Raw genomic sequence first — 240,770 nt, forward strand, 5'->3', positions numbered from 1 at the left:
CGTCTGTCTGTCTGTCACCAGGCTGTATCTCATGAACCGTGATAGCTAGACAGTTGAAATTTGCACAGATGATATATTTCTATTGCCGCTATAACAACAAATACTAAAAAGTACGGAAACCTCGGTGGGCGAGTCCGACTCGCACTTGGCCGGTTTTTTTTGTTCTTATTTACTGCCAATTTGGTTTGACCCACTATACGTCATAATTTCCTAGAAGTTTGACGTTTAAAATAACAAATCAAAATCAAGGTCAAAATATCTGCAGACTTTTCTTGGTCTAACTCTAGAATAGGACCAATAAGCTAACTCACCGTGGCGTTTACAATGATTTGTGGCAATTTCATCATTAATGACAAATTTCTATGAAAATATATCGTTTTTGATGACACTCTTACACTTTGTTCTGTTCAAGTTGGTGCAAAGTTAGCGTAAACGGACTCTATGGTCGACCTGCAAATTGTGTAAGTATCTAAACAATCAGTCACCGGGATGGATTGAATTTCATAACTATGTTTTTGATTGTGATATTACGGAAAATACCTACCCAGCTAATATCCTGCAATGTAGACTAATGTAAGTAACTCAAATAAAGTCGGTATCTACGTATTGATTACCTCTTCTAACGTTGCAAATGTTAATACTACCTACTTCGATGACTATACGTACTTACCTAGTCCTTTCTGTAATCCTGACATATTCCATTTTATTTAATTCTTTTATTTCTTGATTGTGTGTACCAAAGATCCCTACCAATATTCGTTTACTCTACCATAAGATATTGATCAATAAAAAACAGGAGAACCATCAAATATATCAGATATATTACACCATATAAATATCTGAATGATAAGTTAAGTTTAGTACTTTTTTGACTTCACAAACTACGGTTAAACGCAAAAACACAAACAGTCGCCATTTTTAAAAAAGAAATCTTCAAATTTGTCTCCAGCCAGTTCTTTTAAAATTAGCTGTTTAGACGCCACGGTAAATTGTGCTCTACATAGCTATAGCGGACGCAAACTTTACTTGTACCGTAGATATTCCCTGGAAAATGTATTTTTATTTTATTCTAGCAACACTATTCGCTTACCCGCCAAAAAATGTACAAGCTTATTTCAACCTTAACCTTAACACATTAGAACTCAAAATTCAAGCACTCGTTGAACATCACAAGCCCCTTTGCCTCAGTAGTACCACCGTTACGGTACGCAGTAAAGTTAGCAGCTGTATATAGTAAACTCTGGCCGTCCCGCTCGCACTAGCAGAACGCCCGTATGGTTCCGTCCCGGTCTATAAGCCGCTTATCTCCTTCCCGCACACCGCACGCCCCTCCGGCTGCTGTACCAGAGATCTATTCTGCAACTTTTCGGTGATATTATTGTAATATTTTCATAAATTGTCAAAAATCAAATACAAACATTTTTGACAATTTATTAACATTATATTAGCTTAGATGCAATAGTTTAAGTAATTTTGGAAACGAAACAAATTTTGTTAATCAATAATCAACATTACTTTTTGGAGGAATCGTTATAATGAAATGTAAAAAGAAGTAATGTGCAAAGTTATGTTTGAGCTATGAGCGTAGCTGGTCTACGCCGTAGATGCTACGGATGCGTAATGCGTAGCATGTTAATAGTTTTTTGTTTTACAAAGGGGAAAAAATATTGTTTAACCCCTCGTAATATTGATACCCGAGCAAGCGAAAGATTCCAAAACTTAACCACAAGAAATTTGAAAAGTGGCAGCATCATGAGCGTTGCAAGGGTTTCAAGGCAAGAGGGTTAAACAAACTTACCTACACCGGCGCAAGGAAAATACTAGGTGTAAAACATTACAAATCAAATCACAATTCCAAATCATCACTTAAACGTCAAATCTGACAGCCAACATGAGGAAACAACTCAAAATTTGCATGAAGTTAATTTACTACTCTGTTGGATAAAATGCAACTTTATCATCAGTTTTTGTAGAACAAAGAGAGCCTTTACAAGCTAGCTCCGGAAAACTCATAAGTGTAAGCCAGGAGTTGTATCCGCGACCTCCGGCGGATTGAAAGTCGGACGTCACATCCACTCGATCACCACCGCTTTCCTTTAAACTTAAAGTAAAACAAAACTAAGGACCGATGTAGATGTAGATGTAGTGTAGGGACGCCCGGCCGTAAGCAGGCGGGCTGTTGATCACGTGTCGCGTTCATTCAGCCCAGTTCCCTGAAGTTGGAGCTGCAGGTTACTGTCCCGGCGGCATTCCCACACATTCTCCTCAAATCTTCATGTTTTCCTGCAGAACAGAAGGACATCTTTAAGTTCGTTCTTCGTTCGTTCGTCGTTCAAGACGCATTGTAATATCTCTCCCTCCATCTTCAAAACAGTTTCAGAATAGCCCCCCATATATACATCTCGATTCTATACATTATGTACTATATCACGTTATATGTCCGTATGGCGTATGGCGGCGCTGAATTTCAAGCGATATTGCCCTGACTTTTGGGTGTTCCGTACTCGCCTTTGTTACAAAATATTATTTGATATTAATATTCTTGTAACTTTCTTTAGGTCGTGTAGTTACGTTAGGCAATTGAAGCGACGAACTTTCTAGAAATCTTTCGTGAAATTTAGTTGCCTAATTCGACTCGCTCTTATGGTTCCTGATAATATAGCCAAAGATGGGCAATACCTAGTTAAGGATGACTCACGTTAGACCGGGCCGTGTCCGGGCCGGAGCTTCCGGCGCTTACTTTTCTATGACATGACAGATGATCACGTGATGCTTTCCATAAAAAAGAAGTGCCGGAAGCTCCGGCCCGGACACGGCCCGGTCTAACGTGAGTCATCTTTTATACATAAAATCCTCGTTATGAAAAGTGGTAAATGTCTTCAACGAACTGGTATTATTTTATGCTAGGAACCGTCCGACCGTCCGTAGACTACCTTATCTATTACGGAGTTATATCTATCTTTGTTGTTAGTCACCGGACTAACAACAAAGATAGATATAACTCCGTAATAGATAAGGTAGTCTAAGGAAAAAACGTGCCTCGAAAATCAAAATATTTGATTCTTGATCAGATGGCGCCACTACCTTTGGCCTACTTACGAATAGATGGCGTTGACGGAAACCGTCGTTTGTTATTAAACAATTTTAACGCATATAAACGTGAAAGAACATGGGCCAAAATAATATGAAAATAATTAATGCAAATAAAAAATAAAAACATTTATCCACATATAAATAATATTGTCTTCGGTTACCGCGATAGTTACTCATGAAATAAAACTATGAAAACGTATTTCGATGTATTTCTTTACTTGAAAAATAATTATAGTGTATAACTAGCCTTATGAACCGATTTTGCATGTACAACCAGCCTTAAAGTTTGTAGTCTATGATTGTTCATTATTTTAGTATGTGGGTATTTTTGCATTTTGTAATTTTTCCTCAGTCACCCGTTGACCACGAACGCTGTAAAGAGTTCGAAACGTCGGGATGTATTATAAATTCAATATACGCGATATAATCCGTTTTCATAGTTTTATTTCACATATAAATACATTTTTTTATATTTTTATTTTTAGTTTCAATCGTGTGTCGATAGATGGCAGTGAATTTACTGTGGCTACAAAATTTACTATAAAAGTACCGCTCTATCCTATTATATCCTCTTTGCTATCAAGCAAATAGCCCGTCCAATGGAAAGTACCTTCTTTCAGTAGCCTATGGACGCGTGCAACTACATGGTATCACAAACGTGTTGCCAAACCTTCCAAAACCTGCGGTTACACTTCTTTTTTATGAGCCTCTTAAGTAAACCTTGCATGAAATCGTAAAAACAGCTGTTTGGCAGTTTTGTGTCGTTATAGCCAGCTATGTAATTTTGGCGCACTAGAGAATAAATTTGTGTTCAGTGGTGAGGAATTCATAGATTGCTGATCCTAGATAATCAAACAGTCAGTTGTGTTTATTTTTTAAATATCCTAAGACCTCTATGTGCTTACTAAACATATTTACCCAAAATATATTTCAGATTAAACCAGAAAATCGATTTTTCGGGTTCCGTACCCAAAAGGTAAAAACGGGACTCTATTACTAAGACTCCGCTGTCCGTCTGTCTGTCACCAGGCTGTATCTCATGAACCGTGATAGCTAGACAGTTGAAATTTTCACAGATGATGTATTTCTGTTGCCGCTATAACAACAAATACTAAAAAGTACGGAACCCTCGGTGCGCGAGTCCGACTCGCACTTGCCGGGTTTTTTTTTATCCTCGACTACGTGTAAGTTTAATAGATTATACATAAATTGATATTACAATTATAGAGCAGTTAGCCGCTCTTTTGGTTAGCCCCTACATAGCCAATCAATTAAGTATCGGCAACTCTGACATTTGTTACATAAATATTTAATTTATCTTTAAAAAAATTGAACCTTACCTCGAAAATATAATATCAAACTCAAACAAAACGCACACTTTCGTCCAGTTGTTTAAATTAAACCTGACCACAGAGTAAAAAGTGCAAAGCCGACTGCACAAAATGAACTGGCAGCATGTGGCCACTCGATGGTCTCGAGAGCTCAAACAAATGTTCCGCTATTGACATTTCGATGCGCGGTTCCCGCCAAATTCTTGTCTATGGCCCTTTAGTTTTTAATTAGCGGTGGAGAACTCGATATTGAAGTTTTGTTTGAGTTCGGTTTTCTAATAGTTAGGTTACGTAGATATACCGATAGAGGTATGGCCTTAACAAACGTCACCTATAGTCGCAAACGATTTGCGATACATTGCGACATTTGAGCGATCGATTAAATTCGTTGTTCCTACTTAACCGGCAATAATATAAAATCACATGTCATGTGATGCAACATTTGTAGAAGCCTTTATGAAACATTTTTGTAGATATTTTAGGCATGTAATACACGGACACGGACTCATTATTACTTGAATCTACCTATAATGTTATTGATTCTAAATAGTTACACGAGACAGCATGGTAGTACTTCTTTACAATGTGATAGACGATGAACAGTTTCATATTCAATTTCAGAAATTTGTAACATTTTTCCGTAAAATGACAAACTTAGTGATAGTGACACAACCATACATCGCGATAACAAGTCATGAAGTGAATATCACAACATTAAACGATTTTCTCCAGCTAAATCATACTGACATTGGAAAAACGACATTATACTTGACAGATTCAAGTCCATCCAACATTTCTTCGGTTTCAATAACGGTGCATCCCTAGCCAACCCGTCTACCTCTACACTGTACTAGCGTCGTTTTCTTGTTGTTGGTAATTTCTGTTTTTTTTTAATTTTACATTTTTGATAAATAAATGTGCCATTTTCATCAAAAAGGGTAATCAACCTTATCGACAAGCGACAATGTGGTACCTTTTGGTTGAACACGTCGCAAATAGATTTATATATTTATTATTTTTAATAGTTGAGTACCTATTAGTTGAGACTCAACTAACAATAATTACTCGCAAACGTATACCGCTAATATTATTTAATAGTCGAAATAGCCAATCAGACAGCTCATTAAAGCCCGGAGTAATCCCTATTTAGCGTAAATTAGTATTGTACGCTTCTCTTAAATTTGTACTTCGTTTCAAGTTTTAATTGCTGTTTCGCAGTTGGCAGACTTGACTTAGGGAATAAGTTCTTATTTTGAAGTTTGTACAGTCACGGACTTTAATTGTTGAGCCATTTAGGGTGTACTTTTACATTGGACATTTCATACCGTTGATATTGACAACCAAATTAGATTGAATCTTAGATGGATCATCAATTAAAGTCTGACCGTACCGTTCATTTTGATATATTTAATTTTAATTTTTAACAAACAATGGCGAATCTTCGAGTTTGTTCTTGAGGAATAGTTCCAATACTTACATTTGATTTTCTGCCTTGCTTTAATAATCATAAGGTCAATATTACAAACGGGCGTGTTTTAAATATTAATTTAATTTAATTTTGTTAAGGTATAAAATCAAATGAATTACCATTTGTCAAGTACAAACTAACTTTGAAACGAAATATGTCTATTTATTTTGTACTTTAGAGTTAAACCAAGAAAAGCCTGCAGAGATTTTGACAGCACACGCAGTGCAGGTGTTATTTTAAAATTTTAAACGTCAAGCTTCCATGAAATTATTTATTTATTTTTATTTTATTTATTAATTTTTCATTCAATAAGCACTAACAGCTAAACCTTACGTGCTAATTGGCATTATAATCAATACTTGATGGCATGCATTAATTGCTAAAAACAAAAAGATAGAAATTGCAACTTAACTTAATAAGATTTCATTAATTTAAACCGGAATAAATGTCATATACAAAACACACATTACATTTGTTACATAATTATTTTTAAGAAAAAACAATTAAAACGAATTAATAAATTAAATTAAATGTCAACTGTAGAATTTTAAATAATAGCCAATGTCAAATCACTTAATATTCAATTTAAATTAATCTGTTAAGAATGTAAAAAAAATAATGTCAAATCCGAAAAAGCAATAGTTATTTATATATATAAACTTAGTTACTTAGTTATTATTGTAATTAAATTTGACATTTTCAAGCAAAAGGTACCATATCGTCGCTTAGCATAAGGACGAAATTTGCTTGTATCTTTATACGAATAACCTGTCAGAGCGTCCTTATGGCAAGTGGTACCTTTTGCTTGAAATCGACACAAATAACACTGGCACTGCGTGTGCTGTCAAAATCTCTGATACGTACTTTTCTTGGTCTAACTCTAAGCATGTTTACCTAGTTCTTAACCCAGTAACTCAGTAACATAATAACAAGAAAATTCCATATTACCTCAGCAGTAGCCATATCGCTTATTTACTCCCTGTATACATGTAAAATAATTGTACCACGATGGTGGCAAACCAACCCACTGTCTACTACATTATGCTGTATGCTATTAGTAAGTAATGTAAGTATTATTTTTCGTGACGAGCCTTGGGGGAGGCCTATGTCCAGCAGTGGACGTCTATCGGCTGACATGATAATGATGTAAGTATTATTTTTCAGGAACTTTTTACGTTTTGCTTTGATTGGGTTTTGAAATTAAGGACTAATTTTAAAAATAGGATTTTAGGATTTAAGTTTAAATTGTTAAAAATTGCATTCACCATAGACTATGTGTTCAAAAAAGTATAAACTATTACATCTTAAAATAAACCTGGCCAAACAATTCGCGTACAAAACCCTCTCGAGCCCTCTGAGGCAGAAGAAACACTTCCTAGCGCCAAATGTCCCTCACCCCACGTCCTTACATGTTAAAGAATCCATAAATAATAGAGTTGACGTACGGATTGTGTTACCCCCTCGTAATCACTCCTTGTCTATGGTGCACCTAATGCCGCTATTGTCTGTGGTACGGATTTATTATTCATTTTCCTAATACATCTGACGGTTATGAGTTTTCGATTGATGTCGAGTTGCGGGGGTATCGGTGTCGGTGGTTAAATACCTACGTGCGGTTTTAAGTGGAAAGCGTAATTGTTTCATTTTCCTAGTCTAACAGTTGGTATTTGGTATCATAAATATCAATGCTGCAATATTCTCATACATTTTATATATAGATAAATTAGATAACTTGTCGTTGCGTGTTCTTCTCTAGAAACTTTGTTAAAAGAATAGTGCAGGACCGCTGCTCCATACAGATTACGGACGTAGTTCCCATTTTCCTCCCTATGGAAAATATTATTATATTTACACAATTTATTCTATAAGGGTTAGGAGCGAAAAACAAAATCATTAAATAAATGTTTAAAAGCTTCTAACTCTAATAATAATTCAAAAATAAAATAAAAACAAAGGTATAAATAATAGCTGCGGATACTTTAACAACATATGCTTATTACATCAAATTGCGTAAAAAAAATTCTATAACGTTAATATCCATTATCCAGAGCGGAAAATGGCGACTAACGTCCCCTTTCGTCTTAATCTAAGGCACTCCAGAGCTTATTCGAAGAATCTCATTCACGTTTCCGATATGACAAAACATTCGTGGTCTCGAAAAGACTCAAAATTGGAAGAGGTTTAAGCTAAAATTATATGCAATTAAATACTTACCTTTTAAATAATTTATAAACGTCGTAATTATAGTTCATGTTTCATGATATCTAGTTGATGTCTGAAAACATTGTAAAAATACTAAACTATATATATAAATCTGTTCCAAGTTGGATAACCTTTTGTTAAAAGTTTAAACCTACATATCATAAAATAGGAAGTTATGAGAATAGGTAGAATTGGACGCTACGCCACTAAAAGCCAAAAGAAATAAATTAAACTAGCTAAAATGAAAATCAAATATAGTTTTCCTAGATTTAGGTTTTTATAAAAGTCATCACCCAAATGACTGTATCAAAACCAAAGCAGTCATCACGCAAATGACTGTATCAAAACCAAAGCAGTCATCACGCAAATGACTGTATCAAAACCAACAGTCATCACCCAAATGACTGTATCAAAACCAAAGCAAAGATTTAGGAAACAGAAAGTATGTTACGTAATAAGTAGTAACTGCCTACAAGACCAAATCTTTGCTTTCATGCATCCCGTACCCAGTTATCTAATAAACCTTTCTAACCCAACCAACCATGTAAATCCAATGTCGGGAAATGAGAAAACCGCGTATTACGAAAGTGAAAATTCCGCCGAATAGCAATCGGCAAGAAAATAGATCAAAGAGGGAAAACGATGCAAATTCATGCACGAGTAATGCAATAAATTTACTTTTCGGACGGTTCAACTAAATTGAATCGTAACGCTTTACCGCACAGGGCTCCTTTGAAATTTACAAAATTCAATTTTCTTTACTCAGCACAAAATTCGGGAACACTCGCACTCCGCGCTGGCAACACAGAAAAACCAAAGACAGTTTAAAAAGTACAGATTCAAATTTCGAACGCGCGAAACAAAATGGCCAAATGACGTTTCCGTGTTAAAACGGAGTGCCAATTCTGCTTGTTTGGTAATTTACAAACGATTTATTGAATTAGATTGAAAAATTCTTTGATGTGGGTGGCTATTGAGCGAATCGAGAATATTCGATTATGCCGAACTCGACTTTTCAATTTGTCGTCCCTTTTATTGAGGGAAATGATCGGTGTAAGCTCCCCGCGAATTATCTTCATCAAACTTATAACGCTCAATATTTTCAGATTTTGCCCAAGCAGTGAAATATTGAGTGGAAATTTGTACGTAGCCAAAACCCATTTACGATTTAAATGGAAGATAAATTGAACCCAGGTAGGCATCATCAACTTTTCAGGACTAGTGTAACTTAATGATTCAAAAATCTACTTTAGGGAAGCGATATAGTGTTGCACAACACCAAGTGAAAAGGTTACCAGAGCTCCCAGAGATAAAAGTGCTGTTTTAGCTGTGAGGAACATCCCCCAAGCATTGCTTCTTTAAAATCGATTGTTTGGAAGTCCCACTGCTGAGCAAGGGCTTTTTTTTCCTTCTTCTTTATTCTGAACAAGTTCTCGATAATCCCGTTAGAAAGTTCCCAATAAAGTTTTACATTGCCGGCAATACCCATGTGACTGCTCTTTGTGAACGCCCATAGCCTACGGCGTCCGCTTAATTGATAGGCCCTTATTCGCCACCATAAAAGATTATTCGCACAGTTCATGCACTCTTAATGTAGCATGGTAGTTTACTTAACTTTACCCTATATAAATATTGCACGATTACATTACAGATTACCCTATTCGTTTACAATTAATTCCTCCGGCCTTAGCCTTTCGCTTACCGAACACTCGCCTCAATATCCAGCCCAAACTGTGATCTCAACATTCACAACTACAGTACGGGATCAGGGTTCAAAATTATACTGGTTTTCCTAACGGCCCAGGAATATAGGGTTGGGCCTTCGGAAATGCTCGGTTGTTTCCGCGCGCCGATTAGCCGGCAATCCTCTTGATTTATTCGATTTTATAACGCGGCCATTTTAGGTCACGTGCGAGCAAATAAGGAGCTGGTAGATACAGGGTGTTTTATGGACAGGTCGTAAAGTGAGCTTAGCGAGCCAGACACATTCATGGCGATGAGTTCATTTTGAAGCAAAGAGATAGCGTTTATTGCTGTCGTATCTAAAGCAATCACTGTCTCGGATGTGTAGATATAGGGTCAAGAAGTCGCTTATATTTATTACCTGTACCTATATACCATGTTTTAAACTTTCTACGTAGATCGGCGAACTTCATGAGGTGGGAAATTTGTAAGGAACCTACCTCTTCGTTATTTGTTCGTTGTCTGTTTTTTTCACGTTATTTGAGTTACCAGCAAATATCAAAGTTAATAAGTTTTAAGAAGATCATTGATACGACCCAAATGTACTGAAAGTAGGTACTGATGTGCCGTTAGAGAGATTACAAACTTGAGAAATGTCGAAACTTCGGATACTTCTCATACTTTTGTATAGCAATCAAAATGCAAGTTTCCTTTGTCTCCTGTAAAAATTTCCGAGAACTATCCAACTTTTTGGAAACTTTCCGCAACTTGCATATGACCTCCTGTTTGGAAGCCATCCACTACACCCTACAGCTCGTCTTCCGCACCTAACTCTTAAGTGAATTATCAGAAACACCCTTTTTTGTTAGTCTTGATTTGGTAAATCGATAGTTATTTTCTGGGTCTATTTACAAATTCAAAAGACACGGTTGAAGGTAAATTTAAAAAAACCTCCCACTGTACCATAGACACCCGACACCGTAATTGGAGCACTCAATTTGCGCGCCACTTCCAGCCGCGTGCCGCCGCGTGGCCCATTCAATTGTCTATGCTATCGCCAAATCGAATGTTTTGTCTGTGGTACCCCTTTGAATTAAGAAAACAATAGTTCCCGCGCATTTCAAAGATAGTGAAGCTCCATGACCGTTGGATTATGTCTCATTAAGTACTTGACGTGATAAGTACGGTTTTTACGATTATTAGATGCTTATTTGATAGCAGATATGTGTTGTAAAAAGATCAGGTGTAATTAGATTTTTGAAATATGATATTGAGTTGATATTAATTTAATTGCATATTAGCAAAAGCAACTGCAACTCTACTTTTAAAGACGTCATTCGAAAAAACAAAGTACACTTAAAACCATAATTTACATCAATTCACAACATTTCAGAACCTTACATTACATTTGCTATGGTTGCATTTATAGCCCATCCTAGTTATTAAAACACTACAATGAACACTACACTACATTAAGCTATAAAGTGTGTGTACGTGAAGCTTTAAACATTTTAAGTCCAGATAAACCTCAATTAACAACTATTAGCAACAATTAAAACGTTTTAAGAGCAGATCATAAATTTTGCTACTGTCATTTCGAAAAAACGTGAGAACCTCTATGGCCTGCGATATTCTTTGTCCGAGCGTAGAATGTAGTTCCGTTCTCTATGAATGAACGTTTTTTTCGTTTTCGCCGTGTACACAGGTGTATTTATTATTCCACCCATCCATCAAGTTGTTTGTTGACGAGGTTGTAACAAAATAATGTCTGTAGTAAATTGTAGCTAGAAATAACAAACTTTAACAAACTTAAGTGCAACTGTCTGTTTTCTACTAGAAAATATAGCATACTACAAACTACAGTATCGAAAACAACGCCTTTCTATTAAACATACCTGTGAAGGTAGGTCGACTAGATAATAAACAGTATTACACAAGAAATTCCAGACTTGTAAGTACGTATTGTAATAATATTATAGTATTTATTACGATTACAAGCTTTCTCTCGGGCAGCTACCGAACGAAATCTGTAGTATAATTCTAAATTTAAACACGGAGCGTTGGCGGCAAAATGACCATAAACAACTTTTTTTTTTTCTCGCCGCTCGCCTGTCCCGCCTTTGTGCCAGTATCCTGCCCTTTTCAGTCAGACCTTTTTAAGGTAGAAATTTATTATGTATACTTTCGGGCATGCGGCATGACCAGTAGCAGTTTTTAATTGTGAATTATGGGGTTATATTTTTGTGTTTTTTTCGACGTAGACGTTTCCTGGCGGATCGGAAGGTGACCTTTGTGTTTTTTATAGATCTTGATTTTATTTATTTCGGTCGCTTTTTTGTAATTGGTTTAGATTTGAGTTCTTTGGGGATTAGTCGGGCGGAACGGTTTAATGTGTTCGATTTTTGAATAAGGCGGATGTTCTTCCTAAACTAGGAATGTTCGTGACGGACAACAAACCACTGGATTTCTAAATCAGATCAACTTCCAAATAATCCAATAATTTCCGTTTTCAATCCTGCTTAATTTTTATTGCAGGCAACAATATTTATAACAAGGTACATAAAATTATAAACTTTTCATTGTACCAATATCAAGGGATTAGCAGTAAGTACTGTGACTGGCCAGAAGCCTATTACACAGTAAAAAGCTTACTTATCAATATAAAACTTACATTTTTAGCCTTAAAGCAAAGTTCGTTTTCGTCGGTCCTTTCCATCGCCGGTTTTCTCCGTAATTTCATCGATTAGTTTAACAATAATAATATTTCTAACACTGCTTTCACGGCCTACGTTTTATCACATATAACTGAGGTTAAATAAATTACTAATTCACTTAGTAAAAACACAAAATACAAGCAGAAATCCGCTTGAGAAAATAGAAAATATATTGACATTACGATTGTTTGTTGACAGTACCTGCCTAACTTTAATAAAAACCTCAAGTAGATTTCATAACATAAAGATTGACTACTGCACATGACACATTGCCAATGATTTCCTTTCAGACAACGACGACTAGGCACTAATTATAAAAGAATAGGGAAAGAATGCCGCTAATATTGGCTTATTGGAAAATGTTTCTACAGTTATAAAGAATTTATTGAACACAAAGAAATAAAATTGAATAATATGTAATAATTGCAAGTTTCTCTTTTGGAAATTGTGATCTCAATGAACAAATAAGTTGTATGTAAATAATATGTAATTTGTAATAATTAAGTACCTAAGTTTTGACCTGTAATATTACAATTACCAATAAATGATGTCTATGTCTATGTCTAATAAAGTTTCGTCATCAATGATATTTAAAAAAATAGTCTACTATAGGTATAGAATATTCAAAGCAACTTATGACACTTTAAGATGTTTCATAACTCTTATGGGAGCACTCCACGAGTGGTAGGCAGGCACTTATTTAAATCAGAAAAATGTTCACTATACCGGGCCGGGTCCGGTCCGAGGTGTGTCAGACATGTCTTTTTCTAAGACGGCTGATCGGTGATCACGTGGTGCTTTCCATAGAAAACGAAACGCCGGAAGCTCCGCCCGGTCCCGGTCCGGTCTAGCGTGAGTCATCCTTTTATATTTAACATTTAAGGACATTCGAGTTTGAGGAACTAACTCTAACTAACTCTACTATATGAAGCACCCCACGAGTACCTTAAAGTCGCACTTTAGGTACTCTTCAATACTTACAGAACATAGACGCTCCTTTCATCACAAATAGATACAACGTATCATACCTTTACCCCCCACTGACTCCATTGTCCACTTTTTAACCGTAAGGGTTGCCCAAGATACGTCCCAATTAAAAAGTATTTGGCAAATCCACACCTGGGTCTAAAAAAAAAAAAAAAAAGATACTGCCAATTCTTCACGTTCGGAAATTATAATCGGCAATGTAGCGTGCCTCTTAATCCATAGAGTCCTTTATTTTTCTTATTTTTTTTTATTTCGTGCCCGGATTTGCGTCAGCGATCTTTGGTGATTTTTTAGCGCGGGTTGTCTGTCGTACAATTGTGTCTTGGGTCTTTGGAGACGAAAAGGTAGGTATTGTTAGGTATTGCATCATGATGTGCAGCGACGAAGCATAATAAAATAAGGATAGTTTTTGAAGCGAAATGGCTGAGTTACAGTCGCGAATTTCAAAACCAGCGAGGTATAAAATTAAATAATCTTGATAAGGAATAGTGAATTAATGACTTCCTAATATTCGCAGTCAAAGGTAGACATTTATTTTAGATTAATCATATTGGAACTTTTATTCAAAACTAATTTGAGATAACAATGTTAAAGATTACACAAAAAGGTAGAGCTGTATAAATAAAGGGTACCTAATTATATATGTTTTAAGTATAAGTAATTTTTCACAAATTTCAAGTGGGTAAGGTACTTAGTGCTTCAACGTAAGTAAGCATTTCAAAGTTTACTAACACTTCAATCTCATTCCCCCGAAACATCCAGCGATGTTAGAGATAAATCGACACGAAAAACTAAAGGAAAAGCATCGTAAGCTCACAACAATGGCGTCCTCTAGGGAGCGGCCACACAAGTCAAAGATGTTAGATTGCTGACTTGGCTGTTTCTAGTGCTAGGAGCTCGTACAACTGCCGATGCCCTGATAACCAAAAAATATTATGTAAACAAGGGGTCTGGTAAACCAATTTGACAGAAAAAGACGCGAAATTAATAAAAATGCCGTTCCTCATTCATTTCTCAATTTTGCTGCTATTTCCTACTGAAAAAAGTTTGCCAACTTTGCCACTGACTGAGGCCTTTGTCTATTATGATTAGTTTGGTTTCTTCACAATATTTTTTATTTATATGATAGGGCAACGATTCAAAAAAGTAAAATACACCAATACTACAATGGCTCAGCACCCTGAACGTTGATGTTTAATGCTTAATATACTATAGAATAATGTATAACTAATTGCTTATTAACGAATTTATGCCATACGATTAAATAAATAAATAAAATACATGTCGTCTAGCTCACGATCGCAAGAACCGCACTAAGATATAATGTTTTTAAATTGAAATTCTCCTAAAGGATCGAGGCCAAATCCCGAGATGGCAGAATGGAAATGAAGCATGAAGAAACACACTATACAATGACATCAAAAGGTCAAGAGCATTTATTTGTTCAACATACATCATCTGCAAAGCAATACTGTACATAACATGGAGACATATAGATATAGATATGCACTTATGATATTGTCTCTTAGACAATACTGTTTACGTAACAACAACCGCAGACTGCAATGCTAAGGAAGCGTGTAAGCTTTCGAAACCACTAATTAGCATTAAATTTGCGGCAATTCTTGCATATCAAAGATTTCCAATTAATGTGACTATATTTTACAATTTATATATGTACTTATGTCTGTTAACCCTTAAATGCATGATTTTTTGTATAACTTTTTAATAAATTGAAATAGATGTGTCATGTTGTATAGATTGAGGGAAAAATAAAGAAAAAAATCATAGTATTTAAAAAAAACATCAAATATACGATGCATATATACATCATTATGCATTTAAGGGTTAACAAAGGAATCCCAAAACCTAATAAGCAAGAAATTCAAACTGCCCTTGTCACGGACTTTGGCAATTTTTATCACACACATTTTACTGTATAATATATCTTTTGAAACCACGTAAATTTAACCATTTGCATCGATTCAATTCGATCCCATTCATAGCGGAGTACAAAACACCTATCAGAGATACCTACGCAATGTTTTTTATAACTAGCAACAATGTCGTATCAGGTTCGGTTAATCACACGCTATACACCTTACAAAGTGTCAATCACTATCGAGTAACAATGACCGATCCGAAATTAATAAACCGGCATACCGTCGCCATATCCCACGCGACAATTTAAAAAGTAAAAAATAAATAGGAAAAAATAATCCACATCCCTAGAGGATTACACGACAAACGCATTTTAGACCTGGCCACACCGAATTGGGCTTCCAAAATCAAATTTCAAAATATTTGATTCTTCTTTTTTATTTAGGTAGCTACTCGATGTCTATGGGTTTGCTCGGATGGTTTTATAAAACAAATGGAAGATATTAAAATCACTGTAGCGAGTCATAATATATACACGACACACGATCTTTTACTAATTTTAAATGAATTTTAATTATGGATCAATGACGTAATTTCCAAAAACCAACGTAATTGTTTGATGATTATTTTTGCCATCATTTCCTTGTTTTGTCCGTTTCTGGTACCTACCTGACACTTACATTAGGTACCGTAGTTTCAGTACGTAAGTACTATACGTAAGTACCTATTGCTATAACATACAATATTATTACCTACCTGAGTACTTTAAACTTTGTTTTGCAAAGACTAGAAACAAATGCACACCTGCTATTCAAAGATTTTGATATCATTTAAATCAAACTGCCTCCTGAGGCAAGTGTCAATGTTCCATAGATCTATATTTATCGTCGATCAATGATTTAGCAAATAACTGACAATACGCTACTAGGGAAGCCTGTGACGAAGGATAGCTATATTCATAAATAGTTTTATCTCATTCATCAGTTCTTCCCTAATATAACCTGACCCAGAGATTCGGAAAAACTACGCTCTATCAGGGATCAGTCATATTTAAACTTAAGTGGAAGAACATGATGTCATTGTGTGACAAGCAAAAATGAGATTTTGTCCTTACATCATAAGAATCAACACGAAAGCATTTTAAAGGGTTTTAAAATACTAGACAAAGTGAAGTTATTATGAAAAAAAATATAGACACATTGAAGGAAAATTTTAAAAACCTCTTAACAACGTACAAATTACAGTTGAAAAATCAGCCGTGATACCTGTATTTAAAGTTGAATTTTCTATGTGTCTAAGTGAGATATTAGAGATTGTGAAAGTAATATAAGTCAAACTATGATAGACAAGGAACAGAAGTTGGTTTTTGTATATTGTTGTCTAACAATATGATGCGTTGGAGTGACTTGTCGAATTGTATTGTTAAATAGAAGCAATTGCGTGTGAAAATATTTTTGCCTTCTTGATCGCCTCTATACATTTTTTATAGGTAAAGTTACACATCGAACTACGTTATATTTCCATTAAAAATCCCAAACTTTGATAGTTCGGTAAAAGGAGGCACGAGCGGAGCTACGACGGGAACCCTCCTCGAGTGCCAAGTCCCTTCTCAATCTTTCTTCATCTGGAAGAAAGGGAAGGGTTCTTGGACGGTGCTTCCTGGGAGCAACCGTAACCGATCTCTTGGTGGGATCTCTCAAGGATTTCTTACCGGTGCTGCCAATATCCTACTGTCAGGGGGGTTTGCAGGGTTCCGCACGGGGAAAACTCTCAACAAGGCAGAGAACTCCTGAGTGTTTAGATTGAGTGGACAGAACGCCGCTGTCCTGTATAACACTGCGGACCCCGTAACCTGTCTAGGCAGAGGGTCTATAATGACAGGCCGGAGGGGTTGCCACTGCTGGCCGGTGCCGGCGTGGCAGCCGTGTGGATGCTATAAAAATATGGCTAAGTCAACCTAGTATTCGTAGAATAGTCAAACATGTAATCTGTAGAGCGCCCTTGTGTGAGAGAAGATCTGTGTCCCATTTATAAACAACTGCAGGTACTTAATTAAAAAATCCTAAAACGACAAAAACTCAGGAGACTAACTTCGACAACCCAACGGGTCTGTCACCTTATATGTCTAGTATATATTGTTGATACGCAACCCGACCTAAATAGCGTACTGAAATTGAAATTCTCCAGTTTCAGATTTCAATTTTTTCATCCGAACCAGAGTACCTAAGCCAAGAAATACGATGAAGGTATTTACTAAGACAGCGTTTAAAAGGATTACCCAGGCAACCATGACACTCGAGACGGAGCAAAAAGAAAAAATATTGTCTGCGATTATCAGCCAGTGTCAAAGTGTTAAATATCGAACACACGGCGTCTAATTTGACAACGGAACTCGATTCCCCCGCCCGTGGCGTAAGAAAAAATAATTTGACAAGTGTGTCGTATCTCTGGTCGGGTTTGACAGTTTGATTTTTTAAATCACACAAGTTGACAGCGGGCCGATGGCTTAATGCTTGATTCTGATTTTCGACGAAAATTATGATTAAAAATTTAATTATTAATTATGTAGTTGCATTTACAAACGGAGGATTATAAACTCGTATTCTTGAAACTTGAAACAGTTAAAACTCTGGCGGTCTCGGTCGTAAAAAGTTTTGAGCTTTCATTGTTCGTTCTTCGAGTTTCCGTTTTATACTTCAACCATGAGAAAGACAGGAAACTTTCAGATGTTGCCCCAACTTTTTAATTTTGTTGTGCTCTGCTTAGCAGGTTGAATTATATGTGACCTGATAAATACTGACTCACGTTAGACCGGGCCGTGTCCGGGCCGGAGCTTCCGGCGCTTACTTTTCTATGACATGACAGGTGATCACATGATGCCATCCATAGAAAACGGAGTGCCGGAAGTTCCGGCCCGGACACGGCCCGGTCTAACGTGAGTCATCCTATGTAGTAATGTTATGAATATGACACTGATGAAACTAGGATTTTACATTGCAATTTGAAATTTTTTTCGACCATTTTCTGTTTTTTTATTCCGTAGATTAAAATGACAGTTCATGTGGTACTAAGAAATGTCATTTCATGCACATTAAACGTCATTTTAGTCTACGGAATAAAAAAAACAGACCTTACTTATTATTATACGACATCAATAAATTAAAATAATAACTATTAATAATAAACTGACAAATCAATTCAATTAATCATTTACCAATATAATTATTTTTGACGATATATTCTTAGATTTAGTTTTAAGATTTGCAGTCATTTATTTTATTTTAATTTAAATTTATTACTAATAAGTAAATGTAATTAGCCTAGAATAGCCTGGAATAATATTATTATTGTGTGCCCTTACAGGGTGTCATGATCTGACGTTATATTATGTAACACCTATTATTACATGACAATACAATAAATAAATAATAAATGATCCTTTAACGTGCCACGCCTATGGCCTACGGATTATTAAATATATCTATTGCATTTATATACCTATGTATGTACTTTTTTTATTGAAGTTTTGACACTAGGACCAACTAAATCATGCTTATATTGGTTACGCAGGTAACTTTTAATTTCCGATTTCTTAACAAAATATTCAGCGTTATTTATTACAAAAGTACAGATTTCTAGAATATAATTTCCAGTTAGCATAAGAAATTCTTTCTCCTTAAAGTAAGCTCTATAGGATAGCGATTCTTTAATATTAATACGGAAAATGGTTCGTAGACACCTCTTTCGCAGGATAAAGTAGACTGGACATCTGTAGAATTTCCCCAGTAGATAATTCCGTAGGTAAGCAACGGATAGATATTCCCATAATATGCCTTTTTAGTGATTTGTTCTGGGCATGTTTCATATAATATAGATAAAGCGTAGCATTGACTAGATATGCTTTTATACATTTCTTCTATATGGGATTTCCAGTTTAGATGTGGGTAAATGTTTAGGTACTCCTAAAAATCTAATGCTGTCCACAATTTCAATGGCCACCCCTACTTCACTAATATTTAATGTATTGTAACTTCTTAATAATGAAATCAGAATGAACCTAGAGGATAAATTCCATGAGATTATCTCATCTCAAATCCGAACCGGAACATAACTAGCTCGGCACGGTTCAAGTAGGTATAAGTTGCAGAAAAAAGATGAACCCCTGTCTTCTCGGAAATTTTGTTAGGTATACTTAATGTTACGAAAATTAAAGAATATTTCCATTTTTGAAAAGGTCCTCATAGTTTTTTTTTTTTGTGAATTTTGCTAAAGTGTTTTCATGTGGAAAGTTTCGCAATATAGAAATAATAAAACAACAATGCGAATTCAACAACCACCATCACCGTCACCAACACCACTGTAATGGTCACGCTATAGAAGAAACGGTTTGATAACGAAGCACATAATATATTTAAATATATTTACGGGGAAAATTTTACAATAATATAATAATAGGTTTGACGAGGATGTTTTTCAGACTGCCATGGTAACGTATTCAACTTTTTACAGTGACATGGTTCTAAAACAAAGTATAAATAAAATAAGAATATAAACCGTATATAAACCTTTTTACAGAAGTAGAGCAGAATACGTCACAACCACTATTATATGTATTGGTGGTGGTAGGGGTTTTATTTTATTTCTGCTACACTGCTAACTATACATAGTACCTAGTCCTAGAAAAATAGTATAGTAGGTATAGTTAATTACTCTTCAACTCTCAACCCAGAAAAGAAACTACATTTTATTGGGATAAATCCATTGAAGCCGCTTGTCCCACGATGTTTTCTTTGACTAAAGAGCTAGTGTCCGGAATATCAACTATTCCCTGCATAACTATTACTTACTTACCGAGTTTATTGATTATCACCGAACTAACATCCTTGAATGGATGCTTCCAATGGAATATTTAAAATCTTAAGATCTAACAAGTAGTTCACACTTCATACGCTCGAAGACCGATGTATCAAAAACGCACCGTCACGTTAAAAAAAGTTTATCTATGGTTCCAAATACTTCGCCTTTGATCGAGATACGTGAAATCATGTCTACAAACAATGCCATTATTCTGAAAAAATAAACATTCGAAGCTTCCATTCCATATTTGAAATTGAAAAAATAAAACGTACCTACACCATAGACACGGCGTCGCGTTCGTTTTTTAAATTGTAGCAGCCATTAGGGGTGTCACTGTTTTGGTAACGAATTTGAAATTATAATTGTGTATGGTAAATAGGTTTTTGTAACTCGCTAGTAAATAGGTCTTAAGACATATCAAGGCATTGATGTATTACTTTTTTAGTGTACTTTTATTATTTTATCGCAGTATGTACCAATATGGACCAATGTCTTTTTTCAGCTATTATGATCTCAGAAAGCTTTAGGGGCGTGCTTGGACTTGGACACACCTCTATCTGCAATGTGAAGATGAAGACAATTATTCTGACCATATTTCATTAAAGATGGCTGTAAGGACATGCACCGTGCTTTTTTATTTATTTTTTCAATTTTATTAATTTTTTTCTGGATTTCCTTGACTATTTTATTTTATTAGAAGACCAACAGCTTTTTACAAACAGTATAGACTTATAACTAGGATACAATCATGAAGCCAATAATAGGTCTCCCTATAACAGATACAAATGAAAATAATACGGATTTACCTAGGTACTAGGTAGGTAGGTTACAAAATGGTGTGTTTCTAGGCTGCCACTTTTGACAACCCTACGAGCCAAGCTTCGAACAAATAAGAATGGTTAAAATTATTTTGATAATATTTGACAACTGTCGTTGGGCTGATCGATATCGAACGCTTTATTTCGTTTTTCAAATTCCATAAACAAAATAGAAATCAAAACTGTTATTATAATAATATGTAATTATCATTAACTTTGATCTCGACGTTTTAAATAATAACATTTGAAATTTGTGATTTTTTGGAGCGGTATTTGACTTCTCTTATGACAGATCATGACATGGCTATGCTTGTGAAACTTATATATAAAAAAAAAATCGACTCAAATAAATGTTATAAAAAATTAAAGTACTTACCTACTTTTATTTGGTAACTTAAGGGCTAGTGACTAGCCTCCAAAAAAGAAAGGCACAAACCGCCCCGGCATTGTTTTTCATTTAACTCTATAGCCTAGGTAATAAGGGTGATAGCTGGTAAACACAACCAACATAAAATTGGCTAGAGTTAGACCAAGGTAACTCTATTGACATAACATTACGTATCTATTGTTTTATTTTGTTACTTATACTTTGTTATTATATTGTAGTATTTAAAAGAACTAGAGGACGATTCTAATTTAAGAATTTGTTATGGTTTTAAACTGGTTTCGATATGATCTTAATGCGCGTGGTCACAGAATAACTAATAGTACTATGGCGTGGTTACCTATCTCCCCTACGAAATTGTTTAATCCGATTATTAAAATCCCGCAATTTTCATTTCACCGAACGCGTATTTTCTCAAAACTGTTGAATTTTTAGAAGGGTCACCAATCTAACCTAACCTAAGTAACCTAACCCAATGGCTTCTACAGGATGCCATTTTCAACGTTGGAAAATTTAACGGTTTTTGAAAAAAATGCGTTCGGTCAAATGAATATTCGGCAAATGAAACATATTTCGAAGTTGAGCACGTTGAGATGTTACCTAGGCGCGCGTCTCACGCACGATTTCCCCTTCATTTCCCATGCCCCAATCAATTTGAGCAAAGATAGATATAACTCCGTAATAGATGGATACAGTCTAAGGAAAAAACGTGCCTCGAAAATCACGAAAATTCGATAATCGATCAGATGGCACCACTACCTTTGGCCTACTCTCGTATAGAGGGCGTTGACGGTTTCGACGTTATTTAACAATTTTAACGCTTATCAGTGAAATAACATCGGCCAAAATCATATAAAAATAATTTATGCAAATAAAAAAATGACATCCATATTTAAATACATTATATCGTACTTTTATAAATCTTCATTTTTAGTTTTGAAGTGTGATAGATGGCAGTGAATTTACTGTGGTTACAAAATTCACTATGACAGTACCGCTCTATCTTATTATATCCTCTTTGGTGTGAGCGATCTTCAGGGTCGTATCAAAATAAGATCAAAACCGTAACAAATTATTAATCAGAATCGGGCACCTGAGAACTGAGCATGACGATCTAAGTTAGTGGCTTTAAGTGGTAAAATAGTGATGCTACTTGAGATTATTTTGTTACTATCCCTTATAAAGTACCCGATAAATACATGGTTACATTAAATTCCCTAACTACTTACTTACTTACTAATGCTAAAAGACTATAATAGTAAAGTATAAACCCAGCAGGGTTCGAACCCCGATCGATGGCAGACGAAGCCCGCGAAGCCGTACAAAGGCGACACCGATACGCTGTGACGCAACTCAAAATACAATGCTATGATACGAGTTTGTCTATGGGATTATTACAATAATAGACAGAAAGCTAAAATCCGACTAGAGCCCGTCTAAAGCACTTTACACATCTTACTTGGTTAATTCAGAATCCTAAACGTACAGGTGACCGCGTTTAGTAAGTCTGACTGCACTAAGAACATTTTTTTCCCCCCACTAGCTCGGAAAGTTGTCGTTTATCTTTCAATACAAGCGGGGAAAAACGCGTTTTATCCACTAGTGGGGAAAGTAATTTGAGTAGCTTGACAGATAACAAAACGTAAAACGCTCATGATAATGGTTCGTTCGATATTAATTATCATTAAATACATGGTTTGAGAATGTAATAAAAAATACCAAATTTAGCTTTATTTAATGATTTTAAGTCATAAACCTTAAAATTCCATAAGAAACGTTTGTTTTTTTATAATGATGTTAAATATAATTCTGAACGCACAAGTTAAGTCGATGCAATTTCAAAACGCATCGTTGACATTTCATATATCAGAAATGTCAACATTGTCAACAATTTTTTTACTTAAAACCTTTTCTCACCGACTCGCGTAAAAATACACAACTTCCAGAGTTTTCTGTTATAATATCGTAAAGAAATGTGTGATTCCAATGATGAAGATGATCTAACGCCTGTGGATGTTGCACTTTCCTGGCTATAGTGAGGTGAAAAGTTTTGTGTTACACACGGGCGCAAATGTATTTTACTTCTCGTGTGTTGAAACACTCGCGGGTAAAATACAACTTTGCACCCTTGTATAACAAATAACTATTTTTAGGATCCTAGATAGGATAAAGGCGATAAAGCACAGAATAAATAATAGTACTGTACTAGGTACAGATGATTCACTCCCTAATAAAACGCGACTACTATTACGCGCAAGGCAGGCGCAGGCAATTACTATGGCAAAACCTCAAAATTGAGGCGGCCGCAGGTACTACTAGTAGCCCCAAGCAGGGTCGCCTTAGTGGTCAACCGTCTGGGTACAGACCCATAGTGCTGCTGGACGAGGTGGGTAAACTGCTTGAGAAAATCTTAGCTGATCGCCTCGTCCGACACCTGGAAGAAGTGGGCCCAAACCTCTCGGACAAACAATTTGGCTTCCGTGCGGGACGATCGACAATTGACGCAATAGACCACCTGAAAACGCTCTCAAGAGAGGCTACAGATGGCGGAAATGTAATGCTGGCAGTCTCCTTGGATGTCAAGAACGCTTTTAACAGCCTCCCATTAGAAACGCTTAAGGAGGCACTTCGTTTCTTTAAAGTACCCACCTATTTGCAGCGACTGTTGAACAACTATCTGGAAGATCGTTACGTAACGTGGGAAGACGGAAATTGTCAGCTTCATCGGCGACCGGTTGAACTGGGGGTCCCTCAGGGTTCTGTCCTGGGGCCCACGTTATGGAATGTAGGGTTCGACTGGCTATTACGGGGCCCAGTCCTGCCTGGAATGAATGTGCTGGCCTATGCAGATGACACTCTTATCACGTGTCGGGGTTCCTCCTATGAAGATGCAGCGAAGAAGGTGACCATTGGGACCTCACTTGTGGTTGAACGAATCCACCAGCTGGGTCTCCAGGTGTCCCTTCCAAAGACGGAAGTTCTGCTCTTCCACGGTCCGAGGAGAGGACCCCCTCGTAATGCGAGCATTAGAGTGAATGGGGAGGTTGTGGCAGTTAAGGCCCAAATGAAATACCTTGGCCTCCTTTTAGATGGCCGTTGGCAATTTAAGGCGCACTTTGCCAGTCTTGCCCCTAGGCTGATATCTACAGCTGCAGCCCTCGGCCGGCTGCTTCCCAACGTGGGCGAGCCAAACTCTACATGTAGACTCCTTTACTCTCGTGTTCTGCGGAGTATGGCCCTATATGGCGCTCCCATATGGGTTGACGCCCTCTCTGCCGAAAATAGGGCTCTGCTCCGCGGACCACAGAGGACAATATCTTTGAGAGCAGTGCGTGGGTATCGTACGATATCGTTCACAGCGGCAACGGTCCTGGCGGCAGACCCTCCCTGGGACCTTCAGGCTCACATTCTTGCGGAGGTTCACCGCTACAGAGCTGGAAGAAGAGCGGCGGCAGAGTTCCCAGATGGAGAAGAAGTCCGAAATATCCGGGCATCAGCGCAAGTGGAAACACTTCGCCGATGGAGGGCAGAGCTCGACGATGCAAAATATGGGCTGATAACGGTAGACGCAGTACTGCCGCATCTGGAACGTTGGGTGGAAAGGAGGCATGGTACGCTAACTTTCCATATGGTGCAGATACTTACTGACCATGGATGCTTTGGTAAGTACCTGCGCCGCATAGAGAGGGAGGAATCCCCCATGTGCCATGAGTGTGGCGCACCGGTAGACACGGCGCGTCATACTCTCGAAGAATGCCCTGCATGGGGGCCCCAGCGGGCCATCCTTCAAAGTAGGAGCAGACCTTTCGTTAGCGAGCATTGTTAAGGCCATGCTCGACAGCGAGGAGGCATGGAAGGCGATGGCCTCCTTCACTGACGAAATTATGTCGCAGAAGGAGGCAGCGGAGCGTGCGCGTGAGAACGACCCTAACGCGCATCCACTCCGCCGACGACGGGCTGGGGGCAGAGCCAGGCGCTATGCGCGCCTGCTGCCTCCACCGTAGCGGGCTGCGCAGGGCTCCGGGGGAGTCCCTGCGGTTTTTCTAGCTCACAGGACGGGTCACTCACCAAGTGGCACCCAAAAATGCTCACGGCCTGCGGGCCGCCCGCCGGGGCGCTTGCGGTCGAATGCTTTTAGCGACCCTGCGGCGCCCCATCTAAGGCGGATTCGGCACTCGTTGGTGGTTTTAGACGGTAGTCCTCTGGTTATTCCGTCATCCCTCCTGGTTCCCCCGGACCAGGTGGCATGCGTAAACGCATTTCCCCAACGTTAAAAAAAAAAAAAAAAAAAGGTACTACTAGTAGCGATGCGATAAAATCGCGGAGTGTGACACGCCTGATAAAAAAATACCTACAGCGAATTTAAGTTTTTCATACAAAACTTGTTTTTGCTCTATTTCGTTTGTTTTATAAACTTGAGCTATATTAAACTAATTACAGGACTAAATATACCTCATGTCATTATATGTGCAAATTTTCATTACAATCCAACATGTAGTTTATTTAAAATGAGAACGAAACTCCGTTTGTATGGGAAGGTGAAATTCGGCCTAGCTTTCTGGGGACTCTTGAGTAAGGTATTCTGAAGCGTTTGTCGACAAGTTTTGTATGAAAAACTTAAATTCGCTGTATTTTTACTATTGTATCTAAAGCTACATAAACAAATTACAGGACTAGATATATGTAGATACTATACCTTATCCTATTGTAAGTACAAAGTTTCAGAGCAATCTAGCTAATCGTTTTAAAATGAGAGCGTAACTACGTTTGTATGGAGAACCGAGAGCTTGCCGGGGACTCTTGAGCTAACTTTGCACCGACTTGAGTAGTACAAAAGTGAGGTCGTGTCATTATAAAGTTCATACATATTTTCATAGAGTCGAACCAAGCAAATTCTGCAAACCCAGAACAATAAAACTTGGTTTCTTCGAATGGCCAGCATTCTCTGACCTCCGCCAATGAACAGCTGCCATTAATAAGGACAGTAAAGTTTAGCAAACTAACTGTCTTCGCTGTTCTCGTTGTCATGTAAAAAAAATTGTTTCTAATCATTTCTATACCATACAGGTGATTTTGCTATGTCTAACCATACTCCGCACGCCTCCTGCATGTCCGGAGTCCGGAATACCATTATTCCGTTAACGGGAAAAACAGTAATTTTCTGAGGCAATTTTATAACTTGTAGCGACATCTAGTTTCAATACTAACCAACTATCATATGATCGTGTTGCCAACACATTTCAGTAGATGGCATGCTAATTAAATAATTTAATAAAATTTATAATTTAGTAACAAAACTTAACAACTATTAATTTTATGTAAATATAGTAATTATTGTTACTTTAATAAATAATGTTTTAAGCATTTATCGAATATTTATTATATTTTATAATCTTAATTTGTGTTACAGATAAACGTGGAAATATCATTTCAATAATGTAGCCATAGTAAAAAAATATGATTAAGTAGTAATAATGAACAAAAGTTTAAGTTTATTATTATGTCTTCTTATTACATAATTCCTTGAACGGAAATAAGAAATTATTATATATACTACAATATAACTTCGTTCCAAAACTACTAAATTCACTGTTTTTGTGGTAAAGAAATATATTGGTAACATTAAAAGCTACCATTTAAGGTGGTAAAATTTGGTAGTAGCAGCGTGTACTACGCATTGCAACACTTATACAAAAATCAGACATGGCGCGGGTACACAGAATTCCGGACTTTTTTCACTTTTTCATTTATTTCTCAATATTTTCATGTTGTTTACTTAATTTGGCTAGTGCAAACAGAGAGCTAGATGAAAGTAATTGGAGGGACGTACTCGAAGGGGAATGGATGGTAGAATTGTGAGTATTCAAATGTGTTTTTCTACCGGTGTCGGCAGATATAAAAACGTGTCAGATCCTTTGATCTATAAATTAGACAACAATAAGTGTATAGTGCAGTTTCTGATATTTATTTATAGCTAGTGTATTTGTCTCGCAGTTTAAGCGCTATTCTTGTTTTAAAGGCGTGTGGGCGGTGAGTAAATGACGACTGAACGTTTGCTAGCTAGAGTTCATTAAACTTCTACAAGGCTGTTAAGGTCTACAAAGCACCGTTTTGAAAACCATGACGCAGAGTCTATTGTTGCTGCATTTTTTCACTAAAATCCGGGAAGCTAGTGTCCTATTGTTACACATTCACACGTTAATAGATGTATTGAAACTTGTTTTGACTCGGTTCTAATGAGTTTTATGTAACAAACAACTTTTTAGTTAGGTCATTAACTTGTACAAATAGTGCGCAGATTCTTGAAATTCACACATTGCGACTGTGACCAATAGCATTTACTCAGAACTTTTATGATGAACAGAAACAATGTTGAATTTAGAGGTAATTTAACTGTTTGTTTTTGTCAGATATCAAAATTTATGTTTACTAATATTTGTAGTAACTGGAAGGATCAGATAACAAAATAAATATCATAACAAATCGTTTATATACCAAATATTTTTTACGAAATTGACAATTAAGCTAATATCCATAAACAAGTTATATTCAGAGTTATATCAATCTAGTAGCTCCTCAAAATTATCCTATCAACTATTATATTTCATAGTCACCCAAAATAATGCCTAAATTATCAACAACTTCAGTTATCCTTAACACAAAAGTATGCCACAAATATTGTAGTATTATTAAAAATTTATGTTTTGCTTTCCCAAAGTAATTTCTTTATATTAATATCAAACTTTAACAGTGATATGAAAGTTTAATCAAAATTACAACATTAAAACACTATTTTTGGTTGGCTGAATTGGTAATAAACTCATTAATTTTATCTTTGAATACTTAATAACATATTCACACCTACTCGCCCAACAGTGGTATGATTACATCATGGCATGTTAATTTCTAACAATCATGACTAATGCATTACTGCATACAGTTAGTCATGGCTCATGAAATAGGCTGTGAGAGCTAAGTTTATAAACATGCTGGAGGCAAATCTTTATTGTTAAACATGCCAATTTAAATAATAAATTAATAAATATTTCAGCCTATATACGTTCCTTTCATGCATGAGAGGGATATGACGCATTGGTATATGACGTCTATTTCAGTTGTAAGTGCATTGATTCAAAAGGGCTAGTTGCTAGGCTTCCTTGGGTACCTAAATAATATTCTGACTTTGATATCAAGTATTTATTGTTGTTTTCACTAGTAGGTAGGACAATAAATAGTAGCAGTTTGATAGAAAAACTGTTGTACTTAAATGCCATAAAACAGAGGCTGTAAGAATTTAACTATGTCAACAAGTGCTAAAAAAATAGACCCATTTAACGCTTTCTGTTCCTAGCTACGCGCCATGGTGCCCCGCGTGCTCCGCCCTCGCCCCCACGTGGCGGGAGCTGTCCGCCCGCGCGGGCAAGCAGTCCCTCGCCATGCGCGCCGCCTCCGTCGACGTCACCAAGTCGCCCGGCCTCAGCGGCCGCTTCGTGGTCACCGCGCTGCCTACTATATTCCAGTGAGTACTGTTAACAATCACTAGACCGTATTGCAGACACTTATGGCCTTGCAATGCAATGAACTCAGATGCAATGTGTACCTTAACACCTATAGTAAGTTAAGTACTTCTATACGATATTGTGGATACTGTTGTGAACGCAACTCTTTAATTATATAAATTATCCATGCAGTACCTAAACGCAGCTGTCGGGCTCGGCTAGTATACGGAAGCTTCTTCTAAAGCACCAATAGGAGCGCTCCACATAATTTGTATCGCGGCCAATTAGAGGCACCTAAATTTAAACCACCTTTTTTAACATTTAATTTTGCTAGATCACTCTTTCATCAGCCTTCATACCATAACCACCACTTCTGCATTTAACCGTTAGTCAAAGAACCCTTTGTAACCAGTACATATTGAAGATTATATCAGTTCAATCAATCAATATCATTTATATGCTAGAATACTTAATTTTAGTTACAGGGTGTTATTGTAGAATATTGAACAGTATACTTCAAATCGAAGTTTTATTTGAGTCGTCGAGACATGCACGGCGGCTACAGATAAAGCATAAGGTCTATTGATGGTCTCTAGCACCCCATGGCGGACACTCCTTCAACATCACCAGGGTGACCAGTTCTGTCCAGAATCAAAAGTATAAATAAAACATTTGGACTGCCACTCTGAGTGAGAAATGATAATAGAAATTAATTTGAGGTTTTTCTTTAAGCATCTCAGCAGCAGCACTCTCTTGACAACTAGGTATCTCAAAATATACAAATTTTATATTAATATAAGAGACTGTTTGTTTCTAAATAAATAAATGTTCTGCTCTTCGACCGAGATCATAGTCTAATATTCGACTATTCATGGCACTAATATTCATCAAATTTGAAAAAATACTTCAACCACTCCTTGTATACTGAAAATTATGTTCTTTATTCCAGTGTGATTGAGGGCGAATTCCGTCAATACAAAGGTCCCCGCGACGTAGACTCAATGCTGAGCTTCGTCCAACAGAAACGGTGGCAGCAAACAGAACCCGTGCCATCTTGGAAGGGCCCCGACTCACTCCAAATGGGGCTGGTGGCGCAGTTCTTTAAGCTGTCTCAAGCACTCAGGGTTAGTAGCAAGTCAATACAAGGGTCCCTAGTAGACTTAATTCTGAGCTTCGTACAGCAGAAGCGATGGCAGCAAACAGAAACTGTTTAATCATGGAATGGCCCAGACTCTACAAAAGTTGCTGGTGGTGCAGTTTTTCAAGCTGTCTCAAGCACTTAGGGTCAGTGGCAATGTCTTTGATGCAAGTAAGTCACTTCACTTGATACTGAACTTGCAGTAAACAGCACCTATTCCATCTTGGAAGGCCCCGGCACAGAATAAGTAATAGGATTATCGTACAGAACGGCCACGCACCGCCCCACCCCGACTCGAATTACCTCGCCCCGCGACAGCTATCTGGCGGACTTCTGGCGTACTCTCAGTACTATTTTTAAGCAACTTACTCACACAATGACGCATGACGCGTGTACAGACGTGCCGTTCACACATAGAGACGCAAGTGATTTTTGATGTATAGCGTGTCCGCCCTGTGGCCCCGGCTCACTCCAAATGGGGCTGGTGGCGCTGTAGTATTTAATGGGTTAGGAGATTTGTGTAAATAAATAAAAATAATTTTATTATCTGTTTTTACAGAGTGTGCACAACATGCTGATGGACACGTACGGACTGCCGACGTGGGGCTCGTATCTGATCTTCGCTGTAGCCACTATTTTCATCGGGGCACTGCTTGGACTGGTATGTTTATTTAAATTGTAGTAGGTAATTTGTTTCAAATGGAATTCTTAAAATATATCTCTATATCTCACCTGAGAATGCCGAAGACCGGGCAAAGTGGAGAAGATTGTATAGAAAAGCGAACCCTGGCACTTGGCCGGGAAAACGCTAGGTTGAAGAAGAAGATACTCGTAATTTTATTTTGAACTACTTGTTCATTTTGGCTTTGAATAAAATTCGAGTATGAAATAGACAATAGCATAATGTATGTTCATGATTTTCACTTTCTCATGACTGAGGGTTGCAAGTGTTGCAACCAAATGGTGGTAGTGTGTGCTGGCGATATCGGTTTCCATAGTAATCCAGGCTTTTGTCAGTTCCCTAGTTTTTATTGTCTCACTTACCACTTGTAACCTACACTTCTTAGGCCAATCAAATTAGATCTTTTTGAAGAATTAATTCCCAGCAACCTGGAAATCGTTTTAATGTCTTCATTTGGTCCTAAATGCGTGTAATCCGAGTTTGCTCCATCCCAGGAAGTGTGTAAAATTTTTGCTCTTTTTTCAGTTTTTTGCTTGGTAGTTTAATATGAATTCAAATCCAAAGGTACCTTAATATGAATTCTTAGTCTAAATTGTAAAAAAATGGCCACCACTTTGAATTTCTTTTTTTTGTAGAATCATATTAAAAATCCGAAAACGCCTCTTTATAATATATATATTTATACCAGAGTCTGATCCATCAAACCTTGCCGGTAGTGTCATTGTAATTGATGGTGGGTTAATTTTACATCGAGTCGTTTCGCAATTCAAGGAAAAAATTATCTAAGGCTCCCAAATTTTATGCACCGCATGCATCGGACGCAACGCACGCAACGGATTTTATATTCTTTGTATAGAAAGTCACACGAGTGCGTCCACTGTCCACTGATCCGTTGCGTGCGATGCGGCCCTGTGGACGTCTACCTTTGCGCGTATTTAGGACCAAATTAAAGTATTAAAACGATTACCAGCTCGCTGGGAATGAATTCCTCAAACGCTACTTTGTATCAATCAATCAATCAAACTTTGATTGATAAAATAGAAGTATTCTACAGTATTGAATCTATATGTGTTGATCAGGTGTTAGTGTGCCTGATCGACGTGCTGTACCCGCCGCGGCGCAAGGACTTCGTGCCCGCCGCGCACGCCGGCGTCGGCGCCCGAGGGGATGCCGGGAACAAGTCCGACGACGAACAGGTATGCATGCCGTGTTGTGGTATATACTGCGTGCCCGCCGCGCACGCCGGCGTCGGCGCCCGAGGGGATGCCGGGAACAAGTCCGACGACGAACAGGTATGCATGCCGTGTTGTGGTATATACTGCGTGCCCGCCGCGCACGCCGGCGTCGGCGCCCGAGGGGATGCCGGGAACAAGTCCGACGACGAACAGGTATGCATGCCGTGTTGTGGTATATACTGCGTGCCCGCCGCGCACGCCGGCGTCGGCGCCCGAGGGGATGCCGGGAACAAGTCCGACGACGAACAGGTATGCATGCCGTGTTGTGGTATATACTGCGTGCCCGCCGCGCACGCCGGCGTCGGCGCCCGAGGGGATGCCGGGAACAAGTCCGACGACGAACAGGTATGCATGCCGTGTTGTGGTATATACTGCGTGCCCGCCGCGCACGCCGGCGTCGGCGCCCGAGGGGATGCCGGGAACAAGTCCGACGACGAACAGGTATGCATGCCGTGTTGTGGTATATACTGCGTGCCCGCCGCGCACGCCGGCGTCGGCGCCCGAGGGGATGCCGGGAACAAGTCCGACGACGAACAGGTATGCATGCCGTGTTGTGGTATATACTGCGTGCCCGCCGCGCACGCCGGCGTCGGCGCCCGAGGGGATGCCGGGAACAAGTCCGACGACGAACAGGTATGCATGCCGTGTTGTGGTATATACTGCGTGCCCGCCGCGCACGCCGGCGTCGGCGCCCGAGGGGATGCCGGGAACAAGTCCGACGACGAACAGGTATGCATGCCGTGTTGTGGTATATACTGCGTGCCCGCCGCGCACGCCGGCGTCGGCGCCCGAGGGGATGCCGGGAACAAGTCCGACGACGAACAGGTATGCATGCCGTGTTGTGGTATATACTGCGTGCCCGCCGCGCACGCCGGCGTCGGCGCCCGAGGGGATGCCGGGAACAAGTCCGACGACGAACAGGTATGCATGCCGTGTTGTGGTATATACTGCGTGCCCGCCGCGCACGCCGGCGTCGGCGCCCGAGGGGATGCCGGGAACAAGTCCGACGACGAACAGGTATGCATGCCGTGTTGTGGTATATACTGCGTGCCCTCCGCGCACGCCGGCGTCGGCGCCCGAGGGGATGCCGGGAACAAGTCCGACGACGAACAGGTATGCATGCCGTGTTGTGGTATATACTGCGTGCCCGCCGCGCACGCCGGCGTCGGCGCCCGAGGGGATGCCGGGAACAAGTCCGACGACGAACAGGTATGCATGCCGTGTTGTGGTATATACTGCGTGCCCGCCGCGCACGCCGGCGTCGGCGCCCGAGGGGATGCCGGGAACAAGTCCGACGACGAACAGGTATGCATGCCGTGTTGTGGTATATACTGCGTGCCCGCCGCGCACGCCGGCGTCGGCGCCCGAGGGGATGCCGGGAACAAGTCCGACGACGAACAGGTATGCATGCCGTGTTGTGGTATATACTGCGTGCCCGCCGCGCACGCCGGCGTCGGCGCCCGAGGGGATGCCGGGAACAAGTCCGACGACGAACAGGTATGCATGCCGTGTTGTGGTATATACTGCGTGCCCGCCGCGCACGCCGGCGTCGGCGCCCGAGGGGATGCCGGGAACAAGTCCGACGACGAACAGGTATGCATGCCGTGTTGTGGTATATACTGCGTGCCCGCCGCGCACGCCGGCGTCGGCGCCCGAGGGGATGCCGGGAACAAGTCCGACGACGAACAGGTATGCATGCCGTGTTGTGGTATATACTGCGTGCCCGCCGCGCACGCCGGCGTCGGCGCCCGAGGGGATGCCGGGAACAAGTCCGACGACGAACAGGTATGCATGCCGTGTTGTGGTATATACTGCGTGCCCGCCGCGCACGCCGGCGTCGGCGCCCGAGGGGATGCCGGGAACAAGTCCGACGACGAACAGGTATGCATGCCGTGTTGTGGTATATACTGCGTGCCCGCCGCGCACGCCGGCGTCGGCGCCCGAGGGGATGCCGGGAACAAGTCCGACGACGAACAGGTATGCATGCCGTGTTGTGGTATATACTGCGTGCCCGCCGCGCACGCCGGCGTCGGCGCCCGAGGGGATGCCGGGAACAAGTCCGACGACGAACAGGTATGCATGCCGTGTTGTGGTATATACTGCGTGCCCGCCGCGCACGCCGGCGTCGGCGCCCGAGGGGATGCCGGGAACAAGTCCGACGACGAACAGGTATGCATGCCGTGTTGTGGTATATACTGCGTGCCCGCCGCGCACGCCGGCTTCGGCGCCCGAGGGGATGCCGGGAACAAGTCCGACGACGAACAGGTATGCATGCCGTGTTGTGGTATATACTGCGTGCCCGCCGCGCACGCCGGCTTCGGCGCCCGAGGGGATGCCGGGAACAAGTCCGACGACGAACAGGTATGCATGCCGTGTTGTGGTATATACTGCGTGCCCGCCGCGCACGCCGGCGTCGGCGCCCGAGGGGATGCCGGGAACAAGTCCGACGACGAACAGGTATGCATGCCGTGTTGTGGTATATACTGCGTGCCCTCCGCGCACGCCGGCGTCGGCGCCCGAGGGGATGCCGGGAACAAGTCCGACGACGAACAGGTATGCATGCCGTGTTGTGGTATATACTGCGTGCCCGCCGCGCACGCCGGCGTCGGCGCCCGAGGGGATGCCGGGAACAAGTCCGACGACGAACAGGTATGCATGCCGTGTTGTCGATTTATACCAAATAAATCGCGTAAAAATACAAGGAAACTAATTTTATGGTCAGCCAAAATAGTATTTTATACAATCGTGATATAATAGAGAGCTTTTCAGTCGAGTACCGTGTTTAAGCAACGAAGCTTGCTGCGTTGCTTAAGTAAGGTACGAGATTGAAAAGCTTGATTATATCACTATTATCAATACTTTTTCTACGAGACAAAATAATAATACTTCCAACTAGTAGAATCATATAGGTAAACAAACCAAAAGTATACAGCTAAGATACGCGAGCTGCCGCAGCCCGCGATACCTCGCGCCCCGGCCGCCGGGCCCGGCGCCCCCGTTGGGTTGGTCAACGACACCTCCTCGTAACTCATGAGGCCCTGGTACCGGCTCCGCGCTAAATTCAGTTTTAAGACAGTTTTTTTTCTCGATTTTGGCCACCGTAGCCTATGGAAACTAACAAGCAACGCTAAGCGGTTTTCGTAGGATATGGATGTTGCTATATGAAGGGTGTCACGTGCGCGTTTCTGACTTATGAAGCAATTGTTTCTACTACAACATAAAATAATAGTAGATTGTTAACCAAGGGATGAAAGGCACTTATTTCTGCCGAGGTATTTTGGCGCTCGAACATAGTGAGAGCGCCAATAGTCCGAGGCTGAAATGATGCCTTTCACCCGAGTTAAACACTTTACTTTTCATTTCGAATACGAGGAAAGTAAAATGCATGTGTTTTTTTAAAACATGACCAGGTATACATTTTAATAATATTTCTTAACCCTTAAATGCATAATGATGTATATATGCATCGTATATTTGATGGTCCGTGGCTCAATATGCAGCTATCCAAAATCACATTTATTACTTTTATACAGCATGACACATCTATTTCAATTTATTAAGGCGCTTCGCGCAGTTTTTGGCCAAAAACTGTTACTTTTTAGAGCTTATAACTTCTAAATGAGTCAACCAAAAATTATGAAAAAAATATATATGCATCTTCACTCTATGGACAACAATCTCAACATTTGACTTTTTTCCTGAAATTTGTAGTTTCACCGAAAAAAAAATAACACGACAGGCCGTTTTGCGGCTAACTTTGCTTATAACTTCTAAACGGCTTAATCGATTAAAATTATTTTTAAACTAACAAAAATGTTTTAACAGGTTCTACAAATGCAACATAGCTTTTCTTAATCAAAAAATATTTTCTTAAGAAATCGAACGTTTTTCCACATTTCATGCGTATGCAGCCTGAAAATGGCGTGGCCGGCAGTCGTGTGCCAGCTTTGAGACGAGGAGGCTGTGTCGCTCGTCTCTCCGTGCCTTCCTTGCACTATGTTCGCTTATGCACAAGCAAAGTGCTATAATATCGGAGTTATTGTGGCCAAAGAATAAATAACTGCAGAGCGCTGATTTGGTTGCGACGCGCATTAGCGAGCGCAACACGGTATTTTGCGGTCTATTACAATGAATGTAATGATAATATCCGTATATATTATACTATAATATACGTATGTTTGAGAAAACTTCATTTGAAATAAATAAATAAATGTTTTCTAACCGACATATTATAATGTTAACCACTAAAAAAATAGATGACTGCAAAGCGCTGATTTGGTTGTGGCGCGCTTGTAATAAAAACCGGCCAAGTGCGAGTCGGAGTCGCGTTCCAAGGGTTCCGTACATAACTCAAATTAAACAATTTATTTTTTATGTGAAACGTGCGTGAAATGTCTTTAATAAACCCGTAGGGGTTGGATCAAAAACTAAATTATTAAGTCCGACTCACGCTTGACTGCTCATTTCTAATAAGTTTTCCTGTGATCTATAGGTAAAGATCTATTATGTGTATTTTTTTCAAAATTTTATACCCAGTAGTTTCGGAGATAAAGGGGGGGAATGTTCATTTTTTGCCTATTTTCGTGAATAACTTCTAAACAATTTAAAAATGTTTGTTGCTAGGCCTATTTGAATAAAGAATATATTTAATTGAATTGACTGTTTATCCTAAAATTATAAAAAATATACATTTGACATTCTCACAATGAGCTCTTTCATTTGATATGTAACACGATATAGTTTGAAAAACTTTTTTTTTTTAATTTTCTCTTTTACCCCCCAAAAGTGGCCCCCGTGTTTAAAATTAATTTGTTTACGTTACATGTCCGTCTTTGGGTCACAAACTTACATATATACACCAAATTTCAACTTAATTGGTTTCCGAGAAAATAGGCTGTGACAGACGGACAGACAGACGCACGAGTGATCCTATAAGGGTTCCGTTTTTTCCTTTTGAGGTACGGAACCCTAATAATGATGATATTCCCACGTAATGATTGAGAAAACTTCGAACTTCGAAAAATAACAAATTTGTAGTAGTATATGAAGCTAGTAGGTACTTTAATTTTATAAGTTAACTATTAATGGCATTATTTATATTTATTTATTACGGATAAAAAAAAACTGTATAAAATAAACGCACTGTACGCCTCAATTTAGTACATACCAAGCTTTAGCTATAAATCTTAATCCGTCGATTTGACTTAGGTATTTATTTGTAAGAAACAGATAAAACACAAATTAACTAACTGAGGCTTGTAAAGTATAATGCATAAGGGAATATATTTTTATTATAATTTACGACCTCCACTACACGCATGATCTACTCATACTCAAACAACAAAATATCTGCAAAAGATACACAAATACGAGGTATAGCGCCAAATGCCGCGCGCCTCTGGGCTGTAGGTTATTCTTTGAACCTCGTTCCGCCGCAGTCGCCGCACCGAGACGAAATTCACGTACGATCGCAGTGAGCGGGGTGCGGGTACAGAGACGCTGAGACGCTCAAGGCCAAATCAGCGAGAATCGTCTTAAAAAGTTATACAAAAAATCATGCATTTAAGGGTTAAAGGTACTTTCAGTTAACAATTTAGGCAAAAGTATCGTTATTTATGGAATGGAGTCAAGTATCAGAATGGAAATTGTATAACAAATCCATTTAAACTCAAATTTCAATTGCTTATCGTAATTTTTTTTTTTAAAGTACTTCGAACGTAAAATGCTCTAGTGCAGACAAGTATCATTTCCTGCACACCTTTTAGAACAACAATGACCCTCTTTCAGAGCATGAGAAATGAAATAGTAGATTGTTAACCAAGGGACGAAAGGCACTCATTTCTGCCGAGGTATTTTGGTGCTCGAACGCAGTGAGAGTGCCAATAGTCCGAGGCTAAAATGGTGCCTTTCACCCGAGTTAAACACTCTACTTTTCATTTCGAATACGAGGAAAGTAAAATGAATGTGTTTTTTAAATACATGACTAAGTATACATTTTTATAGTATTTCTTGAGGATACTTTCAATTAATTTAGGCAAAAGTATCGTTATTTATGGAATGGGGAGTCAAATATCAGAATGGAAATTGTATGACAAATCTATTTAAACTCAAAATTTAATTGCTTATCGTAAAATAAAATAAAAAATCATACTTCGAACGTAAAATGCTCTAGTGCAGACACGTATTATTTTCTGCACACCTTTTAGAACAACAACGACCCTCTTTCAGAGCATGAGAAATGAAAAATATTTTTGTTGGCCAACCTATCACTAAGCAGATGCGACGCAGCAGTGTGTTCAAGTAGTTTTCATTTACTTTAGTTTGCATTTAATCCTTAAACAAGAAATGTTTTATCAAAATGTATGAAGTTCTATTTAAAAAAAATATATAATTGACTAAACCGTATCGATAAAATTATGCTTGAGTCGGAAATGCCATAGACTATCCAACGTTGAAAAGAGTAAGGTTACATAGTGTTGCATATGAAGTTGTAATACACAGATTATACTCGACGAGTAGAAATAGTTATTTGTGCAACAAGAGAGGAAAGTTGGTTTTTCTTGCGAGTGTTTATTTTGAGTCCCGAGAAAGCGAAAGATTCTATAATTGAATCACGAGCGAAACCTCAGTAGTGAGAACATATTAAAGGTTAAAATGTATTTCGAATTACACAGAATAAACAGAAAAAAAGTATTATAATATGTACGATACGATAAGATACGATACGAGACCGGAACGGACCGGACCGGACCGGACCGGACCGTACCGTACCTTACCATAAAAAAAAAGTAATAAAAGTATGAAGTTCACAGCCTTCACTAAATTAAAAAGCTACATTGTTTCACTCCCTGGAGTGAGGAAAGTCGCACTTTCCTCACTCCAGGGAGTGACGAAAGTAGGCTTGTTAGAGCTGCTGAGGTGAAAAAAATATTTTTTGATCAGCGGAAAAATCTGATGGCGGAAAGGTTAGTTTAGGCAGGCATGACTCACTCCGCGATTTCGTCACGCCGCTATAAGTACATGCGGCCGCCCCCAGTTCTAAGGTCTAGCCATAGTAATTGCCACGCACCGCTACGGAACGGACGGCTGTTCGCGCATACGTCACCTAGCGGTCATATCTGTCGTAATAGACGCGTTTTGTTAGAGAGTGAATCTTCTGTACTTGGTACTATTACTTATTCTGTGGTTTAGGTTAGATTTTAGCTGACCAGTAGTTTTAAGGGTTCCGTACCCAAAGGGTAATAACTGGACCCTATTACTAAAACTCCGCTGTGCGTCCGTCTGTCTGTCTGTCCATCTGTCACCGGCCTGTATCTCATGAACCGTGATGGCTAGACAATTGAAATTTTCACAGATGATGTATTTCTGTTTCCGTTATAACAACAAATACTAAAAATAGAATAAAATTAATATTTAAGTGCGGCTCCCATACAACAAACTTGATTTGGTACGGAACCCTTCGTGCGCAAGTCCGACTCGCAATTGGCCGGTTATTTCCTTTTTGCAGACCAGTTAAATCATATCCATTAAATTAGCCGCTCATTTCATTTACTCGTATTAACACTAGGGGGCTGCCCTGTTCAGAGTGAAAACATACTACATTGTACATCGAGAAAAGTTTTCTATAAAATTTTCCAATATTCCCGTTATAATCTTAAGGGGCCCACTGACTATCAGTCCGCCGGACGATATCGGCCTGTCAGTTAGAACAAAAATTTGACAGTTCCGAACAACTGACAGGCCGATATCGTCCGGCGGACTGATAGTCAGTGGGCCCCTTTATAAATAAAACATAGGTGCGTTCTCAGTGACGTAGGGATGCTGTCAAATTAACAACTGCACAAAGTTAAGAAAATTACAAGATGTCTGTATGTTTGTGTTGCAGGAAGAGTTGATAAACGAAGATATTGTAGACGACGCGCCTTCCGGTGCTGACAGCGATGCCGAGAAGAATTCAGCCAGCGACGTGAGTATATTTATATAATTTGTTTATTTTTAGGGTTCCGTACCCAAAGGGTAAAAACGGGACCCTATTCCTAAGACTCCACTGTCTGTCTGTCCGTCTGTCACCAGGCTGTGTCTCTTGAACCGTGATAGCTAGACAGTTGAAATTTTGCCGCTGTAACAACAAATACTAAAAACAGAATAAAATAAATATTTAAGAGGGGCTCCCATACAACGAACCTGATTTTTTTTGCCCTTTGGGTACGGAACCCTAAAAATTACAAAAATTGAATCGACAAAAAAATTATATTTAATCGTAGAATCTGGTCACAAAATTTCACAAGAATCGGTTTCGAATTGCGACCTGTAGACGAGAACATCCGGACATACGAAAGCATTTTTCCCAAGCTGAAACGGAGACCTTCGCTAATGCTTCGGTCAAAAATATAAAGGGCAGAGGCTATCTTTGATATAAATTTAAAATTTCGCTTTTAAATTCAAAGGTTTTTCAGACTATACATATTATGTAACTTATAGTATGTGGTTTTTATTCAGAGCTCCTCGTCGTCGGGCGGGGCGGGGGTGGGGGTGGGTGCGGGGGCGGGGGGCGTGGCCGGCGGCGACGCGCGCGCGCCCGAGGTGCGCAAGCGCCGCGCGCGCAAGGCCGACTGAACACACACACACACACACTACACATACTATACCACTTGTGTGTACACTCACCATCAATACTAGCGGATCTCACTATGCGTCCAAAGTATACCACCACACCGTTACCATTGTCTAATAATTTGTGACGTTTTCAATCAAAAGGTACCACATTGTCGTTTACCATAAGGACGAAATTACATTGTATCTTTACACGAATAACCTGTCAGATCGTCCTTATGGCAAGCGACAATGTGGCACCTTTTGATTGATAACGACACATTTGACAAAAATGTATGTGACAGATATAGTATGAATTATCTCAGGTGATTTATTCGGGCTCGGGCCCTAATAATCTGTTAAACAAAAAGTATTGTTTCCTTTATGCAGTGGTTACACTGCTTACTGCTAATAGCCCCGGCATAAGTGACTTGAACTAGCCTTGTGTAGTACATGTACTAAAATCAAAAAGACGATTCCCTTCACTGTACTAGACCGAATTATTCATTCCCTAATGATTTTGCTCTTAGTACGTTTTAGTACACTACACGCGAACGAAACAGAATGGGAGCGAGGACCGAGGAGTGACAAAGACAGAAAAGCGATCCGAGTGATCCGATCGAACTAAACGTCGACTCGCCGGCTCGCCGCTCGCCGAGCGCGTGCGAGCAAGATGGCCGAACGGCTCCCGCCCGGCCGGCTAGTATGAGCGAGATAGCAGATAGCCGCTTGTTATGCTCAGTTTCTCTCGGTGTACTGTACTAAATGTACTAAAAGACCGAACTAGTACAGTTGTGAGATTGTACTAGTTGGGAGCAATCTTTTCAGTGAACGAACATGCACAACGCTAACGGGAACAAGCCCGTTTAAAAAGCAGATTTACCATTCTAATTATATAGTTCCAATTCATGAAACGGCCTATTCGGAGATAACACGGTGTGTTATCTCCAAAAACAAAACCACCCTGATTGTTCTCTGAATGAGCTGTCATATGAATTTGAACCTTAATACTATTACGATAGTTGCTTTTTCAACGACACGGTTGCTTTGCCACGTGCTGTAGACCGCTCTTAACTTAACGAATTAGCCTTTTGGATTAGGCATTTGTTTAACTAATTAGGCCCCTAACCCGAAAAAATCATCTGGGATAATTCATACTATAGTCTTTAACTCAAACCGTAAAGATATACAGGGTGGCCAAAAAATAAGTGCATTCCCGTTGCCAGGGAGGATTTGGGATTATACTGTACAACTTTTACTGTGGGACTAACCACGAAATCGCGTAAAAAAAATTCACCCTCCCATAGAAAATGAAACAGCCAAATCTTTTTCAAGGGTGGCAAATACTTTTGGCGCGTTGTTTCATCCGCTACTAGTACTAGCAAAGAGGATATATAATAAGATAGAGCGGTACTGTCATAGTAAATTTTGTAACCACTGTAAATTCACTGCCATCTATCGACATACTTTAAAACTAAAAATGAAGATTTATAAAAATACGTTAAAATGTATTTAAATATGGATAAATGATTTTTTTATTTGCATTAATAATTTTTATATGGTTTTGACCCATGTTCTTTCACCGATATGCGTTAAAATTATAAATAACAAACGAAACCGTCAACGCCCTCTATACGAGAGTAGGCCAAAACTAGTGGCGCCATCTGATCGAAAATCAAATTTTCGTGATTTTCGAGGCACGTTTTTTCCTTAGACTGTATCCATCTATTACGAAGTTATATCTATCTTTGGTACTAGTGATGCTAAGATATGCACGCCAGGGCCTCATGTTAACTATATATATCCCTGTCACTCACAGGTACGGCCTCTAAAATCAAGTATGTTTTTCCTAGTTAGTTTAGGACGTCGCACTTTCTCACTAAGCAAAATGTGAGACGGAAATACACATTGGACAGGTATAATACCACCTTTTCGAAAGCTGGAGTCCTTGGCTAGATTTTGTGAATCTATTCTCATTTTGATGTGGAATAGGCCACAGTACGAATGTATGCAAAAAAACATTTAATCAAATCAAAATAAACGTTTTTACTACAATGTTTTTCTCAACTTTAGTACTTTATAGTAACCATATAACTTCCTAGTTTAAAAAGGGGATTATAACTTCAACAGAATGCCGCAAAGGCCTCATTAAAGATTATCAAAGCAAAATCGGGTGCATAATAAGAAACTAAAGTTATTCAATTATTCCCCGTCTGGGTAGCAATGTACCCAAAATAACCTCGTTTTAACCTAATTAACACAACTATTACCAGTAATAAATAGTTAAATACACAAACATACAGATTATAGCTAATATTTCTAACCATAAAAATCTTATAGAACAAAAACCTTGTAAAAAATCTTTACAAGAAACAGGTATCTCCACATATTAATATTTTAAAGCACTGTATAATTTGAATTTGTGTAGTGTATTTGCAATGTTGACATTAATATTTGTGTCGTTATAGTTGACTTAGATCTGGTTGCACTAACTGCTATAAAGAAAACGACCCTATTTTTGACACTACCGATAGACCCAATGGTGAACACCTTCGGCATTATTTTAAGATAATAATAATGATTCTCCTACAAAATACGAAAATAGGTGTCGATGACTGGTATTTATTAGTGACGATGGCTACCCTATTAGTTAGGTGCAACCAACCTTAATATTATTATAATGTCGCATTAGAACTGCAGTATTGCCATAGGGATGTTGAGATAACTGCATTAAAACAGGTAATGATATTTCTGCGATTTTATTGAAGTTTTGTCATTTAGTCATTTATTCAATATTGCATTGTCATGTACATAATAATTTTGTTGCATTTATACCAATTTTAATAGAAATCTAAGCAGTTTTGCTGCAGTTCACTTTGCAGTTCAATTGCTTCCTTAAATCTACGGCCTGTATTGTCTACGAACGTTATTTCAAGAATAAGTGCATTTCTTGTTTATTTAAGTGTATTTGTAATTTTATTTTGCCATCGAAAAGAGTGTAATGCCTTACAAATGCTTTATTTTTTCCTTTGTAGGGTTCCGTACCCAAAGGGTTAAAACTTTCTCAGGCAGTGATACATGGTTTTCATTTTTTATTAACGAATTCATAGAAAATAACATGTTCGTTTGTGAGGCATTAAACTAGTAGTTCGGATAAGGTGTTGAGTGCAATGTACTACACTTTCCTGCGTGTCATTAGACAGTGGATTTTTAGATGCAGATTTACACAAATAAAAGTAGGGTGAACTACCATTGTCGACGCCCTATCAAAAGTAGTACCTATCTTCAACCTTATTTTAAGGCAGCAGTGGTAACTTTCCCACAAAAATCGGTGCCAATGACTGGTGATTTTACCCTAGTGTGCAAATCTGTACTCAAGTTTTTTAAGCCTATTTATAGAAAACATATTTACATTATTTCGTAAATATCTATTACAGTTATGACATATAAAAACGCGTATTTTAAACAAAATGTACAGTTGCGTAAAATTATTTGATTAGTAATGGCCTTAAATCCATTGTCTATGGTTCTCTTCGTAATAGAATATACACGCAATTTCGTTAATTTTATTTAGTTTCGCACCAAATTTTAGCGTACACTATTTTTATTAACATTATCTTTATTTAGAATTAGTCTTGCATAAAGCATTATACGGTCCATATGGTTTTATTCGTGGATTAACGCATCCATGTTAAAAGCAATGTAAAGTAACATTTAACTTCCATGGGCAGAAAGTCTTACTTTCTACACGGGAACGGTGTAATTTTTTAAAATCTTTAATTGCACATCGTAATAATTGATAATGTTTTACAGTTATGAATTGACCTTTATACGTATATATGCTGCGCTCTAAAACCCAAATAATAGATGTAGCTCGGAAAGCGGACAAGTGGGACTGGGCTGGTCATGTCTGCCGCATGCCGAATGACTTGTGGGCCAAAATAACCACAGAGTGGGTGCCCCATGAGTCAAACCGGGGATCCGGCAGACCTCGTCGGCGATGGCGGGATAACTTGGACTCCTTTTTGAGCGACTGGCCAGATGTAGCTCAAAACCGGGAGGAGTGGAAGAAGAGGGGGGAGGCCTTTGCCCAGCAGTGGGACACAATAGGCTCGTAATAAATAAATAACGTATATATAGTTTGTCAAGGGACTGTCTCATTTCGGGCGTAGACGCAGAGAGTCATACTGTCTTTGTCTTGCACTGGTGCTGGCGCCCAGAAGTAGGGGATGAGTGTAGTTTTTTTGTTCTTATTTACTGACAAGATTTGCTTGACCAACTATAAGTATAAAGCTAAGGCTATCAGTTAAACGGTAATTTTTCGCTTCATATATGTATAAGGGTCAATTCATAACTTTCAAATATCAATGCTTACGTTACTCCGACTATACTTTTTGCGATCTTGATCTTTAATTTTGTATTACTGCTCTAGGCATATAATGTGCTATTATTTACTTGTATAAATAGGAATTATATATCCTAAAAGGAACTAAGTGACCTTAGATCGCTTTTATTGAGTTTTTAACTATGGATTTGTTAATAGTTCACGCCTAAGGTTTCCGCTTGAAATTTAGAATGAGTTTCAATTTATTTCAGTTTATTTCTCTTTACAGACTTGAAGTAACGAAGCCATTTTTTTCTAAATGTTTAATACATTCCGGCTCCTAAATCTACTTGTAGATCGTGCAACGTACTTACAATTTGTACAACTTGGCAAAATAATTGAAATGTTATTTAAAATAACGCCAAAATTAAACGTATTTAACTATATTTTGCATTTTTTATTGTATGTAAAATACTCAGATTATATGTTGCTCAGACTTTTGTATATTTGCTATAATTTCTATCACATGCATTTTTCGTCCCTTAATTTTAAGGTATATTGTATTGTAGTGATGTGAAATATTTCTGATAGGTCTTTAATTTTGTGTCAACTGCCACGATACTTTCGTAAAATATCTCTTATAAATTATAACAATTTTCGGCTGCAAATAGCAAACATTAAATAGGAGATATGAACAGAAACGATTGTGTAAAAAAAGGTTATAAAATTTCTGAAAAAAAAATTGTTATACCTAATTTTTTTTTCTTATCACATCGATTAACATTAGAGTGAACGGGGAGCAAAAGATAATATGAACATACACTTCGTTTCTATGTTGTAAAATTCCAACATTGGTGTATTATCCTTATCGTATACCAATAGTATACATCGCCGCTATACTTACTCAACCTCGTATCTGCAACACTCATTTGATGACACACCCGTATTCCGAATGAAAGAAAAGCGACATTTCCATCAAATGATTGTTGCAGATATGAGGTTGAGTAAGTATAGCATACAGGTATATATTTCAAAGGGGTGCGAAACCATTTTTGTACAGTCAGCAGCAGAAGTTTCTAAGCGGGCGAGGTGTTCAAAATTACCTTGACACGCTCTTATTCTCTTAACAATAAAGTCGCGTCGCGTCATGTAACTTCTGCTGCTGACTGTATGTTTGAAAAGACATTTACATTTTAGCTAAGGCATAGTCAAATAAAAGGGGTATAAGTTATAATCAGGGATCGAATACCGGTATATATATATTTTTTTCATTTTTTTTTTTTCATTTTTTTTCAAAGGCACATATACATAATTAATTTCAAAATTACTCGCCAAACTGCGTATGCAGTTTGTTGGCGAGAAAGCGCTCTTTTTTACAATTTTATGCACCTACTTAAGTTGCTATCTTACTATGCTTACCCTAAGTTTGACATTAAAATTAGTCTTAGAAAAAATATACCTATATAATAAAGTAATAAAGCATCCTTTTACAAATAAATGTTTCTACCTAAAGGATACACTATGCTAAAATAACAAACAACAACAAATATAATTTAAATAATTTAATAATAATTTCATTTAGGTTATCTGATAACTCATTGTCCTTACCTAAATAGCATTCTACAATATCAAAGAAATATTTCAAATGCTACGTGATATATTGATTTTAAGTTATACCGGTAACGATCCCTGGTTATAATAATTATAATGTAGAGTCTCACTTAGTGTTAGCCTTTCTTTTTCCCTATTATGTTCTCTAAGACACAAATACGATTTTGCTCCCCGCGCAACGCGATAACGCCTTGTACAAAGACTAAGATTTATTAGTGTTGCGTTTTTAACTATTATTGACCTAGCGACTTGCTGAATAAATTGTATTTATAAATCTGGCTTTCATTTTTACCCGACTTCAACAGTGAAGTAGTAGGGTTATGATTATGAATTTGTAAGTACCTATGCAGGTTCTCTTGTAAAGGAAACCCACTCAAAACTAAGAGCCGGTACAGACGGTACCGGCTCTTACAGGGGCTGTATTCCCGAGTTTACTGGTTGTTAGTGACCCTTCACACGAGCGCTTTATCAACGCGCGTTAAAAAAGCGCTTGAATCTGCCCGCACGCTAAATTCGATTTAAAGACCAAGGCTTTAAGGTTGAACATCCAACAACGCTTGATAATAAGCGCTACCGACATCGTGTGAATAAATTGACTGTTTCCATTTGTGTTGTGTATTTTTAACGCGCGTTGAAAAAGCGCTCGTGAGTCTGCGGAAAGAGAAGAGTCTTGAAATGTATGGGATCCAATCAAGGGCCTGACACTCTTTGATAGAGAAAGATAGTCTTATTGCGATTCCTATAAGAGGAAAGAGAAAATAGTGCCATGCTTTGTCCTTATCACCGACCGGGTTTTTTTTTTCATGGTCGGGTTATGGCAGCATAGATAGCAGGCGATGGCGAAATACCGCAATTTATAAGAGTGAAAGAGAAAAAGGATTATGCTGCCATACATAAACCTGTCAATACATGAATATGTCTTTCTCTTAACCCCTGGTCGCTCGGTTTCATGTCTATAACTACTATACTATGTCTATGGATCCAATACATTCTAATACGACTCTTCTTTGTCCGCACAAACTCTATGACAAGATTCCTAAGCGATAGAGTCGGTCCACGCTAAGTTTTCATGCCAAGTGCTACGTCAAGTATAGAGCTTACCCAATACATTCCATGACTCTTCTCTTTCCAAACAGACTACTGCCAAAGTTAGCATGGTCAGTCTATAGATTCGGACCACGCTAAGTTTTCATGCCAAGTGCTACGACCGCTTTTAGGTATATATATGCATTTTTACTCTGCCAAGTTTGTGCAGTTAGCGTGGTCAGTCTAGACCAGATTTATAGTCAAACCAAGAAAAGTCTGCAGAGATTTTGACAGCACACGCAGTGCAGGTGGACGTATAAATAACACTGACACCGCGTGTGCTGTTAAAAATCTCTGCAGACTTTTCTTGGTCTAACTCTACTACTCTTTGGACCAGACGTGACCAGACTAACACCATCCATTGTCTGTGCGCGTTGAAATTGTCAATATGCAGCTGACAGAAGACGTCGCAGCGCTTATAAAAAGTATATATTCCTAACTCGTAACATCTGTTTGCAAAATGATTATTTCCATACAAAATCCTGCAGTGCAATCATACATCGTCTACTCAGCCATGCTGGCATTAAAACTGTTAGCACTATCTTCAATAAGAAGTATTAAGAAAAACGCGTTCGCTAATGAATCCTGGTTTATAGGAAGGAAAGCTTCAGATGAGCGCGTACACAAGGCGCACATTGAAGACTTGGAGAATATTCCAGTGTTTTGGCTGTTAGGTGCGCTATATGTAACGACTCGCCCCGCAGCCGCGTTGGCCACGCTTCTATTTCGTGTGTATACCGTAGCCCCTATTATTCATACGTTTGTTTGTACTGTCGTGCCTTTGCCTGCTTTCGATGTCGCGTATGCTATACAATTGTTAATTAATTGGTACATGGGTATGCAAGTGCTTTTACGCTATGCTACAGCGCTTTAGATTGTTGTCAAATTAAAACAAAGGAGTCAAACACTCAAATGACTTATGGTTTAAGAGCTGGCCTTGGACAAAATAGCCAAAAAGGAAGTGGGATAGCCGAAGGCCAAGTTTTGGTCCTTATAAATTGGGGCATTTTCTATGAAAAGGGACCTTATTGTCGATGGCGCTTACGCCGCACAGCGTCGCGCGGCATTGTATTTATTTCGGAGCATCGTTTATAATGGCGTAAGCGCCATCGACAACAAGGCCCCTTTTTATAGAAAATACCACAATTTACCAAAGGTGTGCTGTGCCCCTTGGGTCAAAAATGGTTGAACTTGTAAACTTCTGCATAAAGGAATGTACTCGGTGGCTAAAAAATAAGTGCGTTCCCGTTGCCAGGGAGGTTTTGGGATTATACTGAGCAACTTTTACTATGGGACCAACCACGAAATCGCGAAAAAAAATTTGGCTGTTTCATACGTTTTCACTGGTCCATTTTCTATGGGACGGTAATTTTTTTTCGCTATTTCGTGGTTGGTCCCATAGTAAAAGTTGCTCAGTATAATCCCAAAACCTCCCTGGCAACGGAAATGCATTTATTTTTAGCCACCCTGTATATATGCAGCTGTTTGATAGATAATCACAGTTATATAGCTAGCTCTAAGCTAGGCAATCTTTGGCATGGCAGGGAATGTATAAAAACTCAATTTCTATTATTCTAAATGTATTTATTTCATAACACTATATCTATTGGTACAAAGTGAAACAGTAAATTATAAAGCTAAGTATTTTACATAATTTTCAACCTTCCTTAACATCTTATTTCTATATATAATACAGAATGTATTGTATGAACACCGTAGTCAAGTTTCGTAATCTGAAACAAAGAATAAGTTACTTTAATATGTTTTTATACAAATTTTAAACCGTTCGACCACGACGGCCACATAACACGCAAAAGTAAACTTTAATACAACAAGTATGCTTCTGATGCTGGGACAGGTTTTTGGCGCTTGCGGCCTTCCTTGGCCTCGCTGAAAGACCGGGCGAGGCCGACCGGGTCACAGTTAGGCTCAAGAGTTATGTGGAGTATCTGATCAGTGGCGAAGTCGTTTCTGGTGCTGGAAGGATTGCTTTTGGTGCTCCCGGTCTCCCCTGGCCTCGCTGAGAGACTAGTCAAAGCCGAGAGAGTCCAAATTAGTCTAAAGTATAATTGTGGAGTACCTGATTAGTCGCGACGCCGTTTCTGATGCTGGGAGGGGTGGTGCTCGTGGTCGCGCTTGCGGCCTCCCTTGTCGGCGCGCTTGGCCTCGCTAAGGAACCGGTCGAGGCCGAACGGATCGAAGTCGGCCTCGGGCGCTGCGCTACGTGATGGCTGTAAACATAAATACAGAGGATGTTTAAAAAAAATATGAGTATGTTTTCGAGTAGGTATTTGAAAGCATATTGTCAAGTGGCATCCAAAACTCACTAATTGTATAAAATAAACCTTATTTTGTTACTAGTGTGGTTCACTATGGCTCTGAATTTGTGGTAGTAATTACATACTGAGTTTTGGTTGTCACATGAGGATATAGGATATAATGAAGTGCATTAGCATACGTCCGCAATGCGCCAGGGCTGAGCATTGACTTCACTTAAAATCGACTAATTTCGCGGCATGTGAAAACTATACCGCTTAGCTTTTTAGCTTCAGTTTTAATTCATTCCTGCCTTCAACACGACTATCAAAGAAACTGCGCGACGCCGCGCGTGCCGTGTACCCTGTAACCCACCTTCAAATACAAAAGTAGGCTTGTGTCGGTCATGAATTAATAACTGTTAAGAATGAAATCCCATAAAGGACTGAAAGGATCTAAATCTTTTTGCACGCTCTAAATCAAATATGTTTTTCTTTATATTGTAATATTTTTTATAGTTTCAAGCTTTTTAATATTTAACTGTCGTTTAGTCTAAATCATTTATTGATTTCTTGAATGCGGTACAATAAAGATGTAAATTTTTGATCAGCACATCCTGCCTGAATAGGCATAGAAATAAGAAGTATTACCTATAACTATGACTAGATTCTTATGACCTATAGTCTAAAATAGTATCTTTAGTATCGTACAATTTGAATTATAATTCAGTTGCCAGGTTTAAAAAAAACTACTGTAAAATCGATTCATATTCATTCCCAGCTCTCAACGACCGAACTGAACAAAAGAAACTAAAAGATCGAACTTGTTTGTTTGACCAAGAGCAGGCACAAGCAGGGACCGGACAACCCTTCCCGCGATAAAACCCTTTCAAGGGGCGACACTTAAACACGGCTAACACATTGATAGACTTTTCCTTTTGAACTGCAAGCCCATTCATACCCTTACCTTTGACTAACCCTTACCGAAAAGCTAACCAAAAATAAGACTAGCTCTTAATAAGGGTTACCCTTATTTTTAAGCGCTTTTTATAAAGGTTTCCCTTTGCGTGAAAGAGACAGGATTAGTATATATCCACGGTAGTGTATGAAAAGGAAAGAAAATACGTGCCTAGTCAAAGAACGCCGCCGTCGTCGCCGACGATCGCGCGGATTCGAAGTAATGTGTGCTTTATGAACGAGGTAGACGACTTAAATTAGCACGCTTATATGCTAAAAGGAAAGCCCTTTATAAGGCTAACCCTTATAAGCAATATGCAAGGTGTTGGTGAGCGGATGATAAGGGTTTTGTAAGGGTATTTGGGCTACCGATTACTCAAATGTGGTAGCTTTGTATAAGGGTTATTAAAAGCGAAACAGAGGGTTTCGTCTGGCAAAGGGTATGGTGAGTTAAGCCTTATGCAATACCCTTATAAAACCCCGATAAGGGATAGCGGGCCGGTCCCTGGGCACAAGCCTATACAAAAGGAAGAGCGATTTGTAGGCTACCAAAATAAAAGAGTAGTTGCTGAGTAATGAGTAAGTAGGTTAATGACCTGTTCCTGGCTGGCGGAGGGGACGGGGACGCCGTGTGAGCCGCCGGGCGCGTGGCGCTCGAACTGCACGGGGCCGGCGCGCGCGGCGCCCGCGCTGGTGCCCGAGAACTCCTTGTCGGCCACGAACCTGCGCACACACAATTAGCCTCATGCATGAAGTTTATATTTCATATTTATTTATTGCATCCATGGTACACAGGTGTTACATATATAATAGTTTCACATGGGCCCTGGTAGGGCAAGGCAATTATCTTAAATCTAAAGATTAATTTATATATGTGCAATATATTTGACAGTGTCTTATTTAACTTTTAATAATTTCATAGTTGTATTATATAATATATAGTTATTTCTAAAGTCCATAACTGATTTTATTTTACCAAAATTTATAAAATTAAAATTAAATATACAATAATAATATACATGCTTAAAACGATTGTAAGTTTATGTCAAAAATATCGATACCTATATAATGTCAATTTCAAGCTTAAATTAAAAATTGTAAAATGAGACGTCCAATAAATACACTAAACTACAAAATAATTACATTTCATCTTCCAAAAAATCTTTAAGCCTATAACGTATTTAAACATATTTGAACGAAATATGTTTTATTCGGATGTTTGTTACCGTTATATCATGTTACAAATGCATTTCCGTTTTTAAATTACCATTTAATCACTTAAAATTATAAATAAAAAGTACAAAAATTTGCCCGCCAAAAGCTAGCGAGCGAAACGCTCGAAACGTCACGTGACGTCACGCGTTCGACAGATTAGTGTCGTTAGTAGCAAACGTCAGTTGGGCCGCCCGACGTGTGACGTCATCACGCTCTGTCGAATTCGCGCCAAAAATTATGAGCGTTTCAACCGCTCAAAAATTTTCAACATTTTAAATATTTTTTAATAAAATAATGTTAAGGTTTACAAAAGTATTTTTATCATTTCCGGTGTTCCAACGATATAAATTATGAATCCAAAAATAAAAATAAATTCATGCATGGAGCTAATTTCTACATTATAGTGCCAAATTTTTACGTGAAACGTAAATGTAATATAAAATAAACCGAGGATCTCCAAACTACGAAGCCGGGAAAGAAAATCGGAAACCATACGATCCGTACCCCTACTTTTTGTGGGCCGGATGGACAACCTAGTTTTCTTGAACGGTGAAGGGCGGGTGTTCCCGATGTCGTCGAGATTGCCGTTGCTATCCTTGTCCTCGCTCCGGGTGGGCCGATAGATGTGATGTCTGTCACATTCCTCACTATAAGCCGTCGCGTACATCACGTGCTGACAAGTGACATAGCTAGTTGTGAAGCATGAAGGGTTCATCGTCGCCGAAATGACGGAGTATGGAATTTGGGTCACCCCTTATATCATGATGGCCGAGTGTGAAATCATATTACCTCTGTCGAGGTTGCCGGATGATACCTCTTGACGAAAGCAACATTTTCTTTACTATTTTTCGATACTATAATGTAAAGTATAAACTATAAACATAGACGGTACCTAGCATTACATAGATCAACTATACGTGTGCGCCCGTGAGGGACGGAACATACGCAATGCGACAATATGATTGGTCGATTACATTTGTTGCCCACCATAAACCATACAAATTTACGGTAGGGAAAAAAAATATTTGTGAGACTATAACAACGAGAAACAATAACAGCGCTTTCTCTGCTACTCCTACTGAAAGATACATAAGAATATCCCGTTCGGTCATCTCCCCCCACCCCTCATGACCGATCCAATGGAGTTGGCCGGTCGAAATAATTAGCAGATGGCGCCAGCATAGCTTGCCCTGTCAATCACTAGAATTGTGTCAAATTTTTGTTTTTTTAATGCCCTGGATGCCAGCCCTTTAAGCCAAATCTCATAGAAAAAGGGGCAAGCTATGATGGCGCCATCTCTGCAAATCTTTGACAGTGAGTTAATTTACCTGCGGGTGTTGGCGATGGCGTCTAGGTCGCCATAATTATCCTTGTCCTTGCCGCGGGTGGGCCGGTAGATGTGGGCCCCCACGGTGTCCTGGTTCCGCCACGGCTTGTCGTACACATTGTACGCTTCCTCGTCGCCGTAACCTGGAACAAGATGGAAAACTTAATGCCTTATATGTTATAGGAGGTCATCCATTAATAACATCACACATCAAATGATATTTCGTACATAAGTTCCGAAAAACTCATTGATACGAGCCGGGGTTTGAACCTGCGACATAGGGCGGACACGCTATACATCAAAAATCACTTGCGTTTCTATGTGTGAACGGCACGTCTGTACACGCGTCATGCGTCATTGTGTGAGTAAGTTGCTTAAAAACAGTACTGAGCGGTCGGCAAAGTCGTCAATCTGCTGTAGCGGGGCGAGGTCATTCGAGTCGGGGCGGGGCGGTGCGTGGCCGTTCTGTATGATAATACTATTAGTTATTCAGTTATCCCCCCCACACTCTTAGAAAGTGACAAGTTGTTATTTCGTACTCAGTAGAGTCTACCGAACACAACGATACCACTTGTCAGTGTTTGATTGAAATGATGAGTTCAATAACATGAATATATTTTATTTCTATGCACTTTCAAATACAATGTACGTATAGGTTACATGTTAAACGAGAAAGAGGCCCGAGCTGGGTTAGCAGCTGCGGGGTTGCCATATACAACCAAAACGTTTCGTTTCCACATATTGTTATGTGCCTTGTATGGTACAGTCGGTAGTATACTGTACAGTCACATCGAATGGTGTTTTAGGCCATCTGGCCGTTGTACTATATCTCAAATCACTACACCTTATAAAACAAATGTTCGCGGTAACACTAAAACTACTGAAAGGATTTTCTTTCGGTTTTCACCTGTCAATAGTGATTCCTGAGGAAGGTTTAGTTGTATAATTAGTAAAGGTTTTGTGTAAATTGGTTGATTTACCCGTGCGAAGCCGGGGCGGGTTGCTAGTTGAGATTAAAGCCACTTACCACTGTCCATTCCTTTGCTGTTGTTGAACAGTCTCTGATCGAACATGGCCTCTCCGCCCTGGTTGGTCTTGGCGGGCAGACCGAGCGCGATCTGCTCGGAGATGTCTCGCTCGCGGTCCTTCACTAGTTTAGACCTGCACATAGATAGGTTACAATTTAAAATAGGGCATATACAAATAATATAGAGCATTTCATCGTTAAGGTTATGTCATTGTCGAGTCAACATCTCGAGTCGACTCACCAGTTAGTTTTTCATATTAAGCCCGGCCTTGTCTGGTGCACGCTGCGTCAGACAAATGTGCACGCAATCATATTAAATGTATGAAACCGATATGCGTCACGACACAACACAACACGACACGACAGACAAATTGTGAACCGGGCCGTACACATATTAGTCATACTTGTTATGGCCATTTTTTGCCCGGATGCTGCACTTCATGATAAAAGCAAGCCGCTTTGCACAGTGATAGAAGGGACCAAACTGAGTGATTTGACCCGCAGCAGCGCAAGTTTCACCCCTTAGGAACAGAGATGGCGCCACTTATTTAAAAAATATTTCAAAAAATTCTACAAGCTAAATCAATGAACCGATTTAAATGTTTATTATCTCAAATGAAAGCTTATTATATACGTTACTTTTAAAAAAATACTCAAAAAATATATACTGAATACTTTTGACAAAAAACGGCATCTTAAGTTTTTTTTTCTACTCGATTAATAGTTTTTACTTGATTTCTTTAAAAAAATGTATGGAACATGAATAGCTTAATACATGTGCATATTACTGAATAAACAACAAGTATTATACAAAAAACTCGACACCGATACCTCTCATACTTCACGAAATATGAAGGTTTGAATGTGAGTGTAAATTTCTTTAAAATATATTTCAAAAAATTTCACAAGTTAAACTATTTGACCGATTTCAATGTTTAATATCTAAAATAAAAGCTCATTATATACATTATTTATAAAAAAATACTCAAAAAACATATACTGAATACTTTTGGCAAAAAACGGCATCTTAAGTTTTTTTTCTTACTCAATTGATAGTTTTTACTTGATTTCTTAAAAAAAAATTATGGAACATGAATAGTTTAATACATGTATATATTACTGAATAAATAACAAGTATTATAAAAAAACCCGACACCGATACCTTTTATTCTTCACGAAATATTTAAGTTCAATTATGCACGCTCTTACAAATAAATTTATTTAAAAGAAATCTTCAACTGCAGTAAGTGCACTGATTTTAATATGAAATGTGTCATATGAAAAGAAATCACCCAATTTATTTTAATAAATAAAAAATAAATAAATTAAAACTGAATTAAGTTTTTTCCTGGTGCTGAATTACAAAAAAAATAACAAAATAGAGATTATTTTTATTTAAAGTGACTACATTTGTAAACAAAAAACTTAAATGTCCTCTTCGGTAGATGTAGAACTGAAAAAGAAAAGTCGTTTTGAAGCACTCGTACCATTTCAATACTACAAAATCACCGATCATACATGAACTGGTTGCTGTAGATTACTGTTGAATTATATTTGTGCCTAGCTGATTACCATTAAACCTATAATTTTGTGCCTGACCTATAATCAGTGGTCAGCATGCAAAATAACCCTGGATTGAGAACTACATTAACTTACTTTTGATTTGTACAGCCACCTTTGCATAATTTACACTGGGCTGTACATGGTAAGCTGACGCGATGACACCCATAAGAAGAAAGAAGAAAGAAAATACATTTAATAAATACATAACGCATAGTTTCGCAGCCAGATTTACAGCCACAATGGTCCAAGAGGCTTAATTGCGACCAAATTGCTGTAACTACCGCGATTCTGGAGTCCAACTCTCTTTTTCCTTAGTCCATGCCCTAGAAGATGGACATGGTATGGAAACTTCTGGTTTCAGAGCGTTTCCCCATTTATGGCCCGCTTGGTAAGCTGCTCGAAGTGCATGATGTAGGTGGCAGGGTAGGCAGGTTCCAATTTCTCGGCCAAATCATCTGCTTTGAAATTGGCCGAGAGATTTGTTCCCTGAACGAAGCCCTCCATTGACTGACAACGAACGTGGACAAATTTGGTTTTCGTACTGGAAGAATTCGTTCAGATCAAGCTGCCTTTCTCTGGCCACTATAAAAAGACGGGAAATTAGGAGTACGTCAACTTGTAAGTTTTTGATTTTGTCAGTTGTTAGGTGTGTACCTACATATTTTAGTTTTAGTATAAAGTAACCCTAGATTTGTGTTATTGTTTTGCTATAGTTACAATTTCCAAAAACAAGCTTGTTACAAGCCTGCCACCTACATCAGCTGCTCTCTATAAACATGCACTTCGAGCAGCTTACCAAGCGGGCCATATATGGGGAAACGCTCCTCTGGGACCAGAAGTTTCCATACCATGTAAATCTTCTTAGGGATGGACTAAGGAAAAAGAGAGTTGCACTGCAGAATTGTCTGCAGTTACAGCGATTTGGTCGCAATTAAGCCTCTTGGACCATTGTGGCTCCCAATCTGGCTGCGAAACTATGCGTTGTGGGTGTCGACTGTCGTCGCGTCAGCTTACCATGCACAGCCCAGTGTAAATCATGCAAAGGTGGCTGTACAAATTAAAATTAAGTTAATGTAATTTTCAATCCAGGGTTATATTTTGCATGCTGAGTTACTGACCACTGATTATAGGTTTGGCACAAAATTATAGGTTTAATGGTAATCAGCTAGGCACAAAAATAATTCAACAGTACCTAGTCGGCTCTGGTACCTGGTCTGGATAAGTTCTGTCATATACATAGTATCAAATAAAATCAAAAGTTTAAGTTTATTCCGTATAATTTGTACAGCGTTTGAAAGCTTATAAACTAGAGAATCTAAATGTATAACATTTATTCAAAATGACCGCCATAATTATCTACACAGGCTTGAAGTCTTCGTGGCCAGTCGTCAATGGATTCACGCACCACTTTCATGTCGATATTGGCCACTGCCGTAGCAAGAGATTTTTTCAGCGAGTCTAGATTTGCATGAGGTTTTGAGCACACCTTTTCCTCTAAATACTGCCATATTTTATAGTCTAAAGGATTAAGATCTGGGCTAGAGGAGGGCCAATCTTCATGCCGTATAAAGTCGATTTTATTGGAGGCGAGCCAGGCTTGTGTAGACTTTGCCTTATGGACTGGAGCAGAGTCCTGCTGGAAAACCCAATGCTGGTTTAGAAACATCGTATGGGATAGTGGTTTCACAATATTAGTCAACACCGTGTCTTGGTACACTTTGGCACTAGTTTTTACTCCTTTCTCACAAAAATGCATACTAGTGACGCCCGCATAAGAAACTCCCAGCCAAACCATCACAGATGAAGGGTGATGACCTCTTCGAATACGGGGAATGCTATTAGACGCTTCTTTACTATTGCGAGCGTACACTCTATCATTTTGTTTATTACAGTTTTCTTCTATGTCAAAAATTTTCTCGTCCGAAAACAATATACAACGGTGCTTATTTTTAGCGTACTTCTTCAACAAAGCTTTAGATCTTTTAAGCCTTAAAGCTTTAAGCCGACCATTGAGAAGATGGCCAGTTTTTCGTTTATAAGCACGAAGTCTCAGGTCTTGATTAAGCACTCTTTTCACCGTGTTTTTGCTCAAACCCATCTGGAGGGCCATAACTTTTTGTTTCCTAGCGGGATTTCTGGCAATGCGTGCCCTAATTGCTTGTACAACCGCTGGAGTCCTAGCTGTACGCGGACGACCGCTTCTTTTCTTGTCATTTAAACTAGAGACCTCACTGTATCTTTCTATGGTACGATACACAAATCTTAGAGAGAATTTTAAATTTTCAAGTAGCTTAAAAATTTTAGTCGGCGAGTGACCACAACGATATAGTGCAATTATTGCGGTACGGCTATCTTTAAGCGTCCACTCCATGTTGAAGAAAACAGAAAATTGCAAAATTATACTACTCAAATATTTAATAAAGATTCGAAATTCAAATGCAGAACGGTTTTTGTTTTAGGAGTTACAAATTTAAATTTTAAAGGCCAGTGACAGAACTTATGAGCCGACTAGGTAATCTACAGCAACCAGTTCATGTATGATCGGTGATTTTGTAGTATTGGAATGGTACGAGTCCTTCAAAACGACTTTTCTTTTTCAGTTTTACATCTACCGGTGAACCCGAAGAGGACATTTAAGTTTTTTGTTTACGAATGTAGTCACTTTAAATAAAAATAATTTCTATTTTGTTATATTTTTTTTTGTAATTCAGTACCAGGAAAAAACTTTATTCAGGTTTTATTTATTTATTTTTTATTTATTAAACTAAATTGGGTGATTTCTTTTCATATGACACATTTCATATTAAAATCAGTGCGCTTACTGCGGTTGAAGATTTCTTTTAAATAAATTTATTTGTAAGAGCATGCATAATTGAACTTAAATTACTTAAATATTTCTTGAAGAATAAAAGGTATCGGTGTCGGGTTTTTTTATAATACTTGTTATTTATTCAGTAATATATACATGTATTAAACTATTCATGTTCCATAATTTTTTTTTTAAGAAATCAAGTAAGAACTATCAATCGAGTAAGAAAAAAAACTTAAGATGCCGTTTTTTGCCAAAAGTATTCAGTATATGTTTTTTGAGTATGTTTTTATAAGTAATGTATATAATGAGCTTTTATTTTAGATATTAAACATTGAAATCGGTCAAGTAGTTTAGCTTGTAGAATTTTTTGAAATATATTTTAAAGATATTTATACTCACAGTCAAACATTCATATTTCGTGAAGTATGAGAGGTATCGGTGTCGGGTTTTTTTTATAATACTTGTTATTTTATTTAGTAATATATACATGCATTAAACTATTCATGTTCCGTACATTTTTTTGAGAAATCAAGTAAAAACTATCAATCGAGAAAAAAAAAACTTAAGATGCCGTTTTTTGTCAAAAGTATTCAGTATATATTTTTTTAAATGTAATGTATATAATGAGCTTTCATTTGAGATATTAAATATTTAAATCGGTTCATTGGTTTAGTTTGTAGAATTTTTTGAAATATTTTTTAAATAAGTGGCGCCATCTCTGTTCCTAAGGGGTGAAACTGCCGCTGCTGCGGGTCAAATCGCTTAGTTTGGTCCCTACTATCACTGTGCAAAGCGGCTTGCTTTTATCATGAAGTGCAGCATTTTGTTCATAACAAGTATGACTATATAGTGATGGAGAAATTTAAAGAAACGCAAAAAAATGGTTTAATTACTGGATTACAGCACCTAAAGTAATTTAAAAATTAATACCTAATAAAACTGTTTTTTTGCGATCCTCTAAATTTGTCCATGAGTGAACATATTGTAAAGTTATACCTACATAAGTACATACATACACGACGAGTGTTATTTTAAAAAAGGCTTATTTCTGTATGGTTTCCAGAACACACACCCACCCACCCACCACCCACACCCAACCAGGAAACAGTCCTTTCCAGAAAGAAAATACACTCCTGAATTACAATGTCAGTACAAGTGTTAGGGTCGGTTCCACTAAATCGTTTGTCACCGTTAAAGCGTTCGCAAAATTCTATCGTATGTCAGTCAGTTCAGTCTCCGTCAGGAAGGAGGAAGGCCAAATAGTAGATTATTACCTCTTATCAGGAGCAGCTCTCGCCAGGTTCCGGTCCCGCTGGCGCTCCTTGTGGCGGTCGGTCCGGAGCTTGTCGCGCTCGGCGGCCGAGAGGCCGCTCTCGTCCACTTCAGCCTCGCCCTCCTCTTCCGGAGCCCGTATACCTACAAAAGAGAAGCATCTGTTAAACAGGGGTAGAATCAGGTTCCACCAACTAACATTGGGTCAATCACTATTTCTTGTTAGCCCAGACAGCCCGACCGACATAAACAACATAGTTGATGTTGTTGTTTTTGTTTGTCGTGACAGCTAAGAAATAACAGTGATACAGTTAGTACTCACACATACTACTAAAATGCTTTATATTAGCCTGTGAAGAAATGTAATATAAAATCAAGGTTATAAAGAGTGATCCTAGTGATCTTATCAACTGCGCCTTTCACCGCTTCTTTAGCTTTCCTGTCAGCTTTGTAAAGATCTTTAGAAATTAAAACTAAACCAACCAGCTTGATGGTCCCTAGCCTGATGCGCCAACATTCTCAAATGCTCTTCCTTCTTCTCCTCTCTCTGCGCCAATCTTCTCTCAAACTGCGCTCTAGCTTCTAACGCTTCCCTGGCTTTTCTGTCAGCTATATCGAAGGCTAAAATATTTATCAATGGAAATTAAAACTAAACTCACCAGCTCTATGGTCCCTAGCCCGCTGCGCCAACACCCTCAAATGCTCTTCCTTCTTTTCCTTTTCTCTCTGCGCCAATCTTCTCTCCAACTGTGCCCTAGCTTCCACCGCTTCTCTGGCTTTCCTGTCAGCTATGTAGAGTGCTTCGGCAAGCTTGGAGAAGTTCTCGTTGATGTGGACTTGCTGGAGACCTCGGCCGTCGGCGGCGAGACGCTTGTCCAGGGGGATTGTGTAACCTGAGGACAAAACATAGCTGGATTAATTTAATGCTGGATGAAGTTCTTGATCTTTATGAAGTATATTCATTATATTGCACGTAGTTCACGCAGGTATTAAATATTTTTTAGGACATCTGTATACAAACAACTACTATACAATAGCTCTGGTTAACAAGCATACATCCCATCTGATGGTAAGAGAAGTGTGAAGGTGTCACGTGCACTGAACGACCTTGTTCAGAGGTGCATTGGTGACTCTCCTACAAAATTGAATTGAAAGCACACCCTGGCTTTCATTACGATGTAAGGGTAAGAGTTAGAGTCTACCTTTGACGTTCTTTCAGTGCGGTCATTTAGCATTGTTCACCTTTGGCACGAGTAGAAAGTTCTTTCCCAGTTATATTGCTCCGGATTTGAGTAAGATGACATTTCTGTCTTACACAATTAAGCCCAAAAACGGCCCGGGCACACACTCGACGAGTGGTATGGGAGGTAGCGTGGCCACACTACGCTTCCCTCGCTACTTCCCATGCCACTCGTCGAGCGTGTGGCCGGGGTATAAGATTAGGGGATTGGGGGGTCACCACAGATATAATATATACGCTAGATGACGCGAATGCCACGATTTGTATTGAAACCAAGCGTGCCGAAATTTTGATACAAAATTTACGCATAATATAATTTTAAAATTCACCTGTGATAGGAAATATGTTCTTGCCTTTGGGTGCTCGCAATTTTTGGGCCGTTGCCGTCAATTATCATGCAACGAAGCATTTTTTAAGTTTTCACGGATGTCCGGCTGCGACAACTGACGCGCGTGGACTGTAAAGAGCGACGGTCAACCTCGACGCTCGGTCGGGGTTGGGATAGGGCGGCGGGGCGGGGCGGGGCGGGGGTCACCTTTGGCGTTCTTCCAGTGGCTCACGCAGGGCGGCACCTTCCAGTCGCGCTGCTGCTTGACGGACACGCGGCGCGGCGGGGAGTGCAGCACGGGCGCGGGCGGGGAGGGGGCGGCGCGGGGGATCTTCTTGTTGATCTGGAAGCGCGGCGGCTCCATCGGGTCCGACTGGGCTTCCACCATTCTGTGGCAAGATTAAACATTGAGGAGTTCCCTAAATTCCTATGGGACCACCTGGATCCGGGTATGTCCTTAAACTACGTCCGGACCCGAACGCCCGGAATGGACCCGGGTATGTCCTTAAACTACGTCCAAAAGAGAGGCATGGGCACTGTGAATGACCTCTCGCTTTGTGTGGTAGGGCACAGGACAGCGGATGTAATTCCAGATCTAGAGCAGAGCCCAACTGGGGAAGTACCTCCACCTTACAGAAAACCGCAGCCAAATAACACTAAACCCTACTCATAGTGTTGTGTTCCTGCCAGTGAGTAAGGCTGCCAGAGCTCAACGAGGGAGAGGAGTGTTAGGGTCGGCAACGCGCATGTAACTCCTCTGGAGTTGCAGGCGTACATAGGCTACGGAGACTGCATAACATCAGGTGGGCCGTATGCTTGTTTGCCACCGACGTAGTATTAAAAAAAACCTTGGAAGTACTCCCTTTCCCTCCAAAATAAATATTACTTTAATCGGACCATGAGGCTCGGAAATGTCAATTAATAACAGAGAAACCCCTTCTTGATCCTAGACTGATTTAGATCACTAAACACTGAAATAAACTCACCTTATAACCCTCTGTTTGGCGCCCGAGTTGAAGGCGCCGCCCTGCTGTGCTGGCGTGTAGCGAATGTACTGCGCGGGCGCCTGCAAGGGAAATCACTATACGAGACCTTTGTAAACTCTGTGCTTAGGTAAAAGTTAGGCAGAGCTTCAAATTGCTGCAAAATTATTGTGGACACCTAACACTTGTAAACAGTCCCATGGCAGAAAATGGCGAGAATGTAGACGAGGGAGCCTGGGATCCACTAGGCAGGCACGTTTTTACGACAGCGCCACCTGATCTTACTAAGCTAAATTAGGCCGCTTAACTAGGTTTAGGGGTGGTTTAATTTCCTCACAATGCTGACCATGTTACTCACACTCAATCACCTGAAAAGTGACTGGTAAATAGCAAATGCTATGTCACACACATTTTTTTTTTTATAATTTCCCAGAAACATGAATACACTAGGCTGCCAAACTTTGAAACCCACTTTATATATAAAATTTATAATAAATTACCTAAGATAATAAAATAAACTAGTAGTAGTTAGTACTGAACGCTTCACATGTGAACTCAAAACGTTTTGCACAAGAAAAGCATACTACTCCGTGAAAGAATTCCTAGAATTCAATGAAAATATGTTTACATTCAATATGTTTAGCATAGTACATTATATTTAATCGAATTAACATACATATAAACATACTTACTTTTCATACCTATACCTAAATGTATTATTAATTTAATAATTGTTTTGTTCTTCTAATGAGTTTGGCCGGTCGAAGTGTTTAGCAGATGGCGCCAGCATAGCTTGCCCTGTCAATCCCTAGAATTGTGTCAAATTTTTGTTTTTTTAATGCCCTGCCTTTAAGCCAAATCTCATAGAAAAAGGGGCAAGCTATGATAGCGCCATCTCTGCAAACCTTTGACAGCCAACCTTTGATTGCCAACCCCATTGTAAATAAATTTTGAATATGATGATGCACGATTACTACAAATAAATATATTCTATTCTATAACATAAAAACTCCAACTTACAGCTTTTGGAGCAGCTTTAACAGGCAGTGCTGCGGAAATCTTAGCATTGGTCAATTTCTCCAAGGCAAGCTTGGTCTTCTCCGTGATATCTTGAATATCATCCTCGGAGGGCTTCTGCAGAGTCGGGTCCTCCTCGGCAAGCACTTCTGATGGTAGCAGGTCTGTCAGCTTGGAGTAAATTATCTGGGGAAGAATAGTGGATGTAAGTCTCGTTTTTGCAAACAAAAATAATAAGTTAAGATTAATAAATTGAGTTTTAGCACATCGGAATCTTTTTGACGGATGTTAAGAAATCATAATGCATTTTAACACATTGAGTGCCGGGAATCCACTCGGTGGCTTCTCTGTTTGTAGTTGCTTTTCTCTACAAAGCAGAAAAACATTGGTAGTACAAAAACACTGGCAGTGAATGTGGTCAGGTTCCTCTTATGCTCAGTGAGACAGATAAAAAAGCAAACACATTCTACCTACTACTAGAATAAGTATTGTATCTAAGTGCTATGCTAGTATGGCCACGCGTTGGGCGGACAGAATAACATCAGTGACAAACCCCACACTGCAGGCTAGCATGCACTGGGCCCAAGACAGAGTGGCCTGGAGAGCACTGGTGAAGAGTGTCCACACTCGTCACGTCCCTCAGCCATGAGGTTACGGAAGAAGAAGAATCTGAGTGGTGTACACAATAGTGTTCAGCAATCTTAAGACATTGCTAACTTTTACGGATAGTTAGAGTAGTCTCCCTTTCATGCAAAATTAGGCACATGGATGTTGACTGGCAGATACATATAGCCTAGAACTAAGTAATTACTAACATTTGGTAAATAAGAATACCTTGTCAGCCCCATGTCCTTGCCTAGCTATAGCAGAGTATTTGACCTTGCCCGTCTCATCTAACTGGACTGCCAGAGCATTTGAGGTGCTCTCTTTGCCTCGGGCACCCATGCCCAGGGGATACTGTGCTGCATGGATCTCGGGGAATGCTCCACCATCTGCAAGACATAAATGAATAAGGTTTACTATGACTATGCATCAACCATCATTGCTACAGCTGGAAAAGAATGGATCAACCAAGCTAAAGACAGAGAAAACTGGATAAAACTGGAGGAGGCCTATACCCAGATAGGGGTTCCTATCCAAGAAAATGATGATGAAACAATTCAACAGTATAGTAAACAACTTGTGATGGGAAATAAATGGTTATAATAATAATGACTATGATTTAAGGTCAAAATCAGGTTTAACCTTAACCTTTCGAGACCCGTCGACTCCCCGGGTAGCCAGCTATATGTAAAATCAAAGTTTTTGTTTTCCACTAGACTGTCAAGTTGAAGTTTTAAGATACTCTGAGGTAATGATGTGGTAGTATGGTAATTGTAATTTTATTATTGCTAACATCATTTCTATCTCTGCAAGTAGCTATTGAGAAGAATCACCTCCAAAATCCTCCTCCGCCCGAGGCACCCATCCCTTCCTCTGTCCATAGGGTGGCACACTGGTTTGCGACACCACCAGCGCACTGCCCACGCGCATCGCCTTAAGCTCATCATCGCGGTCCCAAACCTGTTGTGTGGGCGCTGGGAGTAAACTGGAAAAAATAAGCTCTATTTAAAAATGCTGAATGGATAAAAAGGTAGGTAAAGGTATTTTAAGGGCATTCCTTTGACATACTGTTATTCAAACAATAATATATTAAAATTAATAAAATTCATATAATCATGACAATTGGCAAACAGATAAAACATTGATAAAAGTGGTCAATAGAATTAGCAAACGTCCTTCAAGATATTTATCAACGACATTAAGACACATGTGTTGAGTTAGATTTTAAAGTAGAATTAAGGTATAGATTGATAGGTCTTTGAGAAACATGATTAATGAACAGTATAGAATAGAAGAGAAAGGATTAACAGGTATGTTTTTGAGTATTCAGTACCAAAACACGTCAGACAACAGCAAGTATAAAACCACATAACTACAACTAGGATTTCTGGGATAGGACTTTGACTAGATTTAAAATGGTGTCCAAGTATACTACAATTGATGTCACTCCTGACATAGGTAAATATAATAAGTTATTGAGTAATTTTATATATATTTAATAATTATCAAATCTAATATCAACACACCTCGTCAGCGACGCCATTTTCAATTTTACTTTTTTTTTTAATAGCACAGCACAGAGTACTAAATTATTGTCATTTTTAAAGAATTACTCCAAAACGAGTAAATAGTTTAAAAATAAATTCTATCTTTAATTTTACTGCAAAATTCAGAAGTCAATAGCTTTCAATCCCTTGTAATTTTACAAATCAATTATTTAATTTATTGTTATGATTTCGTAGAAAGATAATCCTTAAAAGGTATTGCTTTTCTTTTGTTGTTCATTGTTTCGCTACGTTGAATTAACTTGTAAAGTTGTTTAGGAACGTACCCATTACATATTTTTCATTGATTTTGATGACCAACGACACCAACGTATCATTTTTAACCGCCAACAACATAAATAAAATAAAGTTAAACACTTATATAATATACAATATACTGTCTTCTTAAATTTAAAGCTTCCGAAATCATAAGGTTAAATCAGAAACTCTTAATTCCACACCGATATAAAAATAATGTAGCTACTACAAAAAATAATTAAAAAAAAAAATATGGCGAAACTGTCATTTTCGTATATAAATGAACTGCGAAACGTCTCCCTTTTATAACCTCAAAAATGCGCGAGATGCATCAAACTCCAATGGTGAAGTGAGCTTTTTCTAATCATTAATTAGTGCTAAAGTGAACGGATTACCACAATGCCATCGAAAAAGAGAAAATACAACGCCCGGTTTCCCGCCGTAAGTTGTTATGCGTCGTACAACGACGTTATTTGTGTGAAATGGGTGTTGTTTTTCGATTGATTGTACTATCGAGATATTGTTTATTTGTAGGGGCGAATTAAGAAGATAATGCAGACGGACGAGGAGGTCGGAAAAGTGGCCCAGGCCGTGCCAATCATAATTTATATCCTTTTCAATAGACGAGCTTAATCAGATGGGTAATTTTGTATTTTGTTATTCTATTTTGTTTGTTGTTTGGTATTAATAGACAAAGGTTCTGGAGCTTTTGTTTAAGCTGGGGGATGGTTAGTGAGCAGTTGAACTTAACTGCGTTTAATTATGAACTCTAATGAACGGTCCAGCAGGGGGATCTTTAACAACAGTCAACATTTTTATTGCTATTAGTAATAGTCATAATGATACTAAACAAGTTAACCCTAATATGCACTTTATTTATACAATTTTATAGTCTACTTTCGCCGTACGATTTTATTTTTATTAAGACATTATTACAATTTTTGCTTACTATTATGAGATGTATTGTGTCAATATTGTAACTCTGTACTTGTTAATGTATAAATGATTTTATTTATTAATATGCACAGCATCACAACAATACATACACTTATCTTTACACTTACCCTTTGCTCAATGCAATATTGGGTCAGTAAAAACCAGCCAAGTGAGAGTCGAAGTTCTATTGACAACGACTTTCTTTCTTTCTTCTATTGACAATAACCTCCTAAAGCTCACGGTCCTACCTGTAGGACTTATTAAGTTCAAAGAAATTTAAATCGTTCTTAATAGGAACAGTATTGCATTTGTTGCAGTTGTATTATATTATTGTCATTTATTTAAATAAATAAATTGAATTAAATTTGTTTTGTTCCATTCAAACAAACAAAATCGACTTTTTTCTTACAGTGGACATTAAAATTTCACTGACTGGATTTTTTCCTTGCATGGCTGGCTCCTAAGAAGGAGGATAAAATAACATGACCTCATTGAGTCAATAATGAGTTTTGACAGAGGACTATGATAAAAAAATCTGTACATAAAAAACCGGCCAAGTGCTAGTCGGACTCGCGCATGAAGGGTTCCGTACCATTATGCAAAAAAATCACGTTTGTTGTATGGGAGCCCCACTTAAATATTTATTTTATTCTGTTCTTAGTATTTGTTGTTTTAGCGGCAACAGAAATATCATCTGTGAAAATTTCAACTGTCAAGCTATTACGCTTCATGAGATACAGCCTGGTGACAGACGGACAGACAGACAGACAGCGGAGTCTTAGTAATAGGGTCCCGTTTTTACCCTTTGGGTACGGAACCCTAAAAACAGCTTTAAAAGATATTATTTTCTGAATGTATACATCAAATTTACACGCATTACATTTTATTTTGTAACTCATATCTTCATGATAGAATAGAATAGAATAGTTTATTTCACAAACAGATTTACAAAACATAGTTACCAGGGGCCCCCGCACTAGGTTGCACCTGTATCGCGGGGAACCAGTTACATTTGTACAACAGAATTTCGTTTCGTATGCAAGTCATACTTTATCATATAACATAAATTTAAAATTTAAATGTAATACTTAAAACTAAAAACTTAAATATACTAGGGTTAGGTGACACTGTATAATAGCTTCTGTCTCTGTGTAATTCAGTGATTGAAGTAATATGATGGCTGATCTTATCACGCAGAATGGAAATAGTGAACATATTCTCATTAAAATAATATTTAATTGCAATATTTCATGGTCAAAACAGTAATTTACTTATTTTTTCATACTTTGAATATAATTATCTGATGAGGGCTGGGATGTTTTTACAATCATGGGATGTTTCATTTCAAGCACTTTAGAGACATACAATTTAGATTCTCTTTTCTGATATTTGTATTGGTTTGATCAAGTAATCCTATAAAGAGATTTAAATTTGATTGATCCTAATTAAAATTTGATGAGAATGGACACTACAAAGCACGGACACGCTATATATCAAAAATCACTTGCGTTTCTATGTGCGAAAGGCACGTCTGTACACGCGTCATGCGTCATAGTGTGAGTAAGGGTCGGTTGCACCAAACCGTCTTGTCACCGTTTTACCTTTCGCAAAATTTTATTGTATGTAAAGTACCTACGGCTTCTCTACGGAAAGCTTCTAGAAGGAAAAACTTCTCTACGACTTCGTTAATCAGTCTGTTAATGGAGCAACTGGCTCTAAGTTCGCATTCGAAACGGGGCGGGGCGGTACGTGGCCGTTCTGTATGATAATACTGTTACTTATTCTGTGCTACAAAGCCTGGTCCATTCTGGTCGATAACATTAAAAAAAAAACCGACCAAGTGGGAGTCGGACTCGCGCACGAAGGGTTCCTTACCTTTACGAAAAACGGCAAAAAAAATCACGTTTGTTGTATGGAAGCCCCAGGTAAATATTTATTTTATTCTGTTTTTAGTATTTGTTGTTATAGCGGCCACAGAAATACATCATCTGTGAAAATTTCAACTGTCTAGCTATCACGGTTCATGAGATACAGCCTGTTGACGTGACGGACGGACGGACGGTTCCTGTGTTGTTTTGACGGTAGTCAACTAGTCACATTAAACCAATAGATTGGTAGGATAGGTTCGTTAGATTGCTTCATTTGCCCGAAGGGCAAACTGTCCAGAATCCAGAATATGAGCCACGCTTCCGTAGACTCAGGGAATGAGACAATGATTTTCACAATTCACAATATGCCTAGGAATTTCATGACCTGTCTGATTTTACGATCGGCCGTCGACACATACATTACCTCTAGTACAGATATTCTTCAATAATATTTTAAATAAGTACGTATAGCTACATTGAAATGTGACTCAGCTCAAGCAGACTCCAGTAGGCATATTCACACTCTAAACATCTCAAGTCGATTTGATCAACATGTAATACGAACTCTACCACGTAGGTGACGTAGATAATAATACAGAGTTCTCACTTTGACGTCACGAATTATGTTTCCATTCGATCCTTCCTTACACATGTCACATTCTTTTTCTAAGGCGATTATCACACTGGATGCGATTCGCACGCGCACGTCGCTCCGATGTGCGGGCGGAATGTCGCTAAGCGCATAGCGTTGTCTTACTCAAACATTGGAGGGAAGTGCGAATATCATCCAGTGTGATAACCGCCAATCTTACACAATTACTTTACTTACTACTCGGAACAGTCGCGAACCGATTGAGCGACAAACCTTAGGCGGGTTTTAGTGTCACGCGGACCGTCCGCGGGAATCGCGGCGCTAAGCCGCGTAATCTGGAGCGGGCATTAGAGAAAGTTTAGACAACAATCTCAAAATAAGTGCGAAAATGAGAAGCAGAATAATTTCTTACTTTTCTTACTTTCATTAAATAATTGATTAAGTATGTTAATACATAAATAAAGTTAGACCAAGCTAAGTTGGCAGCGATTTTGTTAGCATAGACTCTAACAAAATCGCTGCCAACTTAGTTCATGCAAGTGTTATTTTACACGTCAAACTCCAATGAAATTATGACGTTTAAAATAACACTTGCACAGTATCTATGCTATCAAAATCGCTGCCAACTTAGCTTGGTCTAGCTCTAAATCAATATCTCGTTTATTTACCAATTAAGTGATTTTTACCATAAAAAAATTGCATAAAACCTCCGTAATCCGTCAACTGTCGGTTTTTTGCCCGTCCGATTTAGCGAGGTTCTACTATTTACTGTATAGCGTTTTCGGACCGCCTTATTGGTGCGCATGTGTCGTGTCAAGCTCATATCAGTATCAAATCAAGCTAACATTCTTAGAATTCGAATAGGCCTCATGTTAACGCTCACCCTCTCATCTCTCTGATAACGCAACGATCTTGTATCTCTTTGTTTGAGTTTATTTTTGATATCTACCAGATTATCTTTACTATATTAAATTTAAGCTTCGAGATAATTTTATGTTTACGCGCTGAATGATAGTTATAGTATTTCATTTAGTTTTCCGTCGCTGTAATTTATCGTGAAAAATTGGGGTACATATGCGGCTTAAGAGCCCTTATTCCCTGGAGCGTTCATCGATTTCACGAAATAACACTCAATAGATGGCGTTGACGCGCGGTACGCGAGCGCCGGCAACTATAACGCGTTTTGAACGCAGAGAAGACTAATCTTGATCTTTGTCGATTTCAACAGCAAGTAACATTATTTTTATTGTTATAGCCACTCTTTTATTTTATTTTATATGCATGGTAGTAGTAATTTCAGTTTATTATGTTAAGAACATATACATACTTGTACCCAGAGATGACCAGGGTGCCTAGCCAAGATGCCAACCGTTTAGTTAATTATAGTTTACATTAAAACCAAATCTGCAGCTGGCCTCTGAAATGGGTAATAGAAACGCGATCCGTATGTCTTTCATTTTCCAAATGACCAGAGTGCCTAGCCAAGATGACAACCGTTTATGCTCCGTAGCAAATGAAACGTAACTGTCTTTGCCGCACTAATATTGAAGAGTGATAGAGAGAGATTACGCTATTGTTCGCTTCGGAACGAACGACTGGAATCTTGGCTAGGCACTCGGGTTTAGTACCTACAGTTTACGTTAAAACCACTTAAAACCAAATCTGTAGCTGGCCACTGAAATGGGTAATAGAAACGCGTTCCGCATGTGTTTTGCTTTCCAGATAATCAGAGTACTTAGCCAAGATGCCAGTCGTTCGTTCCGTAGCGAACGATAGGGTAATTTCTCTCTATCCCTTTTCCATATTAGTGCGACAGAGACGGTTGCGATTCGTTCGCTACGGAGCGTAAACGGTTGGCATCTTGGCTAGGCACCCTGGTCATCTGCAAAACGAAACACATACGGAACGCGTTTCTATTACCCATTACAGTGGCCAGCTATAGATTTGGTTTTAACGTAAACTATAATAGGTACCTAAACCTGGGTGCCTAGCCAAGATGCCAGTCGTTCGTTCCGCAGCGAACGATAGGGTAATCTCTCTCTATCACTCTTCCATATTAGTGCGACAGAGACGGTTGCGTTTCGTTCGCTACGGAGCGTAAACAGTTGGCATCTTGGCTAGGCACCCTGGTCATCTGCAAAGCGAAACACATACAGAACGCGTTTCTATTACCCATTACAGTGGCCAGCTATAGATTTGGTTTTAATGTAAACTATAGGTACCTTAACCTGGGTGCCTAGCCAAGATGCCAGTCGTTCGTTCCGCAGCGAACGATAGGGTAATCGCTCTCTATCACTCTTGCATATTAGAGCGACAGAGACGGTTGCGTTTCGTTCGCTACGGAGCATAAACAGTTGGCATCTTGGCTAGGCACCCTGGTCATCTGCAAAGCGAAACACATACGGAACGCGTTTCTACTACCCATTCAGAGGCCAGCTACAGATTTGGTTTTAATGTAGACTATAGGTACCTAAACGGTTGGCATTTTGGCTAGGCACCCTGGTCATCTGGAAAGCGAAAGACATAAGGAACGCGTTTCTACTACCCATTTTAGAGGCCAGCTACAGATTTGGTTTTAATGTAAATTATATTATAGATACCTACACGGTTGGCATCTTGGCTAGGCACCTTGGTCATCTGGAAAGGGAAAGACATACGGAACCCGTTTCTACTACCCATCCAGAGGCCAGCTACAGATTAGGTTTTAATGTAAACTATAGGTACCTAAACGGTTGGCATCTTGGCTAGGCACCTTGGTCATCTGGAAAGGGAAAGACATACGGTACCCGTTTCTACTACCCATCCAGAGGCCAGCTACAGATTTGGTTTTAATGTAAACTATAGGTACCTAAACGGTTGGCATCTTGGCTAGGCACCCTGGTCATCTAGAAAGCGAAAGATACAAGGAACGCGTTTCTACGACCCATTTTAGAGGCCAGCTACAGATTTGGTTTTAATGTAAATTATATTCTAGGTACCTAAACGGTTGGCATCTTGGCTAGGCACCTTGGTCATCTGGAAAGGGAAAGACATACGGAACCCGTTTCTACTACCCATTCAGAGGCCAGCTACAGATTTGGTTTTAATGTAAACTATAGGTACCTAAACGGTTGGCATCTTGGCTAGGCACCCTGGTCATCTAGAAAGAGAAAGATACAAGGAACGCGTTTCTACGACCCATTTTAGAGGCCAGCTACAGATTTGGTTTTAATGTAAACTATATTCTAGGTACCTAAACGGTTGGCATCTTGGCTAGGCACCTTGGTCATCTGGAAACACATACGGAACCCGTTTCTACTATTCAGAGGCCAGCTACAGATTTGGTTTTAATGTAAACTATAGGTACCTAAACGGTTGGCATCTTGGCTAGGCACCTTAAACAGACCCGATCACCTAGGCGAAAAAATTTAATATTTGTGCTATAAAATGTACCTATGATTACATTGATCACCTAAGGATCAAGATTTTCTAATCGCAGTATACACCACTTCTCGGAACTAGCTCGTTGATTACGAACGAAACAAACGCCTGACGATCGAGCACAGTTCCGTCCCCTAAGCGCGCCCGGCAGAGACTGAGCGCGCAGTGTCGGTGCAGCGTGATTTATACGTCTTTTAAAAATATTTAAATTTACGGTAAAATAGGTCCTATAGTTATGATTATTTTTTTATGGGTTCACATAAAGTTAGAGTTTGCTATAATATTATTTTGAGGGCAAAATATAAGTACAATTTGCGATAAAAAAATATAATGTGACCCTGTTTTCACCGAAAAAATGAAGAAAACTCGGAAGGTATTTTATCAATTTTTTTAAATGAATCTTTGATTTTCAATCATTTTAGCCCCTCGTCCAAGATATGGTGAATTGAATTGTAATCATTCATGTACCAAATGATTCTTGTTTACTGCAAAATTGGCAACCGAAACGACACCTTTCACTGCAAATTTTGAAAAATATTCCCAGGAAAACTCATTTATTTTAGGTTTAAAAAGAAAAAATGCAAACTTTAATTGTTTCAGCCGCTAGTTTAGGAAATGATTATTTAAGAACGTTAACAGTTTTTGAATAAATACTAATAGTTACGTCGTAATGTTGAATGAAAAAGGAAGCATTTTGCAAAATACGCTCGTTTGTAGGAATAAGGCCTCTTAAGTGAAACGAACTATAAAGAAACATAGCCCGCAATCTCTCTGCTTAGCCTTAAGGTTTACTAGTAGAGAATGCCTTATGGCATTAAGTCCGCCTTTTGTACTGTAAGGTTTTTTCTTTTGTGCAATAAAGATTAAATAAATAAATAGTATGGCTCTCGCCTATCCGAGTCCTAGCGATAAAGAGGCAAATAGACAAACGGAGTGGTTCTCGGTTATAAAACTTAGCACAGGTGTACACTCGACCCAGTGACCCAAGCAGGTGTGTAAACAAAACGCCATATTACTATCACTTCGTCAATTTCTCTTAGGATTGTCGATGAAAACGTATTATACTTTTACAACTACCTATTTATTTTGACAGTCGTCTGATTCGGGCTTGGGCTTACTTATATTATTACGTCTTGATTTTAATGATAATTTCATCGCTGCCATCTGGGTGTGACGTCAGTCATCGCATAAGACGAGCAAAGCGAAGCGCAAACCTCACTCAAGGCGCAAACCCTTCATAACTTGTATAACTTTTATATTTTCTTACAAACCAGTCTGCGTTTACAACAATTATCCTCAATGAATAATGCTAATATAATTCCTAATAACTACATCCAAAGTGATGAAAATAAACACGAGCATCCTAAATTCAAAATCCGCAGTTTCCGAATCATTATGTCAAATTACAATGCCTATTGCCTATCAAGTATCAATCGTACATGAATATTCATGTCCGCGATTGCCCTAACTGGCGTATGGTGGCAAAGCTATGATGAAAACGCGTGCTGACTTTTAATGATGATAGGTATCTTGTTAAAGTTAAAGTGCGACTGGGCTTGTCATGTCTGCCGCATGCCGAATGACTTGTGAGTTGTGAGCCAAGATAACCACGGAGTGGGTGCCCCGTGGGTCAAACCGGGGATACGGCATACCTCGTCGGCGATGGCGGGATTACTTGCACTCCTTTTTTAGAGACTGGCCAGATGTAGCTCAAAACCGGGACGAATGGAAGAAGAGGGGGAGGCCTTTGCCAGCAGTGGGACGCAATAGGCTCGCAATAATAAATAATAATAATAATAACCCCGCGGGGGCAGCTTGTGGCGAGCTGACGGTGAGTGGCGACATCGCGGACCCCTATTCCAGAGGGCCCTTTCATCTGGCCCTCGCCTCTGTGCCAGGGACCGGACAACCCTTTCCGCGATAAAACCCTTTCAATGGGAGACACTTAAACAAGGCTAACACATTGAAAGACTTTCCCTTTTGAACTGCAAGCCCATTCATACCCTTACCTTTGACTAACCCTTACCGAAAAGCTAACCAAAAATAAGGCTAGCTCTTAATAAGGGTTACCCTTATCTTTAAGCGCTTTTTATAAAGGTTTCCCTTTGCATGAAAGAGACAGGATTAGTATATATCTACGGTAGTGTATGAAAAGGAAAGAAAATACGTGCCTAGTCAAAGAACGCCGCCGTCGCCGCCGACGATCGCTCGGATTCGAAGTAATGTTTGCTTTATGAACAAGGTAGACGACTTAAATTAGCACGCTTATATGCTAAAAGGGAAACCCTTTATAAGACTAACCCTTATAAGCAATATGCAAGGTGTTGGTGAGCGGATGATAAGGGTTTTTTAAGGGTATTTGGGCTACCGATTACTCAAATGTGGTAGCTTTATATAAGGGTTTTTAAAAGCAAAACAAAGGGTTTCGTCTGGCAAAGGGTATGGTGAGTTAAGCCTTATGCAATACCCTTATAAAACCCCGATAAGGGATAGCGGGCCGGTCCCTGCTCTGTGCTTGCCTTGACTGGCCGGCCAGAGTGGAGTCGCAAGAGCGGGACCTATGCTCCAGGTTGGAAGTGCAAAATTCTACTATAGCTATACAACCTAAAATAAATAGTTAATTTAAGCTATCGTTTTGTTTCGCCCTCTCTTGAAGGCGGACTTATGCCAATGGCACTCTCCTGCAGCTATTTTTATCATGGCACTTCCGACATCCGATATCGGAAAGGCGCTTCCGATAAATTCAGTCATGTCGGATCCCCCGTCCGGACCGATAATATTTGTTTGTGTGCGTATGTGTACTTGTGTAGGCATAATGCTTGTTGTAGTGTGCGTGACCGCTGAAGACGGCGCCCGCGTCCTGACTAAACGGATGTAGAATCCTACATCCGATATCGGAACGGACAATATGAAAACGCTCTTAGGCTGGTATCCACGCGCTTCATTAACGTCTTTCGTGGTCTAAGGGTTATATAAAACACTCGGAAGCTTGACGCCACGTTAGACGCTCGCCAATGAGGCTGTACCCTTAGGTTTGAAAAAGACGAATGTATTTATAGTTTTGAATGATTCACGGTTAGTTTCAACACAGACTTGTATCAACCGGGAAATGGACCGTGGACCGTTCCGAACCGAATGTGATTTAAACATAAAACAACAAATCAAATTACAAAATATTACGCAAAGATCCTTAACTCAGATTCCTCTCAACACCTCGGACACTGGAGCTGTTCGTGGAATCCCTCCTCAGCAAAGCCCTCCAAGTGACGACCGCCAGAAACGCCAAGACCCTCAGCCCTTCACACGTGAAACAGTGTATATTAGCTGAATCTCGCTTCGACTTCCTTAAAGACTTGGTGAGTGTTCTTTATTTTAACATTTAGCCATTCAAAACTTGAACTGTGGTAGAATCCCTCAGCAAAGAAAGCCCTACAAGTGAGGACCGCGAGGAACGCGCAGACCCTCACCGTTCAAACTTCAAGCAGTGTGTCTTGGCTGAATCTCGCTTCGACTTCCTCAAGGATTTGGTAAGTGTTCTTTAATCTTTTATCAAAACTAGAACTATGTTCGTGTGATCACTCCTTGGCTCCCCTTTTATGATAACGAGGAACGTGGGAACCCTTAGCCCTGAACACGTGAAACAGTTTGGATTTACTCAAGAAAGCACCTTACCAGATGAGTCCGTGAGTGGGAGAATACAGTAGACCCGCTTAAGACGATTCTGAAGGGACCTAGCAAAAAAAGCGTCTTAAACGGCAAATAAAAATAGTATTATTTCATGTAATCAGTTTATATAGAATGGAAGACACAACAAAAATTATAAATCAACATTAGGCGGTCAAGCAGATGTCATCGCATTCTCACGCCGATAAGGACCTGACAAAAGATATTAGCCAAAACAATAAACCTAAGATAGGTAATAAACACATTAATTTAAATGTTGGGTATCGGCGTATTGCATAACAATACGACGGTTATGTCAATGACACAAACGTGCAGATGGTGCGGAACAGTAAACTTTAAGAAAACAGCCAACACTTGTTCCGGGCGAGTGTGGGGTGTGTAGTAAAAAGAGCAGTCTTCACCTCTGGGGGTAAAAACTGTGTGGTCGTTTGAGCGGCGGACGTAGGTAATCGTAACCTGAAACTTTAAGAAAACGAGAAGATATGACGTAAAGCTTGCATTTGCTTTAAAATAAATGATTGTATAAAATTGACATGATTGTAACTTTTTTGTTTAAGGTCGCAAACATACCAGATGTATCGGCGGCAGAGGAGAAAGAAATGATGAGCGCTGAGGATTCCCCAAATTCATCTAGGTAGCTTATTTTACTTTATTTTTCTTCTGGGTTTAATCCCGTCCAATGTGTTGGTAATTGGTCATAACTGGTCTGATTTAGGATGTTTTTTTCTTATTTATTTTCTATATTTAATTCACAAGTATTACTGGCGGATTTGTGTAACATTGTCGCCATTATTTTATTTTTATATCTTACCAGATGCTAATATGGAACTTGAACTTTATGAGGTTTTACACGACTGCCCAAAAAAAGGAGTGTATTGTTTTCAGGGTTCATGTTTGTATGTGAGTTTCTTTATTCCACCATAACTTCTAAATGCCTTAACCGATTTAGATGTATGATATATCATTAGAATCCTTACGTCATCCCGGGTGACATAGGCTGTATGACGTCAAAATAAAATCAACATGGCGGACGTAAAACACAATAACGCGCGACATTTGGAATTTTTTTTTTGCAATTTTATCGAATGGGGTATCAAAATGAAGAGCTTTGAGAGACGATTAAAATTCCGCAGTCGTGTTTTTAATTAATTTATATTATATGACTTATCTACGAATGCGGTTGTACTTATTTGCATTAATTTCCGCTCTTATTCCATCGCACACTATAAACGCAACACAAACACACATAGACTGCTTAAATCATAACCTTTCGAATTCTGACGCAGTGGGATAAAAAGTAGGGATGCCTACTAACTGCAATTCGCACCTAATTGTATAACGTCAGGTGACAACCGAAACACACTAATTGTAATAAAATAATTAAACAAAAATCAACCTTGTTTTGTTGTTTGTACTGTTCAGTATCGCTCTGAACTGGTGGTAGTAATTAGTGAGTTTTGGATGTCACCTGACGATGTTTAGGCGGGTCCACACGGGGCAAATCCCCCGCAAAGTGGCTCGGTCTGCTGCAGCCGCGTGAGCATTTTTGCACTCACTTCTTTTCTCACCGAGGTAGAGATGAAAGGAGACGTGCGGGAATCGACCAATAGCATCAATTGTAATCCAGCGAAGCAGAGAAGAGAACCAATGCTATCGACTGATTCCCGCACGTCTCCTCTATTCTCCTCCTCAGTGGAAAGGCAACGGCACGTGTACACTGGCCGAGTTACTTCACAAAGCGGCTTGCTTTGTGTGGACTTGCCTATTCAGATTAAAATATTGTAATCAAAAATTTCCTTCAGATTTTCAGACTCAGCTCCCCGCCGACTAGCCAGAGAAGACTCCAATAGCTCTAGCAGCAGTGAAGTCCGACCCCGGACCCAAAGAGAAATGCCTCGCAGCATCTCCTTAGACCCCGAAATACATAAGCACAGGCACGAACCCACCGCCACCATAGTCTCCACAGACACAGTCATGGATTTATCTAAAAAGTCCACAGAACCAAAGGTTCGTGCAAACTTTTATCAAGAAACGCTACCTGATGATGTACAGCAAACTAGTGTCATAACCCCCAATCCAACTTACGCGCAACCGTCAACCTCAAATTTCGTCCCAAAAGTCGACGTGCCAAAGCCAACGAAATTCTACGTAGATATACCAGTACAGAACAACAATACGCCTGTAACACCAATATTAAACATAGACTTTTCTAAAAGCTTAGCCGCCCCTGAGATAAAAGTTTTAAGCCCCGCTTTAGAGAAACCGAGATTACAAAGGCAGCATTCGAAACAACATAAGGAAGGAAGGAAGGAGGTTAAGGAAGTTAAGAAATTTAAACCGCCCATACCCCATATTGACATTGATTTGACGGGCAATCTACAGATCGATGAAGACTACGATACCTGAATACGTTTGTAAGTTTTGTTTTTGTATTTGTAAGTGATGTTTGTTATGCAATGAGGTTTTTTAAACGAAACGTTTTATTGAGGCGTTTTTGTAAATAAAAAGTTACCGCAACACTTACTGCTTTCAAAACACAATTATTATGGCGGGAGAATACAATCACGGGCTAATTTAGTTCTTCTTCTTCTTCTTTCTCCTCGCCACTTCCCGTTACGCGAGGTCGGCTTTCTTAATCTTGAGGCGCCACTTGCTCCGCTGATAAGCGTCGTCGGGAGTTAGGCCGAGCTCCTTCATGACTCTCTAAACATTCGTCATCCAGGTAGTCACCGGCCTACCTCTCTCTCTTTCGTGCGCAGCCGTGGAAAGGCACTTTTTCACGAAATGGTTTTCGGATCTACGCATTACATGGCCGTACCATGGCCATGAGCGTGACTCGGTTAGTTTGTCAGTAATGGGCGCTACTTTAAAATTACCCCTTATGTAATTATTACGCACTTTGTCCCTGAGAGTAACTCCATCCGACCACCACAGCATCCGCATTTCAGTTGTATGAAGTTTTTGTTGGTGGATTTTCTTCATAGCCCATGCTTCGCTGCCGTAGAGTTAAACCGGTCTCACGGCTGTTCTGTAGACCTTGCCTTTCGTTCTTATAGGCATTTTAGGATCGCAAAGAACTCCCGTTAAAGTACGCCATTTATTCCAGCCAGTGGACATCCTGTGTGCTATTTCGGCGTTTAGTTGTTCAATATTTAAATTATAAAATGTCCAATAAAAAAACCTAAAGTCCGTGACACTTGTCAATATCAATACAGTAGAATCCGCTTATAATAATATCGAAGGGAAGTGACAAACACGTCATACTAAGCGGATATCATATAGGTAAAGCATAGTTGATTAACTTCTTATTTTTGTTAATTTTTCCAAATTAATCTCAAAACGCCACGCACACCAAATTTGTTTTATCCTATATTTCATCTATGCCTGGTAACGAAATAAATTTTTGTATTTTGTATTTGTAAATAGGATTTATAGGTTTACTTACTATGAAGCAACTTGTCATTATAAGCGAAGTCATCTTATCCGACTTAGTCACAAATAATTTTATATGAAAACCAAACTTCGCACAGTAATTACGTCATAGTAAGCGGTTGATCAGTTTAAGCGGAGTCATTATAAACGGATTCCACTGTACGTTTATACCGTTAAAATAGAAGACTCCCATGAGATTCTGATATATGGGTCGTTTTCAAGCAAAGGTACCACATTGTCGCTTGCCATAAGGACGCTGTGACAGGTTATCTCATCGCGCTGCTGTCGTGGCTCGTGGCGCATGAAGGACCTCCAAGCGGATCAAAACACGTGAATGACCGTTTATAAATATTAATTGTATTTTGAACTTTATTAATAAGGTATTAAAGATTATGGGTATTTATTTTGCTGCCTTATGCCTGTAAAAAACCTCATTGGCGAACAGGTAGACATAATTATGTTATACTGTGTTGTTTACCATTCTGTGTGGTATGTTTTAGTCGCTACATCGATATTAAACCGTTCTGATTTTCTCAATCTTGTCGCCTAGTCAATAAGATTGATAATTGAGGTTGAAAATTAAAAACAATATTGACAGTCACGCACGCGTTTTGACATTACTGACGTGTTATTGATATTGAGTTTTCAACTAGTCATGTCATGATAGATTTTAAATTCGGCTGTTTCCTTTTTTTGAAGCGCGATGTAAAAAAAATCCATTTAGAACTTAGCGCCATCTATCGTTACCAGAGTTTACTCTAACTTTTCTACTTCTACACTAGATGTCACTAGTGGTCTCCAAATTTATGACGTCGCTACACAAGCGAATTTGAAAAGGGAAACAGTTGATTTTAGTCCTTGACTCGCGCAGATAACTGAGATCTAATAACTAGTGAACTGTAACGACATTTTTCTGAAGATAACTGTTTATTTGTAAAAAAAAATCCTTTCACTAATTATTTAAATTTGCGCGAAACAAGATTTTAGGTAATTAGGGTAACTATAAAAATTTGACATTAAATCTGACTTACGCAAGTAAGTCGGTCGTAGAAAAATATGAAATTATAGATAGAGTTAGACCAAGACAAGTCTGCAACGATTTTGATAGCACATGCAGTGCAAGTGTTATTTTAAACGTCAAACTTCTATGAAATTATGACGTATAAATAACAGTTGCACTGCGTATGCTATCAAAATCGCCGCACTTTTCTTGGTCTAACTCTAAGGTTTTTCTAGTTCGCGTGGCTACAAAATGACTCGATAATTGTTTTGTTATATGAAGTCTAACATTAAATTAAGATGAGCGAGTTTTTTTTTTTTTTTTTTTGTAAAGACGATCAAAGAGTAAAAACGTTTACTAGCAACACTGGTTTAATTTTATAAATTATTTGACGCTACCGACGTTTGTCGATAAAGATTGTATTGAAGGTTTTTATTTTCTGATCCCTTTATAAGTTTCTATGGTTTTATTATTTTAAACCAAAGTTTCGTGTCTTCTATTACAAATAAGTGTCAGATGCTTTTGGCGCGTTGCTTCATTCGCTACTATCGATGACTGTACGGTCCGAGGCTTGTTCGATCGAGTAGCAGGCCGTTCGCCGTACATCCGTTAAGGACGCAGCTATGAAAGCGAGAAAGAGATAAGCTGACCGGATCACCGGACCAAGGTCGCGATCCGGTACGCCCGTCTGTTAGTGCTTTAAAGAGCTCCACTTACGATGCAACTAAATTACATGCGATTTTAGAGAATTGCCAGCTAAAGCTAGTTCAATCGGTCGATCAAATGCCGCAATTTAACGCAACCTAACTATCGGCGACGTCTGTAGAGGCCTTACGAGGTTATCACACTGATGTGAATTCGCACATCGCTCCAGTTTATGAGTGTGATAGCGCTATGCGTGTGTATAGCGATGTCCTGCTCGCGCACCGGAGCGACTTGCGAATTCGCATCCAATGTGAGTTACGAGTGCGTTCTGTAGGTTTGTCGCCATCATGAATGAAGCTTTTCAATCTTTTTTTACAATCATTTCTAAACAGTAATTTGTTAAAACTTAAAGAAATATTATTTTTACTAAAAAGGACTTAATCGCGTACTTGTATTTAATTAATTTTAATTTTCCTTCAGGATGTTTTGGACGTTGGTACAGTCGAGTCGCCATCAGATATATCGGAGCGGCCGACAGTGACCACAGACAACGTATAGTCCCGCTACCCCCTTTGCCACGCATACGGTAGCTTTACTCGATAAATTTTCGAATTTCGAATCACGCCCACCAATCCTACTTCAGTCGGCGGACCACATGTCTTTGAACGGACCAATCACGGCACGGGACTCTCACCTCGTTCCCCGCACCCCTGTATTTTAGGCAGCATCGGTTTCATGAAATAACTGCTCTATACGAGTTCTTTAGAAATAGGTGTTCTGTGTCAGTGGCGTAGCGTGAACTAATCTAGTCGTGGGCGAAAACCACATCTGCGAGGCCCTTTTCAATGTGTTTTCCCAAGGTAATAAAAAGGTTGGCTTTGCGAGGCCCCCCTAAGTGCGAGGCCGTGAGCAAAGGCCCCATTCGCCCACGTCTATAGCTACGCCACGGGCTTTGTTCAGATATTTGTAAACACCCTAAAGACCTACTGTCACTACAAAACCATTCAACTCTGGAGGGAAAAACCAGGTTTGAACCATTCCAAAGCGCTTATCAAGGCCTTCAGCAAAAAAGGCGTCTTCGAGCGCCTTGGCGCTGCCTAGGAACCAACTGCGCAAATTGGTTAGGGTGCTTACCGGGCACTGCGGCCTAAATAAGCACATGCACACTATGGGGAAACGTGACATGGGGCGGTGCAGACTCTGTATGGAGGCAGAGGAGACGCCCCTACACATCCTCACAGAGTGCCCCTGCCTAATGCGCACTCGTGACTTGATCCTGGGTGGACATATATTGCGCCCGGAGGAGTTAGTCTCTCGAAACCAAAAAGATCCTGCAGCTGTTTGAAGTTGCAGGTTTGGATCGAGAGTTGTAGTAGGTGGGGATCACAATAGATCAAAGATGGTCGCAGTGATACATAGGCTCTGGAGCCTTACATAGCCCCTAGAAAAAGAAGAAGAACACCTCGGCCGCTCCGGTATATCTGGTGGCGACTTTAACTTCATGCCCGTGATCTCGGTATTAAGTCCCTTTTAGTTTTTAATGTGTTAAAATTGCGAAATTAACACTAAATGCAACGGGTCACTATGTATGTAAATGTCCATAGTTAGGTGACCCTTTTTTAATGATTTTAATGTATAATTTAATATGGATGGTATTATGTACCTATATTATGATTGTGACATGTGAGCCTTTAATTTTTTTTCTGTTCAGCTTTTTTCATAGTTGTTGTTTTTTGTAAACTTCGAATTGTATTGTTTTTATATGTAGGAAGTAAATTATGTGTATGAAACGAGTAAACAATACTTTTAATATTTTTTTACTTTGCTGAATGTCAATTAAATTGAGATTTATTTATGAAAAAGATGTATGTGCTTTGTAGTTCGTAAAAAAATTAGACCTTAATGCAGTTTTAAAATCAGTTTCGACCTTAGCGTTGCCTGTTTCTTATGCATATGTTTTTCTACAGTTGGGCATTTACTAAACAATTTCCATGACATAATTATATTCCTGTTCCGATCGCACTCGCGTTAATCGCCGACGGGACAGCAATATAATTACGCGTGCGATAGAGAACGAAACATGCGGTTCAATGTACGAAATTATTCGTGTTTAACATCCTTACTTTGATGATGGCCAAGTGGAGAAATATATCAGAACACATGCTGATTTCTATGGCAACTAAGGCGAGTTCATTGACTTATATATATAGACGGGCGTTACGGGCACTAAGAATGGTGCTAGTCATTGACGTATATCTAAAGGACGGGCTTTACGGGCAATAAGAATGGGGCCAGTACCGCGCGGTGTGCCACCGGTCCAACGCGCGCGATTGGCCGCAACTAGTTCCGTTAGACTGCACGATTGGCTCGAATTCGTAAGGCACACCGCTGAACTAGCACCATTGATATATCTAAGGGACGGGCCTTACGCGCACTAAGAATCTTCAACCAATCGCGTTGTGACGTTAGACTGCACGATTGGCTCGAATTCGTGTGCGTGACACCGCTGTACCTACTGGCCCCATTTTTATTGCCCGTAAGGCCCTTTAGGCTTTAGGCCGTTAGCCGTTAGGTCTTTATAAATTATTAAGTATCTAGAGACTGTTTCTGAACAAAACATAATTTCGTCAATTTCGACTTGATTTATAAAATCATTGATATCTCGAAATCCATAGAGACAATGTGGTACCTTTAGCCTGAGAACGTCACAAATATAAGTCAATGGGCGAGTTGCAATATATTTGACCACTGGTCGTCACTATCTGTTTGATGCTGACTGCACATGTAATACCTAAAGCAGAAGAGGGTTAAAAATTACGCTGAATTATGTATATAATAACAAAGATAGATATAACTCCGTAATAGATGGATACAGTCTAAGGGAAAAACGTGCCTCGAAAATCACGAAAATTTGATTCTCGATCAGATGGCGCCACTAGTTTTGGCCTACTCTCGTATAGAGGGCGTTGACGGTTTCGTTTGTTATTTATAATTTTAACGCATATCCGTTGAAGAACATGGCTCAAAATCATATAAAAATAGTTAATGCAAATAAAAATATCATTTATCCATATTTAAATACATTTGAACGTATTTTTATAAATCATCATTTTTAGTTTTAAAGTATGTCGATAGATGGCAGTGAATTTACAGTGGTTACAAAATTTACTATGACAGTACCGCTCTATTTTATTATATCCTCTTTGATAATAATTATAGTATTGTATACTATTTTTGTACCTAAATACATAGACATATATATTACTTCGTAAAGACCGGCCTTACTAGCACTACGAATGGGGCCGATATATTGGAGTCAAAATCGCATTTAGTTACACCAGCGTGCCGAGTCGTGTGGCGAATTGCGCAGTGGAAAGGCGTCGGTGTTCGGTCGGAAATGTATGCATACGCTTATACTTTGTTTACACCAATGGTGGCGCCTTTCCACTGCGCAATTCGCCACACGACTGAGCGCGCTGGTGTAACTAAATGCTATTTTGACTCCAATGTATCGGCCCCATTCGTAGTGCTAGTAAGGCCGGTCTTTACGAAGTAATATATATGTCTATACCTAAATATCTGTTTTATGTCACTGTACAGAATGATCACTCAAGAAATAAGTCTTATTGAAGTTACTTTGATGTTAATCGTATTTGTGTTAGTATAGTCAGAGACCTGTAAATTATAAAGACTGCAGTTTTGTTTCCCTTCCAAAATTTACTAAATCCTCGGCAGAACAAAATTGAACTATTTTATTTTAAACTATAATGGACCCAACACTAAAAGCGCAATAAATTATTGACGATTTTGTAAAAAAACTGCATGTAGAAAAAACCAAAAATGTGTTTTGTGAATTTAAATGCCTTAAACGCACTCTTTATTACTTCCTTGTCTTTGATATAAGTAAGTGACGGATTTTCCGAGTCAGTTATCAATCATCTATGGATATTTAGGGTAAACTACCCTATTTTGGACAACTCGCCAGTGGTTGGCATTTTTACCCTATTTTAAGGCATCGGTGGTAACTTTCCTACAAAAATAGGTGCCAATGCCTGGAAGTGCCAATTATTGGGTAGTAGTCACCTATATATATGTTTGTATTTTTATGCGTTTAGAGAGAATACATCGGTAGTGGTGTTTCCTTAGGGAGCCAGTTACCAGTGACACTGATGAGTTATTTAATTTATAACCGTTTTGTTAAGGATTTTAAGTTGTTTTTTCCATAACCGATGTAAGTAAGACTGTGAGACTCAAAAGCAATAATGTGTAAATGTATATGTATAGTAAAATGTTAGAATTATGTGTACAACGCTGCATTGTATGTTTTTATGTTGTAAGTTATGATAGAAATACAGTTTGGTGATACGTAATTATTATTGCGTTTTTTTTTTCTACGACGAATGGAACAAGAAGACTGATATCTATACAAAAAATCGCGTTCCACCATTGTCGTCAGGTGACAATTAACCAACACTTAGTAATGAAATTACTACTAGCAAGTTCAGAGCCATAGCCTCTTGTATGGTATTCGATAAAATCCCGTATACGGTATACGGGAAAAAATAACGCCGTGTGAACCTACCCTAGTGTGTTAGGAAAAAATAAAAAAATATATAAAAATATTTCGCTTTATTGATGTTAAATTATTGTTACTTAACAATAACAACTTATGGAATAACTTAGTACAATACGAAATTTAGAATTTTTCAAAATGAAATTACAAAATACAAATCTAAATTTTTTTTATGAGGGTAGTTTGACAGATTTTAGGACATTATTGGCAAGATCTGTCATTTACGAGGGGTTACAGAAAATCCAAAGCGTAATATTTATTTAACAACAGACGATTTCAATAAAATATGATTTGAGATTCTATTAAGCATCAATACATAAAAGCCATATTTGTGTTAAAAGTAAAAGTTTTCTATGATTTTAGATCTTGTCTGAAAACGCTTAGATATATATATAAAACCAGTCTGTATGTTGTTCCCTAACTCTTAAAAGCTACAACTATATCCTAAATAAAAAAATCCCGTAGTCGAAGTGATGATGTGATGTGAGATGGCAAACAAAAAATTATAGGCGCATAAAAAAAGCGAAAAATATTTAAATTGTGTTTGACACTGCAGCAACAGTGCAACAACAACACTTTTTTAACGAAATTAAATGTGACGGATTAAGCTAGGTTCACACGACGTTAATTTTTCCCGAATATCGTATACGGTATTTGTAGGGACGGCTACACGGCTTTCCCGCATAGACGCCGTGTGAACGATTTTGAACGTTGCCATACAAATTTTGCTGTCACTACGGTATTCGACAAAATCCCGTAAACGGTATACGGGAAAAATTAACGCCGTGTGAACCTAGCCAGTCCGTTGATGGCGTTGAACCTGCGGTTCGGATAAATATCCGTCGTTGGCGTCGAAAACATTAATAGAGGTGACCAACATTGGCATGTTTAGTCGTTTACAGTTTTATAAAAACTAGATTGCCGTTGAATTGCACACACAATGTTCCAAATTTCAAGACTATAGTATATTTGATATTTTCTATTGCCTATATTACTTCAGTTTGCCAACATACATCACACCTTAAATAATAAATTAGGGCATTGCTTTAATACTGATATTACAGTTACTAATATTATGGTAAATGATGGCGACATATTTACAACATTGTGGCATGAAATATAATTTAGTAAAATGTTATATACACCCGCATTTTTCTATGCAACATACAACTAAGTCAACTAACTAACTATTATATAATACAACCAACCATTATTTATATAATTATTTTCAAATCTATAATGTAGCTTAAATTATACAATATATTTTATTTATGGTTAAAATTATTATGCAAATAAAAATGCATTTTGTTGTATACTTTATGTATTATGTGCAAAAACACGATCTTTCAAATTAGATTAAAAGCACCTTTAATAATATTACGTTAAGGCACATAATTGAGCTTTTCACATGTTTTTCACTCGAATATCTTTGACAAGGTGGACCAGCCGTAATAAAAATATTTATTTATTTAATATTTGTATTTTTTTGTCAAAAAAAAGTTTTATTGAATACTTTAAGCACTTTTCTATACAGTAAACTACTAATTATGAAGACAATTTGAATTGTCTCAATCAGCTTGTATGGTTTTTATTTCCTAAAGCCACCTTCTACAATATTTATTTTAATATCTGCTTCATAATATGTTAAAAAACATTGACAATTCAGTGAAAAACATAAGCCCATATTAAAGGAAGACTTCTGATAATTAAAAAAAATTAAATAGACATACATGCAATATATTACCTAAACTAAAAGAATAGCTACATAAATTACATCAAATTACAGGTGATATAAATTAACTTAGATAATTCTAATTCTAACATAGGTAATAACAAGTACAGATGTAGTGCATAATTGTTTTCCATCGTATTTTCTCGGAAACGTTCGTATTTGTCATGCTACTTCAGTCAAACTCTGTACTTTTTGTACGGAGACTGAAAGATACGTTCGCACGTTTCCGTGAAAAAAAAAACGATGGAAAATAATTATGCACTACTTTTGTAACACATTTTGGAATGTATTATTTCGGGATTGCAGTCTTTGTATATTTTTTTTTATGAGCCTATAAAGTAAGTAAGTTTGTTGTATTGCCTTCTTTTTCTATAGGTAGCTTTTCACTCATTTCTTTTTCACTTCATATATTTATTTTATAGCAATTCTATCCGATTTTATCCATTTCATACAAAACAAGTTGGAAAGAGATAAGTTCTAATGCCCCTATAGCAACTGTATGCATATGCAAATGATAGGGCAAATAGGGCTGTGTAGTCAGAAATACACATCAGATATCCCTGTGTCAGCCTATCCGTATCAAGTCATACATGAATTTTCAGCTCAATTCATTGCCTTCATAAAGACTCTCACACACCTCCAACAGTCTCAATACTGGGCTGATATTATACGGGAACAAAGATCGTGATACCAGTCTACTGATCTGCAATCTAAGCCTTATTAAAACCCGCATAGTATCATCAAGGCCCCTGCTGCCAGCGGAGTCAGTGTGTTGACACGTTTCTATAAACTTCGGCCAGTTACGCCTCACATACTTGAGGAACCGAAGCAAATATAGCAGGAAACAAGTCTCATTGCTCACCAAATAGTCTAGTAACACATCACTATCATGTGAAACTACTTTCAAGAACTCTATAAAAGAAGCTATAGGGTTCAGCATAGGTATCAAGTCAGGATACATAGAGTTTCTGTACACAATACCAACTGTTATATCTAAAGTGCACACCATGGATTCAATTAAGTAGTCATCCTGTTCACTAAATAAATGTATCAGCATTTTAGTGAAAGGAGTCTCTGGGTGGAATTCCATAGTGTTTCTAATGAAACCATCTAGTTTTTTCAAGACATCGCGAATAGATCTTTCTACTATTTGCATGTCTTGTATGGCATTGTAATCGGAAGAATCAATAGAAGAATCTGAGGAATCGCATCTCATCTCTTTAACCGTTACTGCTATGGATTTCAGGACTAAGAGAGACATTCTTTGTAACATAGTTTTGTCTACCTCAGTGTTAGACTGATTGGAATCATCATTATCATCATCTCCATAGCTTTGATCTACCAGTTGTAAAGATGCTGAAAGTGGAGTAACTGTGGGGCCTAGAGAGTAGTCCCTGAGAACAGTGCATTCATTCCCGAGGAAGCCAAAACCGCTTCTACTGTTCCGGACTCTCACATCATTAAGAAGCCTGAAGTCTTTCACGAATCTGACAATAGAGTGCGCTAAACAACATATTTCTTCAGGCAAAATATCTTGTAGCGCCAATGTGGAGCCATAGCATAAAACTTCGTTAAACAAACTTAATAAATGCGTGTACACCATGCTCGGGAGAATGGTATTCCGTAACAAATCTACAAATCCTTGCAAGTCTGCGTAATATGGCTTAGTGTCTATCACTGAGAGGTTGGCTTTTACGCTAATAATATTCTCCCATAGTGAGAAAAATGTTAGTATACAGTTTTCAGCATTTGCTAAATTCAGGTACCGGAGGAGTAGGAGCTTCATGTTCTTAACTAGGACAGGCCAGTGCTGCTCTAGCGTCTTTATAGTCAAGCATTTGATGTGAGAAGTGTCAAATGACTCTGAGTCTGTTAGTATGACCGTTACACAACCATTCTCATTAACCCGTTCCATTCTAGACGCTGGAGGCTCCGGGGATTCCGGCTGCTCTAACCCACTAACTTGCTGGTCCATAGGAAACTTTAGCATTGGCTCATTAAGTTTGAATGTAGCTGGTTTGGTTTCAGCAGGCTTTTCACCTGAAGATGTTGAGGGTGCACTATGCGTTTGAAGATTTGAAAACTCATTATGCAAATTGTCTCCATGGGAGCTGGATGGCATCTGACTTGTACTGTAACCCACATTACTCCTGAACGGATTATCTTCCTGAACATGCATGTTGCCCACCGAGTTGATGTAATTGCTATCTTCTAATGGATGCTGTTCCACATCTTTCCATTCTACTATCCTTTTAATAATATCAAGACTAAAGTTAATCTTTTGTACTGTTATTCTATTAATTCTATCAAAAAGGTAGATGTTTTCAGCAATTTGTTGGAGCCAGTTCTCATCAACAGTGTCTTTAGCGACTATGAGAAAGCTTGCTAACACTCTACTGGCCACAAATGTAATGAATTTGCTTTTATGGTCAGCGAGTTCTACAACTTCTGTAATCCAATCATGCCTGTTCCTCACCAGCATGTCACAAGCTTGCATTAACTTTGAACATATTGTACCAGTATTATTTTGTTTTAAATATATGTCAAACATTAGCTGCATTGTAGATAAATAAGTCAATGAGCATGTTAATGGCCATGATACAATGTTTAGCCGTCTATCAAACATTTGTGAGACTTTATGTTCCTCTACTGTGCAAAGACACTGACCTACAAGATTTTCTTGTAGAATTCTTAGCTCGGCAAGCAGTTTGTCATCAGCCACTGTCCATTGCTGGGTTGTACTTGAACAGGAGGGTATTATTACTTCACTAGGCAGCCGAAGGATGGTTGAGCAGTCCACGGCGTCCTCGCTAACGGTTCCGCTGTCGGGAGACTCACCATTTCGAGGAAAGTCGTCTGATGGCTCTGCTGGAGAGGTTTCTGAGTCAAATATATCAGTGATTTCCTCAGCCGACCTGTCGCTGCCATCGTCGATGTCGGGCGCGTCTATACGCTGCTTCTTCTTAACGGGCTGATCGGAAGCCATACCTTCATTTGATTGCGTTTCGCAATCCAAGTGCCCTCGCAAAACCATGAACCCGTCGACAGGCCTGGCTCTATCAATCACGTCCGCAAAACAGATTTATATTCGTACCACACCAATCGCCAGACTGGAAACAAAAAGACAAAAATGAATGCGTGACCTTTCGAAGTAGCTACTCAATTACGCGGACCACAAAGCCATCGCATATTTCGTGTTAAATTGACGCTAGATAATAATTTTCAGTTAGAAATCGGTGAATTATCGTCTTAACTACTACAATAATGTAAAAACCATATGATACAGCGAATTATATTAGAATTTCAATGAACTTTCCAAAATATTTTGATGGCACACATACCATTGACAGGCGGGTGAGGTTGTTGGAGTTGATAATTCTGTCGGTGGAATCCATAAATTGTTGTATATCATTCACTGTAATCCAATAATGCACATTAACACAAGCTTTTATGTGATTTTTCTTGAGAAAACACTATTTGTTGTAAGAAAAACTATGTTCAACAGAACATCGACTCCATTACGTACAATATGACGCTCATTCAGTTGAGGTATTCTTTACATTGGAATTTATTTTAATATTTACTAAAAAAGGCCTAAAATGCATTTATAGTAGAATAAAAAATCTTAAATTAAAATAACATAACAATACAAAATTATTATGACTATTAAAATAGTTCATCGTGTTAATGAGTAGTGAAATGAGTTAGCAGTTTCCGCAGGCATTTCCGGATAGGACGTTGCCAGCACAATGCTCCCGAATTTAGCAATCTCGGTAGCAAACGGTTGGAATGTGATTGTAGGAGGCAAAATTAAAATCGTAACACACTACCGCACCGCACCGCGACCTTAGTGCGCCGCACCGTGAGAGCGAGAAAGATATATTTTTCTTGTTCTCACTTACGAGTGCGGCGCACCGTGACCTTGGTGCGGTGCAATAGTGTGTTATGTTATACCCGTAAGGGCGAGTTACACCTTCCTTCCGTTTAAATCATAATATTTTTTTGGATCAACATCCCAAGCTAATGGAAGTAAATCACGTAAATGTGCGCTGGAATATGTGAAATTAAATCGAAATAAGACTTGCTCGCTCTAAGGCATACCCTCATACCCTTGTCCCTAATGAGTATTATTGGGCCAGGGTTAGGCTGCAAAATACGATAAGAACGTGTTACTCAATCTAATTTATTATCAAAAGAGAGTGAGATGTGGATTAAATCATAGAATGAGAGAAAAGTTGACGAACGAGTTGCCTCTGATAAATTGAAAGTGATTTTTTGATCAAATCTAATACAAATTGTGACACATATTCTACACACATAGGAATCAATTTCATTTTTTTATTAAAAACATGCAAAACTTCATGAAGAACGTCATTTGCGTGTTTTGAAGTGGATTCTATTTATTGTCTATGCTTTGAGTCTATGGTTACTACGCTCCGTATGACGCAGTGAGTGATTCGTCTCCTGAGCGATCTTGTACGGAACAAAGCCCGTTCACTGCATTCTATTCAACCGCGTAAAATTTAGCAAGTTTGTCAAGGAACGTCAAACAAAATGGATTCGACCGAGCCCTCTGGCTACCCCCGAGTAAAATGTCCGCTTCGGGGACTTTTTAACTAATTTATTAACTCCTAAACTTATAGAAAAATTCAGGTGAATATTATAATGTTGAAGCTAAAGTGTTTTTACAAAGTGACAACAATGAGTCATCTCCAGTGTTTTTGCATAACAATCGATAGAATGGATTTAGGTTAAGATCTCTGTGCTATAGGATTCGGAACAATACAAAATTAAAACTGGAAATATAGCATTACAACGGGCTGTTATTTTCGTCTCACGCAAGTAATATGTTATTGTTTATTTATAGGTTCGATGCGGAAACGTATCGATATGTCATCGGTGTTCTAACTATAGTTTTTTTGTAAAAAAAAATGATTTGGTATTTAGATTCAAATCTACGTTTGGATTGGGTTGCGAAAGAGTTGTAATATCGAGTGTCGCCGCAACCTTGTGATGAATGGATAGAAAGTAATTTGTCGCCTTTTGTGTTGTTAGACAATGGTGAAATTCGCCTTGATTTCCTGCTTTATAAGCTGTTATGGGCGTTTTAGTTTTTTTGCTCCTCTGCCTCTACTGTCATTTTTATTCTGTTTTACCTTTTATATTATTAATATCGACTTTTCTTAATGAAAACTTGAGTGAAAGGTAAACAGAGATGCTATTAATATTTAGGTATTTGGTGACTAAGAAATTTTAAACACCTACACCTATTTATTTATTTTTATCTCTTATCTTTGAGAGCTGGTAGCTGCTTTATTGCTTTGATTACAAAACTTGTGTTGACACAGAGCAGCTGTAAATGCTTTGTAAACATTATTATCTGATAAAAATCATAACTTATGTCAAGTCATGGTATTTAACTTTAAAGTAACTTGTTTCTTGGTTTTAATATCCTGTAAATTACTTGTTATATCAGAATCTTTTTTTAGAATTTTAATGTGTGATATGATTACTTTAGTTTGTTGTGTAAATGAATACTAATGCTAATTTACTGACAGTGCAGCAACATGTTGCAAAAGTGTATAATGGGGTTGGTCGGTCGAATTGCTTAGCAGATGGCGCCAGCATAGCTTGCCCTGTCAATCCCTAGAATTGTGTCAGTTTTGTTTTTTTAATGCCCTGGATGCCAGTCCTTTAAGCCAAATCTCATAGAAAAAGGGGCAAGCTATAATGGTGCCATCTCTGCAAACCTTTGACAGTTGCCAACCCCATTTATTAAGACTGGTCTATTAGATGAACGAATCCTAGTAAACTTACCAGTAGCTATTGTTTAATTTTGATACTTATTAAAAAATGTATCTAATTATATTTCTTGTACCTACACAGTTTACACAATAAATATTTCTGATTAAAAATATTAACTGCATGGCATTTGCAATAACAAAGTACGGCTATGTTATCATTTATATCAAATTTCTATGAGAATATGATGTTAATAATGACAATCCTTCACTTTGTTTTGCTCAAGTTGGTGTAAAGTTAGCTTAGGCAGACTCTCAACGCCAGTATTGACGGTAGGATATTTAAATTCCCCCTAAGATGGTTAATATTATAAACCACTAGTCCGCGCTCTTAAATATATTAATGCACTCCTCACATCAGCACTGGAATGTGATGTATTTGCTAGTTGGGTGGATCTGAGTAAATAGTGTATGAAGTTCTGTGAGAGGATGGATAAACGAGAATCTTCTGTTTTGTATTAGTTTCTCATTTTTGCATTTGTTCCTACTGTTTGTCCTCTCCTTAAGTCCGTATCATGTCACTAGTCTGTATAATACTGTCTGTTTTAAATTTCACAGTGTATTAGTTTGCTGTAATGCTGTGTAATTTTTTGCGTCAATTAAATAAATATAATAAATTTGTATGGGAAATAGGTTTGTAAATATAACCTCAGGTAAATGTTATTAACGGTTAACATTTTTTACAGGTACATGCAACAATGGATCAAAGCAACACACACAATAAACTGCCTTAAGTTTACGGTAGCTTTTCTACGTATTAGTGTTAGTGTACGGACATGCAAGTGTAGTGTGAGTGCAGAATGTCGGACGACGAGGACTCTTCACCAGATTGGGCGCTGGTGCCCTTTAACAATGTGCCAAGTGAGTGGATTTTTTTTTATTAGCTTAAAAAAATACAAATTCTGCATAAGAAAAAAATACGAAAAGTAATGTAATATATGTGTATAGGGTGGTAATTTTTGCCTAAGGTACACTTATAAACACTGAGTTATTATTGCTATAGAGACGAAATGCCAAACAATGAAATTGTCGCAATCACACACCTGTATCACGCGACCAAAACGCTGTAAGCGCCGTAAGATTCATGGCGTTTACGCTTTTAGGTCGCGAGATTCACGCTCCGCTTCTGTGGTTTGATTGAAAATACTGGTTCTCTGTGCCGGTTCTATATGTTAGTAATAATAGTTCAATGCTTATAATAAAAGGGTTAAACTCCCGCAGATTGAACCGTACTTTGTGATTGGGGTTTTGTTTTTGTTAAAAAAAAACAAGAAGGTGTAAAAAATTTTATACAGGATCTAAACAAACTTATGTAGGTGAAAGTTGCAGTGATTTTTTTGGCGCCTAAGACAATCCATTATTTTACACTATAACAGACAACACACAGATTACCTACATAAGTTAAGTAATAAGTCTTATCATAAATACAATTTTCATAATTCTGAAAATTTTTACTCTTAACACCTCCAAAATTGCTTTTTACACAAAACCTTATCAAATTACACACCTTCCTCAAAGAATCCCTATATTGATCAGTTAACACCACATGAAAATCCGTTCAGTAGTTTTTAAGTTCATTGCGCACATATATACACACAAACAGACAGATGCGGCGGGGACTTTGTTTTATAAGGTGTAGTGATTGAATTGAAAAATAAATAGTAAATCCCTCATTTATAAAACTACGGACCTGATTTAGTTAAATTATGTTTTATCCCTTGACAGATAAAGACAAACAATTCATAGCTACTTCAGGCACGCGTTTATGAATAACCCCATAAGTACATAAAGCCTGACCAGTAATATATGATCATTGTCAAGAGGGCGCTGTTCTTTCTCATGTATAGGGTGACAGTTCAGTATAGTATGAAAAAAATAGTTCCGATGAAATTCCGCAACATGGCGCGTGATCATATATTCCTGGTCAGGCTTTAGGTACTTATGGGGTTATTCATAAACGCGTTCTTATGAGGATAGCCTCATAAGAAAACAATACTTTATGAACTGCTCAATAAGATGAAACAAAGTCAGTAAGATATGACCCCAATTAAATACAGCTGATACAATTATAGGAATACATTGTACATTTAGTTTCCTAAGTGTTCTAACTTTATTTTTGCCTCACCAAATAAAAATACACATATTATCCATAGTCTTAAACAAGTATCTATACAAATTTATCACTTTGTCCCCACAATATTAGGAGAAACATATTTATGAATATATATACAAATATGGCTAGCTATACTGTGAGCAATACAATAGTAGACCTTATGTGATTGCAAGAAGGTTTAGAATAGTTAACAAATTGTGTTGACGTTGATTAACATGCATCATTTCCTCAGTAAGTGAGGCTCAGTTTTATCCTGTTGAATGATTCACACCATTAAATTGATACAATAGGTATTAATTAGTTGTTTACTGATTCAATGTTCCTAATGATACTTTTCAAATGGAATGGTGTCTGGTATAGGATTTTTTTTAGGATGTACTGAAGTTTGAAAGCTATAAATAAAATGGTAGAGGCACAGAATTAAGTAATAGTAATGTAATATATGTGTATAGGGTGGTAATTTTTGCCTAAGGTACACTTATAAACACTGAGTTATTATTGCTATAGAGACGAAATGCCAAACAATGAAATTGTCGCAATCACACACCTGTATCACGCGACCAAAACGCTGTAAGCGCCGTAAGATTCATGGCGTTTACGCTTTTAGGTCGCGAGATTCACGCTCCGCTTCTGTGGTTTGATTGAAAATACTGGTTCTCTGTGCCGGTTCTATACGTTAGTAATAATAGTTCAATGCTTATAATAAAAGGGTTAAACTCCCGCAGATTGAACCGTACTTTGTGATTGGGGTTTTGTTTTTGTTAAAAAAAAACAAGAAGGTGTAAAAAAATTTATACAGGATCTAAACAAACTTATGTAGGTGAAAGTTGCAGTGATTTTTTTGGCGCCTAAGACAATCCATTATTTTACACTATAACAGACAACACACAGATTACCTACATAAGTTAAGTAATAAGTCTTATCATAAATACAATTTTCATAATTCTGAAAATTTTTACTCTTAACACCTCCAAAATTGCTTTTTACACAAAACCTTATCAAATTACACACCTTCCTCAAAGAATCCCTATATTGATCAGTTAACACCACATGAAAATCCGTTCAGTAGTTTTTAAGTTCATTGCGCACATATATACACACAAACAGACAGATGCGGCGGGGACTTTGTTTTATAAGGTGTAGTGATTGAATTGAAAAATAAATAGTAAATCCCTCATTTATAAAACTACGGACCTGATTTAGTTAAATTATGTTTTATCCCTTGACAGATAAAGACAAACAATTCATAGCTACTTCAGGCACGCGTTTATGAATAACCCCATAAGTACATAAAGCCTGACCAGTAATATATGATCATTGTCAAGAGGGCGCTGTTCTTTCTCATGTATAGGGTGACAGTTCAGTATAGTATGAAAAAAATAGTTCCGATGAAATTCCGCAACATGGCGCGTGATCATATATTCCTGGTCAGGCTTTAGGTACTTATGGGGTTATTCATAAACGCGTTCTTATGAGGATAGCCTCATAAGAAAACAATACTTTATGAACTGCTCAATAAGATGAAACAAAGTCAGTAAGATATGACCCCAATTAAATACAGCTGATACAATTATAGGAATACATTGTACATTTAGTTTCCTAAGTGTTCTAACTTTATTTTTGCCTCACCAAATAAAAATACACATATTATCCATAGTCTTAAACAAGTATCTATACAAATTTATCACTTTGTCCCCACAATATTAGGAGAAACATATTTATGAATATATATACAAATATGGCTAGCTATACTGTGAGCAATACAATAGTAGACCTTATGTGATTGCAAGAAGGTTTAGAATAGTTAACAAATTGTGTTGACGTTGATTAACATGCATCATTTCCTCAGTAAGTGAGGCTCAGTTTTATCCTGTTGAATGATTCACACCATTAAATTGATACAATAGGTATTAATTAGTTGTTTACTGATTCAATGTTCCTAATGATACTTTTCAAATGGAATGGTGTCTGGTATAGGATTTTTTTTAGGATGTACTGAAGTTTGAAAGCTATAAATAAAATGGTAGAGGCACAGAATTAAGTAATAGTAAAAAAAGAAAGATCGATGTGACAGTCTTTTGGTGTGTACTGGCCTTAAATAAAACATGTATAGGTGAACCTCAATGTAGTCAATAAAAAGTCTATGATAAAAGACATACACACATCACCCAAGAGGAGTCAAAACGGGTCACATTATATGAAAATTTCTATACAGAGTGTCCCGTTTTCTTTGCTCCTGAGTATACTTTAGTCTTGTCCATGTTTGGTGCGCCACTACAGAACCGTTTAGGAATTGTTCACATATGGAGGGGGATATCCTTTACAATCATTCGAATACTTCCTGTCCATTGTATCTAAATGACACCTGTATGGATTTGGGGATAAGCTTAAATATTCATGCATAACAAGTATGTTAGACAAGGATCTTTGATGCGTGTTTTAGATAAAGTGCTTTGAGGTAATTTCAAAAATAGATTAAAGTCTTAAATTATTAATTTTCTACTCAATGAAATCGTTTTGCTAACGATGTCGGTGTCCCGTCTTTTTGTCACGGCTAGCTTGATCGATTTCCTCTGGACATCAGGGGCTACCGCGAATACCGTATTTAGCAAATTGCGGGCATCTTTCTCTGTCACTCTAATTAAGCCATAATTGGAGTAAAAGAGTAAGATGCCCCCTTATCTTCCGACCCGCACGGGACAGGGCATTTGTACAGTCGCCTCATGACCATAATGCTTTCCTATAGTTTAGATAACATTAATTGTTAAATAAATGTAGTATTTTCTATAAAAAGGGACCTTATCGTCGATGGCGCTTACGCCATTATCGATGCTCCGATATAAATACAATGTCGCGCGAAGCTGTGCGGCGTAAGCGCCATCGACAATAAGGTCCCTTTTCATAGAAAATGCCCCAAATATTAAATTAACCAAATTTTTCGGCATCATTTTGCTAACGTTGTTGATGTCCGGTCTTTTTGTCACGATGAGCTAATAGTGCTCAAGGTCCGCTGGTCATCTAAAGAATTGGCGCCCTTGCAACGTGACTGCCTTCTTATCTTCCAATCCACACGGGATACTATAGGCCTTCATGGCATTTGTACAGTCGCCATCAGATATATCGGAGCGGCCAAGATGTTCACAATATCTGAACATGCACTCTATAACGCCCTGACAATAGAGGCGTGTTCAGATATTTGTGAGCGCCTTGGCCGCTCCGATATATCTGATGGCAACTGTGCCTACAGTCACCTCATGACCATCGTGCTTTCCTATAGTTTAAATAAAATTAATTTATAAATTAATATTAAATGTGTTCGAATTCACAAGCTAGCTAGAGTCTGGAAGCTGCACGAATGTACGCTTCAGATTTTTTTTTATTATACTTGAGCAAAATGAGCATGTGAAGAAAAGGAAAACCAGAAATCACTAAACAATATTGTTGTTTTAATGTGATCATAGTAATTACCCATATTTATTTATCCTCCTAAGGCCCAAGGTCCTACGTACGTCTTCAGTTAGACGAATTTTAAATCCTATTCAATTGGAACAAGGTCGATTTTGCTTTGTTTCGTAAAATTTCCAACAACGCAATATCAACTCTATTTCCAAATTTCAGTGGCAAATCTTGGATTTTTCATTTGTATGGCTGGGCCTTAAGGGGCCCACTGACTATCAGTCCGCCGGACGATATCGGCCTGTCAGTTAGAACAAAAATTTGACAGTCAATGGACAGGCCGATATCGTCCGGCGGACTGATAGTCAGTGGGCCCCTTTAGGAGGCTATGGAATTGTTAAAGGATGCTTCCTCGTTGATGCAACACAAATAGGAAAATTCAACTCGTATAAATAGTAAGATTTAACTGACTAGTGTGGAACTTGTCTTTAGCAGTAAGATTTATGAATTGTACCGGCGCAACATAACAAGACTAATCATTATCAATATATTCATCACATCATATTATTCCAGTCCTGGGCATCAAACGTCTCAAGCAGATCGAGACGTTGTTCCTCGCGCGACGCCTCCAAGGCCACGCTGGGCTCAGTGTGGAGACGCTCCTCGACGTTTTGCTCGTGTTGTACGACGAGTGCTGCGGCAGCAGTCTGAGAAGGGAGAAGGCTGTTGCGGACTTCATACAACACGGTAAGAAACAAAAATAAGTGGCCGCCATTGTGAACTTCTTACTTTATAGACCGATCGCTTCTCGCGGGGCTTTGTGAAGAGACGCTAGTATGTGCTGAGATAGCAGTTTGTGACTTCAGAAGGCAGTTGCGGACTTCATACAACACGGTAAGAAACATAAAAAAAACAGGCATAATTTGGGCGCCATTGTAAAGTTGTCACTTATTAGTCCGATTGTATCACGCTGGGCTCAATGTGGAACTGTGGAGACGCTCCTCGACGTGTTGCTTGTGTTGTACGAAGAGTGCTGCGGCAGCAGTCTGAGAAACGAGGCCGCCATTATGAATTTCTAACTAAATGGCCGATCGCTTTACGCAGGGCTCAGTGTAGGTCATAAGTACTGAAAGTTAGTATAATCTCAAAAACTGTAAAAACATATTATTTTATAATACCATTTCTTAATTCTTTCTGACACTACGTACAAATTTTCCTTACGATAGAGACATCTCTAAGTGGCTCATTATACGAATTTTCAGTATTGCCCACGCACAATGGTAAGAAAAAAAAACATGTAACATAATTAAATGGAAGACACCATTTTGAACTGATGATATTCCATCAATTCCATGTCTCAGCTGAAAATTGAAGTACTGCATTTGAGTACTGGACAGGTTGCGTTTTTAGGGTTCCGTACCCAAAGGGTAAAAACGGCCCTATTACTAAGACTCCGCTGTCCGTCTGTCCGTCCGTCTGTCTGTCTGTCACCAGGCTGTATCTCATGAACCGTGATAGCTAGACAGTTGAAATTTTCACAGATGATGTATTTCTGTTGCCGCTATAACAACAAATACTAAAAACAGAATAATATAAATACTTAAATGGGGCTCCCATACAACAAACGTGATTTTTTTGCTGTTTTTTTCCGTAATGGTACGGAACCCTTCGTGCGCGAGTCCGATTCGCACTTGGCCGGTTTTTTTTCTTGTTCACATTGGCCATATTTACAAGTTTTTCTTTGTTTATCGTCCACAGTGAAGCCAGTGGCAACAGCCCTCAAACGGCTGCGACTATCACGTGATGATTTCGAACTGGTGAAGGTGATCGGGCGAGGCGCCTTCGGAGAGGTGTGCGTTGTCAGGGCGTCTTTTATGCAGGTATGATAACACCATCCTTATTACTTAACTCCTTAAATACCACGGGTCTAAAGAGCTTATTACACTATCATTATTTAGTGACTAACAAGAGGGACGCCGCTATACGTGAGACGCGATAAGAGATACATCCTATCGTTTCTCACGTATAGCGGCGTCCCTCTTGTTAGTCACTCATTTAGGATAGCGTAATAAGCTCTTACACTTTAGCATATTTGTGTCGCTAACTTCAAACTCTGGTAAATCCATTCGACCCTCTCGCCAAATATCTACCCTATTACCCTTTCTTAACACCTAAATCGCATAATCTGACAGATGGATTTACCCGAGTTTGATGTTAAGCGACTCATTTAGCTAAGTATATTTAAAATGTATATTTGTGTAAGTACAGTCAATCAATTTGATTCCTAGGCCACTAGAACCATGCCATAATGAATTAATTTGTTTATCTTCTACGACAGTGCTTAATTGAGTGATGTATGTCATGTCGACAAGGTTCTATAGTGGCCTAGGCATCAAATTGGTTGACTGTACCTATAGTAATCATAGTAGTCTCGACGTGTGTCTATTTTCATATCCACACCTTATAATCCTGCACCAAACTAACTGTCTCTGTTTAGTTCAATGGTTGACTGGTAGAGAATGCCTCAAGGCGTTAAGTCCACCATTTGTACCTACTCTTTATGTAAAAAATTGTGCAATAAATTTTAAATAAATAATTGAGTTTTGATTATTTATGCCGATCTGTTATCACGTTCGCGCATTGACGAATAACAAAACAAAAATCTTTATCTATGCATCCGTGGGTTAAGAATAAACGCTTGTCGGTGGAGTAAACGCCAGTGCTCTTTTTTGAGCCAGACTTACCTGTATGTTTGTAGTATTGTGTTCCTGATGGTAAAGTCGATTTTGCTTCTAGAATGTTTAAGATAAAGCTGACAACAGCACAAGCTGTCGGTGGTAACATCTTGATATGAATAAAGGGATTTATATTATCGAAATGAGAACAAGGTTTGCTTAAAAACAACCCTATTCCATTGGCATTAGAGTTTTAATTTGAATTTGCAGGGCACAGATGCAGGCGCGAACACAGTGCCCGGTGGAACTGTTTCAACTACCACAGGCGAACGGGTGTATGCCATGAAGATACTTAACAAATGGGAGATGCTTAAGGTAAGTTCATTTAGTTCCCAATAAGGGATAAGTTCGCCTTTAATGTAATTAATTATTTCTGCACCGTGTAACTCCCGTTAGATAATACACAACCTAAACCATTGAAGGACCTTGAAACTGGATTAGAGTTGTGCATGCTCGTTCACTGAAAAGATCGCTCCCAACTAGTACAATCTCCATGAATCTAGTATAACTGGATCGGTCATGAGGAGTGGGGGAAAATGACCGAACGGGATAGTCTTATGTATCTTTCAGTAGGAGTAGCAGAGAAAGCGCTGTTATTGTTTGTCCTTGTCATAGTTTCACTTTTCCACCGCTGCCACAACCGAGGTTGTGGCAAACAAATAAGTACGTGACATGTCATGTTTGTTCGTTGCTTGTTTAATTATCGTTGTTTTGTATGAAATTGTGCTTTCTCTTATGAAATATAGTGATGGTTAGCGTTTTGAATGCTTGAACTTTGATAAAATACTGGTGAATTGTTCTGTAATAGCCGCTCTGAGCAAAAATATGAGATCATAACCTTTCACACGTAAGTACGGTATTTTACACCTTCCTCTTAACGCAATATGTGAGAATAACATCGTAAAATTACGTTACACTCAAAGCAATGTAGAATCAAACGATTTCAATAAAAATATCACAATTATTTACGCAAATTAACAAAACATTATTTGTAAAATTATCCGCCCAAATTACGTAGGTAGGTAGGAGTCTGAGGTCAGCCATTTTTAAACTTCTTCTTAATTTAGCTGCATAACAATCATGTTAGGGATACCAGATGAAAATATCATAATTTTATGGGTAATTTTGACCTCGAAGTTTTTTCGTACTTCTAATTCCAAAAAATAAATAAACAAATGTTGTGAAGATTAAATGTGGTGTACATTAATTGGTGTGATTGCGATTTGTGATTTCTTTAAATTAAAACCCATAATACATTTTATTTTACGTTTTATTTACTAAACATGTTTAGTTTTGTACCACCTGCGCGAATTATAGGAGGTATTTCATTGTTTATACGCCTAAAAAGAACGGCCCATTGACATTTTATTTAACAATTTTTTAATACCGTCAAACAAGCTAACTTTGCCTCCAGGGTAATCGCCCCAACGTGATATCAAATATTGGGGTAATTTTTACCAATATGGTATCCCCACGTTTATGACGTCATCTATGTCTATCCCTTACGGGCGCACGCGTATAGCTGGTCTATGTAATGCTAGGTCTATGACAATCTCACAACTGTACTAGTTCGGTCTTTTAGTACATTTAGTTAGTACACCGAGAGAAACTGAGCATAACAAGCGGCTATCTGCTATCTCGCTCATACTAGCCGGCCGGGCGGGAGCCGTTCGGCCATCTTGCTCGCACGCGCTCGGCGAGCAGCGAGCCGGCGAGTCGACGCTTAGTTCGATCGGATCACTCGGATCGCTTTGCTGTCTTTGTTACTCCTCGGTCCTCGCTCCCATTCTGTTTCGTTCGCGTGTAGTGTACTAAAACGTACTAAGAGCAGAATCATTAGGGAATAGTTCGGTCTAGTACAGTGGAGGGAATCGTGTCTTTTGATTTTAGTACATGTACTACACAAGCCTAAACTGGAAACATACATAATTATTCTTCAAATATTGTGAGAGCACCAGAAATTATGTTTTGAAATTCAATCCTTAGTGTAGTACATAAGGCTTGATATTTTTGGATGACTCCTACGAATGTAACATTTGGACAATTCAGCTAGGCACATACAAGCCCTTAGGGCAGCAAGGACAATCTAAGATTAATTAGTAAGAATGTCCTATAACAAAACTTCCGTGAGACACAGACATATTAAATATATTAATAACGGGTCACTCACGTGTTTTAAGTCGAAAACGCTCGACATGTTTCACTCCGTACCGAGTAGCGTCATCAGGAGCTTGCGTCGACAGTGACGGACCGAGCTGAGTCATCGGGCGCGGAGGGCTGCGGCCCGCAGTCTGCGCCGGTCCGTCACCGTCAACGCAAGCTCCTGATGACGCTCCTCGGTACGGAGTGAAACATGTCGAGCGTTTTCGACTTAAAACACGTGAGTGACCCGTTATTAATATATTTAAATGTCCTATAAGTTTACTTATTTATGATGTTCGTGATGTTTGCAGCGCGCGGAGACAGCATGTTTTCAAGAAGAGCGAGATGTTTTAGTGTACGGAGACCGGCGGTGGATCACCAACCTACATTATGCCTTTCAGGACGAACACAATTTGGTGAGTGGCGTATCTCTCTAATTTCTCGCATCTTTGGTATTAAGAGTCCCCGGCAAGCTCGGCCGAATTGCACCTTCCCATACAAACGTAGTTCCGTCCTCATTTTCGAAACTACGTGTTGGATTGTAATGAAAATGAAACTGCACATACAATGACATGAGGTTATATTTAGGTCTGAAATTAGTTTATATAGCTCCAGTTTAAGTTTTGTATGAAAAACTTAAATTCGCTGTATTTTTTTTTAAGTATGGTATCTGAAGCTACATAAACTAATTACAGGCATAGATATATCTTATACAGTTTGTGTAAGTACAAAGTTTCAGAGCAATCTAGCTAGCCGTTTTAAAATGATAGCGGAAGTACGTTTGTATGGAGAACCGAGCTTGCCGGAGACCCTTAAGGAGAAGTGATATATCGCTCGTGGCCGCAGCGCGTAAGATCTGTAAACTGACATTTATGTTCGGATTCTCCCCTTCTTAGCTTGAAAGTCTTGAAAACCCGGGCACAGAATAAATAATAGTACTAGGTACAGAAAGTTAAATCTCCAAAACGCTTCTATTACGACAGATATGACCGCTAGGTGGCGCAAGCGCGAACAGGCATCCATTCCGTAGCGGTGCGCGGCAACTACTATGGCTAGACACCAAAATTGGTGTGGGCCGCGTGTACTTTTAGCGGCGCGACGAAATCGCGGAGTGAGCCACGCCTGCCCCGGGTCATAGCCTTTGCCCCTGTGTGCAAGAATGCCTTCACAAGATCTGTTGGATAACGTAAACCGTTTTTTCCAGTACCTAGTAATGGACTACTACTGCGGCGGCGATCTTCTAACCCTGCTGTCCAAGTTTGAAGACCGCCTACCTGAAGACATGGCCCGTTTCTACATCGCTGAGATGGTGCTCGCTGTCCAGAGCGTTCATGAACTCCGATACGTGCACAGGTAAATAGATATTTTTATGTCATTATTGATATAGTCTGCGTCTTCTCAAATGATTCTTACGCCTAAGACGGTAATCTGTTAAACAAAAGCCATTGTTCCTTTTGTGTGACCGGTAGGCCATTGTGTGCCATGGAGTCTAAGATAGATAAGAGGAAAGAGAAAATCGTGCCATGTTTTGTCTTTATCATTTTTTCATGGTCGGGTTATGGCATCATGTGGGCATCATAGCAAGGAGGCTATGGCGAAATATCGAAATGTATAAGAGTGAAAGAGAAAAGACATTGGACACGCAAACCGGATAAATTGCGTAGTATACATTTTATATGAATATTCTTACTCTTACCCCCGGTCGCTCGGTGGCGCGTCTACTACTTCTATGTACTATGTCTATGCACACAAACTATTGCATTACGTTACGCGTCATAGTTTTCCTTGCTTGTAATATGTTGTTTGTATTGCAGAGACATAAAGCCCGACAATGTCCTGCTAGACGCCAGCGGCCACATCAGACTCGCAGATTTCGGCTCGTGCCTTCGATTGGGAGATGACGGGAAGGTACTAAACTACAGTACCGGCCAATAATATATCACCTTTGAGTGTTTTTGTATGAGCTTGTATAGAGTAAACAATATAGGTTAGTTTGTAGATTGCATATTTTACTAGTCATTTTATACAAATATATGATGAATACTGAAAATGAAATACAGTGAATTACAATAGGATACTCAGCATATTACTAAAAAACCTCTAGTAAAAAAAATGAAGTTAACAATACATTTAAAAAAAAACCTCTATGAAAAAACCATTACATGAGACCAATTTTTAAGGAATACTACTAGACTACCTAAAGCAGGGAGGTGGAAGTCACTCACAAATATATAAAAAAAGTTATACCGTAAAAACATGGAGGTGATATATTATTGGCCGGTACTGTAACACAGTTTATGTGGGTGAATCAACTTAAAAACACTGATTTCGTGTTTTAGACTCCCTAGCAAAGAAAAATCGATTTTTCAAAAATGTTTCTTTTTTTTTACTTTTTTGTTTACACGGGCAGTTTCAGATCTATAAGTATTGATTTAACACATTAAAATTAACAACTTGATCAGATAAAAGTTACATTTTGTACGGTAACGCAGCAGGAAAATACAAAAATGGTGTGTCCCTGATTTTAGTAGCGTGAACAAATGTGTTTTGATGCTTTAGTTTAGAATAGTCTTACCCATCTTAAATATGATTTTGCGAGGAAACAGTCCGTTTAACCATTGCGATTGTTACAGGTACAAAGCAACGTTGCTGTAGGAACACCGGATTACATATCGCCAGAGATTCTTAGGGTGACTATAACTTTCTTTAATTCTTTGAACGCTAAACACTCTTATATTCGTCGTGAGTTGTCGGGCCCATAACGCTTTTAGGCGTTTTTTTGCTGTCCGTTTTCAAGGTTACCTGCATGATTCAGGGCCGGTACAGACGGACTGCAATCCGACTGCAACTTGTTCCAATACATATTGCAGTCGGGTTGCAAATTGCAATCCGTCTGTATCGGCCATTAGTTTGTGATGTGTGTCGTCATGTTTTTACGTAAAACAAATGATCAATATGTATACGTAACTTGATTAATATGCCTTAATGGCTCCTCTACACGATGGCCCAGCGTAGGCCACTCCAAGGGACGCATTTATACGTTAGAGGGAGCAAGTGATATTGCTATCTCACTCCAGCGCATAGCAGCGTCCCTTGGACTGGCCTACGCTGGGCCATCGTGTAGAGGAGCCATAATGTTTTCCACCTTCCTTATTTACCTATTTTTATAGTTTTGCTTTGTGGTGACCAATTTAATTCCAAATCAAGTAAATATCTTTTTAATTTCATCTTTCAGGCGATGGAGGATGGTCAAGGTCGTTATGGTCCTGAATGTGATTGGTGGTCTCTAGGTGAGTGTCAAATTCGGGTCTTTATGACTTATCTAAGTGTTGTTGTTCTTGCATGTCTTAGCAAGCAGACTTGACGAGATTCAACATCTGGTACTAAATTTAATTATGTCCAATATATGAATATGATATTTAGGTGATATTACCGATTTTAAAGTCGAAGTATGTTCGATTTTTATATAAATATTTGCTTGCCTATTGTGGTTGTTCTCTTTATATCCACAATCAAAACTATTTTATACACGGTGGCTAAAAAATAAGCGCATTCCCGTAGCCAGGGAGGTTTTGGGATTATACTAAGCAACTATGCCCCCGCATTTTGGCTGCTCCATTTTCTAATTAAATTTTTTTTCGCGATTCCGTTGTTGGTCCCATAGTAAAAGTTGCTTAGTATAATCCCAAAACCATCCTGGCAACGGGGATGCGGTTATTTTTTAGCCATAGTGTATAACTCGCAATAGTAAACAATGACTTTAAACATTAAATTATATTTGTTGTTGTTTGTTATTTTAGCATAGTGTATCCTTTAGGTAGAAACATTTATTTGTAAAAGGATACTTTATTATATAGGTATATTTTTTCTAAGAGCATAGGATAGTAAGATAGCAACTTAAGTAGGTGCATAAAATTGTAAAAAAAAGAGCTTTCTCGCCAACAAACTGCATATGCAGTTTGGCGAGTAATTTTGAAATTAATTATGTAAATTAGTTATGCCTTTGAAAAATAAATGAAAAAAAAAAAATCTTTGTCATGTTAGCGGTCGGTGGCATTTTCTCAAAGTAATATTTAGTTTATAATAATGTAGATCGATTTTCATAATTAAAATTTTCATATTTAATCGTTTTCAGGCGTGTGTATGTACGAGATGCTATTCGGAGAGACGCCATTCTACGCGGAGTCTCTCGTGGAAACATACGGCAAGATCATGAACCACGCTCGTTCTTTTAGCTGCCCACCGCCTCTAGAACATGCTAAACAGGTATGGAATCACATGTACGCGAAAAGCCGAAGTTTTGTGGTTTTATCAAGTGACAAGTTGACAACCTTAACTCCTTAATTGCATAAAAATTAGTTAACAAAAATCACCATTAATTGGTTACTAGTACGGTCCACTATGGCTCTAAATTTGCGGTATATTATATATAATTACTGAGTTTTATTGTCATAGCGATAAACTAATAAAATTGTGCGTTATTCACGATTTTTATCTCATGAATATATCAGATACAAACGAAATCATAATATATGACATACTTATTTACAAATTAATAAAATAATTGCAAATTTAAATGATTAAATAATTAATTACAGGTGTCAGACGAGGCGACAGACTTGATTAGGAAGCTAATATGCGCTGCTGACCAAAGGCTGGGAAAGAATGGCTTGCAAGATTTTAAGGTAAATTTTATTATTCTACTTACTTATATAGTATTTACAGCAAAATCTAAATTATACCTATATGATATAACTTGAATGATGAATTATGAAATGATTTCATCATCATCATCATCCTACTCTCATCCGCTGCTGGACATAGGCCTCTCCTATTGCACGCCACTGAAATGATTTGTGGGTGTTCAAAATACTATCTATGTATGTAGATTCCCCCCCCCCCCCCCCCCGCGCCCGCGCGGCCCTCTAATTAGTTGACACGACCTATGACAGAGACGTAAAATAGACATGCACCTGGCCGCCGGTGTGGTGCTCCTCGTGAACTTCGTAAATTCGGATACCTACCTGAAGAATTGTGCCCTGCCCGAGTCCTGCCTGCGGATCCCATCTCCCGGAAAGGTTAGTGGTGCTGTCTTGACGATCTGACAAATATTTTCCAAAATTACCTACTTGCCCCTTTCTTAAACAGTGGGTTTCCATTAGAGAATGGTCTTTACGTTTCATGTGCATAAGGATAAGGACCTTTCCATCAGAAAAGGAAATGATGGTGAGCTACATTTATTATAATATTTCATACTAAAATAAAAATATGTCAGCAGTTTCATAATAAAATAAAAACAATTATTCAGAAAATAAAATCACCAAGAAGAGGGTTCCCTACTTTTTAGTATTTGTTGTTATAGCGGCAACAGAAATACATCATCTGTGAAAATTTCAACTGTCTAGCTATCACGGTTCATGAGATACAGCCTGGTGACAGACAGACAGACGGACAGCGGAGTCTTAGTAATAGGGTCTTTGGGTACGGAACCCTAAAAACATAAAAATTGTAATAAACAAATGTAACTTTTGTTCCTCCACAGAACCACGGCTGGTTCGCCGGCTTAGAGTGGGAAGCGCTCCGAGAAATGCAAGCGCCTTTTGTTCCCGACGTGGCCAGCCCTACTGATACCTCCAACTTCGACGTGGATGACACTGACATCAGGTATTTTCAGGTTTTTTTAGTGATTTACTACTACTACTACTATTTTTGAACTTTCATCACAGAATAAATAATAGTACTACCGTACAGAAAGGACACTTCGTACAAAACCGAAGTTTGACAGCGGTTCAGGGACGAATCAGGCTGTCCCTTTCTAATGTATGCCACTATTCTTTTCGGCTATTTACGGTTGTCAAAATTCAAGTCCTTATTTATGGTCGCGCACGTAAAGGGATGAATTGTGTCAACCCTACTAATCGGAGCAATGCTGAGCTGAACGGAGCCGAGGATGCCCGACAGGAGGAGTGTCCCCCCACTGCTTTCATCTCGTCGCTGCTTTCATTAAATAAGCTCGATAAAGCTAAATGGTCGCGAGCAGACATTAGTACCAATAAAGTGATCGTATTTACACAATATTTTCAGATTATCAGAGGCGGTGCCACCACCATCAGCGTCGTCAGCGTTCTCGGGTCTGCACCTGCCGTTCGTGGGCTTCACGTTCACGGCGGGGAGTCGACTCTCGGACTTGGGTGCTCCCGCTACACCGCTCAGCCCCGCCAAGAACGCTCCCAGCCAGGTATGTATCTTCGTTCGTGGGCTTCACGTTCACGGCGGGGAGTCGACTCTCGGACTTGGGTGCTCCCGCTACACCGCTCAGCCCCGCCAAGAACGCTCCCAGCCAGGTATGTATCTTCGTTCGTGGGCTTCACGTTCACGGCGGGGAGTCGACTCTCGGACTTGGGTGCTCCCGCTACACCGCTCAGCCCCGCCAAGAACGCTCCCAGCCAGGTATGTATCTTCGTTCGTGGGCTTCACGTTCACGGCGGGGAGTCGACTCTCGGACTTGGGTGCTCCCGCTACACCGCTCAGCCCCGCCAAGAACGCTCCCAGCCAGGTATGTATCTTCGTTCGTGGGCTTCACGTTCACGGCGGGGAGTCGACTCTCGGACTTGGGTGCTCCCGCTACACCGCTCAGCCCCGCCAAGAACGCTCCCAGCCAGGTATGTATCTTCGTTCGTGGGCTTCACGTTCACGGCGGGGAGTCGACTCTCGGACTTGGGTGCTCCCGCTACACCGCTCAGCCCCGCCAAGAACGCTCCCAGCCAGGTATGTATCTTCGTTCGTGGGCTTCACGTTCACGGCGGGGAGTCGACTCTCGGACTTGGGTGCTCCCGCTACACCGCTCAGCCCCGCCAAGAACGCTCCCAGCCAGGTATGTATCTTCGTTCGTGGGCTTCACGTTCACGGCGGGGAGTCGACTCTCGGACTTGGGTGCTCCCGCTACACCGCTCAGCCCCGCCAAGAACGCTCCCAGCCAGGTATGTATCTTCGTTCGTGGGCTTCACGTTCACGGCGGGGAGTCGACTCTCGGACTTGGGTGCTCCCGCTACACCGCTCAGCCCCGCCAAGAACGCTCCCAGCCAGGTATGTATCTTCGTTCGTGGGCTTCACGTTCACGGCGGGGAGTCGACTCTCGGACTTGGGTGCTCCCGCTACACCGCTCAGCCCCGCCAAGAACGCTCCCAGCCAGGTATGTATCTTCTTCTATTCTTCTTTGTCGTATGCTCATGACATGACTGTGAACACTCTTCACCCGTGGCTTCCATGCTTGGATCCGTTGTATGCAGGTATGTATACAGGGTCAGCATTTATTCTCTTGGGGCTGCAAAACTGTCCTTCAAGTGGTTGTTGGAAACGAAGACAAACAGGCTTTTAAAAACGTGACCCAGCTTTAGCTGTCATATCCAAAGGATACCTATATGGCAGACAGTGATTATAAGTTGTTTTTTGTTCTAAAAAAGATGTTCGCTAGCTTAATTATTATTTTTTTACTTGAAAGACCATTGCAAAAACTAACAATTTCGAGCAAGATTTGAACTTGCGACATTAAAAGTACAGTTTTTTTACAACGACGTAACTGAAACTGACTTAATTATTTTGCAGGCCCCATCAAATGCTGGCGACAGAGCGGCCCTGAAAGCCCTCGAGCGGGAGAACGCACTCCTAGCACAAACCATCGCAGAGTTAAGATCAGGAGGACAACCCTTGGACGTTGGGAGTGGTAAGACCGAAAAGAATATCAGATATTTTGAATTAGTTTATCGGTACCGTGAGCCGGGGTGAATAGGGATGGCTGAGGTAAATAGGGACAAAACTTAAAATGTGATTTACATGACAATTTCTTAATAACTGCCCACACAAATTGTATCATACAAAATCTACTTCTATTTTCAATCATTGCTACAATTTGTGTAAGTATTTTGAAGGAAATTGTCAGGTAAATCACATTTAAAGGTTTGTCCCTATTCACCCCAGCCGTCCCTATTCACCCCAGCCATCCCTATTTACCCCGGTTGACGGTATCTGATTAATTTGTAATTTTGTATACGTTTATAAAGTCGTTTACAATGAAATGTTTTGGTGCCATTAAAACTCTGTAAGAAAACAGCACAATCTTATTGACTTTTGAATGTCTAAGAAATTCCTAAGGGTGGAGCACTATGAAATCAATGCATTGTCTGTTTGTGGCATGACAATTTCGATTCGCGCGCTATTTTTAGGGTTCCGTACCCAAAGGGTAAAAACGGGACCCTATTACTAAGACTCCGCTGTCTGTCTGTCTGTCCGTCTGTCACCAGGCTATATCTGATGAACCGTGATAGCTAGACAGTTGAAATTTTTGACAGATGATGTATTTCTGTGTCCGCTATAACAACAAATACTAAAAACAGAATAAAATAAATATTTAAGTGGGGCTCCCATACAACAAACGTGATTTTTTTGCCGATTTTTGCGTAATGGTACGGAACCCTTCGTGCGCGAATCCGACTTGCACTTGTTTTTAAGTATTTACCCATATACTGATTTAAACTTTCACGATTTTTACTCATTATCGGAGGTAAATTTAAAACTATTTTACGCGATTAAGTCCCGTGGAGATAAATAATAATTTACCCATATAATTGGCAAGTTTAATACTAAACAAAACATCTGTAGAGAAGAGACTAAAATTTTACATTTACGAATTCCAATAGTAAGTACAAACAGCAACACTGTTAACTGTATATCGGTAAACTTGACTAGCAGATACAGATATATGTTTTTATGTTGTTGCAGAGGAATCTATCACATTGAAAGAGGAGCTCGCAGCATTATCGAAAAGAAACGCGGAGTTAGAAGCGCAAGTGCGATGTTACGAACAACTTAGCAGCGGGGTCGTGGCGCAGGTGATTTTTTGCTTTTCACCTTTGTACATCACCAAATAATATTGTGCCTGTGTGCTGTAGGCATACATTATTTTATGATGTTATCAATGACTTGATTTATCCGATATTCAATCATCGGATACCTAATAATACCTAATACTTAATAGAAGGATATACCTATATTTATCTCATTAATAAATTGATTTAGATATCGAGGAACATAATTAGGTATATGAAAATGATCCAGAAATATTCATATGTTCATTACCGCTTCCGCATTTTGAATTCGGTTAAAAACCATCATCACACCATAAAGTAAAATGTTTCGTTGTTTGTATGGCGAACGTGAATCCGTGTAGTATTGAATTCTAACGTAACATATTTAAAATAGAATTCAATATACCTTCTAATGTGGGTTTACGTGTCGGCCAATGAAAGTCAATAATAATATTAGGACCGTGGGTTGTATTAGGATAAAACAAATAGGTCCATTACAAGATATACTGTAATATAATTAGTATTTCAGGCGCCAAGGAATTATTTTAAAGTCGGACCACGCAAAATTTTCATGCCAAGTGTTAAATGGAGCTTATAAAGATATATATGCATTTTAACTGCCAAGCATGTGCAAAGTTAGCGTAGTCAGAGTCTATCCTGTAACTCGCACAAGAAGTTTGATCCTATTTATTACTTACAGGATCCATCGGCGCCTCAAGATGCAGTAACGAGGGTACGCGAACTGGAGATGATGGTCACGACCCTCAACCTTGAGAAGGAGGAGCTCGTCAAGGACAAGGTGGATTCTACTGAGAAGCTGAGGTTGCAGGTACATAAACTTAACTATATTTCTATTGAATTAAACTATGAAAACGGATTATATCGCGTATATTGAATTTATAATACATCCCGACGTTTCGAACCCTTTACAGCGTTCGTGGTCAACGGGTGACTGAGGAAAAATTACAAAGTGCAAAAAATACCCACATACTAAAATAATGAACAACCATAAACTAACTTTAAGGCTGGTTGTACATGCAAAATCGGTTCACAAGGCTAGTTATACACTACAATTATTTTAAAGTAAAGATATATAGTATAGGTATATATATACGCGATAATAAAAAAATAAAAAAACTACGCCGGCTCCAACCCTACACCACGGACCCGAGAAGATTTAATTCCCTCCTAAATTGTAGGAGGGTATCCCAATATGGGACCGGCAACAAACTCGGCGGTCGGTTTTATTTCATGAGTAACTATCGCGGTAACCGAAGACAATATTATATTTCTATTATTAAATAAACAGTTGTCAATATTCCGTCGGCGCAATCTTAAGTTACGCACCTTTAGTGATGTCACTCCGTCTTCGTTGTCGTCAAGACCGTGTTATTAATTAAAGGCCGCCATGATTTCTAAATGTTTATCGTCTGTTTCAGGATAAAGAACTAAAGGATGCCGTTGCGCAGCGTAAGCTAGCTATGACGGAATACAACGAAGTGACGGACCGCCTGTCGGAGTTGCGGCAACAGAAACAGAAGTTATCGCGGCAGGTAATATACAGTATACACATGCATACAATATTTCTCCAACTAAATCTAACAATTTTCTTACATAGTGTTTTGAGCTCCCCTCAAAGGCAAAAGTTGAGAACACACAAGGCGAGCGCAGAGGCCAGTCTCTATCTAGATCAAATGGTCCGATCAATGGGCTACCGTTTTTGTGCTCACCACTGTAGATGTAGGTCCAGCAGAACAGATCTCAAAATTCTTCTATGCTTATTTTTATAAAATCAATACGTTCTAATATACACAAAGGTATTTTAACGTCTAAATGTGCCATTTTTTCAACCTGTTTAATTTTGCATATATTTTAGTTCGCACTTTTTTTAAACCACTAACATTTATTGAGCTATATGTATTGTTTACCATGATTAATCAAAGATGGACAAAGATTTACGACAATTATGAATAAGGAGTGAAAATTCCCGATAAAAAAGCTTGAAGCCCCCAAAACTTCTATGCATTTGACATTTTGAAAGACCTCCACCTACACTAGTGCCCCTAGCGGCGAAATTAAATGCGGTAGCCCTCATTGAAGGACTCGATAATTCTTGTTAAGATGTAAAGGGAGTGATGGACGGAAGCTGATAAAAGGAAATCATACACTCCAAATGTAGACTATACGTTGATGATAGCGATTCTCAGTCAAGAGCGAAGGATTATTAATATAGGAGGTCAAATCGTGCAAGATCTGGTATGGCAACATTTTGATTTGTGTGTGTAATGAATAAATAATTTAACTATATATGTTTTTCAGGTTCGTGACAAAGAAGAAGAGTTAGAAGTAGCTATGCAGAAGATAGATGCGCTAAGACAGGACATCAGACGCTCGGACAAGGGTCGGCGAGAGTTAGAAGCGCGACTCGACACCGCCATCTCAGAGGCTACTAAAGTAAGTGGACTATAGGGAGTGTGTGTGAACTGTAGAGGGCTGCACAAGAGCTCTTTTTTTATGGCTTGAAGTGACGGACCAAGTCTGGGGTTACAAACGGAACTTTTTTTCTAATTTAACTTATTAGAAAAGGAGTTCCGCTTGTAATATTAGTTGTAGTTTATTATGCAACACGACCCTGGATGCGCATGCTCCGCTACCCGTTCTGCTGCCCGCTACCCGCTGGAAGACGGCCACGTCCAAGTGCGGCAACCCGCGACGCGACGTATTGTACAGGAAAGTGACCTCTAACAAGGATTTGTTTCACTTCTAATTGTTAGTGGCAGCTCAGAGAAGACCTTGTCTTTCTTTCTTCTTCTTCTTCTTTTCCTGTTACCCCCTGCTGGGGTGTAGGGCCCGAATCTTGTCTTTCCATTGACTACGGTCTTGGGCAGCTTGGGTAACCTCCTCCCACCCCATCCCCAATACACCCAGTTCTTGCTTGTCTTTCTTTAGTTAGTGTTTTTTTAGTTTTAATATATTTTGTAAAATTTACTCAGGTTTGTTTTCTTCCGTGTCAAGGCTGGCGTCCACTAGACTTGCCGAGGCGAATCGAATCGAATCGCAATAGTTCGCCTTCTATACACTATGAACGGTAAATTCGATTCGACGCGCCGCGGCTCTTCATCAATAGACGCAGTTTCATAGTAAATGTATAGAAGGCGAATTATTGCGATCCGCCTCGGCGAGCCTAGTGGATGCCAGCCTTCACTCTGCAGTCTACCTAATTAGCTCCATGCATGAATTTTTTTTTTTTATTTTTTTATTTTTTTTTTTTATTTTTTTTTTTTTCTAATAATAATAAGTCAAACTTCAGCCGTCCCAAAAGTCGTCCCGTGACCCCCCCGATGCAAAGGTGCCCATGACGCTCGCCGCGTTGCCACGCTGAACCGCGATGGACAATCTTTGCATTGCATTTTTATTTTTGGATTCATAATTTATATCGTTGGAATACCGGAAATGATAAAAATACTTTTGTAAACCTTAACGTTATTTTATTAAAAAATATTTAAAATGTTGAAAATTTTTGAGCGGTTGAAACGCTCATAATTTTTGGCGCGAATTCGACAGAGCGTGATGACGTCACACGTTGCCCAACTGACGTTTGATACTAATGACACTAATCTGTCGAACGCGTGACGACGTCACGTAGCGTTTGGAGCGTTTCGCTCGCTAGCTTTTCGCGGGCAAATTTTTGTACTTTTTATTTATAATTTTAAGTAATTAAATGGTAATTTAAAAACGGAAATGCATTTGTAACATGATATAATGGTAACAAACATCCGAATAAAACATATTTCGTTCAAATATAAACTTCATGCATGAGGCTAATTATTGCGACGCTAAACGTCACATCGGTCATTGGGTAAACGTGTTGTGGGTGGATCGGTGATGTTAAAATTTCCGATTTAGTGCGCAAGGTGATTTTGTCAATGGGAGTTTTTTTGAATGTGGTCGAGTCATGTGATAAGAATAATAAAACCTTTTTAGTATTCAGTTTATATACAATTTAATTGTTAACACCCTGATACTCTTGCATCTTTTTTTTTTCATTATTGTTGTTATTGTTTGCACAAATAGCTCTGTTTTACTCTGTAGAAACTTTATTAAACATGATGTTAAAATATTTTCATTAAGGAAACTGTAAGTCTAGCTTTAAGAAAATTTCCAGTGTTATGTATAACTATAGAAGACTGTTTGTTTCTTAAATAAAAAAATAAAATAAAAATAAAATGTGATGATATCATTTGTAGGAGCGGAAGCTGCGTGAAGAAACTCTCCGGTCAGTACGAGTGGAGGCGACGGCGGCCGGCCCGCCCGGCTCCGCGGCGGCCGACGTGGCGCGCCTGCAGGCCGAGGTGGACGCGCTGGAGGTACGCACTACTCGAACTAACTTCAACCTTCACAACACTACCTACACCGGTCAGTACGAGTGGAGGCGACGGCGGCCGGCCCGCCCGGCTCCGCGGCGGCCGACGTGGCGCGCCTGCAGGCCGAGGTGGACGCGCTGGAGGTACGCACTACTCGAACTAACTTCAACCTTCACAACACTACCTACACCGGTCAGTACGAGTGGAGGCGACGGCGGCCGGCCCGCCCGGCTCCGCGGCGGCCGACGTGGCGCGCCTGCAGGCCGAGGTGGACGCGCTGGAGGTACGCACTACTCGAACTAACTTCAACCTTCACAACACTACCTACACCGGTCAGTACGAGTGGAGGCGACGGCGGCCGGCCCGCCCGGCTCCGCGGCGGCCGACGTGGCGCGCCTGCAGGCCGAGGTGGACGCGCTGGAGGTACGCACTACTCGAACTAACTTCAACCTTCACAACACTACCTACACCGGTCAGTACGAGTGGAGGCGACGGCGGCCGGCCCGCCCGGCTCCGCGGCGGCCGACGTGGCGCGCCTGCAGGCCGAGGTGGACGCGCTGGAGGTACGCACTACTCGAACTAACTTCAACCTTCACAACACTACCTACACCGGTCAGTACGAGTGGAGGCGACGGCGGCCGGCCCGCCCGGCTCCGCGGCGGCCGACGTGGCGCGCCTGCAGGCCGAGGTGGACGCGCTGGAGGTACGCACTACTCGAACTAACTTCAACCTTCACAACACTACCTACACCGGTCAGTACGAGTGGAGGCGACGGCGGCCGGCCCGCCCGGCTCCGCGGCGGCCGACGTGGCGCGCCTGCAGGCCGAGGTGGACGCGCTGGAGGTACGCACTACTCGAACTAACTTCAACCTTCACAACACTACCTACACCGGTCAGTACGAGTGGAGGCGACGGCGGCCGGCCCGCCCGGCTCCGCGGCGGCCGACGTGGCGCGCCTGCAGGCCGAGGTGGACGCGCTGGAGGTACGCACTACTCGAACTAACTTCAACCTTCACAACACTACCTACACCGGTCAGTACGAGTGGAGGCGACGGCGGCCGGCCCGCCCGGCTCCGCGGCGGCCGACGTGGCGCGCCTGCAGGCCGAGGTGGACGCGCTGGAGGTACGCACTACTCGAACTAACTTCAACCTTCACAACACTACCTACACCGGTCAGTACGAGTGGAGGCGACGGCGGCCGGCCCGCCCGGCTCCGCGGCGGCCGACGTGGCGCGCCTGCAGGCCGAGGTGGACGCGCTGGAGGTACGCACTACTCGAACTAACTTCAACCTTCACAACACTACCTACACCGGTCAGTACGAGTGGAGGCGACGGCGGCCGGCCCGCCCGGCTCCGCGGCGGCCGACGTGGCGCGCCTGCAGGCCGAGGTGGACGCGCTGGAGGTACGCACTACTCGAACTAACTTCAACCTTCACAACACTACCTACACCGGTCAGTACGAGTGGAGGCGACGGCGGCCGGCCCGCCCGGCTCCGCGGCGGCCGACGTGGCGCGCCTGCAGGCCGAGGTGGACGCGCTGGAGGTACGCACTACTCGAACTAACTTCAACCTTCACAACACTACCTACACCGGTCAGTACGAGTGGAGGCGACGGCGGCCGGCCCGCCCGGCTCCGCGGCGGCCGACGTGGCGCGCCTGCAGGCCGAGGTGGACGCGCTGGAGGTACGCACTACTCGAACTAACTTCAACCTTCACAACACTACCTACACCGGTCAGTACGAGTGGAGGCGACGGCGGCCGGCCCGCCCGGCTCCGCGGCGGCCGACGTGGCGCGCCTGCAGGCCGAGGTGGACGCGCTGGAGGTACGCACTACTCGAACTAACTTCAACCTTCACAACACTACCTACACCGGTCAGTACGAGTGGAGGCGACGGCGGCCGGCCCGCCCGGCTCCGCGGCGGCCGACGTGGCGCGCCTGCAGGCCGAGGTGGACGCGCTGGAGGTACGCACTACTCGAACTAACTTCAACCTTCACAACACTACCTACACCGGTCAGTACGAGTGGAGGCGACGGCGGCCGGCCCGCCCGGCTCCGCGGCGGCCGACGTGGCGCGCCTGCAGGCCGAGGTGGACGCGCTGGAGGTACGCACTACTCGAACTAACTTCAACCTTCACAACACTACCTACACCGGTCAGTACGAGTGGAGGCGACGGCGGCCGGCCCGCCCGGCTCCGCGGCGGCCGACGTGGCGCGCCTGCAGGCCGAGGTGGACGCGCTGGAGGTACGCACTACTCGAACTAACTTCAACCTTCACAACACTACCTACACCGGTCAGTACGAGTGGAGGCGACGGCGGCCGGCCCGCCCGGCTCCGCGGCGGCCGACGTGGCGCGCCTGCAGGCCGAGGTGGACGCGCTGGAGGTACGCACTACTCGAACTAACTTCAACCTTCACAACACTACCTACACCGGTCAGTACGAGTGGAGGCGACGGCGGCCGGCCCGCCCGGCTCCGCGGCGGCCGACGTGGCGCGCCTGCAGGCCGAGGTGGACGCGCTGGAGGTACGCACTACTCGAACTAACTTCAACCTTCACAACACTACCTACACCGGTCAGTACGAGTGGAGGCGACGGCGGCCGGCCCGCCCGGCTCCGCGGCGGCCGACGTGGCGCGCCTGCAGGCCGAGGTGGACGCGCTGGAGGTACGCACTACTCGAACTAACTTCAACCTTCACAACACTACCTACACCGGTCAGTACGAGTGGAGGCGACGGCGGCCGGCCCGCCCGGCTCCGCGGCGGCCGACGTGGCGCGCCTGCAGGCCGAGGTGGACGCGCTGGAGGTACGCACTACTCGAACTAACTTCAACCTTCACAACACTACCTACACCGGTCAGTACGAGTGGAGGCGACGGCGGCCGGCCCGCCCGGCTCCGCGGCGGCCGACGTGGCGCGCCTGCAGGCCGAGGTGGACGCGCTGGAGGTACGCACTACTCGAACTAACTTCAACCTTCACAACACTACCTACACCGGTCAGTACGAGTGGAGGCGACGGCGGCCGGCCCGCCCGGCTCCGCGGCGGCCGACGTGGCGCGCCTGCAGGCCGAGGTGGACGCGCTGGAGGTACGCACTACTCGAACTAACTTCAACCTTCACAACACTACCTACACCGGTCAGTACGAGTGGAGGCGACGGCGGCCGGCCCGCCCGGCTCCGCGGCGGCCGACGTGGCGCGCCTGCAGGCCGAGGTGGACGCGCTGGAGGTACGCACTACTCGAACTAACTTCAACCTTCACAACACTACCTACACCGGTCAGTACGAGTGGAGGCGACGGCGGCCGGCCCGCCCGGCTCCGCGGCGGCCGACGTGGCGCGCCTGCAGGCCGAGGTGGACGCGCTGGAGGTACGCACTACTCGAACTAACTTCAACCTTCACAACACTACCTACACCGGTCAGTACGAGTGGAGGCGACGGCGGCCGGCCCGCCCGGCTCCGCGGCGGCCGACGTGGCGCGCCTGCAGGCCGAGGTGGACGCGCTGGAGGTACGCACTACTCGAACTAACTTCAACCTTCACAACACTACCTACACCGGTCAGTACGAGTGGAGGCGACGGCGGCCGGCCCGCCCGGCTCCGCGGCGGCCGACGTGGCGCGCCTGCAGGCCGAGGTGGACGCGCTGGAGGTACGCACTACTCGAACTAACTTCAACCTTCACAACACTACCTACACCGGTCAGTACGAGTGGAGGCGACGGCGGCCGGCCCGCCCGGCTCCGCGGCGGCCGACGTGGCGCGCCTGCAGGCCGAGGTGGACGCGCTGGAGGTACGCACTACTCGAACTAACTTCAACCTTCACAACACTACCTACACCGGTCAGTACGAGTGGAGGCGACGGCGGCCGGCCCGCCCGGCTCCGCGGCGGCCGACGTGGCGCGCCTGCAGGCCGAGGTGGACGCGCTGGAGGTACGCACTACTCGAACTAACTTCAACCTTCACAACACTACCTACACCGGTCAGTACGAGTGGAGGCGACGGCGGCCGGCCCGCCCGGCTCCGCGGCGGCCGACGTGGCGCGCCTGCAGGCCGAGGTGGACGCGCTGGAGGTACGCACTACTCGAACTAACTTCAACCTTCACAACACTACCTACACCGGTCAGTACGAGTGGAGGCGACGGCGGCCGGCCCGCCCGGCTCCGCGGCGGCCGACGTGGCGCGCCTGCAGGCCGAGGTGGACGCGCTGGAGGTACGCACTACTCGAACTAACTTCAACCTTCACAACACTACCTACACCGGTCAGTACGAGTGGAGGCGACGGCGGCCGGCCCGCCCGGCTCCGCGGCGGCCGACGTGGCGCGCCTGCAGGCCGAGGTGGACGCGCTGGAGGTACGCACTACTCGAACTAACTTCAACCTTCACAACACTACCTACACCGGTCAGTACGAGTGGAGGCGACGGCGGCCGGCCCGCCCGGCTCCGCGGCGGCCGACGTGGCGCGCCTGCAGGCCGAGGTGGACGCGCTGGAGGTACGCACTACTCGAACTAACTTCAACCTTCACAACACTACCTACAGCTCATATTTAAATGACAACCTCACTAGTCACGCGCGTACCAGGTAGAACCACTAGGTACGCGCTCTTCATTGGGTTCTCTTTTAGGGTTCCGTACCCAAAGGGTAAAAACGGGACCCTGGACGCGCTGGAGGTATGCACTACTCACAGTATCTTCAACCTTCACAACACTACTTACAGCTCATATTTAAATGACAACCTCACTAGTCACGCGCGTACCAGGTAGAAGCACTAGGTACGCGCTCTTAATTGGGTTCTCTTTTAGGGTTCCGTACCCGAAGGGTAAAAACGGGACCCTATTACTAACACTGTCCGTCTGTCTGTCACAAGGCTGTATCTGTAACACTCTCACTCTGTATCTGTGTGTGTGTATTTCAGTTTATAGGCTCTGATGAACCGTGATAGCCAGACAATTGAAATTTTCACAGATGTATTTCTGTTGCCGCTATAACAACATATACTAAAAAGTACGGAACTCGGTGGGCGAGTCCGACTCGCACTTGTTACCTTTTTCTTCTTATTGTATAAGTTAGAAATGGCTACACTTCAGTTATGGTATCTATAGGCCGCACTTTCTTTATCTGACTGACAATGGTGGCCCACCAGATGGTAATAACACATCAATGGGGTTGGCCGGTCGAAGTATTTAGCAGATGGCGCCAGCATAACTTGCCCTGTCAATCCTTAGAATTGTGCCAAATTTTTGTTTTTTTAATGCCCTAGACATAGACATAATTTATTGGTAATAAGGTATTACAGGTCACAATTTTTTGTTACTTATTTCTACACATCTTACATCTTTTAATTATATCACAAATAAATATTTTTAGATGCCAGCCCTTTAAACCAATCTCATAGAAAAAGGGGCAAGCTATGATGGCGCCATCTCTGCAAACCTTTGACAGTTGCCAACCTCATTGCAAACGAGTCGAAACCGCTCTCATTTGCTTCGGTCACCATGCATCATCTTCCTCGCGTTGTCCCGGCTTTTTGCAACGGCTCATTGGAGCTTAGAATCCGCTTGGCAACAAATCTAGAGAATTGGCGTAGGCACTAGTTTTTACGAAAGCGACTGCCATCTGACCTTCCAACCTAGAGGGGAAACTAGGCCCTGTTGGGATTAGTCCGGTTTCCTCACGATGTTTTCCTTCACCGAAAAGCGACTGGTAAATATCAATAGTTATTTACGATACAAGTGCGGAAAAGAGGAAATTCTAAACGAGTGGCGATAAATTAAAACACGACCGCAGGGAGTGTTTTAAATCGACACGAGTTGCGAATTACCTATTCGCACGTGTATCGTACAACGTTTTACAGTACATATGGCTCTTTAAACTTTCGATATATGCACGAAAAGTGCTCTTTTACGCACTAGTGCGAGAAAGTAGCACCATATGTGCTGTAAATGATATTTCGTATATAGGTTCTCAAAAACTCGCATTTGCTTCGGTACTTGTAAATTAAAGTTCTCAATTGTCCTAACAAAAACAAACCGGTGGTACAGTCGCCATCAGATATATCGGAGCGGCCGAGGTAGTCAAAAATATCTGAACACGCACTCTAACGCCTTGACAATAGAGGCGTGTTCAGATATTTGTGAGCACCTTGGCCGCTCCGATATATCTGATGGCGACTGAACTACGCACGTCCCGCCCCCACTAAACAACAAAACTCATACAAATATTATACTCTGACCGTTTTCAAAGATAGATATAACTCCGTAATAGATGGATACAGTCTAAGGAAAAATCGCTCGAAAATCACGAAAACTTGATTCTCGATCAGATGGCGCCACTAGTTTTGGCCTACTCTCATTTAGAGGGCGTTGACGGTTTGGTTTGTTATTTATAATTTTAACGCATATCAGTGAAAGAACATGGGTCAAAATTATATAAAAATAATTAATGCGAATAAAAAAATCATTTATCCATATTTAAATACATTTTTGTTATGTATACACGTAAGTCAAACACAAGTTCGAGACAAAGACTGATTTATTCATATAAATGTAACATATATAGGTGTGTATAATTTTATTCACTATATTATAGGTACCAACTTTACTTATTCTTTTCACAAAGCTTTGTATTTGTAATTTAAACTTAGTGAATAAGCAAGTTTGGCAAAAAATTTATTGTAATCTTAAAATAATAAAACTTGGTTCCTATTACATAAATAATAGGTCATTATCAATTGAATCTAAACGTATTTTTATAAATCTTCATTTTTAGTTTTAAGATATGTCGATAGATGGCAGTGAATTTACAGTGGTTACAAAATTTACTATGACAGTACCACTCTATCTTATTACATCCTCTTTGCCGTTTTGTTCACAGTTGCAATATAAGGAATCCCTCGCGCAACAACAACAACGATACAATGCGGAGCTCGCCTCGCTTAGAGAACAACTTCACGAAGGAGATGCCGTTAGGAGCGTGCTCAATAGAGAGGTATGTGATCATCATCTTCAACAAAACTCGAAAATAATGTTCTATTCGTCAGTCTAATTGAACAAAAACCGTTTTTAGGGTTCCGTACCCAAAGGGTAAAAACGGGACCCTATTACTAAGACTCCGCTGTCCGTCTGTCCGTCTGTCTGTCCGTCTGTCTCTCTGTCACCAGGCTGTATCTCATGATCCGTGATAGCTAGACAGTTGACATTTTCACAGATTATGTATTTCTATTGCCGCTATAACAACAAAGACTAAAAAGTACGGAACCCTCGGTGGGCGAGTCCGACTCGCACATGGCCGGTTTTTTTCTGTGCTCGCCCTCTCAAAAGCACCTACGCCTACATATAAAATAATCTTATAGATGCAACGCAAACCCATGATGCTAAATTATTATTTTAGGGTTCACAATGTAAAATGGATTAGTTTTACAAAAATTATGCATGCATTATTTTAATTTCACTGAGACAGGTTCCGTCGATGCGTTTGCACGTCTGATGCCTTTTTTAATAAGAGTTTTGGATGATTCACTAGACTTATATTAGCCGGGATATGAAATATAAATAACTAACTAAAAATAATATATATAACTTATATATCGGGAGCTCAAAAACAATACAAAAGGTAATCACGGTCCATATCCCGGTCAATATAAGTCTTTCATTTCAACTATTGTGTTCCAGTTACAAACGTCTAAGGATAAACTGGAGAGCCGGCGGTTAGAGCAGATGAACGACAGCGAGGACAGGCAGATGTTGATCAACGAGAACAGGAAACTCGCCAAGGATCTTGATGCGGTGAGATACACGAGCGCAACACACAAACAGCACTAAAAAAATGTTTCATCTTTATCAAAACAGTACAAACTCGAAGCCCTCGTACGCGTATACGTATAACGCGTCCGTCCAACTCTATTGTAGCACCTGCAGTAGTCTTTAAGACCAAGTTCGGCCTGGCCAGCCACATTCGAGCCCATAATAGGCGTAATCCATAATTTTTGAGGTAGCCGTCATCGATATCGATGAGGGTCCTCCTCATATACATATACAAACTAAATATAACTACAACTCATGTAAATCGTCGAAGAAGTAGTTACAGAAAAGTACAGTCGGCGATAAAAATCAAATAAATAACTTGTCAATTTATTTTTACGCAGATGGCTGAAAACGGTCGCCGGTGGCAGGCGGAGAGAAGGCAGCTAGAGCTGGAGTTAGAGGAGCTCAGAGCCAAGCGAGACAGCATGCAACATTGGGAGACTCAGGTATATGATGAGACGCAATGCAACATTGGCAGACTCAGGTATATGATGAGACACTATGCAGCATTGGGAGACAGGTATATGATGAGACACCATGCAACATTGGAAGACTCAGGTATATGATGAGACACCATGCAACATTGGGAGACTCAGGTATATGATCATCATCATATCTGCCGAAAGGTAGGCTTCCGTAGCTCAATTGGTTAAGAGCAACGCACGGATTGCGGAGGTTGCGGGTTCAAATCCTGCCGGAAGTGTAACTTTTTCCATTTTTTCCTTTAATATAAAATTTAAAGTACACTTACTTACTTTTTTTTACGAAACAGATTATTCCCTTCAAAGGAGACTCGAGGTTTTTTGCAAAACCATACTATATCACCAGAGCCCGGAATTTTCGCGCCTAAACAAAGGACTGTCGCAATCTTGCTAGTTAGAAACATTTTTTTATCGATATCGATCGATAGTTGGGTAATGGAAGAAAAAAACGGTCCACTAAATTAAAAAAAATATTGAATAAGATTTACATGAGGTTTTTATAAAATTACATTATATAGAAACAGATGCAATTTCTTCTTTGAAATCTACGTCAGTACACATAGCAGCACATAATATTATATTGGGTTTATGATATTGATAGGAGTAGATAATCATTCATTTCTCAACCTTCTCTGGGAGTAAACAGTTTCGTTTATCACTATAAAGCCATTTATGTATACTATTACATTATGTATACTAATTGTATCTGTTTCCATATAATTTTATACAAACCTTACAATTAGTTTTTTTTTTGAAATATTGTTTTTATTTGGTTGACTGTCTTTTTCTTCTATTACACAACTATCGATATCGATCAAAAAATGTTTCTAACTCTAGCAAGATTGCGACAGTCTTTTGTTTTGCCGCGAAAATTCCGGGCTCTGTATATGAAAGAACTGTTATTCTAAAATAGCCCGTACGAGCGTCACTCAAGCTACAGTTTGGTTCACAGATAGCGGACATCATCCGATGGGTGGCGGACGAGAAGGAGGCGAGAGGATACTTACAAGCGCTTGCTACGAAGATGACCGAGGAACTGGAATATATTAAGATCGGTGAGTTATTATTATTATTACAGCTTTATCTTCCACTTAACAATGTATTTTCATAATATTGTCTTCGGTTACCGCGATAGTTACTCATGAAATAGAACTTTCTTTTCGCTTTTAGGCCTAGCCATTTAGTTATTTGTTGAGTCCATTATCTTCGTATCTTGCCAAGTGCCGTGTGCCGGTGAGTTAGCTAAAACAAGGAAGGGCTGGGAAAATGGGATAATTCGTCGTTACTTATGCGATTAAGAGATTTTTAAACGGAGTATGGGGATAGAGATAATAAAGATAATTTGAGTATTTACCAAATTAAAACTTAAAGAGTCACCGGCAAGCTCGGTTCTCCATACAAACGTAGTTACGCTCTCATTTTAAAACGACTAGCTAGATTGCTCTGAAACTTTGTACTTACAATAAGATAAGATATATCTAGGTCTATAATTAGTTTATGTAGCTTCAAATACTATATTAAAAAAAATACAGCGAATTTAAATTTCTCATACAAAACTTGTTTTTGCCCTATTTCGTTTGTTTTATAAACTGGAGCTATATAAACTAATTATAGACCTAGATATACCTCATGTCATTGTATGTGCAAAGTTTCATTACAATCCATCTCTAAGTTTTAAAATGAGAACGAAACTCCGTTTGTATGGGAAGGTGAAATTCGGTCGAGCTTGCCGGGGACTCTTAACTTTTTCACGAAACCTCATAACTCATAAAATATAGTATGTCAACCTTTTTTTTGTTAAAAGTTTTTATATTTTTTATCGCGTACTGTACTTTCATCTTTCATCTCATCATCTACTAATCGACACGATGTTATTAAAACCAAATCTAATAGGATCGCGTTATTTTATCATCCAATTCCCACGAATCCCTTGGCAACTCAACGCCACACTACACGTTCCGCCGAATGTGCCGCTGTACATTCGCCATTGAGGCCGTACACTTCGAATTTGTCCAGACGAAGTGCACTCCCGTGTTCCGGAGATCATACTAGAGCCACATACACCCCGTCCAGTTGCTCACGCGCGCTTCGATACTCTCGACTCAGTCGTCTCACGTGCGAGCGCCGCGCGAGTCGAAATACTCTACGCTATATGCTAGATGACAAATTTTTATTAATGGTACCAATCGATCAGGTATATTTTTAGGATCAAATGTCTATATGGGACCCATTGCATTAAAGCAATACAAAAGTCAGAAATGATAGTCAAAGCCCGACAGTCGTACTTCACTCGCGAAACGCTTCTAACAAAACGATAAGTGAACGTGACGTCACTGAGAGCCCATTTTGAATGTATGGACAAAATAAGAAAATTGCGTTTATGTCGGTGAGATATTGCGTTTATGTATATAGTTGCTGTACAATTTTTTTTTAGATAAAATGTAAGGAATCGAATAGCACCCTTACTTTTTCCTTTTTTGAAAGTTGAAAAATTACTTAAATTTTGAAACTTTCAAGTCCTGTATTTTTGTATTATTTCCATATATTATTTTAATATCTACATTATTGTGATAAATTGCTCATTTGCTATCTATGTTATTGGATTTTGTTATAAAATTCAACATGTGTCATCATCCCTATTGCAGCGTTCAGTAGTACGCGCGGCCGAGCCGTATAACTGCCTGAGCCCCTCCGACGCACATCGCGTAAAACGCGGCATCTGGGCGCAATACTAATTGTAGCGCGCGAGCGTAACGCTTGGTCTGAACAGGCTCTTATATATATTTCTCGTTGTTCCAGCTTCAGCAACGCGTGGCAGCATCGCAGCGCCCTCGTCCCCACCGGCCGCTCCCGGCGCGCCCGGCGGCTGGCGCAACCGGCGCTCACAGAAACTCGACAAGATGGAGATCCTCACCCTGCAGTCTAGTCTACACTCCGAGATACAGGCCAAGCAGCAGGTCGGCGAGGAGCTCAGCAGGACCAGAGCCGAGCTGCTGCATAGCCAGAGGTTAGTTACACTTCGACCGGCTAACCCCATTGTAACAAAATACATCAAAAACACCTCTTAACTATATTTATTTGGTCAAAGGGAGCTGCTAGAAACCCGGCAGCGGCTAGACGCGCTCGCGCACGACATGAAGCGTAAAGAGCAGCACATTCGCGACATGCAGACCCGGCTCGACGCGCCCCACCAGCCCAACAACTCCTGTGAGTATACACTTATTACGTACACAATGCAAGTACATACTTGGGTGGGATACTTGGAATCACTAAATAAATCTGAATAAATTAGTTACCGGTAATATAATTCCTTTCAATTCAATTATTTATTTCGAATCATTTTGATCCATATAGTGTTAGTAAGTACAACAAAACTTAAAATTAATTAATAAAACTGCACTTGATACTTTGGGACCAAACATGAAATAGCTAGGATGGACTAATTTGACTACCAAGTGAACCAAAATGCGGGTAGACTTGGACTTGTTTTTGTAGCGATAGCTGGTACTCGTCACGAGTGGCGGAAAGCAAAGGAAGGACGTAGGCCCGATGTGGGACACGAAAGTAAGGAGAAAATGCAATAGGATTTTTTAAAGGGTTCAACATCTCTTATTTTTTCGTGATTTTATATTTGGGACATTTTCTATGAAAAGGGACCTTATTGTCGATGGCGCTTACGCCGCACAGCGTCGCGCGGCATTGTATTTATATCGGAGCGTCGTTAATAATGGCGTAAGCGCCATCGACAATAAGGTCCCTTTTTATAGAAAATACCACATTTGGTAAACATCGTTCCGTTTGACCTACAAGCTTAAAATAAACCTGTACCTTATTTGGTTACAGTTTATTATAGTATAAGAGTCCGTGTGAAGCTTAGTCTATAAGCAACGGTAGAAACTTTTCGTGGGTTTATTCCTTTTCACAAAAGGCTGCGGAAATTATTTTATACTAAACTGGGCTTGAACGGAATTATATATTTATTTTCTTGACGAGAAAAAATATTCGACCGTTTTCGTATTATAGAATCTTGTTTGCATAATTTTTTTACATATTTTATTTTTAGGTTATATTATTATTTTCCATGTAATTTCTAGCACATACACATGCTTATTAAATTTACGCTTCCAGCACGCTACAGTATATATAAAACGTAATATGTTTATTTAGTGCACCTTTTCTTTTTGTTTTCGTTACATGTTCTCAATCCCATCCAATACAAATATGTCCACATTTATGACGTCACGGCCACAACCGTCCTTTGGAATTTGGCTCCACCCCCAAAGTCCAACGTCGACAACGGCGAAAAAAACGAAAATAATCTATGGTTCTTTATTATCTATGGACTCTATATTTAAATGTGAACGATTTAACTGTGATTCGAAATTCCAAAACTTTGTTATTGTTTTATTCGGTTGAAAATTGAATTTTACACTTGTTTTTCACGCATTTATGTGTAACTTATTGTATTATCTGTGGCATTTACTCTTTTACTTTGTTATTTGTTATTTTTAACCGGTTCTATTCCATTGTATGGTGTTGAATGGGTCCTGCGTTGTATGTATGACAGTTCGAACGTGGTTGAGGCCGTACATCCCCCTTTTTATAGGGGTGACGTCGTGCTTATGGGGGGTGGCGATACTCGTGTATCACCAGCAGACCCTGGAATTCTCGTGGCAGTTTTAATTGTCATTAGGGACTTCTCATTTATCGACTTTCGATCTACCGATATCGATACAATGTATATCTACAGCATATTAAAAAAAAAAAAAGTAGAGGCAAATAACAAGCCACCTTCTAGATAATTTTTGAGTAATTTAAAATGCGAAATAGAGATGTGCAATAAAAACAATGAAAACTTAATAGTTTCACATTAAATTACTTCAGTTCCTTATTTTTTAATTTCACGTTCAAACTCTGTTTTAGTACTAACAAATGTTCAATTAGTTTCGTTATAAAATAAACATCAAACACTTATTCAGCAAATAGGCAGCAAATATGAAATATTAGATACTTTGTTAGAGACGTATCCAGTGTCGAATTACACAAACAAAACTATAAAAAATATATACAAACAACAGACAAATACTAAAATTGTTTAGAGATGTAAAAGTCTCGAAGTGTCAGAGATTATATACCTATTATCCTTAGAGGTCTCCAAGGCTTGAATTGTTATGTAAGTTCTTTTGTTTATCTGTTCTTTAATTGTTATATCTGTTCTTGTTATATAAGTAATTAAAAGACAAGAAATGAAATCAGACAAACAGACAAGAACTGAAAGAAGTGTCTCACGTTAATGCCACACAAAAGAAAAGTTACATAGGTACTTATAACATAACCGGTCTCCACAAACAGCACCCGTTCACGAGTATGACGCGTATCTCAGCGATCGCCTCCCTCAACCTTCATTCGGGAAAGTGGCTAAAATAAGTAGTCATCTTTTTTCCATATTCTCTGCTTAAATTACTTATTTTACAATCCATCCACTATCCATTAACTATTATAACTTTTTGATGTTTTGTGTTCCACGTTGTATCGATATATGTGTATCGGAAGTCGATAAATGAGAACTCCCTATGAAAATTAAAAAATGCTACAATAATTTTATTCCGGTCTCTGATCACCAGTTATACGATTGACGTATATAAATAGTGCAGTTGTAGCCTCATTTTGATTAGTATACTTTTTAAGGGCTTAAAACATATGTTTAGTTGTTTAAACCTAAAATAGTAACAACGGAACACATGGGATTATTACTTCGGCGTCTTTCGGTCAGTTTGGTACCTTAAGAAGTTAAAAGTTCCCGAAAGGGTACAATTATAGAATGTTTATTCTGAATTAGTTTCATTAATATGAAACATCAAAGTAAAATGCTACAATAAATGTAAAGAAAACTAATATTATGACGTCACGTAATTTAAATTAGAAAGCAAAGAATATGCTTTGATGATAATAAGAAAAAAATTATAAAATAAAACTATTCAGGCCCTACTTGTTGTTCGTAGTTATAGCCATATTTTTATGAATAAAAAAACTATTTATTCTAAGTAGGAGGTATCAGTATGTTTCAAAAATATAATTAAATTCTTAAAATGATGCTACATCTGTACAATTGGCATGCTTTTTTATTATTTGTCGCCACTTACAATCAATTTATGAACATGTTTTAAATTATTTATTTGGATGTTGGTGCTCAAAAATTATATTTTATAGGAATCTCGCGGTGGGAGTAATTTCTAGTCTGTTTATTATCTAGTCCCGTCCTATGCCAAAGAAATTTGCTCTCAATCACTCGAGCTAGTCATTTTTAACGTTATTATCATATTGTTGAATGAAGCATTATTTTACGTCGTTTACGAAATATATCACATACTTATGTAAGTTTTTATTTGAAGTGTAAAAGGAAGTTTTTCTTGTTAATGTAAACAAAATTATCCCGTGTTTTTAACCCATTCGGCGCTAATCATGACACGTTGTAGTTTTGCCTCTACGAAGCATTTTTGCTACACACCGAGAAACCCATGTTATCCGCTACGACGTAGCGCTACTACCGTAGCTCAGCGGTGATTATGTTAATACACTTTTTAATTTGTGATTTCTTTAGCAAATTAATCAGATCTATATAGATTCTCATAGAATCATAGATTGTAGCAAACATCTTTCCAGGACCTATTTTTACGTTCTTGTGGAACTCTTAACTTATTTTGCTTAAAAGCGTTTAGAATAATACTTCTATCCACAATAATTGACATGACAACGCAGGATTTATTTATTTTAGCTTAAGTTTATCTAGAATTTAGAATCTCATTGATTTCCATGTTTAAGGCTTTTCAACCTTTGGTGTTAAATGCATTTACAATAAAGGGCAGAGCACACCGACTGCGTGTGCGTAGACGTGCGCATGCCCTACAATGGTGGAGCCGTGCACGCACACGTCAAGTAAGCGGTGTGACGTCTCTTCTAAGAATCTGTATATTACAACGCGAACGTTGCGCGCACGCATTTTGTGTGCACAGCACTTAAAGGTGACAGGATATAAGTGTAGCCTTGAACTACATGGTTTATTTATTGTATAAACTTTGCGTTTTGCACCTTTTTTGCATTTATGTTTTAATTTTGCATTACGTTTTTTTTTTACTCTGTACTTTTTTTTCTTAATACCAGTGTACAGTACTGTTCTTGTACATAATTAAAGTCCTGTTTTTTGTATTATGTTGTTTAATTTATTGTACTTTTATTTTGCTAAGTCATGTCGCTACTGGATTTACTGAAGTAGAAGTGGATGGCCAGAAGGCCACTGAAGAAGAGTGCCTGTTAACTGTTATGTTACAAAATTACGCAAATTTTAACTTATTATTAAATTTTAAAGCTGTTTTAGATGAAATATATAATACATTGTGTAAGAATCAGTGGTGATAAAATTACAATATAATATTTATTCGCTTTATTTTTGGTTCTAATGAAAAACATGTGTCTGGACAATAATGACATATTTTTTAATAAACCGAAAATATGGTGTCTTTTACTCTCTCGCCAATTTTTTTCGTGAGGCGCGCTAAAATTGAGTAAAATTAAGATGAAACATACAAACCGGTATTGAAATTTGAGCTCTATAAGTTTTTCATTAATGCTGTAAGTTGTGCGCAAGCAGCCAGACAAGGATCCACCAAGTCTTCAACATACTGGACGGGGAAGGAAGAAAATGGTTCGTTAATTTTAAATCGGTAACACCTTACTTTCATGATTTCCTGATAAAATTGTACTAAAAGTAGCAGACAGCTATGATCTAAATACGACTCTATTGTTGAGGGAATAAGGCTTGTGCAGATAATTTTGACTAATGTACCTCTACTTGGCTCGGTGAGGCTGTCCGAACTACAATATACTTACCTACAATTCTAGTATAACTTAAAGGCCAGAGCATACCGAAAATACAGATGCGCGTGCGCTAAAATGTGGGAATCGTGCACGCACACGACACGCACACGGTGTGCCGTCTCTCATAAGTATCTGTACGTGCACATCCACGCACACGCATCCGGTGTGCACAGGCCTAAATTTTATATCTGTAGAAAAAGGATAAGTAATGTGTTACTGATTATCTACTTATTTTATGTATTCGTCCTTAAAGTAGATTTTTTGTTTGTGATTGTGCATCTGTTTTGCCCCGGTAACATTGTCTGTTGTTATTTTTGTTCCGATCCATTTTAACAAATATAACTTGCACATAATCATTATTGATCACTCATTGTGTTTTTAATATTCAAGTGATGTTTTTGTATTTATGAAACTAAACATTTTTTAAAGGTTGTAGACACGCTTTGATTGCATCATGGTTATTGCTGAGATAGTGCAAGTTTGTAGTAAACAAACTAAGAAAAGGTAGTTTCAAAAATCGTCAAATTTCGTGGGCTTTAATTTTCATACTATATGACATTTGTGAACATTACAAAATCTTAATTTTTTCTATCATTATTGAAGCTTACTTACTCTTTTCGACGACTGTGATTAAACGTAAGTCGTATTTTTTTCTCAAAGTAACAAAAACAACAATAGGCAAAATAGAGTTTGAGGTGTTAGTTTATTTGTTTTGTGCCGCTGTAGACCTAGTGTTAAACGTCCCATTTTGTAAATACGAGCAAGTGTCAAGGAAAATATTGTTTTTATCATACTAGCGTTATCACTGTTTTGTGAGTCACATCTTAGAAATAAGTTTTAAGTTTATTTTCATTAAGATTTATGTTATTTTGTAATAATGTTTGATATGGTATTAAGGTTTTCTTAGTAAGTAGCTAAGCGAGCTAGATGTTAAAAAGTATTACAACGCGCTTATTCAAAAAAAAATTTATCGTATCAAAATCATTTTGAATACGTCCTTCGCTTAGCTACTTCTGCTTTTGAATTTATTTTTGTTGGTCTACATGGCAAACTATTGTCATTTGAAGTATGGTGTCAACCGTTTCATGTATTTTTTGTTATAGTCCGACAAGATATTGTAGAAAATTATTGAGGCCGCCATTTATTACTACGTAACTGTCACATTTTTGACATAAAATGCTTAAACATGCAACAATTTGGTATGGTTTTTTTTTAGTTCCATTTTATTTAATTTCTACTATATAATGTCGCACTATACATAGGTATGTTTATTTTATTTGTAAATTTAATCTAAATTGAAATGTATTTGACTCAAAAACAGTGATGATCGCATTCATTGGCTATATTTTTCGTTTCCTTTTGTAAATCGCTTCGCTTTTGCTTGAGCTTACTGCGGTGGCATGGATGTGACCAAAATTTAATTTTGACAAAATTTCAACACATTATTTCAATCAAAAAAAAAACGTACACCATGAAAAGTAAGATACAAAAAAGACTTTCTAAAACGTTTGTTTATTTTTATTAACGTACTCCTATTGCATATTTTGACGTGAGTTGACGCACGCGGGATATTCATACTATAGATAATTAAACTGGCATTTTAATTGCCAATCATATGAAACTCTCACTTTGTATTCGATATCCGATAAGATCATCAGATCAGGACTTAATGGATATCGTGGCTTCTTCTCTTTAGTGAAAATTATCTTAATATCCTTAGCATGTCCGCTAATTAGTAGTTAATCGACTTCTAAAAAGGAGTCTAAAGTCCATCCAACGTCACATAACGCGCTCAGCGATGGTTTCCCTTATAGAGTTGTGCCGTTCCCGGTAACATTACACATTTTGTATGGGGAATGTTACCGAGCGAGAAATTTCCCCATACAAAATGGGGAATGTTACCGGGAATGGCACAACTCTATTCCCTTAACACTTGTTTGTATCAATAACTAATCGTGTTATTGTATTTGAGTTTGTGAACATTAGACATATCATGAGTCCATATTGATGACATATTTTAAGAAAAATCAGGTAAACAATCGCCTTTTATGTAGGTACGGATGGTTTTTTACATAATTTTTCTGAAACTTGTATGTTACGTGGGTTGAATTGGGGTTACCTGTCGTAATATATGTTAATTACTCTCTTAATATTGGCCATCACTATTATAATAGACGAAATTGGAATTGGAAGAGCAGTTGATTTGGGGCCAGTTACCTGGATTACAGATATTATTTTAACTTCCCTGTCGTTACTTATTTAATATCAATCTGATTAGGATATACATTTTACTCTGTGTGAAATATAAACTTACAGCGAAGGTTGGTTGAGGTTACAAAGGGAAATATACGGCTTTTATCTTGTATATAACATATCTTCATTCTCATATGTCTATCTTGTATATTTTGCTATGTGTCAATGTGGGCTCCTGGTTCTAGATTGTATCGCGTCCACATGAATTGTCCTATGTGCATGTTTCTTTAGAATATTACAATAGCAAATTCTTACCCTATTTGTTGAGGTACCGACTGCAACAATAAACAGATACTTGATTTTATAGTTTGTAAATATCTTACAAAGTAAGTTCATCTAAGTACAACTATAATTGTTTATCTTTGCCAATGCTTCAAGAACTTCGGTGTGGTGTACCTAAACCAATAGAGCATGTCACCATTAAAAGTACTTGTTCTATACAACCACTAGGCAATTTTCACTTAGTCCCTGTGTATTTTATACTGTTTGTATCGTCCAAAAGTGTTATAATTTAAAAAATAGTCCAATAGGTGTCCTAACTTTGTGTTGGTTCCGGCCGGGATTGGTTTGTGTTTCCCTAACCGATTAACCTTCCAACCCCTACTTCGCCATCTAATCCTTCGCCATTTTGCAGTTTTGGATCGGCCGCCATCGCAGCTGAGCTACCTCGATCAGTTCCTGAAAGAGGCGCCGACGGAACGGCACTATGATAATGTGCCGGTCAATAATGATGAGAAGGTCAGTTTTTACATATATTAACAACATGTAACATTGTTCGACCTTGTCTCCTTGAAATAAGGCTTAAGTATAATTAGTTATGTCAGTGATAATTTTAGCCATAAATCGATAGGTTCGTTTGAGGAGGAATTAGAATTCTGCCCGAGGCAAACTCTTTATTTTCGCTTTTAGTTAGTGTACTAAATCTTCCAGGCCCCTATTTCACGGTGACAGGTGCCACAATTGTCGACATCACTGTTACTGACGTCACAGGCCTCCATAGGCTACGGTAACCGCTTATCATCGGACGGGCCGTGTGCTTGTTTGCCACCGACTTTTTAATTAAAAAAAAATTGTATCGCCAATAAATAAGTACTTATTTTACGAAGCTAATGACAGTTGTCACAAGAAACACGACAATTGTCATGAAATTCCGACACAAAACTCATTTCCTGTCAAGAATTACCGAAAATTCTTTTAATCTTTTGACAATTGTCATCATCATCATCATAAACTTACCTGTTTTTAGCCAATATAATAAAGATTTTTTAAATAATACAATGATGAAATAGGGGCCAGGTGAACTTGAATAAAAATGATGAATATATTTATTGCTTTTTGACGCTATTTATTTTGCTAAATCCAATTACAATTACATTTGGCCTTATGATAAATAAATCTTCAACATTGTCACCTCCATTCAATTTAATATCGTAATTTGAGCTTTATTTCGTAACCCATAAAATACTTAATAAAAGAGCGTTAAATGGGCGTGACAATGTTTTTAACCATATTTCTTTTTTCGTATAATTTACGCTTAATGTATCTATTATCGTTTGCTGTTTACGTTTTATTTTCCGCCGTTAGATGTCGCCGCAGTACCGTTACGGAAACGTACAGCATTGTTGCAGTACGCAGGTATAGCTTTGTTTAATACAGTCAAATAAATAGTGATAGCCAAAGTTCACAAATATATTGCAAGAAACCTTTTCACTTCTCATGCTCGTAAAGTTCGACTTTAAGTCGTGCGTAGACGACATAAAGTTGCTGATTATGTTCTAGAGCATAAAGTAAAATCATCTATTACGGCCCTTATTGACTTAGCAATAAAGTCCAAAATCTGTCATACAAACTGCCAGCCCTGCCGGGGCGCGCCCGACCGGCGTGCCCCGCGCCCCCGACTCAACCGAGTACAAATTTCTTTAGTCTTGAATGAATACGGTAAAATAACGTAAAATATTGGATATTTTTGTATATTATACTCACACTCGAAGTGAAAAGCAGAGTGTATTACGCAGGCATAAATGTCCATTTTTATCCTCGACTATATTGGTCCTCGCTGCGCTCGAACCAATAAATTGCCTCGGATAAAAATGGATCGCTTAATGCCCTTGTTGTACAATCTACTATTGTTACCCTAAACTAATGAATAAATACAATTTGTGGCGGCCTTCTTTTGGCTTATCGAGGAGATAAAGATGGGTCTGAGGTTTTTTTTGGAACCATGATTAACTGATTAGAGATGTATTGACGCTCTAACTTTTTATGAATACGGTGGTGTATATGTTGTTATATATTTGGAATCTATGGCTGTCATAGTGATTTTGACTGTACTCGTATGTATGTTCGTGGTTTGTGCATGTCTTGGTTTGCAAATGGAAGATCTGAAACGTAGTTAATGTTTGTATGTAAGTATTAGATCAATGTGATGAATTATGCATGTCAGATTGAAAATAGTGTAAGAGTAGTTAGAAAATAGAAACGATTTATATTATGGATAAAAAAAACTCTTTTGCCAGGTACAAAGTTTGGAGGTATTTGCATTCTGTGCATGGTATCAGGGACATCAAAACAGTGCTCGCGTGAAACTTTATTATATGATTTTTAAATTCTGACCAACAAATGCTGCATAAAGTTGAATGCATGGTAGTGATTCCTTTTTAATTAAGCCCTTAGTTTGATTGTCAAAACATTTGTCAACAGTTGATGTACGGCTCCCAACAATCGGCAGCTTTAAGCGGCTCCGTCGAGTCCCAAGACGAGATGGAAGCGCGCGCCGCCACGCCTGCCTCCAGCAAGAGCTCGCCCAGCGAGATGTCCACGGTAAGTGTATGATGATGTACTGTAGCGGTCAGCTGCAGCTCTGTCGAGTCGAGTCTCAGAGATGATGTACGGCTTCCAGCAATCGGCAGCGTTAGGCGGTCACATCTTAATATAGCACAGGGTTTAAAATATGAACTTTCAAACGTGGGACGACATCATCATACTATTTGACTGCTGCCAACTTCCAAATGAGCAATATGTCCGCCGAAGTCATGCACGAAGTGAATATTAATTCCCGATTATTTGTTCAGCAGGATGCTTCCTTAGGCCCCGTGGTGCCGGGCAAGCAGAAACTCCACCAGTTCCTAGTGCGGACGTTCAGCAGTCCCACCAAGTGCAACCACTGCACGTCGCTCATGGTAATTATTACAAACTATTATAGTTAGTACCACCTTCTGTGGTAGTTGCAAAGTTCATTTTCCACATCTACGAGACTCGGTTGAAGTATAATCCTCAACTCAAGTGTATTTAAAGACATGTTAAATGCACTTGACCCGCTTATGCAGTTCTGGATAAAAATACAAACGTGTGTATAGTTAACGTGTATATTAATAGTATTAGGAGTTAATAGTAACTAGTAGTAGCAGCTCCAGAATCCATATATATATATAGTTTAAATCTTCTCTAATGATTTTTACGCCAAAAACCCTAATAATCTGTATAAACCAAATGCATTGTTTATTTTATTCGAGCGCGTGGCCTTTGTGACTCAGCGCGTGGCACGCGTCATTCAATTGATTTCCATTTTTGTGGACCGGATGATGGGCTAAATTTCAAGACTAATAACAGGTTTTTTTTTTATTTGTTACCTGTTATAGATCGGTCTAACGCGACAAGGCGTCGTCTGCGAAACGTGCGGCCTAGCGGTCCACACGGCGTGCTGCGCTCGCGTCGCGGCCCGCTGTCCGCTGCCCGCTGCCCGCTCCCGCCGCCCGCTCGGCATCGACCCCGCCCGCGGTCAGGGCACCGCCTACGAGGGCTACGTCAAGGTACAGTATACTAGCGGTCCACACGGCGTGCTGCGCTCGCGTCGCGGCCCGCTGTCCGCTGCCCGCTGCCCGCTCCCGCCGCCCGCTCGGCATCGACCCCGCCCGCGGTCAGGGCACCGCCTACGAGGGCTACGTCAAGGTACAGTATACTAGCGGTCCACACGGCGTGCTGCGCTCGCGTCGCGGCCCGCTGTCCGCTGCCCGCTGCCCGCTCCCGCCGCCCGCTCGGCATCGACCCCGCCCGCGGTCAGGGCACCGCCTACGAGGGCTACGTCAAGGTACAGTATACTAGCGGTCCACACGGCGTGCTGCGCTCGCGTCGCGGCCCGCTGTCCGCTGCCCGCTGCCCGCTCCCGCCGCCCGCTCGGCATCGACCCCGCCCGCGGTCAGGGCACCGCCTACGAGGGCTACGTCAAGGTACAGTATACTAGCGGTCCACACGGCGTGCTGCGCTCGCGTCGCGGCCCGCTGTCCGCTGCCCGCTGCCCGCTCCCGCCGCCCGCTCGGCATCGACCCCGCCCGCGGTCAGGGCACCGCCTACGAGGGCTACGTCAAGGTACAGTATACTAGCGGTCCACACGGCGTGCTGCGCTCGCGTCGCGGCCCGCTGTCCGCTGCCCGCTGCCCGCTCCCGCCGCCCGCTCGGCATCGACCCCGCCCGCGGTCAGGGCACCGCCTACGAGGGCTACGTCAAGGTACAGTATACTAGCGGTCCACACGGCGTGCTGCGCTCGCGTCGCGGCCCGCTGTCCGCTGCCCGCTGCCCGCTCCCGCCGCCCGCTCGGCATCGACCCCGCCCGCGGTCAGGGCACCGCCTACGAGGGCTACGTCAAGGTACAGTATACTAGCGGTCCACACGGCGTGCTGCGCTCGCGTCGCGGCCCGCTGTCCGCTGCCCGCTGCCCGCTCCCGCCGCCCGCTCGGCATCGACCCCGCCCGCGGTCAGGGCACCGCCTACGAGGGCTACGTCAAGGTACAGTATACTAGCGGTCCACACGGCGTGCTGCGCTCGCGTCGCGGCCCGCTGTCCGCTGCCCGCTGCCCGCTCCCGCCGCCCGCTCGGCATCGACCCCGCCCGCGGTCAGGGCACCGCCTACGAGGGCTACGTCAAGGTACAGTATACTAGCGGTCCACACGGCGTGCTGCGCTCGCGTCGCGGCCCGCTGTCCGCTGCCCGCTGCCCGCTCGGCATCGACCCCGCCCGCGGTCAGGGCACCGCCTACGAGGGCTACGTCAAGGTACAGTATACTAGCGGTCCACACGGCGTGCTGCGCTCGCGTCGCGGCCCGCTGTCCGCTGCCCGCTGCCCGCTCCCGCCGCCCGCTCGGCATCGACCCCGCCCGCGGTCAGGGCACCGCCTACGAGGGCTACGTCAAGGTACAGTATACTAGCGGTCCACACGGCGTGCTGCGCTCGCGTCGCGGCCCGCTGTCCGCTGCCCGCTGCCCGCTCCCGCCGCCCGCTCGGCATCGACCCCGCCCGCGGTCAGGGCACTGCCTACGAGGGCTACGTCAAGGTACAGTATACTAGCGGTCCACACGGCGTGCTGCGCTCGCGTCGCGGCCCGCTGCCCGCTCCCGCCGCCCGCTCGGCATCGACCCCGCCCGCGGTCAGGGCACCGCCTACGAGGGCTACGTCAAGGTACAGTATACTAGCGGTCCACACGGCGTGCTGCGCTCGCGTCGCGGCCCGCTGTCCGCTGCCCGCTCCCGCCGCCCGCTCGCCATCGACCCCGCCCGCGGTCAGGGCACCGCCTACGAGGGCTACGTCAAGGTACAGTATACTAGCGGTCCACACGGCGTGCTGCGCTCGCGTCGCGGCCCGCTGCCCGCTCCCGCCGCCCGCTCGGCATCGACCCCGCCCGCGGTCAGGGCACCGCCTACGAGGGCTACGTCAAGGTACAGTATACTAGCGGTCCACACGGCGTGCTGCGCTCGCGTCGCGGCCCGCTGTCCGCTGCCCGCTGCCCGCTCCCGCCGCCCGCTCGGCATCGACCCCGCCCGCGGTCAGGGCACCGCCTACGAGGGCTACGTCAAGGTACAGTATACTAGCGGTCCACACGGCGTGCTGCGCTCGCGTCGCGGCCCGCTGTCCGCTGCCCGCTGCCCGCTCCCGCCGCCCGCTCGGCATCGACCCCGCCCGCGGTCAGGGCACCGCCTACGAGGGCTACGTCAAGGTACAGTATACTAGCGGTCCACACGGCGTGCTGCGCTCGCGTCGCGGCCCGCTGTCCGCTGCCCGCTCCCGCCGCCCGCTCGGCATCGACCCCGCCCGCGATCAGGGCACCGCCTACGAGGGCTACGTCAAGGTACAGTATACTAGCGGTCCACACGGCGTGCTGCGCTCGCGTCGCGGCCCGCTGCCCGCTCCCGCCGCCCGCTCGGCATCGACCCCGCCCGCGGTCAGGGCACCGCCTACGAGGGCTACGTCAAGGAACAGTATACTAGCGGTCCACACGGCGTGCTGCGCTCGCGTCGCGGCCCGCTGTCCGCTGCCCGCTGCCCGCTCCCGCCGCCCGCTCGGCATCGACCCCGCCCGCGGTCAGGGCACCGCCTACGAGGGCTACGTCAAGGTACAGTATACTAGCGGTCCACACGGCGTGCTGCGCTCGCGTCGCGGCCCGCTGCCCGCTCCCGCCGCCCGCTCGGCATCGACCCCGCCCGCGGTCAGGGCACCGCCTACGAGGGCTACGTCAAGGTACAGTATACTAGCGGTCCACACGGCGTGCTGCGCTCGCGTCGCGGCCCGCTGTCCGCTGCCCGCTGCCCGCTCCCGCCGCCCGCTCGGCATCGACCCCGCCCGCGGTCAGGGCACCGCCTACGAGGGCTACGTCAAGGTACAGTATACTAGCGGTCCACACGGCGTGCTGCGCTCGCGTCGCGGCCCGCTGTCCGCTGCCCGCTGCCCGCTCCCGCCGCCCGCTCGGCATCGACCCCGCCCGCGGTCAGGGCACCGCCTACGAGGGCTACGTCAAGGTACAGTATACTAGCGGTCCACACGGCGTGCTGCGCTCGCGTCGCGGCCCGCTGTCCGCTGCCCGCTGCCCGCTCCCGCCGCCCGCTCGGCATCGACCCCGCCCGCGGTCAGGGCACCGCCTACGAGGGCTACGTCAAGGTATACAGGCATTTATTCAACCCTCAAGGCCACGAAACACGATCGTGATCTTAAATTAAATTAAACGATAGATTTTTGTAACTAATAGAGTAGAACACGTAAAATTACGAAATATACAATATGTTATGGCCTTAGACGCGAATGCCAGCCGCCACTAGAAGGCGTGGTCAGTTTTTCTTCAGTATAATGCCATCTATTTCAATTTATATTAGATATTTTCTTTACAATTCTCTTTCCTCTCAGGTACCAAAGCCGGGAGGCGTGAAGAAAGGCTGGATGAGACAGTTTGTCGTTGTCTGCGATTTCAAGCTCTTCCTATATGATATTACGCAAGACAGGTAAGGAAATACAACGAGCGTATTGTATATGTACTTATTGAGATAGCTCAATTGGTAGAGCGGTAGGCCGATGTCCCACAGCTACGGATGCGAAAGAAACCAACTTTCAGTGGTGTTTTCGACGTATAAAATTAATATGTATTAGTAAAAAAAAGTAAAAATAAGTTTGGTGGCTATTAGGCCAGGATTACACTTGTAAGTTTTTACTTACGTAAGTAGGGACAAAGCTATTTGCTAGAATGAGATAACGATATTCATATCTCATTCTGTAGTATAGCTGTGTCCCTACTTACGTAAGTAAAACTTACAAGTGTAATCCTGGCCTTATACTTATTTTTCAAGATTATTCAATATCCTTTACACCGTAATTATTTCAATACTAGCGACCCGCCCCCGGCTTCGCACGGGTGCGATGCTGATGTATTATACTCGTACATAAATCTTCCTCTTGAATCACTCTATCTATTCAAAAAACCGCATCAAAATCCGTTGCGTAGTTTTAAAGATCTAAGCATACATAGGGACAGACATCTATCCAGACAGCAGGAAGCGACTTTGTTTTATACTATGTGGTGATTTTCATTTTCATCAGAAGTTACCTCTGTCTCCCACCATCGCGATATCGCACACGGAATTTCTTACAAAACACATAGACTTTTCTAATGCTTTTCGAGTTTAAATGAAAGAATTCGAGTGAAACACCGTATTTTTTCAGGAACGCGCTACCTTCAGTATGCGTAAGTCAAGTACTGGACATGCGCGACCCCGACTTCAGTGTGGCTTCAGTCAAGGACTCTGACGTCATACATGCCAATAAAAGGGACATACCGTGCATATTTAGGGTAAGACATTCTATACAATCGACCTTAATGACTTATACTTAAGGTTGACATTGACTTCAGCGTGGCTTCAGTCGAGAACTCTGACGTCATACATGCCGACTGTAAGACTGGACTTTATTTACTTATGCTTAAGGTTGAAATTGTCTTGTGTGGAGTCAAGTGGTAGAGATGCGAGTTCAGATATGTCAGAAATGCGAGTAAAAGGGGCGTATCAACTTAGTGAGACCCTACACTAGCTGCCCTAACTTTATGGCTGCCGCTCGACGCAACGTTGGCGCAACTGCGCAACGACGCCATTTTCCATGGCGCTGACTAGACGCCGACGCTCGAAAGACGCTAATGTGGGATGGCCTTATATAGTTTCAACAAACCAACTGTTTTTCCGTGCAGTAATGTAACGGACTCAGCGCGGTGGTGCAGTTTTTGGACAAAGACTGTTTAGATGTTATACATGCGGGTAAAAGGGATACGTCGTTCATAATTAGGGTAATATATTCTAACCGATTAATACGATACTCGACCTTATTGACTGTCATTGCATGGAATCAAGTATTTTAAATATTTTCTCGTTATGTACAGATATCAACGTCACAACTGGAAGGGGGGAAGCGATCTCATACACTAATGTTAGCGGAATCGGAGTCGGAGAAGACGAAATGGGTCGTCGCGCTAAGTGAACTACATAGGATATTGAAGAGAAATAATCTGCCTGACAAATGCGTAAGTTACCTACTTTCAGTTAAAAAAAAATGTTCTAATCCTCTTAATAGCCCACTTAAACACGAGACGTTGTTAAAGACCATTAAATAACTATAGCTGGTCAAGCAAATTTTGTCAGTAGAAAAAGGCTGCAAATTAAAAAAATGTAGGCGCGAAAGGATGTCGTCCCATAGAAAATTTGAATTTCGCGCCTTTTTCTACTGAAAATATTTGCTTGACCAACTATATCAGTCTCGAGTCTCGAAGATCTGTAAAACTTGTTATTCTGAAATCTAACATCGACGACATCTGATCATTTGTCGAATATCGGTTTAGAAGATGTATTGTGGATGAGACTTTATAGGCATGCTTGATTAAAACGATATGAAGGACTAGTTTCTCTTTACGTCAAAAACCACAAGTTATCTTATAGATAAACCTTACAAACTTCTTTTAACGTTAGCGATAGATGGTCTTCTATTGGAGTTAGCAACTGTCAAAAGTTTGCATAGATGGCGCCATCATTACTTGCCCCTTTTTCTATGATATTTGGCTTAAAGGGCATACAATTCCATTAAAAAAAAAACAATTCTAGGGATTGACAGGGCAGGCTATACTGGCGCCATCTGCTAAATGCTTCGACGGGTGGGTTGGTCCCATATCGAAATAACCCCCTGTGCTTAGCAGGATTTCGTACGGTCAGCTGCAGAGAAAAGGTGCCACGCTGCATACAAACTTCTATGCTATACCTTTTCTACTAATGACTTTTGTACTAATGACAGTGGTATTGTGTACAGGTATACAGCGCATGCGTGATAGTCGACTCCGGCGCAGCGGCGGCGCTCCGCGGCGCGCAGTGCGCTGTCGTGTTAGAAGGGTCAAGATTCTGCGTCGGCGGAGACGCCGGCTTAGCGCTAGTGGACTTAGAGAGGGGCGAGATTACACCAAGAAGACAGCATGCACCAGTCGCCCAGGCTGCTTATGTTCCTGAGGAGCAGTTACTTGGTAAGTACACTAGTGGTACCTAGACTACACAAGATTATAATAAACGCGCAAAGGTTGGCGCCGCACTAGTTTAGAAACATGTTAAATAAAATAGACATGCCAAATCCAAAGAAACTTAAATCACAGACAACAGACTTTTCTTTAGTTCCTGACAGTTGGAACCATTATAATCTCATTAGCAAAAATCAGAATTCAGAAGCATTAGAGAGCATTAGAAAAAAGATAGACTTGACTTGCCATTAATTCACTAAAACAACGTAAATAAACGTATTTTTCCATTACTTTTTTTCACTAAGCTTTCTCAGAGCAGGTCCGGTTAATCTGTTGAAGTCATGACATGTATTTTTTGTGACAGTTGTAATAGCGGGCCGAGGTCGGCACGTGCGTCTAGTCCCAGTGCGAGCACTAGAATGTTCAGAAGTCGAGTGCGTCAAGCTAGCGGAGTCCAAGGGCTGCGTGCTGCTCGCGGCGGGTCAGCTCAAGACCAACACGTATGGGTTCGCCGTGGTGTGCAAGCGACAGGTAACATTACACACGGGCTCTAGAATATTCCGAGGAGTGCGTCAAGCTAGCGGTGCTTTGCTTAAAATAATAAATAAAAGTACAAAAATTTGCCCGCGAAAAGCTAGTGAGCGAAACGCGTGAAACGTCACGTGACGTCACGCGTTTGACAGATCAGTTCACATAAGTGTCATTAGTAGCAAACGTCAGTTGGACCGTCCAACGTGTGACGCCATCACGACGTTATGAACGTTTCAACTGATCAAAATTTTTCAACATTTTAAATATTTTTGAATAAAATAATGTGAAGGTTTACAAAAGTATTTTTATTTTTTCCGAAACGATGTAAATTATGATTACAAAAATTAATAAAAAAAATATGCTTGGAGCTAATTATTTTCAGAGAACAGTCAAAATTTCCGGACATAAGTTTAACCGGCCCTATATTTTTCAATTGTTACAGAACGCGTACATAGTGAACGTGTACGAAATAACTCGCACCGCGGCCCGCCGTTGCCGAATAGCCGAGCTCCGAGCGCCCGGCGCCGTGCACTCCGTCCAGCTGGTCCGCGGCCGGCTGCTGCTGGGGTACCGCGGCGGGTTCGCGGCGCACGCGCTGCCCGACCCGCGCCGGCCCTCGCACGACCAGCCCGCCGTCTGTGAGTGTCCAACTAGAGTAACTATACCTACAAGCAGACAGTACACTCCGTCCAGCTGGTCCGCGGCCGGCTGCTGCTGGGGTACCGCGGCGGGTTCGCGGCGCACGCGCTGCCCGACCCGCGCCGGCCCTCGCACGACCAGCCCGCCGTCTGTGAGTGTCCAACTAGAGTAACTATACCTACAAGCAGACAGTACACTCCGTCCAGCTGGTCCGCGGCCGGCTGCTGCTGGGGTACCGCGGCGGGTTCGCGGCGCACGCGCTGCCCGACCCGCGCCGGCCCTCGCACGACCAGCCCGCCGTCTGTGAGTGTCCAACTAGAGTAACTATACCTACAAGCAGACAGTACACTCCGTCCAGCTGGTCCGCGGCCGGCTGCTGCTGGGGTACCGCGGCGGGTTCGCGGCGCACGCGCTGCCCGACCCGCGCCGGCCCTCGCACGACCAGCCCGCCGTCTGTGAGTGTCCAACTAGAGTAACTATACCTACAAGCAGACAGTACACTCCGTCCAGCTGGTCCGCGGCCGGCTGCTGCTGGGGTACCGCGGCGGGTTCGCGGCGCACGCGCTGCCCGACCCGCGCCGGCCCTCGCACGACCAGCCCGCCGTCTGTGAGTGTCCAACTAGAGTAACTATACCTACAAGCAGACAGTACACTCCGTCCAGCTGGTCCGCGGCCGGCTGCTGCTGGGGTACCGCGGCGGGTTCGCGGCGCACGCGCTGCCCGACCCGCGCCGGCCCTCGCACGACCAGCCCGCCGTCTGTGAGTGTCCAACTAGAGTAACTATACCTACAAGCAGACAGTACACTCCGTCCAGCTGGTCCGCGGCCGGCTGCTGCTGGGGTACCGCGGCGGGTTCGCGGCGCACGCGCTGCCCGACCCGCGCCGGCCCTCGCACGACCAGCCCGCCGTCTGTGAGTGTCCAACTAGAGTAACTATACCTACAAGCAGACAGTACACTCCGTCCAGCTGGTCCGCGGCCGGCTGCTGCTGGGGTACCGCGGCGGGTTCGCGGCGCACGCGCTGCCCGACCCGCGCCGGCCCTCGCACGACCAGCCCGCCGTCTGTGAGTGTCCAACTAGAGTAACTATACCTACAAGCAGACAGTACACTCCGTCCAGCTGGTCCGCGGCCGGCTGCTGCTGGGGTACCGCGGCGGGTTCGCGGCGCACGCGCTGCCCGACCCGCGCCGGCCCTCGCACGACCAGCCCGCCGTCTGTGAGTGTCCAACTAGAGTAACTATACCTACAAGCAGACAGTACACTCCGTCCAGCTGGTCCGCGGCCGGCTGCTGCTGGGGTACCGCGGCGGGTTCGCGGCGCACGCGCTGCCCGACCCGCGCCGGCCCTCGCACGACCAGCCCGCCGTCTGTGAGTGTCCAACTAGAGTAACTATACCTACAAGCAGACAGTACACTCCGTCCAGCTGGTCCGCGGCCGGCTGCTGCTGGGGTACCGCGGCGGGTTCGCGGCGCACGCGCTGCCCGACCCGCGCCGGCCCTCGCACGACCAGCCCGCCGTCTGTGAGTGTCCAACTAGAGTAACTATACCTACAAGCAGACAGTACACTCCGTCCAGCTGGTCCGCGGCCGGCTGCTGCTGGGGTACCGCGGCGGGTTCGCGGCGCACGCGCTGCCCGACCCGCGCCGGCCCTCGCACGACCAGCCCGCCGTCTGTGAGTGTCCAACTAGAGTAACTATACCTACAAGCAGACAGTACACTCCGTCCAGCTGGTCCGCGGCCGGCTGCTGCTGGGGTACCGCGGCGGGTTCGCGGCGCACGCGCTGCCCGACCCGCGCCGGCCCTCGCACGACCAGCCCGCCGTCTGTGAGTGTCCAACTAGAGTAACTATACCTACAAGCAGACAGTACACTCCGTCCAGCTGGTCCGCGGCCGGCTGCTGCTGGGGTACCGCGGCGGGTTCGCGGCGCACGCGCTGCCCGACCCGCGCCGGCCCTCGCACGACCAGCCCGCCGTCTGTGAGTGTCCAACTAGAGTAACTATACCTACAAGCAGACAGTACACTCCGTCCAGCTGGTCCGCGGCCGGCTGCTGCTGGGGTACCGCGGCGGGTTCGCGGCGCACGCGCTGCCCGACCCGCGCCGGCCCTCGCACGACCAGCCCGCCGTCTGTGAGTGTCCAACTAGAGTAACTATACCTACAAGCAGACAGTACACTCCGTCCAGCTGGTCCGCGGCCGGCTGCTGCTGGGGTACCGCGGCGGGTTCGCGGCGCACGCGCTGCCCGACCCGCGCCGGCCCTCGCACGACCAGCCCGCCGTCTGTGAGTGTCCAACTAGAGTAACTATACCTACAAGCAGACAGTACACTCCGTCCAGCTGGTCCGCGGCCGGCTGCTGCTGGGGTACCGCGGCGGGTTCGCGGCGCACGCGCTGCCCGACCCGCGCCGGCCCTCGCACGACCAGCCCGCCGTCTGTGAGTGTCCAACTAGAGTAACTATACCTACAAGCAGACAGTACACTCCGTCCAGCTGGTCCGCGGCCGGCTGCTGCTGGGGTACCGCGGCGGGTTCGCGGCGCACGCGCTGCCCGACCCGCGCCGGCCCTCGCACGACCAGCCCGCCGTCTGTGAGTGTCCAACTAGAGTAACTATACCTACAAGCAGACAGTACACTCCGTCCAGCTGGTCCGCGGCCGGCTGCTGCTGGGGTACCGCGGCGGGTTCGCGGCGCACGCGCTGCCCGACCCGCGCCGGCCCTCGCACGACCAGCCCGCCGTCTGTGAGTGTCCAACTAGAGTAACTATACCTACAAGCAGACAGTACACTCCGTCCAGCTGGTCCGCGGCCGGCTGCTGCTGGGGTACCGCGGCGGGTTCGCGGCGCACGCGCTGCCCGACCCGCGCCGGCCCTCGCACGACCAGCCCGCCGTCTGTGAGTGTCCAACTAGAGTAACTATACCTACAAGCAGACAGTACACTCCGTCCAGCTGGTCCGCGGCCGGCTGCTGCTGGGGTACCGCGGCGGGTTCGCGGCGCACGCGCTGCCCGACCCGCGCCGGCCCTCGCACGACCAGCCCGCCGTCTGTGAGTGTCCAACTAGAGTAACTATACCTACAAGCAGACAGTACACTCCGTCCAGCTGGTCCGCGGCCGGCTGCTGCTGGGGTACCGCGGCGGGTTCGCGGCGCACGCGCTGCCCGACCCGCGCCGGCCCTCGCACGACCAGCCCGCCGTCTGTGAGTGTCCAACTAGAGTAACTATACCTACAAGCAGACAGTACACTCCGTCCAGCTGGTCCGCGGCCGGCTGCTGCTGGGGTACCGCGGCGGGTTCGCGGCGCACGCGCTGCCCGACCCGCGCCGGCCCTCGCACGACCAGCCCGCCGTCTGTGAGTGTCCAACTAGAGTAACTATACCTACAAGCAGACAGTACACTCCGTCCAGCTGGTCCGCGGCCGGCTGCTGCTGGGGTACCGCGGCGGGTTCGCGGCGCACGCGCTGCCCGACCCGCGCCGGCCCTCGCACGACCAGCCCGCCGTCTGTGAGTGTCCAACTAGAGTAACTATACCTACAAGCAGACAGTACACTCCGTCCAGCTGGTCCGCGGCCGGCTGCTGCTGGGGTACCGCGGCGGGTTCGCGGCGCACGCGCTGCCCGACCCGCGCCGGCCCTCGCACGACCAGCCCGCCGTCTGTGAGTGTCCAACTAGAGTAACTATACCTACAAGCAGACAGTACACTCCGTCCAGCTGGTCCGCGGCCGGCTGCTGCTGGGGTACCGCGGCGGGTTCGCGGCGCACGCGCTGCCCGACCCGCGCCGGCCCTCGCACGACCAGCCCGCCGTCTGTGAGTGTCCAACTAGAGTAACTATACCTACAAGCAGACAGTACACTCCGTCCAGCTGGTCCGCGGCCGGCTGCTGCTGGGGTACCGCGGCGGGTTCGCGGCGCACGCGCTGCCCGACCCGCGCCGGCCCTCGCACGACCAGCCCGCCGTCTGTGAGTGTCCAACTAGAGTAACTATACCTACAAGCAGACAGTACACTCCGTCCAGCTGGTCCGCGGCCGGCTGCTGCTGGGGTACCGCGGCGGGTTCGCGGCGCACGCGCTGCCCGACCCGCGCCGGCCCTCGCACGACCAGCCCGCCGTCTGTGAGTGTCCAACTAGAGTAACTATACCTACAAGCAGACAGTACACTCCGTCCAGCTGGTCCGCGGCCGGCTGCTGCTGGGGTACCGCGGCGGGTTCGCGGCGCACGCGCTGCCCGACCCGCGCCGGCCCTCGCACGACCAGCCCGCCGTCTGTGAGTGTCCAACTAGAGTAACTATACCTACAAGCAGACAGTACACTCCGTCCAGCTGGTCCGCGGCCGGCTGCTGCTGGGGTACCGCGGCGGGTTCGCGACGAACACGACCAGCCCGCCGTCTGTGAGTGCACACGTGACATACAAATACTTGTTTTTCATACATAATGGACACGCTTCACCCCCATTAAAATGCGGACCAAAGCCCGATTCGCACGGCCGCTCACGACAGGCGGCGTCTGGCTTTGGCCCGCAGTACACGGCGCGCCCTCGACCAGTGAAGGCGAGTCGTTGCTCCGTGAAGAGGATTCTCGAAATTGGATCGAAACATGTCGACTTAATAATATTATTTAGTCGACATGAAGTCACGTTAGTTAGTTAGTTAGTTTTGCTGGGCATTTTCCGCAACTCGACATCCAATGTGCCTATTTTGCGTGAAACGAGGTAGCGCTACTCTAACCACCCCAGCTCCTCCACGAAGCCTAGCAAGGTCTTCAGGTTGCTAGTTGCTTCCTTTAGTGTGCATGGATTTCCTAGGTATTTGCTCCTATATACTTCTACCTGTTTACAGTCTAGGAGAATATGTTTTGTTGTTTCTTCTTCTGCCATGCACGCTCTGCACATGGGGCTGTCCGTTTTACCCATGATATGTAGGTGTTTGTTTAGTGTGTTATGTCCTGTTATTAATCCTACTATTTTACGTAATTGGCTTCTTGGTGTTTTCAGTAATATTTTGGTAAGTTTGTGGTTCAGTTCCGGTAGAATTTCTTTGGTTTGCCTGCATGTCTTCATTTCATTCCAGTACTTGTTGTGCAGTTGTCTGTGATGTTGTTCTAGCTGGTTGTGTATGTAGGATATTGGTAGAGGCATAATTGGCTCGGGTCCATATGCCGGTGTTTCTGAACCTTTCCTGGCCAGTTCATCCGCTGCATCGTTTCCTCTTGATCCACTATGCCCCTTTATCCATTGTACTCTTACTTTGTTGCCTTCTTTGCTCACTTCAGTGAGGCTCCGATGGCATTCAAGTATAAGCTCTGAGGTAAGTTTGTCGCTGCATAGCGCTTGTAGTACCGATTTACTGTCTGACAGTATTAGTATGGTTTCGTGTTTCACTTGTCGTCTTGTAATAGCATTGCAAGCTTCTATTATTCCTACACATTCAGCTTGGAATACCGTATTGTGTTCACCAAGGGGTTTTGTGATGTGAATGTTCAGGTCCTCTGAGAAGACACCACATCCTGTCCCTTCGTTTGTTTTTGAGCCATCTGTGAATATTCTTAGGTTTGTTTGGTTTAGTCCTTCTTTCGGATCTTCTGTTAAGGATATGGCGTAATCTTTCCAGAAGATCATAGTTTTTGGTATTTTGTCGATAGGCGCTTCCAGCATGGGCATTTTTGAGATCGTATTTTCATAGATCTTCTTGTGCGATGAGCTGAAAGATGTCCATAGGTTTAGATTCTTCAAACGAAGAGCTGTGGCAGCCGCTTCTTTCTGTATGTACATGTGTAGTGGCAGGAGTCCTAGCATTATTTCTAGAGCTGCAGTCGGAGTAGTTCTCATGCAGCCCGTTGCAGCCACACATGCTAGTCTTTGTGTTTTATGTAGTTTGTCTATTACTGTGGTTAGCTGGGTGCGGGGCCACCATACAACCGCGCCGTAGCTGATCATTGGCATTATTACCATTTTGTACAGCCATAGTATAATGTGAGGGGCAAGTCCCCATCTTTTGCCTACCATCCTCCGGCATTGCCAAAAGGCTACTGTTGCTTTGTTCAGTTTATTGTCCAGGTGTTTGTTCCAGTTCAGTTTATCGTCCAGGATTATGCCTAGGTACTTTACATCCTTTGAAAGTGTCAGTTTTGTGCCAAAAAGTGTTGGCATTTCGTATGTACCCAGTTTTCGTTTATGGGTGAAGAGAATTGTGTCGGTCTTTTTTGGGTTTACCGATAGGTCATTCTCCTTGCACCATTTCTCTACTATCTTCAGTGCTGTCTGTGTGAGATCGCACAGTGTGTTTATTACTAGGCCGCTGATTAGTATTACTAAGTCATCTGCGTACCCTATGGTCATAAAATGTTTGTTGTTTAGTTTTGTTATCAAATCGTTTACAACCAGGTTCCAAAGCAATGGTGAGAGTACTCCTCCCTGGGGGCATCCTCTCATGACTAGTGCCTGGTGATTTTGATTTTCTGTTAGTCTTATTATTCTCTGTCTTAGCATGTTCATTATCCATTCGATTATGAGCGGGTTGGTTCCATGTCTATGTAATGCTTGTTGAATGCTGCTGAAATTGGTCTTGTCAAAGGCTCCCTCTATGTCGATGAAGGTGCCTAGACAGGAGTTTTTCCTCGCCAACGCATTCTCTATGTTGCTTACTACAGCGTGGAGAGCTGAGTCAGTTGATTTACCTTGACTGTAGGCGTGTTGGTTTGGATGAATTTCTATATTTTTTAGAGCCGTGTCCTTCAGCTCTCTGTCACATAGTCTTTCTAGTGTTTTTAGCATGAAGGACGTAAGGCTGATTGGTCTGAAAGACTTAGGATCTGAATAATCGGTTTTTCCTGGTTTTGGTAGGAAAATCACTTTCACTTCCCTCCATTTCTGTGGTATATATCTAAAGGCTATACAGCTGCACAGTAGATTGGATAAATGTTTTATTAATGTATGTCCTCCCCACTTTAGTAGGGCTGGGTAGATTCCGTCCGTTCCCGGCGATTTAAAGTTATCGAAACTATTTACCGCCCAGGTCGTTTTGCTATGTTCTGTTATGCGTTCTGCTGTCTTCCATTCTCTTTCAGTTGGATTGTAGTTCATTGTATGTTGTTCTGGGTCTTGCTCATTTACTACCTTGCATCCTGGGAAGTGGGTCTCAACCAGTAGCCTTTCTGTCTCTGCTGGGCTGCTGGTGGTGCTATTATCCTGTCTCCTCAGGGTGCCCAGTAGTTGCCTTGGTTGGTCTGCAAGGATTTTCCTTGTTCTGTTTGCCTGTGTTACATTGGATATGTTGTCGCAGAAATTCCGCCATGTGGCTGATTTTCTGTATCTTAGCCTTTTCTTATAGTCTGTTTTAGCTGTTTTGTACTTATCCCAGTCCTCTTCAGCTCTTGTGTTCATTGCTCTGTTAAGTAACCTTCTCATTTTTGTTCTCATTCGGTCCAACTCCGGTCCCCACCAGCTGTTGTTGTTACTGCTTTTCCCTCTAGCTGATAAGGTCGATAGTGGACATGTGTTTTCGTAGCTATCGGTAATGTTTTTAATAAGTAAGTTTACCTGTTCCTCCAACTCCTTTGTATTGCTAGGTCTGTCTGTGTGTGTGTTATTGTCTAGTTTACCTTCCAGAAGTTCCTTGTACGCCGGTATGTCCGTGCGTCTCGGGTTTCTTCTAGTTGTGGTAGTGTGTGTGTCGGCTGTCAGGTCGTACCGAATCCATCTGTGGTCGGAGCAGGATAGCTCATCCGACACGTGCCAGTTGGATATGTGTTGAGCTGCCAGTCCTGTGCTTAGAGTAATGTCAATTATAGTATTGCATCTACGAGTGACAAAGGTTGGTTTGGATCCTGTGTTTAATATATCTAGGTTAGTTGACATAAGGTATTCAACAATATCGTTACCTCTTTTGTTGTTGGTTTCCATTCCCCATAGGTTGTGATGGCCGTTGCAGTCTGCAGATATGACCAGCTCGAGCCTTTCTCGTTCGCAGTAGCGTATAAGGTTGTTCATCTCCACTGGAGGTGGTTCGTCCTCCGCCGCCATGTAGGTGGACGCCAGGACTATCTCCGGTAGACTTGAGTTTTGTGTTCTGAGGAGTTTTATGGCACACTCGTCTCTGGAACAGAATTGAGTTAGTGGTTGTGCCATTATGTTACGGGATATGTATATACAGGATCTTGGTTTGTAATGTGTATTATAAATTAAATTACCTCCGGTGTTACAAAGGCCGTTTATGCGTGTGTTCCTGATCCACGGCTCTTGAATCAGGGCTATGGATGTTGGGTTAACCTCCAGCCATCTTCGAAGTTGAGCCGTTGCAGATTCGCTGTGCTGGAGGTTAACCTGAAGGACCTTACAGTGGGAAGGCGCCATCGGGGGGTGTCCCTTCCGCCCTTCCCTTTAGGTCCAGGAGACTGATCCCCTTCGGTAGTCCATCCTCATCCTCCGAGTCCAGCAAAATGCCTTCCTCTATGTCTGAGGTGTGTTCGTTTGCGACATCGGTGTCCATGGCAGAGGGGGTATTCTTTGGTGATGATGTTGCGTTTTCTGCGGGTTTGTCCTCCCCTCCGTCTGTGTTCGCTTCTGTTGCGTTCTTCTCTGGTGGGGAATCTCTGAAGCGTCCTCCGCGGTGTTGGAAACGAATGTAGACTGTCCCACATAGGTAGTTCAGTCTCCTTCCCTTTTCCATCACTGTAGGGACAACGTCTTCAGGTATTCCCACCAGGAGTAGGGTACAGGCCCTTTTCTTTAGGGGGATCGCCTGGTGTAGTGTCCACTTCCTCACCATGGCCCACGGGTTCTGGAAGTTGAGGACCCTTCCTACCTTGGTGAGGTTGTCTTCCAGGGACGGGATCAGGATACCGCACCTTGTGTTCCGGACCATCTCGTCCACCCTCTTCCCAACGAGACGGTCTCCGTTCTGAAGGGTGGCCGACTCCAACCATTTCATCAGCCATGCCTTGGTGTTCGCGTCCTGGCACCACAGCTTCAGGTACCCATCCACTAAACTGGGTCTACCTGAGAACGCTGGGGCCTCCGCTACGGTGTCCAGATCGGTTTCTATGGCTGCCTGGAAGATGGCATCCCCGATCTTCTTCTCCACATCTGCTACGTCTTGCTGCGTCAGTCTGACCGTGCGATCGTTGGTGATCGCCACCGTCAGGTCTGTCGCTGCTGCCGCCGCATAGGAGGAGGGTGGTTCTTTGTTGCCCGAGGCGTCCGTCCGCTGTTTTTTGTGGTCGCCTCTTGGGGATATGGTTTCGTCCAGGCGTGCCCTCTTGGCTTTCCCTTCTGGTTTGTTGTTGGAAGTCACGTATGCGAGTGACCAGTTTAAAAATAATTTTAATATATTCGAGTCTCACGGGAGTTTTATGGTTAAAACGCTCCAGGCGGGGCTTCGAATTCCGCGGCGACAGATTGTCTACCAATTGACAGAATCTTAGTTTGATTAGCAACGCGATGACGAAAAATTCAAAAGGTCCGTGTATGACCAAGTGTATGGGTGTTTGTCAATTTCAGTTATAACTGGTACCAGTTGTACCTCGGCACGCCATAATTAAGTTACATCAATATATTTCCAACGGACTGCCGTGTGACGTGCGATATAAATAAACACTTAAACGACTTAATGATTAATCAAATATGCGGCTTTAGGTAATAAGGTAACTTTTGATATAATACGCAATATATTTTAAAATCCTTTCTAACACATTCCCGTTTGTCCACAGCTCTAGTCCACCCCGAGAACCAAGTGAACATGTTCCTGTCTCACTCTGGCGCGCGGCCGCTCGGCGCCGCCTGCGTCCCGAACAGCGCCGACACGTTACTGGTGTTCAACTCTCTCGCTCTATACGTGGACCGGTGTGGACATCGGGCTAGGGATACAGAGCTCATGTATACACAGCAGCCCAGCCACCACGGTGAGTGCGAGTAGAGCAGTATGTTGCTGTCTCACTCTAGCGCGGCCGCTCGGCGCCGCCTGCGTCCCGAACAGCGCCGACACGTTACTGGTGTTCAACTCTCTCGCTCTATACGTGGACCGGTGTGGACATCGGGCTAGGGATACAGAGCTCATGTATACACAGCAGCCCAGCCACCACGGTGAGTGCGAGTAGAGCAGTATGTTGCTGTCTCACTCTAGCGCGGCCGCTCGGCGCCGCCTGCGTCCCGAACAGCGCTGACACGTTACTGGTGTTCAACTCTCTCGCTCTATACGTGGACCGGTGTGGACATCGGGCTAGGGATACAGAGCTCATGTATACACAGCAGCCCAGTCACCACGGTGAGTGCGAGTAGAGCAGTATGTTGCTGTCTCACTCTAGCGCGGCCGCTCGGCGCCGCCTGCGTCCCGAACAGCGCCGACACGTTACTGGTGTTCAACTCTCTCGCTCTATACGTGGACCGGTGTGGACATCGGGCTAGGGATACAGAGCTCATGTATACACAGCAGCCCAGCCACCACGGTGAGTGCGAGTAGAGCAGTATGTTGCTGTCTCACTCTAGCGCGGCCGCTCGGCGCAGCCTGCGTCCCGAACAGCGCCGACACGTTACTGGTGTTCAACTCTCTCGCTCTATACGTGGACCGGTGTGGACATCGGGCTAGGGATACAGAGCTCATGTATACACAGCAGCCCAGCCACCACGGTGAGTGCGAGTAGAGCAGTATGTTGCTGTCTCACTCTAGCGCGGCCGCTCGGCGCCGCCTGCGTCCCGAACAGCGCCGACACGTTACTGGTGTTCAACTCTCTCGCTCTATACGTGGACCGGTGTGGACATCGGGCTAGGGATACAGAGCTCATGTATACACAGCAGCCCAGCCACCACGGTGAGTGCGAGTAGAGCAGTACGTTGTTGTCTTACTCTAGCGCGGCCGCTCGGCGCCGCCTGCGTCCCGAACAGCGCCGACACGTTACTGGTGTTCAACTCTCTCGCTCTATACGTGGACCGGTGTGGACATCGGGCTAGGGATACAGAGCTCATGTATACACAGCAGCCCAGCTACCACGGTGAGTGCGAGTAGAGCAGTATGTTGTTGTCTCACTCTAGCGCGGCCGCTCGGCACCGCCTGCGTCCCAAACAGCGCCGACACGTTACTGGTGTTCAACTCTCTCGCTCTATACGTGGACCGATGTGGATATCGGGCTAGGGATACAGAGCTCATGTTTACACAGCAGCCCAGTCATCATGGTAAATATTTAAGATAATAAATATATAAGTATATAATTTATCTTAGGAGTAACGATTGTTTTTGTCTAAAGATGCAAATGAATAATTAAACAATATCATTATTTACAGCGATCAACGAAACGCACCTAATGATATTCACGACGACGCACATCGACATTTACGACATCGAGAGCGGAGAGTGGGTTCAGACCATCAATATACGTAAGTCATTAATTTTTTTTGCGTTTTTCATACATAATCTTGTTGATATACACACACATGTCAGGCACATGCCTAATGTAAATTTTTATCATGTTAATGATTTACATAAACCTTGCTGTTGTTGTAAGATGGAGTATTTTAAAAAGGTTATTTTTTGGTTCCCATAAAGCACAAAATCACCCGAAATTCGCATATTTTTCTTGATGGCTTTGTAACAAATCCAGTTTATTGTTTTTTTTTTTATATTTTAGGTTTATCCCGATCAAAATAAGAATGATTAGCCTCGTATTTCTAAACGTCCTCGCTTCACTCACCTGTTTATGTTACACCAGGGGTGCGAAACTCCTCGCTTCGGCTAAACTCGGCTCCGTTTGGCTCAGCATTGCTCCGAGCAATTATTAGGGTTGTCACAACTTGACGTCCCTTTGCGTGCACGACCACAGATAAGATAATGACTTGAATTTTGACAACCCTAAATAGCCGAAAGGGAAAGTGCCATATATTAGAAAGGGACAGCATGTTTCGACCCTGAACCGCTGTCAAACTTCGGTTTTGTAGGAAGTTTCCCTTCTGTACGGTAGTACTATTATTTATTCTGTGGTTACACTCGGCCAGCTAAGTATTTCCCGAGCTCTATAGCATAGAGTAACTTATACTAGAGCGGTACTGTCATAGTAAATTTTGTAACCCCAGTAAATTCACTGCCATCTGTCGACACACTTTAAAACTAAAAATAAATATTTATAAAAATACGATAAAATGTATTTAAATATGGATAAATGATTTTTTTTTATTTGCACTAATTATTTTTATGATTTTGACCCATTTTCTTTCACTGATATGCGTTAAAATTGTTAAATAACAAACGAAACCGTCAACGCCATCTATACGACAGTAGGCCAAAGCTAGTAGCGCCCTCTGAACGAGAATCAAATTTTCTTGATTTTCGAGGCACGTTTTTTCCTTAGACTGTATCCATCTATTACGGAGTTATATCTATAGGTATCTTTGTCAATAGTAATGTTCTGTGAACAGCGAACGCGCGACCGTTGGACGAGCAGGGCTGGCTGTGCTGCGTGTCGGGCGGCGCCAGCAACGGCTTCCCCTTCGCCAGCGACGCCGCCCCCTTCATCATCTACCTGCGGCCTTTAATGACGCGTAAGTTATTTGTTTGTACACAAATATAAAGGAAAAGAAGCCGAAAACAACCCCATTTGCTATCCACGCTCTCTTGACAGGTGTTTGTTTTTAGCTTAAGCTTTCAGCTGATCGCAACAAACGCCTAAGCTCCAAGTGTCTACGGTGTTCGTATTCGAATTGTACATTTGCTGGTTGTGCTATTAAGATGTATCCAGGCGCATCGCGAATGTGCTAACTCGCTAACTGCACAGGGGCATTAGTATTAACCGCAGGTATTCAGAACGGTATTGTCAATTAGCTCCATGCATGTTTTTTTTTTAATTTTTGTAATCATAATTTATATCGCTTGAACACCGGAAAAAATAAAAATACTATTGTAAACCTTCACAATAATTTATTAAAAAATATTTATTATTTATTTACTAGCCTATTATGGTGTCCCACTGCTGGGCAAAGGCCTCTCCCCTTGTCTTCCACGACTCCCGATATAGTGCCTCCTCCGGCCAGTTGTTGAGAAAGGTGTCTAGGTCGTCCCGCCATCTCCGTCTGGGCCTGCCGGGTCCGCGCCCCTAAAAAATATTTATAATGTTGAAAATTTTTGAGTTGTTGAAACGCTTATAATTTTTGGCGCGAATTTGACAGAGCGTGATGACGTCACACGTTGGACGGTCCAACTGACGTTTGCTACTAATGACACTTATGTGAACTAATCTGTCGAACGCGTGACGCTTCACTAGCTTTTCACGGGCAAATTTTTGTACTTTTTATTTATTATTTTAAGAAATTAAATGATAATTTAATAACGTAAATGCATTTGTAACATGATAACAAACATCCGAATAAAAAATATTTCGTTAAAATAAAAACTTCATACATGAGGCTAATTAGCTTAGTCGTTATTGTTAAACCACCTTTTTCACCTATTTAAATAAATCTAAGATTCACTTGAACCTATGGGTCGATGAAAAAAGTCTACAATTGCTGACCTGCAGATTTCATCTTGACTATACAGATTATTTTATTCTAATGATATTTTGTTTATTTTCGACGACCGGTCTGGCCTAGTTGGTAGTGACCCTGCCTGTGAAGCCGATGGTCAGGGGTTCGAATCCCGGTAAGGGCATATATTTGTGTGATGAGCACAGATTTGTTCCTGAGTCAAGGGTGTTTTCTATGTATTTAAGTATTTATATATTATATATACCGTTGCCTGAGTACCCATAACACAAGCCTCCTTGGGCTTACCGTGGGACTTAGTCAATCTGTGTAAGAATGTTCTATAATATTTATTTATTTATTTCAGAGGGTCCCCTAAACGTGGAGCACGCGGCGCTATGGGGCTCGACCAAACGGAGATTCTCTGTGCGGGAGCAATCACACCAAGCCATCGAAGCGCATAACAGATTGTAAGTGAATATAAATCATATTTAGTTCAAAATATTTAGATCAGTACGGTTTTTACTCACTATTATTTTTAGTCGCTTTTGGCGACATGTAAATATTTTGAAATATGTCTCACGATAGTTTAAGTTCGATCATATTTAGTTCGTTTTTAGTGTTACTTAGGGCCACCCCACACCCCGCACTAGTCTTGCGAGCGTCGGCGTCTAGTCAGCGCTATGGAAAATGGCGTCGAGCAGCAGCCATAATTTACTAGACGTCGACGCTCGGCAGATGCTAGTGTAGGGGTCCTTACTGTGTACTGTTTAGGGTTCCGTACCCAAAGGGTAAAAACGGACCCCATTACTAAGACTCCGCTGTCCGTCTGACCGTCTGTCCGTCTGTCTGTCACCAGGCTGTATCTCACGAAGCGTGATAGCTAGACAGTTGAAATTTTCACAGATGATGTATTTCTGTTGACGCTATAAGACCGACTCGCACTTGGCCGGTTTTTTGACGTGATAACGTCTTATAAATCGATAAACACCGGTAACATGCACGAAAAAGTGTCACGTTGTGGACAGATCTCCAAGGTAACGTTGTGGACAGATCTCCATGGTAACGTTACGGCCTTATCATCAATGTTTTCTTATGACTTTATCACGCAAAATTATCGTCCGTAAACCGACTTTACAGACAACCATTTTTTTTTTTCCATTTCTCGTCGAACAAGCTCAAAATTTGCTATTCATTAAATCATTTTACGGTTTAGACTCACTTGTTTTAGTCTCTCGCGCGACATGTTCATTGCTATTCATTGTTAATACATAGATGGTAAGATCAGCCTCTGGACAAACCTAACGTAAAGCCTGACCAGGAATATATGATCACGCGCCATGTTGCGGAATTTCATTAGAACAAATTTTTTCATAGTATACTGAACTGTCACCCTTTACATGAGAATAAACAGCGCCCTCTTGACAATGATCATATATTACTGGTCAGGCTTTAACATAATTTTGCTTTTTATCAGATCGGAGCGACGTTCGCGCTTAATCTCAGCACCCACAAACTTTGCGCATCTATCGCATATGGGTCCCGGCGACGGCATCCGCTCGCAACGTCTGTTGGACTTGCCCACCACCGTGGAGACCGCCGACGACCACCAGCAGGTACCAAACAGATATACAGGGTGGAAAAAATTTATGGGCCCATGAGAGAAAGTGCCTTAAAACCTTAAGTTAGCTCATATTATTTAAAGGAAACATTCTTTTATCAATCAACGCGAATTTAGCTATTGCAACTAGCGACATCTGTACTTTGGTCAAAGAGTGGTCAAAAACAACGAAAATAATTTTGACCCTTGTTAAGTAACTAAAAAGGGTAATATATAGTTTAAAACATCATAATTTAATAAAAAACCCGCTTTCATACAGATGTACAGCAGTCGAGAGAGCAGTAAGCGGACGTCACCGCTCACGATATCGCACGGTACGGGCTCTTACAACGGTAAGTTCATATGAATAGAATAGAATAGAAGATGCTTTATTCAAAAACGCTTAATTTAAACTTAACTAATAAGTCTAATAACACCGACATAGATTGGTTATAAAGCGTTCCTGAAATGGTCTCCACTCAGCTTCATGTTAAGGAATCTTTGAGGTCCCCGACGGCCCCGACGCTGGTCTTCCGTGGAAACCCTTCCGAGAGACAAAAACGCAATTTTCTTGTTTTGTCCATACATTCAAAATGGGCTCTCAGTGACCTTGACATCACGTTGTCTTATCGTTTTGTTAGGAGCGTTTCGCGAGTGAAGTACTACTGTCGGACTTGACTATCATTTCTGACTTTTGTATTGCTTTAATGAAATGGGTCCCATATAGACATTTGATCCTAAAAATAAACCTGATCGATTGATACCATTACTAATGAAAATTAGTCATCTAGCCTGTTATGCACTACATGTGTACATTTGTGTCGTTTTCAAGCAAAATGTACCACATTGTCGCTTGCCATAAGGACGGTCTGACAGGTTTTTCGTATAAAGATACAAGCCATTTTCGTCCTTATGTTAAGCGACAATGTGGTACCTTTTGATTGAAAACGTCACATTAGATATGGTATCGTACCGTAGGGTCGTGGCGCGGAGCGGGCCGCTCGGGGCCGCCGCAGGACGCGCCGCCGTCGCCGCCGCTGTCGCACCGCCCCATGGAGAGGTAACACCAACATTACAATAACCATTATTCTCGAAAATGTTACGATACATAGCCACATAAACAGGCGAGGTCGTTTATTAACAAACACCAGGCTATTCCCAGGTAGCAAAGTGACGTCAGCGACGTCATAATGACGTAATTATGGCGTCATTATGACGTCGCTGACGTCATATTGACGTATAAATGTTGTTAGGGTTCCGATTTCCTTGTGTTTGAAGCCAGTAGGGTAGTATTGTATGTTCTGGACCAGTGACGTCACAATGACGTCATGACGTGATTTGGCTGACGTCATTTTGACGTCACGTGATGACGGCATTGTGACGTCACTGGTCCAGAACATACAATACTACCCTACTGAAGCCCGTCTGTCCGCACCGTTCGGCGCGCAATGAGCCATATGTATAGGTATGATTGGGGGTTTTCAGAAAAAATGGTACCATTTACTTTTTTTCGAAAAACCATCAACTTTTGGGTTATTTAGACTCAAAATCACGAGTACTATTGAATGAGACAAATAAAAAAAGTGTCCCCAGTTTTTCATACTTTGGGTGTCAGTTTTGTAACGGTCCATACAAAATGTATGTGAAAATGCGTTACAAAACTGACATTTTTTGGGGGCATATTTTTTTCTTTTTTAATCGATAGTCCTCATGATTCCGAGTAGAAATAACCCTAAAATTAATGGATTTTCGAAAAAAAAAGTAAATGGTACACTTAAGTGAAAATGCCCGCTTATGAAAATTCCGACCATAGTAGACGACCCGTAATTTTCATAGGCAGTTTATCTTATGATTGAGAAAATGTTTAATCCGACGTAATTCTTTACCAAATCTATTTTATTATAACTATAATGTAACATAGGCGCATTTGTCGTTGAAACTGTAATGTTAGTACTAAAACATTTTCCATGTATGCAGGTCGATAGGTGGCGGGTCACAGGGCAGTGGGTCGCTGTTACTGGAGCGCTCCATCACACCGCTCAGCCTCGGCAGTATGAGCTCTCTGCACGATGTACTTAAGGTGAGTCCATATGTGACGTTTTCAACCAAAAGGTATCACATTGTCGCTTGTCGATAAGGTTGATTTTGAATTGAAGCATTATGGAAATAGCGCCTTATTGACAACCGACAATAAGTACCCTTTTGGTTGAAAATGGCACATGCTAAAGCTTTGGTTTCCTAGGAAAGCGGTGCCTTCATAAAGCGGCCGTCATATAGCGGACGCAAAAAGACGGCCGTCTTTACGGTGAAGATATGGCGAAAGTTCCATGGCGTCATAAAGCTCTGGTTTCCTAGGAAAGCGGTGCCGTCATAAAGCGGCCGTCATATAGCGGACGCAAAAAGACGGCCGTCTTTACGGTGAAGATATGGGGAAAGTTTCATGGCGTCATAAAGCTCTGGTTCCCTAGGAAAGCGGTGCCGTCATAAAGCGGCCGTCATATAGTGGACGCAAAAAGACGGCCGTCTTTACGGTGAAGACATGGGGAAAGTTCCATGGCGTCATAAAGCTCTGGTTTCCTAGGAAAGCGGTGCCGTCATATAGCGGACGCAAAAATACGGCCGTCTTCACGGTGAAGACATGGGGAAAGTTCCATGGCGTCATAAAGCTCTGGTTTCCTAGGAAAGCGCCGTATAGCGGCCGTAATACAGCAGTGAATGACGTCACTAGAAGGTTGTCTATGTAAACCAAATGGCGCGGTTCCCTAGAGGGCGGTGATTGACACAGTAACGCCAAAAAGCGGTGCCGCCATTTGCATGACGGCCGTCTTGACGGTGTCGATAGGTTCGTGCACGTTTTTTGGATAGCGGTGAAGCCATTTCTATTATAGGTATCGTGGTTTCTTTGACCATTATTAGGGTGGTATTCCATTATATTTCTTTGTAACGAGAGTGAGACGAAATGACATTTAACAGGTGGAATACCACCCTTACCAGGTTCGTAATCGATGTTCTAGATTCTAGAGGATGTAATGAATAGTAATTAGAAACGTGCATTCAATCAGTTGTGTGTTGGCTGTAGGTGGGCACGGACATGGGCGACGCGCTGCACTCCGAGGACAGCAGCTGCGGGGCCTCGCCGCCGCACCCCGCCGACCCCTGATCGTAAGTGGACGTTTTATTAAATTTATATTGAAAACCTGATTCTCACAGATCCTGGTGTTTTTGGATTCTTTCAACTCAGAATCATTAGCATATTCAATTCTGAATTTTAAAAAAATGTCCCAAAAATTTGTATGAAAATTGTACATTCCACTACGTCACGCACATGCAAGTGAAAAATATTTTCACACTACGTGACGTAATGGAATCGACATTTTTTTATTGTCTACTCTCAGTTGCTCAAAGGTTGACTGGAAGAGATCCCGTACAGGGATAAGTTCGCCCTTTGTACATTGTATACTTTCTGTTTAATTGTATATCTTAACCTGTCTTATGTGCAATAAAGTGTTTAAATACATACATTTTGGGATTTTGGTGTTTTTAGGGTTCCGTACCCAAAGGGTAAAACGGGATCCTTTGTAGTTATGTAAACAGGTCCTAAGGCAAGTGTACACGCTCGTAGGGGCCTTATCAGATAAAAATAAATCATCGATTATCTCTAAAATGGAGTTAATTAGAATACCGGTTTCTTTAAGAAAGTTATTCAATTTAAGCTCAGGAGTGCACCCTTGAAATTAACGGACTTAAAAAAAACACGGCGTATATCTGCCACAGTAGACTTTACGCAAGTTACATAAATACATGATTCAAAAAAGATCAATAACACTGTTCTCCTTTTCTAGAAACGAACTGAACGCGTATTGGTCACTGGACGTGTCCCGGTTCTACGCGTGCTTCTGCTAGCGACGCACCAATGAGGCTTCACACCGACGCTACAGATTTGCGTTGGGCGCCGTTCTCGAGCAGGGGTGGTGTGAAGTGATCATATACGTATGTAACCTGAACTATGTTGATACTCAATGTTTAAGTTTTAATATTTAATTTTATATATAACAAAAGATAACAGTGTTTAGAAACAGTCACCTGTACCCTGTGAACGCCACGCATATCGTGTGCGCTGCGCCATCGTAAACCTTTTCGCAATGCACGAAGGTTGATATTGGTTTATGTTTTTGGTGGTGAAAGGTTCATTATCGTGGTATTTGCGATAACTGTATTTGCCTTACAGGTCGAGTCACCAAAATAAAAAAAACTTATACAATTGTATCATATAGAAGCAAAGTGACCAACATACACATCTCCAAAAACGAATTTTAAGGTCATGTTGCTACAACTCAATCTTTGTAGATATGTACCCGTGGATGTTGCTGGAATTGTTAAAAAAATTAACTACATATTTTAAAATCCACACTTCACACCACACTCTCTTTTCTATGTAGCAGTCCGTCAAACTCATGCTAAATTCGTCCTTAGCCCGTTTACTATAAGGCATGTTCTCGTTTGCGCGGACTGCGATCACATTTATTTTGAGGCTCAGTGCTATAACAGCTAAAATCGAAATTCGTCGATTTCGAGCAACTATCTCTGTCACTTTAATTACGCCTCAATTGGAGTAAGAGAGGAGTTGCTCTGACCCACCTACTGCTCGAGTCCTAATGGATTAATTTAGGTTTCAGAAATAATATGTTTTCCTTAAGAAACGCGGCATATAGTGAGCAAATGAATTATGTATTTAAGTGTGTATTACCCTAGAAACGCCTTATGGTCTAAACTGGAAGCTCAGAAATTTTATACCTTTTTTTTAAACATGTTAGGCAAGTTGTAATGATTTAAGACTCGAAAGAAAACACACTAATCAATAAAAGTTATTACCCACTAAATTATGAGATCTTAAATATTGGAATGTTTTCAGTTTTATTAAATATGCGTATGAAATGTATTTATTCCATTCAATTATTAAATGTGATTAAACTTTTTAATTTATTTTTGCTGTAATATAACTAATGGAATAAAATTTTATAAGAGATACTAACAAAGGTATATTATCTTCATTATAGAATGCGTAATTTATAATTTAACCGAAATTGAATCTTATAACGGTGACATAATCTTGTTTTTTTAAATCACTATATAAGCGACGCAAAAGCGACTTTTCTGTTGCAATATATCAAATATTAGGTTAGGCTGTATTTATTTATACGCGATATGTTAAAAGCATAATTATTTGGTTCCTAAAATGTACAGCAATATATTATATATACAGACATATATCATATGTAGAAACTTTTATTGAGAATGCTGTAGGGATAAGATGGTCGCCTCTTTATCGTCTGTCACCATGCCTCTCACGCTCTAACAAGTACAAGTGCGAAAGTGACACATGACACGTCAGGCGATAAAAACGCGACCATGCTATCCCAGCTGGAGACGCGCTAAGTATCGATATGCAATGACTGTGAAAATCTATGGACTATTGAAAGATAGGGTTACCGCCTTTGTGCCTGTGTTTTTAACATGTTTGAAACTATAGCAAAATTGATACTTTTTACATTTGACGAAGAAAGGAAAGTGATGGTTTTTCGAGTGTAAGTATGTATGTACTTAAAGAGTCCCCGGCAAGCTCGGTTCTCCATACAAACGTAGTTACGCTCTCATTTTAAAACGACTAGCTAGATTGCTCTGAAACTTTGTACTTACAATAGGAATCAATTTTTGGCAGAGATAAGGACTGAATGACTTAGTGTTTAAAACACATGAGTTGAAAAGATTTGAATCGGTTGAGCAGTCTCAGGCGTCTCAATATTAGTGTGAATATATCAATTTAAACTTCCATGTACGATAATAATATTAGTTCGCGCATTTTGATGAACTGACGGACGGACCCAAGGATATAATTCTTGACATCTAGAGAAATTATCACAAATTAGGCAGCTAAATGTGTCAAATGAAACAAAACATTAAACATTTCATTTTATTCAGGTAATTTTGACATAAACATCGTTTCCAAATTATTTGTTTTAAAACGTAGTTGGATTTTTTGACAAGTATTTTTCCTTGGGTCTGACCTTAATTGCTAGCAAATCTGGACGTGTATAGGTTGAGAACCCGAAGTGGCTTGTAGGTCAATTAGAATAGAAATGCCGTCGAAGCGGATTTTATATGAAATAAAATTTAATACAATTAGGTTACGGTAAAAATAGTGACGACCTTTGAGCAGTTCAGTTGATGAAAAATTTATAAAGGTTATTTTACCTACTTAAGCAGAAACAGTCCGAAAGGAATTATTTCTTATCGACATAACTGCTCAGTTGCTCACATAACGATTAATGAAAAAATAACGCGGGTGAGATTTGCTTTTAGGGCTAATCATACGATAATACTCGCTTAGCTTACCATGACCGCTCGACCCTTACCACTGCGGCACATTGACTATTTTTAACGTAAAATAGTCCAGATAGTGATTGTTCTGTTGATATATATATATATATATATATATATATATGACATTGGGACATCATTATTCAGATCAAAGACGCAGCGTTGTGGCATAAAATTGATTATTTTAATTTAAAAATAGGGTTGTTGCATTGCATAGACGGTGTCTGAGTGGCTTATTAATACCATTGTGTACCGCCGAATGTATAAAACTTACATTATTTTTATTTACACATTTAATTGTTAGTAGGTTAATATTTCTGTATTATGTACAGTGCAATATTTATATTTTAACTTCTATTTTATGTTAAAAGCTAGCTTTGCTGGCTTAGCAGTTTGAACGTAAATGATTATTCTCTGATGATCTCACACAGCGACTTTTTGAAGGCATTACAAAGAATTTGTTAATCAAAATTTTTATGACCACCACTTTTTTTTTACTCTTCCGCTATTGACAACTCGGGAAGAGGGTATAATTTAGTTTAAATAACTAATTCATATTTTTCATAAGGTTTGAAAGAATGCCACTGAAAGTGACAACCACAATAAGTCGCTATGTGTGATGATGATGACTGGTTGCAACACTGCCGACATTAAATAAGTGTTATGTGTACATTTGTACAATGTATACATACTTTCAAATATAGATTAACTTACAAATAAGTTATATTTAACATTGCGTTCAGAAAAAGTTAAAAGTGATTGAAGCCGAATGAGGGTTTCACTTAGGGCCCTTACAGACGTATTTAACAAAATTTAGTATACACGGATTCCAATGCGGCGTACAAAACACGAATGCGAGAATTATTCGAACGTGCGTAGTACTGCGCTCCGTATTAGTTCAAGTGAGCATCCACCAGATAGTGAGGTAAAAAACCGTGATTAGAAAACGCGCCAAGCAATGGACTAATGAACATTCCATGTCTTTATTTGCTGGATGTTCACTTTTTAGGCTGTCAGAGACCGATTGCATCGTATCTGCAAATTGTATGTCAGATGCAGTTTTGTGTCTACACGCTAGGCCCGAACACCTTTGGATCGTTCCCAAACTTTCCGAATCGACAATAATCCATACGTAGCGTAGCGTGCGCTAGCGTTAGTTAAGATGTCATCGAACAATTATAACTGAATTTTAACTCAATTTGTACAGCCAACCTTTATATGCTACTGGGGTGTATTTTTTTTATACATAAGTACTTTAGTTATACCTTAATTCATCTACAATTTCTAATCCAATGTGTTACGAAATTTTCATATCTATTACGACCTTTTGTAACATAATGAACATTACTGTTGTTGATGAATTACGTTTATAATTGCGTACAATAATTTTTAAATTCACTCCACTGTAAATTCAGTATAAAAAAAATGATAATAAGTTATCATGTGACTTCCATAGAAGCATATAAAAATCAGGTTGCAATTACTAGATAACCGATTTTATCAACTTATTATATTATAAATGAGCTGACAATTTGTTTAATATCAACGTGTCTACAGTTAAACTGGTCCATATTACGCCATGAACCCAAAAATAACATAAATGTTAAGGATATCTGTTTTTTATACAATAATTGTGGTAATCAAGGGCTCAAACAATTTGTCATATACTCGCAAGGCTGCCAACTGCTCGTTGGATCCATGGAACTAATATTTGTTAAGTTGGTAGAATCGGTTTCCCAATTCGTCTGTTACCAAAATAACTGTCACATTTAATCTTTAAGCCTCTATGTTATAATTATAGTCGATTGCATGATCTAATTTATGAGTTTAGTTAATTTACTGCACCTATGCTTCGTCTTATGATTTTACTACTAAACCTCGAGTGAGTTTTGTAATTTACCTACTTATATATATAAGTTATTTAGATTGGAGTTTTAAGTTTTATATGCATAGTATAATAAAATATATCTCAATATATAAAATCAGAATGTCACTATAATTCGTTATTATAGTATTAATTGATATTAAACGTAAGATATAATTGTATAATTATTTTTTAACAATCTAGTCTTTTTTTATGACCCTAATGTATTATTGTGACTATGATTTTGTCTTTTCAAGTTATTTTAAGGGTAACATTAGTTTGCTTAGAGAAATGAGATTTTAGCCTACGTTACATTCAGTTGGCGGCCATTTTGTTGACGCGCGAGTTCAAGATGGCGGACGCTGTAGCTTCGAATTCAATTGTAAAACGAGTTGTACACATATTTTATGTTTTTATGAGTCGACGGAAATATTTACGAATAATTTATCCAAAGATCTGTCTATCATTCTTGTTTTATTCGACGTGTATTGACGAAATGTGTAATAATTTAATTAGTGAAATTAGTTTTTTAAAAGTATATTTAAAAAAATGTAACAGAAAGAACTGATTGTATATTGCTTTTCTATAATTGTGTATAATTATTATATATTGGAGTATGTAATTCGGATATATTGGCAGATAAAAAAAAAAAAGAAATCCATTCCACATGCACGGTCTACGTCAAAGATATGTAAACATTTTCGTCTTGTTTCAATGGAGTAAGATTCAAAATGTTTAAGCATATGTTTGAAGTCGATCCTATTAACCATAGATGAATTGTTTTCACGCGTGATCATAGACTAAGGGTCGGTTGCATCGAACTGTTTGTCATCGTTAAAGAGTTTGCTAAATTTTATTGTACGGAAAGAGCCGTAGTAAACCGCCGCGGCACGCCGGGTGACGTTGATCAGTCTGTCGAGTACGGATGGTGCAACTGTCACTAAGTATTGTACACACGCGAAAAATGTTTTGGACACCTATAATTTCCATAACGCATTTACCTTATTATTGTCAATTGATATTATAAGTATTATAACAGAAAATTATTCGAAAGTTGAAGTTCCATTGGCAGATAGTGGTATTATAACCTTATAATATGTAAATCTCAAAATTTGTTGAATATAAATTATCCTAGTGTAAGGACTGTATTGTTAAAGAAATTTTTATAATCCCACGAAAATTGTACCGATTAGGAGTAGATTTTGCTAAATTTATCAATAAAATTGCATTTTATAAACAATTATATCACCGGAATTTGAATTTTGCTTTGAAATTCTATATTAATTTGTGTTAAAAGCTGATACAGCATTTAATACAAATTAATGTAAGCTGCTTTTGACTCAAAAGCTTGTTATACTAGGTGCCATCTATACAGTTACACGTAGAAAACGAAAGATGCGAGTGATCGTTATTGAATTGATTTTGGAAAGCAAATGTTAGAATTCTTTTGGAATTTTTCGACTCATACAATACTGAAGACATTTAAATGAATTTTTAAACAGTGACAATAATTTCTAGTTTTACTAAACACAATAAGTTTTTTTAAAGTTATCTATGGCTTGGTTTTCGAATAACCTTCTTATTTAATCACATTGATAATCAGTATTTCTTTAACTCTGTTTTAGTTGATATTATTTTTAAACATTAAATCATTTTACGGTTTAGACTCACTTGTTTTAGTCACTCGCGCGACATGTTTCGGAGAGCCTAGGTTTGGGTACGCAATACACGGTCGTCGTGAACGCTGCTCGCACTATTAGTGCATGAGAAAGGAGACCTAGGCTCTCCAAAACATGTCGCGCGAGTGACTAAAACAAGTGAGTTTAAACCGTAAAATGATTTAATGTTAGTATGTCTCACAACAGTTTAAATTCGATTATTTTTAAACATTTGCTTTCCAATGGAAGCATTGTAAAATAAAGTAAGCAAATTATACATTAGTTTCCAAGCGGCAGCAAGCATATTAGCTGCATTTAAAAATTCATTTAATTGTATACCTTGTTCTCATACAATAAGGTCCATAATTGAATGAGTTTTCAAAAACGGTGACGGCAGATATGGGTAGCGCTGCAGAATGTATGGGTGTATGGGTTAACATCAAAGATATGTATATATTGCGAACTAATTTCAGTAGAAGTTACAAAAAAGAACGGTTTTACTCGCGCATTTTGTACGTAGTGACATGGGCTCACGGTCCTAGCCATAGCACTTACTCTGCTTGATGAAATTTAAATCATATTCAATTGTAATAGTTGCATTTGTTTTGTTTCATTCATGTTTCAAAACAAAACAAAATTACAGGTTTAAATTGCAGTAACAAATTTCGGATTTTTCACTTGGCTGGACCTTAGGACGTTAAATTGGAGTATTTCTGCACTTTGTAGTTTTTCCTCACTCACTCGTTGACCACGAAAGCTGTGAAGGGTTCGAAACGTCGGGATGTATGATTTATTTATTCAATCGTATGACATAGTAAAACAGTTTTAAATACAAATTTAGTCCAATCAGCCAGTCGATGGCCTCGTCGCTAAGGACGATCAGGTCTTCAGCATGTGTTATAAACTCAATATACGCAGTAAAATCCGTTTTCATAGTTTTATTTCATATTTTTGATGTTAACTGTACACATATCGAAATAATAACCGAGTTTTATGATTAGCCGACACGATATCTTCCTTGTATTTAACAACATACAGATATGTTATAATTTGTATGTAAATCTAAATTATTAACTAATATTATATTGCAATTACATACATGAAATTATCTCAATACTTAATTATTTTATGTAAATAATAAAGAAACATTTGAACGAAATGGTGTATTTTTTTTCTTCTGATAAAACAATGAAAGGCTCTCTCCCTAGCAGAATAAATTGATAGAGTTGGACCAAGCTAACTCTGCATGGCATTTGCAATGTCCGACGTCTATGACAGTTTATAAGTAACTTTCGTTTTAATTTTTTTTAAATATAAACAGCAGAAAAGGTACAAAATCTTTTTTGTAGACAATTTTATATAGATTATGTAGGTATGTAAAAGATCATTTTTACGAACACCGTTTACGATTACGAGTTATTTACGAAAAACTATAAAAAGGGAAAATTCAACCCTTCGGCCGTGTTTTAAAATTCGCCACTGTTGCGAATTTCCTATTTTCCGCACTTGTATCGTAAATAACTTACGTTACGCTCGCGAGGTTCACTCTTGCCGAATAATAAATGCAGTTATCGCACGGTGACACGAATTTCGGTCGATCATGAATAATCATGATTCAAAAGTAACATTAACCTTTTCGACGCCGTGTCACACACAAACGCTGTAATCCAGACGCCACGTCACCGAAGTGTCAAACTGAAATTGAACTTTATGCGAATGCACGTAGGTCTATGTTGCTCTGTGGTCTATGACCGATTAATCGGTCTTTGGCGTTAGACCCACGCTGCCGATATATCGGTCATTGGCGTCCAAAAGGTTAAATTAAGTTCTGAACTTTGCTAAATTAGTAATTATGTAACACCTAAACATAAACACCGGCTCGGCAATGCCCTCACAAAGTTATATAACTTCACTACAACAGTCGTATAACCCGCAGCATAGACATAGTATATACAAGTAGTTATAGACGCGCCACCGAGCGACCGGGGGTAGTTAGTTAGTTTTGCTGGGCATTTTCCGCAAATCGACATCCAATGTGCCTATTTTGCGTGGCGACCGGGGGTAATAGTAAGAGAAATATATTCATATAAAATTTGGGCAGCATAGGATTTTTTACTCTCATAAACTTCGGTATTTCGCCATCGCCTCCTACCTATGATACAAATAATTTATATATGATGCCACCCGGTCGCGTATTTACAAAAGCTAAACTATTTCAGTCACGCCTCAGATTATAATCGGGGAGCTTTTGTTTATGAATATTAGTTAACAATATCTATACCATTTCGGTAAAAAGTAGTCACTCAAATGGATTAGCTTTTTGCTTACATATTTTCAAATATTATTCACGACAAAACCTAGTCGAGTTTAGTAACGTCAGTATGGTTTCAATATGATATCTAAATTTTAATAATACTTATTTACTCAAATGGATTATTCCTAGCCACGGTTGGCAAGTGTTTTGTACCTAACTGTCTACAAAATGGGAATCCAAAATTACACTAAATCAGTAGGTAGGTTAGGTTCGTTAGGTAGCTTTAAATGCCCGAAGGGCAAACCGCCCAGAAATAGGAGCCCTAGCTAGTTAGCTGGAGTTCGTCGGACTATTTCTTTAAAAAAAATTTACTTCACAACGCAACTAGACGGAGCCCCGCTTCGCGGGGCTCCTATTTCTGGGCAGTTTGCCCTTCGGGCATTTGAAGCTACCTAACGAACCTAACCTACCTACCTATTGATTTAATGTAATTTTGGATTCCCATTTTGTAGCCAGTTACAAAACTTATTTACCAAACAATTCCACTCTGGCCCAATTCGTAACTGGCTACATACAAGGAATTTTAAATTCCTGTTTTGTAGCTAGTTACCAAATTTAGTTACCAAGCGGTAACACGCTGGCCCAATACGTAACCGGCTTCAAATTAACTGGGAATCTTGATTCCCATTCTGTAGCTGGTTACGAAATTTTGGTTACCAAACGGTACTAAAGGGAGTACTCGTACCTATCAACTGAAATAATTCTAAAAGTAAAAAAAAATCTTAGGCATTGTTAAGTAATTTGCATGAACGGTAATTTATTTAATACAATCGGAGTCGTTACTAAAATATGATTCAAATTTTAGATCGCAACAGACTAGCATTTGTAGTAACAATATCCGTATGAATTTAGTTTATAAAGTCTATACGATTTCAGTAAATTTCTATACTATAATAGATTAGGGTTTTGTTAAGTTTTGTCCAAACAAAAGCTAATCTAGTTCAGTTCGCATCTGAACCATATCAGTATAGCCTTTGTAAATACGCCACCCGGTCGGTGATAAGGACAAAGCATGGCACTATTTTCTCTTCCGTCTTATAAGGCCATAACACACCGTCGCACCGCACCAAGATCATTGTGCGACGCATACATAAGTAAGAGCGAGAAAGCGATATCTCTTTCTCGCTCTTACTTATGGGTGCGTCGCACAATGATCTTGGTGCGGTGCGATGGTGTGTTACGGCCAATAGGAATCGCAATAAGACTATCTTTCTCTATCAAAGAGTGTCAGGCCCTTGGCTCGCGGCCATCGTACTATAGACAGTGACATTTACTTTTTCACAGCTTTGCCGCCCACGACAGCGTATGTATATATGCTATTTAAGCCATTCGCATAATCGCATACACTACAAGTTCAATGGTGTTATTTTTTTTTCGGATAAGAATAGAAAGATGACTCGTAAATTGACCCATTCAAATGTGATTTATATATATCTTTAATTGTCGCTGTTTGTTAAACTTCTTTGTCTATCTATGGGATGTCCATTAAGCAGTATATTTCCTGACGGCGCCCCTCAGTCTTGCATCATCAGCGCTGCTGAAGTGCTCCAGCTTTACCCCGTCTTTGAGGAACACGAAGGTCGGCAGACCGACGGCGTAGCGGTTCTGCTGCATGTAGAAGGCATTGTAGCGAGCGACGATTCTGGAGGATTCGGCTTCTTGGTCATCCATATCAAGCTGAGAAAAGATTTAATTAAAAATAAAATCGTTAACTGCAATAGATGACATAAAATTTTTGATAAAAATAATTTAATTTGTTCCTCAATTAAAAAGCCGTTACAGACGGGTGTACGGGCACGACCTTGGTCCGGTCCGAGGCCTGTTCGATCGTGTGTTAGGTGGTCCGCCATACGTCCGTTAAGGCCGCAGCTATAAGAGACAGCGAGAAAGATATATTTTGACCGGATCAAGGTCGCGGTTCTGTACGCCCGTCTGTTATGGCCTTAAAACACTTCAAACCTTGAGCATGACTAAGTTCTGCGTTCCTTTAGCAGCAATATCCTCGACTGTAGGAGCAATCCTCCTGCAGAACGGACACCAGCGGACCATGCAGAAGATGACCACCAACTTGTTGCCGGCGTCATCTAGCATCGCTTCTAAGTCTGACACTTTCTGAATGGGTACCACGTTTCTGAAATACCAAACCTTTGGTTAGGCCGTTTTGGTTCCAAAAGTTGAGTATTTTATGGCTAAACAAAAACCGGTGAAAGCTAATTGTAGATGACGTATTTCTAGATTCCATATCAATAGAATCTAAAAGGCTTTTCTTAAGGAAAACTGTTTCCATCGCTTAGGTATTGCTTAGGTAACAAATTTTATTTCAGAATCAATCATTCCGTCTACAAGCACAACCTATACTTATACTTTAATTTGACCTTTTATTTACAAGGTTTTTTTGGAAAACGGTGGAAATTTAATTCGAGGCGATACAATGAATCATTTTCGCAAAAAAAAACTTTCAGCCATTCAATTTTAAGCTCTTCACGGACCATAGATGTAATTTTAACAGTCGCGTAAAAGGTGCTGGCGCTCGTCGAAAACCGGTCTCCCTTATAAAGATAAGTATCCTGACCAAATTATTAGTCATAATTTTGCGTTATTCTCGAGAATGATTTTTTCTGCTCTCTACTGAACGATCGAGGTACCTAAAGTCTGTTATTTTATTCCGTAGACTAAAATGACGTTTCATGTGTGACATTTCTTAGAACCACATGAAATGTCATTTTAGTCTACGGAATAAAAAAACAGAATATACCTACCCACGATTTTTGACACACATTTTGATTTTTGTTTTTTAAGTATAATAAAGGTTAATAAAAACGATAGTATTCTCTCACTCTGATTGAAAAGTGGTCGCAAACGATGCCGGGGGTTCATCTTGTTCATCCAGTGAAGCAGCAAATACTGTGGTCAGCAGCAGCCAGAAGTTTCGCGATGGTTGCTGCTTGCTGATGGTTGCTTGGGGGCTGACTAGTCTTGCTCGGTCGACTGCGCGGCGGTGCACTTGTCTGATGGTTTTCACGTTTTTGGCAACACTAGTAAAACAATATGACATATCCATACTTTAAGGCCTGTCCAGACGAGAACAATTTTTCCCCAATCTGATTAAATTGTCCGATCAAATCAGGCCGTGCGGACGCAACGCCAATTGGGCTCGCCGAATTCGACCGCCGATTATGACCGATATTGCCGATAAAATGGGGTGCGGACGCAATAATACCAATTTGTAACGCTAGTATTCGCGTTTGAGGGCATTTTTTATTTATTTAGAGCGCTCAAATATCACTATAAATTTAAAATTAGGTGGCCAAATTGGCACCACCAGATTTGATCGGACAACTTAAACAGATTCACGGAAAATTCTGGACAGGCCCCTAGGTATATTGGCTAACTTTAAAATGAATGATGGGCGGCTTATAAAGGAAACTATAGGTCTTATCTCAGGCGGTTAGTACAGAAGTGGTGATTTTCTAGTAGAAGGTCAGCTGAGGTTTGGGATTAATACTAGGTAATACATAATTTTGCTTGGCTATACAAATTCTCTTCATGCAGCCAAGCAATCTACCAAGCAATCTGGCGTGTGCTGCCCTCATAAAGTGGATCCCTGCGATTTTCACCAGATCATCAGTCCACCATGTTCAGGGCTTTTTCACGTGCTTTTCCGGTACGTAGGTAGTCACTCAAGAATCTTTCTGTCTTGTTGCTCTTTCAACGTCGCAATGTGAATAAAATCGTTGTTTATATACCGACCTTAGATTGAGCGTGCGGAGACATCTCAGTGCGAAATGTGACATTGGTGGTTGAGTTTTGCTGCTGTATTATGGAAGTGGATGGGTATTTATGGATCAACTAATTATTCCATTATATGCTTATATAATGGAATAATTTAGGATTTTATAAAAATTTTGGTTCTAGTGAATACTAGCTGACGTTTCCATTTCTACGTATGACAGACTAATCTTATAGTCTGTCATAGAGACTCGTAGAGGCCGTCACGTCCTAAGCTATAGTACTACTACCGTACCATGGAGCCGTATAAAGGAGCCAAATCTCTATGTATGAAAAGTGTCCATCAAAAAACAGTAATTAGGCGGCGCCACCATACACCGTAATACTACCAAAAACAACCTACGTAATTTGGTCGGGTTATTTGTTGCCTTATATGGTTCATGTTATACTCATTCTTCTTTTAAAATTATGGCTTCAGCCCAGTGGGACTATTTCGCCAGTATCAAGGTATTGAGAGGTTTACAAACGACAAAAATTGTACGGTTGTACAAGACAGTGTACGGTGATTTGTTAGCTCTTGTAAATCGATAGCTAGACTTTACAAGAAGCACGTGGACTACCGGCCGTTGACTCCAAGATGGTGGTTAAACGCGCCATTCACTGCACACTACCACATTAGTTTACTGTATAATAAGCTATCGATATTACACTTTAAACAATATTAATAAGCAAAAAACAAAGTAATTAATCACGATGCTAACTATCAAGATGGCGCTCGAACCGGAAGTCCATGTTATACTCATGTCCCAGAGCCTAACTAGCGCCACCGGAGAGATTAGGAGCTATTATTTAAAGCTGAAAGCGGTCACTTTTGCAACAATTCTGCCATAAGAGATTGGCATCCTTTCTATACCATCCATATACCGTACAGAAAGGAAACTTCCTACAAAACCGAAGTTTGACAGCGATTCAGGGACGAATCATGCTGTCTCTTTCTTATTTATGGCACTATCCCTTTCGGCTTTTTAGGGTTGTCAAAATTTAGGGTATTATGCTATCTGTGGTCGTACACGCAAAGGGACGTCAAGTTGTGCTTGTGCCAAGCCTTAGGCGATGTTCTGCCACCAGAGTGCAGCACTAGCCTTTTTACTAAACCATAGAGGCATAGAGTAACATATACATACAACCTTTAACAGGTTTTTGACAAGTTTTCAGAGATAATAAAATATGACATTGATGCATCAAGGCGGTTTGCTTACAGAGGACCTACCGGAAAACGCGAATCCGAAAATTCGCTATCTGCCTCTTTATCGCTCGAATATGCAAGAGTGACAGAGATGTTAGATAAAGAAATTTGCTTGTTTCACGATAGACCCTCAGATTGTGGTAGTGGCGCCCTGGCGCCCCCTACGCAGAGTTTCGCGTAATATTCCCTAGAGTTTGCCCGAAGTGAGGAGTTTCGCATCCCTGACGGTGAGCCCCTCACCTCAGGAGATACTCTTTGGGTGAGACGTGAGACTAATATATATTTTTTAATTTATCCTCAATACTAATAAAGAAGAAGGCCCTGTACCCAGTAGTGGGATCTATATAGTCTGCTTTAGAATGATATATTGATGTTGTTAGGGCTCGACATGGATCGTGTAAGTTGTAAGTAATGTAGGTGTAGAAACTGTAAAGTTAAAGCCTGACCAGGAATATATGATCACGCGCCATGTTGCGGAATTTCACTGGAACTAATTTTTTCATACTATACTGAACTGTCACCCTATACATGAGAATGAACAGCGCCGTCTTGACAATGATCATATATTACTGGTCAGGCTTTAGTTGTAGATATGATGGCACATGTATTATTTTAACGCATCGGCCATGAAACGCACGCTCGACGCTCACGCCGACTGCCATACATCGGTTATACTTACTTAAAATATTAAAAAATGTATGTTGGCATCAGCTTGAAGCGTTGCATGCTCGGAGCGAGGAGGTTCTCGGGTAAACCCTCTTTAAAATCACAAGACTAAAGGATCCCACGGTTTCATTTCCGTCTCGAGTTTAATGATGTTGATATAAACTATAGGTAGGAACTTACGGCAAAATTAAATTGAAATGAATCTCAGTCGAGATCTGGCTTTCCACAACATCAGTGGTGTAAAGTAATATAGCCGATGAGTATAATTCGATCATTTTGGGCGTTCTAGTGAGATAGATATAAAAACAATAGTGGTAGCTTAAAGTCGAGTATTTAAATAAAACAAATTATTTCATAATACTACTGAAAATAAACGCACTGGAGTTTTAAGAATGAAGCGAGAGGTTTTACTAATAGTCGTAATTTCTTACGCCATGGCTCAGCTGTTAAGAGTAAGGCCGTAAGTTTTTAACTTGTACTTATAGCAACATAGGTATCCAAATACTAGTGATACATAATCTAACCACTGGTTCTTAACCTCTGACCTGTGAATGATAAGGATCCTGACCAAATTTTTAGTGTTTTAGCATTTTTATCGGGAGTGATTTTTTTCTGCTCTTATACAGTATAACCGAGGTGTTGACCTACGATTTTTGACCACCACACACATACAGATAAACCCTTAGTGGTCCTTGACAATATTTTTTTCTATTGGCCCCTTGTTACTTTAAAGGTTTTGATACTAAGGTACTTACTGTAGGCCTAGTACATGATTGGCGCAACAGCATCTCGCGGCGAGATAGACTTCCCGTCTTTTTTAAACTATGTTAATAAAAGAGGGACTGTTAGTTTATCTCGTCGCGAGATACTGTCGCACCAGTCATGTGCTAGCCCAGCTGGTTTAAACTATTTGCATTTTCATGTTTTTCAACAGTCGAAGACGTCGTGAGGAAACCGGAGTAATCCAAATCGGCATTAGGCCATTTCTTTATTATTACAAAAAGGCAAGCATTTGACGGCAATCTCACCTGATGGTAAGTGCCGATGCAGTCTAGGATGGATCAGGCTTACCTAAAAGATGTCTATTCACTCTCGATTTAAAAAGATCCAAGTTATAGTGGACTGGGAATAGATTTGCAGGAAGTGAATTCCACTCCTTAACCGTTCGCATGTGATAAAGCTGGATGCATTAGCGCTTAGTACGTATCAGTGGCAGAGTAACGACGTAAGGGTGAAACGCAAGTCCGCGTCTAGTGCCACGGTGGCAGAATGGAGATTCGCAAGGTCAGGTAGCAGTCGTTTTGTAAAAACATTGGATAAGGTTACCGAGCTGACCCATTAGGGTTTTCTTAATGAGCCGCTCTAAGCGGAAGATGACCGAAAATCGTTTCAGAATCAAGGTTATCACCGTGGAAAGCATGTTGGACCTGAAGGCCAGACTAAAAAAGGCCGGAGACAAGCTAGTGGTGATCGGGTTCCTCCCAATAGCTTGGCATCACAGCGAGAATACTCAACGGATTGAGAATCTGGCGCTGCAGTATGCGAACTTTGTGGTTTTTTTGAGGGTACGTTATGTCCTCTTAGAATTCAGGAATGTACATTGACTGTCAAAAGTTACGGGGGCATTCCACCAATAAGTCAACTTTTGTCGGCGACGTGACGCGTATGGCAGCTCAGGTGCCAGCCAGGAGCCAGGCTGCCCAGCCTTAGGCTGCGATTCGACCAGAGATGACTGTGCCAGGATGCGTAGCGATAGGCAAGGGATAGAACCAATAGAATAACTTAATTTGTTTTCCTCGCTTAGCGTGCAGTAATTCTATTGGTTCTTATAAACACATCCCTCGCTATCCATCCACGCATCTCTGGGGAAAAAGCAGCGAAGAAGATATATTGAAAAAAAAAAACGGAGCAGGGTTAGTTGAAGTATAAAAACTTTTTACTCGTTATTATATACTGGTTTAATCCATATTATTTACCCACAGGTGTATGAAGATCACGATGATATCTTCAACGAGTATAACGTGAAGTCTGTGCCGACGTTCATCTTCGTTAGGAAGTTCGAACCACTGAGCACGCGCACACGCGACATCAATAATATTACGGTATCGTCGTAAATAGTTTATTTAATAATTTAATTTTATTGCAACTAGATAAGGTGTACAATATCGTTTGACAGCGTTTTGCTATTAAATAGTAGGATGAAAAAAAGTACGTATATTCATCAAACCAATTTCGTCTAATTAAAAAAGTTGTGTTAAATTTGTTAAAAAATAGTGTAAAAAAATTATAACTAAACTAATATATAAAAATTACGTAATTAAGTAACCTAATATACGGTTATTTATTTCGTTTAAACAGCTTTCATGAGTTAATGGTTTTTTACAATATATATTTTGTTCCCGCATACCCACTTGAAAAAGATAAAATATTGAATATGCCCTCTGGTATTAAATCACATTTAGAAACGGGTCTATCGCGAATTTATTTTGTTACCTTTATTTACCGACGTTTCGACACAGGTTTCACTGGTCGTGGTCGCGGCTAACTGACGTCCCAGCAAAGTGTCAAAACAGAGATTTGTGTGACTACCCCACGAAAAGTGCATTTAAAGTTCGAGGTAGACATCACATTTTCAAACCACCCACTACACATAAAAGTTAATTATTGTCAATAGTCCGACACACAACACTCACAACATCCGCGCACACATCCGAAGATAGATCCCTTGGCTTTAACTTCTGGATCACTGGTCCCCAAGTTGCCGATAAGTTAAAACCATCTTCCCTATTAAAATTTCTGGGGTGCTTCTTGATTTTACAAAATAAATTCGCGATAGACCCGTTTCTAAATGTGATTTAATATGTGTTTAAACCGCGAAAGTTTTAAATGTTATGCCCTCTGGTGTTGCGGGTGTCCATCGCTTACGATCAGGCGATCCGTCTGCTCGCTTGCCTTCTATATCATAAAAAGAATACTTATAGGCATGTTTTTTATTGTATATAGTTAAACTCGCTTAAGAAAACTGAAGGGATCACGATACTCGCAGTAACGCTTTTTTTGCGGAAAAGCGTATTATTTAACCGTCAAAAATATGTACATACTCGTACATACATAATAAACAAAGTGCTGGGATCAGTGTAAAATGAAATATTACTTTTACTTTTATCTCTAATGTATATTTAAGCACCTACTTATATAAATTATATAAATGTTTTCAGTGTGTGATAGAATCGGTGAAGGCAGAAGAGAAACAACTTGAAACTCGCAATACTATACATTCTTTGGACGGAGGGTAAAGTCGTATATATTTTTTCACCACACCAGCCCGAATAAAGAAAGCCTCTACGGCTCTCTTTATTCGCCAAAAACTGTTGAGAAGGTTGATTTTTTGGAAGATTGTTAGATATTTTTTATTATTATGAGTATTACTATTACTATAGCTCCATTTTAAATTGGAATACATTATTTTTGTAGCAGTAGCCTAAAAATCCCATCTCACCCCCCTTTCATCCCTTCTCTCCCCATTCATAACCCAACTCTCCCCGTGAACTCTACTCACCCCATTTTATGGTACTGGGTACTTAACTAAGGAAACGTCCTTGTGTTGGGGTCATGAATATCTCGTGTTTCACTCGGTAGCAAAATTTCCCCCTTGCCCTTGCAAGAAAACCCTTGGCCCTTGTGGCTTGAAACGTGCTTGAAACCTAAATTTTGCTTTTCATTATTGGAATCTTTCGCTTGCTTGGGTATCTCTATTAGCACAACAACTTTGCCCCCTGTAAGACAAATAACTATTAAGGAATCCTCCCACTTCCATACCTATCATATTAACATGATAGGTATTAAAGTAGTAGGACATTATTACACAAACTGACTGAAGCCCATGTGAACACTCACAGCTCGGAATTAATATGTTCTGTGATTCATCCGCTAATTTTGATGCTGACTCTACACCTATCTAAATTATCATTATATTGAAGGAGTTTTAGGGGTCCTAAACTTGTGCGTATGTGTAATTTAAATACTAGACAATTTACGTCTTGAAAATGGTTGTAAAAATGACATTCTAGAAGCCACATAATCGATATAACCAGCCCTGAAGACCTGGAAGAGGAGTTGTCCAGCGCCGGCAGCAAGTTGGTGATCCTCGGGTTTATGACCAAGAGGTGCCCTAAATGTAGGAAAATTATTTCCAAGGTTGACGCCATGGCGGATGAGTATTACGGCACTGTCGTGTTTCTCAAGGTTGGTGTTGCTAGTGGATTATATTTAATCTTTAAACAAAGACCGCGTGCGCAGTGATTCACGAGAAGGCTAACTTAAAACCTCAAATTAAATTCAGTGCAGCTAAACCCGTCTGCGGGAAATTTTCTTTGTCGATGATGTTGCACAATCATGCAATTTCCTGCAGAAGGACTTGGCCGCACTGTCGTACTAACCATAGCAGAGGCATGAGAGCCCTACGGAGAGGCAGAGTATTCTTCTTCTTAATTCCCCCACTTCATGGGATCCGCATCTATAGATACATGATATACAATTGCTTTCCATGGATGCGGTTCCTTAGAAATTTAACTGCCTAGTACCTAGAGGCTACCATTAATTAACTTACTTACTCCGTTGGCTCAGCGACCCAAAATGAGACTTGGCCTCCGACACAAGACAGCGCCACTTTTCTCGATCCTGTGCGACCTCTCGCCAATTGGTGACTCGAAGTTCGCGCAGATCCGCTTCCACCCTGTCGCACCAGCGATACCTGGGGCGTCCAATAGACGTCTTCTTGCTGGGCGGCCCAGGTACGCTCTTTTCACGTTCCGATCCCCATCCATTAATTAACATTCTTCTTAATTGTGCCGCTCCAGCGCTCTAGAATCCGTCCTTTGCCACGCTCGCCCTCCACATATCCGAGCATAATTTTGTTACTCTGAACAATGGTTAGGCGCCCTCATAAGATGTCCAAAGAAATAGAGTCCTCTCTTGTGAGATACCCGCCGGCTATGACGGATACATATTTAAGGTTATAAATGTTATAGTTGAAGGGTATAGGAGCAAAAACGCCTCTGTCCATATTAAGGAGAGGTGTTTCACTTCTATGCCCCTCAATTTGTGACACAATTTCGACATGCGCGAAATATGGACAGAGGCGTTTTTGCTTTATACTCCTCAATTATTTAATCCTCTGGACTTTAAAAAATGTCTTAATTTTTCCCAGATTGACGACGATAGCGTAACCAACGAGCTCTACGCAAAGTACAAAATTAAACGCGTGCCGTCGTTTGTCTTCATAAGGAACTCCAAAAAGATAGACCCATTCGTCTACACTACCGACGAAAAAATCAGGACGCATGTAGAGTTGCAAGATTTTAAGATTTTTCTAAAGTTATGTTCATTAACTAAGGAATATTTTGGATTGTGTCTTTTTAAGTAGTTACACTACAAACACACACTCACCTAGCCTTTCGATAATGACTTAAGAACGCGTACCGCCGTGACCCAGTGACTTTAGTTGCAGCTGCATCCTCGGCTGAAAGAGGCTGAAAGCCTCAAACATCGCAAGTATGTCACCCTCGGTAGTAGCTACGTATTTGCGACGTTTGGGGTTGAAACCCTGGGGCCGTATAGGGCCCTAGTGCGCGTCGTCTCTTTGATGAGCTGTCAAAGCGCCTTATAGAGGCTTCTGGTGACCAGAGGACTGGCCAATATTTCGCTCAGCGGATTCAGTATTCAGTATTCATTAATTTTTTGCTTCCATGGTACATTTTTGGGTAGTATTTACGTATTTCTTATGGTATCACATGGACCCTGAATAGGGTGTAGCAAATATACAGATAATTTAATTTAACTACAGTTACTTAACTATATCTAGTGGCTTTCATCAGCTTGGATCGGGGTGCCTAGCCAAGATGACAGTCGCTTGCGCTACGATAACGAAACGCTTTGTGTCTCTATTACTCTTCCAAGTTAGTGCGACAGTAACAGTTTCGTTCGCTACGGAACGTAAACATTGGCATGTTGGCTACACACTGCATTGGTGTCCAGCGGGGCAATGCGGCCAGCCTTCTGGGCACCCTACGGAGCGACCAGGATTTAGGGTCAATTTTTTTAGTTTTTAATTTAAGTGTTTTTATTATGTTTTATTTACTTGTGTTTCGTTGTACCTACCAATAAAATAACATTTAGTGAAAAAAAAAAGACTTAAGAGGTAATGCCGTTAGCTGTCTCAGCCTCGGTTAATGGACGGCTGGACATTTACTATATAAGTTGTAATGCATTTAGTTGTAGTTATTGTTTATTAAAGTTCAATATGATAATAGTTATTTGTTATACAAGGGTGCAAAGTTGTATTTTACCCGCGAGTGTGGAATTGAAACACGAGCACGCGAAAGGATTCTATAGTTGAACCACGAGCGAAGCGAGTGGTTCTAAAATAGAATCCTGAGCGTAGCAAGTGTTTCAACACACGAGAAGTAAAATACATTTGCACCCGTGTGTAACACAAAACTTTTCCTCTCACTATAGCGAGGAAAGTGCAACATCCACAGGCGTTAGATCATCTGCATCACTGGAATCACTTATTTTGTACGATATTATAACAGAAAACACTGGAAATTCTGATTTTTGCGTGAGTCGGTGAGAATTGTTTTTATGTAAAAAAATTGTTGACAAATGACAATGTTGACATTTCTGTTCTGACCTGACGTATGAAATGTCAACGATGCGTTTTGAAATTGCATCGACTCAACTTGTGCGTTCAGAATTATATTTAACATCATTATAAAAAATCTAACGTTTCTTATGGAATTTTAAGGTTTATGACTTAAAATTATTAAATAAAGCTAAATTTGGTATTTTTTATTAGATTCTCAAACCATTTATTTAATGACAATTAATATCGAACGAACCATTTTTATGAGCGTTTTACGTTTTGTTATCTGTCAAGCTACTTAAACACGCTCCATTCAAGGTCAAATTACTTTCCCCACTAGTGGATAAAATGCGTTTTTCCCCGCTTGTTTTAAAGGATAAAAGACGACTTTCCGAGCTAGTGAGGGGAAAAAAATATTGTCTGTTATTATTTGGGACAAAAAGGAATTGAATGAAACATCACAATGAGCTGATATTTTTTCATAAATTCAGAGCCTGTATCTCTGTACTTACTCACTACGGTCACTTAATAACTTTTCTATCAAGTACCTCCGCCCAAGAGCTTTCTAATGAACCTAAATTTAATGTGTTTGTTCAAGGAGTTCTTTGGCTACCTTCGGGGTCTAAAACTTCAGGAAAACTGGCTACTTTCGTTAACGATTTGGGAACATTTTACTGAGGCTTAAAGGCTGACTCACGTTAGACCGGGCCGTGACCGGGCCGGAGATTGCGGCGCTTACTTTTCTATGACATGACAGGTGATCACGTAATCACTTTTCATAGAAAACGAAGCGCCGGAAGCTCCGGCCCGGTCTAACGTGAGATCCTTTAATCATCTATAAGAGTCCGGCAAGAAAATTAGGCTTTAACCCTTTAACGAGCATAAGGGTGTCAGAAATTATGCCAAATTGAACCCTATCACTTTGCAATAAAGCTCAAAATTATAATGGGTAATATATTCAAAATTTGATGAAACCACACCTCTTTTGTAGAATAAATTGGCAAGCAATGAACCAGTACACAGAAATAAATCATGTTTTTAGGCCACATTAGTCAAATCACAGGAACTGCAAAACCAAGTGGTCACGATTCTCAGTAATGAAGGACCAGCATAGAAACTTCTATGATTCTCAAAATAGTGACGTAGTGTGGCCTCTACTTGTCGAGGCCACACTACGTCGCACCAGAATTAAACGACATAACCTTTTATTCATAAAAACTTTATTCAACAACAACTAAATACATTATAATTAAGTCCACTTTCGCTCTTTTCTTCTTCTTGATCAAAAATTTAGAAAATCTTGCAATTCTATACGCGTTCTGATTTTCTCGTACCATGTTCCCTCGTATTGGTTCAGCTTTTTGGAGTTCCGTATGAAGACAAATGTTGGCACGCGTTGAATGTTGTACTTCGTGTAGAGCTCTTTCGTTTCACTATCGTCATCAATCTGGGAATAAGTTAAGGCATTTTTAAAACACAGACGATTACATAATATCTATATTATTTTGAATCTGACATATTAATTATTATTATTGTATTCATTATTTAAATTTATTGGATTTTGATTTTTTTGTTTTTTTGTTTTTATTTTTAATGTATTTGCTAACACATAACGATGGTACTAACAATATTGTATGGAATTTTGAATGTTCTGAAATAGTTTTTTTTTATTTTGTAATAATTATGTCCTAAAATATTTTTTCTGTTATTTTAGTTCGGTCTCTGCAGATATTTGAGGTTTTGTTAGTTTCCTCATTATGATTCGTTTGATTAATTACAATTCATCTTTGTTTTTTGTTCGCGGCAAACCTCGCCGGCGTTGGCAAGATGACCTTAACGCCTTTGACAGGAACAGGTGGGAGACCTTTGCCCAGCAGTGGCACACTAGGCTCATACAATAAAATAAAATAAATAAATTTGTTTTTCGAATCTTCCCGGGTCCGTGGACTCAGTTCAGTAGCCGAGTGGCCCGAGCGTCATGTCCGGTCAACCGTTAGACGAAAGGGGAAGAAGTCACGTTACCGCTTCTCTGAAGAAGTCTCTATGGAGTCTCCATGGAGAAGCGGGCGTCCACTATCATCTTAAGGCCTTTACTCAACTTGCAACAAATCGCATGGGATTTATGATACATTGCGGTTCGATTGATCAATTCAATTCGTTGAACTTACTTAGCCTGTAGGTTAATAAAGTAGCATGGAGGAGGCCTTTACTCGGATATTAGTCTAAGGGTCGATTGCACCAACTGTTTGTCATCGTTAAAGAGTTCGCTAAATTTTATTGTATGGAAAGTTTCATAGTAAACCGTCGCGGCGCGCCGGGTGACGGGTCTGTCAAGTGCGGATGGTGCAACTGGCACTAAATCTCTCTAGTAATCTTAACTTTAGACCGTCTAAAGTTAAAGCAAATTAGCTTAGAAGCACTCTAGCTAGGTTTTATCAGTCGGAAAGACAAAGACACGGTCAGCCGTATCGTATCGAGTGCTTGCGCACGATTTTGTACACGCACATCTTTGGTACGTATTAATTTAATTGAATATATATGTATGTGTATATAGGTAATATTCATATTCCTGTAATTTATTCGTGTACTACCTGTTTTTTTAAGGTTTTCTGTTCTTTATATCCTGCTACCCTAAGGTTATGTAGAAGAGATCGCTTACAGCGATAAGACCGCCTATTGCTACCTTTATTTACATTGTAAATCTGTTATTGAATTTTCCTTTTGTGGTGCAATAAAGTGTATTTACTTTGTTTAAAGATGAAGAATATAGAACCAGTACCAACCTTCAAAAACATGACAGAGCCGTAATACTCATCCGCCATGGCCTCAATCTTGGGAGCAATTTTCTTACATTTAGAACACCACTTAGTCATGAACGCGAGGATCACCAACTTGTTGCCGGCCGTGGACATCGTTACGTTCAGGTGTTGCGGGCTGGTTATGTCGATTATGTGGCTCCTGGATAGAACGAGATAAAATATGCAGTCGGCCGCCAAGTTAAGATGAAGTATGACGCTCGATGACGCGGTGGGCTACACTTTGTCACTGCCAAGAGTCAGAACTTATTGTAGCCGGAGTCATGAGCTTTCAACCTAACCTATGAGTTCTAACCTATATATGGTTAAATATGGTTGGTATGAATGGTATGGTTTAGGAATTTAAAAGATTTTGTGAAGGTGAGGTCTAACCTCAGGTCGTATATAACATTGAATTTTTCGGAGCCTTCTTCGAAGAAAGTCTGTGTCCGTCCCTGGCCTTCTCTTTGTTTCACCAACTTGTAAATTAAAAATTCCCGGTAGGGTAAGGTAGGAAACAGTGGCTCAGCTCGAACAGTGGCTCAGTAGTCAGTCGGTCCAATATCGCCTCTATCATGTTGGAATTAGCTTGAGTAAGCCACTGCACCCGGCTACATATCGTCAATGTTTACTTGTCGGACCAGGCAATGTACGGTGCCGGTGAATTGTCAATGTGATATGATAGAATATGACATGATGTGATATGATATTATGATATGATGTGATGTTCTTACAATGGCGCCTGTGTGGTGGTTGTGGTCGAGGTGTAGTCGCCAGTTAGCACAGCCTCCAACGCGTCCTGCGACAGAGATGCAAAATATTTTATCAGACAACTAATTAAAAAAAGAACTGGCCAAGTGCGATTCGGACTCGCGCACGAAGGGTTCCGTACCATTACGCAAAAAACAGCAAAAAATCACGTGATTTTTAGTATTTGTTGTTTCAACTGTCTGGCTATCACGGTTCATGAGATACAGCCTGGTGACAGACGGACAGATAGACAGCGGAGTCTTAGTAATAGGGTCCCATTTTATCCTTTGGGTACGGAACCCTAAAAAGTGCCAATATCTACCTGTACAGTCAGCATCTATAGTAGCGGATGACGCGCTTAAAATGTCTGCCATCCTGAAATCCTGTTCAAAAGTACCTGTCAATTGTGAAAGTCTAATTTTTCTACTTTTTTCCTTTCTTTACTTTTGAGACGTAGTTTGATCCGTTACTTTTGATGCTGAATGTACCCATCCAGTCCATACTTAGAGCCAGTTGCACTAACCACACTTAACAGACTAATTAACATCACTCAATAGAGTACTACGAAAATTCCCATACAATGAAATTTAGCGAACCATTTAACGGTGACAGACGGTTTGGTGCAACTGACCCTTATAATATTATAAATTCAAAAGTGTGTATGTCTGTCTCTCTGTTACCTCTTCACGCTTAAACCGCTTAAGTGATTTAGTAATATAGAGATAGATTGAATCCCGAGGAAGGACATAGGGTAGTCTTTATCCCAGAATTCATCCTTTAAGGGGGTGAAAAGGGGAGTGGAAGTTTGTATGGAGAATCGATAAAAAGCAGATTGTATAAAAAATAAGCTATCCAAATTACTAACTCCACGCAGACGAAGCCGCGGGCAAAAGCTAGTGTATCTAATATAAGCATTATCGAGAACCCACCGCAAGTTGTTTGACGCTGGCCCCAGTGCGCACCAAGAGTTTCTTCTTATTCTGCATGAAGATAAATGTCGGTACTGTGTGTATACCAAATATTTCGTATATGTCATCATGGTCTTCCTTGATCTAGAAAAGAATGAAGCTGAATTACACCTTATCATGCATAATAACAATAAATATGAGTTATGACTTAACAGAATCCGCAAGGAACTGAAACGGCTTTCTGTGTTTTTTGATGGAGGCAATAAGTAGATGAATCGCATTAGCAATTACTGTGGCACATGGACACCTGCAACGCCAGAGGAGTCGCAAGTGCGTCGCGGGTCTAGATGGAAGTACGCATTTTTCTTCAAGGTTTAAAGGTCATGACGTGGACTGTCTGTGGGACGTAAGAAGTTGTAGAGATCACACAAAGTTATCCCGATAACATAAACCTAAATGGGATAAGAGTAAATTAAAATTATTTTTTACATAGTTAAGGACCTGACAAGTCAAAATTTAGTTGATTCCATTATGTTACGACAATAAGCCATTTATATTTAAGTTATACGCAGCATTAAAGTGTGTTAGCATACTATAGACTTATAGATTAAGTACAATAAATACAATACAATTTACAGTTAATTTTCGTAACACAATATAATCAATTAAATTAAGACTAATCAATCACTAACAGTTTTAAAGGTTTCACGGTTAGTTTCACTAGACTTATTTTACAAAAGATAATCACGGTCTATCCCGGTCAATATAAGTCTAATCAATCACTGCTTCTTAACTACGCTTAATTATGTAATTTTTTTTTTGCAAATCACTCATAAAATCGAAATGGGGTAATATACCTACCCTAAGGAACGAGGTGGTCTTAGCATACATCTTGGCAAGCTCCTGAACCTCTGGAATCATCATATAGCTGTGAGCACAGTAGCTTGGTAGGAAGGCGAGCACCACAAGCTTGTCCTTCGCTTCTGTTAGCCGCCCTTTCATGTCGTCATGACATTCAACGTCATATAAGACGCCCCTGCAACACACAATTTAATTATCTACTCAAAATCGCGAAATCGCGAAGCGTCTGGTTGACGTAACTGGTGACCGCAGAGCTAGCGGCTTTCTCGCACAACGAATCAGCATTGCCAGCCAAGGCCAAGGATGCCAGCAGCAAATGCCGCCAGCATCCTTGGTACATTGCCTCAAGGGCCTTTGACATTTCATAGCTTTGACGATAAACAGGAAAACCCACCTCACCCCGTAGTACCTCGTAATTGGGGTGAGATGGGTTTTCATACAAAGGTGATTTTGGAAGATTGTTGGATCGTTTTATATTTTTAGTATTACTATAGCTCCATTTTAAATTGGAATACATTATTTTTGTAGCAGTAGCCATAAAAACCCATCTCACCCCCCTTTCGATCCTTCTCTCCCCATTCACAACCCAACTCTCCCCGCGAACCCTACTCACCCCATTTTACGGTACTATGTAAATAAAGAGATTTTATCTTGTATAAATTCAATATACGCGATATTATCTAGGTACTTGTCGAATAATTTAAGCGCTACTCATGGTCTCGGAGGAAAGCTGGCGAAAGTAGAGATGAACTTTTGGGTCAAAAACGTTTGGAAAAACCGGCGAACATTACAACCGGTTCATATACATTTTTCGAAGACTAATATCACCATACAAATTAGAAGTTATTAGGATGTTCTATCTATACGGATAAAGTTCGAATTTTAATATGTCCACAGGAAAAACATATAACCTCAACTTATACAGAAAAAAAATCATTTTCTAGTAGCGCGAGTTACCTTGGACTTTATTAAGGTGTAGTAGGTTCAGAAAACAGAGTTTTTAAAAAGTCTTAGCGCTTTTTTGATCACAATACCTACGGCTGCCATAAATTAAATCACGACATGGTATTAAAAAAAAACAATATTGAGGCATGTATCGATTCGAACCCTGAGATTTTGACTCGCTCGATAGAAAAAAATCACAAATCGTTTTAGGTCTAAAATGCACTTCAAAAATTTGTAACAAATTATGCACAAAAGCTAACAATATGAAAATTGCTTCTAAAATCGGCAATATCATGATTGAGGGAACGTAGTTATCGATTACTTTTTTTTATTTAAACGTACTCTACAAAAAATAAAAATAAATGATATCCGTGCTCCCGGGCACGCACTTCCATCTCGCTCACGCTTACACTCAGTGAGAGTGAGAGAAGAACACGAACTTACTAGGTCTTAAATCGATCTGCCATTTATGAATGCAATATGCATGTCTGTACTGTAGGTAATATAAGCGGAAATCTGTTTTTTACTACGAAATTGGTTAGAAAACGACTAGCGCTTGAAAATATTAGTACGTCTCTGCAATACAATGAGAAATCTTTTTCTAACTACCATGGTTAGATAAAATATGGAAACGACCTTACCCTGTGTCCAAAGTCTGTGTCGTATTAAGAGTGTTAAGTAGTTGATCTTCTGCCTTCACCGACTCTATTACATTCTGAAAACGAGCAAATTGACAGGACCTCTAGTGTACATTTTATTCGATAGCGTGACGAGCGATGTCTATTTTTGTATGGGAATTTGAACAGTGCGCCAAGCGGGACGTTTTGGAAACTCGAAATCCCATACAAAATGACACAACGGAAACGCGTAAGTACGTCAAGTCACGCTACCGAATGAAATGTACACTAGGGGTACGGATAATATAATAAATAAGTAGTAGGTTAACAACAAAATGACTGTGTTGCCTTGCACAACTAATAAGACTAACTAACTAATAACTATTTTTTTATTCCATACTTATCTCACTATTTGTAGAGCTTGGGGCCTAGCTAAAATGACAATCGTTCATCGGCAAACGCCAAAAAAAGTAAAACTGACAGAAAAGTCACGTAATCGACTATTTTCATACATTAGTTTTGACATTTTCTATGAAAAGGGACCTTATTGTCGATAGCGCTTACGCCGCACAGCGTCGCGCGGCATTGTATTTATATCGCAGCATCGTTAATAATGGCGTAAGCCCCATCGACAATAAGGTCCCTTTTTATAGAAAATACCACATTTAAGTTTTGATTAGCGTTTTGTATCAACAGTAGTCATCCTGGCTAGGCTCTTATCTCGTTGCAATATGGTATAAGATCAGTTCGGTACACGGCGGGAAGAAATTGACAACTCGAGGTATTTTATTGAAGGAATTTGAATTAAAAATAATAAATACATGTTCAAATTTCTTCAATTTTTTACCGCCAGTTTTCAACTTCTTCTCACCGTGTACGGAGTTATCTTATCTTATGGTTTTCAGGGGCCCTTGCGGATACACTTCGACCCATAGGGATCTTTTGTGCAGTTACCCCCTAGGAAAGATCCGTCCGCTACTCAAGAGCTTTTCCCACCATCTCCATATGCCGGATGATGGAGCTCATGTGTATATAGCGTTTTGAATTCCTTTGGTTCCAGATAGCCTGTTTCAAAGTCCTTCATTCTTTGTCTGGCGAGGGCGTGACATTCACATATCAGGAGTATCAGGACGGAGTTAGTACCTACCACAATATCTTCGATGTTGCCTGAGCGCCTGCTCAGTGGCTCGGACTTCCTAACGAAGATAAATGATGGCACTGACTTTACGTTGTACTCGATGAATATGTCATCGTGGTCTTCATACACCTGTGGAAAATAATTATTTCATCACACTCGCTCTGTAAATGTGGAATTGCACGCAGGCTTAGCGGGAACTATAGAAAAAGCGTTTTCCCTAGGGAGTTATGAAGTTTCTAGTAATATAATTAACAGTTTTTTTTATACTTCATTTTTGTATCGCAAGTGTGATGAAAAACATTGTGTGTATAACTTATAACTCGGGGCGTAATAATATTGCAAACTGGAGTCTATACATACTTACAAGGTGTAACAAAATAGTGGGGATCCTTTTAAAGCAGCTATACTAGCTATACAACTTTTTTTTATGAGGGCCGTAAGACGGTTTTGTCTTGTTGCTACAACAAGACAAGTTGTTGTCTTGGAGGTCACTTAATTTTTTTTTAACATTTCATTTTACCACTTTGTTGTATTTGTTGAGTTATAAATCCATGCCTAATTGCAGTTTTCTAGCACTAACGATCACAGAGCAAAGTAGCGTACAGACAGACATACGGACATGGCGAAATTGTAATTTAAATGTAATTAACTTTCATGGCGCATTAGTTTTATACTGTAATGTCATGTAAATGTGTTTTCAATAAATAAAATAATGGTTCCTAGTTACTACGGAACCCTAAATATAACTATTTCTCGGCAATTATTTCCTTAATCAGAATTGTATGGATACCGACTAACTGGTCACTGGATAATATACTAAGTATAAAGAATAGTGTAATATTGAATTGGTTATTTTTTTTTATTAGTGAAAAAATTATTGAATCAAAAATAGGTGATGTAAGTAAAAAAATTGTGACCTGTAATATATTATTATCAATAAATTATGTATATGTTTATGTCCATAATAGGATCCGCTATTTTTGTTACATTTTAAGATTTTTCCGAAATGATAATAACTTGTTTTTTTTTGTTTGCTGTGGAATACATAGAAAAACTATAACTATTGTTATTAGAAACAACTTACCCTCAAAAAGACGACAAAGTGAGCATACTGCAGCGCCAGTTTCTCGAACTGTGGAGTGATCTTCACGCTGTGCGGACAAGCTCTAGGCAGGAACCCGATCACCACCAGCTTGTCGCCAGCATCTTTTAGTCTAGCATGTAGGTCTACCAGGCTTTCCACGTTAATTACTTTGATCCTGAAAGTAGCAAAATTTAAGGCCCTGCATCGAAAAATAACAGGATCTTTGAAAGAGACTTCGAAGCCCCTAAATAGTTTTGTTATTATTTACCTATACCTGTGCGCATAATAAAATTAATAAAAAACACTATAAACTTACGGTCTGAGCATAAGCTGAGCCACGGCGTAAGAAATTAGTACCATTAGTAAAACTTCTCGCTTCATGTTTAAAACAACAATTTTCAAGTTTATGTTGAAGCACCGATGAACGCTATAATATTGGGATTAATTTCATTTATTTAACTTTAACCTACCACTGATAACATTTTTTATAACCATAAAAGTCGGTAAGTATTTCACTAGCGTCCGAATTGAATTATAGGTGGTAAACTACTCAACGATTTTACTTAACACCACTAATGTTATGGAAACCCAGATCTTGACTGATATGAGATTCATTTCAATTCTTGTCGTATAGTTTATGTCAACATTAGGAACATGAGACGGAACCGTGGGATCCTTTAGTCTTGTGTTTTGAAGAAGAGTTTTAACGCACACGCATTGAAAGTGATTTGTGCAACAAGAGAGCAAAGTTCGTTTTTGATAAGAGTGAATTTTGAGTTCCGAGTAAGCGAAAGATTCTAAATCATCATAAATCATAAATGTTTATTGCAAACCATGGTACATATGTTATTACAGGTGATAAAGTTTCACATGGACCCTGACAGGGTATAGCACATATATTCTTAAAAATACTTCTTAAAGCTAGTTCTTAAAACTAATGCAATGGCGTGGAGAACAATTTTGCCTTTATAGATGCTGGTCTTCCAGGAACTCTGCAACAGAGTAGTAGGCTTTCTGAATTAAAAGCGTTTTATTTCTATAATAGAATCACGCGAGTTTACGCTTTTTTAGAATCTTAAACATAGTGAGGGACTCCAGCAGGAGACGTAAACAACTTTGATCTCGTGTTGCACATACTTACAACTTTGCATCCAAAGAAATTCATAAATTCTGTAATCCCGGAATTACGATATCACTGAATCCAAGAGTCCCAGCTAGAATTCCATTGGTTCGTTGTTGGCCGCTATGTGCCAGGGAGAAGGGTTCAGGTATTGTATTTGCCCGAGGCCATAAGTTGTGAAAATAAGAAGTCTAAATTTAAATCTATGTTAAAAATACACTACCTCAATATTTTGTAGTAATTGCAATACTATATAATTTAAGTTTGCTACTACTGCTTACTACATATGTAACTAAAGACTGATGACCCCACAGTCACTCTTTATTGAGTTTTGCGGGGCTATGATTATAGTAAGAATACTCTGTATTTTATTAAATAAATAAAAAATGTCTAGGTAAGATCAAATTGGATAAGTGTGGCTGACGTTTACATTGGGGCCTGTTTACACATTGATTAGTGTTTATTGCGAGGTTATACTTTTACTTCTTGCTACTTGCGTTTAGTGGCAAACGTGTAAACTCGCAATAAACACTATACAACGTGTAAACAGGCCCCAACGTAAAGGCTACGCACATTTACCCGTATGCAACACATCCGTATTGACCTTATACATGTATTATGACCAAAAAAGAACAGAGAATGAAGAAAATATATTTCACATTTAAATACAAGTTAATAAACTTAATAAAGTACAATATTAAAATGAGCTTAAATCTATAGCTGACATAAATTTAAGTTAGTTAAAATAGGCCTACATTAGTCTTCATTTTTTGTGAGCGCAGATTAGTTGACAACAGCATTAGGATCTGCATAGACTCTGTAATAATGGAAATAATATGTATAGAAAATGGTGAAACAATAATATACTCTGTTAAGGCTAAGTAGGTTCGTGTTATTCTCTCACTCTCACTGAGCATAAGCGAGATGGATGTGTGATTGTGCGTATATCATGTTTTGGAAATGGTTACGGGAAAACCTTTCCAATATCACCTTGTTGTACACATACTATATTTTATGCAAATAAAAGAATTTTGTTTTGTTTTGAATTTTAAAAAATTGTTTAAATTTTAAATAATAAAAAAAGTAATTGAGTTCCCTTAAGCATAATATTACTCATTTTTAGAAATAATTTTTATATTAAGTATTAGTTTTTATGCAAAAGTAAAAAGTAGTATAAATCGTGTTCGTGAACTTCGTGATTTTTTTCTATCAAGCGAGTCAAAAACTCGGGACTCGAATCGCTAAAAGAGCGCTACAACTACGACTTTTCAAAAACTCCCTACTCTGAACTATAGTTAGTCTGTTGCCTTTTACAAATAAACTACTGAATGGGTTTTGATGAAATTTTGCATTTTAAAAAAAATACCCCACCAATGGACACATGGATAGATTTGGATAGACATGGATTCGGACCAAGCCTATGAAAATATGACGTTTATAATGAGATATCCACAGTGCAGAGTTAACTTAGACGGACTTCTAGTTGTACCAGATTATATCTGACGACCGAACCATGAAGTGATAAAAGGGAAATGACGTAGTGACGCACTACGAAACAGGCCACGCATGTGTTATAAGTTATAACAATTATAACGAACATAAGTTTAGTAGTGATTTGACTTTACCTGCTACATCTTCATACCGATGGACGTAGCGGCCGCTATCACACTACCCGCCTCCACATTGCCGAAGAACGACATCGCAAGTGCCGCCAGGCTTCCGGCTACCACGCCCGTGGCTATAAAACCCAGCTTCGCCAACAGCCATAGGCCCTTGCCGGTGTACACCACGAAACCGCCCACGCATTGCACTATGCAGGCTGCGCAACAATTACCCATCGCGGTAAATATGATGTAATCGTGGTGAAAGTGCGAAAAGTATGACGTAGTTATCAACAGCTCGATGTACTGGTGTTATTATTCAATAAACATAAACTAAGAGAAATAAAGTAAAATAACGTTAACACGAGACTATCACTGTCACCAGGGCTGCCAGTACATAAATCTTGATTATACGATCCAGTGCCTTCAACTATACGAAATTCGATTGCATTATACGAGTACACTAATTCTAAAAAAATGGGCTAATTTTAAATCAATATTTTTAAAACTGACGCGTATTTAAGTAGGTATAGCAGGTCAAACAACTTTTGATAGAAAAAGGAGCGAAATTCAAATTTTCTATGGGACGATTACAGGGACAGAATATAGTTGCCGTTCCATTAAATCATTACGATTTTTGTTCATTCAATATAGTTGGTCAAACCAAATTGTCAGTAAATAAGAACAAAAAAAAACTATACTCAGCCTTTTCTTTTGGGTGCAGCTAGTACTAGTGTAAGACAAAGATAGTATGATTCTCCCTGTCTATGTTTGAAATGAGACAGTCCTTTGACAAACTATAGCTGAGCTTGTCAAGACACTGAAGTGCTCGCATGCGGATCTTTCCTTTCTACCAAAAGTACAACTACATTACTTTTTCCCTTTGGAGCCACGCTACGCCACGATTCCCGTACTATTCAAAAACCGACAACTTCCCGATTGCCCGCCACGGCTGACAACTGACGGCCAGTCGTCCGCCATTGTATACCATTGCCCCCTGTACACAATGGCGATGGCATGGCATGGCCCATCCTTCACCACTATGTACTGGGGCCTTAACAGTATTGGCACCCTGATTGTCAGTAGTTTGACATCCGTGTTTTTTTTTCGTATCCAATTATACCGATTGACCACCTATACGTGATAGATACGAAAACAATTTGATTATACGAATTTCGTATCCAATTATACGATCTGGCAGCCCTGACTGTCACTGCCTAGAACCATAGAGTAACTTACAATACATATACTATTATACTCTTTGGTAACTTATACTAGAGCGGTACTGCATAGTAAATTTTGTAACCCCAGTAAATTCACTGCCATCGTGCCATCTGTCGACACACTTTAAAACTAAAAATAAAGATTTATAAAAATACGATAAAATGTATTTAAATATGGAGAAATGATTTTTTTTATTTGCATTAATTATTTTTATGATTTTGACCCATGTTCTTTCACTGATATGCGTTAAAATTGTTAAATAACAAACGAGACCGTCAACGCCATCTATACGACAGTAGGCCAAAGCTAGTAGCGCCCTCTGAACGAGAATCAAATTTTCTTGATTTTCGAGGCACGTTTTTTCCTTAGACTGTATCCATCTATTACGGAGTTATATCTATCTTTGCTAGAACGAATGTTCAATGTACTAAATTAGTACTACTAATAAAAATAAAATGTGCTTTCACCTGATAACTGCTGTAGGTAAATCCTCGCTCCAATGTTGCCAGAATGCGCTGCCGCTACGTGTACAGCGAAATAGTGGTGTTGGAATGCCCTGACTCAGTGTTGCCAGACGTTACTGCGTGTCGTTAAGGGCTCCACGGACCTCGCGACAAATCGCATTCGATTTTCGATACATTGCGGCTAGGAGGATATAACCAAACAGAGACGCCACGCCTGTAATTTTCTGTACAAAAAAGTCTGCCGATATTTGCGGGGGAGGGGAACGTTAAGTTTATACGTAAAAATAGCCATGTCAGATAAACGTCAGTTCATACATTGTGTATGACCATTGGCCGACTATTTTCGACAAAGACGAACGCCTATTAATGGCTACTCCGTTTGGTTATATCCTCCTAGCAAAACTGCCTAAATTACTTACTAAAAATCATCAACTTTTCCAAATTTTCCGCCAATGTAATTTTTTTAAACTTAAATACTGCGCCAATTTCGAATAAAACAACGAAGTGTATTAATTTACGATCAAAATAATTATAGAGGACCAAATAGATTACACAAGATATATCACTATGCATTTAAGATTTTTTTTTGTCTGAATGTGCTAATAATTCTGACTGAAATTATTTATTGTACAATTAAATTGGAAACAGCTCATTGGTCTTTTGTTACGCACGCCATTTTAGTTCATTGTATTTTTTTCTAAATGGCTAAATCGATTTTGATGTTTGTTTTGTATAAATAACTGGATGGTTAGATTAGATCTTCTGACAGCTGACAAGTATGATAGGTAGGTAGTTTTCGTGTTATGGAGATGTATTTATATTTCCTTTATTGTAATTACTAATAAATGTTTTTAATAATTACTGTGCAATGTACCCATTTCTCACAAACAATAAAGATTATGATTGTAAGAACAAACGAGTCGACACCTTTAACCACTCGTTTGCCCGTAACCAAATATTTATTGAATGCTTCGCAATTATACATATAATAACTGTGTAAACTGTGCTAATAGATAATAAATTTTATTATTTACACAATCTCTATAACTAAACATTCAGACGTTTGAACATGGGCGGCGATCCGAGTGAGCCCGCGCCCCAATGGTTTATGCATGATTCGGCCACCACAGGGTTGAGCGAAATGTACCTTGCCCACATTAAATTTAGGTCTTGCGCCACCACTGCGTTCGAAAACTATAAAATAATAATTACAATGTTAAAATAAAAAGATCAACTGTCTTCACGATTATTTATTGATAATAACAATACTTTGTAACGTAACATAAGTACGCAAAATGCAACATAACGGACCATCGTACCCCTTCTTGTGCTAGCTTAAGACACTTTCGGCATATAATTATATCAGTGAAAACTAAAAAAAAATATTATGCGCAAATAATCACACCAAAAAGCTGAATCTACCAGAGATTGTGACCTTTTAAAATAAATAAAATCTTTTGGGGCCTTTAGTGCATATAAGATGGTTAGATTCTCGTTCGTAGGGTTAGACCTTTACCCCATTGGTTTAGAGCTTATATTTGAGTGGCAGTAAATGGAATGTTATGCCTTTATATTAGATTAGACGATTTAAAATGATGCGACCCTCACAAAACGCATGCTATTTGATTTTGAACTGTACATAACTCATTTAAGGTCGATATTCAAACATTTTTCAGTATGTATGTCCTAAACAAAGTATTCATGTAACCAGACATTAACTTTAGGCACGAAGCTCAGGTGTCAGGTATTCTTTGCAACCTTTGTGTAAACTGAGATAGATGTCATGTACGAAAGAAAAAGTGACTACGACCTCCAGTGCCTAGGGCTGGAATCGAAACAGCGTACATTCGCGGTAAATGCCTAAACCCGCTCAGCCACCCGGATCACGGCAGCATGGGTCATCAAGTATGTATATGCAATCCCTTAACTAGGCTTGTGTAGTATATGTACTAAAATCAAAAAGACACGATTCCCTCCACTGTACTAGACCGAACTATTCCCTAATGATTCTGCTCTTAGTACGTTTTAGTACACTACACGCGAACGAAACAGAATGGGAGCGAGGACCGAGGAGTAACAAAGACAGCAAAGCGATCCGAGTGATCCGATCGAACTAAACGTCGACTCGCCGCTCGCCGAGCGCGTGCGAGCAAGATGGCCGAACGGCTCCCGCCCGGCCGGCTAGTATGAGCGAGATAGCAGATAGCCGCTTATTATGCTCAGTTTCTCTCGGTGTACTACTGTACTAAATGTACTAAAAGACCGAACTACTACAGTTGTGAGAGATTTTATCTATTTAAGTGAAATGTTAAATTTCTTCAACCACAAACCATACTTGAAAGTGTGAAGGTTAGTTTGACAGCGTCCGATATAAGACTTAGGTATACGATTAGTTACGGTGCCTTTTGGCGTACAAAAGGCCTCACGCTATTATTACGATTTGCGCTAGATATGTCTTTATAAAAATGTGTTATTTGCTGTAGTTTTTGGTCTAACCCTACATCCGAGCACACAGTCCGTTGCCGGCGCTCTACTTCAGCTTGAGGATGGTGTTCTTGAGTTTGTCGACGTTGGCGCCGGAGAACTCCTCCAGTTTCTTGGAGTTCTTCAAGAAGACGAAGGTGGGCATGGAGTTGACATTGTATTCGGCAGCGATCTCCTCGTTCTCGTCTACGTCCACCTGGAAAAAGGTAAATGAAGGTTGATAATTGCGTAGTAAAGCATGTTAATAGCAGAATAGGGTATTTGACTGTATTCAATAGTACATTATGATACAAGTGTGCTAAGTTGGTGAATACACACGAGGCGATATTGTGCGCGCGAGCTGTAAGCGAGCGCGCAATAAGAAAGCCGATGTGTGTAATGACCAATGCACACGCGTTTCATACGACTTTTTCAACACACTTGCGAGAAAAAAAAGAAAGTCATATTAATCAAATTTTAATAGTTAAAACAGTTAGTATTGTGTGTTGCATCTGTCATACTGCCGGCCGCCCCTCGCCCCGGCCGCGGACGGCGCGCCGCGCAGGCGCGAGGAGCTCGCCGGTGCCCGCCAGTCTGACCAATTAAAGAAGGCTCCCTTTCCATGCATATTATTAGCAATCAGTTACCTTCTTAACTCAGTCGAATAATATAATGAAAAAGCACGAGTGGAATAATACACTGAAAGAGCACGCGTGTTTAATATCTAGGATTATGAGCCAAAAATCGGTGGAATAAAAACGTAGTTTTGAGCAAGTGTGTTGAAAAATAAATAATTTTACACCATGCATGAAATAAAGCATCAGAAGATTAATAGAGAAACGTATAGACAGCAGTTATTTTTAGATTTTGAGAAAATATAATTGACAACATAGACATATTTTATCCCTATGCTATAATAACTTATATTCTGTGAATGCCTCGATGACATCATGCGATGGCATTGAGACTGGCGTTAATTAGGTATATATGTTTATTTAATCTTGTATTATGTTGTCTTTATATACATGATTAAGATAATATATTCACCTACAGTAGCGGAAAATAATCTATCATACTTTTTCACATACATTTGCATATTTTTTTTAGTACAACACAACATAATATAGGGCGTATGAAAACGACAATTCGATCAATCTAGTTAATTTTTAAAATAATCAATTTGCCAGAGTTTTCGCGGTAGTTCGCGGTGGGTATTAAATTGTAAAATAATGATGCGATTTAATTTTTAAACCCGAGGGCGAAAAATCGATCCATCTAGGTTTTATTGTTGGTAAGGTTCGCTTTTGAGTGTTTTCAAATAAGAAATATAATATTTATACCATTAATTGGTGTGTGTGTGTGTGTGTGTGTGTGTGTGTGTGTGTGTGTGTGTGTGTGTGTGTGTGTGTGTGTGTGGTGAAGTCCCCAATCCGCATTGTGCTAACGTGGCTGCCTACGGTGCCACGTGCAATCGCACGTAAGAATATAATATATCATCGTGATAATGATACAATAATTGTTTACTTGATATAAAGTACCTCCACCTTACAGAAAACCGCAGCCAAATAACACTAGACCCTACTAATAGTGTTGTGTTCCTGCCGGTGAGTAAGGTTGCCAGAGCTCGAGGGAGAGGAGTGTTAGAGTCGGCAACGCGCATGTAACTCCTCTGGAGTTGCAGGCGTACATAGGCTACGGAGACTGCTTAACATCAGGCGGGCCGTATGCTTGTTTGCCACCGACGTAGTATAAAAAAAAGTCTCATTTCACGAATTTTTGAATGAATGCCTGCAAAAATTGCAGTATGATAGTTTTTTTGCTACTAATGTACAGTCGCCATCAGATATATCGGAGCAGCCGAGTAGTTCACAATATCTGAACACGCACTCTAACGTCCTGACAATAAAGGCGTGTTCAGATATTTGTGAGCACCTTAGCCGCTCCGATATATCTGATGGCGACTGTAAGTAGTACGAATATTAAAAATTATTTAATGATCATAAGATTAGCTCATTATACCAATAAATCTTAGGTACCTATATGAAAATTTAAAAGGGTTTAACTTAATTATGTTATCATTCGTTTAACAGACGTGTCATCGTGTGTTTATAATATGTTTTTGTCATTTAACGTAAATTTAACGCAGTTTGTTTATAATATGTTTAATTTTTAATTGAAATTAATCGAGTTAGTTATTTTAACTTTCTACTTAGATAAATAAAGGCGTTCAAAATAATTAAATAATTATCAGAGTACATTTATAGAGCCGACGCTTATCAGCGGTGTAAATTGCACGCTATCACGCGATAACTAAACAAGTAACTTCATTTAAAAGCCACATGTTGCAAGTCATTATAAAAATATGGAATTAATTTAACATTTTTACGGCAAGGAATATATGTAATACTATCGACGTATCATATTGTACTATATTTATTATTGTTGTGTTTTTAAAGCTGTTTGAGATTGAGACTTACCTAATATTCTGTAACAGTACCGACTAGGCCTATGTTTAATCAAGATTACTATATGGAACCATAATGTGGAAGATTATTCCGCATATATTCGAGGCCATTGACAGCTGTTTAGTATCTACGGTACTAGTATGATTTGTTGCTTTGCGTTTTTGTTATATAAATTTAATATTTACCTTAAGCACGACTAGCGAATCAGCCAGCTCCTCTAGCAGGATCATCTTACAGGGCCCGCACCATGGCCATTAAGTCGATAACATAACGGTGCCTACTACGCCCATGTTCATTCAAGATTAAAATATGGGACCATAATGTGGGGTAAACTTCCGCACATATTCGAAGCTCCTGACAACTGTTTAGTATATGTGTAAAAATGTTGTTTTGTCACAATCAGCCAGTATTTGGCGTACAATATATTGTTGTTGTTGTTGTTGTGGCGTATTGTGTTGTTGTTGTAAATTTAATATTTACCTTAAGCACGACCAGCGCATCAGCCATCTCGTTGGCGAGCTCCTCTAGTTTGGGCCCGATCATTTTGCAGGGTCCGCACCAGGTGGCCATGAAGTCGATGACCACCAGCTTGTCGCCGGCCTCGGACAGCCTGGTCTTCAGGTCGTCGGCGTCTTTGATGTGGATGGCCATTTTACTGAAACAATATGGTTGGCTCAATTAGATTTTTTTTAACAGACTGAGACAATCAATGGGGTTGGCAACTGTCAAAGGTTTTTATAGTTGGCGCCAGAATAGGGTTTTTTACCTGTCTAGTTTTGTTCTATGAGATTTGGCTTAAAAGGCTAGCATCCAGGCAAAAAAAAGCGTTTTGTAAAGCTTAGTATAAGTATGCCTGTATGCGTTCTTGGCAGCATTAGCGAAAGGATTAATACCTGTCTGTTTAATCTCATATAGTGTTAACTATACCGTCTGCTAAAATTTATCAAATTTGAACTTGTTGGCTATCCAGCAAAGGATAAATGACTATACTTTAATGAGCCAATTATTGGGTATTCGATTCCCCGAAATTGAAATCAATGACCCAACAGCCCAAAAGTTTCTAAAAAGTTAGGTGACCTCTTATTTTGACTTATGACCGAAGAATGATAGGCCGGCCACACATTTTTAGGGTTCCGTACCCAAAGGGTAAAAACGGGACCCTATTACTAAAACTCCGCTGTCCGTCTGTCTGTCTGTCACCAGGCTGTATCTCATGACCGTGATAGCTAGACAGTTGAAATTTTCACAGATGATGTATTTATGTTGCCGCTATAACAACAAATACTAAAAAGTACGGAACCCTCGGTGCGCGAGTCCGACTCGCACTTGGCGGGTTTTTTCTGTCGTGTTGTGTCGTGACGCATCAGAACGGCAATCGGTTTCATACATTTAATATGGTTGCGTTCACATTTGTCTGACGTGTCGTGAAACCGATATGCGTCACGACACAACACAACACGACACGTCAGACAAATGTGAATCTGGCTTTATGTGCAGGCAACCATATTAAATTTATGATACCGATTGCCGTTCTGATGCGTCACGACACAACAGACAAATGTGAATCCGGCTTTATAAAGTTGCATACGCGGAAGTAAAATAAAAAGCATAATATAGAGTCATCTAACACCTACTGAGTACTACCTATATTAGTAAATTTAGTAAATATATTAGTATCGAACGCGTCGCGACCTTCAGACATGACCTAACCCGAATAAGACGACGTTTTCAACGCAAGTAGCTATGGCTATGACTCAGCCGTCTCGTCAACTATGGTGCCAAGACAAGTAAAAAACGTATCTCAATAGTAGTTTTATTGAGGCACCGTTTTATTGCTGGAGGCTACGATTAACAACTATAAGTAACTACTGAATTCATTTGGCGAAGATTTTAATACAAATTGAGTATTAGATATATGTATTATTAAAATTACTTTTTATAAAATAAATTAAATTAGTTGGTGATTAAAAATTATATTAAGGGGTCATCACACGCTTAGGGTGGGGGGGTGCTACTATTCTAAAAAGGGTCAAGAAAATGTGACATGTTGTGACAAGGGGGAGGGGGGAGTCGCAAACTTTGTGAGCTCACATTAACTTATTTAAATTATTTTATTCGCTGTACAGTTAAATAATAAGTTTTTGGAACGATAATCGTTTTTAATCGTTTAATTTTCTTTCCTAATCTGTTTTGGGTTATAAAATTACTAATATTTATTTTGTCTAAAATATTTTGATGAAGTATTACTATTACTTAATTCAATTTGACGATTTCATTGAAAACATGTGACGTCACACCCCCTGTTGTGACGTCACATGTTGGGGGGGGGGGTTGCCAAATGTGACCAAGTGTGACAAGGAGGGGTCAAAAAAAAATCGAGTGACGTAATTAATGGATGAACCGTAATTATAATTATCACAATGTGTCAGTGTCACGATACAGATTTCATTTTAATTCATAAAGTTAATAATGTATTACTAATTATGGTGCAATAAACAAACCCAACAATATAGTAATTGAGGTCCTTCTTACTTCCTCTAACAAACAATACTACTTTAGAAAGAGATATATACTATAGCAATAAAATAGGCGTAATTATCATGGCGCCAGCGCCACCAGTTGGAACGAATACAAGTTCAACGTATAGACGACATGGTTCCAAACCACAATTGTATAAAAAATTGACATAACTTGTTTTTACATTAAATTTTGATGTTAATTTTTTTCATATTCATTTTAATGTCTCGTCTAATCAAATAATCATGACGTGACGAATTATGCTAAATAACAATTGGAGAGATACTGATAGGTATAAAATGCCGAGTTGCCGACCCAACCTGATAAACTTTAAAATACTTAGTTTGTTTTATCTATTGAAAGTAAAAACCAGATAACATGATAAAAAACACTCATGTGCCGATTGTGACGCTGTACCTACTTTTAACCTAAATATAAATTAATAATTCGGTTAAGTAATATGTTATTTTAGTATTAGAAAGAAATGTACAGAAGTAAGCATGAGGTTTTTTTATCGGCACATACATTAATGAAATAATTTCAACTAGCACAAGATATCACTTTAAAAAAAAACCGCCTTGTTGTGCTTAATTTAAAATCTCATGCTTACTTCTTAGGAGTATTTTTAATACTAAAAAAGCGAGCTCTAGTTAAGCCAGAAAATAGTATGTAGAAGAATCTTTGGTTTAATCATGAATGAAAGAAAATGAAAATAAACAGAACACAACAACTATTCAACTAGCAAAGACTTATGCCAAGGGTAAATCGATAAACTCACCTAATGAACTAGAAAAATATCACAGATAGAATTAAAACTAAACGACGCGTCCTATCGAGCTAAGCGTGAAGACTGAATCGTAAATTATGGCGACCGTGGTTTAAATAGTGGATGACGACATCATACAACGGTATTGTAAAGTATTAAGAGTTTTTTTAGGATGGCATTTCTCCTGGCGAGATTGCGGAAGAGTACTTCGGCGTTCCTGTGGCCTCGCCATATAGCCCTGAGGCGGCAAAGAGAGGGTTTAGTGGGTAAACCATGGGTCTCATTAGCCTATATGGGAGTCCCACATAAATATCCCCGCGCCTGGGTGGTATGCGTAACGCATTCCCCCTCTATAAAAAACCGGACAAGTGCGAGTAGTACTCGCCCACCGAGGGTTCCGTACTTTTTTAGTATTTTTTGTTATAGCGGCAACAGAAATACATCATCTGTGAAAATTTCAGCTGTCTAGTTATCACGGTTAATGAGATACAGCCTGGTGATAGACAGACGGACAGTAGTCTTAGTAATAGGGTCCCGTTTTTACCCTTTGGATACGGAACCTTAAAAAAGGATGGCATTACTCGGTATGACTTGTGAAAATTTTGTCGTCATAATATTGAATGGGCAATTCTGAGTGCCGCGAACACCGAATTTCCATTGCGGGCATCTTTCCCAGTCACTCTAATTACGCCCTAATTGGAGTAAAAGAAAAAGATGCCCGCAATTTGCGAACTTTGGTGTTCGCGGTAGGCCGTCTGTATTGAACTGTATTCAGAGATTCGGGTGTAACGGTGAAGGAATCTGGTGATTGGGTTTCCCGATGACTCATCAACATTATGTTTCTTTCAGCTTGATATGTATATTCGTATGAGGATGAATAGGTCAATTTGTATCCGGTGACCAGTAAAATGAAATGATGACATGGAATATGTGATAAATGAAAACTTTACACCCATAAACATATAAATTATAAGTCATTCCTGTGGACACATCAGTGAAAGAGAAAATGAGTATAATTTTCGCAAGAGTTCCGTCAATCTAATTGCTGTGCCTGTGTATCACCCTATAGCACAATCGGATTAAGTCTCACCGGTGAGACTTAATCCGATTGTGCTACTATTCTAAAACAGACATCTGATTCGGACCAAATAAAAACATTACGTGGTTTTACCGCTTCTAAAATCATCATTTTACTATCCGGTTCAGCCCGGCGCCGAGTGAGGAAATGCCAAATTAGATTGTCTTCACAAGAGAGCAATGACATATTTATTAGCCCATATCTATAATTGGGTGCGAGTGGGACGACAATATTTTATTGGAGATTGTTAAACTAGTTCACAATTTTTAAATTTTCAATCCTTTACAAATTAAGAAAAATATGTAACCCCAGGAGAAAAAAATGGAAACAACATTGTTTTCTTTATTATCTCGTGTTCCTTATATTATTATTGTATATTGGTAACCAACATTTTACATTAGGCAACCCCAAAAACTAAAAAATACAATAAGTATTATACATAGTATAAACTACTGTGTCGTTTATTATTTATTTATTGAGAAGAAACCAAAGTCTTTAAACATACATCAATTATTTTTTAGTATAAACTTATTTATCTAGTTTTTGAATTCACCTGACCCGAAAGACGAATAAATAGATACTACATTTATCGAAATCGACTCGGTAGTTTCTACGGTACGATGGGACAGACTAGAAGTCTCTAAAACCCTCTCTCCTCTGGAATCTGTCTTATCCTTATCAATTACATATTCAGCAAACCATTATGACAGTTGAAGTAGCAGTTTTGATCATAGTTCATATTAACATTAACACCTGACCCAAAAGACTTGCACTTAAATAAAGTAGGTAAGATGCTTCAAGCAACACCGGCTTCCGACATGTCGGAAGGGAGGAGCCCAAGCGATATCTTACCGTACAAATCATTCTGCCATTTTTTGCGGAGGGAAACGTGCAGTCGCACTTCTCACTCACTACATACAAAATCCAATCTCTAATGACGACACAAATACATAGAAAATGACTTAAATGACACACGTCAAAGACAAATCTTGCACACCTCAATTTCTTTTTGTGTATGGACGAGTCACAACATGCACCGCCATAGGTACAGTTGTACCTATACTTCGGCAAATAGTACGAATGCCGTCTCCCTTCCCGGTGGTGCTCGAAGGTAAGATGAGATCACCTATTTAAACCATTTGTGGTACTTAAACACCATGAATTGCCAAAAGTGTTGCTAATCTTTTTAACTTCTGCACTATTTGGGTGGATCAACCTTTATCAGTTATTATTGTGTCCGGTTTCCGGTTGTCCAGGGGACAATAGTGGCATAGTTTGTTAGAAGAAATGTTGTAGATATCACGTTATACTAACATGCTTATGCTTAAAGTATTTTATTACACATAACTTGGGTACGGTGACAGCTATCATCTCAATACATATTTTGCGTTTTAACGTTTTAAATTTTCTGGCGGTGACAGCTGTCATCGTAACCAAGCTATGTAAAAATACAAGGGAACGTAACCATGACAACAAGTCACACTAAAAACCCGATTCGCCTATTTTTTGTTTGCGGGTGCTTCAATATATATTTTAGTCTACCTATAGTCTATTTTTGTAATCCTGTGTTGTGTACTGATTACTACTACTACTACTACTAACACCTAATAATAAATTCTAGTTTCCCCTCCGGGCTGGAAGGTCAGATGGTATTCATTTTCGTTAAAAGCAGAACCGGCGCCAATTCTTCGCATTAGTTTGCCTACTGAAACCCTGGTTTTAGAATGCAACCGAGAAACCTGCCCGCGCTACAATACAATAATTTAATTAAAAAGTCACCACAGGGACGATAAATCTCTACAAAAACAGGTATTTGTTCAAATCTAAATGTTTTCCTATTACGAATCGTGTAACTTTTGCCTCGTCATATTGAGGAAATGGTTTTCTGTACAATTTTCCGTAATACCGCATAATAATTTCCGCATTGGTACTAAATTTTGATTTAAATCTACTTTTGCCTGAAGTCAAGCAGAAGCACATTTTAATGAAATATCTTGCCATTCCTCAACATCTTCCTAGCGTTATCTTTTAAATACTGATTTTACATACATACTTTTAAATAAATATTTTTATTCTTATACATATAATCACGCCAATTTCCCGGAGGGGTAGGCAGAGACCACGGATTTCCATTTGCTACGATCCTGACATACCTCTTTCACTTCCTTCACTTTCATAACATTCCTCATACACGCTCGCCGGTTTAAGGTGCTCTTGACCTGGCCTTTCTTCAGGATTTCCCCGATCTGATCAGAGAAAGTCCGCCGAAGTCTACCCCTTCCAACTCCCGCTTCTACTTCTCCCTTATACTGTGCCCTTATACACTCTCTTTGTTAGCCTTCTTTCACTCATTCTATCCACGTGTCCAAACCATCTCAACATAACTTTCTCAATTTTTGTCACTACATCTTCGTTCAGTCTACACTTTTCCCTTATCACACTGTTCGTAATTCTATCTTGTAATCCTGATTTTTTGGTATTTTAATGTATCAAACATGCGTCTTTGTGGCCATTATGCCATTTCTATAACAGGCCATCTACTGAGCATGTTTAAATCGTCATACAACATCTCTTCGAACAAACTGTGCCAGTATTGTCCCTTGGACAACGGGACAGGATAACAACAACACAAAAAAAGTTGATTCGCTCATTTGATGCTGCCCGTTATAAATGCGAAAGTAACGAAAACCACATTTTGCTGATTCGAAAGAAAAACACACGAAAGAATACATAACAATGATATATCAGCAAATTAAAATAAGCAAAATTAGCAAAAAATATCAATGCCATGCAATGTCAAGATCGCAACCCAGTCAAATGACTCACTAAATGCACAGTGATACCAAAGACATAACTCTGTAATAGATGGATACAGTCTAAGGAAAAAACGTGCCTCGAAAATCAAGAAAATTTGATTCTCGATCAGATGGCGCCACTACCTTCGGCCTACTCTCGTATAGAGGGCGTTGACGGTTTTGTTTGTTATTTAACAATTTTAACGCATATCAGTGAAAGAACATGGGTCAAAATCATAAAAATAATTAATGCAAATAAAAAAAACATTTATCCATATATAAATACATTTTATCGTATTTTTATAAATCTTCATTTTTAGTTTTAAAGTGTGTCGATAGATGGCAGTGAATTTACTGTGGTTACAAAATTTACTATGACAGTACCGCTCTATAATATTATATCCTCTTTGGTGATACCAACACAGGCATTTTTTTATTTTCGACCTTCTTCATATTATTATAGCTTTAGAATTGAATTTGGGGCGGTGATATTTTAAATCTGTTCTATTCAGTTCTATTCATTCTATTAAGTTGCGGCGAAATAAGGTACCATACAAATATATTTTTTCAAACCTATTACTTTTACTATAAAATTGACTTTTGAATGCATTCAGTAGATGAGCACTTAAAATTGCAGCAGTCAAAGGAAGTGTAATTTCGGATTCAACTTTAAATTAAAAAATATATGACTGTTTGTGTTCTAAATAAAATTTAAAAAAGGCAAACAAGAATCAAGATATTTTTAGAGACAAGTCTGCAACGATTTTGATAGCACACGCAGTGCTAGTGTTATTCATACGTCATACTTTCATAGAAAATTTTTTTCCCCTCACTAGCTCGGAAAGTTGTCTTTTAACCTTCAAAACAAGCGGTGAAAAACGCGTATTATCCACTAGTGGGAAAGTAATTTGACCTTGGATGGAGCGTGTTTAAGTAGCTTGACAGATAACAAAATGATAATGGTTCGTTCAATATTAATTATCATTAAATAAATGGTTTGAGAATCTAATAAAAAATATCAAATTTAGCTTTATTTAATGATTTTAAGTCGTAAACCTTAAAATTCCATAAGAAACGTTTGTTTTTTTACAATGATGTTAAATATAATTCTGAACGCACAAGTTGAGTCGATGCAATTTCAAGACGCATCGTTGACATTTAATACGTCAGAAATGTCAACATTGTCAACAAATTATTTACTTAAAAACTTTTCTCATCGACTCCGTAAAAATACACAACTTCCAGTTTTCTGTTATAATATCGTAAAAAAATGAGTGATTTCAGTGATGAAGATGATCTAACGCCTGTGGATGTTGCACTTTCCTCGCTATAGTGAGGGGAAAAGTTTTGTGTTACACACGGGTGCAAATGTATTTTACTTCTCGTGTGTTGAAGAACTCGCTACGCTCAGGATTCTATTTTAGAACCACTCGCTTCGCTCGTGGTTCAACTATAGACTCCTTTCGCTTGCTCGTGTTTCAATTCTACACTCGCGGGTAAAATACAACTTTGCACCCTTGTAACTATTGACGTTTCAAGTAACGTGTCAAGAGAGATATTTTTCGTGACGTGTCAATAGCAGCAAATATAAACTTCTTGGCGCTGTGGCGTGAACTGACGACGTTAAAATACCTATTTCATCATGGTTACTTTACTAGGAATCTATGTCCTAGCCTAGATTCTATGAGTCTACTCAAAAACTCATACCTATCTGTTAATAACTATACTCTCATAAACCCCATGTTCAGGCAAATACACATCATCAACTACACAAACAAATAACACGGTAATTACCTGTTCCTAACCGCCTCGAAGCCGGCTTCAATGGGGCAAGGGGCAGAGCCCCCGCTCTCGTTGGTTCTTAAATTTAATGTTCCGAGTTCCTTAACACCTTTTACACAAACACAGAACCGTCACAGGTCAAAAGTATAGCATTTTCACAATAAAACCGTTTTTATTACAGCGCGACAGCAAAAACGTGCCGCCCGTATTTTGTTTTCTCTTGCGACTTGTTTAGTTGTTTCCCTTTTTAGCCACGGGCGGAGCTCACCGGAGAGCGGCGTGACTGTCGCGCGATCGGCGCAAGGACGGCGTTTTCCCGCCTCATTTGAATTATTTATTTATTTATTTAAACTTTATTGCACAAGCAAAGAAAAATGTACAAATGGCGGACTTAATGCCAAAAGGCATTCTCTACCAGTCAACCATTAGGTCAAACAGAGACATAAATGTTGGTGCAGGATAGATTCATACAATATAACGAGAAATAGAACCAAAAAAAAGGTCAAATATTAATTATGTAATAATTATTGAATTATGTAGCCGCTTAGACATGTTTTATTATGCCTGAACACTATCTTAATAACCGGCATTAAAGCCCTTCCAAGAACCCTACATGGCTCTCCGCTCTTGCTTCACATTCACAGAAAAGGGGCGTTTACAGATAACCTACTATCGCCCACATTGATAACCAGTGACGTAACGTGAAGTAATCTAGCCGTGGACGAAATCGCATCTGCGAGGCCCTTTTCTTTCACTGTGCTCGAAGGGGCCTCGCGCGAGGCCCCCCTCGGGGCGTGAGGCCGTGGGCGACGGCCCACTTCACCCACGACTAGCTACGCCACTGTTGATAATGATAACTGACAATTCGACCTTATTGCAACGCCTGAAGGTATATCGATAGTAAATTAAGTAATGCTTTTAATGCCTACTTAATTCCCAAAGATGTTCTAATTAGAACCTTTCATAAACCAAATTTCTTTTGTTTCGTTGATTTCTCAAACAAACAAAATTAGTCCCGATACACTATACAACAAGGTTTAAATTAAAAATAGGAAAATTTTGGACGATAGGCCTTTGAGAGTATATGTTATCGGAGTTCACATTTATTCTGGTTCAGTCTGTGATGCGATATGCAATTAATAGGTGCGGTAAGTTAAACCAGCCAATGATAGCTTCTGGAAATAACTGAGTCATTAACAGTGCGTCATATGAGTAATACAAACTAAACTGACTTATAGTATACCTTATGTTGTGGTAATAAGAATTAGGAATGGTCAGGGTCTGCGGTACAGGAATGCAGTGAATAAATCACTTGATTATCTGCTGCATCATGGTGCATACTGCATTCTAAGATTGTAGATTCCAATTGGTATGGTATTGACACTTAATTACATATTGAACTCATGGACTCTATGTTAACAGTACCTTCGAATTAGAAATTATATGTAGGTAAAATAAATAAATATAATAGGACATTCTTACATACAGATTGACTAAGTCCCACGGTAAACCCAAGGAGGCTTGTGTTATGGGTACTCAGACAACGATATATATATAATATATAAATACATAGAAAACACTCATGACTCAGGAACAAACATCTGTGCTCATCACACGAATAAATGCCCTTACCGGGATTCGAACCCAGGACCATCGGCTTCACAGGCAGGGTCACTACCCACTAGACCAGACTAGTCGTCAACCTATAGGCTGACACCATATAGTATGTGACTATTAATAGTAAAGAGAAAGAAGAGAAATATGTACAAGTTTATAAGTAAAATATATACAATATTAAGAAATTTTACCATTGCTTTAGGTATTCATTGCGAAGAGATGATGCTTTGACAAGCCACTTTTTTATGTGAAATGGAGCCATTACAATTTTTTTAAGGATTTACACTTCAATTTTACATGAAAGATAAAGTTTGACATTTGAATTTTTTTATTTGAAGATAAAAATTCAAAGAGAATAAACCTATTTCACACAAATAGTTGACTTGATTCAAACCTACTTGCCTTCACAGATGTAGTATAAACATGTGGGAACTTCTAACAATAGGCTATTTTAACAGCCTTAATCAAGTTTAATTAGTACTTTAAATTCTCAGTTAGAGTTATAAAAACTGTGTGTACCTATCGATTTTTTATAATAGCAATTACAATTTAATCCTCACAAAGTTAGTGTGTATAGCACAAGGTTACAGTATTAATAAGTGAAGTGACGCCGTGCAACGAGCGTAGTTGTACGAATAGATGATTAATGTTACCTATAATCTATCGATACCAACATCGCTATATTTCAATAAAGATAATTACAGTTAGCCTTCGATTTGTACGTGGATAAGTAACCAAAACGAAAAGAAGACCAAATGCAAATGAGCGACTAATTGAGTACGCTATTAAACGCGCAAACAACTCTCAGGCGTGGAAAACAATAAAAAAATAACGACGTCAGTTGGCAAATTACTTAATAGGTTGGGTAGACATTTTTATCAATGAAACGTGTTAACGCTATTAATACATGTGTATTACTCTGGCATAAGGAAATTGATCAAGAAAAGGGTACTTACAGATAACTTGCGAGAATGAAACTGGAATAATCACACCAAACCACGCGGTGACACAATCGCAGGTCGCTGAGAAGTGTCAGCCACAGATTAATAATATGTAGCAAGTGTCAGCACTGTCAGCAGTCAAGTCAAACGGTAAAAAAATGTACAAGCGGAAGAGCTGCGTCATTAAATATCTTGACAGTTCTTTATTTATTATTGGTTGATTTACGTTTATGTAGCAATTTTCTTCCAATTAATCAAGTCCATATCTAGTTGAAGCCAGGAACAACCAATAAGAATTTGCATTGAGACTTGAGACGTTTTATCTTGGAGTAAAAGTTGAGCGTTAAGGGCAAGTCTCAAGTGAGGATTTTATTATGATTTCGCTTTGATTATTCAGTGGCAACTCGTTTGACGCTTGACGACTTTTGTCTAATTCTAACTATCTCACTCTGTTCTATTGATAAATCGTAGTAGTCTGTGGAGACCTTAACAAAATACTTGAAAAACTTCTCAATTTCAAGCTGGCATCTGGCTTAAAGGACTCGCATCCAGGCCATAAATGTTAAAAAAAAAAAAAAAAAAAAAAAAAACAAGCTGGCATCAAGTACATCTCGGACTCTACTCTTACTAATCTGTCAAAGTCAATTTGAAAGCTTTGACATAATGTTTGACATTGACACGTCTATGAAGTTTCTTCGCATAGTTCGCATTTTCTTCCGTATTCGCTTTGTTTACTTTCAGCAAGCAAGTCGGCTAGACCTACACAGTTCGGCCCGGTTTGAATTGTTAATGCATTCGTTTTTTCAGCGTTGCACATTATTTTTTACTAATAATACTGTACACGTTTATCCTTACATTAACAAAATGTCTCTAGACATCGCAGCAATTGGTGCTCAGAAAGTTAAAGGAATTCCAAGCGGGGAAGTAAGTTTTTCAATTATATCCATTTTAAGTTTTTCAACTGTAATTAGCTAGAAATACTTGCTTGTGTGTTATGGTTTAAAAAGGTTTTGTTATATTTTAGAGGCATAATTAAGACTTATCAAAGTCCGTTATTTATTTTTTCTTTTACGCCGCAGACCGACAAACCGGTTAGGCAAAGGTACCTATTGTTGGTTCATCCACAAATACCTTACATGATTCATGATGTTAGTCAATTAAGTTGTGTAATTGATGCCAAGACTGCTGATTAGAATGCAAGTAGTAGTAGTAATGGACTAGTAATTGTGTTAGAAGTACCTAAACTTCCTTGTATCTATGTATACAGGGAAAGTAGGTACAGTAGGGTCTCGATAATCTGTACACTGGCTAATCCGAATGTTGCTGTAATCCAAACTGCCGAGTGACCCCTTTCTTTAATTTTCATTTTCATTTTTTTTTAATTATGTTTTGTTAAATTACTTTGTTAATAAGTTTTTTGTTTTGAAATCTCATTATATTATATTTTCTCAGAATATACTCATGTTTTAAACCTAACATACTATCATTTGAATGCTCGGTGACTCCGAACAGGGGTTGTTTTTTAAGTATGATGGATTATTGAGGCCCTACTGTATGTATATGTATGTACTTGTAATGTATGGTATTAACTGATTAAAAAATTCCATAGTCACTAAATCAGTGAAAAAAAGACCAATTATTTTTATCATGATTTTATCTTCTAACGCTATTAGATTAATTTTTAGTAGTAGGTATGCCTAAAATCTATTTGAAAAAATCAATCTATAGATATGTTACAAAGTATGATAAGTTTCAGATTTTTCTAAATTAAACTGATAGAAATGTACTAAAGTAAAATAACAAAATAGTCAAAACAGTGATCATTGTTCTTACTGCACATTGAAAAAAACCTTGTATGGAACATAATTATTTGATAGAGTAGTAGGTAAGATTCCAGCCCTACACCCCAGCAGGTGGTAACAGGAAATGAAGAAGAAGAGAAGAAGAGTAGGTAACTAGGTAATTATAGAGAACTAGCTTTTGCCCACGACTTTGTCTGCATGGAGTTAGTAATTTGGGTAGCATATTTTTTATCCAATCTGCTTTTTATCGATTCCCCATACAAACTTCACAACCACAGCAAATTTAAAAAAATATAGGCGCAAAAGGTTGACCTCCCATAGAAAATTTTAATTTCGCGCCTGTACTGTACACAGCATTAAAATTAGTTTTAAAGTAGTAGAGTAGTATTTTTTTTTCATGGTAACTACCATGCTGTGCAAGTGTTATTTATACGTCATAATTTCATAGAAGTTTGACGTTCAAAATCGTTGCAGACATGTCTTGGTCTAACTCTACTCCCTTATACTTGTAATGTACATGATACTTATTAATAGCCCCCGTTTAGTATATTCTGGCAGAATGGTAACTACGGAACCCTACACTGAGATTTTTTATTTATTTTGTTGTTGTTTTTTTTTTCCGTCAGATTTCGATTATATTTTGGTGGAGATTTTCTATTCTGTACAATAAAAGCACAATTTCAACGTAAGTTCCAAAAAAAATTCAACGGATAATTACATACATTTTTTTGTCTCATTTTGGGATTTCGTATTTATTCTGCCCAGAATGGAGCTCTTCAATCTAGTAAAATTTTATCCAAATCTAACGGTTTTTTTTAGAACAAAATAAAAATCTTTAACCTTTCGATCATGATGGGTTTGGGAGAGATTTACTTAGTTGGGTGCTATTGTGGTATAGAACAGTGGTTCCCAAAGTTGACTGGGCTCCGGCCCACCTAACAAAAACTGCCAAATTCGAGACCAACCTCTTGGCCGTCTTAAAAAGGAGGGCATAAAATATTATTGGTAACGCTCAGATGCCTTAGAGTTTCAGGGCCCACTCAATATTCGCTCGCGACCCACCAATGGGTCGCGACCCATAGTTTGGGAAATGCTACATACCTACATAATCAATGGCGCAGCGACCCATGAGTCTTGGCCTCCGACACGAGTATAAACGCCAGTTGTCTCGAATCTCGATCCTGCGCAATCTCCCGCCAGTTATCGGCTTAAGGGTCCCCGGCAAGCTCGGTTCTCCATACTCACGTAGTTACGCTCTCATTTTAAAACGAGTAGCTAGTTTGCTCTGGAACTTTGTACTTACAATAGGATAAGGTATACCTAGGTCTGTAATTCGTTTATGTAGCTTCAGATACCATAGTTAAAAAAATACGGCGAATTTAAGTTTTTCATACAAAACTTGTTTTTGCTCTATTTCGTAAACTGGAGCTATATAAACTAATTACAGACCTATATACTTGTCATTGTATGTGCAAAGTTTCATTACAATCCAACAGGTAGTTTTAAAATGAGAACGAAACGAAACTACGTTTGTATGGGAAGGTGAAATTCGGCCGTGCTTGCCGGGGACTCTTAAAGATCGCGCAAGTGCGCTTCAACCTGGGGCGATGAGGTTCAAGCCCTGGGAAATGCTGGTATAGAATAGTATCTTTTCAGTCCGTGGAGATGAAGAGTTTCTGGCAGGACCAGAACACGGTGATCATCTTCTTCAGACGCTGGGGCTGCGTGTTCTGCCGGCTCTGGGCAAAAGAAGTAAGTGTAATAGGGTTTGTATTGAGGATCAAATGTCTGTATGGGACCCATTGTTTTAAAGCAATACAAAAGTCACAAATGATGGTCAAAATCTGGCACCCGCACTTTACTGACGAAACGCCAACGCCACTAACAAAAAAAAAATATAGCCACAACCGAATACAGAACCTCCTCCTTCTATGAAATTGAAGTCGGTTAAAAATGGCTATACATCGTGACGTCAACATGTAACGTCGCTATTGCTTAGAAGCCGTTTCGATGTATGAAAACAAGGAAATTGCGATTCTGTCGGTGAAATATTGCGTTTTTGTATATTGTTGCTATACAATATATATTTTTTATAAAATGTAAGGAATCGAATTGTACCATTATTTTTTTTCTATTTAATTTTTATAAACAGGTCTTGTATTTTTTTTAATTTCCATATATTTTTTAAGTTTTCAATATATTGTGATAAATTGCTTATTTTCTTTCTCTTTAACTAGATTCAGTTTTAAAATTCAACATGTGTTACTAGAATTAATAGAACCCTATTAATAGAATTGACAGTTGAAAAGTTGAAAAGCCAGGTTTCAGAAGTTAATTAATTTTTTATTCATTTTATTTTGTCTTTACCTTAATGAGAAAAACCGGCCAAGTGCCTGTCGGACCATGGATACAGTAGGGCACTGGGCAGCCATTCTGAAAGTGTGCCACGCGGACCCCTAGGGCTCGGCGAGGCCTATGTGGGGCTCCGCGAGAAATAACGAAAAAAAAAACAATAACCAGCTCTTCTATGTCTAGTCCACAGTTCAATAGTGACGAACGAACGTTTTTAATTTGGGGTTTAGTCAAATATTTCGCTTTCCAAAAGGGTTCCGTCGTCAAAAAGTTTGAGAACCGCTGCTGTGGGGTTCCGAATCTTCCGAACCTTCATACTATACAAGCCGCCATGTACCTAAGCTATTATTTTCATTACTAGTGCTTATTTATGGTTTTTCGTTATTTTAGCTGGCTGAAATAGCCCCAGTTCTGAAGAAGCATGACATCAAGCTGGTTGGAGTGGGGGTGGAAGAGGTGGGATCCAAGGAGTTCGTCGATGGAAACTTCTTTGATGGAGGTATTTTTTTCTTGCCTGGTCAGAAAATAGTACATTACGATGCTAGTGCGGAAAGTATGTCATTACTTCACGAGTACCGAGATATCGCCTACGGCTCGTGGCAAGACTCGAAACGAGTGAAGAATGACATTTCCGCACGTGTATCGAACGACGTTTTTTAATACAGTTGCGAAAAAATAATAAAAACAACAAGTAAGGAATAAAAACTTTGGAAACTTAAAACGCCTCTTAGTAGTTAGTAAAAGTAAGAAAAAACGCCTCTTCTTTGACAGGCGTTTCGGCAGCTATTCCTACCTCTACCTTCCAAAGCTCTTCCGTTCCATTCAGATAACTTACTAAGAACGGTTTTTCAATATTCAATTTTAAAAAATAAACGTGTTATAATGATGATGAGGTTATTAATTAAATTATGAAATATGTATGTTTTTCGTATTCTTACATTAACAGTAATAGGTTTTTATGTTGATTACGACGTTTAAAGGAAACTAATATTAACACTCATCAATAAGTAGTCATGAATTGGAACAAGTATAAATTTAAAAAAATTGGAAAAGTAAAAAGCACTAGTTCGCGAAAACCAACTTTTCGCACGCTAAACAGCTACGTAGCACCTAGCACTTTTTAAACCACTGTATAAAAAAAATATTAATAGTACATTGAACAGAAGATCTACTGTTGAAGGTAACGAACCGATCCGTTGTTTTTTATGGTTTCGTACCCAAAGGGTAAAAACGGGACCCTACTTTTCCACTGTCCGTCTGTCCATCTCTCCGTCTGTCTGTCACCAGGCTGTACCTCATGAACCGTGACAGCTAGACAGCTGAAATTTTCACAGATGATGTATGTGTGTTGCCGCTATAACAACAAATACTAAAAAGTACGGAACCCTCGGTGCGCGAGTCCGACACGCACTTGGCCAGTTTTTTTTTCTTGTTTCAGCCTGGTCAGAAAAAAATAATAGTACATTCCCAAACCACCACTATACAGCCACTTTTTAAACGACATTGTTGCTTTGGCACGCGCTCAGACACGGTAGCCACCGCTCACAAAAAAGAAACAATGGCTTTTGTTTAACGGATTAGGGTTTTAGGCGTTAAAATCATTTGAGAAGATTCATACTATATCTACTTATGATATTGCAACTTCAATTTTTTTTCCATCTTTAGAAAACACTTAAGTACACATTAAACACTAATTTATAACCCTATAATTTATGATTGTGTTGTGTGTTGTTGTGTTGTGTTCCTAGCGTGAGACGTAATCTAGTGCAGAGATATTTTGAGTCTTTGGAGTGAGCGTGTTGTCGCCTTCTTGAATGCCTATACTAATTACTTTATTACTCTCTTTTTTTTCTTGCCTTTTGCTAAGTTAATTTGTATTTTAGTTACTCCCTTATTAGTTATCATTTGTATACGCTATGTTTACATATGTGGCTGCGACAGTGCGCAACCTTAGTATAGTACCTATTAGTTTGTATCATGTCACTACCTGTGAGTTCCTATAATTGGCTTCCTGTATCAACTATAATTTTTATGTTAATGTCACAGCTGTTGGATCTCCAAATAAATAAAATAAAATAAAATAAAAATAACTTTCAAATATATTTTTTAACAAGAGCCATGATTACGATAACTTACTTTTACTGTTAAAGACTATTAGCTATGTTTCTTTAAAGAAGTTTCGATCGGTTAAAAGTGGATACTAAGTAAAGCATTTTCGACTTTCCGCCATTGACATAGAGTTTAATTCACGTAACTTGTTGTATGGAAAAAGATTTCACAGAACGAAACCTATAGACATATGAAATTAGGGTAAACTGCACAATGATTGGCCTTTTACACAATTTTCACATTACCAGCCTTGAAGTGCCCTATTTTAGAATGAAAATGACCAATCAAGTTTGAAGACCAATCATATGGTTAGTCGCTTTTAAATATTAAAATGTTCTAGGTCACTTTGTATTGACATTTCTTATTTTTCAAGGGCATATCACGGTTAGCTCATGTTTATCTTTAGTTGAGCGGAAAATATTTTTTATTATTGTATTATTGCACGTAACAATGATAAATTGGTCAATCAACCTATCATTATATAAATATGTGTTACTAGCTTCTGCCCGTCGTCTGTCCGTCGGACTCGCGCACCGAGGGTTCCGTACTTTTTTAGTATTCAGATTCAGATTCAGATGTTTTATTGGTAAAAGGCAGTCATTTTACAAGTCAATAATTTACATAACACATTTTGGGTAGGTACTAACTAATTATTGTTACATATTTATATTAATATTATAAATTTACATTAATTTCATTATTATATATTTACATTCATTTAATTATTATATATTTATATCTATAATTAATTACTTGTAATTCGTTTGGATTAGTGATGATATCTACTTTACGATTTGAAAAAATCATCAGTGCTATAAAAGGCCATGCTTAGGAGATATTGTTTAAGTTTTCTAAGAAAGATTGCATCACTTGGTGAATTTTTTATATCTGCCGGAAGAGCATTATAGATTTTAACGCCAAATACGGCGAGCGACTTGCGTGTCTTGGCCAGGCGCGCGCGCGGCGCGAGCAGCAGGTGCGGGCGGCGGCGCGCGGCGCAGCCAAGACGCTGCGCGCTGCTCATGTATGAGCTTAGATTCAGTCTGACGTACTTGCAAGCCTCAAGGATGTAAATGCTATGCAAAGTTAAGATTTTGAGTTTTTTAAATAATTCTTGTGCCGGGTAATCAGCAGGTTTATAGTATTTGTTGTTATAGCGGCATTTGCGGCGACAAATATACATCATCTGTGAAAATTTCAACTGTCTAGCTATCACGGTTCATGAGATACAGCCTGGTGACAGACAGACGGACAGCGGAGTCTTAGTAATAGGGTCCCGTTTTTACCGTTTGGGTACGGAACCCTAAAAACTATCCCATATCCTTCCTCGGGCCTCAAACCATCTCTACACAATTGTTCATCTAAATCGGTTCAGCAATTTAAGCGTGAAGAGTTAACAGACAGACAGAGTTACTTTAGCATTTATAATATTACTAGCTTTTGCCCGCGGCTTCGTCTACGTGGAGTTAGTAATTTGGGTAAGTAGCTTATTTTTTCTCCAATCTGCTTTTTATCGATTCCCCATACAAACTTCCTACCCCCCCCCTTTCACCCCCTTAAAGGATGACTTCTGGGATAATAAAAACTACCCTATGTCCTTCTCCGGGACTCAAACTATCTTGATACCAAATTCCAACTAAATCGGTTCAGCGGTTTAAGCGTGAAGAGGTAACAGACAGACAGACTGCTTTCTAGAAGGAAAGACTTAAGTAACAAGATAGTACCTAGGCTGCATATTGTTAAGCACGCTACATGCTACCAGTCGATCTACCTTTTTAATAAGCTGCCAATTGAGTTTAAACAGATACTCAACAGCAATATTTTTAAAGCGATACTCAGAAGTTTTCTTTTAAAAAAGGCATATTATTCTGTAACCGAATTCGTAGCAGATGGTAACATTTAGTCAAATTTGTTATTATTAAAAATGATTGACATTTTATTAATTGTATCTTATTGTTTTTATTTTCCTTTCATATGAACTGACTGCTAGTTTTAGAATTTTATTTTATTGAATGTTATTTTTAATTTTGTAAATATCTGTTATTCAAACACGATGTATGTTGTAAATGAATGAATAAATTAATGACACACTTTCGCATTTATAATATTAGTAGGGATTACTTGGGATGCCAACTAATAAGACGAATAATCTATAGGTAGTGTAAAGTATTGTAGTCGCAGGTTTGACAGCTGACAAGTAGATGGCGTTGTACGGCCACAGTATGTGATAATTAGATTATCATATCAAGAAACTCTGTCTTTCGCCTCTTCACGCTTAAACCGCTGAACCGATTAAGATGAAATTTGGTATTGAGATAATTTATCGTCGCATTTCATCGCATTTAAGGCCGGAGAAAGGGCATAGGATAGTTTTTATCAATCAGCATCATTGTCCCACGCAGACGAAGCCGCGGGTAAAAGCTAGTAAAGTTCATAAAATGCAATATTTATTTGATATGGAACGACACCTTATAAATACGATGATTGATGGACGGTCGCCAGTCTTCGGAAATAGTCGCAAATATTTATCGCTGGCACAGAATAAATAATAGTACTGCCGTACAGAAAGGAAATTTCCTACAAACCCGACGTTTGACAGCGGTTCGGGGTCGAATCATGCTGTCCCTTTCTTTATGACACTATCCCTTTCGGCTGTTTAGGGTTGTCAAAATTCAAGTCATTATCTTATCTGTCGTGCACGCAAAGGGACGTCAAGTTGTGCCAACCCTAATAATTGCTCGGAGCAATGCTGAGCCGAACGGAGCCGTGTTTGGCCGAAACGAGGAGTTTCGCACCCCTGTCGCTGGGTACTGTATGTACAGTCGCCATCAGATATATCGGAGTGGCCAAGGTGTTCAGAATATCTGAACACGCGCTCTAACGCCTTGACAATAGAGGCGTGTTCAGATATTTGTGAGCCCCTTGACCGCTCAGATATATCTGATGGCGACTGTACTGGGGACACACGTTCACTGAGAAACGAAACGCTATTTGTCTCTATCGCACTAATATGGAAGAATGATAGATAGATAATAGCGTTTCGTTTTCTTAGGCCCCCTGATGTGCCGTGGAAAAAATTACGAAAAATCGAAATTTCCACAACGAAAAATTTCAGAAACTTCACATATTTTTGTGTGGAGATCGAAATTCCCAAAATAAAAGGTCCTTTATTTCCCGTGACATTTTCCTGAAATTTCCGTGTACTTTTCCAACTTTTTAGAAACTTTCCGCAACTTGTACCTACAGTCAGCTGCAGAGAGAGAGAGAGAGAGAGAGAAAGAGAGTCGACCCCCCCCCCCCTGCAAACAAATATATGCAGGGGGTCAGTTATCTCTGCAACTGACAGTAAATCTGCTACACTAATGTGAATTTCTGTAAATTCTAGACCTGTACTACGTGGAAGACATGTCGACCTACCGGAACCTGGGCTTCAAGCGGTTCAACACCATCAGCATCTTAACCTCGCTGTTTTGGAAGCAGTCGAGAGATGCCATCTCTAAGGGGAAGAGCATGGGTGAGTTTATTGTAAATGCCAGACCTACGTAGACCTGTCGACCTTTTGGTTGGGCTTCAACTGGTTCAACACCATCAGCATCTTAACCTCGCTCGTCGAGAGATGCCATCTCTAAGGGGAAGAGCATGGGTGAGTTTATTGTAAATGCCAGACCTGTCGACTTATCGGTAGGGCTTCAAGCGGTTTAACGCCGTGAGCATCCTAACCTCGCTGTTTTGGAAGCAGTCGAGAGATGCCATCTCTAAGGGGAAGAGCATGCACTTTTAAGAAGTTAATGAAATGAAATGAAAAATCAAGTAATCCCCAGAATCGAATAAATGTTTGATGTTAAATGTTTGAAGTTCAACATGCAGCGATGTCATTCGTGATTAAATAGAACTGCGGTAATAACGTAGAACACAATAGCGGTAATAACCGTTAAAAACGTAGCAATTAGATGGAACATTTCTGTTATTTTAACGAATATAGGCGAACACACGTAGTGTTTAGTATTTGTATTGTAAACTAAAAGTTAAAATAAATAACCAACCAGGTATCCGAACCGACACGGTCGGCGACGGACTTCAAAATGGCGGCGCTATAATTTTACAAAATGGCCGACTATCGCTCTACTTCGTGCAAAGCGGCCCGGCCGACCATTTACCGAATTCGGACGTTCTTAAGGTTATTTTAATATTTATAAGAGGAAAGTGGACTACCGCTTCTCCATACAATAGTAGTCTCATTTTTTTTTCTCTAGGTGGCATTATGGAAACTACTTTAACACTTGCTATGAGCCTTCGTTTAACTTATAAGTGTTCTATCAGCTTAAAAAATAGGATTTCAATTTGTTTTTCGCACCTAGTTATTACTTAAAATAATTAAAAATTCGAAAAAATCGAATAGGCATAGCTATGTTTTCGAATAGCAATCGAATATCCGTGGTTAATTTACATCAAATTGTGTATAACTAATTTCCACGATGTCAATATCCAAAGAGGAAAGTGGGTGCGTCTGTATATAGAAGCGATAATCCACTTTCCTTTTTAAAGTAGATTTGTTGTTTAGATCTTGGCGGGGATCTGAAGGGGGATTGGGTGCAAACTGGAGGGGCATTGTTGGTCAAAAAGGGGGGAGAGGTGGTGAAGCATTTCGTTCAGACGGGGCCGGCGGAACATTATCCGAATAAGGATATTTTGCAGGTATGCCGTAATGTTCCTTTCTTTTCCTTATTTAGATACCTATCTAGTTGAATTCTTAATACGATTTAAATCGTATTTTGTTAGGCATTATTATATGATATGAAAGTTACCTATTAGAAAGTTGACCCATAGAATCAGTAATACATCGCCATTCAGGGCCATCGATCTATCTAAGGAGCCAAGATACTCATAAACATCTGAACACGCCTCTATTTTCAGCGCGTTGGAGGGGATGTTTAGATATTTTTGAGCACAGTGGCTGAGACCTATACATTCGCCATCAGATATATCGGAGCGGCAAAGGTGTTTACAAATATCTGAACAAAGCTTCTATTATCAAGACATTAACGTGCATGTTCATACATTATTCAGCACTTTCGCAGCTTCGATATATCTCATGGCGACTGTACAAGTTATTGTTGCCGCAAATTACCAAAGCCGCGACATCCATATAACACCAGCGTACCTGTTTTTAAACATGGCCACCTACTCATTCAGTTGACGAAGAAAAAGCATTATAACCTACCATCAGGGTGCCCAATGGACATGCTTAATACGTCACTGTAACGCAGCGTACTACGTAGGCGAACAACACGCGAACGCGAAGCGAAGCGATGCGGCGCGGTGTGAATCAATCCTTTGATACCTATAGAAGTGTCCTACGTGGGCGATTTCGTTGCCGCGAACGCCGTGGGCCCGCCGTGCCGCTTCGCGTTCGTGAGTTGTTCGCTTACGTAAGACGCTGCGTTAGACGCATTGTCTCGCTATCACTCTTCCATATTAGTACGATGGAGACAGCATTTCGTTTCGTTTCCCTGTGATAGATGTAGCATTGCAGAATGAAATTAAATGAATTTAACACAGATAAATTGTAATAAGTTCTCTTAGCTTAAATAAATAAATTGTCAATTTGAAATATATTTTCAGGCGTTTGGTTTGGAGCACGAGTACAACCCAGAGACCATGGCAAACAAGAAACCAGATGCGAATGCTTGCCCGGTACGTTTTTTTAAATAACTAAGTAATATTTAACTAGGGGGGTTATCACACTGGTTGCCATTCGCACGCTGCGTCGCTATAATCTTTATATTTTCAGGCAACTATTGGCCTGGCATACATATTATTATAAATTATATCCTGAAACTTCTGCAACCCTGTTCTTCGGCCGCCGCTTAGACTTGGACACAGCAGGCGGCTTAGCACTTATAATACGTGCATAGCGTTGTCCCGCTCAGACATCGGAGCGACGTGCGAATCGGATCCAGAGTGGCGCCTAACTATTGCCAATCGCAAAATAATGTTGTTTGAGTCGTTTGTAACTAAAAGTAGTTCGGTCATTGGGGACAAGGGGACCTAAATCAATATTTTTTTTTATATTAGCTTTAGTTTGTAGATATAATAGTATACGCAGCCAAATAACACTATACCCTACTCATAGCGTTGTGTTCCTGCCGGTGTTGTATTGCAATTTTTGACATGTGTTTTTGACATTAAAGATTGATTGATTGATTTGGTGAGTAAGGTTGCGAGAGCTCAACGAGGGTGCGGAGTGTTAAGGTCGGCAACGTGCATGTAACACCTCTGGAGTTGCAGGCGTACATAGGCTATGGTCACCGCTTACCATCAGGCGGGCCGTATGCTTGTTTGTCACCAACGTAGTATAAATAAAATAACCAGCTATAGTATAATTTACTAAGTATTTTAAATAATATTGCTTGATGTTTTAAGTTTTAATAGATGTCATCCAATGGTTTAAGTTTTAAATGTCATCCAAATTAAAAGTACACAAGAAACACAATACAGTAGTTAGACTTCTTAATCACCATATACAAACTTTCCGTTTTTCAGACAGAGGCGAAATCCTAACTTCTGGCAGAAGCTGCACTCTATATGGGCGGAGCGTCGTTGCAAGCGAAGGATTAATTTAACACAATAGTTACACGTTTTGGTTAGTACTAAAAATATGCAAACTATCACATATATACTTCTGAATATTCACCAAATACTCGGTTACTTACGTACACAGTATTAGCATTCTGCCGCTATACTTACTCAACCTCGTATCTGCAACACTCATTTGATGACAAAAACACCCGTATTCCGAATGAAAGAAAAGCGACATTTCCATAAAATGATTGTTGTAGATATGAGGTTGAGTAAGTATAGCGACGATTCGGTGCTCCAGTCAGATCCAACAAAACGGACCGAAACATGTCGAGCGTTTATTCGACTTAATAGTACGTGAGTAAATAATTTTAATATGTTTGAGTCTCACGGGAGTTTTATAGTTGAATTTACACTCAAATTAGTAGTTGTTAAAAGAAAGGTAAATTAACAGTTACGCTTCAAATTCTACGCATTCTCAATAGTTCATTATTTTACAAACAAAATAAATATTTTTCATGGTAAATAAACACATGAGACGGAATTGTCAAAGCGTGAAATTTTAATTGCAATGTCATATAGTACGTAGAAACGTTGAAACGTAATTAAACTACGTCATATAATATATATTATCAACGTTTTGAATTATTATAGTATTTTTATATTTCGTAGGCTGGTATAAAAAAGGAATATGTTAAAGAATTAGGGCTATGTGAAATAAATTTTCTTAAGGGTGATTGGGTCATAAATATTGGTTTACCAAAATGCTTGAAGGCTTAAGGCTGTGTGTAAATGATTAAATGGATGACTGGCCTTAATGTTGACTGGATGAAAAATGTTAAGATTTATAAATTGTTTAAATATTTAAGGCTTAAAATTATTGAAGACTATGGGAAATATATTCAATTAAGGTAAGAAGAAAAATATATAAAAAGGTTTGTCCAGGCATGTAAGTTGTAAGTTACGAGTGTATTTTTAATCAGAATTGTTGCCTATTGTTGTGGGCTATAACGTAAAAAAAGAACTGGGAAAACCCAGTACAAGAAAGTTCTGAGATTAAAATTTAGTTGAACATATTCGTATTACTGTTAAAAATATGTTAAAATTTGTAAGCATGATGTGTTAATAATTAAATAATTGTTAAAATATATCATGACAAAAATGTATATTTTGTTTTAAAAATAAAACGAATCTAAATGATACTTACATGTTTATTTTTTGATTACCTTTCAAGGTAACGGTTTTATTAACTTGCAAATCTTGCAAGTTAGATTTGACCCACTTTCCGGTTTCCGATGAAGCTGAAAATTTGCATACATATGTAAGTCGGGTAAACATGCAATATTATGATACCTTCGAGCTGATTTGATGATGGAGACAGGAGGGAGAAACTCTGTGATAAAACTACGCAACCTAATTGTGTTTGGGGTTTTTAGAATAGTCTCAATGAATATTAGTTACCTGTGGAAAGAAAAGTACACAGTCAGCGATAAAAGCTTGTACCAATAATGAAATTGTTGCCAAAAACTTATTTTTATCTTATTTATCATATTAGCATGTTAATTCTTTGACCGTCAAAGATGACAACTGACGACAGCGGCAGTGACGCGCGCGGCCTTAGCCCAATAGAGTCAAACCAAGAAAAGCTTTTATGTAAATATGACGTGTAAATAGCACTCTGCGTGTGCTGTCAAAATCTGCAGACTTTTCTTGATCTAACTCTATCAACTGCATGCCGACAAGTTTCAGGGTACCACAGAATAAATAATAGTACTATGTACAGAAAATTCACTCTCTAACAAAGCGCGTCTATTACGACAAATATGGCCGCTAGGTGGCGCAAGCGCGAGCAGGCGTTCGTTTCGTAGCGGTGCGCGGCGACTACTATGGCTAGACACCAACATTGGTGTGGGCCGCATGTACTTGTAGCGACGCGACGAAATCGCGGAGTGAGCCACGCCTGCCGGTACGTCACGATAGGCGTGGCGTTAAAAAGGTTAGAATAAATTAATGGTTACTAATATTGATTATTTTTATCTAGGTAAAAGCATAGAGTAACTTATACTAGAGCGGTACTGTCATAGTAAATTTTGTAACCCCAGTAAATTCACTGCCATCTGTCGACACACTTTAAAACTAGAAATGAAGATTTATAAAAATACGATAGAATGTATTTAAATATGGATAAATGATTTTTTTTTATTTGCATTAATTATTTTTATGATTTTGACCCATGTTCTTTCACTGATATGCGTTAAAATTGTTAAATAACAAACGAAACCGTCAACGCCATCTATACGACTGTAGGCCAAAACTAGTAGCGCCCTCTGAACGAGAATCAAATTTTCTTGATTTGCGAGGCACGTTTTTTCCTTAGACTGTATACATCTATTACGGAGTTATATCTATCTTTGGTAAAAGTCAGAGGAATGGGGTGGAGTCAGGAGGTCATTCCAAAAACTTAATCCTGGAATAATTTATTTTTAAATATGTACAATTGGTTTATCACTTTTATCAGATATTGTGACTAAGGTCCTACGAGGCTACCCACACATCAGTAGCGTAAACACTAAGCATTCTTCTTTTACCCGTCAAATTCGAAGATACTTTACATCCTCTATACGTCGGCCTTAGAAAATACAACGCCTGGTCTTCGTCAAGATATACAACATTATTTAAATTATCGAATACGAATTTCAAAGGTGTTCCACCATTACCACCAAACGCTCCTACACTTACTATTCTATCTATAGAATAATCTATTTTATAAATACCCGAAGTCGCAGTGTGCGCGAAATAAACATTTCCATTCCTATCTGTTGTTAAAAGATATATTTGATCAACTAAATCCTCAACTTCTTTAGAATCATGCTTCAAACGATATATAGTCGTGTTCGCCAAGAAATATATATCGCCATATTTATCTATCACAAAATCTTCTATCATATAAGACTTTAAACTAGAAATCGGTGATCCTTTTTTCTCTAAAACATTCAAGCCAGGTTCTGAATGAATATTGTAGTATAACTTATCTTTATATTGCATATGCCAAATTGTAGAATCTTTAAGTCCATGTAAGACTGTTGTATTTGAACCTGCAATATATTTGTAAATACCTTTAGGCCCAGACATATACAGATCTCCATTTGAGGCCACGGCGCGGGCAAATGAAAAAGAAATATTAGCAATCGCATATGCTATATCATTGTTCAGGTCATATGCTCCTGTGTGGTCTACATTATTTTTAACATAGTGAAAATATAGGATGTTGTTTTCCTTATTTCTATCCACAGCAAGTTGTCCAGTTATTTGGTAAGTATTTTCGCCTGTAGATGTCGCTTCTGTGCCGCCGAAGATTTTCGTCCTTTGGTAACACACTCCCATAAAACAGCTGTGGCATTTTGAGGTTTTCGCGATGATGGAAGATGTAAGTATTGAAAGGAGGAAGATGATCTTCATTTTTGAACCTGTGAAAGATAAAAACAAATTGTATTAATATTAATTATACATATTATTATATATATGTCGAACATAAAAACAGTCATCCAGACGCCACGTCACCGAAGTGTCAAAACTGAAATTAAACTTTATACATATGCATGTACGAGTAGGTCTAGCTCTGTGGTCTATGACCGATAAATCGGTCTTTGGCGTTGAGCCTACGGTGCGTTTATATCGGTCATTGGCGTCCAAAAGGTTAAGGCCTGATAAAATTTTAAATAAGAAACATATGACGAAAATAATAAACAATCGGCGCTCTGGTGGGTTGGCTGATTTCTAAATATTAGCTTACCTACATGATATGTGCGTAAGCCAGAGATGTGACTTATCTAAGAAGTATCTAAGATACAAGATACAAAATACGTATTTTCATCTTGTATTTGAAATACTTTAAAAAAATATATTTTGTATCTTGTAGTTCTTTAGATACATTCTTTTGGTATTTTAGTATTTTGTAAATACTTTTTGCTAAAATACTTATTCTATATAATTTCACAGTTTTATTTTAAAACGCATGCAGCGTGTTCGTGTTGTAACTTAACGCAGCTTTACATTTTCTATCAACTGAAAATTGTAACCATATTTTAATGTGAACCACAAAAAAAAATTGAAGTTCGCATGTTACCGTCTCGTTCAACTTAATATCATATATCGGAAGAGTGAAAGAGACTACACAGTGACAAGACGTGGCTTTTCCATTAGAGAAGGGTTACCTCCCTTACACGTAATGATCTATGATGGAATGTAGGGTAAGTACCTACTTACTTATATTAGGTATGTGTGCTTGCAAGGATACATTACCTTAAGCAAAGATAGATATAACTCCGTAATAGATGGATACAGTCTAAGGAAAAAACGTGCCTCGAAAATCAAGAAAATTTAATTCTCGATCAGTTAACAATTTTATCGCATATCAGTAAAAGAACATGGGTCAAAATAATATAGAAATAATTAATGCAAATATTGCAAATAAAAAAAAACATTTATCCATATTTGGATATTTTTAGTTTTAATCGTGTGTCGACAGGTGGCAGTGAATTTACTGTGGCTTCAAAATTTACTATGACAGTACCGCTCTATCCTAATATATTCCTCTTTGCCTTTAAATATTTTAGTTAGTTTTTGACTGCAAATTAATTAGGTACATTCTATAAAATTACAATGAAATAGTGACATTTGAACCCAATTCACTTGATTATCGTAAATCGTAACATTGTCGAGGTATTCTGAATTCTGATGCAACAGTCATGTATACACACATTGATAAGTGTTTCAGGAAATAATTAATCAAAATACTAATTTCAATAACATCTACACAAATAAGATAATATCTTATTAGTACCTACTGTCCGCGCGCCAATTCCGTGCATTCGGAGGTCGAGGAAGTGGGGGGGGGGGGTGCGCCGCGCCCGTACGTACAAAATGACACCAGTGACCATCACTCTGTCATGACGCCCAACATTCCTAACATTCCACAGCCGTGCATGGAATTCGCGCGCGGACAGTGACCTACAAATGGGGTTGACAACTGTTAAGAGGAAAGGGGACGGCCGCTTCTTCATACAAACGTAGTCCCCATTTTCCTCTCTGGATATTGACATTATGGAAAATATTTTTACAGTATAATTTGATGTATGTTAACCATAGCTATGGCTCTACGTTTGTGTTTTTTAGGGTTCCGTACCAAAGGGTAAAAAAGGGACCCTATTACTAAGACTCCGCTGTCCGTCTGTCTGTCACCAGGCTGTATTTCATGAACCGTAATAGCTAGACAGTTGAAATTATCACAGATGATGTATTTCTGTTGCCGCTATAATAACAAATAATATCACTATAATATCTCATGGACCGATGAAGTTGAAATTTTTACAGATGATGTATTTCTGTTGCCGCTATAACAACAAATACTAAAAAGTACGGAACCTCGGTGGGCGAGTCCGACTCGCACTTGGCCGGTTTTTTTTTACTTTACGACACGACAGTTTAATTTCGAAGAATTGTAAATAATAGTTATGTACTCACCCAGTACGCAGTGTACAAGTTTCGACGACCGACTGACTGTTTTGTTTATTATGTTATAATAGTTTATCTGTTGACCGCGGGTCAGTGTTATCAAATAAACGAGATAAGCGTAATAAGTATTATATGATGATTACTTATCTTTCCGTGTGAATGTTGCTATGGATCTAAACATTGCTGGGTCCAGAGGAAGACGAAGACCGAAGATGAGATGGGCAGATACCATAGCAAAAGACATGAGGGCCTGCGACGTTTCAGTAGACGACACGTCCGATCGTGCGAAGTGGAGAGAAAAGACAAGAAAAGCAGACCCCACAATCAGATGGGAATAATAATGCTAAGGAGAGAGAGAGACTTATCTTTCCGTGTATAAAATTAACGATTTGCTATACTTTACTACTATATCTAATATTACTAGACTACTACTATTATACTGACTAGACTATTAAGTAAATTAATCCATCTTAAAACAACGTAAGAAGAAACCGGCCAAGTGCGAGTCGGACTCACCTACCGAGGGTTCCGTACTTTTTAGTATTTGTTGTTATAGCGGCAACAGAAATAATCATCTGTGAAAATTTCAACTTCATCGGTCCATGAGATACAGCCTGCTGACAGACAGACGGACAGACAGACACTGGAGTCTTAGTAATAGGGTCCCGTTATTACCCTTTGGGTACGAAACCCTAACAAGTTTAGTGAAAAGTCACAGTAAAAGGGTACTAAGTGCGTTGCCGGCCTATAAGATATGAGTAGGTACGCTCTTTTCTTGAAGATGTGAAGATCTTAACGGCCCGGAAATATCGCGGGTGACAGTTCATTTTAGCTGTGTGAGTATAACCACAGAAATAAATATACCATAGAAGACGCGTCTACTTACTACTTGCTTACTTAAAAAGTTAAAATGCATCTACTTCGCGTGTCCGAACCCCGACCAAACGTCGAGGTTGACCGTCGCTCTTTACAGTCCACGCCGCCATTTGTTGCAGCCGGACGTCCGTGAAAACTTAAAAAATGCTTCGTTACTTGATAATTAACTGCAACAGCCCAAAAATTGCGAGCACCCAAAGGCAAAAACATATTTCCTATCACAGATAAGTAATTTTAAAATTATATTATGCGTAAATTTTGTATGAAAAAGTCGACAAGCTTGGTTTTAATACAAATCGTGGTATTTGCGTCATCTAGCATATATTTTAAATCTGTGAGTATGACGGACAAAAACCAGCCCCTATACGAGTTTGTGGGAGAGATTTAAGAATCACTTAAAGCGTACAAACATCTTGCTGTGAATCAATTTAGTTTTTCCATAGGAAATTTGCCAATTGTCGTATATTTTTCCTGTTGTTGTATTTTGTAGATTGCAGCCACATATACGTGAAATTCTGCAAGGGCTAACCGAAGGTCGTCTATTACAATGCGCCGGCCGTCGGGGCCGCGCTGCGGCGCGTGCGACATTTGCATACGCTTGGTCAGAATGATGCTAAATACCTTTAACATGCAATTATAGTAGGAGCGAGATAATTTTGCACGGAATTTGTGGCACAGTGTGGCAGTGCCATTGTAAATGACAAATTTTCATAGAAACTTGACGTTTACGCGGATGGGTCCACACTTTGTCATTGCAAAGGTTGGTCCGACTCTGTTATTATTTTTGATCGTGTCATTGTTTTGGATTCGGTACTACTAAATACGTGAAAATACCTAAATACCTACAACTGTTAAGATCCTTTTTGAGATAGGTACTATTCCTTTTAAATTTCCTCTTAGGTATCCTTTTAAATTAAGAATCTTTGTACATTTATATTTCAAGTCAGAATTTGAGGCTACGTAATTTCGCTAATGATCACAATTCAAAGAATTGTTTTCTTAGAATCAAATGATTAGGTACCTAATGAATAGAACATTTTATTCCATTTTTGTTTAGCCATACATAAGTTGGTACAGTGGTACATATTTCATCCCTTAGTGAAATCATAATAATAATATAGGCATTTACGATCGGGATCGGTCTATCATCACTGACAGGACTATTGTAGCCAATAAGCCTGACATCGTGATGATAGACCGATCGCAGCGCCGGGCTGTGCTCGTCGACGTCACCATCCCCCATGATGAGAATCTCGTGAAGGCCGAGAAGGACAAATCCAGCAAGTACTTGGCTGACGAGATAACCGCTATGTGGGATGTTGACTTGACTATCATTGTTCCGATAGTCGTGTCAGCTAACGAAAAGTCTCGACCAACATCTAGAAAGACTCTCGCTGGGTGGCTGGAGCAGTTTGATTTCGTGTATTTCGTTCAATAATATCTCCACTACTTGGCATTTAAATTTTACTAATAGAATTAAAAACGAGTGGTCAATACCACGAAATCGAGCGATCAAAATTTAAAAATCGCCCCGCAAGGGTCAGATGCAGAAGGCCAGTAATGCCAGTAATCTTGGATACGGCGCGTATAGTCCGCCGGTTCCTCACTCTGCGGCCCTGACCACCAGCTTCGGCCCTGCCCCGCTGCTGGCGGCGCCCTAGGTTAGGTTTTTTTATAATGCGTTTTTGTATTTTACTTTTATATTCATGTTATAAACAACCTAACTTAAAAAGAAAAATAAATAAAGAAGATAGTTATAGGCATTTAAATGCCACGAATGGATAGATTTTAACCACGCATTCCTGAGGCATCATATATTATGGATATAAGGAGCAAAAAATGTTATGACTATTGATCAAATACGATAACAAAAAAAGTTTTTTTTACATCTTGGTGAAAATGCCCATGATGTATAAGCTAGTTTCTTTACTACGAGGGGTTAGTGTAACGCTGCACTTATCATTTTCTAAAACAATAATGTTATTTCACGATTTCATATTCTAACTGAAGTAAAACCTTGTCCTAAACAACGACCAGCTTTATTTACGAGTCAAAGCTGCCAACTGCTACAACGAATTTGCTTGGAAACCAATTCGACTTGTTTTTATCACGCGTCGCATAACTACATAGGAAAACTTTTATAAAAAGTAGCGTAGTTAATGGCGAACTCTTAAATACAGTTACTGCAATTGTTAATTCATGAAAACGTACAAAGTTAAAATAGTCATTATGGCTTTGGCTAATTTAATACTTATGATAAAAAATTGTTATTGCTCTTGTGTTGGCTGACAGAATTGCCTTGATGATTTTAAATGATAAAATAATTAATAACTTTCTTGAACTCATTTGAACTTGATTTGTAATATATTATAGATAGTTTTTCCCTCGCGTTGGTGTGGTGAAAATGTTGTTTCACTTGGGAGCAAAGTTTGTTTAAGCCTCATGCCTTAAAACCCTCGAAACCCTCGCAACGCTCAAGATTCCACTTTTCGAATCTTGCACTTGCTTGAATATCAATATTAGCATGAGGTGTTAGACAACTTTGCCCCCTTGCAAAACAAATAACTATTGTTTTAAACAGAAATGCTTTCGTATTCGTATCCTTCATATGGATATGGATCCTTCATAATTATGTATATGTCTGTCTACCATCCGCCGCTCTACCAACTAAGTCTTGGTAGCTCAGTTGGTAGAGCGGTGGGTGGTACCCGGACTCGTTAGTTCGGGTCTCGCCCTAGACAGTGAGTTTTCCGTTTTTCCGTACCCAAAGGGTAAAAACGGGACCCTAGTACTAACGCAGCGTACTACGTAGGCGAATAACACGCGAACGCGAAGCGAAGCGGTGCGGCGCGGGGTGAAATGAATCAATCCTTTGATACGTATAGAAGTGTCCTACGTGGGCGATCTCGTTGCGAACGCGAACGCCGTAGGCCCGGTGCGCCGCGCCGCTTACGTAAGACGCTGCGTAAGACTCCACTGTCCGTCTATCTGTCTGCCACCAGGCTGTATCTCATGAACCGTGATAGCTAGACAGTTAAAATTTTCACAAATGATGTATTTCTGTTCTGTTGCCGCTATAACAATAAATACTAAAAATTTAATTTGCACGGAATCCTAGGTGGGCGAGTCCGACTCGCACTTGTCCGGTTTTTCCTTTATTTCTAAGCATTGAGGCCTTGGTTGATGATAGTTAGCTACTATTAACCCTTTAAGGGGCTTATGCCCTTATGGGTGTCAGAAATTACTAATTATTAAGTTAAATTCTATAACTTTAAATAAAGTTCAAAATCATTGTGGGAAATATATTCCCTCAGCCTAAAAGTAAAAAGGCTTAATTTCTTATGGCGAGATATAGTGATATGAGTTATAGCATAGAGTAACTTATACTAGAGCGGTACTGTCATAGTAAATTATGTAACCCCAGTAAATTCACTGCCATCTGTCGACACACTTTAAAACTAAAAATAAATATTTATAAAAATACGATAAAATGTATTTAAATATGGATAAATGATTTTTTTATTTGCATTAATTATTTTTATATTATTTTGACCCATGTTCTTTCACTGGTATGCGTTAAAATTATAAATAACAAACGAAACAGTCAACGCCCTCTATACGAGTGTAGGCCAAAACTAGTGGCGCCATCTGATCGAGAGTCAAATTTTCGTGATTTTCGAGGCACGTTTTTTCCTTAGACTGTATCCATCTATTACGGAGTTATATCTATCTTTGGTTATAGCTAAAACTCTAGCTTTGTAATGTCACCAGCTGCCAAAAACAATATGGAACTGCGCTTGGAGTGCTGCCAATCGTTTGACTCATGTCTACCTTCGTTTGTTCAAACCAAAAAGGCGTATGCCTTTGGATTTGGCAAGGAACCTAGCTGTTTTGGATTAAGGTATATTGGTGTGACCTAATAACTATTTGAATGGCTTAGTTCATAGGGTACGTGATGTTCCGTTGAGCTAGAAAGCCTAGAAATAGATTTTAAATCTAAGTTACAAAGAGAATAGAAATAGGAGACGCATTGGCGCAAAGTTAGCTTCTTGTACGGCAAGGGAATTTGAGTATGAGCTACATTTGCTTTTTTTAAATACGAGACCGATTTTGGATATAAGAAACTAAACCTTACCTACAATAAAAATATCTTAAAAATATTTTAAAGTTTGGGACTTTTAAGGATTAAAATCTTTGGATTATAAATGTATCTTTTAAAGATTAGACAAAACTCTCAATACAGTTTTAACTTCACATGGTCTTATCTGACACATAATATATCAATGTGATCGCCATGACTCTTTTCATACATTTTCTATAGGTAGCGGCAATTAGACCGCAGATATTTTGTTTTCCCCTCACTAGCTCGGAAAGCCGTCTTTTATCCTTTAAAACAAGCGGGGAAAAACGCATTTTATCCACTAGTGGGGAAAGTAATTTGACCTTGGATGGAGCGTGTTTAAGTAGCTTGACAGATAACAAAACGTAAAACGCTCATGATAATGGTTCGTTCGATATTAAATATCATTAAATAAATGGTTTGAGAATCTAATAAAAAATACTAAATTTAGCTTTATTTAATAATTTTATGTCATAAACCTTAAAATTCCATAAGAAACGTTAGATTTTTTATAATGATGTTAAATATAATTCTGAACGCACAAGTTGAGTCGATGCAATTTCAAAACGCATCGTTGACATTTCATACGTGAGAACCTCAGAATAATGACTAAAGCATAGAAGTCGGGCAAAAATGCTTCGCAAATATGTATACCCGTACTTTACTTCCTTACGAATTAGATAATGTGCCGAAAAGAGATGCATATATGCTTGTTATTTCTCATTTACGTACGGTGTCATAAGTTTGATAATTTGCTAGGGATGTGACTGTGTCGACTTTTTATATCGATAAATTATGCATAAGTTTATGTGCCGTGTAAAAGAATAATCACGAAATTGGCAAATTGATAATAGTCTGGCTAATGAAAGTTGAACCTGAAAAAACGCTGCAATTTCAAGAAATCTGTAGCAGGCGGCTCGTTGAAATGAAATGAAATGCGTGGAATACAAGGATTGCATAACTTTTATACTTTTTATAATTTTCATATTCTAAAAATCATTAAAAAGTATAAAAATTATGCAATCCTTGGAATCAAAGAGCCGCCTGATATGAGGATTAATGCATGTACCTAATATAGCTTTTATCTCATTTGCAGTCTACCACTCAGAACCGTCTAACTATACCTCTCGTTTTTTTATCATTAGAAAGAAGGCGAGCGATCTTAACGTGTCGTTTTATCGAAAAACACTTTGACAATAAGTCACAACAAATACAATATACGATCATTTACATACTTTTGCTTTCATAAGTAAAATATTGCTATATTTATAAAAAAACTTGTCAATAAAAAGACACGTGGAAATG

The 240,770-nt window shown here is 40.2% G+C and overlaps 10 protein-coding genes and 2 long non-coding RNA genes across 13 annotated transcripts; 5 read left to right on the plus strand and 7 right to left on the minus strand.

The window, feature by feature from the left end:
• The first annotated feature begins 27,090 nt into the window (after positions 1 to 27,090).
• LOC134751705 (thioredoxin-related transmembrane protein 1-like) lies at positions 27,091 to 39,957 on the plus strand. Its single transcript, XM_063687149.1, has 6 exons — positions 27,091 to 27,274; positions 28,771 to 28,938; positions 29,868 to 30,042; positions 30,616 to 30,717; positions 31,818 to 31,934; positions 39,859 to 39,957. Exons 1-6 carry the CDS (start codon positions 27,123 to 27,125, stop codon positions 39,955 to 39,957), a joined length of 813 nt encoding a protein of 270 aa, XP_063543219.1. The 5' UTR covers positions 27,091 to 27,122.
• Positions 39,958 to 40,503: 546 nt separating this feature from the next.
• LOC134751762 (uncharacterized) lies at positions 40,504 to 46,774 on the plus strand. The gene is made up of 2 exons (XR_010128688.1): positions 40,504 to 40,556; positions 45,179 to 46,774. It is a non-coding gene; the product is annotated as an uncharacterized LOC134751762 (long non-coding RNA).
• Positions 46,775 to 49,175: 2,401 nt separating this feature from the next.
• LOC134751706 (puff-specific protein Bx42) lies at positions 49,176 to 66,020 on the minus strand. Its single transcript, XM_063687150.1, has 13 exons — positions 66,017 to 66,020; positions 65,019 to 65,186; positions 64,417 to 64,574; positions 63,586 to 63,768; positions 62,569 to 62,648; positions 61,790 to 61,971; positions 60,674 to 60,907; positions 60,017 to 60,158; positions 54,368 to 54,501; positions 53,342 to 53,483; positions 51,395 to 51,521; positions 49,667 to 49,817; positions 49,176 to 49,319 (listed from the first exon to the last, which is right to left on the minus strand). Exons 1-12 carry the CDS (start codon positions 66,018 to 66,020, stop codon positions 49,671 to 49,673), a joined length of 1,701 nt encoding a protein of 566 aa, XP_063543220.1. The 3' UTR covers positions 49,176 to 49,319; positions 49,667 to 49,670.
• Positions 66,021 to 66,256: 236 nt separating this feature from the next.
• On the plus strand, positions 66,257 to 85,934 carry LOC134751724 (dr1-associated corepressor homolog). The gene is made up of 5 exons (XM_063687169.1): positions 66,257 to 66,428; positions 66,522 to 66,594; positions 76,017 to 76,159; positions 77,045 to 77,121; positions 78,290 to 85,934. Exons 1-5 carry the CDS (start codon positions 66,387 to 66,389, stop codon positions 78,891 to 78,893), a joined length of 939 nt encoding a protein of 312 aa, XP_063543239.1. The 5' UTR covers positions 66,257 to 66,386; the 3' UTR covers positions 78,894 to 85,934.
• Positions 85,935 to 88,055: 2,121 nt separating this feature from the next.
• LOC134751846 (protein lines) lies at positions 88,056 to 91,418 on the minus strand. Its single transcript, XM_063687349.1, has 2 exons — positions 91,211 to 91,418; positions 88,056 to 90,979 (listed from the first exon to the last, which is right to left on the minus strand). The coding sequence occupies exon 2, from the start codon at positions 90,901 to 90,903 to the stop codon at positions 88,468 to 88,470; it is 2,436 nt and encodes an 811-aa protein (XP_063543419.1). The 5' UTR covers positions 90,904 to 90,979; positions 91,211 to 91,418; the 3' UTR covers positions 88,056 to 88,467.
• An 888-nt stretch (positions 91,419 to 92,306) lies between these two features.
• LOC134751907 (serine/threonine-protein kinase Genghis Khan) lies at positions 92,307 to 172,743 on the plus strand. The gene is made up of 48 exons (XM_063687460.1): positions 92,307 to 92,522; positions 94,357 to 94,531; positions 99,753 to 99,926; positions 100,938 to 101,059; positions 102,125 to 102,229; positions 104,368 to 104,472; positions 105,261 to 105,409; positions 105,871 to 105,964; positions 106,690 to 106,746; positions 107,292 to 107,346; positions 108,192 to 108,322; positions 108,655 to 108,741; positions 109,599 to 109,720; positions 110,141 to 110,294; positions 111,662 to 111,779; positions 112,835 to 112,944; positions 113,621 to 113,749; positions 114,360 to 114,473; positions 115,240 to 115,374; positions 117,168 to 117,287; positions 124,149 to 124,262; positions 124,946 to 125,059; positions 125,419 to 125,523; positions 126,512 to 126,614; positions 128,359 to 128,566; positions 128,648 to 128,766; positions 133,208 to 133,261; positions 136,322 to 136,425; positions 137,272 to 137,322; positions 138,388 to 138,507; positions 138,762 to 138,866; positions 139,326 to 139,496; positions 142,854 to 142,948; positions 143,664 to 143,790; positions 144,370 to 144,510; positions 145,287 to 145,494; positions 145,850 to 146,016; positions 146,459 to 146,654; positions 156,349 to 156,540; positions 157,916 to 158,008; positions 159,044 to 159,166; positions 160,452 to 160,554; positions 161,562 to 161,700; positions 161,965 to 162,037; positions 162,663 to 162,744; positions 163,662 to 163,764; positions 164,764 to 164,846; positions 165,527 to 172,743. Exons 2-47 carry the CDS (start codon positions 94,471 to 94,473, stop codon positions 164,842 to 164,844), a joined length of 5,433 nt encoding a protein of 1,810 aa, XP_063543530.1. The 5' UTR covers positions 92,307 to 92,522; positions 94,357 to 94,470; the 3' UTR covers positions 164,845 to 164,846; positions 165,527 to 172,743.
• Positions 172,744 to 175,339: 2,596 nt separating this feature from the next.
• Positions 175,340 to 177,777, minus strand: LOC134751897 (thioredoxin-2-like). The gene is made up of 4 exons (XM_063687448.1): positions 177,649 to 177,777; positions 176,736 to 176,933; positions 175,858 to 176,029; positions 175,340 to 175,575 (listed from the first exon to the last, which is right to left on the minus strand). The coding sequence occupies exons 1-4, from the start codon at positions 177,690 to 177,692 to the stop codon at positions 175,384 to 175,386; spliced, it is 606 nt and encodes a 201-aa protein (XP_063543518.1). The 5' UTR covers positions 177,693 to 177,777; the 3' UTR covers positions 175,340 to 175,383.
• A 9,659-nt stretch (positions 177,778 to 187,436) lies between these two features.
• Positions 187,437 to 195,665, minus strand: LOC134751766 (protein disulfide-isomerase A5-like). The gene is made up of 9 exons (XM_063687229.1): positions 195,597 to 195,665; positions 195,281 to 195,455; positions 194,206 to 194,325; positions 193,083 to 193,156; positions 191,497 to 191,671; positions 190,657 to 190,779; positions 189,712 to 189,776; positions 188,966 to 189,140; positions 187,437 to 187,629 (listed from the first exon to the last, which is right to left on the minus strand). The coding sequence occupies exons 1-9, from the start codon at positions 195,659 to 195,661 to the stop codon at positions 187,465 to 187,467; spliced, it is 1,137 nt and encodes a 378-aa protein (XP_063543299.1). The 5' UTR covers positions 195,662 to 195,665; the 3' UTR covers positions 187,437 to 187,464.
• A 1,370-nt stretch (positions 195,666 to 197,035) lies between these two features.
• Positions 197,036 to 198,371, minus strand: LOC134751818 (uncharacterized). The gene is made up of 2 exons (XR_010128708.1): positions 198,026 to 198,371; positions 197,036 to 197,217 (listed from the first exon to the last, which is right to left on the minus strand). It is a non-coding gene; the product is annotated as an uncharacterized LOC134751818 (long non-coding RNA).
• A 2,553-nt stretch (positions 198,372 to 200,924) lies between these two features.
• Positions 200,925 to 216,277, minus strand: LOC134751903 (thioredoxin-2). Its single transcript, XM_063687455.1, has 3 exons — positions 216,129 to 216,277; positions 205,098 to 205,272; positions 200,925 to 202,369 (listed from the first exon to the last, which is right to left on the minus strand). The coding sequence occupies exons 2-3, from the start codon at positions 205,266 to 205,268 to the stop codon at positions 202,220 to 202,222; spliced, it is 321 nt and encodes a 106-aa protein (XP_063543525.1). The 5' UTR covers positions 205,269 to 205,272; positions 216,129 to 216,277; the 3' UTR covers positions 200,925 to 202,219.
• Positions 216,278 to 216,823: 546 nt separating this feature from the next.
• Positions 216,824 to 230,153, plus strand: LOC134751891 (prostamide/prostaglandin F synthase-like). 2 transcript variants are annotated; one of them, XM_063687438.1, is made up of 7 exons: positions 216,824 to 217,037; positions 219,572 to 219,667; positions 220,658 to 220,766; positions 225,762 to 225,890; positions 226,938 to 227,071; positions 227,999 to 228,070; positions 228,924 to 230,153. In XM_063687438.1, the coding sequence occupies exons 1-7, from the start codon at positions 216,903 to 216,905 to the stop codon at positions 229,005 to 229,007; spliced, it is 759 nt and encodes a 252-aa protein (XP_063543508.1). In that variant the 5' UTR covers positions 216,824 to 216,902; the 3' UTR covers positions 229,008 to 230,153. The 2 variants fall into 2 exon arrangements, with proteins under 2 accessions (XP_063543508.1, XP_063543509.1); XM_063687439.1 differs by having other exon boundaries at positions 216,828 to 217,037; positions 228,920 to 230,153.
• A 1,252-nt stretch (positions 230,154 to 231,405) lies between these two features.
• LOC134751855 (uncharacterized) lies at positions 231,406 to 234,502 on the minus strand. Its single transcript, XM_063687359.1, has 2 exons — positions 234,479 to 234,502; positions 231,406 to 232,422 (listed from the first exon to the last, which is right to left on the minus strand). Exon 2 carries the CDS (start codon positions 232,412 to 232,414, stop codon positions 231,491 to 231,493), a length of 924 nt encoding a protein of 307 aa, XP_063543429.1. The 5' UTR covers positions 232,415 to 232,422; positions 234,479 to 234,502; the 3' UTR covers positions 231,406 to 231,490.
• Between the last annotated feature and the right edge of the window lie 6,268 nt (positions 234,503 to 240,770).

The sequence above is a fragment of the Cydia strobilella genome, chromosome 23, assembly GCF_947568885.1.
Source record: "Cydia strobilella chromosome 23, ilCydStro3.1, whole genome shotgun sequence".
NCBI classification, from domain to species: Eukaryota; Metazoa; Arthropoda; class Insecta; order Lepidoptera; family Tortricidae; genus Cydia; species Cydia strobilella.

Bases quoted from the DNA above. Each gene is read 5' to 3' on its own strand.
- LOC134751705 (XM_063687149.1), top strand. From the start codon at position 27,123: ATGGCGCGGGTACACAGAATTCCGGACTTTTTTCACTTTTTCATTTAT. The intron at 28,939-29,867 runs GTGAGTACTGTT...TCTTTATTCCAG, and splicing joins GCGCTGCCTACTATATTCCA to TGTGATTGAGGGCGAATTCC. The intron at 30,718-31,817 runs GTATGTTTATTT...TGTGTTGATCAG, and splicing joins TCGGGGCACTGCTTGGACTG to GTGTTAGTGTGCCTGATCGA.
- LOC134751706 (XM_063687150.1), bottom strand. The intron at 62,649-63,585 runs GTAAGTTGGAGT...TTTCCCTTGCAG, and splicing joins TTAAAGCTGCTCCAAAAGCT to GCGCCCGCGCAGTACATTCG. The intron at 61,972-62,568 runs GTGAGTTTATTT...ATCTTGCCACAG, and splicing joins GCCAAACAGAGGGTTATAAG to AATGGTGGAAGCCCAGTCGG.
- LOC134751724 (XM_063687169.1), top strand. From the start codon at position 66,387: ATGCCATCGAAAAAGAGAAAATACAACGCCCGGTTTCCCGCC. The intron at 66,429-66,521 runs GTAAGTTGTTAT...GTTTATTTGTAG, and splicing joins ACAACGCCCGGTTTCCCGCC to GGGCGAATTAAGAAGATAAT. The intron at 66,595-76,016 runs ATATCCTTTTCA...TCCTCTCAACAC, and splicing joins GGCCGTGCCAATCATAATTT to CTCGGACACTGGAGCTGTTC.
- LOC134751846 (XM_063687349.1), bottom strand. From the start codon at position 90,903: ATGGTTTTGCGAGGGCACTTGGATTGCGAAACGCAATCAAATGAAGGT.
- LOC134751907 (XM_063687460.1), top strand. From the start codon at position 94,471: ATGTCGGACGACGAGGACTCTTCACCAGATTGGGCGCTGGTGCCCTTT. The intron at 109,721-110,140 runs GTATTTTCAGGT...CAATATTTTCAG, and splicing joins GTGGATGACACTGACATCAG to ATTATCAGAGGCGGTGCCAC. The intron at 156,541-157,915 runs GTGAGTGCGAGT...CATTATTTACAG, and splicing joins ACAGCAGCCCAGCCACCACG to CGATCAACGAAACGCACCTA.
- LOC134751897 (XM_063687448.1), bottom strand. From the start codon at position 177,692: ATGTCACATTTCGCACTGAGATGTCTCCGCACGCTCAATCTAAG. The intron at 176,934-177,648 runs GTCGGTATATAA...TTGTTTTACTAG, and splicing joins CTCCGCACGCTCAATCTAAG to TGTTGCCAAAAACGTGAAAA. The intron at 176,030-176,735 runs GTGAGAGAATAC...TTGGTATTTCAG, and splicing joins GCGACCACTTTTCAATCAGA to AAACGTGGTACCCATTCAGA.
- LOC134751766 (XM_063687229.1), bottom strand. From the start codon at position 195,661: ATGAAGCGAGAAGTTTTACTAATGGTACTAATTTCTTACGCCGTGGCT. The intron at 191,672-193,082 runs GTAAGGTCGTTT...TGTGTGTTGCAG, and splicing joins ACACAGACTTTGGACACAGG to GGGCGTCTTATATGACGTTG. The intron at 189,777-190,656 runs GTGGGTTCTCGA...TCTCTGTCGCAG, and splicing joins CCAGCGTCAAACAACTTGCG to GACGCGTTGGAGGCTGTGCT.
- LOC134751903 (XM_063687455.1), bottom strand. From the start codon at position 205,268: ATGGCCATCCACATCAAAGACGCCGACGACCTGAAGACCAGGCTGTCC. The intron at 202,370-205,097 runs GTAAATATTAAA...ACCTTTTTCCAG, and splicing joins ATGCGCTGGTCGTGCTTAAG to GTGGACGTAGACGAGAACGA.
- LOC134751891 (XM_063687438.1), top strand. From the start codon at position 216,903: ATGCATTCGTTTTTTCAGCGTTGCACATTATTTTTTACTAATAATACT. The intron at 227,072-227,998 runs GTATGCCGTAAT...ATATATTTTCAG, and splicing joins CGAATAAGGATATTTTGCAG to GCGTTTGGTTTGGAGCACGA. The intron at 228,071-228,923 runs GTACGTTTTTTT...TTTTTCAGACAG, and splicing joins CAGATGCGAATGCTTGCCCG to AGGCGAAATCCTAACTTCTG.
- LOC134751855 (XM_063687359.1), bottom strand. From the start codon at position 232,414: ATGAAGATCATCTTCCTCCTTTCAATACTTACATCTTCCATCATCGCG.